Source organism: Macaca mulatta, chromosome 3, assembly GCF_049350105.2.
Source record: "Macaca mulatta isolate MMU2019108-1 chromosome 3, T2T-MMU8v2.0, whole genome shotgun sequence".
In the NCBI taxonomy this organism is placed as follows: Eukaryota; Metazoa; Chordata; class Mammalia; order Primates; family Cercopithecidae; genus Macaca; species Macaca mulatta.
The window spans coordinates 8,077,565-8,365,922 of NC_133408.1; the positions used below are offsets into that span (position 1 = coordinate 8,077,565).

The 288,358-nt window shown below is 42.0% G+C and overlaps 4 protein-coding genes, 1 non-coding gene and 3 pseudogenes across 10 annotated transcripts; 6 read left to right on the forward strand and 2 right to left on the reverse strand.

Moving 5' to 3' along the window:
- Positions 1 to 11,313: 11,313 nt before the first annotated feature.
- On the forward strand, positions 11,314 to 18,590 carry HMGN1 (high mobility group nucleosome binding domain 1). Of its 3 annotated transcripts, none has more exons than XM_077995756.1 (6): positions 11,314 to 11,766; positions 12,087 to 12,119; positions 12,214 to 12,243; positions 12,326 to 12,373; positions 15,653 to 15,828; positions 17,746 to 18,590. In XM_077995756.1, exons 1-5 carry the CDS (start codon positions 11,506 to 11,508, stop codon positions 15,809 to 15,811), a joined length of 531 nt encoding a protein of 176 aa, XP_077851882.1. In that variant the 5' UTR covers positions 11,314 to 11,505; the 3' UTR covers positions 15,812 to 15,828; positions 17,746 to 18,590. The 3 variants fall into 3 exon arrangements, with proteins under 3 accessions (XP_077851882.1, XP_001118717.3, XP_077851883.1); XM_001118717.5 differs by having other exon boundaries at positions 15,653 to 15,781; XM_077995757.1 differs by lacking the exon at positions 12,214 to 12,243 and having other exon boundaries at positions 15,653 to 15,781.
- Positions 15,471 to 15,575, forward strand: LOC114677290 (small nucleolar RNA U13). The gene has a single exon (XR_003728569.1). It is a non-coding gene; the product is annotated as a small nucleolar RNA U13 (small nucleolar RNA).
- Positions 18,591 to 71,219: 52,629 nt separating the features above from the next.
- Positions 71,220 to 72,541, reverse strand: LOC106997240 (uncharacterized). Its single transcript, XM_015132879.3, has one exon. It carries the CDS (start codon positions 72,251 to 72,253, stop codon positions 71,663 to 71,665), a length of 591 nt encoding a protein of 196 aa, XP_014988365.1. The 5' UTR covers positions 72,254 to 72,541; the 3' UTR covers positions 71,220 to 71,662.
- On the forward strand, positions 72,507 to 205,354 carry BRWD1 (bromodomain and WD repeat domain containing 1). 2 transcript variants are annotated; one of them, XM_015132876.3, is made up of 42 exons: positions 72,507 to 72,705; positions 72,849 to 72,907; positions 73,050 to 73,079; positions 73,244 to 73,303; positions 85,685 to 85,835; positions 87,889 to 87,987; positions 88,349 to 88,509; positions 89,918 to 90,139; positions 105,143 to 105,243; positions 106,581 to 106,651; positions 108,090 to 108,190; positions 109,235 to 109,275; positions 111,285 to 111,383; positions 115,244 to 115,394; positions 115,637 to 115,771; positions 121,026 to 121,154; positions 121,322 to 121,547; positions 127,692 to 127,877; positions 130,741 to 130,924; positions 135,324 to 135,417; positions 137,984 to 138,115; positions 148,919 to 149,013; positions 150,741 to 150,930; positions 155,006 to 155,131; positions 155,220 to 155,327; positions 158,360 to 158,484; positions 159,211 to 159,293; positions 162,569 to 162,680; positions 163,299 to 163,360; positions 169,630 to 169,785; positions 170,009 to 170,129; positions 172,791 to 172,916; positions 174,583 to 174,655; positions 175,470 to 175,511; positions 178,312 to 178,455; positions 179,093 to 179,245; positions 183,260 to 183,426; positions 186,743 to 186,963; positions 188,853 to 189,020; positions 189,567 to 190,466; positions 191,827 to 192,744; positions 202,118 to 205,354. In XM_015132876.3, exons 1-42 carry the CDS (start codon positions 72,657 to 72,659, stop codon positions 202,507 to 202,509), a joined length of 6,963 nt encoding a protein of 2,320 aa, XP_014988362.3. In that variant the 5' UTR covers positions 72,507 to 72,656; the 3' UTR covers positions 202,510 to 205,354. The 2 variants fall into 2 exon arrangements, with proteins under 2 accessions (XP_014988362.3, XP_077851864.1); XM_077995738.1 differs by lacking the exons at positions 72,507 to 72,705; positions 72,849 to 72,907; positions 73,050 to 73,079; ... (3 more) ...; positions 88,349 to 88,509; positions 89,918 to 90,139 and adding an exon at positions 95,395 to 95,449 and having other exon boundaries at positions 202,118 to 204,044.
- LOC106997237 (protein N-lysine methyltransferase METTL21A pseudogene) lies at positions 151,409 to 152,299 on the forward strand (annotated as a pseudogene).
- A 731-nt stretch (positions 205,355 to 206,085) lies between the features above and the next one.
- PSMG1 (proteasome assembly chaperone 1) lies at positions 206,086 to 214,951 on the forward strand. Of its 3 annotated transcripts, none has more exons than XM_028845322.2 (7): positions 206,086 to 206,438; positions 207,618 to 207,724; positions 209,061 to 209,212; positions 209,506 to 209,568; positions 210,851 to 211,049; positions 211,916 to 212,052; positions 213,817 to 214,951. In XM_028845322.2, the coding sequence occupies exons 3-7, from the start codon at positions 209,081 to 209,083 to the stop codon at positions 213,889 to 213,891; spliced, it is 606 nt and encodes a 201-aa protein (XP_028701155.1). In that variant the 5' UTR covers positions 206,086 to 206,438; positions 207,618 to 207,724; positions 209,061 to 209,080; the 3' UTR covers positions 213,892 to 214,951. The 3 variants fall into 3 exon arrangements, with proteins under 3 accessions (XP_028701155.1, XP_001109110.2, XP_028701156.1); XM_001109110.5 differs by having other exon boundaries at positions 206,086 to 206,250; XM_028845323.2 differs by having other exon boundaries at positions 206,086 to 206,224.
- Positions 214,952 to 217,553: 2,602 nt separating this feature from the next.
- LOC715805 (poly(rC)-binding protein 2 pseudogene) lies at positions 217,554 to 218,762 on the forward strand (annotated as a pseudogene).
- Positions 218,763 to 259,588: 40,826 nt separating this feature from the next.
- Positions 259,589 to 260,187, reverse strand: LOC144340046 (large ribosomal subunit protein uL23-like; annotated as a pseudogene).
- Positions 260,188 to 288,358: the final 28,171 nt, after the last annotated feature.

The window sequence follows — 288,358 nt, forward strand, 5'->3', positions numbered from 1 at the left end:
TGGCCAGGATTGGCTGCAAATGGACAGGTGGGATCTTTTCCAGGTGATTTAAATGTTCCAAAACTGGATTGTAGTGATGGTTGCACAGCCCTGTACATTTACTAAGAATCCCCAAGGCAGGTACATCGCTTGAGCTCAGCAGTTCAACACAGTCTAGGTAAGTAAATGGTGAAACCCCGTCTCTACAAAGAAATTTAAAACTATCCAGGCATGATGGCATACACCTGTAGTCCCAACTGGCTCAGGAGGCTAAAGCGAGAGAATTGCTTGAGGCTTCAGTCCAGGAGGTCGAGGCTGCAGTGAGCGATAGTCACACCACTGCACTCCAGCCTGGGCAACAGAGTGAGACCCTGCCTAGAGAAGTGAAGGGAAGGGAAGGGAAAGGGGAAGGGAAAGGGGAAAGGGAAGGTGAGGGGAAGGGAGGGGAAGGGAAGGGGGAAGGGAGGGGGAAGGGAGGGGAAGGGAAGGGGGAAGGGAGGGGGAAGGGATGGGAAGGGGGAGGGGAGGGGAAGGAAGGGAAAAGGGAAGGGAAGGAGGGAGGGGGAGGGAAAAGGGAAGGGAAGGGGAAAGAGAAGAGGGAAGGGGGAGGGGGAAGGGAAGAGGGAGGGGGAAGGGGGAAGGGGGAAGGGAAGATGGAAGGGGGAGGGGGAAGGGAAGAGGGAAGGGGGAGGGGGAAGGAAAGAGGGAAGGGGGAGGGGAAGGGGGAAGGAAAGGGAAGGGGGAAAATATATTCCATTCTCAGAAAAAAATTAAATAATTCTCACCAGCAGCATATCCAATTGGGTAGAAAAACATTATTTTTTAAAATGAGGCTGGGCGTGGTGGCTCACACCTATAATCCCAGCACTTTGGGAGGCTGAAGTGGGCAGATTACTTGAGGCCAGGAGTTCAAGACCAGCCTGGACAACATGGTGAAACCCTGTCCCTACTAAAAATAAAAATAAACAGCAGGATGTGGTGGCACACGCCTGTAATCCCAGCTACTTAGGAGGCTGAGGCATGAGAATCTCTTGAATACATGAGGTGGAGGTTGCAGTGAGCCAAGATTGTGCCACTGCACTCCAGCCTGAAAATTAAATTAAATTAAATCTTTTTAAAAATGAGACTGTGTTGGCTCACACCTGTAATCCCAGCACTTTGGGAAGCCAAGATGGGAAGATTCCTTGAGGTCAGGAGTTTGAGACTAGCCCGGCCAACATAGTGAGAACCTGCCTCTACAAAATAAATAAAATAAGCTGAGGCCAGGTGCGGTGGCTCATGCCTGTAATCCCAGCACTTTGGGAAGCCAAAGCAGGCAGATCATCTGAGGTCAGGAGTTCGAGACCAGCCTGGCCAACATGGTGAAACCCTGTCTCCACTAAAAATACAAAAAGTATCTGGGCGTGGTGGCAGGCACCTGTAAACCCAGCTACTTGGGAGGGTGAAGTGGGAGAATCACCTAAACCCGGGAGGTGGAGGTTATAGTGAGCAGAGATCATGCCACTGCACTCCAGCCTGGGGGACAGAGTGTGACTCTGTCTCAAAAAATAATAATAAATAAATAAGCTCAGTGGCCAAGGTTAGAGGCTCATATCTGTAATCCCAGCACTTTGGGAGGCCAAGATGAGAGGATTGCTTAAGCCTGGAGATGGAGCCTGCAGTGAGTGATGATCGCGCCACTGAACCCGGAAGGCAGAGGTTGCAGTGAGCCTGGGCGACAGAGTGAGACTCCATCTCAAAAAAAAAAAAAAAGATTCTGACATGCTACAACATGGATGAACCCTGGCGACATTATGCTAAGTGAAATAAACCAGTCACAAAAAACAAATATTGTACGATTCCTCTTGTATGAGGCATCTAAAGTAGTCAAACTGAGAAACAGAAAGTAGAATAGTGGTTACCAGAGACTGGGGGGATGTGGATATGGGAAGTTGTTTAATGGGCAGAGTTTTGGAGATCTGTTGTACCATAGTACTTAACACTACTGAACTGCACACTTGACAATCGTTACGATGGTAAATGTTATGATATGTGTTTTTACAAGAATTACATTTTTCTTTAAAAAAAGATATTTTAAAAAAGATATTAAAGCCTTTTAGGTATCAGATACTTCACTCACTGCAGGGTAAAATATGATGATGAACCAAATATGCCCAGACCTTGTTCTCTTATGGCTTAACTAAACAAACAACTGTAAGTACTATAAATAATTATAAGCATGCAAAGCATTTTGAAGGGACACATAAGTTTATCTTGGTAACTGTCCACATCCTAGCTCCAAGTTAGATGATAGGTTTACAGATGCACATTGTATTGTTTGTAAATAATATAAAATAAAGGAAGGATATGCATAAAATAAAAATGGGGTGTGTGCATTATTTAAGACTTTTTCAAAAAAATAGTTCAGGCATGGTGGCTCATGCCTGTAATCCCAGCACTTTGGGAGGCTGAGGTGGGCAGATCACCTGAGGTCAAGAGTTCAAGACCAGCTTGACCAACATAGTGAAACCCTGTCTCTACTAAAAATACAAAAATTAGCCGGGCATGGTGGCATGCATGTGCCTGTAATCCCAGCTGCTCGGGAGGCTGAGCCAGGAGAATCGCTTGAACCCAGGAGGCAGGGGTTGCAGTGAGCTGAGATCGCACCACTGCACTCCAGCCTAGGTGGCAGGGCAAGACTCCATCTCAAACACAAAACAAAAAAGTAGTATGGAATGCTATTAAATACAGAAGGCCCTGATCTAATGTGGGGATTGAGCACGCAAGGGTTAATAAGTGATTTCATATACTTCATTATTTTCATCTCCCTCCCATGGAAAAATAGGCTAGACTGATTAATAGGTCTGTGTTAGAAAATTTCCAGTGAAAAATGCAACCTGTGATCTCCGTGCCTCCCCTACAGCCCCACGAGTGACACACTGAAGAGACAATTCTCCCCTTTTCTATACAGGTCAGCTCGGAGATGAGAGAGCGCCCTGTAATGTTCCAAATTAAGTTTCACCAAACATTTCGAAAGTATTCAAAATAAACACACAAGTAAAATAGACTAACCTACGAGTCCAAGATTTCTCATTCCATTTAGAGCTATTAATGGAAAGAATAACTTCGCTGGCCCAGGCAACATAACAGGCACATTTTGATAATGAGAAAGTCCTTTTTGGATCAAACCTAAATTGATGGTACTTCACATATAGTTCAGGGTGTTGAGATGACCACATGGCAGAGTGCCACGGAAAAAGCATTTTGCAGCATGCAAATATGATCAATACAAGCAACAAGAGGAAGATGCAAAATCATGTGATATTAAAGGCCTTGGCTGAGCCCGGGAGCTCATGCCTGGAATCCCAGGGCTTTGGGAGGCCAAGGCACGAGGATCTCTTGAGCCCAGGAGTCTGAAATTACAGTGAGCTATGATCATACCACTGCATTTCAGCCTGAGTGACAGAGTTAAGTCTCAAAAAAGGCTGGGCGCGGTGGCTCAAGCCTGTAATCCCAGCACTTTGGGAGGCCGAGGCGGGCGGATCACAAGGTCAGGAGATCGAGACCACAGTGAAACCCCGTCTCTACTAAAAATACAAAAAATTAGCCGGGCGCGGTGGCGGGCGCCTGTAGTCCTAGCTACTCAGGAGGCTGAGGCAGGAGAATGGCGTGAACCCAGGAGGCGGAGCTTGCAGTGAGCGGGGATCGCGCCACTGCACTCCAGCCTGGGCAACAGCGTGAGACTCCGTCTCAAAAAAAAAAAAAAAAAAGTCTCAAAAACAAAAAAAGAAAAATGTAAAAGTAGCATTTAGACGACATTTTTTTCTGCGTTTAGTTATTATCCTGGCCAACACTCCAAACCACAGACGTAGGGCAACATCTAATCAAACTTAAGGCAGCTTCCTCCTGCAGGCTTCAGAATGGAGCGCCCCTCAGGCCATGTCAGATACACATGTCTGTACCATTGCCTCTGCTTTTATAGCTCACAAGAGACAGGGAAACCTTTAGCTTGTTCATGTGATTTCAAGAGTCAGGCAGAGGCCGGGCGCGGTGGCTCATGCCTGTAATCCCAGCACTTTGGGAGGCCAAGGCGGGCGGATCACGAGGTCGGGAGATTGAGACCATCCTGGCTAACAAGGTGAAACCCCATCTCTACTAAAAATACAAAAAGTTAGCCAGGTGTGGTGGCGGGTGCCTGTAGTCCCAGCTACTTGGGAGGCTGAGGCAAGAGAATGGCGTAGACTGGAGAGGCGGAGCTTGCAGTGAGCCAAGATCACGCCACTGCACTCTAGCCTGGGCGAAAGAGCGACACTCCGTCTCAAATAAAAAAAAAAGGCCGGGCGCGGTGGCTCAAGCCTGTAATCCCAGCGCTTTGGGAGGCCGAGACGGGCGGATCACGAGGTCAGAAGATCGAGACCATCCTGGCTAACACGGTGAAACCCCGTCTCTACTAAGAAATACAAAAAACTAGCCGGGCAAGGTGGCGGGCGCCTGTAGTCCCAGCTACTCGGGAGGCTGAGGCCGGAGAATGGCGTGAACCCGGGAGGCGGAGCTTGCAGTGAGCTGAGATCTGGCCACTGCACTCCAGCCTGGGCTACAGAGCGAGACTCCGTCTCAAAACAAAAAAAAAAAAAAAAAGAGGCAGAACAAGTGCCCCTTAATATCTGAGTAGGTTTTGCAGGGAGGGGTTTCACTCAGGTCTTGAATATTAAGTGGGCTGCCCCTTAGAGGGCGTGATTATCCTCTGAAGCCACAAAAGCTGAGCTATATCGGAGAGAAGCAAGGGACCCTTCCTTTCCATATTTGGAAAACCGGGCTTCATTTGTGAGCAGGAGAGAATAATGTGACCAATTTATGGCTGGCTTAGTGTTCTTTTTAAAATAACAATCAGTACTGTGGACTCCTAGAGGGATACATGCAATAACAGAAATCCAGTCATCGTATCTAATGACAATTAATTACACAGTCATGTATCCATAACGTTTGGAAACAGCCTAGAAACATATGCTGCATGGTGAGCTATATGTCTGTATTTGTGTTTGGGTGTCTCTGGCCAGCTCATCCATCATAGTGATGATAGACAAGCTGTGTCAAGCCCTGTGTTTTTGCTCTTATTTGCGTCTTTTGCTTCTCATCCTTCTTCAGCAGCCTGGATATCCAATAGAGTGATGAGTGCTGAGCACTCACATGTTCTGACCATCACCTCCCTTCCTACCTTCTCCTTGGTTCACAGGCTTGGGTCACATCTACCCTGTTTATCTTCTGTCTTCATCATGAGGACAAACCAGCTCAGATCCTGGGCTTCCAGGGAAACAGTGTGGCCCAGCACAGCAGTGTAGGATCCAGAGCTCTTCCCATTTCTTCCTTTCCCTTCCACTCTCTACCGTCAGCTTTTTTTCTGCCCTGCCACTCGCTGAAACTGCTTCATCAGGACAATGGGTGACATATCTAGTTGCCAGCTGTAGGCATTTTACGTTCCCCATTTGACCCCTCCACATGCCTGAGGTTTCAGCTCTCACCCGAACATCTCTTTTCTTTCAAATATTTCCTTCCTCCTAAGCTCCAGGCCTGTAGCTGCAACTGCCTGCTGGACCCGGACATTTCCCAAAACGTAAAGCATCAACACCAGACCTACCAGCTTCCTCTCAAACTCTCTGCGTCCCTGGCAGGGCAAATGGCTCCCCATCCACACAACCTGGTAGATACTGCTGAATACCAGGCCACATCAACTCTTCTCATTGTCCTTCCTGACAGAGCCCTCATTTGTTCAAGTGTCTACTGTCTCCACTCCGGCCCAACTCCAGGGGTGGGCCTGATTTGGTCAAAAGGGTATCCGAGTCCCCCTCACTGTGACTAAATTCTAAATTCTAAGAAAAGTCCATTGACAGACACTCTGAGAAAATAGACATTATTTGTCTGGATGCTGTAATCTGGATAAGATACCTAGAATTTCAATTTCAGACAGAGAAAGAAGCCAACTCAGAAAGAGGCACAACAAAAGAGGAAAAAAAGAAACAGGCTGGACGTGGTGGCTCACACCTGTAATCCCAGCAATTTGGGAGGCTGAGGCGGGTGGATCACCTGAGGTCAGGAGTTTGAGACCAGCCTGGCCAACATGGTGAAACCTCGTCTCTACTAAAAACACAAAAATTACCTGGGTGTGGTGGCAGCCGCCTGTAATCCCAGCTACTTGGGAGGCTGAGGCAGAAGAGTCGCTTGAATCCAGGAGGCAGAGGTTGCAGGGAGCCAAGATCGCGCCACTGCACCCCAGCCTGGGCGACAAAAGTGAAGCTCCATCTCAAAAAAGAAAAAAAGAAAAAAAAAAAAAGAACTTGGGACTGTGATAACCCATTAAGCTGCTAAGTCCACGACCCAGGGCAAGCCTATTATGAATCCCACATCCATCTTCTATTGTTGGAGATGATCTCCTTTCTCGTGGTTGATGCTAATTTGGGTTTCTATTGCTCATGGCCAAAAGTCTCTGTGCTCTGTCTCACATCAGATTCACTGAAGAGTCCTGCCATTCCCCACCAATATATATCCCCACTTCACCACCACTACCACGGATCCCCATCCCTACAGCCAAGATCCTAGTCATTCATTGCCTAAACGACTTTAATATGTACCCCTGGTCTCCCCCATCCCAAGATAACCCGATCCTACATCTCAACCTCTCAGGCTAAACTCTGTGTTTTCTTCCTTCAAGGCGCTTACAACTATGTCAAAGTATCCTGTTTACTGGTTTATTGTCTGTCTTCTCATGCTAGAGCACAAGTCCTATGAGGACAGGCAGCTTGGCTCTTTTTTTTTTTTTTTTTTTGAGACAGAGTCTCGCTCTGTCGCCCAGGCTGGAGTGCAGTGGCCAGATCTCAGCTCACTGCAAGCTCTGCCTCCCAGGTTCACACCATTCTCCTGCCTCAGCCTCCCGAGTAGCTGGGACTACAGGCGCCCGCCACCTCGCCCGGCTAGTTTTTTGTATTTTTTAGTAGAGACGGGGTTTCACCGTGTTAGCCAGGATGGTCTCGATCTCCTGACCTCGTGATCCACCCGCCTCCGCCTCCCAGAGTGCTGGGATTACAGGCGTGAGCCACCGCGCCCGGCCAAGCTTGGCTCTTTTTTGGGAGGGACAGGATCTCTCTCTGTCGCCCAGGCTGGAGTGCAGTGGCACAATCTCAGCTCACTGCAACCTCCGCCTTTCAGGTTCAAGTGATTCTCCAGCCTCAGTCACCTGAGTAGCTGTAATTACAAGCATGCACCACTATGCCCAGCTAATTTTTTTCTACTACTTTTTGTAGAGGCAGGGGTCTCCCTGTGTTGCTCAGATTGGTCGTGAACTCCTGGGCTCAAGCAATCCTCCTGCCTTGGCCTCCCAAAGTGCTAGGATTACAGGCAGGAGCCACTGCACCCTGCCAACTCTTTTTTTAAACCACTTTATTCAGGTATGATTAACATATCAAAACTGTACATATTGAACGTAAACATTTGGATGAGATTCGGGATAAGTATACACTTGTGAAACCATTACCACCATCAAGGCCATAAACATACTTATCCCCTCGCAGTTTCACTATACCTGCTTTATGATGATTGCTGCTATTTTTGTGACAAAACACTTCACATATTAAGATCCACTCTCTTAGTAAACTTTTAGTATACAATACTTTTTTAAAAAGAGATAGGGGTCTCATTATGTGGCCCAGGCTGGTTTTCTCGAAGTCTTGAACTCAAGTAATCCTCCCCGCTTCAGCCTTTCTCTATTGCATATTCATGGTGTCCTTGTCAAAAATTAGTTGTCAGCTGGGCCCAGTGGCTTGCGCCTGTAATCCGAGAATTTTGGGAGGCCAAGGTGGGTGGATCACCTGAGATCGGGAGTTTGAGACCAGTCTGACCAATATGGTGAATCCCTGTCTCTACTAAAAATACAAAAATTATCTGGGCCTGGTGGTGTGCGTCTGTAATCCCAGCTACTTGGGAGGCTGAGGCAGGAAAATTGCTTGAACCCAGGAGGCAGAGGTTGCAGTGAGCAGAGATAGCACCACTGCACTCCAGTCTGGCCGACTGAGTGAGAATCCCTGCATTAAAAAAAAAAAAAAATCATTTGTCCATGAGAGGCTGAGGCAGGACGATGGCTTAAGAACACCTCCTTACAAGATACAAGGTCAAGTGCAGTCTGTGGAACGTATGCAGAAAGGATGACAAGAGAAGTGGAAGAGCTAAATTTGTAAGTGAAAATTTCTGACTCTGACATGTTGAAAAAATACTTTATTATAGGCTGGACGCAATGGCTTCCCTGTAATCCCATCACTTTGGGAGGCCAAGGCAGGTGGATCACGAGGTCAGGAGATTGAGACCATCCTGGCTAACACGGTGAAACCCCGTCTCTACTAAAAATACAAAAAATTAGCCGGGCGTGGTGGCAGGCGCCTGTAGTCCCAGCTACTTCGGAGGCTGAGGCAGGAGAATGGTGTGAACCCAGGAGGCGGAGCTTGCAGTGAGCCGAGATCTCGCCACTGCACTCCAGCCTGGGTAAAGCAGCCAAACTCTGTCAAAAAAAAAAAAAACAACAAAACTTATATATACCCAGAAACGTAAACATAAGTGAACAGCTCAATTAGTATTCATGAAGTGAACATAGTACAACCAACATCCAGACCAAGAAACCGAGCATGAATAGCCAGCCCCCCAAATTTTTCCATTGCTCTCTCCTCCAGTCGCTAGTTCCCCACCTCAACCCCAACCAGGAAGCACTATCCTGTCTTCCAACAGACTGGATTCGTTTTGCCTGCTTTTGTACATTATATGAATAAAATCACACAGTGTACACACTTTTGGATTTGGTATCTTTCTCTCAACATTATGCTAGTGAAATTAATCCACATTGTTGTATGTAGTAGCATATGGGTCATTTTCATTGCTGACGGTCTTCCATTTATTCATCTATTCTTTTGTTGATTGGCATTTAGATTGCTCTGTTTGGGCTTATAACAAATTGTTCTGCTATAAATATTCTATTTCATGTCTTCTGGTGAAAATATATAAGCATTTTTGTTGTGTACCTTTCCAGCAGTGGAATGACTGAGTCCTGAAAGTAAGTGTCTAAGTTTTTTTTTTTTTTTTTTTTTTTTGAGACGGGGTCTCGCTCTGTCGCCCGGGCTGGAGTGCAGTGGCCGGATCTCAGCTCACTGCAAGCTCCGCCTCCCGGGTTCACGCCATTCTCCCGCCTCAGCCTCCCGAGTAGCTGGGACTACAGGTGCCCGCCACCTCGCCCAGCTAGTTTTTTGTATTTTTTGGTAGAGACAGGGTTTCACCGTGTTAGCCAGGATGGTCTCGATCTCCTGACCTCGTGATCCGCCCGTCTCGGCCTCCCAAAGTGCTGGGATGACAGGCGTGAGCCACCGCGCCCGGCCTCTGTTTAAGTTTAAAACATATCGCCAGCTGGAGATGGTGGCACACGCCTGTAGTCCCAACTACTTGGGAACCTGAGGCAAGAGGATTGCTTGAATCCAGTTCTGGGCTACAGTGGGTTGTGCTGATCAGGTGTTTACACTGTGATTAGCACCACGATGGTGACCTTACAGGGAGCAAAAGACCCGCAAGTTTACCTATGAAGGGGTGAACCGGCCCAGGTCAGAAACGGAGCAGGTCAAAACTCCCACGCTGATGAGTAGTGGAATCACACCTGTGAATAGCACTGCACTCCAGCCTGGGCAACAGAGTGAAACCTTGTTTCTTTAAAAAAAAAAAAAAAAAAAAGGATACTGCCAAATAGTTTTTCATTTGAGTTCTGGCTGCTCCATTTGTTTGTGTTGGCAACTTAAAAAAACTAGGCCAAAGAAAACATCTGTGGACCATCAGTTGTCACCTCTGACCTAGCGCATCTTCGGTTCTTACGGGAGAAAGATCTTTATAAGGTAAGTCCAAAAGCATAGTGTTCCCTTGCTTAAGACCTTGCAGTATCCCTCGATCTTTGGATAGTGATCGAACTTCACGACCGGCTGCTCTTCTTTTTTTTCTACCTCTTTCCCCTGATCTTTACGTCCATTTTTCATATCTCCATCCCTGACACTTTAAAGGTCTTGGTGGGCTGCCACACTCTAGTAAGTCAGCATGCCTTGAAATATGCTGACCAACCTATGCCGATGTTCCCCTTTCTTTACTAGGCCAATTGAGTACTTTCTCTCTCCACTAAATTACTAGACCCAGTGCTTGGGATACAAACCTGGATTCTCTCTACCCCAGGGACTTCACGGTGCCTGCCACAAGGCAAGTGCTCAGTGCATGCTTGTGCCACAAACTTGGGTACTCCCTGATGTTGAATTTTTTTAAGGTAATCCATGCAGGTAGGAAAGTGAAAAAAAAACACTACACACGAGAAAGGGAAATTTTACCCTCAATCTCCCCAGTTCTCCCCAGAGGCAACCGCTGGTACCACTTCCGTGCGTATTCTTGCTGAGATATACATGGAATGTATAAGGATATATATTCCATCAATGCTATGGAGAAAATAAAACATTCCTCTGGGGGTCCGCGAGTGCTGGAGACGGTCGCGAACGGTTCGCAGGAGCTGCAATCTGAGAGCTGCCCTACTCTGAGCCCAAAAACGACCGTCGTGCACCTGCAGTCCTCAGGGAAATCTGAAGAAAGTTCCACAGCTTGGATTCCCAGCACTTTGGCAGGCCAAGGCGGGAGGGTTGCTTGAGCCCAGGAGTTGGAGACCAGGCTGAGCAACATAGTGAAACCCCGCCTCTACAAAAAATACAAAAGTTAGCCGGGCATAGTGGTGCACTGTGGTCCCAGTTACTCGGCAGGCTGGGGTGGGAGGATCGCTGGAGCCGAAGAGGTCGAGGCTGCAGTGAACCGTGATTGCACCACTGCACTCCGGCCTGGATGACACAACGAGACCCTGTCTTAAATAAAAGAAAGGAAGGAAGGAAGTTACACAGAAAGGCCGCCTGCCGTAACTTCGCATCGGAGCCCCAGGTGTGGACCTGGGCGAGTGAAAGCGCAGCAAGCGTCCCGCGCCTGCGCACTGGCCCACGCCGAGCTCTCGTCGGCTCTCCTTCCCACGCCCTCCTCCAACGCCTGCGCACCAGGGCCTGTTTCACGCAGGCCTGCGAAGCTGGAGCCCCTGAATAGCCTTTCTTGCCGACTGAGGCGGGAGGAATTTGCTAGTTCCTGTATCCCTTGTCCTTCTCCCTTCCCAGTCTAAGATACCAACTATAAATGTTCGAACCCAATTCACCCCAGAGGGGAGGGGCCAGATGCCAGTGGCCTGAAGGCGCCCAGGTATCCAGAAGGATTGTGGGTGGGGACCTGCGGTCACGTGGCATGCTCCCGCCAATCAGCGCGCAGACCGCACTTCGCAGCTCGGCTTCAAACAAACTACCGTGAGGTCGGAGCGCCACTGGGGCCCCGCCCCCTTCGCCTGGGCCTGGGGCCCCGCGAGACGGCGGGAAGGGGTGGGGGGGCGCCCGGGAGGGGGCGGAGCGCAAGGTCGAGTGACGGCCTGTCTCACCTATTCCGGGCGCGGGCTGAGCCCCACAGCCAATGGGCGGGGGCGGGGGCGGGGGGCGGCCCGGCCGGAGGGGAGGGGGAGCCCGCGGCAGGGGACGCGGGGGGAGGAGGAGGCGGGCTCCCAATCCGGTTCCATCCGGTTCTCCCACCGCCCCCGCTGTGGGTCTCAGCAGCTCGGGCGGCGGGAGGAGTGGCAGCGGCCAGGCAGCCCAGTTTCGCGAAGGCTCTCGGCGCGCCGCGGCCCGCAGGCATTCGGCACGCGCCTTCCCCGCCGCCAGGATGCCCAAGAGGAAGGTGAGCGGTGGCCGCGGCCCGCACACGCCCCCTGGAGCCGCCGTCTGCTGGGCCCCGCGAGGCCCAGGCCCCGCTGCACTCACGGTGGCGACGGGCCCGGGAGGCGCTTGGAGACCGGCGGGCGGGCAGGCGGGCGCTCGGCGGCCGCGGGGGCGGCTGCTCTGGAACGTTCGGCGGCCGGGGGAGCCAAGGGGGCGATTCGAACGGGGCGGCGGGAAGCCGTGACGTCACGCGGCCGGGCATTGTTCTCGGGGCCGTGCGGGCGCGCGAGTCCTGGGACTGCGGCCCGCCTGCATTCGCCCGTCTCCTTGTCCCCGCAGGTCAGCTCCGCCGAAGGGGCCGCCAAGGAAGAGGTGAGTTCGGAGCCTTCTGCGGGGGGTGGTGGGTTTCCAGTGAGCCGCTGGCCTGCCTGCCTTTCTCGCTGACTCTCCTTTTTCTTTCTCCAAGCCCAAGAGGAGATCGGCGCGGTTGTCAGCTGTAAGTAAAGCCAGCCCCGTAACCGTTTGTTTTTCGCGGGTCGTCCCGGGTAAGGACGTTCAGTGCTACTTTTGCCTTTCAGAAACCTCCTGCCAAAGTGGAAGCGAAGCCGAAAAAGGCAGCAGCGAAGGTAGGCTTCGAAACGCGCATTGGGGTGCAGCGGGGCCTTAGGTACACTGCTCCTTAATGCGGGACTTTTCATTTTGATTAGCTATTTGAGCTTTCTTTATATTTTAATAACTACGGTAAATAACTTCTTCTGGTCGGGGTAAAATGTAATGGATATATTCGTCCTGGTTTATAGGACTATATCACACTAATGCTGCTGCAGATGTTAGGAGACTTGGGACGACAAAAAATATTAAATATTAGCAAGTCTGCAAAGGAAATTTATTCTTTGCGTTGCGTACGTTGTGGCTAGTGGTTGGCCTTTAATTGCATGCTTGTACTTCCTCTTTTGAGGATAAAAGAGCCAAGTTAGGACTGAGGCAGGGAACGTGTAAGTTTTTATACAGTTTCCAAGCCAACTTGGGGAAATCTTAACCTTTTTACGGGGTGGGAGTGGGGAGGTCAGAAGTTGTGATCTCTGAGAAAATAACCGCTACTACTCTAAAAGTGTTTTATTAACAGTTATACAAAACCGTGATTTTGGCTGCTCCCTAATAAATTCGTGATTGCATGATTCGAATTGCAGGTCTGTAGAATGAAGTTGGCTTTGGATATACGTGTGTTTGATAACTTTCAGAGTGGAAAAGCAGAACATGTGTAAAACGTGTATAAACTTTGTGTTTGGATCTAGCATTGAAACCACCATTTGTAAAGCTCTAATGTTCACGGGGTGATTAATTTCTATCCTAAACTTAGGTGAAAGTTTGCTGTTTGAAGTCTCAAAAAATTTTTTTGTTAATGCCTTCACCTCTTTCCTAAAAGTGTAGGTAGAAGTGTAGCACTGCACAATCATCAGAAGAGGCAAGATTAATTTCCTTGACATTGAGGAGTTCTTGGATAATTACTAAATTTGTCCTTGTTAAATAAAGGTATAAAACAAAGATGTTTTTTCTTTTTTAATTTAAATTTTGTACAGAGCTGAGTGTAAAAAATCTTAACTATGTTTTCTTTAACAGAAAGTTCTGTTTTTGTGATCCTTTTAAAAATAAAGCTTCAAGGAAGGTATGAGAATAGTATTTTTCAAGTTGCAATCTCATTACCAGAAGACAATGTGGTCATTCTCTGTATACAGTTAGAACAGCACGGAAACTTGATGAAGGCCTAAAAAATTAGCTGACCTTGTTTAAAATGTTGGTGTGAGCGGTATATTATTACTTTTTTGATTCTGGGTTGTTGGGGTTTTTTTAAAACTAATTGGCTGAAATATCTGCCTGTTTCCCTCTTTACATTTTTCTTATTTCTTATTTATCTTTGTCCACCTTGAGATCTACTGTAAAGTAAATTTTTTAATGAAAACAGTTCCAAGTTGGACTCTCAGTGGGTTGGGACATCAGATGTAATTGAGAGGCTAACAGGTAAGTCTTCATGTCAGTGCTCGTTGAGGAACGAGCCTATGAGGTCAGCCTTCTCCAAGGAAAAAAGGGCAGAAGGGATTTGTTCATTTTTACATCTAGTTTTTGTAATACACCTTTGACTTCATAGTTGATCAGACTTTAAACAGAAGGTAAGCACTTGGTGAATTGATTTTCATACTACATAGTAGACATGTTTTCAAGGCGTATCTGTTACAGTGTGTCATTTCCCTAGAACTAAATGTTTTGAAGGTCCAAACATTAGGGAAACTTGATTTTGTTTTATTTAGCTTATCAGCTGATAATGGTTACAGGTGGTATTATTTCAAATTCAGGGTATTACTGTGTATTCTATTTTAACTGTTTCCCAGTTTTGTATTTTTTGTATTGGAATGATTATGAAATTAATGAGAAATCTTTAGAAATCAGTACACAAGTGATTGTGAAACTTCGTGATAGCAATGTGTGTAGTAGCAGTTTTGTCTCAGATACACGTGTTATTCGAAGGATGTTGAAGTATTAAAAGTCATTATGCTGTCTGTGGAATCCTACTGTTAGTACAGAACATCCTGCAGTGATTTTTGTCTGTGGAATCCTGCTGTTAGTACAGAACACCGTGCAGTGATTTTTCCACCCACGTTAGCATTGAAGTTGTGTGCTTGTCTTTATGGCCCTTTAACTCAAGTAATTGGTCAGTATCCTTATGGGTCTTTTTTTTTTTTTTTTTGAGACGGAGTCTAGCTCTGTAGCCCAGGCTGGAGTGCAGTGGCCGGATCTCAGCTCACTGCAAGCTCCGCCTCCCGGGTTCACGCCATTCTCCGGCCTCAGCCTCCCAAGTAGCTGGGACTACAGGCGCTGCCACCTCGCCCGGCTATTTTTTGTATTTCTTAGTAGAGACGGGGTTTCACCGTGTTAGCCAGGATGGTCTCAATCTCCTGACCTCGTGATCCGCCCATCTCGGCCTCCCAAAGTGCTGGGATTACAGGCTTGAGCCACCGCGCCCGGCCTATGGGTCTTTTATACCACCCGCTGGGGGCTAAACTAATTTAGCTGCTGTTGCATACTTACTAACAAGAAATAAATGTTAAGCTTTCTTCTCAGTATTGATGGATGGTATCCAAAAGTATTTTTATGTTTCTTTAACATGGCTTAAATTTTGAACTTAATGTGTCAAGTTAGTATGGTCATTTTAAATACCGGTACTTTTCAGATTCTTCAAACACCTATATGAAAATGATAAATTCAAAATTGATTCTTTTAATTCCTCATTATATGATATCAAGGGAGTAACTGTAGCAGGATAGTCAACCTGACCGTACGGCATGGTGCTTTTTTTCAGGTGAATGGTCTTAATGTGAGGGTTGAGGTCTTGTGAGGACAGTATTGTTCAAGTTCACAACAAATTTGGGGATGGGTGGGAATACAGTTGACGAGACTCCTCTGGTATTCGACTTCATTTGTCTTGTCATGTGGAACTGCAGAGAATAGTAGATGATGGCGACAGTGCTGAAGTATAGCTTGGGCTTTAGGATTTGTCATACGTCTAATGAGGCTTGACATGCAAATACTGTTAAAATCTCCTTAGCATACGCTGTTTTCCTGATTACTGGGGTGAACCCTAAGTTGTCTCATGTAATAGGTATATCAGCTGTTGTGTGATAGACATTAATGTGACAGCTATTACAGATACAGTCTATACAAAATGAGATCCTTTCATAAGCTTGAAAATTGGGTTTTCACACTAATGTGTGAGATGTCCCTCTCAAACCTTGCTATGAAGTCAGCACCATTGTTTACATTACTTGTCTGACATGAAGGGAGAAAAGTAAAAACAAACTGTAAATAAGGGGTAAAGTTTGTACTTAAAATATATTCTTATTCTATCATAGGATAAATCTTCAGACAAAAAAGTGCAAACAAAAGGGAAAAGGGGAGCAAAGGGAAAACAGGCCGAAGTGGCTAACCAAGAAACTAAAGAAGATTTACCTGCAGAAAACGGGGAAACGAAAACTGAGGAGGTCAGAAGCGTGTGTGTGTTTTCACTCTGAACAGTAGATACTACATTGTACGTTTTTTGTAGCAGATAACAGTATTCATTATAATATTGAACAAAGTTTTGTACAGTATCCCAAAATGAATGGACAAATGGTTTATGATTTATCCTATTGGAAAGTAAATACGTAAATGGCTTAAGAGCAAGAAATTTTAATATGCTCAATTTGAGATATAATTTAATCTTTGTTTTGTTTTTATATTCTGGATGTTGCTTTTAAATATATTTTCGAAAGTTTATTACCCTTACTTGCATTTTTCTTGGCATATTTTTCCCACTTTCGTTTCTAATGAAAATGTTTTGTTTGTATTTTTCTTAAAGGTCTAAATAATATACATAAAGCAAGTAAAAAGACTAGTGTCATTAATCTTTATTTTTAGAGACAGTGTCTGTTACCCAGGCTGAATCTTTATTGTTTTAAGCTATGAGGAAAATATGTTTTTTCTTATTAACCAAGCAGTGGGAGTAGAGAAGGAACAAAGAAATCTGTAACAGATTTTGATTGGTTTGTTGTGAACACCACTGTACTCCTCTAGCCTGGAAGCTGTTTCTTAAAAAATAACTGCAAGGTTCAGTTAAGCCAGGCCTCTTTATTTTATGTTTGTTATATTAACTAAGCTAGAAAAGATAAGTAATTTAGTATATTGATTTTTAAATTTTGATATTTAAATTTTGATACCACTTAAGAATTTGATAAATATCAAATTCTTTGATACTAAATTTGATGTTTATCAAATTCTTAAGTTATAAACTTATTCCTAAATTAAGAAATTTACAATCACAGTTTTTTTTTTTAACTTGTATTTCTTAATTCCCTTCTTTGTTTTTTCTTTTTTCTTTTTTGAGATGGAGTTTCGCTCTTGTTGCCCAAGCTGGAGTGCAGTGCTGGGACGGCTCACTGCAACCTCCGCCTCCCGGGTTCAAGTGATTCTCCTGCCTCAGCCTCCCGAGTAGCTGGGATTACAGGCATGCTCCCCTACGCCCAACTAATTTTTTGTATTTTTAGTAGAAACGGGGTTTCACCATGTCAGCCAGGCTGATTTCAAACTCCTGACCTCAGGTGATCCGCCCACCTCGGCCTCCCAAAGTGCTGCCATTACAGGCGTGAGCCACTGCTCCTGACCTGTACTTCTTAATTCTAACCATACATCAAATATTGTGTGATAATAAGGTAACATTGCTAATCTAGTTCTGATTTTAAAGGAAGAACTTGACCTTCCAGTACATATTATCAAATTACAGTTGGTTCTCTCTTGTTTATAGCTGTGTTCTATTAATATAAGGCTGCCACAAGTATGAAACCGTTTCACATAGGAGAAATACAGGATTGGGTTCCTACAAACCTCTGATCACAACATTTTCATCAACTGATAAATACGTGACTTTGTTACATGTGTATTTCTGTTCAGACATGCCTTAATTAATGTATGTTAAATTTACATGGAACTCACTACCAGTAGCACTGTAATTCGTACCTGAACAAAGCTGTCCAACACATACGTTCTCTGTGTGGCACATCACAGCCTTGAATTTAGCAACATTAGATAGCACTTGGACAAGATGCTTATGGGGCCATTTTAAACAGCAAAATCATCAGTAAAAAGCACAAAGATGTAAAATGCGTGGCATTAAGTAGACCAGAAAAACAGTAGTTACGGCATCAGAGCTAAAACAAGAAGACAAAGTGACCTCAGCTTGGAATGTACATGTGGTGCAACTCACATTTTTTTGCTGCTCTGTATATGAACATGACCATGGAAGTGCCGCAAGTATTGATTTGAGGTGGGGAGGTGGTTACAAAAGTTTTTTAACAAGAGTAGGTGACTTTACAAATAAAGATTATTGACTTTTGTAAAGACCTGATAGTTGCATATAAATAAAATGACAACATTTTAAGTGCTAAAGATCTCAATTTCCTTTCTTTTGCAGAGTCCAGCCTCTGATGAAGCAGGAGAGAAAGAAGCCAAGTCTGATTAATACCATATACCATGTCTTCCCAGTGGTCCCTGTCTCCCTTCTTGTACAATCCAGAGGAATATTTTTATCAACTATTTTGTAAATGCAAGTTTTTTAGTAGCTCTAGAAACATTTTTAAGAAGGAGGGAATCCCACCTCATCCCATTTTTTAAGTGTAAATGCTTTTTTTTAAGAGGTGAAATCATTTGCTGGTTGTTTATTTTTTGGTACAACCAGAAAATAGTGTGGGATATTGAATTATGGGAGGCTTTGACTGTCTTGGGTGCCAGCTTAACATTCCATAGATGGGGGGTTAGTTTTTATATCCTATAATACAAAGCATATTAAATGGCAATATGGAGTCAGTCCTGCATTTAATGTCTTGAACATTTTATTTTACTTCTCTTCTCATGTTTTTTAGTAGAATTGTTTCCTAAAGCAAACCACTCCTCGATCATGGCGCTCCCTGGCGGAATTGTGTGCACTCTGTAACATGTTTGGTTGTGGTCGTCCTGTTTGCCTACTAACTTCGTTACTGTGCTGTGAAAGATTACAGATTTGGATATGTAGTGTACATGCTATTCAGTTGTGAACTGGTGGGCCATACGTAACAGCTGACCAACATGTGAAGATACTGGTACTTGATAGCCTCTTAAGGAAAATTTGCTTCCAAATTTTAAGCTGGAAAGTCACTGGAATAACTTTAAAAAAGAATTACAATACATGGCTTTTTAGAATTTCGTTACATATGTTAAGAATTGTGTACAAATTGAAATGTCTGTACTGATCCTCAACCAATAAAATCTCAATTATGAAAATATTTTGGAGCACATGGATTAAATTCTGGTTTACATTTTATTTACAGAATTTCCACATTTGAGTCTGGCCAACATGGTGAAACCCTGTCCCTACTAAAAATACAAAAAAAGTAGCTGGGTGTGGTGGCTGGTGCCTGTAATCCCAGCTACTCAGGAGGCTGAACCAGGAGAATCGCTTGAATCTGTGAGGTGGAGGTTGCAGCGCGTCCAGATTGCACCACTGCACTCCAGCCTGGGCAACAACAGAGTGAGACCTTATCTCCAAAAAAAAATTCCATATTTTATCTTACTTTTTGTTTTTTTAAGTGAATTTTTTAATTTTTGTTTAATACAGTCATGGGTCACTACTGACTGGATACAGTCTGAGAAACACATGGTTAGGCAGTTTTTGTGCGTGAACGTCATAAAGAGTGCTTACGCAAACCCTCAGTGGCATAGCCTATTACATATGTAGCGCTGAATGGTTTAACCTATTACTGCTAGGCAACAGACCTGTACAGCATGTTGTTATGTGAATACTATAAGGAGTTGTAATAGAATGCTAACTACTTGTTTATCTAAAGAGAAGGTACAGTATTACATAATACGGGACCATGATGTGGTTCATTTTTGGCTGATACATGAGACAACTGCTTTAATACTTGCTATGTCCTTTGAAGTTGCTTGACTTGGTTTAAGGGAAAAACAATCCAATATCCTTTGAATCAAAGCAAATACATAATTCTTAGCTCTTCGTATGAGGTTAAAAAAAGTATCGAGTAGGCCAGGCATGATGGCTCACACCTGTAATCCCAGCACTTTGGGAGGCTGAGGTGGGTAGATCACCTGGGGTCAGGAGTTTGAGACCAGCCTGGCCAAGGTGAGACCCCATCTCTAATAAAAATTTAAAAATTAGCTGGGCTTAGTGGTGGGCACCTGTAATCCCAGCTACTCAGGAGGCTGAGGCAGAATTGCTTGAACCCAGGAGGTAGAGGTTGCAGTAAGCCGAGTTCACACCATTGCATTCCAGCCTGGGTGACAAGTGAAACTTGGTCTCAAAAAAAAAACTACAACTAAATCTACTATGGTATGTATTTTCCAGATTTGCTTTCATATACATTGTATTCTCATTTTGCCCTCTAACTATAGTCTTGGCTTGGCAACAGTGAAAACGGCCAGAGAACAGCCCTTGCTGAGGTTATCACTAAAGAGGGGTCCTTGGAACAGAATTCAAACCTCTTTACACGTGGTGTGTTGTTTTGCCTATGGGCTGATTAGTAGGCAAGAATCCTTTAAAAACAAGCCCTGTGGGATCACAGATCTCTGCACGGACTGCCAGAGCAGAGTTTATAGGGAATAGTGAGGAAACAGTAAAAGCAAATGCAAAGCTTGGTGACGTGGGATGAACTGACCGCAAAGAAGCTTTGATAACCCCTGGGGGATGGGGAAGGACTAGGAGCCACCTGAGCACTGTTGGTCATTACATGATGGAGGCCTGAAAGGGTGATGAACAGATTTGCCTTTAATTCTGAAGTGTAGGTAGAATAGATGAGTTTTTAAGCCTTTTAACCATAGAACCCATCTGCCAGTGTTTACTTAGTTGCAATCCCCAAACTTCCCACCCCTGAGAGTGGTCATAGATGTTTTCGAATCACAGATTTTTTCAATCGTTCTATACTCGTTGTAATGACACATTTAAAGAAATCACTAGTTTTTCTTACAAAATAAAACAGGTACAGGGTTTTGGCTTATAGATTAATACCAAAAACATTGTAGAAAAGCATAACAGAAGTACTTTAAGATCCTACCTTGGCCGGGCGCGGTGGCTCAAGCCTGTAATCCCAGCACTTTGGGAGGCCGAGACGGGCGGATCACGAGGTCAGGAGATCGAGACCATCCTGGCCTACACGGTGAAACCCCGTCTCTACTAAAAAATACAAAAAACTAGCTGGGCGAGGTAGCGGGCGCCTGTAGTCCCAGCTACTCGGGAGGCTGAGGCAGGAGAATGGCATAAACCCGGGAGGCGGAGCTTGCAGTGAGCTGCGATCTGGTCACTCACTGCACTGCAGCCTGGGCGACAGAGCGAGACTCCGTCTCAAAAAAAAAAAAAAAAAAGATCCTACCTTGAACTACTCTGTTAGGCTTTTCTACGTTTTTTTGGAGCAAGCCTTGCCTTGTTAAATCTGACCAATTACTCGGGTGTTTGCTAGCCCTAAGGCTGCACATTTTCCTTTTCTTTTCATCTTACCCACAGGAAGGAACACCTTTTGTTGTTTTTTCTGAGATGGAGTCTCTGTCGCCCATGCTGGAGTGCGTGGCGTGATTTCAGCTCACTGCAACCTTTGCCTCCTAGGTTCAAGCAACTCTCTTGCCTCAGCCTCCTGAGTAGCTAAGATTACAGGCGTGCACCACCACACCCAGCTAATTTTTTTGCATTTTTATTAGAGACTGGGTTTCACCATGTTGGTCAGGCTGGTCTCAAACTCCTGACCTGATGATCTGCCCACCTCGGCCTCCCAAAGTGCTGGGATTACCGGCATGAGCCACCGCACCTGGCCAGGACACATACGTTTACAATAAACCAACTTCAACTGTCAAAGGAAAAAAAGTTTTTTAACTAAGCCGCCCTGGGGGCTGGGTGTGGCAGTCACACCAGTGCTTTGGGAGGCCAAGGTAGGAGGATTCCTTGAGCCTGAGTTCAGAATCAGCCTGAGCAACAGCGAGACCCAGTCTCTACAAAAAATTTTAAAAATCAGCCGAGCATGGTGGTGCATGTCTGTAGTCCCAGCTACTCAGGAGGCTGATGAAGGACGATCACAAGCCCAGGATTTCGAGGCTGCGGTGAGCTATCATTGTGCCACGGCACTCCAACCTGGGGTACAAAGATCTTGTCTCAAAAGCCACTTGAGGCATGTTTTCTGGGATCAGTACAGAAAGTTAGTTTCTTGCCCTTTAAACAGAGTCGACAATACTTTTGAGTGATGAGAATGGTTGACTGGCTGTACCGGTATCAGACATCTAAAAGTATAAGGAAGAGAACTTCTTATCAGACAGCAATTGGTTGATTAGAAAAACTAGTGAACGAGAACCCTGCATTCTCTTGGCTTCTCAGAGATTGAGCTTGACGTGCGTCAAATGTGGGTTAATCAGGATTTAAGGCACAGATCTTGGTACTTAGTACTTGGATTCTTGGTAATCATGGAGGCCCCCGGGGGAAGTTCTGTTCTGTTGTAGCAGTTTGGGAAATGTGTATAAAAGTCTTGTGGGGTTAGGGATGAGGTTAGGGAGATGGACAGAGGCAGGGATGACAAATAGATGTGTGTCATCATAGGGGAGCAACTAATACTCATTGGAAAAAAAACTCAGGAACTGCAGACAAGCTAAAATCACCCATAATTCGCTTACTTAAACAACTATTTAAGTAGCTATTTAAAGATGCATTTTTCTCAGATCCTATTCTATGCTTACATGATTATACAAAATGGTATCGTACATCCTATTTTGTAGTCTTTATCATACTGTGACCTTTCTTCCATGTTAATGAATACACTGACACAGCGTTTGTAAGCACTGTGTAGTATTTTATTTCAAGAATATATGATTTGTCAGACATTTAGACTTTTTCGCGTTAACAAGCATTGTAAACTAAAACCTAATCTCTGCTAACCCACACAGATCAACCTCAAGATGTGTCTGCTTATCACAATCCCCATTTGTTCCAGGAGTTTGCAACCGAAATACTTGGTTGAAACACCAGGTAATTTTGAGAATTAGAATTGAGAATTTCTAAACATTAGGCTTAAATAGATGATGGGAAGCAGTTCATCAATTGGTAACAACTGTTTTTATTTCAAGATTGTGAAAGCTAGGATTACATTTTTTTTTTTTGAGATGAAGTCTCGCTCTTGTCCCCCAGGCTGGAATGTGATGGTGCGATCTCTGCTCACTGCAGCCTCTGCCTCCTGGGTTCAAGTGATTCTCCTGCTTCTGCCCCCTGAGTAGCTTGGATTACAGGCACCTGCCACCACGCCTGGCTAGTTTTTTGTACTTTTAGTAGAGACGGGGTTTCACCATGTTGGCCAGGCTGGTCTCGAATTCCTGACCTCAGGTGATCCACCCGCCTCGGCCGCCCAGAGTGCTGGGATTCGAGGCGTGAGCCACCACACCCGACCAGGATTACATTTTTTAAAACCTCAAAAAGTATAAAGTAATAAACCATTTAGGGGCCCTGCATGGTGCCTCACGCCTGAAATCCCAGCATTTTGGGAGGCCAAGGTGAGCAGATCACTTGAGCTTGAGGTCAGGAGTTTGAGACCAGCCGAGCCAACAAGCGTAAACCCCGTCTCTACTAAAATACAAAAATTCGCCTGTGGTGGGTGCCTGTAGTCTCAGCTACTCGGGAGGCTGAGACTGGAGAATCACTTGAACCCAGGAGGCAGAGGTTGCAGTGAGCCGAGATCTGCCACTGCACTCCAGCCTGGGTGAAAGAGCAAGACTTTGCCTCAAAAAACAAACAAACCATTTAATCCCAGAAGCTAAAAGCAATTATTTTAGACAGAGTGAATTTTCTTCACATGTTTGAGTATTTCCTTAACTGCAAAAATTTTTTTAATACTTAATAGTTCATCGTGTGGCAAAACCATAATTTGGCCATTACACTTTTTTATAATTGCTCTGTTAGGGATACTACTGCTCATGCCAACAGCACAGTATACTGAAGCCCCTGTACCAGGCAACCAGTCTCCGTGGCCATCAATGTTTTTGGAAGCAAATAAGAATGGATATTTTTAAAATAATACCTACAAATACAAAACTGAAAGGGAACAAAATGCATAAGAACAAATATTTAGGAGTAAAAGCTCATTTACCTTTGGAGTATTGGACATTTTCTCAGGATTGGATACAAATTCAATTTTAAAAGAAGCTACTATTAAGAAAAAAAAAAATCGGCAGGGCGCAGTGGCTCATGCCTGTAATCCTAGCACTTTGGGAGGCCAAGGCAGGCGGATCACTTGGGGTCAGGAGTTTGAAACTAGCCTGGCCAACATGGTGAAACCCTGTCTCTACTAAAAATACAAAAAAATTAGCCAGGTGTGGTGGCGGGTGCCTGTAATCCCAGCTACTCTGGAGGCTGAGGCAGGAGAATCGCTTGAACTTGGGAGGCGGAGGTTGCATTGAACCGTGCCACTGCACTGCAGTATGGGCGACAGAGTTAGACTCCATCTGGAAAAAAAAAAAAAAAGAAAAAAAAATCCAGCATAGCTAGTTCCACTTTAGAATTACACATTAGCGTGGCTCACGCCTGTAATCCCAGCACTTTGGGAGGCCGAGGCGGGAGGATCACGAGGTCAGGAGATCAAGACCACCCTGGCTAACATGGTGAAACCCCGTCTCTACTAAAAATACAAAAAAATTAGCCGGGCGTGGTGGCGGGCGCCTGTAGTCCCAGCTACTCGGGAGGCTGAGGCAGGAGAGTGGCGTGAACCCGGGAGGTGGAGCTTGTAGTGAGCCGAGATCGTGCCACTGCACTCCAGCCTGGGCGACAGAGCAAGACTCTGTTTCAAAACAAAACAGAAAAAAAAAAAAAAAGAATTACATATTAACTTCCAGATGCTGATTCCACAAAAATCTTTTCCAGTGGAAAGAAGTAAGTAGATGTTTGAGATTTTTTTGAGGGCATGGAAATACAGTGCCATGGTTAGTGATGGAATTGAGGGGAAACAGCACACAGCTACCAGACACTCGCTGGGGTGAACGCGGATCGTCATCAGGGCAGGGGACATCATCCGTAGCTCCATTCCACCACCTCTCGGTTGCAAATGAACGTGACCTCACAACAGAAGGAGCTAAGGATATAGGTAACGGGCTTAACTGAAGAGATGATAATACCTTAAGAGCAGATCAGATGCAGGGCCTGGCAGTTAGTGCACCATAAACGTTTGCTTCCCTTCCTGAGTGATTTTCAGAACCTGTAATTATTAGATTCCTGCCCGCCCCCCACCCACCTGACAGCAATATATAGTGTTGAGGAAAGCCTTTGAAACTACACCTAATTTAACCTTAAACAGTGCATTCTAATGGGTAACTCGTACTCATAAAGTCTGGCTGTGCTATCTTGTTAGAGAGTGGCTTTTGTTAAGTCCTGCAGTGTTTCCTTACATCCTTAACTGTAAAGATTACTTTTGTGTTTTAGATTTAATCCATAACTGCAAATTATATTAAAAATTTACATATAATTTTATAGAGATTTTATCTCTGAAAAGCACTTAATGTGGTTACTCCTTAGAAAATTCTAATTTAGGCCGGGCGCGGTGGCTCAAGCCTGTAATCCCAGCACTTTGGGAGGCCGAGACGGGCGGATCACGAGGTCAGAAGATCGAGACCATCCTGGCTAACACGGTGAAACCCCGTCTCTACTAAAAAATACAAAAATCTAGCCAGGTGAGGTGGCGGGCGCCTGTAATCCCAGCTACTCAGGAGGCTGAGGCAGGAGAATGGTGTAAACCCGGGAGGCGGAGCTTGCAGTGAGCTGAGATCTGGCCACTGCACTCCAGCCTGGGCGACAGAGCGAGACTCCGTCTCAAAAAAAAAAAAAAAGAAAATTATAATTTAAAAATGTATGAATACTAATAATACATTGAAGTTATGTATGAGAATTTTAAAATACACTAATCTGTTATGCATGATTCATAGAGAAGAAAGATCGACAGTCTTGTATGCTTGGCTGTTTCTATGTAAGGATGTGGTTGCATATTAAAACATGCAAGATCACCATTTCCACCCGTGCCCGTTTAGATTTTCAAAAGAAGTATATTTAGGACAGCCTTAACGGTCATCACGTGATTTCTCACTTTCTGCTTCAGTTCTCCTTATTTCATCTATCTTTAAAGACAATATGAATGAAATATTAAATTCAACAAACTTAACTGAGCTAATATGAATAAAGCAGTCTCCTAGATACCAGGATGGGCAGAGCCTATGTGCTTTGGTAGAGGAGTGCGCTGCTCTCGCACATTTTCAGGTCTCATAAAGGTAGCGTTTCAAACTGTTGAGGAAGAGACCACTCAAAAAAGTTTCAGGTCGGGAGTGGTGGCTCATGCCTGTAATTCCAGCACTTTGGGAGGTTGAGGCAGGCAGATCACCTGAGGTCAGGAGTTCGAGACCAGCCTGATCAACATGGTGAAACCCTCTTTCTACTAAAAATACAAAAATTAGCCGGGCCTGGTGGTGTGCGCCTGTAATCCCAGCTACGGGGGAGGCTGAGGCAGGAGGATCGCTTGAATCTGGAAGGCAGAGGTTGCAGTGACCTGAGATCATGCCATTGCACTCCAGCCTGGGAAACAAGAGTGAAACTCTGTCTGGAAAATAAAATAAAATAAAATGTTTCAGTTCAATTGGATATATAAATTAGTTCTCTACTTCACACCACACACAGGAATAAATTCCAGACAGATGTAACAATCCAAATGTAAAAAACTCTAAAAGCACCAGAGGAAGGTATAGGATAATAGTTTGTTTTTTTTTTTTAGGATAATAGTTTTATGCTTATGAAGTGAAGAAGGCCTTCCTTCCTCTGCCAGATAATACATTCAGAAGCCATAAAGAAAAGGTAGGAGTATTTGACCTCATAACAATTTAAACTTTTATATGGTTGGTTTGTTTTTTAGAGAATGGGGTCTCACTGTCACCCAGACTTGAGTACAGTGGGGCAACCATATAGCTCAATACAGTCTCCAACCCCTGGGCTCAAGGGATCATTCTGCCTCAGCCTCTTTCTTTTTTTTTTTTTTTTTTTTTTTTTGAGACGGAGTCTAGCTCTGTCGCCCAGGCTGGAGTGCAGTGGCACAATCTCAGATCACTGCAAGCTCCACCTCCCGGGTTCATGCCATTCTCTTGCCTCAGCCTTCCGAGTAGCTGGGACTACAGGCGCCCACCACCACGCCCAGTTACTTTTTTGTATTTTCGGTAGAGACGGGGTTTCACGGTATTAGCCAGGATGGTCTCGATCTCCTGACCTCATGATCCGCCCGCCTTGGCCTCCCAAAGTGCTGGGATTACAGGCGTGAGCCACCACGCCCGGCCCTGCCTCAGCCTCTTTCGTCCCCAGTAGCTAAGACTAATGCTGCTCACCTGGCTTGATATGATTTTATGTAAACAAATACCTGGGAAATGTTAGACTGTGAGAAAATGTTTGTGACACATATAAGAAAGGGCTAGATGTCAAACTATAGAAAGAATTCCTATCATCAGCTGGGTGCTGTGGCTCACACCTGTAATCCCAACACTTTGGGAGGCCGAGGCGGGTGGATCACCTGAGGTCGGGAGTTGGAGACCAGTCTGACCAACATGGAGAAACCCTGTCTCTACTAAAAATACAAAAATTAGCTGGACATGGTGGCAGGTGCCTGTAATCCCAGCTACTCGGGAGGCTAACGCAGGAGAATCGCTTGAACCTGGGAGATGGAGATTGCAGTGAGCAGAGATCATGGCATTGCCCTCCAGCCTGGGCAACAAGAACAAAACTGTGTCTTAAACAAACAAAAAAAAGAATTCCTATCGTCAATATGAAAAAGAAAAATTCAATAGAAATATGACCATCAATGTGAAAAAAATCTAATAGAAATATTAGCAAATAATATGAAAAGATAATTCACAAAAGAAATATAAATATAAATTCTAATATTTTTGGAGGCCAAGGCGAGAGGATTACTTGAGTCCAAGAGTTTGAGAACAGCCTGGACAACATAGTGAGACCCCCCATCTCTATATTTTGAAAAATTTAAATAAAATATTCTTCTATTGTGGTAAAATATACGTAAAATAAATTGTACCATTTTGGCTGGGCATGGTGGCTCACGCCTATAATCCCAGCACTTTGGGAGGCTGAGGCGGGAGGATCACACAAGACCAGGAGTTTGAGAGCACCGTGGGTAACATGGCAAAACCCCGTCTCTACTAAAAATACAACAAATTAGCCTGGCGTGGTGGCGGGCGCCTGTAATCCCAGCTACTTGGGAGGCTGAGGCAGGAGAATCGCTTGAACCTGGGAGGTAGAGGTTGTAGTGAGCCAAAATTGTGCCACTGCACTCCAGCCCGGGCGATAGTGCGAGACTCCGTGTTAAAAAAAAAATTTTTTTTTGAAACCAAGGGGAGAATAGTTCAAATAGTTCAGATTGGGAGTTTTGCGTGTGTGTGTGTGTGTGTTTGTTTCAGTTCAGAACTGAGCTAGAGAGCTTCCAAAACAAACAAACAAAAATGTCAAGAGAATGAGGTTTCCCTCTGAAGGTCATCTGGGCACATTTCTCAGTGGGTGTGGTGGTCCTGAACAAAAGAAGTTTGGACCTTCTCTGGAATCATTTCAACCCCTTAGCTGGCCGTGAATCAGAGTATAAGACACTGTAAAGAGCGGGAGCCCAACTCAGAACGCTGCATTGAGTTGTGGGTGACGTGAAGCTGCTTACTTGAGCAGCATCACTGTAAACAAAATGCAGATTCAGTCACTCGCTGCTGGCAGAGTTCAATGAACCAGAGTGAGGTCTGGCATAAAGACCAGCAGAGGCTTTTTTGGGTTTTTTGTTGTTGTTGTTGTTGTTTGTTTTTGTTTGTTTTGTTTTGTTTTTGAGACAGAGTCTCGCTGTGCCACCCAGGCTGGAGTGCAGTGGTACGATCTTGGCTCACTGCAACCTCCACTTCCCAGGTTCAAGCAATTCTCCTGTCTCAGCCTCCTGAGTAGCTGGAACTACAGGTGTGTGCCACCATGCCTGGCTAATTTTTGTATTTTTAGTAGAGACAGGGTTTCGCCATATTGGCCAGGCTGATCTCGAACTCCTGACCTCAGGTGATCCGCCGCCTCAGCCTCCCAAAGTTTTAGGATTACAGGCGTGAGCCACCGCGCCCAGCTAGTAGAAGCTTTTAAAAAGGGACTTGGCACCGGGTGCAGTGGCTCATGGTGGTCTAGCTGGTGCCATTGTGGGCAGAGCTAGGTTGTAAAGTAGCCATTGTCTCGAGAGGCTCTCAAGGTGGGAGAGAGTTCTGTTGCAGGCACATTTTACATTGTAAATTGACTGTTGTCTCTCAAGGCTATCTCCCAGTGGCAGAAAGTTCCAGCTCTGGAGCCTCTAAGTAAGCACACAGTTGGATAAGCTTGCCCTGTAGGGAGTGTCTGGTGAAGGGAAGGTCAAGGTTATAACTGCATTCCTAAAGACATAAGTAGGAAGTGGAGAACACGGGAAAAGGAGGAAAGAGAAAAGAAAATAACATTTTAAAAATAACTCATTTTCTTTATCAGAAAAATGGGGGTACTCTGTTACATCGCTAATCTGTTGATAATTGGCAAGGTTTCTAAAAAGCATTTCTCAGCCAACTCTTGACGATCCATGCCTTTGCAGGCAAGAGGAACAGTATGTCACAAAAAAGTTTGTAATTAAACCGCAGTGTGGCCTCTGCGTTTGAATATGGACATCTCAGTGTCGGCTGAGTCGTAGCTCCTTTTGGATTAAAGGCTCTAGGAAAAGATCTTCAAGTTGCCAGAAAAATGTTCTAAAGGATGAATTGGGAAGCATTCAAGGAGATGGAGGCCACTAGAGAAGAATCTGTTGCAATCCCTTGATGTCCTGTGCTCACTCTCTCTCCTTTACTCTTTCCTAAATCCCTCCAAGAAATTCCCTTTGTTTCACCAACAGAAAGCTCTGGGCCAGGCGCGGTGACTCACACCTGTAATCCCAGCACTTTGGGAGGCAGAGGCGGGCAGATCACGAGGTCAGGAGTTCAAGACCAGCCTGGCCAACACAGTGAAACTCCGTCTGTACTAAAAATACAAAAATTAGCTGGGTGTGGTGGCGGACGCCTGTAATCCCAGCTACTCGGGAGGCTGAGGCAGGAGAATTCCCTGAACCCGGGAGGCAAAGGTTGCAGTGGGCCAAGATTGTGCCACTGCACTCCAGCCTGGGTGACAGAGCTAGACTCTGTCTCCACTCCAAAAAAAAAAAAAAAAAAAAAAGCTCCAAACTGGCTTCACATGGCTGAGGATGACGTGACGTGAGGCTTTTGATCTCCAAAGATTCTCTCTTTTTTCTTTTTCTTTTTTTTTTTTTGAGATAGAGTCTTGCTCTTGTCACCCAGATTGGAGTACAGTGGTGCAATCTCGGCTCACTGCAACCTCGGTCTCCCAAGTTCCAGTGATTCTCCTGCCTCAGCCTCTGGAGTAGCTGGGATTACAGGCATCTGCCACCACACCTGGCTAATTTTTTGTGTGTTTCTAATAGAGATGGGTTTCACCATGTTGGCCAGGCTGGTCTCAAACTCCTGAACTTAAGTGATTCATCCACTTCGGCCTCCCAAAGTGCAGGGATTATAGGTGCAAGCCACTGTGCCTGTCTCAAAAATCCTTTTTTAAATAGAGATGCCAGTTAGATTCTACAATTTATATTTTTACTATAGTGGCTTTGTTCTGTATATTTCTATCCAGCTACCCATTCTTCATCAATTCACCTTATCATTATCATTATTATTATTTTTTTATTATTATTTTGAGAAGGAGTCTCTCTCTGTTGCCCAGGCTGGAGTGCAATGGCGCGATCTCGGCTCACTGCAACCTCCGCCTCTCGGGTTCAAGTGATTCTCTGCCTCAGCCTCCCGAGTAGCTGGGATTACAGGCACCAACCACCACATCTAGCTAATTTTCGTATTTTTAGCAGAGACGGGGTTTCACCATCTTGGCCAGGCTGGTCTTGAACTCTTGACCTCGTGATCCACCTGCCTTGGCCTCCCAAAGTGCTGGGATTACAGGAGTGAGCCACCGCACCCGACCCACCTTATTTTCCATTTATTTATTTATTTATTTTTGAGACGGAGTCTCGCTCTGTCGACCAGGCTGGAGTGCAATGGCGAGATCTTGGCTCACTGCAACCTCCACCTCCCAGGTTCTAGTAATCCTCCTGCCTCAACCTCCCAAGTAGCTGGAATTACAGGCACCCGCCACCATGCCTGACTAATGTTTGTATTTTTAGTAGAGATGAGGTTTCACCATATTGGTCAGGCTGGTCTTGAACTCCTGACCTCAGGTGATCGACCTGCCTCAGCATCCCAAAGTGCTGGGATTACAAGTGTGAGCCACTGTGCCTGGCCTGTTTTTCATTTATTTTAAAGTAAATCGCAGGCACCAGTACACTTCCCCCTAATAATTCAGCATACACATTATTATTTAAAGTTCGATATTTGTTTATGGTTCTATTTTTTTTCCTTCAGAGGTAAAATTTGCATCTGATAAAATGTACAAATCTCAAGCTTCCTGTTTGATAAGAGGCACCTGTGGCCGGGTGTGGTCGCTCATGCCTGTAATCCTAGCACTTTGGGAGGCCAAGTTGAGCAGATTACTTGAGGTCAGCAGTTCCAGACTAGCCTGGTCAACATGGTGAAACCCCATCTCTATTAAAAATACAAAAATTAGCCAGATGTGGTGGGGCACACCTGTAATACCAGCTACTCGGGAGGCTGAGGCAGGAGAATCGCTTGAACCTCTGCAGGAGGCGGAGGTTGCAGTGAGCTGTGATTGTGTCACTACACTCTAGCCTGAGCAGGAGTGAGACTCCGTTTCAAAAAAAAAAAACAAAACAAAACAGCGGCCGGGCGCGGTGGCTCAAGCCTGTAATCCCAGCACTTTGGGAGGCCGAGACGGGCGGATCACGAGGTTAGGAGATCAAGACCATCCTGGCTAACACGGTGAAACCCCGTCTCTACTAAAAATACAAAAAACTAGCCGGGCGAGGTGGCGGGCGCCTGTAGTCCCAGCTACACGGGAGGCTGAGGCAGGAGAATGGCGTAAACCCGGGAGGCGGAGCTTGCAGTGAGCGGAGATCCGGCCACTGCACTCCAGCCCGGGCGACAGAGCGAGACTCCGTCTCAACAACAAAAAAAAAAAAACAAAAAAAAAAAACAACAACAAAAAAAAACAGATGCACCTGTGTACCCAACACTTCATCAAGATAAATTGCCATCACCCTCAGAAAGTCTCTCATGCCCCTGCCCACTCGATTCTTGCCCCCAACCCTTGTGTCTTCACTTTTTCCAGCATAGATTAGTCATGCCTGTTCTAGTTGTGTCTGCCTATAGATGGAATCATGCAGTGTGTACTCTTCTTTCACTCAGAAGAACGTTTCTGAGACTCACTTATGCCATTTGCTTGCATCAGTGGTTCATTCCTTTTCATTGGTGAATAGGCTACAACTTGTTTATCCGTTCTCCTATTGATGGATATCTCGGCTGGGCTGTTTTTTGTTTGTTTGTTTGTTTCTTGTTGTTTTGTTTTGTTTTTTGGCTATTAGAAATAAAGCTGCAATGAACATTACATTCTGGTACAAAGAGGGGTTTTTTTTGGGAATATGTTTTTATCTATCTTGGATAAATATGGTACAGTTTTGAGCTCCTGAGTTTCCATAATTATGGACAAAATTGGACATGGCATATTTCGATAGAAAGTTAAAAATTTGGCTACTATTAATAAAAACTCTTTGCTATAGCCAAAAAAACCCAAGAAAGATGATCTTTTTCCAAGCAAGACCAGCATGAATGCATGAACACTGTGTTCCTATTATGGATCAGACACACTTGAGAACAGCCTGAGTTTAAACAGTGTGAGAATATACCTTCCTGACTGGATTGGAGGGACTTGTCTCCTCTTCCCACTTCTTCATCCTCAGAGCTTGGAACAGCACTAGCACATAATAGACGTTCAATAACCACTTGTTGAGTGAATTAAAGATCTGTGTACCAGTTACTCAAGCAGGCCTGGGAGAGACATAACCTAAATGACGTGTTTGAGGAACACCTGCCCAAACATGTTTTTAGGTCTTCTGGGCCCTAGACAATGACTGATACATTGGGTTCTTGATCTAAGCATTCCAGTTTTCAGAATCAACAGGGAAATTTGGCAGTACCTATTAAATTAAATGTGGTATTTCCTATGTCCTGGCAATGCCATTCTTCAGTGTTTACCCCAAAGAAGTACAAGAGTACAAGGAGACAGGGACAAAGATGTTAATGGCAGAATTGTTTGTAATGATGGAAATTGAAAACAGTCAAATGTCTCTCAATTGGCATCAACAACTTCTGCTTCCTAGGCCCTTTCCATTCACTGTATCTTTAATGCTTTGGGGACCCCTTGGAAAAAAAAACATGAAAATAAAAACTTGTACTCTCATTCTTAAGTAAATTCTGCAAGAACTGTGAATGCTTTTCTTATAAATAAATCAAAAGGTTGTGACAAATGGAGCATATTATATATGTAAGATTCCAGGGAGCGATCTTGGTTTAAAAATCATGCCAGCGGCTGGGCATGGTGGCTCACGCCTATAATTCCAGCATTCTGGGAGACCGAGGTGGGCAGATCATTTGAGGTCAGGAGTTCGAGATCAGCCTGGCCAACATGGCGAAACTCCATCTCTACTAAAAGTACAAAAATTAACCAGGTGTGGTGGTGCGCGCCTGTAATCCCAGCTACTTGGGAGGCTGAGGCAGGAGAATCACTTGAACCTGGGAGGCAGAGGTTGCAGTGAGCTGAGATTCAGCCACTGCATTCCAGCCTGGGAAACAAAGCAAGACTCTGTCTCAAAAAAAAAAAAAAAAAAAAAAAACCCATGCCAACTTGCTACTGGTTCAATTTCACTACTAGAAAAACAGCTGTCCTGGGAACATACTTAATGCAACTGAATCATACACTAGAAATTGTTAAAATGGTAAATGTCTATGTTATGTATACTTAACCATAATAAAAAACAGGATCCGTTGCCTTGTCAATTAATCCCACCTAGAGCAAGGTGAGGTGGCTAGGTCATCTCTGCCTGAGGAAAAGCACGAGATATCTCCCACTTTATTTTATTTTATGTATGTATGTATATATTTATTTTTTAAGAGACAGGCGCTTGCTCTGTAGCACAGGCTGGAGTGCAGTGGCGCAATCATAGCTCACTGCAGCCTTGAACTCCTGGCCTCAAGTCACCCTTCCGCCTCAGCCTCCTAAGGAGACTGGGATTAGAGGCACATGTTACCATGCCCGGCTAATTTTTAAAATGTTTTTGTAGAAACAGAGTTTTGGTAGGCTACCTAGACTGACCTCAAACTCTTGACCTCAAATGATGCTGCTGCCTCAGCCTCCCAAAATGCTGGGGTTGCAGGCATGTACCATATGCCCATCCCTCCCTCCCACCTTTCATGGCACTCTTGGTTGTGGGCAGAGCCCTCTTTCCGTTATCTCAGAAGCCTTCATACAGTATTCGTTGTTCATAATTGTAAAAACTGTAAAAAACAAAACAAAACAAAACACGCCAAAAACCAAACAGCTAGAAACAACTCAGACATCCAACCACAAGAGAATGGATTAATACATTGTGGTCTATGTAACCAATGGCATGTTCAACTACTTCAAAATGAATGAATCACAGCCACGCCCAACAGGAATGAACCTTTGAAACAATTCTGTATTGAGTGAGAAAATTTTGAGAAAAGATGCTTCCAACCCTTCCCCTGATCACGCTCTGTCCTTTGCTCCGTGCTGTGTCCCACAGGCTGAATCCAACGGGCTGCTGCACTGGGGGCTTCCTGCAGCTGAGCTCCAGCCAGATTCTCCCAACAGGAGACACCAGCAGGGCCAAAGAGACCCTGGAGTATCTCTCCCCTGCTAGAGCTGTACTGGCAGTGGCTGCACAGCTGCGGCTCCCAGTGGACCTCCTCAGCCAGTGACATAGTGACCCAGCTCTCAGGGCACAGGTGCGCTCCCTGGCTCCATCAGGCCTAGGGTGGTCACGGCTTTCCACAGCTGCTCATCCCTGGGAGCTTCAATTACGCCTGGTTGGTTTCCTTAACTTTGGCCACAACCTGTAGTTTCTTCAACACAATCTCTTCCTTTGAAGCATAAGAATGAACTTTTGTTTTCTGGCTGACACAATCTACATATGAATGATCCCCAGTGCAGTGGCACCATCATAGCTCTCTGCAGCCTCCACCTCCCAGGCTCAAGTGATCCTCCTGTCTCAGCCTCCTGAGTAGCTGGTGCAGGTCACCAGCCTGGATACTTTTTTTTGTTTTGTTTTGTTTTGTTTTTAGTTTTTTTGTGTAGATGGGCTCTTGCTATGTTGTCCAGGTTGGTCTGCAAATCCTGGCCTCAAGCAGTCCTCCTGCCTTGCTCTCCCAAAGCACTGCAAATACAGGCTTGAGCCACTGCACCTGGCTGATTCCATTTTCACCAAACTCAAAACCAAGGAAGCTAAACAATATGTTATAAGGGAATGCTGCATATCTAGTAAAACTACTCATAAAAAGCAAAGCGAGATTCTGATACACATAAAGTTCAGGCCAGTGGAGACCTCTGGGGACCAGCAGGGGAGTGCTATAGAAAGGGCAGCTTCAGCCGGGCGCATTGGCTCACGCCTGTAATCCCAGCACTTTGGGAGGCCGAGGTGGGCAGATCACCTGAGGTTGGGAGTTCAAGACCAAACTAGCCAACATGGTGAAACCCTGTCTCTACTAAAAATATGACAATTAGCTGGGTGTGGTGGCACACGCCTGTCATCCCAGCTACTTGGGAGGCTGAGGCATGATCATTGCTTGAACCCGGGAGGTGGAGGTTGCATTGAGCCGAGATCATGCCACTGCACTCCAGCCTGGACGACAGAGCAAGACTCCATCTCAGAAAAAAAAAGAGGAAAGGGCAGAAGGGCAGCTTCAATGATGTTGATGGTGTTCTAATTCTTACATCAGATGCTGGCTTCAAAGGAGTTTATTTTAATATTGAGTGTTTACCTTACATCAACATTACATATATTATTTTGGCCAGGATTCTCACACCTAGAATCCCAGCACTTTGGGAGGCGGAGGCTGGAGAATCACTTGAGGCCAGGAGTTTGAAACCAGGCTGGTCAATATAGCAAGACCCCTTCTCCTCAAAAGAAAAATTAATAAATTAACCAGCTGTGGTGGCACACACTTGTAGCCCCAGCTGCATGGGAGGCTGAGGTGGGAAGATGGCATGAGCCCAGGAGTTTGAAGTTTCAAATAGCTGTGATCGCACCACTGCACTCTAGCCTGTTAAAAAAATACATTACAAAATAAAGAATAAACAAAAACAAAATTAAAACATTAAAAATACATTACACACTTGCTTTTATATGAATGAATTTTAAAAGTTAAAAAAGTATGAGGGGGGCCAGTCACTGTGGCTCATGCCTCTAATCCCAGCACTTTGGGAGGCCAAGGTGGATGGATCACCCGAGGTCAGGAGTTTGAGACCAGTTTGGCCAACATGGTGAAACCCCATCTCTATTAAAATTACAAAAATTAGTGGGGTATGGTGGCGGGCGCCTGTCATCCCAGCTCGGGAGGCTGAGGCAGGAGAATCACTTGAATCCGGGAGGCGTAGGTTATAGTGAGCCAAGATGGGCGAAACTCTGTCTCAAAAAAAAAAAAAAAAAAAAAAAAGTCTCACAAGCAGAAGACTGAAAGGAACCTCATAGCATAACACTAGGCAATAAGGCATTTGGTAAAGCCCCGAGGCAGGAGAAAAGCCCTTTGGCAAATTTCTAGGTTATTTGATTCCCCAAAATGTCCAACTCCTTGCTACTTTAAAGTCAGTTTACCGAAGCGTAATTTACATACAATAAAATTCTCTCTCTCTCTTTTTTTAAAATTCTCTCTTTTTAGTAAACAGTTTGATGAGTTTTGACAAACACAGCGATGCCATCACAATCAAGATATAGAGGATTTCAATTACCCCCAAAACATTATCTGACACCACTTTGTAGTCAGCCCCTCCCTCCACCCCAGCCCCTGGCCAGCACTGGCCTGTTCTCTGTCGCTAGAGTTTTGCCTTTGTAAAAATGTCATGTATATGGAATGATTGTGTGTAGCCTGCTGAGCCTGGCTTCTGGGACAGAGCATGGTGCTTTTGAGAGTCATCCAAGTTGCTGTGTGCACCATGGGTTCATTCTATTCCAGAGCAGCATTGCTTTACGTGGATGTACCACAATTTATTTATCCGTTCACAAGTTAAAGAACATTTTGATTGCTTCCAGTTGTTGATGATTTCATGACTAAGACCCTTACAAATAAATATTCATACACAGGTTTTTGTTAAAAGATGAATTTTCATATTTTCCCACTTAGGAGTGAACCATGGGTCCTGTTTCATGTAGGAAGTATGGGCCCACCAGTATGAGTGAAGTATAGGTGGATCCTAGGGTGTGTTGGTGGTTGCCGAGGCAACCCTCAGGCATGGTGACTTGCTAGAAGGACTCACAGAATTCAGAAAAGCTGTTAAACATAATTATGGTTTGTTACAGTGGATGATACAGACTAAAATCAGCACAGCGAAGAGGTTCATAGGGTGTTGGCCAGGAGAAACCAGGTGCAAGCTTCCTGTTGTCCTCTCCCAGCTGGCTCCCGTAGACAGCCCTTAATTCTCCCAGTATTGCCAGCCAGGGAAGCTCACCCTGAGCCTTGATGGCCGATATTTTTACTGGGAGTGTGTTATTCTGTTCTTGCATTACTATAAAGAAATAAAGAGGCCCGGTACAGTGGCTCATGCCTGTAATCCCAGCACTTTGGGAGGCTGAGGCAGGTGGATTACCTGAGGTTAGGAGTTCGAGACCAGCCTGGCCAACATGGTGAAACCCCGTCTCTACTAAAAATACAAAAAAATTAGCCAGGCGTGGTGGCGGGTGCCTGTAATCCCAGCTACTCAGGAGGATGAGGCAAGAGAATCGCTTGAACTGGGGAGGCAGAGGTTGCAGGGAGCCTAGATCACACCACTGTACTCTAGCTGGGCAACAGAGTGCAACTCTGTCTTAAAAAAAAAAAGAAAAGAAAGAGACTGGGTAATTTACAAAGAAAAGAGGTTTAATTGGCTCATGGTTCTGCAGGCTGTACAGAAAGCATTATGCTGGCATCTGCTCGGCTTCTGGGAGGCCTCAAGAAACTTTCGATCATGGCGGAAGGTGAAGGGGAAGCATGCACATCTTACATGGCCGGAGCAGGAGCCAGAGGGACAGAGGGGAAGTGTTACCCACTTTCAAACAGCCATATCTCATAGAACCAGATCTGTCACAAGAACAGCACCAAAAAGATGGTGCTAAAACAACACTCCCCGATATTTTTGACACCAGGGACCTGTTTTATGAAAGACAATTTTTCCACAGATGGGGTTGGGGAGTGGTTGCGTGATGAAACTGTTCCGCCTCAGATCATCAGGCATTAGTTAGATTCTTATGAGTGAACAACCTAGATCCCTTGCACGCACAATTCACAACAGGGCTCGCGCTCCTATGAGAATCGAATGCTGCTGATCTGACAGGAGGCGGAGCTCAGGCAGCAATGCTGGCTCACCTGCTGCTCACCTCCTCCTGTGCGGCCTGGTTCCTAACAGGCCATGGACTGATACCGGTAGGTCTGTGGCCCAGGGGTTGGGAACCCCAGTGCTAAACCATTCATGAACGATCCGCCTCCTGTGATCCAATCACCTCCCACCACGCTCCACTGGCAACATTGGGGATTACAACTGAACATGAAATTTGGATGGGAGGCTGGGTGCGGTGGCTCACGCCTGTAATCCCAGCACTGTGGGAGGTTGAGGCAGGTGGATCACCTGAGGTCAGGAGTTGACCAACCCCGTCTCTACTAAAAATACAAAATTAGCCAGGTGTGGTGGTGCACACATATAATCCCAGCTACTTGGGAGGCTGAGGCAGGAGAATTGCTTGAACCCGGGAGGTGGAGGTTGCAGTGAGCCAAGATCGCACCATTGCACTCCAGTCTGGGCAACAAGAGTGAAACTCCGTCTTAAAAAAAAAAAAAAAAAAAAAAAGAAGAGATTTGGGTGGGGCACAGATCCAAACCATATTGGGGATTGGTCACTCAGGCCTGCAGCACCCATGGGACTGACCTTAGCTTCTCAGATCCCAGCCCCAGGAAGTTCCCAAGGACTCTTATCACGCAGGAGATGCCAAGGTCTCGGAGGTCACCTCCCAGAAGCTGGGCCAAGGGCCAGCCCTAAAGCCTGGCAATATGCAAGATTTGAGCAACCCAGGCCTACAGAGTTAACCTTTTTGCCACATAACATGAGGGTGTGTTTAACTTTATGAGAAAATGCCAAACTGTTCTTCAAAGTGGCTCTACCATTTTGCATTCCCACTATCAATGTAGGAAAGTTCCAGTTGCTCTATACCCTTGCTGGCTCTTGCTATAATTAGTTTTTATTGTTGTTGTTTTACATTTCAGCCATACTAACATGAGTGTAGTGGTATCTATTGTGGTTTTAGTTTGTATTTTTCTAATGATGAATGCTGTTGAGCATTTTTTTTTTTTTTTTTTTGAGACAGAGTCTCAGCTCCCTGCAACCTTCACCTCCTGGGTTCAAGCAATTCTCCTGCCTCAGCCTCTCAAGTAGCTGGGATTACAGGAGCCCACCACCACGCCTGGCTAATTTTGTATTTTAGTAGAGATGGGGTTTCACCATGTTGATTAGGCTGGTCTCGAACTCCTAACCTCAGGTGACCCACCCACCTCAGCCTCCCAAAGTGCTGCAATTACAGGCGTGAGCCACCACACCCAGCCTATAGCTGCTGAGCATTTCTATGCATTGCTTTGTCATTCTTGGTGAAGTATCTATTCACTCTTGGCCATTTAAAAATTGGTTGTTTGTTTACTTACCATTCTTCATGTATTTGAGACACAAGTCCTGCTAAGACATGTGTTTCTTGGGTTTTTTTTTTTTTTTTTTTTGAGATGGAGTCTCACTCTGTCACCCAGGCTGGAGCGCAGTGGTGCAACCTTCGCTCACTGCAACCTCTGTACCCCGGGTTCAAGAGATTCCCCTGCCTTAGCTTCCCCAGTAGTTGGGATTACAGGTATGTGCCACTATGCCCGACTAATTTTTGTATTTTTAGTAGCGATGAGGTTTCACCATGTTGGCCAGGCTGGTCTCGAACTTCTGACCTCAGGTGATCCACCCACCTCAGCTTCCCAAAGTGCTGGGATTACACGCGTGAACCACTGCGCCGGCCGAGACATGTGTTTCATAAATATTTCTCAGTCTAAGGTTTGTCTTTTCATTTGCATAACTGTCTTTCAAAGAGCTTCACCTTTTCACTTTGAAGTTGGAGGCAGACAGACTTTAAGACAGCCTCCAGTGATCCCAGGATCCCGGCATTCTCGCGCTTGTGTAATTCCCTCTCCTTGAGAGTGGGCAGGGGTGTGACTTGCTTCTAACCATCAGAATACAGCAAAGGTGATGGGGATGTCACTTTGTGAGTATGTTACATATGATTGTAACTTTGTCTTGCTAGGAGACTTTATCCTCTTCTTGGCTTGTGTGGTTTGATAAAACATGTGGCAGTGTGAGAGGAAAAATGTTTAGAAACTGAGAACAGCCGGCCGAGTGTGGTTGCTCATGCCTGTAATCCCAGCACTTTGGGAGGCTGAGGTGGGTGGATCACCTGAGGTCAGGAGTTCAAGGCCAGCCTGGCCAACATGGCAAAACCCAGTCTCCACTAAAAATATAAAAATTAGCCGGGTGTGATGGCGGGTGCCTATAATCCCAGCTAATTGGGAGGCTGAGGCGGGAAGAATCACTTGAAGGAGGTTGCAGTGAGCCGAGATGGCGCTGTTGCATTCCAGGCTGGGTGACAGAGCAAGACTTTGTCTCAAAAAAAATAAATAAATAAAATAAAAAAGACACAGAGAACAGCTTCTAGCTAACAGCCAGCCAGGAACAGAGGCCCTCAGGTCAAAAGCCTTCAGGAACTGAATTCTGCTGAAGACCACGTGAGCCTGGCCTGGATTCTTCCTCAGTTGTGCATTCAGATAAAACTCTAGTCCTGGCCCACACTTTGAGCAGGCTGGAGAGAGATTCTGAGGCAGAGGACTCAGTTGAGCCATATCTGGACATCTGATCCACAGACACTGTGAGATAATAACTGTATTTGTGTTTATTTTATTTTTTTTTATTTTAATGTTAAAACAAGGTCTTTCTCTGTTGCCCAGGAAGGAGTTCAGTGTTGCAATCTTGGCTAACTGCAACCTTCACTTCCCAGGTTCAAGCAATCCTCCCACCTCAGTCTCCTGAGTAGCTGGGACTACAGGCATGTGCCACCATGCCCTGCTAATTTTGTGGGGGTGGGAATGGAGTCTTGCTCTGTCGCCCAGGTGGGAGTGCACTGGTGCAATCTTGGCTCACTGCAACCTCTGCCTCCAGGGTTCAAGTGATTCTCCTGCCTCAGCCTCCCGAGTAGTTGGGCTTACAGGTGTGCACCACCACATCCTGCTATTTTTTTTGTATTTTTAGTAGAGGTGAGGTTTCCCCATGTTGGCCAGGCTGGTCTCAAACTTCTGACCTCAAGTGATAAACCCACCTTGGCCTCCCAAAGTGCTGGGATTACAAGCCTGGCCCCTGCTAATTAAAAAAAAAAATGTTTTTTTGTAGCGATGAGTTCTCACTATATTGCCCAGGCTAATCCTGAACTTCTGGGCTCAAGTGATCCACTTCCCTCAGCTTCCCAAAGCACCGGGATTATAGGCATGAGTCATCCTGCCAGGCCTCATTGTTCATTTTCTTGGGTGTGGTTATGTAATGTACTCATATATCACAATGTCTATATTCTTAGCAGATACATATAAAAGTATTTGAAGTGAAATGTCATGATATGTACAACTTAATTTCAAGTGGTTCAATAAAATAAAAATATTATATATGTACAGTTAGCCCTTGAATTACACGAAGATTGTGGGTGCTGACCCCCTAAATAGTTGAAAACAATCCATGTACAACTGTTGACTTCCTCAAAACTTAACTAATACAAATAGCCCACTATGGACCCAAAGCCTTATTGATAATGTAAACAGTCAATTAATATATTTTGCATATTATATATATTATACACTGTATTCTTACAATAAAGAAACATAGATAAAACGTTTTATTAAGAAAATTATAAGGGGCTAGGTGCAGTGGCTCACGCCTATAATCCTAGCATTTTGGGAGGCCGAGGCAGGCAGATTGCCTGAACTCAGGAGTTTGAGACCAGCCTGGACAACACAGTGAAACCCCGTCTCTACTAAAATACAAAAAAAAACCTAGCGGGTGTGGTGGCGTACACCTGTAGTCTCAGCTACTTGGGAGGCTGAGGCAGGAGAATTGCTTGAACCCGGGAGGTAGAGGTTGCAGAGAGCCGAGATGACGCCACTGCACACTCCAGCCTGGGTGATAGGGCAAGACTCCGTCTCCCAAAAAAAAAAAAAAAGACAATCATAAGGAAGAGAGAGAGACAGAGAAAAAAAAAATATGTATATGTATTTTTAGTCTTACTCTGCTGCCTAGGCTGGAGTACAGTGGCATGATCACAGCTCATTGCAGCCTCAACCTTCTCAGACCCAAGCAATCCGCCCACGTCCGCCTCCTGAGTAGCTGGTACCATAGGTGTCTGCCATGATGCCTGGCTAATTTTTTGGGTTTCGCCATGTTGTCCAGGCTAAGAGAAAATATACTTATTATTTATGAAGTGGAAGTGGATCATCATAAAGGTCTTCATCCTTGTCATCTTCGTGTCTTCACTGAGGAGGAGGAGGGACAGGAGGGGTTGGTCTTGCTGTCTTAGGGATGACAGAGGCAGAAGAAAAGCCACGTCTAATGGACCCACACAGTTCAAACTTGTGTTGATTAGGGGTCAACTCTCTGTGCGTGTGTGCGTGTGTGCGTGTGTGCATGTGTGTATGTATACACATACACATAAGCAAATGTGGCAAAAAGCTAACAGTCTGTGGACTACATGAAGGTTATATAATATTTCTTTGTACATTCTTTTAACTTTTCTATAGGTTTGAAAACGTTCAAAATGAAAAGTTAAGTGGGGGAAAAAGGCAAAACAACAACAACAAAAATAAAAAAGATCACTTGGTTAATCAAAACACTGTTGCCCGGGTGCAGTGGCTAACGCCTGTAATCCCAGCACTTTGGGAGGCCGAGGTGGGCAGATCACTTGAGGTCAGGAGTTCGAGACCAGCCTGGCCAACATGGTGAAACCCCATCTCCACTAAAAATACAAAAAAATAGCTGAGCATGGTGGCACACGCCTGTAATCCCAGCTACTCTGGAGGCTAAGGCAGGATAATCACTTGAACCCTGGAGGCAGAGGTTGCGCCACTGCACTCCAGCCTAGGTGACAGAGTGAGACTCTGTCTCAAAAATAAAATAAAATAAAAATAAAATAAAATAAAAATAAAAACACCATGATGATAAAACCTGCTATGCTTGTGCTTTGATATTGCTAAACTCAGCATTGCATTTATTTGAAATCTTGAAATAAATATCTTTAAAAAGTTGATGCTTTTGCTGAGGTATCTAAATTTAGATTACAAGGTTGCCATGGAGACACATTTGCTTCTTGAATCAGACCTCGAAAAGGTAGAGCTTGTTTTGGCAGGGCATACCTTATCTACTGGCTAGCAGAAAATGTTCTCCCTATGCTAATCAAATTTGGCTTTTATAGAACGACTATTCAGAAGATGCATTTGCTATTTGCCTACCGGTTATGAGTTAGGACAGACATTACTGTTCTGGAAGGAAGGAGCAAGAAGAAGCCAAAAATATTGGATAATGAAGAAAACTATATAGAGAGGATGAGATGCTTGTTTACTTTTGGCAACACAGAAAGGATGTAATTCTTAAATATTTATTTACATGTGGAGGAGCAGTAGGTTGGAGAGGGACCATATGAATGGAGTCAAAAGAAATGGCTTGTGAAAAAGACAAAGGGTTTTATTGGAATGGGAAATTGTTTCAAAAATAATGTGTAAGCTGGTCTGGCATAGTGGCTCATGCCTATAATCTCAGCACTTTGGAAAGCCCAAGTGGGTGGATCACTTGAGGCCAGGAGTTCGAGACCAGCCAGACCAGCGAGACCAGCCTGACCAACATAGAAACCCTGTCTCTACTAAAAATACAAAAATTAACTGGGCTTGTGGTGTGCACCTGTAGTCCCAGCTATTATAGGAGAATCGCTGGAATCTAGAAGAAGGAGGTTGCAGTGAGTTGAGATCGTGCCACTACACTCCAGCCTGGGTGACAAAGTGAGACTCTGTCTCAAAAAAATGTGTAAGTTTATTGTAGATGTTTTCAAGGACATAGAAAAGAACAAAGAAGAGGCCAAGCATGGTGGCTCATGCTTGTAATCCCAGCACTTTGGGAGGCTGAAGTGGGAGAATCACTTAAGCCTGGGAGTTGAAGACCAGGCTGGGCAACATAGAGAGACCTCATCATTACAAAAAACACAAAAATAAGAATCAGCTGGGCATAGTGGTACATACTTTTTTTTTTTTTTTTAGCTACTCAGGAGGCTGAAGTGAGAGGATTGCTTGAGCCCAGGCTGCAGTGAGTCATCATAATTGCTGGGACTACAGGTGCACACCACCAAGCCCAGCTAATTTTTGTATTTTTAGTAGAGACAGGGTTTCTATGTTGGTCAGGCCGGTCTCGCTGGTCTGGCTGGTCTCGAACTCCTGGCCTCAAGTGATCCACCCACTTGGGCTTTCCAAAGTGCTGAGATTACAGGCATGAGCCACTATGCCAGATCAGCTTACACATTATTTTTGACGTCAAAACTGCCCCTGCACTCCTGCCGGGGCGACAGAGCGAGACCCTGTCTCAAATGAAAGAAAGGAAGGAAGGGAAGGGAAGGGAGGACAGAAAAAGGCACAAAGGAAAAACAAAACCACTCAACCTCCTATTGTCTATCCATGCTTCCAGGATTTTTTGTTTGTTTTGAGATGGAGTCTTGCTCTTGTCACCCAGGCTGGAGTGCAATGGTGTAATCTCAGCTCACTGTAACCTCTGCCTCCCAGGTTCAAACGATTCTCTTGCCTCAACCTCCCGAGTAGCTGGGACTACAGGCACCCACTACCACGCCCAGCTAATTTTTGTATTTTGAGTAGAGATGAGGTTTCACTCATCTCTGTTGGCCAGGCTGGTCTCGAACTCCTGACCTCAGGTGATCCTTCCATCTTGGCCTCTCAAAGTGCTGGGATTACAGGTGTGAGCCATTGCACCTGGCCTCTTCCAGGATGTTTTCTACAAGAGTATTAATATAGCTGGGCGCGGTGGCTCAAGCCTGTAATCCCAGCACTTTGGGAGGCCGAGACGGGCGGATCACAAGGTCAGGATATCGAGACCAGCCTGGCTAATACGGTGAAACCCCGTCTCTACTAAAAAATACAAAAAACTAGCCAGGTGAGGTGGCGGGCGCCTGTAGTCCCAGCTACTCGGGAGGCTGAGGCAGGAGAATGGCGTGAACCCGGGAGGTGGAGCTTGCAGTGAGCTGAGATGCGGCCACTGCACTCCAGCCTGGGCAACAGAGCGAGACTCCGTCTCAAAAAAAAAAAAAAAAAAAAAAAGTATTAATATAATGATGATCATGATAATGAGCAAATGTTCATCATATACTCACTACGTGGCAGGTACTGTTTTAAGCAGTCCCCCAAATTTTCTCAGTTGATACAACAGTTCTGTGAGGTAAGAACCACTGCTCTCCTCTTTTTTTTTTTTTTTTTTGAGACGGAGTCTCGCTGTGTCGCCCAGGCTGGAGTGCAGTGGCCGGATCTCAGCTCACTGCAAGCTCCACCTCCCGGGTTTTTACGCCATTCTCCTGCCTCAGCCTCCCGAGTAGCTGGGACTACAGGCGCCCGCCACCTCGCCCGGCTAGTTTTTTGTATTTTTTAGTAGAGACGGGGTTTCACCGTGTTAGCCAGGATGGTCTCGAACTCCTGACCTCGTGATCCGCCCATCTCGGCCTCCCAAAGTGCTGGGATTACAGGCTTGAGCCACCGCGCCCGGCCCTTGCTCTCCTCTTTTACTAACAACACAGTCATGGTGTCATGGTGTGAATGTAACTTGCCCATACGACAGGTATGAGGTGGAGCTCAGAGTCAAACCCATGCATCTGACCACACAGCAATTTTGTATAAAATATTCCTTTTTACAAAAATGGAGCCATACATGGAATTCTGTTCTGTAAGCTGCTTTAAAAAAAAAAAAGTCAGTATATGAGATAAAATTTGAGTATTTGTCTTTAAGGTGTCAAGCTTTTTTCCTACAGAAATAGATAAAAGATTTATGATTTTATCACTACTATGGTTTTAAGGTTTGTCTCCTCCCAAACTCATGCTGAATTTTTTTTCTTTTTTTCTTTTTTTGTAATGAAGTCTCGCTCTGTCGTCCATGTTGGACTGCAGTGGCGCAATCCTGACTCATCGCAACCTCCACCTCCCGGGTTCAAGTGATTTTCCTTTCTCAGCCTCCTGAGTAGCTGGGATTACAGGCACCCACCACAATACCTGGCTAATTTTTGTATTTCTTAGTAGAGACAAGGTTTCACCATGTTGGTCAGGCTGGTCTTGAACTCCTGACCTCAAGTGATCCGCCCACCTTGGCCTCCCAAAATGCTGGGATTATAGGCGTGAGCCACCGCGTGCAGCCTCATGCTGAAATTTAATTGCCATTGTAACAGTAGGTTATAATGGGAGGTGGGACCTCTAAGAGATGATTAGGTCATGAGGGCCCCGCCTTTATGGATGGATTAATGCTATTATCTCAGGAGTGGGTACTTTACAAAAAGATGAGTTCTTCCCCCTCTTGCTCTTTCTCTTGTTCTCAGTCTTCTACCATGAGATGATGCAGCAAGAAGGCCCTCACCAGATACTGGTCCCTCAGTCTCAGACTTCCCAGCCTTCAGAACTGTGAGAAATAAATTTCTGTTCATTATAAATTACTCAGTCTCAAGTATTCTGTCATAGCAGTATAAAACTGACTAAGACAATCACTAATCTTACTTAAATTTGCATGAAATAATTCTCTCTCTCTCCCTTTTTGTGTGTGTGTGTGTGTGTGTGTGTGTGTGTGTGTGAGAGAGAGACAGGGCCTTGCTCTGTAGCCCAGGCTGGAGTGCAGTGGCATGATCATGGCTCATTGTAGTCTTGCCCTCCCAGGCTCAAGTGATCCTCCTGCATCAGCTTCCCAAGTAGCTGGGACTACAGTTGCACATCACCATGCCTGGCTAATTTTTTTTTTTTTTTTTGGTAGAAACAGGGTCTCCCCATGTTGCACAGAGTCTTGCTCTGTCACCCAGGTTGGAGTGCAGTGGTGTGATCTTGGCTCACTGCAACCTCTGCCTCCTGGGTTCAAGCAATTCTCCCACCTCAGCCTCCCAAGTAGCTGGGAATATAGGCACATGCCACCACATGTGGCTAATTTTTTTTTTTTTTTTTTGAGATGAAGTCTCACTCTTGTCCCCCAGGCTGGAGTGTAGTGGCGTGATCTCAGCTCACTGCAACCTCCACCTCCTGGGTTCAATAGATGCTCCTGCCTCAGCTTCCTGAGTAGCTGGGATTACAGGCACCTGCCACCACGCCCAGCTAATTTTTGTATTTTTAGTAGAGACAGGGTTTCACCATGTTGGCCAGGCTGGTCTGGAACTCCTAACATCAGGTGATCTGCCCACCTTGAACTCCTAAAGTGCTGAGATTACAGGCATGAGCCACCACATCTCGTCCACATATGGTTAATTTATTCATTTATTTTTTTTTTAAGATGGAGTTTCACTCTTGTTGACCAGGCTGGAGTGCAGTGGCACAATGTCGGCTCACTTCATCCTCTGCCTCCCAGGTTCAAGTGATTCTCTTGCCTCAGCCTCCCAAATAGCTGGGATTACCGACATGTGTCACCATACCTCGCTAATTTTATATTTTTAGTAGAGATGGGGTTTCACCATGTTGGCCAGGCTGGTCTCAAACTTTTGATCACAGGTGATCCACCCACCTTGGCCTCCCAAAGTACTGGGATTACAGGCGTAAGCCACTGTGCCCAGCCAGTTTTAAAATTTTTTTATGGAGACAAGTTCTCACTATGTTGCCCAGGCTGGTCTCAAATTCCTGGGCTCAAGTGATCCACTCACCTTGGACTCCCAAAGTGCTGGGATTACAGCATGAGCCACTGCACCCAGCAGTGTACATTGATTTTATAAGCTAAGACATTACTGAATTCATTTATCAAATCTAAAAGTCTTTTGGAGGAATTTTTAGGGTTTTCTAGATATATGATTATATCATTGGCAAACAGAGACAGTTTGACTTCTCTATTTTCCAATTTGGATGCCTTTTATTTCTTTCTCTTGCCTGATTGCTCTGGCTAGGACTTCCAGTACTACTGTGTTGAACAGAAGTGGTGAAAGTGAGCATCCTTGTCTTGTTTCAGTTCTTAAGGGGAATGCTTTTTGACTTTTCCCCATTCAGTATGATGTTGACTATGGGTTTGTTACATACAGCTTTTATTATTCTGAAGTATGTTCCTTCTATGCCTAGTTTAGCGAGGGTTTTTATCATAAAGGGATGCTGGATTTTACAGAATGCTTTTTCTGTATCTATTGAGATAATCATATGGTTTTTGTTTTTAATTCTGTTTATGTCATGAATCACATTTGTTGACTTGTGTATGTTGAACCATCTCTGGAATGAAACTGACTTGATCATGGTGAATTATCTTTTTGATGTGCTGTTGAATTCAGTTTGCTAGTATTTTGTTGAGGATTTTTCATCTATGGTCATCAAGGATATTGGTCTGCAGTTTTATTTTTTTAAAATGTCCTGTCCTGGCTTTAGTATCAGGATGATACTGGCTTCAAAAAATGAGTTAGGGAAGATTCACTCTTTCTTAGTCTTTTCGAACAGTTTCAGTAGGATGGGTACCAATTCTTCTGTGAAGGTCTGGTAGAATTTGGCTGTGAATCCATTGGCCCTGGGCTTGTTTTTTGGAAGTTTTAAAATTACTGATTCAATCTCACTGTTTGTTATTCATCTGTTCAGGATTTCTATTTCTTCCTGATTCAAGCTAGGAGGGTAGTATGTTTCCAGAAATTTGTCCATTTCCTCTAGGTTTTCTAGTTTGTCTGCATAGAAGTGTTCATAGTAGTCTTGAATGATCTTTTATATTTCTGTGCTGTTGGTAGTAATGTCTCCATTTTCACTTCCAATTGAGTTTATTTGAATCTTCTCCCTTCTTTTATTGATTAATCTAGCTAATAGTCTATCAATTTTGTTTATCTTTTCAAATAAATTACTTTTTCAGGCTGGGTATGATGGCTCACACCTGTAATCCCAGCACTTTGGGAGGCTGCGGCGGGTGGATCAGGAGGTCAAGAGATCGAGACCATCCTGGCCAACATGGTGAAACTTTGTCTCTACTTAACATACAAAAATTAGCTGGGTGTGGTGGTGGATGCCTGTAGTCCCAGCTACTCGGGAGGCTGAGGCAGGAGAATCACTTGAACCCGGGAGGCGGAGGTTGCAGTGAGCCAAGATTGTGCCAGTGCACTCCAGCCTGGTGACAGAGCAAGATTCTATCTCAAAAAAAAAAAAAAAAAAAAAAAATCACTTTTTCTTTCATTGATCTTCTGTATTTTTTTGTTTCAATTTCATTTAGTTTTGCTTTTATCTTTGTTACTTATTTTCTTCTGCTAACTTTGGGTTTGGTTTGTTGTTGTTTCTCTAGTTCCTTGAAGTGTGACATTAGGTTATCAATTTGTGATTTTTCAGACTTTTTGATGTAGGCATTTTGTGACATGTGCTTTTTCTGTATCCCAGAGGTTTGATAACTTGTGTCACTATTATAATTCATTTTGAAGACTTTTCCATCTTGATTTCATTGTTAGACAAAAATCAGGAGCATATCGTTTCATTTCCATGTTTTTTGTATAGTTTTGAGGGTTTCTTCTGGAGTTGATTCCCAGTTTTATTACACTGTGGTCTGAGAAGATACTTGATATGATTTTGATTTTTTTTTTTTTTTGAGACAGTGTCTCGCTCTGTTGCCAGGCTGGAGTGCAGTGGCATGATCTTGGTTCACTGCAAGCTCCGCCTTCCGGGTTCAGGTTCAAGCGATTCTCCTGCCTCAGCCTACTGAGTAGCTGGGACTACAGGCGTGCACCACCACACCCAGCTAATTTTTGTATTTTTTTTAGTAGAGATGGGGTTTCACCATGTTGGCCAGGATGGTCTTGATCTCTTGACCTCATGATCCTGCTCGCCTCAGCCTCCCAAAGTGCTGGGATTACAGGTGTGAGCCACCATGCCTGGCCATAATTTTGATTATTTATTTATTTATTTATTTATTATTTATTTATTTATTTATTTATTTATTTTGAGATGGAGTTTAGCTCTTGCCGCCCAGGCTGGAGTGCAATGGTGTGATCTCGGCTTACTGCAACCTCCACCTCCCAGGTTCAAGCGATTCTCCTGCCTCAGCCTCCTGAGTAGCTGGGATTACAGGCATCCGTCACCACGCCCAGCTAATTTTTGTATTTTTAGTAGAGATGGGGTTTCATCACATTGACCAGGCTTGTCTCGAATTCCCTGACCTCAGGTGATCCACCTGCCTCGGCCTCCCAAAGTGCTGGGATTACAGGCATAAGCCACTGCGCCTGGCTGATTTTGATTTTTAAAAATTTATTGAGACTTGTTTTGTGGCCTCTCATATGGTCTGTTTTGGAGAATGCTGCATGTGCTAATGAGAAGAATGTATATACTGCGGTTCTTGGGTAGAATGTTCTGTAAATATCTGTGTATCCACTTGTTCTACAATATGCAGTTTAACTCCAGTGTTTCTTTGTTGACTTTCTGCCTTGATAATCTCTCTAGTGCTGTCAGTGGACAGTTGAAGTTCCCTGCTATTATTGTGTTGTGGTCTATCTCTTTTCTTAGGTTTATTCGTAAATGTTTTATGAACCTGGGAGTTCCAGAGTTAGGTGCATATATATTCAGGATTGTAATACATTCTTGTTGGTTTGATTCTTTTATCATCATATAATGACCTTCTTTGTCTCTCTCTCTCTCTCTTTAAATAAAGTTTGTTTTACATGATTTTGCTTTAATGTTTGTTTTATGTGATATAAGAATATCTGTCACTGCTCACTTTTGGTTTTCATTTGTGTGGAATACCGTTTTCCACCCCTTTACCTTGAGTCTATAAGAATCCTTATGTGTTAAGTGAATCTCTTAAAGACAGCAGATATTTGGTTTGTGATTTTCTTTTCTCTTCTGTCACCCAGGCTGGAGTATAGTGGCACAATCTTGGCTCACTGCAGCCTTGACCTCGAGCAATCCTCTCACATCAGCCTCTTGAGTAGCTGGGACTACAGGTGCACACCACCATGCCTGGCTAATTTTTGTATTTTTTGTAGAGAGGAGGTTTCACTATGTTACCCAGGCTGGTTTTGAACTTCTGAGCTCAAGCAATCTGCCCATCTTAGTCTCCCAAAGTGTTGGAATTACAGGCATGAGCCACTGCACCTGGCTGGTTCATGATTTTTTAATCCACTCTGCCAACATGTATCTTTTGAGTAGAGCATTTAGATGATGATGATGATGATGATTATTATTATTGTTATTTTGTGAGATGGAGTCTAGTTCTGTTGCCCAGGCTGGAGTGCAGTGGCACCATCTCAACTCACTGCAAGCTCCGCCTCCCGGGTTCACCCCATTCTCCCACCTCAGCCTCCGGAGTAGCTGGGACTACAGGCACCCGCCACCATGCCCAGCTAATTTTTTATATTTTCAGTAGAGATGGGGTTTCACTGTGCTAGCCAGGATGGTCTCGATCTCCTGACCTCATGATCTGCCTGCCTCGGCCTCCCAAAATGCTGGGATTACAGGCATGAGCCACCGTGCCCAGCCTGAGCATTTAGATCATTTACATTCAATGTTAATATTGAGATATGAGGTACTGTTCCAGTCATCATGTCAGTTGTTAACTACTTTGTTTTCTTCATTGTGTTATTGTTTTATAGTCCCTGCAAGTTTTTTTTTTTTTTTTAAGATGGAGTCTCACTCTGTCACCCAGGCTGGAGTGCAGTGGTACGATCTTGGCTTACTGCAACCTCTGTCTCCCGGGTTCAAGTGATTCTCCTGCCTCAGCCTCCCGAGTAGCTGGGACTACAGGCGCCCGCCACCAGGCCCGGCTAATTTTTTGTATTTTTAGTAGAGATGGGGTTTCACTGTGTTAGCCAGGATGGTCTTGATCTCCTGACCTCGTGATCCGCCCGCCTTGGCCTCCCAAAGTGCTGGGATTACAGGCGTGAACCACCGTGCCCAGCCTCCCTGCAAGTTGTATGCTTTCAAGAGGTTCTATTCTGGTGCATATTGACCTTTTGTTTTTGAGATTTAGAACTCCTTCTAGCATTCCTTGTGGGACTGGTCTGGCAGTGACAAATTACCTCAGCATTTGTTTGTCTGAAAAAGATTTTATTTCTCCTTCATTTATGAAACTTAGTTTTGCTGCATACAAGATTCTTGGCTGATAGTTATTCTGTTTAAGGGGCTACAGAGAAGACCTTCAATTCCTTCTGGGTTGTAAGGTTTCTAATGGGAAGTCTGCTGTTAGTCTGATAGATTTTCCTTTATAGGTTACCTGATGCTTTTGTCTCACTGCTCTTAGAATTATTTCCTTCACATTGACTTTATTTTTGTTTTATTTTTATTTATGTATTTATTTTTGAGACAGAGTTTCGCTCTTGTCGCCTAGGCTGGAGTGCAATGGCACGATCTCAGCTCACTGCAACCTCTGCCTCGGGGGTTCGAGCAATTCTCCTGTGTCGGCCTCCTGAGTAGCTGGGATTATAGGCGCCCGACACCACGCCTGGCTAATTTTTTTGTGTGTTTTCAGTAGAGACAGGTTTTGCCATGTTAGCCAGGCTGGTCTTGAAGAACTCCTGACCTCAGGTGATTCACCCACCTTAGCCTCCCAAAGTGCTGAGATTATAGGCATGGGCCACTGCGCCTGGCCTATTTTATATTATTATTATTATTATTATTATTTTTTTTTTTTTTTTTTTTGAGACGGAGTCTCGCTCTGTCGCCCAGACTGGAGTGCAGTGGCGCGATCTCGGCTCACTGCAAGCTCCGCCTCCCGGGTTCACGCCATTCTCCTGCCTCAGCCTCCGGAGTAGCTGGGACTACAGGCGCCCGCCACCACGCCCGGCTAATTTCTTTTTGTATTTTTAGTAGAGACGGGGTTTCACCGTGTTAGCCAGGATGGTCTCGATCTCCTGACCTCGTGATCTGCCCGCCTCGGCCTCCCAAAGTGCTGGGATTACAGGCTTGAGCCACCGCGCCCGGCCTATTATTATTTTTTTAAAAGGAGTTTTACTCTAATTGCCCAGGCTGGAGTGTAGTGGCCTAATCTCGGCTCATTGCAGCCTCTGCCTCCTGGGTTCAAGTGATTATCCTGCCTCAGCCTCCCGAGTAGCTGGGACTACAACAAGTGTCTGCCACCACGCCCGGCTAATTTTGTGTTTGTGTGTGTGTGTGTGTGTGTGTGTTTTGTTTTGAGATAGAGTCTCGCTCTGTCACCCAGGCTGGAGTGCAGTGGCGCGATCTCGGCTTACTGCAACCTCTGCCTCCCAGGTTCAAGCAATTCCCTTTCTCAGCCTCCCGAGTAGCTGGGATTACAGGCATCTGCCATCATGTCCAGCTAATTTATTTTGTATTTTTAGTAGAGACGGGGTTTCACTAGGTTGGCCAGGCTGGTCTTGAACTCCTGACCTCATGATCCACCTGCCTTGGCCTCCCAAAGTGCTGGGATTAAAGGCATGAGCCACCGCACCTGACTGATTTTTTGTTTTTAATAGAGACGGGGTTTCGCCATGTTGACCAGACTGGTCTCGAACTCCCGACCTCAGGTAGTCCACATGGCTTGGCTTACCAAGGTGCTGGAATTACAAACATGAGCCACTGTGCTTGACCCACATTCACTTTAGATAGCCTAATATCTATATGCCTTGGAGATATCTTTTTTCCAATGAATCTCCCATTCTCTCAGCTTTTTGTATTTGTATGTCTAAAACTCCAGCAAGTCAAGTGAAGTTTTCCTAAATTATTCCCTCAAATAAGTTTTCCAAACTTTTTCCTTCTTCTTCTCTCTCAGGAACAGCAATAATTGTTAGGTTTGGCCATTTTACATAGTCCCATATTTCTTGGAGACTGTGTTCATTCCTTTATTCTTTCTCTTTCTTCGAGACAGGGTCTCACTCTGTTGCCCTAGCTGGATTGCAGTGGCACAATCATAGCTCACTGCAGCTTTGACCTCCTGGCCTCAGGTGATCCTCCCACCTCAGCCTCCTGGGTTGCTGGGATTACAAGTGTTGACAGATGTTGCCATCATGCCCAGCTTATTTTTTGCATCTTTTGTAGAGATGTTGCCCAGGCTGGTCTTGAATTCCTGGGCTCAAGCAATCTGCTCACACTGGCCTTCCAAAGTGCTGGGATTACAGGCATGAGCCATCACTCCTGGCATGTGTTCATTTTTTTTTTTTAAATATTCATTTTTTTCTTTTTTTTTTTTGTCTAATTGGGTTGATTGGGTTAAACTTTTCTTCAAGCTCTGAAATTCTTTCTTCTTCATGGTCTATTCTATTATTAGAACTTTCCACTGCGTTTTGTAATTCCCTAAATGTGTCTTTTGTTTCCAGAAGTTCTGATTGGTTTTTCTTTAAAATATCTATCTCTTTAGAAAATTTTTCATTCATGTCCTGAATTGATTTCTTTATGTTGGTTTTTACCTTTCTCTCGTATTGCTTTGAGTAATTTAATAATCAGTCTTTTGCATTATCTGGTATTTCAAAGATTTCATCTTGGTTTGGATACATTGCTGGAGAGCTAACATCATCTTTTGGGAGTGTTATGAAATCCTGTTTTGTCGTATTGCCAGAGTCTGGAATTTTTTTTTTTTTTTTTTTAATGGAGTCTCACTCTGTCTCCAGGCTGGAGTGCAGTGGCAGTGGCTGTGGCATGAGCTTTGCTCACTACAACCTCCACCTCCTGGGTTCCAGCGATTCTCCTACCTCAGCCTCCCGAGTAGCTAGGATTACAGGCATGCACCAGCACGCTAGGCTAATTTTTTGTAGAGAGACAGAGTTTCACCATGTTGGCCAGGCTGGTCTTGAACTCCTGACCTCAAGTGATCCACTCGCTGGGGCCTCCTAAAGTGCTGGGATTACAGGTGTGAGCCACCGTGCCCAGCCAGAGTCTGGAATTCTTGAGCTGTGAATTAAATGGTTTCATATAACTTGGAAAATTATTAATTAAACTCCTGGAGTAGATTATTATGCCCTTCACAGTTGCTTCAGACAATGCATTAGTTTCCTATTGTTCCTGTTACAAGTTGCCGCAAACTCAAAGGCATTAAGACAATATGAATTTATTTTATTGTTGTGGATGTCAGAAGTCCAAACTGAGTTTCAGGGAGCCAAAATCAAGGCATTGGCAGGGCTGTGCTTCCTCTGGACTTCAGAGAAGACTCTGTTTCCTTGTCTTTTCCAGCTTCCAAGGGATGCCTGCATTTGTTGGCTCATGGCTGCTTCTGCCAACTTCAAAGGACATCACTCTGACCTCTGCTCCCATTGTCATATCTCCTCTCTGACTCTGACTTTTCTCTTCTCTTCTCTTTTCTAGAGATGGAGTCTCACTCTGTCTCCCAGGCTGGAGTGCAGTGGCACAATCTCAGCTCACTGCAACCTCCACCTCCTGGGTTCAAGCAATTCTCCAACCTCAGCCTCCCCCAGTAGCTGGGATTAAAGGCACGCACCACCACATCCGGGCTCCCTAAGTGCTGGGATTACAGGTGTGAGCCACTGTGCCCAGCCTTGACTCTGACTTTCTAGCCTCCCTCTTAGAAGGATCCTAGCGATTGCATTGGAGTGGAGCCACCCAGATAATCCAGATCAGTCTCTCCACATTGAGATCCTCAACTAAATCATACAGGTTCCGTGGCAGTCCCAGTGACCAGGAAAAAATTGAAAGTAAATAAACCACAGCTGAGACGTCTTGTTTGCTACATAACATAATATATTTGCAAATTCCAGGAAATAGGGTGTGAATATCTTGGGAGAATCATTATTCTGACTATCGCAGACATGATGGAATTTTTCCTTTTGCCTTTTTTAACATAAACCTTTTATTGAAGTATAACACATTTCAATAACACACACACCCGTACACACATAAATCATATGCATGTGGCTCACTGACTTATTCACCAAGTGAATACGTCTCAGATTAAGAAACCGAATATGGCTGGGCACGGTGGCTCAGGCCTGTAATCCCAGCACTTTGGGAGGCTGAAGCGGGTGGATCACTTGAGGTCAGGAGTTCGAGACCAGCCTGGCCAACATGGTAAAACCCTGTCTCTACTAACAATACAAAAACTAGCCAGGCATGGTGGTGGGCGCCTGTAATCCCAGTTATGCAAGAGACTGAGGCAGGAGAAACGCTTGAAGCCAGGAGGCAGAGGTTGCAGTGAGCTGAGATCGCACCATTGCACTCCAGCCTGGGTGACAGAGAGAGACTCAGTCTCAAAAAATAAAATTAAAAAAAGAAACTGAATATAACCAGAAGCTTCTGGTCATCATCCACATTCCAGAGATAACCACTATCCTGACTTTTTTCTTTTCAAACAGGGTCTCACTCTGTCACCCAGAGTGATGCAATCACGGCTCAATGCAGCCTCAAACTCCTGGGCTCAGGTGATCCTCCCACTGCAGCCTCTGGAGTAGCTGGGACTACAGGTGCACACCACCACACCTGGTTAATATTTTGTATAGGCCGGGCACAGTGACTCACGCCTGTAATCCCAGCACTTTGGGAGGCTGAGGTGGGCAGATCACCAGAAGTCAGGAGTTCAATACCAGCCTGGCCAACATGGCAAAACCCCAACTCTACTAAAAATACAAAAAAAAAAAAAAAAAAAAAAAGTAGCTGGGCATGGTGATGCATGCCTCTAGTCCCAGCTGCTAGGGAGGCTGAGGCAGGAGAATCGCTTGAACCTGGGAGGTGGAGGTTGCAGTGAGCCAACATGGCACCATTGCACTGGGTGACAGAGGGAGATGCCATCGTAAAAAAAAAAAAAAAAAAAAAAAAAGGCCGGGCGCGGTGGCTCAAGCCTGTAATCCCAGCACTTTGGGAGGCCAAGACGGGTGGATCACGAGGTCAGGAGATCGAGACCATCCTGGCTAACACGGTGAAACCCCGTCTCTACTAAAAAAATACAAAAAAATAGCCGGGCGAGGTGGCGGGCGCCTGTAGTCCCAGCTACTCGGGAGGCTGAGGCAGGAGAATGGCGTGAACCCGGGAGGCGGAGCTTGCAGTGAGCTGAGATCCGGCCACTGCACTCCAGCCTGGGCGACAGAGCGAGACTCCGTCTCAAAAAAAAAAAAAAGAAAAAAAAATTTTTTTGTATAGACAGAGTTTTGTCATGTTGCCCAGGCTGGTCTGAAACTCCTGGACTCAAGCAATCTGCCCACTTTGGCCTCCCAAAGTGCTTATAGGCATGAGCTACTGCACCCAGCCCCACTATCCTGACTTCTAATACCATAGACTAATTTTGCCTGGTTTTTGAACTAGAGACAAGTGAAATCACATGGTATGCCATCTTTGGTGTCTGGCTTCTTTGGCTCATTTCTTCTATTTGTAAGAGGCGCTTATGTGGCACATTCACTCCCACTTCCTTATAGTTTATCATTATTATGAATAAACTCCAACTTATTTCTCCATTCTATGGTTGGCGGGCATTTGGTTGTTTCCAGTTTGGAGCTATTATAAGTAGCTCTGCAGTTAGGTAAGAAAGAGAAATAAAAGTCACCCAAATCAGAAAGGAAGAAGTCAAATTGTCTGCATATGCAGATGACATCATCTCATTTATAGAAAACCCTCATATATATATATAGAAAAGATCACAAAACTCATATATAGAAATTCCAAAGGCTTTTTTTCCCCACAGAAATAGAAAAAACAATCCTAAAATTAACATGGAACCACAGAAGACCTCAGAATAAGCAGCTCTCGTAGAAATACACTTGCACGTATCTTTCAGTGAGCACATGTAGGGGCTCTGTTGTGTTCATACCCGAGAAGCAGGTTGCTGGGCCACAGAGTGTGCGTATGCTCAACTTTAGTGCAGACTGCCTGACAGCTTTACACAGTGTGTGTCATGGATTATGATCCCACGAAAAAACAGGAACCCATGGATCTGCACCCACATAAGCAAGCAAACGAAGAAACAAATCAAGGTGGGGAGAAGTAAAGCTCTTCCTCATGGAAGAAATGACATGAGTGTGTACACATGCACACACACCAACACACAAATGTGGTAGAATGTCTGACAGGTGGGGACCTGGGTTAAAGGGAACAAGAGGGTTTGTTCCGCTATTCTTGATTTTTTTTTTTTTTTTTTTTTTGAGATGGAGTTTCACTCTTGTTGCCCAGGCAACAAGATGGTGCGATCTCGGTTCACCGCAACCTCCGTCTCCCAGGTTCAAACAATTCTCCTGCCTCAGTCTCCCACGTAGCTGGGATGACGGGCATGCACCACCATGCCCACCTAATTTTGTATTTTCAGTAGAGATGGGGTTTCACCATGTTGGTCAGGCTAGTCTTGTACTTCTGACCTTGTGATCTGCCCACCTAGGCCTCCCAAAGGGCTGGGATTACAGGTGTGAGCCACTGTGCCCAGACTATTTAACAATTAAAAGTTTAAAAAAGCAGTACAATGGTTATAAGTTTAAGAGACAAAGCAGATACTTTGTGACACAGACCATTCAAACGGCAAAGGGTTTTTGAGAAAAAGAGCAGTCACTTTGCTTAGAATGACGTATATCATTTCTGTACAAATCGACAAATGTGTGTCGTGTTATGCGAGTCTTGTTTGCCATGTGAATACATCTCATATTAAGACACGGAACATAACCAGAGCTTCAGAAGCCCCATTCCAGTCTCCTCCCCATCCCAAGGGTAACCACCATCCTGCTCCATTCTCATTCCTCCCATTCCTGAGCCTGCCCTGTCCCTGTCCCCAGCCTCCTTGTTACGCCATCGCCTCCCACTCCCTGCCTGCCCCATGCCCTAGGAATTGGCAATGGGCGAAGTTCAGTAGTAGAATGAGGCTTACGGATGGATGAACATATCTACTTCAGATCTACTTTGTTTTAGGCCGTGACATGACACCCCTTGGGTAAAAACAGCATGTTAAAGTGGCTACACCAAAGTGGCTTCATTGCTAGAAGTACTCAGAGAAACAGAGTGTCTTGTACTTGATAACAGGATGATAGAGCCTCTAGCAGTGTCAGGTGGGAAAGAGGGTCAGGAAGGCTAAAAATCTCCAGGAGTTGGGCAAAGTGGTGCACACCTGAAGTCCCAGCTACTTGGGAGGCTGAGGCAGGAGAATGCTTGACACCAGGAATTCAAAGCTGCAAGGGCCGGGCGTGGTGGCTCACGCCTGTAATCCCTGCACTTTGGGAGGCCAAGGCAGGTGGATTACCTGAGGTCAGAAGTTCAAGACTAGCCTGGCCAACATGGTGAAACCCCGTCTCTACTAAAAATACAAAAATTAGCCAGGCGTGGTGGTACATGCCTGTAATCCCAGCTACTTGGGAGGCTGAGGCAGGAGAATCGCTTGAACCCGGGAAGTGGAGGTTGCAGTGAGCTGCACTCCAGCCTGGGTGACAGAGCGAGACTCCATCTCAAAATGAAAAAAAAAGAGCTTCTCCCACCTAATGGAATCCATGCTGGGTGTGAGTGGGATATTCCACAGCCTCAGCTTCTCGTGGGGAATTTAGGAGGCTCTGGAAAACTGTTTGGGGGTCAGTGGGTAGCTTATGGATTGTAGATACGGATTTTGTATCTCCTGCTTTATGTAACTGTCAAATTTTACATCTATGTTCTTTGCAATTGAAGGACTGCTTACATGTCAATCCAACTCCATCTTTTTGAGAAAACAATGCAGATTTTTTTTTTTTTTTTTTGAGACGGAGTCTCGCTCTGTCGCCCAGGCTGGAGTGCAGTGGCCGGATCTCAGCTCACTGCAAGCTCCGCCTCCCGGGTTTTTACGCCATTCTCCTGCCTCAGCCTCCCGAGTAGCCGGGACTACAGGTGCCCGCCACCTCGCCCGGCTATTTTTTTGTATTTTTTAGTAGAGACGGGGTTTCACCGTGTTAGCCAGGATGGTCTCGAACTCCTGACCTCGTGATCCGCCCATCTCGGCCTCCCAAAGTGCTGGGATTACAGGCTTGAGCCACCGCGCCCGGCCAACAATGCAGATTTTTAAGAGTATAGATAATTCAAAGTAGTAGGCTGGTCATTACTCTTTGTTCTTTTTTTTTTTTTTTTTTTTTTTTTTTTTTGAGATGGAAATAGCTCTGTCACCCAGGCTGGAGTACAGTGGCGTAATCTTGGCTCACTACAACTTCTGCCTCCTGGGTTCAAGTGATTCTCCTGTCTCAGCCTCCTGAGTAGCTGGGATTACAGGTGCCTGCCACCACACCCGGCTAATTTTTGTATTTTTAGTAGAGACGGGGTTTCACTGTGTTGGCCAGGCTGGTCTTGAACTCCTGACCTTGTGATCAGCCCACCTTGGCTTCCCAAAGTGCTGGGATGACAAGCATGAGCCACCGTGCCTGGCCTATTACTCTTTGTTCTGATGCCAAAAGAGAAAGCTAGTGAACTTACACCTTAGTTATTCCAAAGTTACTAATTAGAAAGCATTAGCCACATGGGACCACTATCTGGTTCAAGGTAACTCTGTATATGTTATATATCTTTTCAGGGTAAAATTGAGTTTCTGAAGTATTTATTTTTAATTTTTTTTCTTTGTAACACTTTCACTTATTTACTGTGAATGACAAGATGTTCTCTTATATTTTGCTGTCTGAAAAGGCTTTATAATTAAATTCTGTGGAATGTGTAACCTTTGCAAGGTTAGAATTTGGCAAGGCTGGTTTTTTGTAGGTTTGTTATAGGAAATTGTATCTTTTAGTTGTTGTTACGGAAAATTAATCTACTAAAAAATTATAACGAACACACCCATTTTGTGATAATCCTTGCTTTCTGTGATTACATGAATTTTGTTTTGTCTCCTCTGTTTAAGTAACATGAATGCACTGATTGGTCAAAATGCTGGTCTAGGTCAGGTGCAGTGGCTCACGCCTGTAATCCCAAGGTGGGCAGATCACTTGAGCTCAGGAGTTCGAGATCAGCCTGGCCAACATGGCAAACCCTGTCTCTACTAAAAATACAAAAATTAGCTGAGCGTGGTGGCATGTGCCTGTCATCCCTGCTACTACGCAGGCTGAGGCACGAGAATTGCTTGAACCCAGGAGGTGGAGGTTGCAGTGAGCCGAGATCGGGCCACTGCATTCCAGCCTGGGCGACAGAAAGACTCTGTCTCAAAAAAAAAAAAAAAAAAATGATGCTGGTCTCTGCTGTCTTAAAGGCCTGTTGGAAGCAAACCAACCCATGTCTAACCCCCTGCAAAGCCTCGTTCTTTCAGAAGCTAGGCTGGGTCCTACAGGGAGAGGTGCCCATCAAGTCATTTGCTCTCATGTAGGCTGGAAAAATCTGCCAGGCACAAGCGCCCTGGCTCCCGAAGACCCAGCCTTGGCAGGGATGGGCCTCTCCCAGCCTCGGGTGCCCACTCTAGCTGCTGGGACCCTGCACCCCTGCACTGCTTTGCCACTTCTGGATTTTTTATTGTTAGCCTCTGGAGACTGCCTGGCCTGAACAAATAATTCTCCATGCCATTAAGCCTAGATCGCCAGTGGATAGGCTGAGGGCTAATAAAGTACCTCTTGCAGCCAGAGTCTTCCACGAAGGTACTTTCCTTGAAGGAAGTGGCTGGTTAAGATTTGATCCTAAGGGAATTAATGCAGGAACAGAAAACAGAAAACCAAATACCACATGTTCTCATTTGTAAGTGGAAGCCACACATCAGGTACTCATGGACATAAGGATGGTAATAGTGCACACTGGGGACTCCTAGAGCTGGGGTCGGGGGTGGGTAAGGGTTGAAAAACTAATTGTTGGCTGGGCATGGTGGCTCATGCCTGTAATCCCAGCACTTTGGGAGGCTGAGGCAGGCGGATCACCTAGGGTCGGGAGTTCGAGACCAGCCTGACCAACATGGAGAAACCCCGTCTCTACTAAAAATACAAAAATTAGCCAGGCATGGTGGTGCATGCCTGTAATCCCAGCTACTCAGGAGGCTGAGGCAGGAGAATCGCTTGAACCTGGGAGGCAGAGGTTGCAGTGAGCTGAGATTGCACCATTGTACTCCAGCCTGGGCAACAAAAGCGAAACTCCATCTCAAAAAAAAAAAAAAAAAAAAAAAAGAAAGAAAGAAGGCCGGGCGCGGTGGCTCAAGCCTGTAATCCCAGCACTTTGGGAGGCCGAGACGGGTGGATCACGAGGTCAGGAGATCGAGACCATCCTGGCTAACACAGTGAAACCCCGTCTCTACTAAAAAATACAAAAAAACTAGCCGGGCGAGGTGGCGGGCGCTTGTAGTCCCAGCTACTCGGGAGGCTGAGGCAGGAGAATGGCGTGAACCCGGGAGGCGGAGCTTGCAGTGAGCTGAGATCCGGCCACTGCACTCCAGCAAGGGGGACAGAGTGAGACTCCGTCTCAAAAAAAAAAAAAAAAAAAAAAAAGAAAGAAAGAAAAAACGAAAAGAAAAACTGACTGTTGGGTACTATGCTCAGTACCTGGGCAATATACACAGGTAACAAACCTGCACATGTACCCCTGAACCTAAAATAAAAATTAAAAAAAGATTTGTGAATCTGGATTCTCAAATCAAAAATCATCTTAATCTCGTCTAATTACTAATATTCATATCTTAACCTTTGGTGGCTTCAATTTTTTAACTTTTTAAAAGCTTTTTAATTTTTATTTTTTGAGATAGGGTCTCTCTCTGCCACCCAGGCTGGAGTGCAACGGCACAATCTCGGTTCACTTCAACTTCCACCTCCTAGGCTCAAGCTGTCCTCCCCAACTCAGCCTCCTGAGTGAGTGGGACTATAGGCATGCACCACCATGCTGGCTAATTTTTGTATTTTTTTGTAGAGGTGGGGTTTTGGTATGTTTTCCAGGCTGGTCTCGAACTTCTGGACTCAAGTGATCCTCCCACCCTGGCTTCCCAGAGTGTTGGGATTACAAGTGTGAGCCACTGTTCCCGGCCCTAATTTTTTTTTTTTTTTTTTGAGATGGAATCTTGCTGTGTTGCCCAGGCTAGAGCGCAGTGGCGCGATCTCAGCTCACTGCAAGCTCCGCCTCCCGGGTTCACCCCATTCTCCTGCCTCAGCCTCCCGAGTAGCTGGGACTACACCTGCCACCGCGCCTGGCTAATTTTTTGTATTTTTAGTAGAGACGGGGTTTTACAGTGTTAGCCAGGATGGTCTCGATCTCCTGACCTCGTGATCTGCCCGCCTCGGCCTCCCAAAGTACTGGGATTACAAGCGTGAGCCACTGCGCCCGGCCTCCTGGCCCTAATTTTTTAATGATAAGGTGGTTTCGTGCTGTAATCACAGCACTTTGGGAGGCCGAAGTGGGAGGACTGCTTGAGGCCAGGCGTTTGAGACCAGTGTAGGCAACATAGTGAGACCCTGTCTCTACAGTCAAAAAAATAAAAACAAAAAAGATGGTTTTGTGTTCGACTATGGGTTTCTTTACCCTGTTCTTGGTCAGACTTGCCCGCAAGTGAAAAAGAGGGGCCAGGAAGCTTTCTCCAGGTGGCAAAGAGGGGTTATTACCGCAATTAGGTGTTAAATGTCATTGCCAGAATAAGGGCAGTCCTTGCCTTAGGTACTGAGATTGCATTTGCCCATTGCATAAGTCTCAAGGCCACAAGGGGACTATCTCCAGGTGGGATGACCCAGTGACCTGAAGCTCTCCCTTCTTCCCCAGCCTCCCACTTAGAATTTCTCTCCATGCTTCTATCCTTTCCTCTGTAGTCTTCCTCTTGGGTCTGCTGGGATCTTTCCCTCCCTCACCACAGCTCCAAAGTCTCACCCTGGGGGCAAGCAAGGCCGGTTTTGTCTCATCTTTGGGATCTGTGAGACTCCGAGGAAATCAGAGGATACTGAGCCAGTTTGAGAGAGAGGCTGGGGGAAGCTAGGGGTGAGTGTGGTGTTCTGCGGGGGCTCAGGGAGATGGAGGCCTGTGAAACAGGCTGCTGGCAGTGGGTTGAAGCAGGCTGGCAATGGAGGGCATGGGGCACCTGGGAAAAAAAACAGACAGGATGCCCTGTTCCTGTAGCATGGGGACCCTCTCCTAAAGCAGCCTCCATTGCACCACCTGAAAGTGTTTCCTTCCACTCACTCTTCCGCTCCAGAGACTTTGACTATCCTGCTGCCTTTGAGGGGAGCCTTGAGCCAAGGAGGCCATATCTCCAGGTATGTGATGGGCCAACAAGTTTCTGCAGATTGTCTTCAGATATTTTTTTGAGCCAGAGTCTTACTCTGTCACCCAGGCTGGAGTGCAGTGGTGCGATTTTGGCTCACTGCAACCTCTACCTCCCAAGTTCAAGCGATTCTCCTGCCTCAGTCTCCTGAGTAGCTAGGATTACAGGTGCCTGCCACCATGCCCGGCTAATTTTTTTGTATTTTTAGTGGAGGCAGGAGTTTCACCATGTGGTCAGGCTGGTCTCGAACTCCTGACCTCAAGTGATCTGCCTGCCTCGGTCTCTCAAAGTGCTGGGATTACAGGTGTGAGTCACCGCACCCAGCCTTGTCTTCAGATCTAACCACCACAGTGGCTGAAAGATTTGAGTAAATGTTGAAAGCATAACTATCTCTAATTTGAGGGACTGTCTAGTTGAGCAATTTTTCATTAAACCACCAACAAATATTTATTGCATGCCTACCATATGTATGTCAGGACTCATTATAGCCCTGCAGATGTATCAGAGAGCAAAACAAACACAGATCTCTGCCTGCCTTCATAGAACGGCAGGAGATAGACAATAAACAAAATAGACGGGGACACGTTACAGTAGGTTAGAAAATCAACAGTGCTATGGAGGAAAAGAACACAGGAAGAGTAAAAGAGAAATGGGCTCAGAGTGAGGATACGTTTAAATTATACTGAGGGTGGTTAGGGAAGGTCTCATTGAAAACATGACATTTGAGCCAAGACTTGAAGGAGGGGAGGGAGTCAACCATGCAGTTTTTCTAGGGAAGAGCATTCTTGCACAACAAACAGCAAGTACAAATGCCCTGAGGCAGCCGTGGGCCAGGCCTGCATTGGGGACGTCAGGCCAGAGCGAGGCTGGAGCAGTATGAGAAGGGGAGCAGTCAGGTGAGAGGTCAGACAAGCCAGAGAGAGGCTAGATCGTGCGGACTTGGGCTTTTCCTCTGGGTCTGATGGTAGGCTCTGGAGGATTTTGACAGAACAAGGACAAGTCTGTTTTAAGTTGTTTTTTTTTTTTGAGATGGAGTTTCACTCTTGTTGCTCAGGCTGGAGTACAATGGCTCGATCTCGGCTCACTGCAACCTCCGCCTCTCGGGTTCAGGCGATTCTCCTGCCTCAGCCTCAGCCTGCCTGGGACCTGTAGTCCCAGCTACTGGAGAGGCTGAGGCAGATAATTGCTTGAACCCGGGAGGCGGAGGTTGCAGTGAGCCGAGATCATGCCATTGCACTCCAGCCTGGGCAACAGAACAAGATCCTGTCCTCCATCCCCTTCTCCCTCCAAAAAAGATACGACTCTAAGATTTTTGAAAAGAGGTTAACGGCTTGGGTGTGGTAGTCACACCTATAATCCTAGCACTTTGGGAAGCTGAGAAGGAGGATTGCTTGAGCCCAGGAGTTCGAGACCAACCTGGGCAACATGGTAAAACCCTGTCTGTAGAAAAAAATGCAAAAACTAGCCAGTTGTGGTGGTGGGAGGCAGAGGTGGGAGGATCAATTGTGCCTGAAAGATCGAGGCTGCAGTGAGATGTGATTGCGCTACTGCATTCCAGCCTGGATGACACAGTGAGACCCTGTTTCAACAAGAAAAAAGAGAGAAGCCCAACTCCTTAAGGGGCAGGGGAGGCAGTGGTATTAAAGCCCAGAGCGGGTCTCTATGTGCAAAGAGAGTTGTCCCACACAAACAGCAGCTACTATCAACCTGTGGCTTGGCAGGAAGAGAGCTGGGAAAATGGAAACTCCAACCTCGCTCTCCTCCTACCCTTCCATCTTCGGCTGAGGCCTCTTACTGGATGAATCCCACTGGAAACTCAATGGCAAGGGAGCCGTGGCTTTACCGCACAGTCATCTTTCATGGGTGTGGAGCAGGGAGGGAGGAGAGTAGAATGTCCTCCACAGTGTTAAAAGCAAGCCAAGGAGTTTGGATTTGAGGTGACAGTGAATGAGAAAGATGTGAACAGAGAAGCACTATGTTAAGTTGTACTTAGGGATTTTACAAGTAGTGACAGGATTATCTCCAAAGAAGATACAGAAGTGGCAAAGAAAATAAAAATAAATAAATGAAAAAAACCCCATAAAAGTAATGACAGGATTCATTAAGTGGGGAGTCAGGGAGAACTTTGAGGAGGATACTCTTTGATGATTAAGGGCCCGAACTAGGCCGGGTGCAGTGGCTCAAGCCTGTAATCCCAGCACTTTGGGAGGCCGAGACGGGTGGATCACGAGGTCAGGAGATCGAGACCATCCTGGCTAACACGGTGAAACCCCGTCTCTACTAAAAAATACAAAAAACTAGCTGGGCGAGGTGGCAGGCGCCTGTAGTCCCAGCTACTCGGGAGGCTGAGGCAGGAGAATGGCGTGAACCCGGGAGGCGGAGCTTGCAGTGAGCTGAGATCCGGCCACGGCACTCCAGCCTGGGCGACAGAGCGAGACTCCGTCTCAAAAAAAAAAAAAAAAAAAAAAGGGCCCGAACTAAGTGACAATGGAGAGAAAAAGAATCATTCTTATATAACAGGGTCATGCTGAGAGCTGGGCATTGTTCAGAGAGCTTCACAGGCATGTTCTCTGGAAATGTTCACGAACACATCTAGCTGTCTCATGATCCTTAAATAATGCATGGAAATGGTTTAGGACAAAGTCCAGCATACAAACATAATGTTATTAGCTGTCATGCTCATTTTAAAGATGATTAAAGAAAAAACAGAAAAATATCTGAGCCAAGAGGTTGCCCAACTCCGACATCCAAACACAAACACATTCTGATCCCAGCTCCCATGTTCCCAAGGTCTTGTCCAACCACACTGTGTTTTCTTTAGTGCTGTGAGAAATGTTTCAAAGTAAGAACGAGTAAGACTTGGAGACAGACATGGGCCAGCGCCTGCAAGCTGGGAACAAATAGGACAGAAGCCAATGGCAAGGGAGAGGCCGAAGTTGGAGAGGGAAGAGATAAATGTGGAAACAATTTGCTGAGGAAGGCAGGGACAAGTAGCATTAAGGGGACAGCTGGTTGGGTTAGATTTAAAGGGAAGAAAAGGTCCTGTGGGAAAGATGACACCACTAGTAGGTGGAGGAAGGGCCTCAGGGATTAAATGCAATATAATATCTACTAGTGACTAAGGGCTTATCAAAAGATCAGATACCTTCTTCATTTTTACTTTGAAAGTCCTCAAAAAATTGATCAAAGTCTGGGTGTGGTGGCTCACGCCTGTAATGCCAGCACTTTGGGAGGCCAAGACAGGAGGGTCATTTGAGGCCAAGCAATGCAGTGAGACCCTGTCTTTAAAAAAAAAAAAAAATAAAAAATAAATAAATAAATACAATCTATCAAAGTGTTAACTCTCCTCTTCCTAGGGAATTTATCTAACAGAAGTCCAGGAAGATGAAGGTGGGAGGATCACTTGAGGCCAGGAGTTTGAGACCAGCCTGGGCAACAGAGCAAGACCCTCATCTCTACAAAAAATTAAAAAAAAATTAGCCAGGCATGGTGGTGCACATCTGTAGTCTCAAGCACTTAGCAGGAGGATTGCTTGAGCTCAGGACTTTGAGGCTGCAGTGAGCTATGACTGCAGCACTGCACTCCCGCCTGTGTGACAGAATGACATACTGTCTCTAAAGAGGAAAAAACTGAAAAAAAGCCCAGGAGCCAGGGAAGACTTTCAACACATATTTTGTTGAATGAATGAAGTGATCCAGGCTTTTGTGCGCATTTAATTTCACCTCTAGGTGCTGATCCAGTTTGTGGTATAGTGTTCTGGAGGTCCAACATCATCTACTTCCTGCCCCTTAGAGGTATGCTCATGTTGTGTGTGCATCAACATCAGGATAGCCTCCTGAATGAACCTAAATTCAGTTAACGTAAATTTGCATTAAAACTAATATAAGGCTTTGGATTATGTATCTGAGTTGTTTTGCATGATCTCCATTGCCCACAGATTTCCTTATATCATTTTTTAGAGTCTTTTGAAATGCACTCTAATCTACGAATTCATTCCATTTTGACCACTCTCTTATGTGAATTGTTGGAATCAGACTAGTTTGGTCACCATTTTCTAGATATGCATTCACATTTAATGCTGTTGGGCTTCCTAAGTGGTGACTTGGAAGGCCTTACTAAATTTTATTTTCCTGTCATTCGCAGACAGATTAAAAAAAAAAAAAAAGCTTTCCATGCTTAAGCAAATTCTTAAACTTTATTAGCCTTAGTTCCTCATTCTTTTTTGAGACAGGGTCTTGCTCTGTTGCCAGGCTGGAGTGCAGTGCTACCACCATAGCTCGTGACAGCCTTGAACTCCTGGGCCCAAGTGATCTCCTGCCTCAGTCTCCCCAATAGCTCGAACTACAGGCACCCAACACCATGCATGGGGTAATTTTTTCATTTTTTGTGGAGAGAGGGTCTCACTACCTTCAAGACCAGCCTTGAACTCCCGGGCTCAAGCGATCCTCCTGCCTTGGTCTTCCAACGTGCCGATAGTACAGATGAGAGCCACTACAACCGGCCTAGTTTCCTCATTCTTAAAATGGGAACAACACAATCTAAGACTTGCCTGTGGTAAATGAGATTACACATATACTTATGTGGGTTTTCAAATGTCAGCTCTCTGATGCACTAGCTGTGCAATCTTGTGTAAGTCTCCTACTTTTCAGGTCCCATTTTCCTCTTTCGTGAAACATGGCCAAGGGATAAAGGACTCTGCAGCGTTTGTGTTTCAGTCTAATACTGTCGACTTGGGATTGCAGTCCAGCCACCACTTACCAGCTATATGCTCTTGGGCCATACTTAAATCTCTCCGCGTCTCAGCTTTCTCCTTGTGCAGTGAGCCTATCATTGACATCTGAGAGCTGTTTATCCAGTCAGGAGTTGCTTGCCACCGGCTAAGACATTGGTTCCCTTGAAAATGCAACCCTATAGCTTAATGTCACCTGCTGTTAAGATTTTCCAACATTTACTTACCATATAGCTTTCTTGTGGTGAAACTCAAGTTATTTTCATTTACCCAAAAGCAAACCTCAGTGTGTACGTAAGGAATGGCTTGGATTGAATTGTGTGAGGAATACACCGATTCTTGCCTTGTTTGGAGACCACTTCTGGCAGGTACCCACTAAGGAGTTGCTCCTGGACAGCGTATTTCCTTTTCCTCCTCCTGGTAGGCACATGTGAGTTGTATCTGAGTCTTTTGCCATCTGGGAGTTGAATGGGGAAGATATTCTCCCTCTCATTAGAAATCTTTTTTCCTATTCAAAATCTAGAAAGAATATTTGTCATGAACGTGACAGTAAGTCGTAAAAGGACTCCCAGGGCGCTTGCAAAGGAAAACTCATGTCATCATGTTTTTTTTTTTTTTTTTTTTTTGAGACAGGGTCTTGCTCTGCTGCCTAGGCTGGAGAACAGTGCTGTGGTCATGGGTCACTGCAGCCTCCATCTCCCAGGCTCTAGCCATTCTCTTGCTTCAGCCTCCTAAGTAGCTGGGGCTACAGGTACACACCTACCATACCTGGCTATTTTTTATTTTTTGTAGAGATGGGGTCTCACCATGTTGCTCAGGCTGGTCTCGAACTCCTGGGCTCAAGCAATCCTCTGGCCTTGGCCTCCCAAACCACTGGGATTACAGGTGTGAGCCACTGTGTCTGAGCTCGTGTCATCATTTCCGATCTCCTGTAATGGTTACTATGCTGCCAACCACCAGAACTATAATTTCAGACAATGACCTGAACTTGGAATATAAATTCTTGTTAATATCTTTTGGGGGTTTTTATCTTATGCCCTTGTTACAAAATGAAATGTACAACTCCTTGGTCAATCATTGAAAGTTTAAATTCACCCCTGATGTCTTTGTCATTTGGTAACATTGGTAATCTTGCAGCATCAGATCACACTGTACCATAGTTATCAATGCACTGTAACTTCGAATAATCAAGTTGTTGCAAGCAGTTACTCATGTTAACAATCTAGCTACCAGCTTGTATGCCCTACCTTATTTGTTGGCACAACCTCAGCAAGCCCCAAACGAGATTTTTGTGATTCTTTTTTATTTCATCCCAACTTCATCTTGCAGACTTAATGTCCTACATATTTCTGAACTTGTCTCTTCACTATCCTTATAACCAATGCCCTCATATATCTTTTCTATTTCAGGGGTCTGTTAAGCGCCTCTTGGTCTTAACTTTCTCAAATCCATCCTAAAATAGAAAATGATTCCTTCCTGGCTTAGAATCCTTCAACTGCTACCAATTTCAGCTTCTGACATCATGATCCCATCCTCTCCGAAGTCACCCCAAGTAGTCACACTAAACTTCGGATTCCTTAAACTAAAAATTATATTTATGTCTTGGCCCTCTGTTGTTTCTATGTCTGAAATCCCTTTACACACATTGTAGGCCTGGATAACCTGAACTTCCCTAACATTTCCCCCACGCAGAGGCAAGTTGATCCTCCTATCTCTGCCCTAAATCGTGTCATTATTTGCTTACATCTGTTCCCCCTAAGAGACGCTGAAGTCTTTGATGGCAAAGCTGTGGCTCATTTCCCACTCCTTTTTTTTTTTTTTTTAAATCACCATCACTTGTTACTGCTTGCTGAGTTAACAGATGTAAGGAGTTAACTTACTGATGCACTAGCTCAAACATGTTTAGATTGTTACCTCACAGATATATATTTTTTTGAGACAGTCTCGCTCTGTTGCCCGGGCTGGAGTGCAGTGGCACGATCTCAGCTCACTGCAGCCTCTGCCTCCGGGGTTCAAGCAATTCTGCGTCAGCCTCTCAAGCAGCTTGGACTACAGGCGCGCACCCCCGCAGGTGGCTAACATTTTGTATTTTTAGTAGAGACGGGGTTTCACCATGTTGGCCAGGATGGTCTTGATTTCCTGACCTCATGATCCGCCCGCCTTGGCCTCCCAAAGTGCTGGGATTACAGGTGTGAGCCAGCACGCCTGGACAGCCTTACAGGTATCTGTATCTATTTATAAATACATATAAAAGCTTTTGGCCAGGCGCGTTGGCTCACGCCTGTAATCTTCAGCACTTCGGCAGGCCGAGGCGGGTGGATAACCTGAGGCCAGGAGTTCGAGACCAGCCTGGCCAACACAGTGAAACCCCCGTCTCTACTAAAAATATAAAAATTAGCCGGACGTGGTGGCACGTGTCTGCAATTCCAGCTACTCGGGAGGCTGAGGCTGCAGTGAGGTGAGATCACACCACTGCACTCCAGCCTGGGCGACAGAGCAAGACCCTGTCTCAAGGAAAAAAAAAAAAAAAAAGCTTTTGCTATTTGGTGTAAATAAAAGCCAACTGTATACGGTGCTTACTATATGCCAGGAACACATTAATTCATTAAATCCTCACCACTTTATGAGGCAGGCACAAATATTGTGTTTACTAGTGAGGAATTATCTACGGTTTACTGGTAAGGAAAACTGAGACCCACAGGTTGTGACTTGCTCAAGGTCAAGCTGGTGGAGCCAAGACAAGGTGCAGGCAGTGAGTCCTGCCCCAGAGTCTGACCTGAACCACATTTAACCTCTCTGTGGTGTGTGGGTTATTGCCATGAGTAAGAATCAGAACGTTAACGCGCACTCCAGGAAGGCAGGGACACCATTTAGGGTCACCGCTGTACTTCAGGGGTCAGAGCAGGGCAGGCTGGATGCGCTGAGGAAACTCATACAGTTAGGTCAGAAGCCTGGCAAGACAAGGGAATTCTCTGGTCCTCGTCCACCTCTCCAACCTCACGTCTACTAGTCTTCCAAGAGGATTCTAACTACACATGGCTCCCGAGTTTCCGGCTTCTCTTCTCAGGGAGGGTCTGCGGCCCGTTGCACCGCCTTCTCCCCGCAATCCCGTTTTCCTGTCCATGCCTGGACGGATCCGGCCGAGCCGTCAGCCGCAGCTGCGCGCTGCTCCCCCGACTCGCACCCCCTCGGCGAAGCGCTGCATTTTATGTAATTTTCTACCAGGCTGCCGGCTTCTGGGGGCTGCGGCTGGGTCTCGGCGGCCTTCAGCGCCGCAGACGCTCCGGCAACGCCGGTATCCGAGGCCCCCGCCCTAGGCTCGCGGGTCCGGGCGGCGTTCCCCCGTGCGGGAGGCGCGGCGAGCCAATCCTCACTTTCAAAGCTTTCGCGTCCTGGAAGTCTATCGTGGGGGGCAAAACGCGCTGGCCCCAGACGACCGGTTCGTGAAGTCACCCTTCCGAGCGACCCGGAGCGGGCGACCCTGCAGAACCGCGGCTCGGGGCCCTTGCGGTCCCGCGTAGAGGACCCAGGTCCCGCGGGGGGCGGCGGTGACTCGCCCCCTCCGGCGGCCGCGCTTCCGCCCCCGGTACCCGCACGCTGCTGGACCGCCCGGCGTCGCGTCGCCGCCTCACAAAGCCTGGGCGGCCGCCTCATCGCGCGCAGGGATCCGGGCCACGCGCCCTCCCCTCCCCCACTCGCCGCCGCTACCCTGGGCGCCCAGGTCTTTACCCCCGCGTCACTTTCTCCTCATCGAGTCCCCGGAGACAGACAGCGGAGCGAGGCTCGCCTTCCCGGGCGAGACGCAAGCTCCAGTCCTCCCTTGGCGCCGAGGCCCCCGCGCCCCACGGAGGGACTACTTTCCGTCTCCTGTGAGGCACTACTTCCTCCCCCGCGGAGGCGTCGGACCAGGAGGCGCGCACGGCATGGCGGCGGCAGCGGCGGCGGCGGCGGCGGCGGCGCGCGCCTGAGGAGAGGGGACGCCAGCCCGGTCAGGCCTCGGCGCGGCCTACACGCTCCGCTCGCTCGCTCGCTCCCGCCTCCCGCCCCGTGTCCGGCCATGGCGGAGCCCTCGTCCGCCCGACGCCCGGTGCCTCTCATCGAGTCGGGTAAGACGCGAGGCCGTGCCACCCCCGTCCTGGCGCTCCCAGCTGCTTCGGCTTCCCCGGCTGCCCCGGCCCCGACCCCGTCCCGGTCCCGGGCCCCGTCCCCTCCCTGCCCGGGCTTGACCCAACTCCCTGTCTTCCCGCAGAGCTGTACTTCCTCATCGCCCGGTACCTATCGGCGGGCCCGTGTCGGAGAGCGGCCCAGGTGAGTGCGGGCCCGCGGGCGGCTGCGGACTTGGCGTCCCCGGTGTCCCCTCCGCCGCCGGGGGTCGCGGGTGGAGGGCGGGGGTGAAGCGGGCGCGCCCCGGGCCCGGCCCCACCCCTGACCGCGCGTCTCTCGGCCGCAGGTGCTGGTGCAGGAGCTGGAGCAGTACCAGGTCTGTGCCCGCCCGTCCCCGCGCGCCCGTCCCCGCGCTCCCTCGCGTCCCTCCTCCCGACCTTGCCCTGAGGGATGCTCGCCCGCGCCCCCCGCCCGCCCCGCGCCCCCCGCCCGCCCCGCGCCGGAGCGGTGGTCACTCGTGTGCGTTTCGTGTCTTTCCAGTTGTTGCCGAAGAGGTTGGACTGGGAGGGCAACGAGCACAACAGGAGCTACGAGGAGTTGGTGAGCATTGGGCACGTTTGCTCCCCGGGTTCTCCGTGCACCGCCCCCCGCCCCTGCCCCTGCCCCTGCCCCTCGTGGGGACCCCGGCCCGTGGGGTGCAAAGTGTGAGCCGCACTGGAGGGCGGCCCCAGGACAGCTGCCTTCCCCGCTGAATATTCTGTTTTGTTTTTGAGGCGGCCAGGTTTGTTTTGGCAGGAAACAGTCATGGGGGGCGGCGCGGGGCGGAGCGGTGGGGGCGACTCGCGGAGGTCCTGCGGCAGGGGTGGGGCTCCAGGTGCGGCCGCCTCTGCGGGGTGTGGCGTGCGCAGCCAGCCATTCAACGGGGCGGTTTCATCCGCTCCCCCCCTCTCCACCGCGCTTGTAACTCGCGCTCTGATTGGCCTCTCGTGTCTTGTCCCGCCCGGGTCTGTCCCCCACTTGTTCTTTAGGAATAGAATCATTGGTCTCTGAAGGTGGAGAAATGTTCTTGTGTTGAGCTTATTTTTTGTTTTGTCCGCAGCAGCGTCATAAAAATCTTGCAGCTGTGTGAATATGCTACTGTAATACTTGTGCTCTTTTCTCCTGTACAATATTTGTTGAACGCCGTAGAAAGTTGATTGATGAGTTTCACACTGATCTTGCTGTAGATAATAAAGTGCTTTAAATAGACACTTTCTTTTTGAGCTCGGTTAATCGTGCATTACAGTCTCATTTCTTTTGTGAACCTGGTTAATATCTCTATATAACTTGCTTTTATCTGTAGTTAACAGCAGTTGCAGGGATTCGTTTGTTTTTACTGGAGACATTTTTCAGGAATGTATTTTTGCCATTTCGTTATTAGGACAAAGGAAATTCGTTGATTGCCAGGCCATGTTCAGCATCTTGTATAAGGAAAACAATTGAGAGGGAAAAGAGCTTCTGAGTGATCTTTTACCACAGTTTGAAGACCTGTAACCCTTAAGCGGTAGAGTATGGTAGCAAGTGAAAAGAAGAAAAATCAGTTTTAGAAGATTACCGGTTTTGAATTAGAGACAACAAAAGAAACCAGAGAATATGTTATTTTCGTGAGCAGTTAAAACTTGAAGCCTGGTGCAAGTAGCAAGTAATTTTAATATTTGCCTTCTTAGATTTTGAAGTAAACACTTAAAAGTGGATGTTTTCAAGAGAATGAGTTATAGAAATTCTGATGATGGCAATTTGTTTTCTTGAGTTTGACATTTTGAGATAGTTTTTTTGTAAACGTTGAGGAAACATTTAAAGGACGCCCTCTTTTAGTTTTCTCCACGGATAATATAGCTTTATCGGTGAAGCGGAAAAGCATTGTTGGTTATGATGCTCTAGTCGTGCTACCTGAGAGAAAATAACTTGAAAGAAATGTAGTGCTGTAACTACTGGAAAAGTTACTTTTAAAATACATTTATAGGGGCTGGGTGCAGTGGCTCATAGCTGCAATCCCAGCACATTAGGAGGCCGAGGTGGGAGGAGCACTTGAGGCCAGGAGTTCCAGACCAACTCTGCCTCCACAAAAAATAAGTAACAGAAAAATTAGGCGGATGTGGTGGTGCGTGCCTGTGAGTCCCAGCTATTTCGGAGGCTGAGGCGGAAGGATCACTTGACTCTGCGAGTTTGAGGCTGTATTGAACTATCCTCCTGCCACTGCACTCCAGCCTGGGAGATGGAGCAAGGCCTAGTTTCTTAAAAAAACCAAAACAAAAAACCAAAAAAATTTATATAAGATTTTTGGCTTTTGTTGCTAGAATTGCTTAAAACCCTACTTACTGTTGTTTAAAGTCATTTAAATTCTGTGATAATACGGCTGTGATTTGGCTGTGACATATGGCATCTCTTATTGCCTCCCTGATTTGGTCTGTCTGGTGGGTATCTTTCTTTTTACCTTCCTCTCTGTCCTCCAGTCCCCCAGGACTAAATGATGATGAGCCTCCTGTGTAGAGAATTATTCTTTTGTTAATGGTATATATATACCTTCTAAACTTTCAAAGTCTTTTAGAAATATCTTGTTAAGAAGTATTCCAGGCCAGCTGTGGTGCTTGCACCTGTAATTCCAGCACTTTGGTGGGACGCTTGAGGCCAGGAGTTCCAGACCTTCCTGAAGTGAGGTCAAGGATGCAGTGAGCTCTGTTCAAGCCACTGTGCTCCAGCCTAGGTGAGCGAGACCCTGTCTGAAAACAAAAGCAACAACAAAGTTATTTCAAATGTACACAGATGAGAATAATATAATGCACCCCTCTATACCAGCAACAAATTTGAATTATTATTTTTTTTGAGACAGTCTGGTTTGAGGAGCAACCTTGGCTCACTGCAACCTCTGCCTTCTGGGTTCAAGTGATCCTTTTGCCTCAGCCTCCTGAGTAGCTGGGATTGCAGGCACCTGGCTAATTTTTGTATTTTTAGTAGAGAAGGGGTTTCACCATGTTGCCAGGCTGGTCTTGAACTCCTGACTTCAGGTGGTCTGCCCGCCTCTGCGTCCCAAAGTGCTGGGATTACAGGCGTGAGCCACTGCACCTGGCCAACAAATTTGGATTTTGAACATAACTAACTTGCTATATTTACTTTGGTTTCTGTTTGAGGTATACATATGTTTTAATAAACTATCAATGGAAATCTTCAAACAAAAGCAATAGAATAATGACCCACCCATTAGGTGCCTGTTTTCCAACTTCAGTGATTATGAGAGAATGTTGCATATTGCCTGCTCCCTTGTTTTTAAGCAAATTCCAGAAAGTCGTTCATTTCATTGGTTAATGTGTTGAAATGTTTTAAGGCAAATTCCAGACACTACATTTCATCTCTAAATTTGTCGGAGTTCTTCTCTAAAAAATAAGGACTCCTTATTATACCATCAAGTGCCAATATCAGAGAGTCCATTTTCTTTTTGTTCCCTAGGTGTCTTTTTACAATTAGTTTTATTTAGTCTTCAGACAAGGTCCATACATGCACTGATTGATTTCTCTCCCCGCCCCACACTGGGTCTCACTCTGTTACCCGGGCTGGGGTGCAGTGGTATGATCACAGCTCACTGAAACCTCCATTTCCCAGGCTCAAGCAATCTTCCCACCTCAGCCCTCCACCTCCTGAGTAGCTGGGACCACAGGCATGTGCCACCACACCTGGCTAAGGTTTTTTTTTTTTTTTTTTTCCTAGAGAAGAAGACTCACTATGTTGTCCAGGCTGGTCTCAAATGCTCCTGCCAAAGTTGGAATTACAGGTGTGAGCCACCACACCTGCCCTGATTTTTGTTCTGTTTTTTTGAGATGGAGTCTCACTCTATCGGCAGGCTGGAGTGCAGTGGCACGATCTCGGCTCACTGCAACCTCCGCCTCCCGGGTTCAAACGATTCTCCTGCCTCAGCCTCCCAAGTAGCTGGGACTATAGGTACGCACCACCACGCCCAGCTAAGTTTTGTATTTTTAGTAGAGACGGGGTTTCACCATGTGGGCCAGGATGGTCTCCATCTCTTGACCTTGTGACTTGCCCGCCTCAGCCTCCCAAAGTGCTGGGATTATAGGCGTGATTCACCACACCCGGCCCCTGCCCTGATTATCTTCAATCTCTTCTTATCTTGAATAGTCTTGTTTCTGTGTCATTGATTTACTGGAGACCGAATCATTTATCCTGTAGAATGTTTTACATTCTGTATTTTCTGTATTTGTCTCATTGTTCCTCATGATGTTAACTTGTTCCTTTTTCTCAGTGGTTTTCATCTTCGGATTAGAATCATCTGGGAGGTTTATAAAATCTGGTTGTCCATAGTATGCCCCAAACCAGTTAAATCAGAATTTTTGCGGTGGGACTGGACATCAGTATTTTTAAAAGCGTTTTAGATGATTCTAGTATTAGTGTTTATAAAGCCACAATTTATCTTAAACTTGTGACCATGCTGTTATTCCAACCTGTGTTTAGGGGCAAGAGTATTTTTGGTACTTTTGCTTCTTTTTTTTTTTTTTTTTTTTTTTTGAGACAGGATGTCACTCTGTCACCCAAGCTGGAGTGCAGTGGTATGATCTTGGCTCACTGCAACCTCTACCTCCCAGGTTCATGCAGTTCTCCTGCCTCAGCCTCTTGAGTAGCTGGGATTACAGACATGTACCTCTATGCCTGGCTACTTTTTGTATTTTTAGTAGAGACGGGGTTTCACCATGTTGGCCCAGCTAGTCTTGAACTCCTGACCTTCAGTGATCACCTGCCTTGGCCTCCCAAAGTGCTGGGATTACAGGCATGAGTCACCTTGCCAGGCCTACTTTTGCTTTATATAAGAATTGAAGCCATGTGGGGTGACTAAGGCCATACAGAGACTGGAGAGTCTGAGGTGGGAGGATCACTTAGTGCCAGGGGTTTGAGAGCAGCCTGGGCAACATAAGCAATACCACATCTGTGGAAAAAAATTTTACAAAACCTTGGTTTACAGGTGTGAGCCTCCTTGTCCAGCTCCCGAGTTTCTAGTCTCTACCTGCACTGCTGTATTGCTAGACTGTATCTCATCAGTCACACTGCCATCATCAAGTGTCCCCAGGTTACAAATGAAATACCTATAGAATGATAGATCTCTATAGTCAATCACAATACAGAATCCGTAGAGGAAAGAAATTAGCTACCCTCAGGATGAAGGGTCTTTAGAGTTCCACTGTGAAAACTAAATAATAATGGGATTAGGCAGGAGAATCACTTGAACCCAGGAGGTGGAGGTTGCAGTGAGCCAAGATTGTGCCACTGCACTCCAGCCTAGTGACAGAATGAGACTCCGTCTCAAAAAAAAAAAAAAAAAAAAAAAAAAATGTAAAGGTAACTAGTCTCAATTCTTTTTTTTTTTTTTTTGTGAGTTCTGGTCTCTTGTTGCCCAGGCTGGACTGCAGTGGCACGGTAATGAATGGCTCACTGCAACCTCAAACTCGTGGGGCACAGGTGATCCTCCTGCCTCAGTGTCCCAAGTAGCTGGGACTACAGGAGTGCATAGCCACACCCAGATAAGGTTTTTTTTTTTTTTCTTTTCTAGACAGAGTCTTGTGCTGTCGCCCAGGCTGGAGTGAAGTGGTGCCACCGGGCTCACTGCAACCCCTGCCTCCTGGGGCAGTTCTCCTGTCTCAGCCTCCCGAGTAGCTGGGCGTACAGGTGCATGGGATTATGCCCAGCTAATTTTTGTATTTAAAAAATTTTTTTATTTTTTTAGATGGAGTCTCGCTCTGTTGCCAGGCTGGAGTGCAATGGCACAATCTTGGCCCACTGCAGCCTCCGCCTCCTGGGTTCAAGCAATTCTCCTACCTCAGCCTCCTGAGTAGCTGGGACTACAGGCGCATGCCACCACGCCCGGCTAATTTTTGTATTTTTAGTAGATACGGGGTTTCACCATGTTGGCCAGTGTGGTCTCGATCTCTTGACCTTGTGATCCACCGACCTCAGCCTCCCAAAGTCCTGGGATGACAGACGTGAGCCACCGCACCAGGCCTAATTTTTGTATTTTTAGTAGAGATGGGGTTTGACCATATTGGTCGGGCTGGTGTCTCAAAATCCTGACCTCAGGTGATCCACCCACCTTGGCCTCCCAAAGTGCTGGGATTACAGGTGTGAACTACTGTGCCTGGCTGACTGTGCTACCTTAAAAGACAGTAGTTACTAGTTTCCATAGGCTCACCCAACAACAAGTTATTTGTATCTAAGGGATAAAAGTTGAGTGATTTGTGTATTTTTGGATCATGTGTCTCCTTAGGAATTTTTGCTAGCTTACTGTATTGATTCCTGAGAAAGATTTGTTAAAATCTCCAACTACAGCAGGATGTGGTGGCTCACGCCTTTAATCCCAGCACTTTGGGAGGCCAGGCGGCAGATCACTTGAGGTCAGGAGTTCAAGACCAGCCTGACCAACCTGGTGAGACCCTGTCTCTACTAAAAATACAAAAATTAACCAGGCATGGTGGTCCATGTTTGTAGTCCCAGCTACTTGGGAGGCTGAGGCAGAAGAATTGCTTGAATCCGGGAGGCGGAGGTTTCAGCGGGCGGAGATTGCGCCACTGCACTCCAGCCTGGGTGACAGAGCAAGATAGCTCAAAACAAAAACAAGAGCTCCAAATGTGATTCTGGATTTATCGCTCTTTTTGTGCTTTTTGAAACTGTTATTAGGTACATTCAAATTTAGGATTTTTGTTTTCCTATTGAATTGACCTTAAATATTAAAAAATACTTTATTCATCATAATCTTCTTGCCTTCCTATCTACTTTGCCTTACATTAAGATGGCCACGCCTACTTTCTTTTGGTTAGTGATGGCACAGTGTATCTTTTTCTGTCCTTTTCCTTTCAACCTTTCTGTGTTCACATATTTAAAGTTTGTCTCCTCTAAACAGCTTGTAGTTTTATGTGCCTTCTTTCAGTGATGTTTTGGTCATTTGTATTTTTGTTTGTTTTGTTTTCCAGACAAGTTCTCACTTTGTTGCCCAGGGTGGAGTGCAGTGGCATGATCATGGCACACTGTCAGAGCTCTGACCTCCTGGGTTCAGCCTCCTGAGTAGCTGAGACTATAGATGTGTGCCATCATGGCCGGCTAATTAAAAAAAATTTTTTTTTGTAGAGCCAGTGTCTCACTATGTGGCCTAGGCTTATCTTGAACTCTTGGACTCAGGCAATCCTCCGGCCTTGGCCTCCCAAAGTGCAGGGATTATAGGTGTGAGCCACTGTGCCTTGCTTATTTGTATTTAATGTAATTACTTAAACGTAATTGGGTTTAAGTCTACCTGTTCTTTATCTCATTTCTTCTTTATTCCTTCTCTCACTTTTTTTTTGATTAATCAAGTATTATTTTAAGATGACAGCAAGATTTCGAAAACGTAAAAAGTATTCTACTTACTCTTTTTTTTTTTTTTTGAGACAGGGTCTCACTCTGTCACCCAGACTGAAGTACAGTGACATGATCACGGCTCACTGCAGCCTCAGCCTCTTGGGCTCAAGCCGTCTTCCAACCTTAGTCTCCTGAGTAGCTGGAACCACAGGCACGCACCTCCATACCTGGCTATTTTTTGGTAGAGGTAGGGTTTTGTCACGTTGCCCAGGCTGGTCTGGAACTCCTGAGCAAGTGATCGGCCCTCCTCAGCCTCCCAAAGTGGACTAAGTATTCCTTCTTTCTTTCTTTTTTTAAATAACTCTTTGGTTTTTTTTTTTTTTGTTTGTTTTTTTGAGATGGAGTCTTGCTCTGTTGCCCAGGTTGGGGTGCAGTGGCGTGATTTTGGCTTACTGCAACCTCTGCCTCCCGTGCTCAAGTGATTCTCCTGCCACAGCCTCCAATGTAGCTGAGATTACAGGCGCCTGCTACCATGCCCGGCTAATCTTTGTATTTTTAGTAGAAACGGGGTTTCACCACATTCACCAGGCTGGTCTTGAACTCCTGACCTTTCGTGATCCACCTGTTTTGGCTTCCCATAGTGCTAGGATTACAGGTGTGAGTCACCGCACCTGGCCTCTTTATTTCTTTTTTTCTTTCTTTTTTTGAGACGGAGTCTCACTCTGTTGCCCAGGCTGGAGTGCAGTGGCGAGATCTCGGCTCACGGCAAGCTCCGCCTCCCGCGTTCACACCATTCTCCTGCCTCAGTCTCCCGAGTAGCTGGGACTACAGGCGCCGCCACCACGCCCGGCTAATTTTTTATATTTTTAGTAGAGACAGGGTTTCACCGTATTAGCCAGGATGGTCTCAATCTCCTGACCTCGTGATCCGCCCGCCTTGGCCTCCCAAAGTGCTGGGATTACAGGCATGAGCCACTGTGCCCAGCCCTCTTTCTTTTTCGTTATATATCCTTTTATTATTCTTTTGGTGGTTTCCCCAGAGGTTTCAATATACATTACCAGTATACATTAAATTAGTTCCTTTGCCACTTCCCAAATAAATGAAGTTATAACTGTTAGTTGTCACCATCTTGTAATAATTATTGAGCTAGTAATCATTTTTTTTGAGACGGAGTCTCACTCTGTTGTGCAGGGTGGAGTGTGGTGGTGTGATCTCGGCTCACTGCAACCTTTGTCTTTTGGGTTCAAGTGATTCTCCTGCCTCAGCCTCCCAAGTAGCTGGAATTGCAGGAGCATGCCACCACACCCAGCTATTTTCTGTATTTTTAGTAGAGATGAGGTTTTGCCATGTTGCCCAGGCTGGTGTTGGACTCCTGGCCTCAAGTGATCCGCCTGCCTGGCCTTACTAATTTTATTTTATTTTATTTTTTTTGAGATGGAGTCTCGCTCTGTCACCCAGGCTGGAGTGCAGTGGCGGGATCTCAGCTCACTGCAAGCTCCGCCTCCCGGGTTTACACCATTCTCCTGCCTCAGCCTCCCGAGTAGCTGGGACTACAGGCGCCCGCCACCTCGCCCCGCTAATTTTTTGTATTTTTTAGTAGAGACGGGGTTTCACCGTGTTAGCCAGGATGGTCTCGATCTCCTGACCTCGTGATCCGCCCGTCTTGGCCTCCCAAAGTGCTGGGATTACAGGCGTGAGCCACCGCGCCCGGCCTAATTTTATTTTATTTTTTAAGACGGGATCTCACTCTGTCGCCTAGGCATGAGTGCAGTGGTGCGACCTCCGATCACTGCAACTTTCACCTCCCAGATTCAAGTGATTCTTGTGCCTCAGCCTCCCAAGTAGCTGGGATTACAGGCATGTGGCACCATGTCTGGCTAATTTTTGTATTTTTAGTAGAGGTGGGGTTTCACCATGGTAGCAAGCTGGTCTTGAACTCCTGACCTCAGGTGATCTGCCCACCTCGGCTTTCCAAAGTGCTGGAATTACAAGTCTGAGCCGCTGCTCTCAGCCTGGCTTTACTTCATGTATTATAAAAATTTCAAGATGTTATTAATGTTGTTTTAAAGTCAATATTCATTTGCTTACCTACCTATACATCTTTTCTGGTATTTTAAATTTCTTCCTCCAGTTCCGTGGGACCTATTTGTGGTAATTTTTATTCTGTCTGCAGAACTTACTTTGTTATTTCTTTTAATGAAGGTTTGGCTGGGCTTGGTGGCTCACGCCTGTAATCCCAGCACTTTGGGAGGCCGAGGCAGGTGGATCATCTGAGTCAGGAGTTCAAGACCAGCCTGACCAACATGGTGAAACCACTTCTCTACAAAAATACAAAAATTAGCTGGGTGTGGTGGCGTGTGCTTGTAATCCCAGCTACTTGGGAGGCTGAGGCAGGAGAATTGCTTCAACCTGGGAGGTGGAAGTTGCAGTGATCCAGGATTGGGGCCACTGCACTCCAGCCTGGGCGACGGAGCAAGACTGTCTCCAAAAAAAAAAAAACACACACACACACAAAGGTTTATTGACAGTGACTTCAGTAGCTATGGAATTCTGGTTCGTAGTCTTTTTTTTTTTTTTTTTTTTTTAGCACATTAAAGATGTCCTACTACCTTATGCCTTCCTTAATGTTGAAAATTTAGCAGTCTTGTTATTGCTCCTTTGAAAATAATGTTTTTTTGGTCTGGTTGCTTTTAAGATTTTTATTTGTCTTTGATTTTCAGCAGTTTTACTATGTTGTCCTGTAGTCATGATCTATTGCCGTATAACAAATTACCCCAACATTTAGCTGCTTAAAACTACACTGATTTGTTATTATCTGCCAGTTCCTGTAAGTCAGTGGTCCAGACACAGCTCAGATGGGTTCTCTGTCTCCTTTTCTCTGAAGGTGCAGTCAGTGTTGGCAGAGCTGGGGTTTTAGCTGAAGGCTTGACGGGGGAGGAATAGGCTTCCAAGCTCATGTAGTTTTGGCAGGATTCAGTTCCTGGAGGGTTGTTTGACTGAGGGCCTCAGTTTCTACCTGACTATTGGCCACCCTCAGTTTCTCACCCTTTTGGTCTTTTCAGTGTGGTAGCTTGAGTTATCAAAAGATGAAAGCTGACAAGGCAGTAGAGTCTTAGCAAGAGGGAAGTCACAATTGTAACATAATCATAGAAGTAGTATCCTCTCGATGTTACTGTATTCGGAAGTAACTGAGGGGAGGTATTTCACAAGTCTGTGACTATCAAGAGTTTTGGGCACTATTAGAGGGCATGTCAGAAGCTGCCTTTCACATGTGCACCTAGGTGGTTTTCTTTGCATTTATTTTGCTTAGGTTCTCTGAGCTTTTTGAATAAGTGGTATGATATCAAATAGTTTAATGTATAATTAAAGTCCCAAGTGGAAAGGACAGAGGGGAGAAGTAGTTTGAAGAAATAACTAAGCATTTTTGAACATCTGGGCCATCTTTAGGTCTGCTTCTATTGACCATTTCCCCTCTTGACCATGGATCACACACATATCTAGCTTTGTTGTGTATCTCATCATTTTTTGAGGTATGCTGTAACTTTTTGTGTAAAAAGAGTAGAGGCTGCAGTAATGTATTTACTCCTGGTAAAGAGGTGCGCTTTTCTCAAGCAGTTAGTGTGTGAGACAGGGTCAGTCTAATTTGTAATTGATCATCTTTGAGCTTTGTTAAATTCAGTTAATCAACGGCTTTGCGTGCTTTGAGGGTGGCATCAAGACTTTCCCTTCCAGCAGAGTTTGACATTTGGCCCTCGTGAAATTCCTGAGGTGTCTTATTTTTTATATCGGAGTTGCCACCTTTCCAAACTTTGTGAGGTCTTGTTCTACTTTGTACCTGACTGCCAACTTTTTAGGTTGCTACAGAGTTTGCTCCGCTTTGTGTTCCTGCTCTAGGCTTTCCGTGTCAGAAGACATCATTCTCCACCCTGTTGTTCTATCTCTAGCCTTAGGAGGGCCTCCGCAGTGCATTTGGAATGTAAGGTTTCTTCCAGGGCTGCCCTGGCTTTAGTGTTTGGGCCCTATGCAGTTGGTGAAGGCCTATGGGAAAAAATTGTGGTAGGTGTGCAGACTCACTGTAGCTGAAGCTCCTTAGGATTCTGATCAGTCATGCTGACTACAAGTGGTCATTAAGTTTGTTAGAGGTTTGAGTGGTTTTTTCTTATTCTTGTCTGAGGTCAGTTCTTCCTGCCTCTCTGCTACGGATGAAAGCAGCTATGAGTCCCTTTTCTTTAACTTTATTTATTTTTGAGATGGAGTTTCACTCTTGTTGCCCAGGCTGTGAGTGCTATGGCATGGTCTTGGCTCACTGCAACCTCCGCCTCCCAGGTTCAAGTGATTTCATACCTCAGCCTGCTAAGTAGCTGGGATTACAGGCGCCCACCACCACACCCAGCTACTTTTTGTGTTTTTTCTTTTTAGTAGAGATGGAGTTTCACCATTTCTGCCAGGGTGGTCTTGAACTCTTGACCTCCAGTGATCCATCTGCCTCGGCCTCCCAAAGTGTTGGGATTACAAGCGTGAGCCACCACGCCCGGCCTGAGTCCCTTTTCTGTTCCCAGAAAAGCTTGTACTTTCTGGGATTAGTTAATATAGACTTTCCTTTGTTTTTTCAGCTGTGATGGGTTTATACATTTTTTAAAGTTTATCCAGCTTGTTCTCATTGTAGAGATGAGAGCGATATCTTTTATCTTTTACATTGGAGTAAATAAATCATTATTTTTCATTTAAAATTATGAGAGACATGTAATTGTCTATAGTCATCCATAGGTATATCTACTTTTGGTTCCTGGCACGTAGTTGGCTGTCAATACTTACTGAAAGAATTACTGTTTTTTACTGCCTAGTGTATTGTTGAGAACCACTTATCCATGATTTAGATACTAATTGATGTCTTGTATGATCTTTGATATCTTAACATCTCTTTCAAAGATGTGTGCTTCGCTTACAGGCCAGTTAGCATAATTTTTTTTTTTTTTTTTTGAGATGGAGTTTCGTTGTTGTTGCCCAGGCTAGAGTGCAATGGCATGATCCTGGCTCACTGCACCGTCCACCTCCTGGGTTCAAGTGATTCTCCTGCCTCAGCCTCCCAAGTAGCTGGGAATACAGGCATGCACCACCATGCCTGGCTAATTTTGTATTTTTAGTAGAGATAGGGTTTCACCATGTTGGTCAGGCGGGTCTCGAACTCCTGACCTCAAGTGATCCACCTGCCTTGGCCTTCCAAAGTGCTTAGATTATAGGTATGAGTCACCGTGCCCGGCCCCGTTAGCTCAATTTTGAATAAAGTCTTGATTTCAAGTCTTGAAATTAGGTTTTGTTAGCTCTGCAACCTTTGTTCTTTTTCAAAGGTGCTTTGCCAGGTCATTTGCATGTAAATTTTAGAACAAAATTGTCAATTTCTACAAAAAAAATCTGAAGTTTTGAGTGTTACAGTTTTGAATCTGTAGATCAAATCTGTAGATCAGCTTACTGCTTATTTAAGTCGTCTTTAATTTCTCTCAGCATGTTTTACAGTTTTCAGTTTATACTTTTCACATTTTGCCAGACTTATCCCTAAGTATTTAATAGTTTTTGATATTATTAAACTGTTGTCATTAAAACTTGCTCTCCAACTAGGTCTTGTCCAATAAGCATGTGGCTCCTGATCATCTGTTGCAAATCTGCCAGCGCATCGGTCCTATGTTGGATAAAGAAATTCCACCCAGTATTTCAAGAGTCACTTCTTTACTTGGTGCAGGAAGGCAGTCTTTGCTACGTACAGCAAAAGGTACCTTAATTTGAAGAAGTGTTCTGCTTTGTATTCATAGCCTAATAATGATTATAATTGTGAAGTCATGTAAGCATTGTGGAAGAAAGGTGATAATGTAACTATAAATCATGCTGTGGACTATAAAATTCTCTGCGTTTAGCATAGAACATTGAATTTTATTACATAAGTGTTTAATGGGTCCTTCTGCATTAAAAAGTTGATAAAGATATAGATGTTAAGCTAAAAAGCTTGAATTTATTCTGAGATGTTGTTTGAGGTTTTATCAATGTGAGTTCTTAATTTTCCATTTTGTAGCTCACTCATAACTTCATTGAATGTAACTGTATGTGTCTAATAAACTCTTTAAATGCTAGAAGTATTTCATTTGATATTTAGTTTCTGAAAGCCCTTTGTTATAAAGGGAAGTGATTTTCTAAATTTGGTAGCAGCTTGAAAACAAGCACCAAAAATGTAAAATTGCATGGTTCTTTTTTTACTAATTTAATTTTTTTGCAAAGTTATGTGCTAGCAAAATGTTTGAAATTGCTATTCTTTTTCTGTTAGCTTGGTATATATGACTCAGACTAAGTATATGTATGTGATATAATCTATGTGTACATGTGGCTAAACTGCTAATGGGCAAAGATTGTTGGTTCTTCTGATCCTGAGTATACATCAAGTTCATCCCATGATTATTTTTTATTACGAGCTATTGCTGATGTGATGCTATCTCTTAGATGCACCACCAGTATAAAGCTTAACTGAGAAAGAACACCCCTCCCTCTTAGTTCCGTGCCAGACTGGTTTGTTAGGTTTAGTTGTTTCTTAGTGGTCTAGCCATGTCACCCTGTGGCACTAATCAGGAAACTGTTTATATTCTTCCTCTTCTGTGTCCCTATTCACTTTGTAATTAGCTGGTTATATGGTAGTTAATTGGTAGCCTGTTTTCCTTTGTTTTCTTTACTTGTGTCAAGCTCCATGTCGTTGTTTTGTGATGAGCAGTGATTTAGAACTGGCCAGACCTTAGAAGAGTCTTCAGCAAGCTGCCCTAGGGTAGGGGCATATTCTCTATTTGTTTTGTACTGGTACCCCAAGAGGATGCCTTGTAACTGCTCTTTGGTCATGATAGTGGAAATGAATCCGTTCATGTAAAATGCAATATGCCTGTTAGTTTGGGGCACCCGAGGCTCAGTAGAGGTTTAGTATGATGCCTTCCCTTTCTTCTCTGAGTTACGAAGAAACTAATTTCTGGCACAGTGTGACTGCTTAAAACCCTATGTTCTGCTATCTCCTATAGAGGAGAGCAGACATTTTTTTCTTAGTGCATTTGCTGGTAGGTCAAGGAGGGATGGACTTTGAATTAGTGTTCAGAGTCACAGATCCTGCATATGTGCTCTTCAGTAGAGGATTTTCTGTGATCCTAAAATGAAGGGAAAGCTATGTAATTTATCAGTACTTCTTAAAGAGAGAGACTAAAGTCATGGCAGTATTGGCCAAATTAATTTTAAAACTGAACAAGTCATGAATTTTCATATAAATCAAAGAACTTTTTCCTTATAAAAGCTTCCATTTTTGAAAAGTTGGATCAGTTGTAAGACCTTTTATCTTTAGTATTGTATGATATAATTCTACATTGAAAAATAAACACTTGGCATGAAATGGGACTTGGAGTCAAGATCTGGTTTTCTGGTCCATCTTTACCAACCATTGCTGTGGATCTCTTTAAAGGCCCTAGAACCTTTGAGCCTCAGTTACCTCACTTGTAAATTGGCAAAAATACCTACCTCACAGGGTTGTTGTGAGGATTCAATGAGCTAATGTATGTTGAAAGCACTTTGTGAATTGTAAAGTGCTACACAAATGTTAGTTGTTGTTGCTGCTGTATCTGAGATGTCTTAATTTTCTTTTTCTTCAGAAATAGTCTAATAAACTTCCAGGGCTTTTCTGTTAAAGTATATTAGTTGGTAAAATGTTGAATAAACAGTTTATTACAATATACGTAAGTATTCTATAAAATCTTTCTTGGGGTTAACTTTCAAGATTTTATGTGTATCTAAAATTCATTTTAAAGACTGCAGGCACACAGTTTGGAAGGGCTCTGCCTTTGCTGCTCTTCATAGAGGAAGACCTCCTGAAATGCCAGTGAATTATGGTTCCCCACCAAATCTTGGTAAGTAAGGTTGGCCTTTGAGATGCCTGAAATAATTCTTTTTACATTTCTCAACAACCTTTATAAATGCTGTATTAAAATTTAAAAAGAAATACTGGTTGAAATGTTTTGATAGTAATAAGTATCAAATATCAAATTATTATTAAAATAATTACTAAAAATAAAGTTAATAAAAAAGAATCTTACTGTAGTAAGAAGTCTGTATTAGTGAATATAGAAGAATAGAATTGGGAAGAAATTGTGTCCTTAGGGTTTCTTGAACATAGATTTTTGTGACCCTCTAGAAATTGTTATTTGAGTTTTTCTTAGATTTTTCCATATTGGCTCTCCCTTAACCATTTTCATTGTTTTTATTTCCTAGTGGAGATACATCGAGGAAAACAACTCACAGGGTGTTCCACTTTTAGTACAGCATTTCCAGGAACTATGTATCAGCATATAAAAATGCACAGAAGGATTCTCGGACATCTGTCTGCTGTTTACTGTGTAGCATTTGATAGGACAGGACATAGAATCTTTACAGTGAGTTAACGTTTTAAACTTGATTTGGTGTCATCTAGAGTACTTCAGTGTGCTTCAGAATCATCTGGGAAATCTTACAAAATATGTAGTTTCTGTTTCCCATCCTCAGAGATTTTGACTCAGTAGGTATGGTGTGGGTCTCATGAATTCGTATTTTTAATAAGTGCGTCAGCTGAAGATAGTCAGGACTCTGTGCTGTTTTGAGATACAATGATTTAGAGTAGTTGTTCTTAAATGTGGTATTTAAGGATGCTTAGAAATAGACATACCTAATACTTTCCCTCTAGCACATTCTAGACTTACTGAATTAGATTACATTGTAATTAAATATATGTATTAACTGTAAACCCCCCAAAATAAAAAGCTCCTCAGACCTCTACAAGTGATTCATGTTCACATTAACCGCTGGTTCAGGAAAGTGGGTTGATTATAAAATAACCCATTAGTGTTCAAGTAAGTATTAAAAACCTATCTGAAAAAATTTGGAATTTATCATTTTAATGTTTTAAGGGTAAATTAGGATAGGTGAGAAGTTTAACTTTGATTTTGCAGGTGTACAATTCAAGAGTAGATAATCAAGTGTTTCTTGAATGAATGGGTGCTGGCTAGTACTGGAAACTTGAGACTGTGTTGTTTGTGAGGAGGCTGTTCCCACCTATTTTGTTTGTTTTTGGGATTGCCACTTAGTCCTGTTTCTCACTATGAAGTATAGATCTGTTCCAACATTCATCACATTATTTAGCTTGGTGTGAATAGACTTTTCTTTTTTTGAGACGGAGTTTCGCTCTGTCGCCCAGGCTGGAGTGCAGTGGCGCAGTCTCGATTCACTGCAAGCTCTGCCTCCTGGGTTCTTGCCATTCTCCTGCCTCAGCCTCCCAAGTAGCTGGGACTACAGGCGCCAGCCACCACGCCCGGCTAATTTTTTGTATTTTTTAGTAGAGGTGAAGTTTCACTGCATTACCCAGGATGGTCTTGTTCTCCTGACCTTGTGATCCGCCTGCATCGGCCTCCCAAAGTGTTGAGATTACAGGCGTGAGCCACTGCACCCGGCCTAGACTAACATTTAACCATTGTTAGTTGATATAAGAGAGCCATGAACTTTGAGTTGGACTTCTTACTTTGCAGAGAACTTGGGGGAAAACAGTATTGATAATGGAGTCTGACCCATAGAAATGATAACTTGGCAGTATTTTTGTGTACACTTTCTTTGCCTTAAAGAAAAATACTGTTATTCCATAAGTGTTCTGACCGTAAGTCATAATTTATTACATAAATAACAAAGTATGTTATAGTTGGAAAGAGAGAAGTTAAAGATAGTTAATTTGGATGGCATATAAAAGGTATTCTTTTAATATCATTTAAAAGATTTGCTGTACTAACATTAATTTTTGGATATCTTTTTTCTTAGGGTTCAGATGATTGTTTGGTAAAGATTTGGTCAACACATAATGGCCGCTTGTTATCTACATTAAGAGGTCATTCTGCAGAAATTTCAGATATGGCAGTGAACTATGAGAATACAATGATTGCCGCGGGGAGCTGTGATAAAATTATTAGAGTGTGGTGCTTGCGAACTTGTGCCCCGGTTGCTGTGCTCCAAGGACATACAGGATCAATTACATCTTTACAGGTAAACTTTTAGCTTAGTGGGCACATTCCTATATATATTTTCACCTTTTTCTTTAAAACAGTTTCTTTGGAATTGAGAAGTAGTAAGATGTGTATTAGTAACTATATATTTTAAGTAAGAGAAATGATAATTCATACTTCCACAAATCATGGAAGGCTGATGAAATGAAGATCTAATGCATATTTACATGAAGGCTTATTGATATTTTGGGGTTTATGGTTGAACTGGATGACTGTCAGTTGCAAACTGGTGATAGATTGTTTTTCAACTTTAAAACTTGTGGATTTTGCTAAGGTGGTTTTGTTTTTTGTTTTTTGTTTTTTGTTGTTGAGACTGACTCTTGCTCTGTTGCCCAGGCTGGAGTGCAGTGGCGCGATCTCAGCTCGCTGCAACCTCTGCCTCCCGGGTTCAAGCGATTCTTGTGCCTCAGCCTCCCAAATAGCTGGGATTACAGGTGTCTACCACCATACCTGGCTAATTTTTGTATTTTTAGTAGAGATGGGGTTTCACCATGTTGGGCAGGCTGGTCTCAAACTCCTGACCTCAAGTGACCTGCCTGGCTTGGCCTCTCTAAACGCTGTGATGACAAGCGGGAGCCACCGCGCCCGGCCGCTTTGTTGATTTAATGTGCCTAAATATTTAAAGTTTTTTTCCACGATAAGCAGAGGATAATTTTGAACCTATACAGAGTAGACAGAATAGTATAAACTCCTATGTATCTGTCAACCCATGGCCAGTTCTTTCCTAACTGCTTCATCTTGTACGTAAAGCAAATCCTAGATTTTATATCATTTCTTCTGCAAATGTTTCATTCTGTATTTCTAAAAGATAAGGATTCCTCTTCCCCCCTTTTTTCATAGCAACTGTTATGGGAGGAAAAGATTCTTTTTTAAAACAACTACAACACTATTATCACACTATTTATTGATGTTCAAGTTTCCAGTTGTCTCGTAAGTGGTATTTTGTTTAGGTTGTTTGAATCAGGAGCAAAACAAAGCCTGCATGTTACAATTGGTTGCTATAGACTAAAGAAACTTAAAATATGAATTTTACCTACCTATGCAGTTAAAAAAAATTATCTTGCAGTTTCTCTGTTGAAGGACCTGGGTTATCTATAGTTTCCCCACAGTTTGGATGTTGCCAATTGTATCCTATTGGAGTAGTTTAATATGTTCCTCTGTATTTCTATTAAGTTGGTTATTGGATCTAGAGCAGTGGTTCTCTTTAATGTGCATGAGAATCACCTGGAGGGCTTGATTAAAACATTGTTAGGCACTACCCCCAAAGTTTCTGATTCAAAATGTCTGGGATGGGGGTATGGGAATTTCATCACTGATAGAAAATTTATCACATTGAGGTGTAAGTTCTTCCATCAGAAGGCACAAAATGTCTAGTGTTTTTCTGTATTCCTCACTGATGATCGTTGCCTTACATCCATTAGTTGTTAGGGACAGAAAATGTTGCTCTTACTAGTGCAGGGTTCTTGGCTCTCAGTGTAACAGAAATTAATAGGAGGCTGGGCAGACTTCCCAGACAAGATTTATTAAGACTTATGCCGAGACTTATTAAGACTTGTGCCTAGCAGTGGCACATGCCTGTAATCCCAGCACTTTAGGGAGGCTGAGGTGGGAGGATCACTTGAGCTCACAGGTTTGAGACCTGGCCTGGGCAACATAGCGAGACACTACCCCCAACCCCAGAAATAGTTTGGCAAGGTGGCACACGCCTGTAGTCTCAGTACCCTGAGGTTGAGGGAGGATTGCTTGAGCCAGGAGGTTGACGCTGCAGTGAGCCATGATCGCACCAGTACATTTCAATCTGGGTGACAAAGTGAGACTGTCTCAAAAAAAAAAGAAACTTATGCCTGAAACATTGGGAATAAGTGAGACAGTGAAGGAAGAAGGGTCCTCTGGCTGGCTCCCCAGGGGAATGCCTTGCCGTGTCTTAAGGAGGGTGATGTGCAAAACTCATGAAGTAGGTGAACGTTATTACATGTGTGGGGTGGAGCGCAGGGTGTGCAGATGTACTAAAGAATCATGCTAACACATATGTCGCATGATGAGAGGGGGAGATAAGCCCCTCTAGGTGAAGGTTTTAGTATTACAATGAGGCTCAGGGTTAGCATTGGTCCTTCTCCTGGCCTTGTGCACATATGGGCAATAGAGTTAACTCTTCCCGAGTAGGATTCGTGGCGGAATGCTGCTTGTTTTAGTTTTTTTAGACAGCTTACAAGGTCTGGTCAGTGAGTATGGGCCAGTGGGGATGGTGCTAAAATGTCTGGTGGTCAGTGGTCACGTATGGAGAAACATGTTAGTGGGGGTGGGCCAAGTCCTGTCCCTACTACACTGTTTCAGTGCTTTTCTGTCATTTTTTGAAACTTATGTTTGGTTAGGCTGAAGTAAATTGTTAGATGATTTGTAAGGCTTTTATTTTGTTTTGATTTATAAGACTTTTAAAGGCACATTGGTGTCTCTCATTAGAATTTGGTTAAAACTGGCCGGGCGTGGTGGCTCAAGCCTGTAATCCCAGCACTTTGGGAGGCCGAGACAGGCGGATCACGAGGTCAGGAGATCGAGACCATCCTGGCTAACACGGTGAAACCCCGTCTCTACTAAAAAATACAAAAAAAAACTAGCCGGGCGAGGTGGCGGCGCCTATAGTCCCAGCTACTCGGGAGGCTGAGGCAGGAGAATGGCGGGAACCCGGGAGGCGGAGCTTGCAGTGAGCCGAGATCCGGCCACTGCACTCCAGCCTGGGCGACAGAGCGAGACTCCGTCTCAAAAAAAAAGATTTTGGTTAAAACTGGTGGTGGTTCAATTTTTTTATGCACATTCACCTAGGCTATATATTAGTGGTCACTTAAATGGATTTGGTGTGAACTTTTGTGATAAAAAGCGACTTTTGTTCTCTTCTAGTTAATATTCTCAAAGAAAAGAGAGTGAGTAGCTATTATGGGATGAAGATAGTTATAATTGAGATAGTGGTTTTTGTTTTTCGTGTTTTTTTTGGCCCAGGCGGAGTGCCGTGGTGTGATCATGGCTCATTGTAACCTCAGCCTGGGGTCAAGGTCTGCCCATCTCAACCTCTCAAGTAGCTAGGACCACAGGTGTGTGCTACCAACCCCAGCTGTTTACAGTTTTTATAGGGATGGAATCTAGCCATGGTGTCCAGGCTGTTCTTGAATTCCTAGGATCAAGCAGTCCTTTTTCCTCCACCTCCCAAAATGCTGGAATTACAAGCCTGAGCCACTGCGCCTTGCTGAGATAGTGTTTTATTTTGGAAGTTGAAGCAAGACTTTTGGTTTGTCTACATGTAGTTAAGAAGTAGATTGTTTTCTGGAACATTTTATAGTTTGAAAATCAAATTCTTGCTAGGTTTCACAGTTAACATTTTATAGTTTGATATGAATGTATTGACAATATAGCAGCAAATAAGAACATTTATACTTTGAGAGGGTGCCTGTCTTAAAATCATCTTGGAATTCTTTGAAAGTGGAGTTCTAATCTTCCCTGAAATGATTCTTCTTGTAGTGGGGGCTCACGTGCGTTTATTGCTTACTGAGTATATCTGAACAATCTACTTGGTTAGTAGTACTTTTTTTTTTGAGACGGAGTCTCACTCTGTTGCCCAGGCTGGAGTGCAGTGGCACTATCTCAGCTCACTGCAACCTCTGCCTCATGGGTTCAAGCGTTTCTTTTGCCTCAGCCTCCTGAGTAGCTGGGACTACAGGCACGTGCCACCATGCCTGGCTAATTTTTTGTGTTTTTAGTAGAGACGAGGTTTTACCGTGTTAGCCAGGATGGTCTCAATCTCCTGACCTTGTGATCCACCCGCCTTGACCTCCCAAAGTGCTGGGATTACAGGCGTGAGCTACAACGCCCAACCTCAGTGGGTGATTTTAATAGCATCTGAACACAACTGATGAAACTGAAGAGAGAATTAGTGAAGTGGAGTTGAGGTCAGAAGAAAATAAATAGAACCAAATACAATGAGTAATCATTGCAGCCTTAGGGAAAATTAGAGGAGTAGTAAGAAGACTGATTGCTAGCTTCTTAATATAATGGAAGTTGATAGACAAGTAATATTTTTAAATTGCTAATAGAAAATGCCAGTCAATAATTCTGAGCCTATTAAAATATATCATTGAGGAATGAAAGTGTATTAAGTGCATGTTTAGACACTGAGAATTTCTTAGCAATCGAACAACATTAAAGGGAATTCTAAATAATATTCTTTTTTTCTTTTTTGAGACGGAGTCTCGCTCTGTCACCCAGGCTGGAGTGCAGTGGCGTGATCTCGGCTCACTGCAAGCTCTGCCTCCCAGGTTCACGCCATTCTCCTGCCTTAGCCTCCCAAGTAGCTGGGACTACAGGCGCCCACCACCACGCCCGGCTAAGTTTTTGTATTTTTTAGTAGAGACAGGGTTTCATTGTGTCAGCCAGGATGGTCTATATCTCCTGATCTTGTGATCCACCTGCCTTGGCCTCCCAGAGTGCTGGGATTACAGGCATGAGCCACCGCGCCAGCCCTAAATAATATTCTTTAGGCAGGGATGTGATCCCAAGTGGAAACTTGGAGATACAAGAAGGAATGAAGACTTAAGAAAAAAAAAAAAGTGAATGTGTGGGTAAATGGAAATAAACATTGGCTGTATAAGATAAGTAAATTCTGGGCTTCAAAATATGTATGGAATTAAAGAATGAATAGTGTGTATATCAGGAGGAGGTAACTTCAATATTCTAAGATCTTTGCATTGTTCAAGAAGTGGAAAATAAAAAAATACAAATTTATATTAGACTTTAAGATGAAGATGCATTTTGAAATCTCTAGAATAACAGCCAAAAGTATAGCAAGAGATTGTATAACTACTAGACTTAATAGAGGTGGGGAGATATGTACTAATAAAGTAAAACAAGAAAGGAGAAAAAAAACAGTCCTAAGATGATACTGGGTGGGATAGTAAATGTCAATATAAACATAATTATATTACTTGAAATACATTAAATGGGCTAAAGCAAGTCTCAACTGAAATCTAAGTATATTCTCTGACAACAATGTAATTAAACAAGAAATTACTAACAGCCAGAATTAATAACAGATAATCCTCACTTTTTGTAAACTTTATGTATAGTTGACCCTCGAACAATATGGGTTTGAATTACATGGGTCGACATACATAGATTTTCTTCCACCTCTGTCACCCCTGAGATAGCAAGACCAACTCCTCTTATTCCTCCTCCTCCTCCTCAGCCTATTCCACATGAAGACAATGAGGATGAAGACCTTTAAGATGATCACTTCTACTTAATAGTAAATATATTTTCTCTTCCTTATGATTTTCTTGATAACTTTTTTTTTCTAGCTTACTTTATTATTAGAATACCTTACATAAAACATATACAAAAATATGTGTTAATTGACTGTTCATGCAATTGGTAAGGCTTTATTAGTAGTTAAGTTTTTTGGGAGTCAAAAGTTACATGTGGATTTTCAACTGCCTGGGAGGGGGTTGATACCCTAACCCCTGCGTTGTTCAAGGGTCAACTATACTTTTAAATAATCCATACGTCAAAAAAAAAATCACAGTAGACATTTAAGAATATTTCGAACTGATTAATAATGAAAACCTTACAAATGAAAACTTGAGGGAGGTACTCTTTGGGAGTCAGCTTTGAAGGCAGTGCCCAGTGATTCTTGCCTCCTGGCACTCAGGCCACTGTAGTCTCCTTGCTGAATAGGGTTGACCGGTGAACTTAAAAGATAATGAGAAAATGGCATAGTGTGACTTTCAGTGTTTCTGAAGTTACACTACACCATAATAAGATAGCTTTTGTCTTGTTCTCTTTAATCACTGCTCTTGGGGGAAGCCAGTTGTTAGGTAGATTGCACACTCAAACTGCCCTATGGAAAAGTCTTCATGGTAGTAACTGATGTCTTCTGCTGTAGTCATGTGAGTAAGTCATTTTGGAAGCATATCCCCATATTCCCAGTTAAGACTTTATGTGACTGTGGCTCAGGTCGACATCTTGACTGCATCTTGCAGCCTCGAGACACTGAGCCACACCTACCTAGCTAAGTTGCTGTTGAATTCTCGGCCCATAGAGACTATGGGATAATGAATATTTATTGTTGTCCAGTGTAGCTAAAAATTTTGGGGTAAGTTGTTTCATAACAGTATATCATTCTCCGCTGAAGTTGTGCTGAAGGGGAAATTTACACCCAATTGATGTATTAAAAAGAAGCTGAAATTCAGTGATCAACTGTATTTCTCAAGAAGTTAGAACAATAAACAAGAAGAAAGAAATTTTGAAGATAAGTGCAGAAATTAAGGACAGAAAAAATGTGCATAACAGTAGCAAGGATCAGCAAAGCCAGAAGTTCTTTGAAAGGCTAAAAATACTGGTAAAAGACAGGTTGTTCAGGGAACAAAAAAGAAACTTGACAAATAACCATTATCAGATTTGAAAAAGGGGTATCACTACATATCCTTCAGATAATAAAAAGAGGATATTTTAAACAGCCTTATAAAGGAAAATTGAAGGTAAATACAGAGAAAACACCAAGACATAAAAAGAAAATCTGAATTGACTTGTAGCTATGAAATGCATTGTATCTGTAGTTAAACATTTTCTCTACCTACTTATTATTTAGGTAAAAAATGTTTGACCCTAGGCCGGGCGTGGTGGCTCAAGCCTGTAATCCCAGCACTTTGGGAGGCCGAGACGGGCGGATCACGAGGTCAGGAGATCGAGACCATCCTGGCTCGATCGGTGAAACCCCGTCTCTACTAAAAAATACAAAAAACTAGCCGGGCGCGGTGGCGGGCGCCTGTAGTCCCAGCTACTCGGGAGGCTGAGGCAGGAGAATGGCGTGGACCCGGGAGGCGGAGCTTGCAGTGAGCTGAGATCCGGCCACTGCACTCCAGCCTGGGCGGCAGAGCGAGACTCCGTCTCAAAAACAAAAAAAACAAAAAAAACAAAAATGTTTGACCCTAATCTCTCGAGGAAGCAATCAGACAAATCCAAATTGAGAAACTGTGAAACAAATCTCTTATTCCTCAAATGTTTGGTTTCAAGAAAGACAGAAAGATGGAGAGCTTTTTTACAAGGAACCTCAGGAAAAGGGACAAATGTTAATATATGAGCCTTGATTTGGGTTCTGGATTTAGGAGAGAAAAAAGCTGTAAAGAATGTTTGAGAAATTTGGGAAATTTGAATATGGATTATATAATGTTCTGTCAGTATTAAGTTTTTAAAGTATTGATAACTATGTTATAGTTATGTAGGAGAATGTCATTGTTAGGCGATACACACTAAGGATTTTAGGGCTGAAGTAATGTCTGTAAGGTAGATTTGGATGGTTCATGTCAGTATGATACCTACTTCAAGAAGCAAGTGTTGCAAACTGTTAGCCGTTGGTGAATCTTGATGACCAGTGTATGGGTGCTCATTGTACTATTACGACTTTTATTGAGATTAAAAATATTACAAAATTAAATATTTGCAGAAAATGAACACCATGCTATTACTACAACTGTTCATTTTTTTTAGTATTGCTAGGCAAGAAAGAACAAAAATGGGCCGGGCGCAGTGGCTCACGCCTGTAATCCCAGCACTTTGGGAGGCTGAGGTGGGCGGATCACGAGGTCAGGAGTTTGAGACTAGCCTGACCAACACAGTGAAACCCCATCTGTACTAAACATACAAAAAATTAGCTGGGCGTGGTGGCGGACACTTGTAATCCCAGCTACTTGGGAGACTGAGGCAGGAGAAGTGCTTGAAGCTGGGAGGCGGAGGTTGCAGTGAGCCGAGATCGTGCCACTGCACTCCCCACCAGGCGACAGTGCGAGACTTCATCTCAAAAAAACAAAAACAAAAACAAAAATACACAAATACTGGAAATAAAAAATTTTTATTTTCCAGTAGTTTGATTGCCTACTTAAAATCCAAGAGAATTGAAAAATGCCTTGACAGGTTGCAGTATATCTTGTGAAATAATAGCTATTGAACTTAGGTAGTGATGATGGCTGCACAGCATTGTGCATGCACTAAATGCCACTGAATTGTTGACTTTAAAATGGTTCATATGGTGTGTTTTATGTTATGTGAATTTTACCCCCCCAGGATGCATGAGTGAGCATACAGGAAAAGATTTTCATTTTAACAGTTAACAGGACAGCTAACTACCTTTGATTAATACATTTTATTTATTTATTTATTTATTTATTTATTTATTTATTTATTTGATAGGAGTCTCGCTCTGTCACCCGGGCTGGAGTGCAGTGGCTGGATCTCAGCTTGCTGCAAGCTACGCCTCCCGGGTTCACGCCATTCTCCTGCCTCAGCCTCCGGAGTAGCTGGGACTACAGGCGCCCGCCACCTCGCCCGGCTAGCTTTTTGTATTTTTTAGTAGAGACGGGGTTTCACCATGTTAGCCAGGATGGTCTCGATCTCCTGACCTCATGATCCGCCCGTCTCGGCCTCCCAAAGTGCTGGGATTACAGACTTGAGCCACCGCGCCCGGCCTTATTTTTTTTTTTATTAAAGACAGAGTCTTACTCTGTCACTCAGGCTGGAGTGCAGTGGTGCGATCTTGGCTTACTGCAACCTCTTGTCGACTGGGCCCAAGTGATGCTCCCCCCTCACCCTCCTGAGTAGCTGGGAGTAGCTGGGACTACAGGTGCGTGCCACCACTCCTGGCTAAGTTTTTTTGTGTGTGTTTTTTGGGTGGAGATGGGGTTTTGCCATGTTGCCCAAACTGGTCGAACTCCTGGGCTCAAGCAGTCCTCCCGCCTTGGCCTCCCAAAGTACTAGGATTATAGGTGTGAGCCACCACACCCAGCCTACATTCTTTTTAAATTTTTTGTTTTTAGTTGACCTATAATAATTATAGAAAGACAATACAGTGTGATGTTTCAGTGCATAGATGCATTGTATAAGGATCAAATGAGGGTAATTATATCCATCATTTTAAGTATTTATCATTTATTTGTTGTGGTAATATTCAAAGTCTTCTAGCTATCTTGAAATGTCTATCACATTGTTATTTGCTGTACTCACCTTGCTGTGTAATAGAACACCAGAACTTATCCTTCCTGTCTGATTGTAACTTAATACCCATTGAAACAACTTCTTATGGTACCCCCTTCCTCCATACTCCCCAGCCATAGGTAACACTGTTCTGTTCTCTGCTTCTGTGAAATCAACTTCTAAAATTCAATAGTGAGATTACACAGTGTTTGCCTTTCTGTGCCTTGGTATTTCACTTAACATAATGGCCTTTAGGTTCATCCGTATTACCACAAATGACAGAGGAGTATTCTGTTTATAATGTTCCATTGTTTGTGTGTGTATACACAGACACACTGCATTTTCTTTGTCTATTCATCTGTAGATGGGTGTTTAGGTTGATTCATATCTTGACTATTGTGAATGGCACTGCAGTAAACATGGGAGTGCAGGTATCTCTTCAATATACTGATTTCATTTCCCTTCGGATATATACCCAAAAGCATAGGCAACAAAAGCAAAAACAGACAAATGGAATTATATCAAACTACAAAGCTTCTGTACAGCAAAGGAAACAATCAATATAGATCAAAGAGTCAACCTGAAGAATGGGAGAAAGTACTTGTAAAATCTGTGCATCTGACAAAGGGTTAATATCCAGAACATAGAAGGAACTCAACTCAATAGAAAAAAAATTCAATTAAAAAATGGGCAAAAGACCTGAATAGACATCTCTAAAAAGAAAACATACAAATGGCCAACAGATATATGAAAATATGTTTAACATCACTAATTATCAGGAAAATGCAAATCAAAACCCCAGTGAGATCCTACCTCACCCCGGAATGACTGTTCTCAAAAAGACAAAGGATAACAAATGTTGGGAAGGATGTGGAGAAAGGGGAACTCTTATGCACTTTTGGTGAGAATGTAAATTAGTACAGCTATTATGGGAAGCAGTATGGAGGTTCTCCCACCTTCCCCAGAGGCAGGTTCTCTCTCTTGCCCAGGCTGGAGTGCAGTAGTGTAATCATAGCTCGCTTGGCCTCAAACTTGTGGGCTCAAGTCATCCTCCTGCCTCAGCCTTCTGAGTAGCTGAGACTATAGGTGTGTGCCACCTCACCTAGTTAGTTCTTAATTTTTTGTAGAGACAGTGTCTTGCTGTGTTTCACAAGCTGGTCTTGAACTTCTGGCCTCAAGCAGTCCTCCTGTATTGGCCTCCCACAGCACTGGGGTTTATAGGCGTGAGCCACCATGCCCGGCTGGAGGTTCTTCACAAAAAAATGATTGGCTGTATATCCAAAGAAAATAAATAATACGTTGTTTCACAGCAAAAGAGAGGATCAGCCAGGCGCGGTGGCTCATGCCTGTAATCCCAGCACTTTGGGAGGCTGAGGCGAGCGGATCATGAGGTCAGGAGATCGAGACCATCCTGGCTAACACGGTGACACCCCGTATCTACTAAAAAATACAAAAAATTAGCTGGGCGTGGTGGTGGGCACCTGTAGTCCTAGCTACTGGGGAGGCTGAGGCAGGAGAATGGCGTGAACCCAGGAGGTGGAGCTTGCAGTGAGTGGATATCACGCCACTGCACTGCAGCCTGGGTGAGAGAGCGAGACTCCGTCTCAAAAAAAAAAAAAAAAAGGATCAGCATATATTGAAGAGTCCTTATTGTATCGCCTAACAAGTTGTAAAAGTAGACGTTCTTAAGCTCATGAACATGAGGTACATTCTAGGTAGTCACTCCAAATGTGTAGATTTCAAGCATACTTTGGACTTTGGAAGTAGACACATGAGGTCTACTAAAAATCCTAAAATCCTAATGCCAAAGAGGACTTGGAGAAATCATAGTTCATACTGTTTCCTTTATGCAGGATTTAGCTAATCCATCTTAGAAAAAAAGAGACTATTTTTAATATCCAGAAATACATATTATAGTCATTGGCAACTGGCCTTGAGGGGGGGCATAATAAAACATGGTTGTATGTCAGTAATACTGCAATTGATGAAATGCTGCTATTTAGAAACAGTAAAAGGAAGGCTCCTGAGGTTAAAAATACCTGTTGGACACTAAAGAAAAACAAAACAAAACAAAACAAATCACAACTCTTAAAACTTCAAGCTTAGAGGCTTCATTAGTGAATTCTGTTAAAACTTGTTAGAACTGCTGAGAGCTTAGTATGATGGTTAGATATATATATAGGACCCATGTCTTAAAACCGGAACTTTATTGTACACTATTAATAAACAAGTAATAAATACAATGGAAGAAGAATTAATTCATAATAGCAACAAAACCCCTCAAACACATAGGAATAAATTTAACAGGAAATGTGAAATATGTTTATGAAGAAAGATCTTAAAAATACTGGAGTCATGGGTTGGGGAAGGAAATAGTCTAAATAAGTGAAAATGCCTCTACCATGTTCGTGAATCAGAAGATTCAGTATTGTAAAGATGTCAGCTCTTTCCTGATTATGCTACAAAATCAGCATATTTACATTTGAAATTCCAGTGATTTTGTTTTTAGGGAACTAAGCCAGCCAATCAAGCTCATTTAGAAGAGAAAAATAAGCACGGACAGCAAAAGAAGAGCAAAGAATTGTTTAGCCATGCTGGAGATATAAAAATGTTTTAGAGGTGTTATAAAGAAAATAGTACAGTATCAGTCCATGAATAGACAAAGATATAAGTGGCACAGAAATAGCCACAAATTGCTTGTATGTCTGGGAATTTGATTTAGAACAGGTGACTTAAAAATATTTTTCCATGGACAGTTAGGTTTAGAATTCTTTTTTTTTTTTGAGATGGAGTTTCGCTCTTGTTGCCCAGGCTGGAGTACAGTGGTGCAATCTCAGCTCACTGCAATCTCCGCCTTCTGGGTTCAAGCAATTCTCCTGCTTCAGCCTCCCGAGTAACTGGGATTACAGGTGCCCACCACCACACCTGGCTAATTTTTTTGTATTTTTAGTAGAGGCAGGGTTTCATCATTTTGGCCAGGCTGGTCTTGAACTCCTGACCTCAGGTGATCCACCTGCCTTGGCCTTCCAAAGTGCTGGGATTACAGGCGTGAGCAACGAGCCACCATGCCTGGCCTCTAGAATTCTTAAAGTACTCTGTGCAAGGTTGTGAGTTTTACTGTGATGGTTTACTTAAAAAAATATTTTTTTGTTCAATTAGCAATTCAGTGTGGAAGGTGTTTTAATTTTTTTAAAGTGAAAGCAAGTTTATTAAGAAAGCAAAGGAGTAAAAGAACCTTCTATTTTAATTAACAAAAATATCCAACTACTAATATAACTTCAATTATACTACTTTTTCTGCTTACTTTTAATGAGCCTGCAAAGGTCAATGTTAGGCCACATTCTGGAACGTATCTTAGATATGAACAATCACTTTGAACATTTAAAAAAAAAATCATTTCTTCTTACTTTGCTTTCTGTTAATGGCACTATTAGTCTTTGTTTTCTAAGCTCTTTGTCTTGAGTGTTTTGTGAGTCAGCAAGTTTGTTTGCCTTTTGAGACAGAGTCTCACTCTGTTGTCCAGGTTGAAGTGCAGTGGTGTGATCTCGACTCTTTGCAACCTCAGCCTCCTGGGTAGCTGGGACTACAAGCATGTGTCACCATGCCTGGCTAATTTTTTATTTTATTTTATATATATGTATACATACGTATGTGTATACATGTATATATACACGTACATACATATACGTAGACATATATATGTTTATACACATGTGTATATCTGTCTACATATGTGTATACATGTACGTACACATACGTGTATATACAGGTGACTTAAAAATACTCTTCCTGGCCGGGTCCAGTGGCTCACGCCTGTAATCCCAGTGCTTTGGGAGGCAGAGGCGGGCAGATCACGAGGTCAGGTGATCGAGACCATCCTGGCTAACATGGTGAAACCCTGTCTCTACTAAAAATACAAAAAATTTAGCTGAGCGTGGTGGTGGGCACCTGTAGTCCCAGCTACTCGGGAGGCTGAGGCAGGAGAGTGGCGTGAACCTGGGAGGTGGAGCTTGCAGGCTTTCAGTGAGCCGAGACTGTGCCACTGCGCTGCAGCCTGGGCGACAGAGCGAGACTCTGTCTCAGGGAAAAAAAAAAAAAAAACTCTTCCATGGACAGTTAGGTTTAGAATTCTTTTTTTTTTGATACGTATATGTACATAATACATATACATACGTGTATATACATGTATAGTATACATGCATATGTAGACTATATATGTATATGTATGTATATACGTGTATGCCCATATGTCTGCATATATACACATGTATACATATGTATATGTGTGTGTGTATATATATGCATACACGTATACATATATACACACACATTTTTTGGTAGGTGGAGGGGTCTTGCTATGTTGTCCAGGCTGGAGTGCAGTGGCGCCATCTCAACTCGCTGCAACATTCACCGCCTGGGTTCAAGTGATTCTCCTGCCTCAACTTCCCGAATAGCTGGGATTACAGGCGCTGCCACCACGCCCACCTACTTTTTGTGTTACGGGCATCGACCACCACACCTAGCTAATTTTTGTATTTTTAGTAGAGATGGTGTTTCACCATGCTGGCCAGGCTGGCCTCAAACTCCTGACCTCAAACTCCTGACCTGAAGTGATCTGCCTGCCTTGGCTTCCCATAGTACTGGGATCACAGCCGTAAGTCACCATGCCTGGACAATTTTGTATTTTTTTGTAGAGACAGGGATTCGCCACGTCACCCAGGCTGGTCTTAAACTCTTGGACTCAAGCAATTCTCACTCCTCCGCCCCCTCAAAGTGTTGGGATTACGGGCGTGAGCCACGGCACCCGGGCGACTCAGCAAGTTTTGATGCTCCCCTCTTTTTGCCTTTCCTGTCCATTCTAGGGGGAGAAGGGTGGAGCTGTATTCCAGTTAAGCGTCTTGCTTCTTAGATTAACTGGGTTCCCTCTTGGCTTTTTATTACATCTTACCTCTTCTTTTTCAGTCAATATTATATATTGCTGTAAGACAAATCTTTTGGCTGCTTTTGGTGTTTTTACTTGAAAAGTACGGTTACCCTTTAAACTGCTTTGATTACATCCAGACTCTCTACCCATTTATCCCATTGCCCCATGACTTTGAGAAATGAATACTTTCTTCATATAGATCTTTGTTTCTATCATATACCATATTCCTCCTCACTTTTGAACTTGTGCTGATACTATTCCTTTGCTTAGTGTGTGTTTGTTTTCCTAGCATTTTCCTACTATTTAATCCTTCGTAGACGTCTCTGGCTAGTTGATCTTCCTTTCTCTAGCTTGCTTGTTTAGCACTTTTGGTATTTTATTAAGTACAGATGTTAGCCTTATTCTGAAGTGGCACTGCAGTATAGTTCTTGTGTTTTCATATATTATGGTTTTGTTTTTAATATATTTAAATCATTGATCCATTTGGAATGTATCCTCATGTACAGTCTGAAGAATGGATTTAGTTTTTTTCCAGATTGCTGCACAATTGTAACACCATTTATGCAGTGATCCATTGTTTGCTCAACAGATTTGAGATAATACCTTAATTCTACTTAAGTTTTACATTAGGGTCCATTTTTCCCCCCATTTTTCCTTCCAATTTTTCAGTCAGCTTTCCTGGTTGAATAGGGTCTAGTTTTGGACTTTATTTTTTCCATTGGTCATTCTGTCAGTGTACACCGTTATGTCTAATTGTTTTAATTATTGAGGCTCTGTGATATGCTTTAATATCTGATAGGACTAGATCTTCACCTTATTAAAGTTTTTCTGGCTAATCTTGTTTATTCTGAAAATAGGCTTATTGAGATCATATTACATATAAATGAATGTGGAGAGGTTATGATTTTTTTCACTACAGTAGTATTACCTATATTTTGGATTTGTGTTTTATTTCCTTAAAGTGTCAATTGAAGTTAACTTTGCAAGAGTATTAAACTGTAACTTAAGTAGAAGTTCTGGAAACTGAATTGTATATGTTTTACTTTTTAGTTTAGCCCAATGGCCAAAGGCTCTCAAAGATACATGGTTTCCACTGGTGCTGATGGGACAGTTTGCTTTTGGCAATGGGATTTAGAATCCTTGAAATTTAGGTAAGTGGCTTTAATTATGTAACAAGTTTTCTTCTTTAATGTAGTTACAGTTTAGTCTAATGAAATGAAGTTTGATTATTAAGAGATTATGTATTATGGTTGCTTTTTTTACCTTTGAACTTCATTTTTATTATATATAGCATATGTGCCATATTGACTCTTTCCTGTTTATAATTATTTAGATAGCTGGATTTGTAAAAGAAGCATAGCTTTTCTATCTTAGCACATTTTTGTAAAGACAAAGTAAGGCATTTAAAAAAATAGGTGTATAATTGGAAATTCAGGCAGGAACATTTGAAGAGTCATAAGACCTGTGTTGTGTACCTCTGCTGTCTAATACAGTAGTCACTAGCCACATATGATCATTGAACACTTTAAATGTGGTTAGTGCAATTGAGGAACTGAATTGATAATTTAAATTTAAAACTTATAATTGATTAATGTGCTAGAAAACTTTTTTTTTCCTTTTTTTTTCTTCTTTTTTTTTTTGTTTTTTGACACAGAGTCTCGCTCTGTCACCCAGGCTGGAGTGCGATGGCGCGATCTCGGCTCACTGCAACCTCTGCCTCCTGGGTTCGAGTGATTCTCCTGTCTCAGCCTCCCAAGTAGCTGGGATTACAGGCGCCCGCCAGCACGCCCAGCTAATTTTTTGTATTTTTAGTAGAGTCAGAGTTTCACCAGGCTGGCCAGGCTAGTCTCAAACTCCTGACCTCAGGTGATCCACCCGCCTTGGGCTCCCAAAGTACTGGGATCACGGGCGTGAACCATCACGCCTGGTCTATTAGAAAATTATTAAGTGTGTCTTCAATAACTTGAATATGTGAAATTTTCAACAAATTTTGGGAAATCCAAATAAAGATAAAATATTTTTGTTAAAAAATGAGTTGTCAAATTGAGATGTATTTTGAGTCTCAAATACACACTGGAAAATTTCAAAGAGTTAATACGAAAGAATATGAAAGTATCTTGTAATTTTATTAATTTGCATTATATGTTGATATTTTGGGTGTATTAGGTTAAAGGAAATATGATTAATTTGATTTTTTTATATTTTGTAAAAATACACGGAAATATGTGGAAATATTTGGTATACAATAAGGTATTATAGAAATAAGACTGTAGCTGGGTGTTGTGCGTCTGTGGTTCCCAGCCACTAGGGAGGCTGAGGCTGGAGGGTCCCTTGAGCCCAAGAGTTTGTGTCTAGTCTGGGCAACATGGCGAGACCCTGTCTCTTAAAAAATTATAATATTTAAATATGCTAGATTAAAACCAATATTTTAAACTGTGTTAATGTGGTAAAATAATCTATCTTAAAGCAGCATCTTCTTCTTTTAAAGCCCACGTCCCCTGAAGTTCACTGAAAAGCCTAGGCCAGGCGTTCAAATGCTTTGTTCTTCTTTTAGTGTTGGTAAGAACTTCTTCACATTTTTTCTTAGTTTTTTTTTTTTTTTAAACATTTATTAAATGACCACTTTATTGCTAAGAACTTTTATTAGATACGTGGTAAATGACTTCTGATGTTTATTTTGTTAGGTTTAATTTATGATGTTCATTTTGTTAGCCTTGTTCTTCCAGTCCTCTATTCTGCCTTTGTCTGATTTCTGGTAGTAATCAGTGATATAAGAGATGTCTGGTAAAAGAGAGGCTTGAGGTGTCTACACAAGTGATTCCTATGCCTGTCCTATGTGTATGATAATCTAAACTTGTGATTTTCTTCGAATAGGCTAAACTGTGTATGTTTGATAGTTTAAATTTATTTCCCACACATATCTTGGTGAAATTATTCTTTTTCATTTTTTGTACAGTGAACTTGTGTGGTAGTTTTTTTCTTTTTTAGGATAGGTCAAAGACTTTTCCCTCATAAAATCTGAAAACTTGAACAAGCTAGGGTTAGGTATGTAAAATTGTTTAGAAAGCAGAACTTCTTTTCTTAAAAATATTTTTAGAGCACTGGTGCTTAATTGGCATTATATTGCCACCCTTAATAATACAGATGGGGAGGCCGGGCACAGTGACTCAATGCCTGTAATCCCAGTCCTTTGGGAGGCTGAGATGGGAGGATTGCTTCAGCCCAGGAATTTGAACCCAGCCCTGGCAACACAGTGAGAACACATCTCTTAAAAAAAACAAAAACAAAAACAAAATGACCTGGGCATGGTGCACACACCTGTGGTCCCAGCTACTCAGGAGACTAGGTGGGAGTATTGCTTGGTTCCAGGAGGTTGAGGCTGCAGTGAGCCATCATCGCACTAATGCACTCTAGCCTGGGCGACAGACTGAGACCGTGTTCCCTGCCCCACCAGCTGGCTCACACCTGTAATCCCAACACTTTGGGAGGCTGAGGCGGGTGGATCATCTGAGGTCAGGAGTTTGAGACCATCCTGACCGACATGGTGAGACCCCATCTCTACTAAAAATACAAAAAATTAACTGGGCGTGTTGGCGTGCACCTGTAGTCCCAGCTACTTAGCAGGCTGAGGTAGTAGAATTACTTGAACCCGGGAGGTGGAGGTTGCAGTGAGCTGAGATCACACCGTTGAGCTCCAGCCTGGGCGACAGAGCAAGACTCTGTCTCAAAACAAAAACAAAAACAAAAACAAAACAAAAAAAAAACACAAAACAGGAGGAGATTGTGAATGTTTCCAGATTGATTGAATTAATTTTGTTTTTTAAAGCTACAAATACAGTTTTATAAGCTCTATATTGTGAGTTAGAAAATGCAACTGTTGAGATACACTTAGTTTTAGAGTAAATGATCTTTTCTTTTTATATTTTAATATAGAAATTTGATTTGTTCAGGTATTTGTTATAAACTGGATGTTTAAACTTTACCATTTTTATTTCAGGTGGTATGTTTTTAGCCACAGGTAGTACTGATCATGTAATCAGAATGTATTTTTTGGGTTTTGAAGCACCCGAAAAAATCGCAGAACTTGAAAGCCACACTGTAAGCATCCACGTTTTAAAATCCTTTAGATTAATTGTTAATACTATTCCTCTTACTGCTAAGGGGCATTGCTATTGGCTCTACTTTTATTTTTAATTTTTTCTTCTGTTGAACAAATGAACTGTCATTTATAACTTTTTGATGGTGTTAAGTTTTAAAATATTAAATCATAGTTGCATTTCTGAGATAAGTCATTGCTTGTGAATGTTGTCTTTTAAATTTTTGAATTATATTTGACAGTTAAAATATTGTTAAAGAGATGTTTGTATATTTATAAAAATGAAAATGTCTAGGTACAATTTTGTTAATTCTATTCTAATTTTAATTTAAGCATACAAGGAATTATATTTAAAGCGAGGTGTGTCATTGGCAACTCAGATTAGCTCTTGAGAGGCCTGATATTTTACAGTGGTTATTTTAGCTTTATGTTCAAAATCTTGATTATGACAGTTGATCTGGGTGGGTTAGGTTTAAGTGGGCCTATTTATCTAACCAAGCCCATGAAATAAGAATGTGGTTTTATTAATGTATAGTAAGATGGAAAACTGTCAGTGTTCTGAAGTACTACTGGTCAGGGTAAGGTCATCTTTTGTTTGAAGCTTTTGGGAAAGCCAGTCCACATCCAGAGATTATTTGATAAATACAGATTTAAATAACTTAAAACAACAATTTTTGTACAATTGAAAATGCCTTGTTTTTAGCTACTTTAAAGCCAATATTTTGAGCACTTTACACACATTTCACTTTCATATAAGTAATTTTAAACAGTTGTAATTATAAATAATGCTGTAAGTTTAGAAGCAAGGCTTTTTTTCCTGTTAGATGTGCCTTTCTTTCAAATGAAAGCTGTATTTTAGTAGTCTTGTTAGATTTGTAGTTAGTCTTCACTTAAATTTATAAAACATGTTGAATGATGGGGCTAAGCAACACAAGTACATATTTTGCTTGTTAAAGCAAATAGGCTTCTAGCATAAAACTTCATTTTTTCAAATTCGCAAACCATGTAGATGATCATTTTTGTATTTCTCCTTTTCCCTCCTTTAGGATAAAGTAGATAGTATCCAATTTTGTAACAATGGTGATCGGTAAGTGTGTGTTTGTATATGTGTGTGTGTGTGTTATTAGGCAAATTACAATGTGCTACGTATTAGTGTAGCTAACCTGTCATTTTGGATATATTTTTTCCCTTTATATTATGATTTTTTATTTTGTTTTTTCGAGACGGAGTTTCACTCTCCTTGCCCGGGCTGGAGTGCAATGGCATGATCTCAGCTCACCGCAACTTCTGCTGCCCGGGTTCAGGTTATTCTTCTGCTTCAGCCTCCTGAGTAGCTGGGATTACAGGTGCCCGCCACCATGCCTGGCTAACTTTGTATTTTTAGTAGAGATGGGGTTTCTCCATGTTTGTCAGGCTGGTCTCGAACTCCCGACTTCAGGTGATCCGCCCGCCTTGGCCTTCCAAAGTGCTGGGATTACAGGCATGAGCCACCACGCCCGGCCATTATTTTTTATTTTTAGTTGACTAATTGTCTATGTTTATGGAGCAACTATACTGTGGTGTTTTAATGTATGTTTACATTGTGTGATGATTAAATCAAGCCAATAAACATCTCTGCCACTTCACATACTTAGCATTTTTCTGTAGTCAGAACATCTGAAATCTCAGAAATTTTGAAATGATATATAATTAGCTGGAGTCACTGTCACTTTGTATATTGCAGATATTTATTAGTAAATATATTAATTGAATGAAAAGTGTCTAGGGTAGGGGTTGGGGGAGAAACACATGAAATGTAAGTTTTTAGAATTGTAGTTTCTGCCAGCTTCTAGTGACCAAAAGTAGTTTTTCTTTGGCTGGATGTCTGGTTTACTGAAAAAATAACGTGTAAGGATCATGAAATTTCTTGTTTGGGTAGTTTCTAAGAAACCACTGTGATTATATCCTGCAAAGAAATTATTATTTAAATCGTATCCTCCTTCTTTGCCTCCATTATGTGTCAGGTACCTTTGCTAAACTGTAATTGTTGAGAACTTAATTTGTTAATAGATTGATTTATTTTTACACAGTGTCCAACATGAATTAATTTGAATTAACAAATAAGGTGTTTAAAATGGAGCTATTGCCCTTATTTTCCTATTCTTCAAAACTTTTTTCTGTTTTTTTTTCTTCTTGGCATTTTTTTTTTTTTTTTTTTTTTTTTTTTGAGACGGAGTCTAACTCTGTTGCCTAGGCTGGAGTACAGTGGCGTGACCTCGGCTCACTGTGCTGCAACATCTGCCTCCTGGGTTCAAGCGATTCTCCTGCCTCAGCCTCCTGAGTAGCTGGGATTACAGGCACACGCCACCACGCCTGGCTAATTTTTGTATTTTTAGTAGAGATGGGGTTTCACCATGTTGGTCGGACTGGTCTCGAACTCCTGACCTTGTGATCAACCCACCTTGGCCTCCCATAGTGCTGGGACTACAGACGTGAGCCACTGCGCCCGGCCTCTTCTCAGCATTCTTATACATTGTATTCTCAAAACTTAAATCTGTTTGAAAAGCTATTGATTGAGTTTGAGGTGTGTTTTAATTTCATAGGGCCAGGCAAATCATAGAAAACCAAATTTTTTTTCCCATCCAGATATGCTCTAAATACCTGTCTTTTGAATTAACACCTGTGGATTGTCCTGTTGTCAGGACAGCTACATTACATTCTTTTTTTTTTTTTTTTTTTTTTTTTTGAGACGGAGTCTTGCTCTGTCACCCAGGCTGGAGTGCAGTGGCCGGATCTCAGCTCACTGCAAGCTCCTCCTCTCGGGTTCATGCCATTCTCCTGCCTCAGCCTCCCAAGTAGCTGGGACTACAGGCACCCGCCACTTCGCCCGGCTAGTTTTTTGTATTTTTTAGTAGAGACGGGGTTTCACCGTATTAGCCAGGATGGTCTCGATCTCCTGACCTCATGATCCGCCCGTCTCGGCCTCCCAAAGTGCTGGGATTACAGGCTTGAGCCACCGCGCCCGGCCAGACATTCTTTTTTTTGCATGTGATTTTAATTGTAGACCTTGTTGGAAAGTGTGTGAATATAGTAAGATCCTGTTCTGCATGTTTTAAGGTTCCTAAGTGGTAGCAGAGATGGAACAGCACGGATTTGGAGATTTGAGCAGTTAGAATGGAGGAGCATTTTATTGGATATGGCTACTAGAATCTCAGGGTAAGTTGAGATTGTTAGAAGTAGGTGCATCATAGGTGTTTGATCTATGTCTCTCTCTCTCTCTCTCTGTGTGTGTGTCTCTCAGTGGTTATTTTGTTGAGATTATAGCTACCTTCTGTTATGAAGAGCTGTGGTATAAGCGAATAGCTGCCTACTGCATATTAGGTGAACCAGATACATCCAGATAAATTTATCCTTACATTGTGTAGCAAAGAATAACATGTACTTTTTCTATTGCTCAGAGCATTGACCTTCTTCTTAGGTGTTGCATTTAAAAGCTTCCACAAGTAAAAAAGATAAAATTGACTCAAGTACATTAAGAGTGGAAATTATACTTTTCTATGGATAGGATTTTTGAAAAATTTTAAAAGCAGCTTAGAGCCAAGGCTGGGAAATAGGGTAAGCAAACATACTTTATTGTTAAGGTTAAAAAAAAAATTGAGCTCCAGCCTGGGCGACAGAGTGAGACTCTGTCTAAAAATAAAAGTCATGGATTTTACTTTAGAATTTGTTTCCTAATTTTAACTTTGCACTTTTTCATACCAGTTTTTCTGAGAAATATTTCCACATTTTGTCTTTTGGAAATCATGTCTGCTTTATTTCTATTAAAAAATTCTTTTTTTTCTGAGACAGGATCTCACTGTGTCGCCCAGGCTGGAGCGCAGCGGTATGCTCGTGCCTCACTTCAGCCTTGACATCCTGGCCTCAAGCAGTACCCCCTTCTCAGCCTTCCGAGTAGTTGGGACTATGAGCATGAGCCGTCACGCCTGGCTAATTTTTATGTTTATTTTTTTGTAGTGACTATTGTTCAGGCTGGTCTCAAACTCCTGGGCTCAAGTGATCCTCTCACCTCTGCCTCCCAAATGCTTTGTTTTTAATAACAGAAATTGACTTATATTCTCTGCTGTAGCTCAAAGAATTGTATTGCATTTTCAAGATAAATTTGATCTTCTTATTTTTGTGGAATTATCTGTGATGGAGAATGAAAAGTATATATACTGGAAATTTGATAACCCTTGTTCATAAACAAATTAAAAAATCTTATATATAACAATGTTACATCTCAGTATGAAAGTGAGTACTGGCAATCCTTGATTAGTTGAAATAATGAAAGGGAATGGGGGTGAAGATAATTTAAAATCAATTTCACCTATTATTGTTTTATTAAGCAAAATAGAAACATCAGTGTCAAAACTGGAATGAAAATTTTTAAATGAGACTGAAAACTGTTTAGTTTTCTTGCTGACACACTCCATCCATGAAGGGGACTTTTCCTGTAATTTTCTTCATGAGAAAATATCTTCTCATTTTAAGTTTTCTTGTTTTCAAATCTTGAAAAACAAGAGTCTTTTGTATGTAGGAATTGATTGATCTGTTTTAGTGTTCTAATATTGGCATATCAACTTGATGAAATGCAACATATCTGTTGGTAAATTCAAAGTTATTAATTTGTGGCTGGGCGTGGTGGCTCACGCCTGTATTCCTACCACTTTGGGAGGCTGAGGCAGGCAGATCGCCTGAGGTCAGGATATCGAGACCAGCCTGGCCAACATGGTGAAACCCTGCCTCTACTAAAAAAAATACAAAAATTAGCTGGAGATGGTGGCATGTGCCTGTAATCCCAGCTACTCGGGAGGCTAAAGCAGGAGGATCACTTGAACCTAGGACACAGAGGTTGCAGTGAGCCCAGATGGAGCCACTACACCCCAGCCTGGGTGACAGAGCTGGACTCCGCCTCAAAAAAAAAAAAAAAACAAAAAACCTAAGTTATTAATTCGAAAGCCTTTTAGCTTAAAGTGAAGAATGGAGTCTTTGCCTTTATTCCATTTTACTTTTTTTTTTTTTTTTTTTGGAGACAGAGTCTCGCTCTGTCGGGAGTGGCGTGATCTGGGCTCACTGCAAGCTCTGCCTCTTGGATTCACTCCATTCTCCTGCCTCAGCTTCCCGAGTAGCTGGGACTCCAGGCGCCTGCCACACGCCCGGCTAATTTTTTTTGTATTTTTAGTAGAGACGGGATTTCACTATGTTAGCCAGGATGGTCTCAATCTCCTGACCTCGTGATCCACTCACCTTGACCTCCCAATGTGCTGGGATTACAGGCGTAAGCCGCTGTGCCCGGCCTCCATTTTACTTCTTAATATTATTCTACCCTCAACACCAATCAATCTAGTTAGAATTATTCTCTCTTCTGTGTGTGTTTTCTTTTGTAGTTACGTAGATAGCTGTTTTATAGCACTCATATTTTTATAGCTGTATTCTTTTCTTTTTTTTTTTTTTTTTTTTTTTGAGACAGAGTGGCACGATCTCAGCTCATTGTAAGCTCAGCCTCCCGGGATCAAGCGATTCTCCTGCCTCAGCCTCCCGAGTTGCTGGGATTACAGGCACCCGTCACTACGCCCAGCTAATTTTTGTACTTTTTGTAGAGGCATGATTTCACCCTGTTGACCAGGTTGGTCTGGAACTCCTGGCCTCAAGTGATCTGCCCACCTTGGCCTCTCAGAAGTGCTGGGATTACAGGCATGAGCCACCGTGCCCGGCCTTTGTTAATTAAAACATGTTAGATGCTTGTAATTTTTTTTTTTTTTTTTTTTTGAGACAGAGTCTTGCTCTGTCACCCAGGCAGGAGTGCAGTGGTGCAATCTTGGCTCACTGTAAGCTCCACCTCCTGGGTTCACGCCATCCTCCTGCCTCAGCCTCCCTAGTAGTTGGGACTACAGGCGCCCGCCACCACGCCTGGCTAATTTTGTTTTTGTTTTTTGTTTTCGTATTTTTAGTAGAGATGGGGTTTCACCGTGTCAGCCAGGATGGTCTCGATCTCCTGACCTCATTACCCGCCCGCTTCGGCCTCTCAAAATGCTGGGATTACAGGCATGAGCCACCGTGCCTGGCTGATGCTTGTAATTTCTTAAAACATATTCTATTATTTCAGTACCTTTAGGCCTTCCCTACCTCACTGTTGACTGCTATAATACAGAGACCCTTTGCATATAGCTTTTTTTTTTTTTTGAGACCTAGTCTTGCTCTGTCACCCAGGCTGGGTGCAATGGTGCGGTCTTGGCTCACTGCAGACTCTACCTCCCAGGTTCAAACGATTCTCCTGCCTCAGCCTTCTGAGTAGCTGGGAATACAAGTGTGTGCTACCACACCAGGCTGATTTTTGTATTTTTAGTAGAGATGAGATTTCACCATGTTGGCCAGGCTGGTCTCAAACTGCTGACCTCGTGATCTGCCTGCCTCGGTCTCCCAAGATGCTGGGATTATAGTCGTGAGCCACTGCTCCTGGCCCTCCATAACACTTTTATAAAGGATGAAAAACATTCCAGGCATGTGTATCCAAGACCGTTCTTGCCAAGGGGCCTATAGGAGTAGACTGTAGGAAAGTTGTATAAAGAGATGAGAATAGTCCCATTTGCAGTTCAGATTGAACGTCTGTGTGTCAGTTATTTTTCTAAACATTGGGGATATGAATATGAGTTAACTTATTTTTGTGTTCCTAAAATTTTTTTGTCTTCTATGGAGAGAAACAGTTGAAAGTGTTAGCAATAGATTTGTATTCAGAGGAAGGAAATAATAGGAAAGAAATAGGGAGAAAAAGCATTGCTTTCATAAGCAGTAATGGTGTCCTAAAATCTGCGCTTATTCAGTCTCTGTACTATTTCTAAATTATCCCTTCCTTCTTCAGGTTTTGCCCTAAACTGTTTCTAGAAAATCTGTTCTGGGTCAGTTGTGATGAACTCACTGTAGGGTTGACGAGATAGGCACATGGGTTGGATTTCTTTATTTTTGTATTGATGAAGGATTGTATACATTGTATAGCCGACCATCTAAATAAGCTTACATGTTGTGTATTTTTTTGTTAGGGATTTATCTTCGGAAGAGGAAAGGTTTATGAAACCTAAAGTAACAATGATAGCTTGGAATCAGAATGATAGCATTGTTGTCACAGCTGTGAATGATCATGTCCTCAAAGTGTGGAATTCTTACACTGGACAACTGCTTCATAACTTACTGGTAGGTAGTTTCTGGTACAGTGTAACAAATGAGATTTTTTGAACTATGATTTTAATTTTGAAGCTATAAAAATAATATACTGAACAAGTTTCTTTCATGTAAACTATGAAATGATTAGAAATTTTTATAATTATAAATTATTGTCTAATACATTTTTAAAAGTATATGCTGTAACAGTATGTATTTTTAAATTTTCAATTTGTAACTTGTAAACCCTCCTTAATGTTACGATTTTGTTAAAGGGACATGCTGATGAAGTATTTGTTCTGGAGACGCATCCCTTTGATTCCAGAATTATGTTATCTGCAGGACACGATGGCAGCATATTTATATGGGATATTACAAAAGGTACCAAGATGAAACATTATTTTAATATGGTAAGTGAAGTGAGATGTACCTTGATACATGCTTGAATTTGTTTAGAGTGTTTGGGTTACAAGGCTTAGCCAGAAATTGATCTGCTTGTTTTGGCAGTGTGTTTTTACAAATCAGCATATTCAAAGCCTGCTAAATATTTGACAGTTACATGTATATACATACATACGTGAAATTCTCTGTATGACTGATTTATATGAGGGAGACATTTTTAAGTTACTTGTTCAGCATTTTGTGTGCCTGTATGTGTTTAAATTGGTAAAATTATGGCAATTATAAAAACTTTTTCACTACTTGAATTTATTGAAATATTTCATAACAAATAGAAATATAAAAATGGTAACATAAAATAATAAAATGACATTATTAGTATTCAATATTAACCAAATATTACAGTATTTGATTACTGGATTTTTAGTAACCCTGGGCTGGGTGTGGTGACTCTGAACTTCCAGCACTTTGGGAGGCTGAGGCAGGAGGCTTGCTTGAGCCTAGGAGTTCAACACCAGCCTGGGCAATGTAGTGAGACACTCTCTTAAAAAAGAAAACTCCCAAGATGGTTGATCTAGAAATAAAACATTATTAGATTTTCCTAACCTTTTTCTTTCTGCACAGGTATATTCTTTTTTTTTTTTTGAGACAGAGTCTTTGCTTTGTCGCCCAGGCTGGGGTGCAGTGGCCGGATCTCAGCTCACTGCAAGCTCCGCCTCCCGGGTTCACGCCATTCTCCTGCCTCAGCCTCCCGAGTAGCTGGGACTACAGGCGCCTGCCACCTCGCCCGGCTAGTTTTTTGTAGTTTTTAGTAGAGACGGGGTTTCACAGTGTCAGCCAGGATGGTCTCGATCTCCTGACCTCGTGATCCACCCGTCTCAGCCTCCCAAAGTGCTGGGATTACAGGCTTGAGCCACCGCGCCCGGCCAGTAACATCTTTTTAGATACATTTTGCTCCGTGGACCAGAATCCAGTTCAAGCTCATGCATTGTGTTTAAGTGGTTGTATCTTTCTAGTTTTCTTTTTTTTCTTTTCTTTTCTATTTTTTTTCTTTTTGAGACGGAGTCTCGCTCTATCGCCCAGGCTGGAGTGCAGTGGCGCGATCTCAGCTCACTGCAAGCTCTCCCTCCTGGGTTCACGCCATTCTCCTGCCTTAGCCTCCCAAGTAGCTGGAACTACAGGCACCCACCACCACGCCTGGCTAATTTTTTTGTATTTTTTAGTAGAGACGGGGTTTCACTGTGTTAGCCAGGATGGTCTTGATCTCCTGACTTCTTGATCTGCCCGCCTCAGCCTCCCAAAGTGCTGGGATTACAGGCGTGAGCCACCGTGCCCGGCCTCTAGTTTTCTTTAATTATCATCAGGCCCCTGTCAGCCTTTTTTGTTTTTCCTCTTTATTGGCCTTTAACTTTTGTTGAATATTAGCAAGTATTATTACAGAGTGTCCTCAGTTTTGTCTGATATTTTTTCATGATTAGATTGTTACAGTTTTTTAAATGAAGTAAAACATAAATGATATTGTGTCCTTCATGAATCATGTTAGGAGGCACGTGGTATTTATTTGTCCCCTTATTATGGTGATAATTTTCTGTTTTTTTTTTTTTTTGGAGATGGAGTTCTGCTTGTTCCCCAGGCTGGAGTGCAATGGTGTGATCTGGGCTCACTGCAACCTCCACCTCCTGGGTTCAAGCGATTCTCCTGCCTCAGCCTCCCGAGTAGCTGGGATTACAGGCACCTGCCACCACACCCAGCTAATTTTTTGTATTTTTAGTAGAGACAGGGTTTCACCATGTTGGCCAGGCTGGTCTTGAACTCCTGACTTCAGGTGATCACCTGCCTTGGCCTCCCAGTATAATTATTGAACTAATTTTTTTACTAGCTCTTTTGAGACTAATCTAAATAACCTGTTTCTTATTAAATTTTTACCCACAAATATTGGATCCATTGAAGATTTTCCAGTGGCATCATTCCTTCCATATTTATTAGTTGGCATCTTTGCATACAGTGGTATTTTTTTTTTCCTCCTCCAACTTTTAAGTTCAGGGGCTACCTGCTATGTGCAGGATGTGCAGGTTGGTTACATGGGTAAATGTGCTTGCACGTAGTTTTGTAATCTTATTTCATGTAAAAATCTTTTTTTGAAATTTTTATTTTTAAAGAATTTATGGATGTATTTTTGAGTATAAATTCATCCTGTCTCAGAAGAAAGTTAACTTTTACACAGTTTCTATTGTTGAGTACTTAAGTGGTTTCTAAAATATGTATGGCACTTTGAATAGCCTTGTACATGATTATTTCCCTGAGATAAATTCTGAAGGAATTCTTGTGTAAAAGGGTTTTAGCATTTTTAAGGCTTTATATGTGTGAGACATTTTGTGAGTTTACTCTTCAGCTTATACTGAGTTACAATTCAAAGTGTACTTTTTTTTTTTTTTGAGACAGAGTCTCGCTCTGTCACCCAGGCTGGAGTGCAGTGGCGCGATCTCAGCTTACTGCAGGCTCCGCCTCCCGGGTTCATGCTATTCTCCCACCTCAGCTTCCTGAGTAGCTGGGATTACGGGTGCCTGCCACCACGCCCGGCTCCTTTTGTTTTTGTATTTTCAGTAGAGATGGGATTTCACCGTGTTAGCCAGGATGGTCTCAATCTCCTGATCTTGTGATTGCCTGCCTTGGCCTTCCAAAGTGCTGGGATGACAGGCGTGAGCCACTGTGCCTGGCCTGTGTAATGTATTTTAGATGCAGTGTAGTAGCATCCTATTGATGAATTCTTAGACCTTTGAGTCTCAGGTTCTTAGACCTTTGATTAAATGCATTATAAAACATTTCAAATAGTATGACCAAAGTACAAATACACGATTAGGCATCTCTGAAAGCTGTGTTTCTGTGTGTTCAAATTATTGGAAAAAGAACTAAGCATTCTCGGACAATTTTTCTATCGTTTTAAAATCCATAGGATAACATCCATTACCTTAACTATCCTTTGAAACTCAGAACTAATATTACATCCTGAATTTAACTCCTCAAAACAAAAACTACATTAATTTAGGCTTTAAGCAGAATATTAGCGGAAAAATTCTGTGCCAAAGAATAATCTGAGAAAACTTCACGTGGGCAACAATGATCTTTCCAGTTGCATAGCGAACATTGGCCTTGTTTACTGACATTTCCTTACTGCTCAGCTGAGAGGCTCATAATTCCTAATTCTAGATAAACTAAATAGAGTTGTCAGTTACTAATAGCAACAATATTTCATGAATACATAATAAACTTTAATGTGACATTTTTCTCCATACACAGTTGCAGGTTGCATTTTGTCAGGAATCATTGTAGAGGATGCTTCAAATTACAAGTGAATCCCCGTTTTCCTTGCTCTGCTTAGATAGGTTTGCCCACTTGAGAAAACTTTCATCTCAGCAAGTATTCTTTTGGTGCAGTTAAGTCCACGTGTACGACGGGAAGAGTTGCTGCCACCATCTTCAGCTTGCCAGTTTTGAGATTTTGCCACTCCCTCTCCACCAGTGTCTGCTTTAACTGACTGACGGTCCCAGGCCAGGGATGCAAAGTGGTACACAGGCGCAGGTTGTGCTGTGGCACAGGTGGCTCCTGGAAGGACCATGTGGATGAATCCGTGTTCCTATGTTTTAATGATCAGTTGGAGGAAAAAAATATATATATACACAAACACAATTTTTTCCTTTTTTTTTTTTTTTTGAGACGGAGTCTTGCTGTGTGGCCCAGGCTGGAGTGCAGTGGCGCGATCTCGGCTCACTGCAAGCTCCACCTCCCGGGTTCACGCCATTCTCCCGCCTCAGCCTCCGAGTAGCTGGGACTACAGGCGCCCGCCACCACGCCCGGCTAGTTTTTTGTATTTTTAGTAGAGATGAGGTTTCACCATGTTAGCCAGGATGATCTCGATCTCCTGACCTTGTGATCCACCCGCCTCGGCCTCCCAAAGTGTTGGGATTACAGGCTTGAGCCACTGTGCCCGGCCTCCTTTTTATGTTAAGAGAATATGAATTAATATGCACATCTTATTCAGCAATCCTCTGAATATCCAAGTAACTTTATTTTTTCCACGTTCGATAATTGGCATCCATTCATGTGCAGCAATAATGAGGTATCACTATTCAAGCAGTGACTTATTTGGGTGTGGACGTGAGTTTGTTCTCGCACTTACTGAGTAGATGTCTCATTTTTCCAACACTGAACACGCAACGTTTAGTTACTGGAAAGTTAAAGGTGCAGACAACAAACATGTATAGCTCTACCCTGCAGAGTTAAATAACTAACAACTATAAATTGATAGTATTAAACTAATAGACTTTACAGTTTAAAAGGAAGAATAAAACAGTATAAAAATAGTCTATTTAAGGTTACACTCATGATAGATTTAGAGCATCCTTTCTGAAATCTCTGGTACTTTGAAGTTCAGGTAATTGTGACTGTGGGCTTTTCCATATATAGGCTTGAGATCTGGCAGCATTGCCAAATTTTGCATGGTGCTTAGTCATCTTGGTGAGCTGAAGTAGAGCCCTCCTTAAAATCTAGGAAAGTGTTCATTTTAGTTCACGAATACCAAATTTTCTTAATCTTCATTCATTTATCTTGTAGCTTATTATCCTTTTATTATATATAAGACAAAAATTTATGAAATTATTTATAAGAAGTAAAAGAAACCTTCACTTTGGATTGGGTTGTTAGCTTTCATTTGAGCACTTGGAGAACTAATGCTTAGAAGAACTTTGAAGACCTTTTTCTAGGCTAGTTATGTCTAAAATGAATTTTATTTTTTGGGACTATCGATTGATGTATATGCTTAATGAAACATTTGTTTTTATTTTTATTTTACAGAGTCTCACTCTGTCACCCAGGCTGGAGTGCAGTGGAGTACAGTGGTGCAGTCTTGGCTCACTGCAACCCCTGCCTCCTGGGTTCAAACGATTCTTGTGTTTCAGCCTCCCGAGTAGCTGGGACTACAGACGCACACCACCATGCCTGGCTAATTTTTTGTATTTTTAGTGGAAACAGGGTTTCACCATGTTGCCCACGGTGGTCTCGAACTCCTGTGCTCAGGCAGTCTACCTGCTTCCACCTCATAAAGTGCTGGGATTACAGGTGTGAGGCACCATGCCAGGCTGAAACATTTGTTTTTAAATTTTTTTTCAGAAGGGTTATATTGTCACAGGTTATCCACATTAAACAAGTTTACATAGCAAATCACTTGCATAGAATTGGTCCTAACTTTTTCCTCTTTGTGTTTCCTAGATTGAAGGACAAGGACATGGAGCTGTGTTTGACTGTAAGTTTTCACAGGATGGACAGCATTTTGCCTGTACAGATTCTCATGGGCATCTTCTGATATTTGGTTTTGGATGCAGCAAGCCATATGAAAAGGTCATTTTTAATACTTTGTTGTTGCATGCAAGTAGTAGTTATGAGCTGACAGTTTAGCTGACTGATTTGATTTCCTTGTTTTTCTAGTTTTAATTAACTGTTTAACATTTGTTTCCTTTAATATGTATGAACCTTAAAATGTCATCCTGTGAACTTCATTTTTCTAGATTCCTGATCAGATGTTCTTCCATACTGACTATCGACCACTTATTAGAGATTCTAATAATTATGTCTTAGATGAGCAAACTCAGCAGGCTCCTCATCTTATGCCTCCACCATTCTTGGTAGATGTAGATGGAAATCCTCATCCAACCAAGTATCAGAGATTAGTACCAGGCCGAGAAAATTCCGCAGATGAACATTTGATTCCACAGCTGGGCTATGTGGCAACAAGTAAGTGCAGTCCTTTTTTTTTTTTTTTTTAAAGTTGTATGTGAATATCTTAAAGTATAATATAAAGAATTGGCCGGGCGCGGTGGCTCACGCCTGTAATCCCAGCACTTTGGGAGGCCGAGGCGGGCGGATCACAAGGTCAGGAGATCGAGACCACGGTGAAACCCCGTCTCTACTAAAAATACAAAAAATTAGCCGGGCGCGGTTGTGGGCGCCTGTAGTCCCAGCTACTCGGGAGGCTGAGGCAGGAGAATGGCATGAACCCGGGAGGCGGAGCTTGCAGTGAGCCGAGATCGCGCCACTGCACTCCAGCCTGGGCGACAGAGCGAGACTCCGTCTCAAAAAAAAAAAAAAAAAAAAAAAAAAAATATATATATATATATATATATAAAGAATTTCCTTCCCTTTAGATCCCCCAGTTATTAACATTTTGCAATATTTGTTTTATCTTTTTTTTATCTGTGTATTGTTTTGAACCATTTAACTTCTGGACCTCATGCAACATTTACCTCTAAATAAGAACAACATTCTCTTACATAACCATAGACACTTATGACAATTAGGACATTTTACATTCAAATAATATTATCAAATCTGTAGTGTATAACCAAAAATTTCCAGTTATTCTAATAATGTCTGTTTATAGCTTTTAAAATTCTCCCAATTTGGGACCGCATATGAAATATGAAATTTAGTTGTCATAGTTCCTTCGTTTCCTTTAATCTGTAGCAGGTTGTCAGTTTTTGACTTCCATGATATTGATGTATTTGAAGATTATAGGTCAGGAATTTTGTAGAAGGCCTCAATCTGGGTTTATCTGCTTCCTCTTGGTTAGGTTCCAGTAATGCATTTTTGACAGAATACAACATAAATGATGTTCTAGTCTTAATAGAGCATCCTGTCAGGATGCTTATGATTGTGGTTTGTCTAATTACTGGTAATGTTGTTTTTGAACCCTTGGTTAATGTGGTGTTTGCCAAGTTTCTTCACTATAAACTTAATATTTTTCTCTTCGTAATTAATGGTAATTTGTGGGGAGGTATGTCAATAACCTGTTCATTGTCAAACTTTACACTCAAGTTTTAGGACCCATTGATGAGTTTTGCCTGAATCAGTTGTTACTGTGAATACTGCAAAGTGGTTATTTTCTAACTTTATCATTGTTCCATCATTGTGTCATATGTATCATTGCATGTGACTGTCTATTGCTCACCCCTTTATTTATTGATGAGGCTCATTACATTTTAGTATGGGCTTCTGTCTGTGGTTAGTGGGTTATATTATTCACATAATCCTTAGGTTTGACTCTCAGAGCCTTTTGAAACTGCCCTTTCCCAAGTCCCTTATACTTTTTCAGTCACTTCTTTCCTTTTCTGGATGTAGGGTGTTCCAGGTTTGTCTTGTACTTTTCTCTGTCGTAGCCAAGTGCCAAGTTCTTTTTTGTGTTAATAGCAGGGCAGCGTTTCTCTACAGATACTAAAGAAAAAATGCTATTTGTGTTTCTGGATGAGGATTTATTGAAACTAAATCACCAGCTACATATAAAGTTAAAACCTAATGTAGATTACTATATGCTGGCTATTTCAAATGTTATTTTTTATTACTTTTATTGAAGTGTACTTTATATACAAAATTCACCAATTTTAAGTGTACAATTCAAGAGTGTGTGTGTGTGTGTGTGTGTGTGTGTGTATTTTTTGAGGCAGGGTCTTACTCGTTTGCCCAGGCTGGAGTGCAGTGGTGCAATCTTGGTTGACTGCAGCCTCTGGCCTCCCAGGGTCAAGTGATCCTCCTACCTCAGCCTCCTGAGTAGCTGGGACTGTAGGCGTGTGCCAACACATCTGGCTAACTTTTGTATTTTTAGTAGAGACAGGGTTTTGCCATGTTTCCCAGGCTGTCAAATATGTTTTGACAGATGTTAAATAATCAAGTAACCACCACCACAATCAAGATATAAAACATTTATACCACCCCCAAAAGTCCCCAGGACCTGTTTGGAATCAGTCCTCTCCTTTCTCTCAGTCCCTTGTAAACAGCGTTATATTTTCTGTCACTTTAATTTTGTCCTTTAAGAGGGTTTTATATAGAAAGTGTAATCTTTTTTTTTTTTTTTTAAGGAGACAGAGTCTTGCTCTGTTGGCAGGCTGGAGTGCAGTTGCACAATCTTGGCTCACTGCAACCTCCGCCTCCTGGGTTCAAGTGGTTCTCCTACTTCAGCCTCCTGAGTAGCTGGGACTATAGGCATGTGCTACCACACCCAACTAATTTTTGTATTTTTAGTAGAGATGGGGTTTCGCCATGTTGACCAGGATGGTCTTGATCTCTTGACCTCATGATCTGCCTGCCTCGGCCTCCCAAAGTGCTAGGATTACAGGCGTGAGCCACCTCGCTTGGCCACAAAGTGTAATCTTTTGTGTCTGGCTTCTTTGACTTAGTATGGTGCTTTTGAGATTCCTTAGTGTTGTTGCATGTATCAGTAGTTTGTTCCTGTTTATTCATTGGGGCAGATAGTGCCCCATGAAATAGATGGGTATATCATCATTTGTTTTTGCATTCACTGATGGTTAAAGGTTTGTTTCCAGTTTGGGGCTATCATCCAGATTGAAACATCCAACTGTCACGTGGAATTTGTCATTTCTCTCTTCAGTTTACTCAGTTCTTTATGTATTTTAAAGCTCATTCATTAGGTGCATACACATTTTGGATTGCTTGTCTTCTGGATGAAATAATTCTTTTCTCATGAAATGTTTCTCTGTATTTCTGAAAATATTTTTTGTTTTGAAGAGTCTTGTTTCATATTAATATAGCCAATTCAACTTCTTTTGGATCAGTATTGTCATGGTATATCTTTTGTCAATTCTTCCAGCTGATCTGTGTCTTTATATATCAAATTTGATAACTTATCTTTTAATTGGGATTTAAGTATTAAGTACTCTATTAAGTGTAGAGTGTTTACACTTAAATGTTCATATAGTATGGGTTCAAACATAGAGTATTCCTATTTGTTCCCTCTATATTCTTTTCGTTCTTTGTGCCTTTTTCCTTTTTCTTTTTTTCTTCTTCTTTGGGATTGGTGATTTTTTTGTGTTCCATATGACCTCCACTAATTTCTTGTTAGCAATACCTGTTTATTTGTATGTAATGATTGCTTTAGGGCAGAAATTGTCAATGTGTGGTTTGCAGGCCCATAGGTGTATCTGCAACCTTTTATGGAGTCTGCAAGGTCACAGCCATCTTCATAACAATACTGAGATATTTATTTTTTTATAGTGTTGACATTTGTACTGATGGATCACAGGTGGGTAGAAATAAACTTCTGGCAGTGTAGCACAAATCTTGGTTGTGGCACCAAAATAATAGGAGTTATTATATCCTTTACTGCTCTGCATTTGAATACATGTCTTTTTAATATTCTAGATATTAAAACTGGAAGTGTGCGTAAAGCACTTCTGCTGTGTATTCTGGCTCCTGGGAACTTGAACTATTTTCTGCCCTGTGGGAGCTCTGCAAATTTTTTGCGCAACTGCTTTTTTATGTTTTCCCCTCTCTACCCCATGCGTACACATATCAGTATTTAATTAAAAAAATTTTTTTTTGAGACAGAGTCTTGCTCTGTTGTCCAGGCTGGAGTTCGTTGGTGTGATCTTGGCTTATCTCGGGTTCAAGCAGTTTCCCTGCCTCAGCTTCCCAAGTAGCTGGGACTGCAGGTGTGCGCCACCACTCCAGGCTAATTTTTGTATTTTTAGTAGAGATGAGGTTTTACCATGCTGACCAGTCTGGTCTTGAACTCCTGATCTCAGGTAATCTGCCCGCCTCAGCCTCCCAAAGTGCAGGGATTACAGGCGTGAGCCACCATGCCCGGCCATGTATCAGTATTTAGTCAGATAATTGATGGGACCTCACTACAGATCTCTGGAGCTTTGTGTGCAGTTCAGTCTCCTCTGATATTCAGTCCTGCGTATTTTAACTTTCCTCTTCCAGCAAACTCTCATCTCTGTCTCCTCAACTCAGTTAGATCTGTGGATGCTGTTTGGGTTCTCTCTTTTGTTCTGTAACTTGGAGACTACCTCCAAAGAGTAATCTGGAGCAATCAAAGGGTTTGTCTCCATTGTTCCCCTTCTCTCAGGGATCACAGTCTTGTGCTGCCTATTGTGCAATGTCTGAAAGCTTTTGTTTTATGTATATTTTTTCCAGTATTGTAGTTGTTTATGGCAGAAGGCCACTTCCTCTATCAGTTAAGCTTTCATGGGTAGAACCCTCTTTCAGTATTTCAGTATCGATTGTATTATTCCATAGAGACAGTTAACATTGTGATATTTGAGAAGTTAACAGTTAAGTGTTCTGTGCTATGAAAGAAAAGTTAAGCTAAGTGCAGTGGCTCACGCCTATAATCTTAGCACTTTGGGAGGCTGAGGCAGGCGGATTGCTTGAGCTCAGGAGTTCGAGACCAGCCTGGGCAATATAGCAAGACCTTGTCTCTACCAAAAAGAAAAAAAAAAAAGGAAAGCTATATAGACTTAGGTTATTTTGGTTTATGACGATTAGAAATCTTCTTTGCCGTTTTCCCTTTAGTATCATGTTGTAATCTTAGAAATTTTGTGTTATAAGCAATACTAATTAAAGTCTTATTATCTTTTTAGATTAAGGCTCTACTGCCTTTTCAACTCATTTTTTGAGAGTGATAAAAAGTTACTGATTTTTAAAGACAAAGTTAATATGAGATATGACATTTAGCTCTTTTAAGTTCTTCATGGGTTTCCATAATAAAGACATTATCAGTAATATGCAAGGGAGTCTTAGTTAGCAGAATGGAAATGTGACCCCCCTTGCCCATCCCATAATACTATATGAGGTTTCGCAGTTTCTCTGTATGTTTTTATGGTGGCAAGTTATATTTTTGCATTCCTTTTGATTATTACCTTATTAATCTCCTTTATTTTTTATTTAATTATTTATTTATCTATCTATTTATTTATTTATTTGAGATGCAGTTTGACTCTGTCACCCAGGCTGGAGTGCAGTGGCATGATCTTGGCTCACTGCAACCTTTGCCTCCTGGGTTCAGGCAGTTCTCTAGACTCAGCCTCCCGAGTAGCTGTGATTAACAGGTGTGCGCCACCAGGCCTGGCTAATTTTTTTTGTATTTTCAGTAGAGACTGATCTTGAACTCTTGACCTCAAGTGATCCACCTGCCTTGGCCTCCAAAAGTGGTGGGATTACAGGTGCGAGCCACCACGCCCCAGCTGTAATCCCAGCACTTAGGGAGATTGAGGTGGGCCGATCACGAGGTCAGGAGATTGAGCCCATCCTGGCTAACATGGTGAAACCCCATCTCTACTTAAAAAAAAAAGAATACAAAAAATTAGCCAGACATGGTGGCGCCCGCCTGTAGTCCCAGCTAGTCGGGAGGTTGAGGCAGGAGGATGGCCTGAACCTGGGAGGCGGAGCTTGCAGTAAGCCGAAATGGCGGCACTACACTCTAGCCTGGGCAAAAAGAGTGAAACTCCATCTCAAAAAATTTCTGTACTTGAAGTAAGAATTGATGGGTACTAACTATGCTAAAAACATACCTAAGAAAGTAATTTGAGATTAGTGGGAGAGGCTTATGTAATGACCACCATCAATTTCACTGTTCTCCGAGGACTCTTGGGGCAGGGGGAGAGCTAAAGTTGTCTGTTGAAGGCTTAAAAAAGGTCTTACCTCCCTTATTTCCCCTTTCTTAAGACATAGAGAAGAAATTAAATCTCAGGGATTTTCTTGACATTGGAAATGACCCATAGTTGCTCTGTTCCTGTTAGAGACTCTGGGGAATAAGATTTTAGTGAAATATATCGAGTATAGTGAGGGGCATTAGTGTGGAAACAGCATAATAAAGTTTTACAGAAACATGTTTCCATGTTTCCACTTGCAGGAATTTCAGAGGCTGCTTTGAGGTTTTCGTAGTATTTAGTCCTCTACAGGAAGACTTCTGTTGGCTTTGAATCTTTTCTCTGACTTCTTGGTGATCATGTAGAGTATCTTTTTAAACTGGTTATTTTTCAAAAATGGGAATTCTGACCATTGTTAATGTATTTTGATTTGTACCCTAACGAAATTTTGTTTTCTGCTTTTATATGATTATATACTAAATAATTGAATTTGTAGGTGATGGAGAGGTAATTGAACAAATTATAAGCCTGCAAACCAATGATAATGATGAACGCAGCCCAGAATCGAGTATTCTTGATGGAATGATAAGACAGTTGCAGCAGCAGCAAGATCAGAGAATGGGAGCCGATCAGGATACTACTCCAAGAGGACTTTCAAATGGTGAAGAAACACCCCGGAGAGGTAATAGATAATGATAAATATTTTACCTGAATATGGCTGCATTGAAATTAAAGAGTAAATGAAGTCTTTGTCAGGTACCTGCAATGTGAGAAACTTGGGTAAACATTGTATTTTTACAACTTAATTAGTAGTCTGAAGGTGGCTTTATGAGGTGTAAGGTGATGTAGTAACAAATGGGTATTTGAGTTTCAAGTACTGCTGAAGCCTTTTGTGCTGTAAATATACAGTATTTGCAAAATTGTATTAAATAGGAGCGAATAACAAATTGCTTTTTAAAATAAAAACATAGTTCTAGCTTTTCTTTGCTTTAACATTGGTAACTTTTGAAAAACTGTATTGGGTAGAGTATGATTTTTCTTATTGAATCAGAAAGTTTGAAAACTTAATGCGTTTTCAGTGTTGAGTCCTTAATAGTGCAGTGTAGAAGTAAATACAGAACAATCGCCAGTCTCCTCTAATTTCCGCTATTTACTTTGTTTCTAGTCCAATGTGATTTAAAAGTTTCGTTATTCATTTAAAATAGTACTTTTTTCTCTTAGACTTACAGCATAAGTCTTTATTTTTTTATTTTGGAAAGAAAGGTTGGAAGAAGGATACTATGAACACCCATATATTTTTTACCTAGAATCCTTATATTACTATACTTGCCTTAGCTTTTTTTGTGTGTATGTGTGCACACACACATTCCTCTATGTTTTTCTGAAGCGTTTGAGAGTAAGACTTGTGACACTTTATACCTTAATGCTTCATCTTGTATCATCCAAGAACTAGAGGTACTCTCTTACATAACCATAATACAGCGATCACATTCAATAAGCTGAATATAATTGTTGATATAGCACTGCTATCTAATTTTGAGTCCTTACTTCCACTTCCCAGTTGTCTCAATAACTTGTCCTTCCTCATGCCTGTTTTTAGAAAAATTTAGAATTTAATGAAGCCCTGCTCATTACATTTTAGGATTATGTATTTTATTTTATTTTATTTTATTTTTTTGAGACAGAGTCTCTCTGTGTTGCCCAGCCTGGAGTGCAGTGGCCGGATCTCAGCTCACTTGCAAGTTCCACCTCCCGGGTTTACGCCATTCTCCTGCCTCGGCCTCCCGAGTAGCTGGGACTACAGGCGCCCGCCACCTCGCCTGGCTAGTTTTTTGTATTTTTTAGTAGAGACGGGGTTTCACCGTGTTAGCCAGGATGGTCTCGATCTCCTGACCTCGTGATCCGCCCGTCTCGGCCTCCAAAGTGCTGGGATTACAGGCTTGAGCCACCGCGCCCAACCTATGTCTTTTAATCCTGAAAAGTTTCCTCAGAGCACTGGTACTTTGGAAAGATTCGGGCCCGTTGTTTTCACAAGATTGCTCTCAATTTGGATTTGTCTGATTATTTCCTCATAATTGGATTCAGGTTAAACATTTAGACAGGAATACTGAATAGTTGATACTATGTCCTCAGTCTGTCATGGCAAGAGGCACAAGATACATAAACGCATTCTTCTGCACCTACTGTATTGCCTGAACAATATATTCTAGAAATCCATATCAGTTCACAGAATTCAGAATTCTTCATCCTTTTTTTTTTATTACAGGTTCGTACTCCTCCTCTGTGTGGAGTAACTAATCTTTGTAATCTCTTTATGGGCATTTAGGTTGTTTCTTATACTTTGCTGTTATAAGTGATGTGATAAATAGCTTTATGCATGTTTTCAAATTGTTGGAGAATAATGCTATGACTTGGGCAGTTAAATTTGGAATTTATATTTCTCAATTCAAAAATGTTTCTTCAATGTATAGTATTTTAATATAAATGCTTGGTTTACTAGTGGGGCATTTAATGCCATTTGAAGTTGGTGAAGCATAGTGTGTTCTCTGATGCACATTGGTACATGTGTGATTGGTAAATACAGTGTGGTACATAGAAGAGTGCAGAAGTTGCATTCACTTGTGGATTTTTCCCTAGGCAAGAAGAGCTGGCATGGCTGGAGTACAGCTCTATAGCTTCCCACAAGAATTAATATAACCCTCGGGTTTTCTGTTGTGTTAGTAGCAGGAGCCCCTTCACCTTGTATTGTAAGAAAATAAGCACTTTGTCTGGGACTTCCTCCTCAGAGGCTGGTCTCTGTGGCTTCCAGCTCATGGGAGGTTGCTCAGCCTCCTATACCCACCTTAACAGCAGCCCCTCAGGCTCAGAGCTTCACTGTTGTCTTCATTGCCTCATCACCCACTTGCCCAGCTCTAGTTTAAGCACGGCTGGCATTAACCCATAACATTTTATTTGTTTGACTTTTTAATAACCATCTTGACAGCTACTTGCCTTGGTGGCTCAGATTATCTCTTGAGAATCATGAGTATCATGATTACTGTTGTAAGACCACCTTGATTTCAGATACCTGTCTTCAGTTCAAAAAGACATTTTTTTAGTGTGCAATTTTGAAGACGGCACAGTTTTTAGGAATGCATATATAATGTAAAATGTACATTTTATAATTTCTGAAAGTCTAGTAAAAATTGAAATTTAGGTTTAATAGTTAATGTTTGTTCAGTATTCTACATTTTGATCTTAGTCATGTTAAGATTTTGTCAGGCTGAGTGCGGTGACTCATGCCTATAATCCCAGCACTTTGGGAAGCCATGGTGGGAGGATTGCTTGAGGCCAGGAGTTTGAGACTAGCCCGGGCAACATAGCGAGACCTTGTCTGTACAGAAAATTAATTTAAAAAAGATTTTTCTCACAAAGTGTTTTCAGTAGATACTTCTCTTAGTTCTTTATTTTTGGTGGGCATCTTAGGTGAACGTGTGCTTGTTACATGCTAAATGTATATTAGTTTAAAAGTGTATTGGAATCACTTCCTGATCATTTTTTCCTAGGTTTCAGAAGACTGAGCTTAGACATTCAGTCCCCTCCAAATATTGGTCTGCGTCGTAGTGGACAAGTTGAAGGTGTTCGTCAGATGCATCAAAATGCTCCACGCAGTCAGATTGCTACAGAACGTGACCTGCAGGCTTGGAAACGAAGAGTGGTTGTACCAGAGGTACCACTAGGCATATTTAGGTTTGTTTTAGGATATCTATTTATAATGTTTCTGTCTGTGAAAATATATTCATATGGTTATTTACACATTCTGTATTCCATTAATTGTGTAAATAATTGTATAAATATTTTAGTAATGAGTGGGAATCTTACTATTAAATTGTGGTAGGAAAATGTCAAAATTATTCTCTAATGTTTTTACTATGTTAAAGGTTTTCAGAGCCAGTCTCGTTTCGTTTCTTTTTTTTTTTTTTTTTTGAGACGGAGTTTCGCTCTTGTTGCCCAGGCTGGAGTGCAGTGGCGTGATCTTGGCTCACTGCAACTTCCGCTTCCCGGGATCATGTGATTCCCTGCCTCAGCCTCCCGAGTAGCTGGGATTACAGGCTCCCACCACCACGCCCAGTTAATGTTTTATATTTTTAGTAGAGACAGTGTTTCACTATGTTGACCAGGCTGGTCTTGAACTCCTGACCTCAGGCGATCCGCCTGCCTCAGTCTCCCAAAGTGCTGGGATTATAGGTGTGAGCCGCCGCGCCCGGCTTTGTCCTTTTTTATCCATACACACACACAAACCCACTTTTGTCCTTTCAGTATTATTTTGAAAGAAATCCTAGATGTAATATTATTTTTGTCCGTAAGCATATTAGTGTGTATTTCTAAAAGGTAAGAAATTTAAAAATGTATAAAATAATGCCGTTACCATACTTTATAAAAACCATACCTGGGTTTCTCGGTATAACCAAATATCCAGGCTGTGTTCCAGTTGTTTCAGGTGTCATAAATGTTTTCAGTTTTTTGCAAGACTGCTTCATAAATGATAATTCTATTAGAAGGCACACATAAATAGCCTCTTTTTGTGATGTTAGCAGCTATCAATGCTTAATGTGTAGATCATTAATTTATTAGCTGTTATAAAATCATGATTTTTAACTCTATGAAAACTTCTTCATTTATTATCTAGGACACTTCTAAAAAAGAAATCTACCCAAGTATACTTAATTATCCAGTAGCAAAGTTTGTATAGGAAAGGCAGAGTAGATGCTTATTTCGCTTTAAAATAAAGATTTATTCCTTTTCATTATTCAGCAACGACCAGTTTGTATGTGTGTGTGTGTTTTAATGTATAAATCAAATAGCTGGGGTTTAACTTACTTCTGGTATTCTTTATTGATGTTTAAATCATCTGTTTTCTAGCTATGAGGAGCCTCTTTTCAAGGCTCCCTATCCTTTGAAAATGACTAGTAGTTTTCCATAGCATCCTTACTATGAGACAGGGGAAGGTATTATAGTTCATCTTGTAAATTTTTTGACCTATATCTGAAATTAGTCTTTTAAGCAGCCCTATTTTCTTTGAGACAGAGTTGCTTTCGTTGTCCAGGCAGGAGTGCAATGGCACGATCTCGGTTCACCACAACCTCTGCCTCTGGGTTCAAGTGATTCTCCTGCCTCAGCCTCCCAAGTAGCTGGGACTACAGGCATGCGCCACCATGCCTGGCTAATTTTGTATTTTTAGTAGAGATGGGGTTTCTCCATGTTGGTCAGGCTGGTCTCGCACTCCCAACCTCAGGTGATCTGCCTGCCTTGGCCTCCCAAAGTGCTGGGATTACAGGTGTGAGCCACCATGCCCAGCCTAAGAAATGATATTTTATATTGCTTCTAGGCCTTTTGGCTAAGATCAAGTGTAGAAATGATATTTTGTAATTATAATATGGACAGTAGTTTGGTGCTGAGTTGTAATGTACTGATTTGAGTTATTGAAATGGAAGCAGCAAATACTTTTTTCAGTGATATCTAAAATGTTTCAGTATTTTCTCATATTTGTGTCTCATAATAACTTAATAGCTTGAAGATAATTTTATAAATTTATCTTTGTGTTTTTATATGTTTAACCAGAAGAGTTTCAGTGAATGCTGGAGTGGTATTAGATAGTACTTATATATTGTTCTGTGAATTTGGGAAGGACTAGAAAACAGTGAAAAGCAAAATGTGGAACTGTGATGAGAAATACAGAAAATCAATGTGTATATAGTATGCTATAATAAAGTTTTAAATTGGCATCTAAGTCTTATGGTCGTCAGGACCAAAACTGTCATTTTGGGATGCTTTTTATCAAAACCAAGGGAAGCAAACAGGTGTCGAGAGAAAGACTTGAAAAATTAGTTTCTTAAACACACAAGCATTTATTTTCTTATCTGAAGGAAGACTAGAAATAATCTAAGGCTGGAATAGTGGTTCCACAGTTAATCAGAAACTGAGACTCCTGTATTTCTTATCTCCATCATGGAGCTTGGCTTCTTGTCTTTTTTTTTTTGAGACAGAGTTTCACTTTTGTCACCCAGGCCGGAGTGCAATGGCATGATCTCGGCTCACTGCAACCTCTGCCTCCTGGGCGCAAGCGATTCTCTTGCCTCAGCCTCCAGAGTAGCTGGGACTACAGTCATGGGTCACCACACCCGGCTAATTTTGTATTTTCAGTAGAGAGGGGGTTTCACCGCGTTGGCCAGGCTGGTCTCAAACTCCTGACTTAAGGTGATACACCTGCCTTGGCCTCCCAAAGTTCTGGGATTACAGGCATGAACCACTGCATGCAGCGTTGGCTTCTAGTCTTAAGGTCACCGCATAGTCCAAGATAGCTGCTGAAGCTGTAGCCGTTACCTATCTGTATTTGTGATGTAGGTTGAGATTTAGAACAAAAGAAGAAAGATGTTTATATGTCAGAAAGGACGTTTCTAGTCAAGGAAACTTGCTTTAAGTACCCACGTGGCATTTCTGCTTATAACTCATTGACCAGAATGTTGTCACTCGACCATACTAAGCTAAGGAGGACAGTAGGTAACACAGTGTCTATTTAAAGCAGCAAAGAGCCTGGATAAAAATTGGGATTGTGTTTCTAAGGAAGAAAAGGAGAATGGCAGCTAGCTCTCTGCCATAATATAATTTTCATAAAAAAGAACATAGCTTTTTCTAGCATTTTCTTCTAAAATAAAGCTCACGTGAGATTTTATAAAGGCGATACTTGATTGAGATGTGGTGATCATTGCCCATGGCAACAGTTCCAATAGTGGAAACAAGGGTGAATTTTGCATAACTGTATGTTAGGATATCATTTGATAAGGATCAAGAGTATTTAAAAATTTGATTTCTGACTATAAAAGTTTGTGTCTGTTGTGAAAAATTTAGGTAATAGATATAAAAGCATAAAGGTAAAGGACAGCTGTGCAGAGCTATGAGCATATAATGTTGCTTACCAGTAAAAGTAATTCTTTTTGTGCCTGGGATTCAGGCACGTAGGTTTTTGTTTTTGTTTTTGTTTTTTTTTTTGAGATGGAGTTCTGCTTTTGTTGCCTGGGCTGGAGTGTAATGGCGCAATCCTGGCTCACTGCAACCTCCATCTCCCGGGTTCAAGCGATTCTCCTGCCTCAGCCTCCAGAGTAGCTGGCATGCCCAGCTAATTTTTTGTATTTTTGGTAGAGACGGGGTTTCACCATGTTGGCCAGGCTGGTCGTGAACTCCTGACCTCAGGTGATCCACGCGCCTCGGCCTCCCAAAGTGCCAGGATTACAGGCGTGGGCCACTGTGTTTGGCCATATAAAGATTCTTTTAGGCCAGTCTGTGGGCTTTAGTGCGTGCTGTGGGCTGTGTGAGTGTGGGCTGTCAGGCGTACTTAGAGAAAAATGCAATTTTCTTAAAAATCAATTTTTGTCCTACAGCATTCACTCTTACACTCTGTCGAGTGTCTAGTTATATCTTGGAGCATGGCCAAGATTTCAGTATTAAACCTTTTTCCTTTGAGTTGTTAAAGTAAACAAAAACATAAAAGCCACGTGCTTTTAATAATGTTCCAGTTGGAGAAAAGGGACAATCAGTCTTTTCCAGAGAAGAAAAATGATTTTTAGTACCTTCTTCTTGGTGGCAGGTCCTTTGCTTTGAAATTGGTCACAATAACATAATGTTTTTGTTGTATCATGTGAGTGAAATACAGGTGATTAGAAAAACCGGTAACATTGTAATTCTTGTTTTCTATAAATTATCAAGCATAGCTTGAATAAATGTGGAGAAGGCAGACTCTGTGCTTATTTTTTCTTTAGAGAAAGGAATTGCAATCTTGGAAAATCATGAAGATGTTTTGAAAAGCTATTATGGGAGATACTGTTTGAATTGGTCCTAATAGGACCAGTCAGAAAACAAATTAATGAGTATTTTTGACTCAAATATGAAAAATAGGTCCTTCTAACGGCCTCTGAGATTTTATTTATATTAATATAAATTTTTAACAAGTTTTGTTTTAACTTTAGAGATTTTGTGTATTTTTAAAGTATATAAACTTATGATTTATAGAATCAAACTGGTTTTTGTTCTTTATATCCTTTAGTTATCCATCAGTTCAGTAGTTAATATAACTGGGTATTTAAATTTGTAGGAAGCTGGAAGACTTCCGATTAGAGAAAGGTGAAGAGGAAAGAAATCTTTATATAATAGGAAGAAAAAGAAAGACACTTCAGCTCTCACATAAGGTAACCTAAATTCTATTTCCTTAGCAAATTAGAAATTAAATTGAAATTTAGAGTTTTCTTTTTGATTTATAAAACTCAGTAACTTTCATCTGAAGTGGAGTGTTTCTTGCTTAAGGTTTTCTGTTTGGGATTTAAAATAGTAGACTTAAGGTTATACAGCTGTTGGAAAGGAGCAGTTTGAAAACTTGAGAAAAAATGCCTAGTGCCTAACAATGGTATTGAGTTCTTAGTTACTAAATTGATTCTGAATTTTCGTTTGGTTCTTTTTTTTTAGGGCTCTCAGTTTTCTACTAAAATTCTCATTGTTTTAATTACTTGGAAATCAGCCATAGCTATTTTAAAAACAGAGGTCTGGTAATTTCATTTTTTCCAATGTCTTGCTTCTCTGTGGACCATTTTCCATTGCCTGTTGATTTTCTTTTTTATCATCATGTTTTTGTTTCTTTTTTGATTGTTAAATGTTAGAAAAGATTTGAAGCACAGGATGGCTTTGTCCCCAGAGAAGATTTACATTGGCTTCTGGCAGCCTTCTAGGGCCACTCTCAAGCCTATATTGCCTTAACCAAACAAGAATGGGCTTCAGTTCCTTGGGATTATTGTTCTGTCTGTAGTTTACCTACAGATCTAGCCTGTAGCCCTTTGGGCTAACAGCCAAAGCCTGGGGGATTTCCCTACATATAGGAGGCTATGAATTGCAAATTTATTAACCTAACTCATGAGTTAGTCTGTGTTTTTTGCTAAACCTTCCAGCTTCCTCTTCTAGAATGAAATTCTAGGGTTAAAAAATAGGTATATATACACACACACATATGTCTTCTTTTTTTGATCTTGGTTCTGTGATTCTTCATAACCTTTTAAGGCATAGGTGCCTTTAAACAGATTTTTTTTTTTTTTTTTTTTTGGAGACGGAGTCTCGCTCTGTAGCCCAGGCTGGAGTGCAGTGGCCGGATCTCAGCTCACTGCAAGCTCCGCCTCCCGGGTTCACGCCATTCTCCGGCCTCAGCCTCCCGAGTAGCTGGGACTACAGGCGCCCGCCACCTCGCCCGGCTAAAACAGATTTGTTAAAAAATATGTTTTACCAGATTTTCTAGTTTTTCTTAGTGAAAGTTTGGCCCACCTACGTGTTAACCTATTATCACTCATGAAATTCATTAATAGGAATGTTTGCCAAAATCAGTACTGACAAATTCCGTTCATTTTAAGATCAACCAGTAATAATGTTGAAATTCTAAAACTGACCAATGCTCATTAGACAGATGCCCACTCATGTGAAAACTTATTTGTGCATAAATTTAAGGGATATGTGCTCTCATTGGGTAGTCTCATCTGCCTTTGGTGGTTGGGGAATGGCATGCCTTTTAAAAAAACTAAAACCAGTATAGTTATTTTATTTGGCTGATTTTGAATGATTATTCTGTTTTGATAAAAATATATTTAAAACATTTAGGTCATTTAGGCTGATTCCATGTCCTATGCTATTGTGAATAGTGCTTTAGTGAACATAGATGTGTATATGTCATTATGGTAGAATGAGTTATATTCCTTTGGGTATATACCCGGTAATGGGATTATTTGGTTGAATGGTAATTCTGAGTTCTTTGAGAGAGATCATCAAACTGCTTTCCACAGTGGTTGAATTAAGTTACAGTCTCACTAGCAGTGTATAATCATTCTCTTTTCTCTGCAACTTCATCAGCATCTGCTATTTTTTGATGCTCTCCACCCCCCAGGTTTTTTCTTTTTTTTTTTTTCTTTTTTTGCGGGGAGGTAGGGTCTCACTCTTGCCCAGGCTGGAGTGTAGTGGTGCAATCATGGCTCACTCACTGCAGCCTCAACCTTCTGGGCTTGAGTGATCCTCCCACCTCAGCCTCCCTAGTAGCTGGGACTGTAGGTGTGTACCACCATGCCCAGCTAATTTTTTGTTTTTTGTTTTTGTTGTTGTTTTTTAGGGGCAGGGGTTTCTCCACGTTGCCTGGGTAGGTCTCGAACTTCTGGGCTCAAGCGATTTGCCTGCCTTGTCCTCTCAAAGTGCTGGGATTACAGGTGTGAGCCCCCACGTCTGGCCTTGACTTTTAAATAATAGCCATTCTGACTAGTGTGAGATGGTATCTCATTGTGGTTTTGATTTACATTTCTCTAATGATTAGAATGTTGAGCATTTTTTCTTTACACCTATGTATATAGATAGTGAGACGTTCCTTGAGAAGTTGCTTACTGCATCATAATGTATGAATATATATTTTTCATTTCTGAGATGTATACTTTTAAGGTGACACCCTTTCAGATTATTGTTATTTTCCCTTATTCTTGGTAAACCAGTTAACTTATAGCATAGTTTGGAAAATGCCCATCTAATGTGCATTTTCTCATGTTTTCTAAGGACCTTAAAAGTAAAATTACTAAGCTTGAGTTAAAACTGTACGGCAGAAATACTACCTTCTTTTTAAGGTTTTCGTTTTTTTCTTTTTGCTTTAAATCCTTTTGGAAACTTGATAGAATTCCCATTTTGTTGATATTGTCCTTATTTAGGTGTTGATTTTCATTCGCATGTTTTTCTGTGTTTCAGTCAGATTCAGTGGTTTTGGCATCACAGTCTAGACAAAGGACATGTAGGCGTAAATATCCAAATTATGGTAGAAGAAATCGTAGCTGGCACGAGTTATCTTCTGGAAATGAGTCTTCAAGCTCCGTAAGACATGTAAGTGGAAAACTTTAAAATGTTATAATCTTAAATGAATTTGTCTTAGTTCTTTACTTTGAATGAATATACCCCAAATTTATATGAAAATATAGCATTCTGCAGAGATTAATATGAAATTTCACATTTTGAATGTTAACAAAAACTTTTAATGGCTAAGATAGTCACACACACCGTACACTTGTGCAATCCAGTGGTTTTACATGTTGAGCATCCCAACTCAGAAATTCGAAATGCACCAAAATCTGAAACTTTATATAAACTTGATGTTCTAGTGTGCATTTCAGATTTTGGATTTTTGCATTTGGCATGTTCAACCTGTAAGTGCAAATGCAAATTTTCCAAAATCTGAAAAAATACAAAATCTGAAACAATTCTATTCCCAAGCGTTCTGGATAAGGGGTATATAACCTGTAGTATATTGACAGAGTTGGGCCATCGTCACACCTGTTAAATTTTTAAAACATTTCATCATCCCTAAAAGAAATTCTATTCCCATTTGCAGTCACTTGCCAGTCCCTCCCTCTCCCCCAGCCCCTCACAATCACTGATACATTTTCTTTTTCTGCATTTGCCTGTTGTGGACATTTTATATGAATGGGACTTTTTTTTTTTTTTTTTTTGGAGACGAAGTCTCGCTCTCTCGCCAGGCTGGAGTGCAGTGGCATAATCTCGGCTCACTGCAACCTCCACCTCCCGGGTTCAAGCGATTCTTCTGCCTCAGCCTCCTGAGTAGCTGGGACTACAGGTGAGTGGTGGCCCAGCTAATTTTTGTATTTTTAGTAGAGAAGGGGTTTTCACCATGTTGGCTAGGATGGTCTGGATCTCTTGACCTCATGATCTGCTCGCCTTGGCCTCCCAGAGTGCTGAGATTACAGACGTGAGCCACCACGCCTGGCCGGATGGGCTCTTAAAATACGATTTTGTGACTGGCTTCTTTGACATTGCATAATGTTTTCTCTAATGATTAGTAGGTTGAGCATTTGTGTAGCATGTATCAATACTTCATTCTTTTTTTTATTTTTTATTGCCTAGCAATTCTCTCATTGGATGTACCACATTTTGTTTATCCATTTATCAGTTGATGGACATTTGTATTGTTTCCACTTTTTGGCTGTTATGAATAGTGCTGCTTATCAACATTCATGACAGGTTTTTGTTTAGACATGCATTTTCATTTCTTTTGGGTCATGCTGGGAGATGGTATGCTGAGTCATATGGCAAGTCTTAAATTTTAACTTTTTGAGGACCTGCCAGACTCATTCAGATTGGCTCTACCATTTTATATTCCCATCAGAAATATGACAGTTCCAGTTTATCTACATCCTCACCAATGATTGTTATTATTCCATTTTATTTATGTTATCTTAATGGCGTGAAGTGTAGTATCTCTTGGTTTCAGTTTGCATTTCCCTAATGACCAGTAATGTTGAACATGTTTGATGCTTATTCAGATCTTTTGCTTATTTTTCACTTTTTTTTGGGGGGGGTCTTTTTATTGCTGTAAGAATTCTTTATGTATTCTGGATACAGTCCTTTATGACTTGTAGATATATGACGTGTAGAAATTTTATTCCATTCTGTGGGTTGTCTTTTCACTTCTTTGGTGGTGTCTTTTGAAGGATGAAAGTTTTAAATATCGATGACATTCATTTTATTTTTTCCTTACTGGCTTGTTCTTTTGCTGTTGTGTCTAAGTCTTTCTTTAATGCCTTTGATTGATTTTTAATAATCATGTAAGCTGTTGGTCTTCATTTTGATTTGTTTGAGGAAGAAACCAATTTTTTTTGGTAAAGAATATTTAATAGGCTGGGCGTGGTGGCTCCTGCCTGTAATCCCAGCACTTTGGGAGGCTAAGGTGGGCAGATCACTCCTGAGGTCAGGAGTTCAAGACCAGCCTGGCTAACCTGGTGAAACCCTGTCTCTATTAAAAATACAAAATTTAGTCGGATGTGGTGGTAGGTGCATGTGATCCCAGCTACTTGGGAGGCTGAGGCAAGAGAATCGCTTGAACCCGGGAGGCGGATGTTGCAGTGAGCCAAGATCGCGCCACTGCACTCCAGCCTGAATGACAGAGTGAGACTCTTGTCTCAAAAAAAAAAAAAAAAAAGAGTATTTAATATTACAGTGTTAAAATTTCCTGATTGAGTAATGTTGTAAGGAATAAAGTGTTATGTATGACTGAAAAGTTCATTTAATTGTCTTATGATGCAGTAGGTTAATAGTTAAGCATGGGGTTTGAGTTTAAATCTAAATTTTTTTTTTTTTTTTTTTGAGACAGAGTCTTGCTCTGTCGCCAAGGCTGGAGTGCAGTGGTGTGATCTCGGCTCACTGCAAGCTCTGCCTCCCAGGTTCAAGCGATTCTCCTGCCTCAGCCTCCCAAATAGCTGGGACTGCAGGTGCCTGCCACCACGCCCGGCTAATTTTTTTTTTTTTTTGGTATTTTTTTTTAGTAGAGATGGGGTTTCACCATGTTAGCCAGGATGGTCTCAATCTCCTGACCTCATGATCCACCCGCCGCGGCCTCCCAAAGTGCTGGAATTACAGGCATGAGCCACCGCGCCCGGCCTAAATCCAAATTCTTTTACTTTGGCACTTTGCTTTGCTTTTCTGTGCCCCTGCCTATGTGATATGTACCTCAGAGGTGCAGCAATATGTACCTCAGGTGTGGTGAGAATTAATCAATAATGTCAAGTGTTTAAAATAGTACCCGTTACACAATAATGTTAGCTATGATTATGATTAAAACCATCTGTTTAAACTATTTTTATTTTTTTGAGACAGGATCTTGCTCTGTTGCCTAGGCTGTAGTACATGGTGCAATCATGGCTCACTGTAGCCTCAAACTCCTGGGCTCAAGCTATCCTCCTCCTTCAGCCTCTGGAGTAGCTGGGATTAACAGGCACCAGCCACCCTGCCTGGCTAAACTATTATATTATGTAATGAGAATGTTTTTACATTTTTTTTTTTTGAGATGGAGTCTTGCTCTGTACCTCAGGATATAAATATGAGTAGGAAACAGTTATTTTATTATCTGTCATTTTTATATTGGTTGACCTTTTTCTTTTTCTGCATATGTATTTCTTCCAAAGGTTCTATATGTAACTTCCATTGTATGACGTAAGCAATTGGATAGTCAGGTTATATCATGGTTTGGAATAAAGGATTATATATAGACTTTGCCTTTGGGAGGAAGGTATAGTATCCTAGTCTGGAAATAACTGTTTTACCATGCAGCTCTGTTCCAACCTCTCCCCCTCAAGTACCTTGAATTTGCCTAACATAATAGACATGGGATGGTTTCCTTTGGGAAAACTGTTACATGTAAGGTCATTCTAGATAGTCTAGGGTGGTATGTAGTGGCGTTATCATTATTGACATGGAAATACGTGAATTATTATCAAGGATATACAAAATCCTAGAATCAATATGTAAAAAGTGCTATAAAAGGGCTAAACATTAATGCATTTTATTATGCCTCGGAGGCAGTATTGTAAATGTTTTATGCGTTATCTAATTTCATCATTCCAACAAGTAGGAATTAAGGCACTCTTATAATCTCTTTTAAAAATGAGGAAACTGAGGTACAGGTATGGAGGTTCAGTAACTTTCCCACATTTATATAAAAAGTTAGCAGCATGGTTTTAATCATAATCATAGCTAACATGCTTAGCATAGAAAAGCTAAGCAAAGTGCCAAAGTAAAAGAATTTGGATTTAGGCTGGGTGTGGTGGCTCATACCTATAATCCCAGCACTTTGGGAGGCCGAGGCGGGTGGATTACGAGGTCAGGAGATTGAGACCATCCTGGCTAACATGGTGAAACCCCGTCTCTACTAAAAATACAAAAAATTAGCCGGGTATGGTGGTGGGCGCCTGTAGTCCCAGCTATTGGGGAGGCTGAGGCAGGAGAATGGCGTGAACCCAGGAGGCGGAGCTTGCAGTGAGCTGAGATCACACCACTGCACTCCAGCCTGGGCGACAGAGCAAGACTCTGTCTCAAAAAAAAAAAAAAAAAAATTAGCAGCATGATCTCAGAGCAGAAACCCTGCCGTCCCGAAGCATCAGTTCACTTGAGGATTTGGGAAAATTAAACTTAAAAAAAAACATTTATTGAGTGCCTCCTATCTGCCTGGTGTAAATTTTTATTTATTTATTTATTTATTTATTTATTTTTTTGAGGTGGAGTCTGGCACTCTTGCCCATACTGGAGTGCAGTGGCCCGATCTCGGCTCACTGCAAGCTCCGCCTCCTGGGTTCACGCCATTCTCCTGCCTCAGCCTCCCGAGTAGCTGGGACTACAGGCGCCCGCCACCTCGCCCGGCTAGTGTTTTTGTATTTTTTAGTAGAGACGGGGTTTCACCGTGTTAGCCAGGATGGTCTCAATCTCCTGACCTCGGACAGACATAAAAGTTCTGAGAATAATAAAAAATTCCTTTGTGTTTACTAACCTGAATGTTAGCACTCTCCTGTTCGTATGAATATATTTTAATCCTTTTGAGAGTGAGTTGTACGTATGCCTCTTGATATCTACATATTTCCTTGTGTATTTTCAAAAACAAGTGATATAATTATCAAAATCAGGCTGGGTGCAGTGCCTCATGCCTGTAATTCTCAGCACTTGGGGAGACCAAGGTGGGAGGATTGCTTGAGCCCAGGAGTTTGAGACCAGTGTGGGCAATATAGGGCAACCCCTCCTCCACAAAAAAATGAGAAAAAAATAATTAACTGGGGTTGGTGACCCACCTGTAGTCCCAGCTTCTCTGGAGTCTGAGGCAGGATAATCACTTGAGCCTAGGAGGTCGAGGCTGCAATGAGCCTTGGTTGCACCACTGTACTCAAGCCTGGGTGATAGAGTGAGACACTGTGTCAAAAAAACGAAACAAAAAATGAGGCAACAAACAATATAATGTTATTATCAGATCTGCAGATCTTACTCAGATTTTACCAGTCAGTGGTCCTGATAATTTTCGTAGCAAAAGAAAATCCTAGATTATGTGTTACATTTTGTTGTGTCTGTTTAGTAACCTGAATCTAGTCAAGTTCCTCAATTTTTGTTTTAATGTTGATATTTTTTGATGATTTATGACTAGTAATTTTGATGATTAGGGTCATGCAGTTTTGTCAGTATTACTACAGAAAACACACTATTCTCAGTGCATCACATCAGAAAGCACATGATTTGTGTGATACATGCTTTGATCACTTCCTAAGGTGGTGGTGTTTGCTGGTTTCTCTATGGTAAAATTACAGTCTTGATTGTTGGATTTACTCCTTGATCCCTGGGCTTTAGAATGGATGTGTTAGCAGGCATGAAAACAACATTAGTCTCCTTTGGCATCCCCATCAGAGCTCTTGGGTGGCTAGGTATACTATCCACGAGCAGTAATATTTAGAAAGGAGTCTTTTTTTTTTTTTTTTCCTGCTCAGTAGGTCTCAACAGTGGGCTTACAGTATCCAGTAAACCGTGCTGTAAATGATGCTGTAAATAGATTTGCCGCCACCTAGGCTTTGTTGTTCCATTTCTTACACACGGGCAGAGCGGATTTAACATAATTCTTAAGGGGCCTAGGATTTTTGAAAAGGTAAAAATGAACACTGACTTCAGTTAAAAGTTACCAGCTGCATTAGTCCTAACGAGAGTGAGCCTGTCCTAGAAGCTTTGAAGCCAGGCATTAACTTCCCTCTAGCTGTGAAAGTCTTAGATGTCATCCTCTTCCAACAGAAGGCTATTTATTTCATTTGCATTTAAAATCTGTTATTGTAGCTATCTTCATTTTATTATCTTAGCTAGATCTTCTGGATCACTTGCTGCAGGTTCTCCGTTAAAGCACTTGCTGCTTCACCTTACACCTTACACTTTTATGTTATGGACATGCCTTCTTCTTTCCTTAAACCTCATGAACCAGCCTCTGCAAGTTTCCATCTTTTCTTCTGCAGCTTTGTCTCTCAGCTTTCATAGAATTAAAGAGAGTTAGGACCTTGCTCTGGGTTAAGCCTTGGCTTAAGGGAATGTTATTGCTGGTTTGACCCTCTATCCAGACCACCAAAACTTTCTCCATATTAGCCATATGGCTATTTTGCTTTCTTATCATTTGTGTGTTCACTGGAATAGCATTTTATATTTCTAGATTATTCATATAAATGAAATTATACAATATTTGTCCTTTTGTCTTTGGCTTATTTCAGTGTAGTTTTATTTTGCATTTCTCTGATTATGCATGAAGTTGAACAACTTTTCATATGTTTATAGAGTTAAGAAAATCTTTACAAATAGTCTATATATGTCTTTTAGCCATTTCTCTTGTGCCTTTGTTCTCTCCCTTTCCCCCTCAGTTTTTGAGTTCTTTATGTGTTAGATGTGTTAGTTCTTTCATATATATTGAAGATGTTTTCTTCCATCTTGTCAGTTAGTGAGGTTTTTCTCTGTCATTGTATCCTCTAAATAATTATAATCTGTGTGTGTGAAAGCCATTGATTTCAATACGTTTAATTTTTTATGTATCCTGCCTTACTGAATATTTGAGTTAATTCTATCATTGATTTCTCTGAGGTTTTCAAAGTATATTCTCATTTACAAAAATATATAGTTTTACTAGTACTCTTCTAATTTTTATACCTCTCACTGATTTCTCTTGTCTAATTGTATTGTGTGTTTAGTACTTATGATGGTGAATAATGGTGGATATAGTGGACCATCTTACTGTTGTTGATGATATTATTGTTTCTACCATTTTCACATTAAGATGCTTTATTTTAGGTCTTTATCATATATATATGTATATGAGATACATATATATGAGATAGGGAGATTTCAGCTAATGCCTTTTTTTTTTTCAGTTTTCCATTGTTTCCATTATTACCTATTTTGAGTGCTATTTTTTAAAAAATGAGGAATGACTGTGGTATTTTCTTTTAAAATTATTAGTAATATTATGATTTTTCTATTTATATCTATTTGGTATAATTTCAATTAATGCAGATCTTTAAAAATACAGTAGTCCCCCCTATTCCTGGTTTCACTTTCCAAGGTTTCAGTTACCTGTGGTCAGCTGTGTTCTGAAAATATTAAATGCTGCATTCCAGAATTAAACATTTTGTAAGTTTTAAATTATACACCATTTTGTGTAGCATGATGAAATCTTAAACTGTCCTGCTCTGGCCCGCCCAGGACAGGAATCATCCCTTTGTCCAGCATATCTATGTGTTACCTACTTGTCAGTCAGTTATCAGGTTGACATCACAAGAAAAACGGTGAGTACTGTACAATAAGATACTTTGAGAATAAGGTATTTGGACAGGGAGAGAAAGCAACTACATTCACATAATTTTTTTGCAGTGTATTGTTATTTGTTCTGCTTTATCATTGTTCCCATACTGTGTCTGATTTATAAATTAAACTTTATCATAGGTATGCATGTGCAGGTAAAAACAGTATATACAGAGTTAGGGTACTGTCCACCATTTCATCTATCTGCGGGGTTTGCAGAGTTGGGGGGCAGTTGGAATGTATCTCCTGTGGATAAAGGAGTACTACTGCACTAAAACAAAGATAAATAATGTAGAATATTAAATCTACTTGACCTTTTAAAATAAATCCTGGTTTTGTGTTGTGGTAAACTGTTCTCCACCTGTGGTATGAATTCATTCCACGTTGTTTGCAGAGGTGTGGAGATGGCAATGTGTATGTATGTGTTGGTTCCATTCAATTTTGGTTTAGAAAAACTATGGGCTGTAGAGTTAGCCCTAGTTTCTAATTCCAATTCTTATACTTACTTTCCTGTGACTTTAGACACATTACTTCACATTTCTTAGCCTTAGGTTTTGGTGTATATAAAGAGCTAGTAGTGGGCAGGTAAGAACTTGGGAGATAACACAAAACTCACAGGCAAAGATGGATCTAGGTTTTGTGAGGTTAGAAGCTGATATAATTTTAGGGACCTTCTTTAATAAAATTACAAATAGGCACCAGGGCTTAGTTAAAATTAGAAGTTAAATTGTGAGCTTCCAAAACTTTAGTATTATTAGCTTTATGTTAACTTCTGTGCTTACGGAAGTGTTTTGAGAGTTAGTTGAGATAATACAGATAAAACATTTCACAGGGTGCCTAATTTCAGGTAGTAGCTTTTAAGAAAGGGTCTTTATATTACTGTTATTAAAAAAAAAGTCTACTTTGAGCACAAAAAGCAGAGTTTTGTTCAGTAGTTCTAGAGCAGTAGGCCTTAGGATCTGTATTCCTAGAGTAGCATTTACTCACATTTTGAGAAACAGTTTTTAAGAATATGTTGGCTTTGATTTTGCCTATTCAGATGAAGTAAGCAAAGTTAGATGTTTCCTTGAAATTTGGTTGGTCAGTTTTTGATTCTTAATGGCATTTTCATTATCCGTTATAGATACACCTAATATAAATGGTAATGCTACAAGAAAAGTTGATGTCTCAATTTAGAAATACCTGCCTAGAATCCATGACCAGAACTTAAAGAAGACTTCAGCTGTTAGGATTGTAGGAATCAGGCAGTCTTGTTTCCCTGTTTTCTCTTCACTGACTTAAAAAAAACCCACAGCAACTTTATTTTTAAGAGCACAATAAGTTCCTATGTACTCTATCTGTCCTGTAAAGTTTCTCCTATTAACCTTTTGAGTTAGTTCAAGCTCTAGCTGTTGAAATGAATATTATTACATTATAACTAAATTCTGTAGTTTACATGGGGTGGAGGAATCACCCTTTGTGTTGTACAGTTATGTGGGTTTTGACAAATGCACAGTGTTATGTATCTATCAAAATAGTATTATACCGAATAGTTTCACTGCCCTGAAAATGCTCTGTGCTACACTTACTCATTCCCCCACCCATACCCCTGAACTCCTGTCAACCAAACCGTTTATCTTTTTACTGTTGGTCACATGCTCAGTCTCCCCTACTTTGAACATCCTGCAGCAGAGTGGAACATTTGCAGTCAGTGAGTCTAGACTGACATATTATCACACCAAGGCTCCACAGTTTGTTAGGGTTCCCTTCTGGAGTTGTACGTTCTGTAGGTTTGGACAAATTTATAATGACATGTATCCACCATTATAATATCATACAGAATGATTTTACTGCTCTAAAAATCCTCTGTGCTCTACCTGTTCATCTTTCTCTTCCCAGCAGCCCCTGGCAATCACTGATTTTTTGTCTCCAAGTTTTATCTTTGTAAAATGCCATGTAATTGGAATCATATAGCTAGTAGCCTTTGCAGATTGGCTTCTTTCATTTATTAATATGCATTTACATTTACTACATGCCTTCTCATGGTTTGATAGTAGTTGTTGTTGTTTTTAGCACAGAATAATATTTCATTGTCTGGACATATCATAGCTTATCAGTTTACCTACTGAAGGATGTGTTGGTTGCTTCCAAGTTTTGGCATTATAAAGTTGGTATAAATACCTGGATGTAGGTTTTTGTGCGAACATAATTTTTCACCTCATTTGGGTAAACATCAAGTGTGATTGTTGGATCTTATTATGTTTACTTTTATAAGAAACTGCCAAACTGTCTTCCAAAGTGGTTGTACCATTTTGCATTCCTTAATGAATGAGAGTTCCTGCTGATCCACACCCTTGTTAAAAAATTCTTGCCAGCATCATTTGTAGATTCAACACAATCCCAAACAAAATCCCAGCAAATTAATTTTACTGACAAACTAATTTTTCAAGTTTATATAGAGAGGAAGAAGATGCAGTATAGCCAGCACAACACTGAAGAAGAATAAAACTGAAAGACTGACACTCTACTTGGCATTAAGACTTACTGTAAATCTGCAATTTTCAAGACAGTGATGCTGGTGAAACAATAGATCAATGGAACAACATAAAGAGCCCAGAAACAGACTGACACAAATATATTCAAATGATCTTTGGTGAAGGAGCAAAGAGAACTTGGTGGATAAATTTATTATTTTCAGCCAGTGGTAGAATAACTGGACATTCACATACAAAATAAACGAATCTTAGACACCAGTTCTTTCACAAAAATTAACTCAAAATGGATCATAAGCTTAATGTAAATGTAAAACAAAAAAACCATAAAACTTCTAGAAGATAACAAAGGGCAAAATCTCTGTGTGTCCATGAGTGTGGCATTAACATTTTTAGATACAGTATCAAAAGCACAATCGTGAAAGAAAAAAGATAAAATATTTGGATTACACTGAAATGAAAACCTACTGTTCTGGGAAAGATACTATTAAAAGAATAAAAAGATAAGCCACAAACCAGGAGAAAATATTTGTAAAACTTATATCTGATAAAAGACTTATATTCACAATATACAAAGAACTCTTAAAACCAAGCAATAAGAAGGCAGCCTAATTTAAAAATGGGCAGAAGATCTAACAGACACCTCACCAAAGAAGATAAACAGATGACAAATAACCATATGAAAAGCTACCAAAATATGTCATAGTCAATTGAAAACTAAAACAATTAGATACACCCATCAGAATAGCTAAAGTCCAAAATGGAAAACATTTACATTGACTTTTTATTAAATTTATTCAGAATGGCCTATTGTATCACTTTTTTTGCTAATGGTGGTAGTGTTAAATCTTATGGATGTTCTCTTTTTGCCTTATGCTTTGATAAGGAAGGGATGTAGTGAAGAAGTTTGCTTTTTAAGTTTATCTAATTATATTTTTACTGATTACCGTTCATTTTTCTTAGATGATTTAATCTTATTGGGGAGGATTGTGTACAGCTTTTTTCTGGACATGTGTTATTTAACTTCAGGGATCAAGATTTTTTTTCCCCCTTCACAAATTAGGAGACTTCCTGTGATCAAAGTGAAGGTTCTGGTTCTTCGGAAGAGGATGAATGGAGAAGTGATAGAAAAAGTGAAAGTTACAGCGAAAGCTCAAGGTATCTGTTTTTAATTGTTGTGATCTTTTAAGCATTTTAATCATAGCCTTGGATGGAATCATACTTGAATTTTATTTAAGAGGCAAGAATTTGCAACTGTGGAACAGTTTTTAATACAGTTAAAAGGAGACAAAAACTAGATTAACAGCTGTTCCTGTAGAAGTATTTCAGGAGTTTTTTGTTGACTTTAGGCAGTTGACCCAGTGCTGTTGAACATGCATACTGAAAATATAAATTTAATCTTGGCTGTACCTAAAAAGACTAGTATCTAAAGTATGTGTGGTAAAACCACAAGTATATTCATTATTATTGCATGTGTTGAATTTTTGTTAGTTTCGAGATCCAAATTTCATGGGGCCAAAATGTCAGCTTCTGGTTCTTATCTTGGTGCGTGTCACTTTCATTCATCTCAACAAGTGCTCAACCCAGAAAACTGGACGTTAATCTCTCTTGTCCACCTATCCATAACATGGCTAGAAAATTCTCCTTCCTGAGTATCACTCAGATCATCTTTCTTTTTTTTTTATTGGTGCTGTATTGGTCCAAACCATTATCACATACTCTCTGCTTCCTTTCTTGTCTTGTTTTACTTCATTATGACAAGGAGCTAGAATGATTTTTTTTTTTTTTTAAAAGAACATAATATATTATCTTTTTTTAAACAAATTTAATTGTGGTAAAATACACATAACAGAAATATCATAACCATTTAAAGCATGCAGTTCAGTACTGTTACGTACATTGACATAGTTGTGCACCCAGTCTCCAGAACCTTGTTTATCTTGCAAAACAGAAATTCTATACCATTTAAAGAACGATTCTTCACTTTACCCTTCCTCATGTCCCGGGCAACCACTGTTGTACCTTCCGTGTCTTCATTCATTGTCTTCTAATTCAACTTTTCTTGAATTTTATCCAAAACAGATCCTCTTATAATTTTTATAAACACACTCTTTTTCTAATAAATACTTTTTTGTAATGTGTTCATGTGTGTATTTGATAGAGATGTTTAAAAGGTGTGTGGTTGGTTGAAGTTGGGCCAAGGATGGCCCAAGTAGAGACCTTTATTTTTATTATTATTTCTGTTTGGTGAAGCTAGTAGTGGATCAGGGACTAGTTTTCTATAACTAGTTTCCTCTTTGACTCTGATTTCGTTAAGGTATAGCTAGGACTAGTCTCTTTCTTAGATTTCTGTCATAACAGGGAGACTCCTCTTGGGAAGAAACTGACTACTTAGGACTTTCAGTTTGGTGTAACTGTGCTTCCCTTTAGCTTCTCAGTGTATTCACTGATGGCTTGTGATTCCAGTTGGAATTCCTGGTCTATATGTCAGCTTCCTCCAACATGGGGGTAGTGGTGGGGCCTATTTTTGGGGTTTTGTATGATTCTTACTGTTTCCATAAGTCTGTGTTTTATTTCCTTGAAGGAGTAATTGTTAGTTGTCTTGCATCATACTTTATCTACAGTATACTTAAAATTTTTTTTCAGGTTTATATCCTTCCTTCATTTATAGTGTTAGTGAAGATTTCTCTTTTTCTCTCTCTTTGTTACGATTTTCAGTCACTTCAGTACTTGTTGGTAGTGAGGGGAGAATGCTCAAGTTAAATCTTTCTGGTATCTTCCTTTTCCTTTTTCTCCTCTCTCTGTTCCCTCAATTTTATATGATTGACTTGGTATCATTGCTTATATTCTGGTTCCATTCAACTGAAAGCACTCTCCTTTTCTAGTGACTCTTCATCTAGATATTCCGATTGGACAGCTGATGCAGGCATCAATTTGCAGCCTCCGTTAAGAACATCATGTCGTCGACGAGTTACTCGATTTTGCAGTAGTTCCGAAGATGAAATATCTACTGAGAATTTATCTCCTCCGAAAAGAAGACGAAAGAGAAAGAAAGAAAATAAGCCTAAGAAAGAGGTAAGAAAAATGTATTTTTAAAAATAGCATGTATTGTGATACCCCAGCTTTACCCTATTTCAGATGTTATTTTAACATTTATCGTGATACTGGCATGGTGGTGCCTTGGGTGTCTTGGGCTGTGCTCTGGGGCTGGGCTGGGCGAGCTGTCAGCCCTCCTTCGGGAATCTGCACTCTCAGGGTGCAGCAGACACCTTATGTGTCTTGGGGATTCTGAAGGGCACTGTGGACTCCCCTATCTCCTACTCTCAACCCCTGTGGATAGCAGGAGCTCTGGGGCATGTGGGAAGGAAGGGAGCATCTGTCAGTTCTTTGGAGGGTTGGGTGGGGGCAGATTTAGTGGGACTTATAGGGGAGGCCTTTGATTCACAGATGCGGAGTCCTTTGCAGGACTGGGGCCCTGGTCTCTCCGCGAGAGACTTGGCATCCACCAGTGTCGTTCACTTCTAGTCTTGAGATGGAACTGCCGTGACTGCATGTTTCTGGATGTGTCAAAAAGCAGGATTATCTCAAACCTTTAACACCCTGTCTAAGCACAGGTCTGATCAGAGGGCTGGGTACAGGCAGATTGGCCCTGGTGCCCTATGAGGAGACCGTGGGATTGGGGTTGCAGAAATTCCACAAGCCTCTTGCCACCTTTGTGAACCATATGACACAGATCCGGCAGGACAGTCCCAGAGACAACTGGGAATTGCCACGGTGGTTTGGGATGTGGCCATGGTTTTCTCCACATATCTGGAGATGGGAGCTGTGGTGCTCTTGGGCTGCCTCGCAGTGAAACTGGGTGCTGGCATAGGGCTGATAGGCAGAGTGGCTGCCTTGCTGGGTGCTCATGTGACTATCACAGATCGAAAAGTAGCATTAGAATTTTGTAAATCGAATGGTCAAGGCAGTTTACCTCCTTGTATCCAACCCAGAGCTTTTGTTAAGGAGTTGACTTGGGGAAAGAATTTGGGGAGTTTTACTCGTAGAGATTTTGACCTGATACTTGGAGCCGACATCATATATTTAGAAGAAACATTCACAAATCTTCTTCAAACACTGGACCATCTCTGTTGCAATCATTCCATGATTCTTTTAGCTTGCTGAATTCACTATGAACAGAATAATTTGAGCAATGCTGGAGAGGCAGTTTACTGTAAGGTTCACTATGATACTGAGAAAGATGTACACACTTACACAGAAGAGAAACCACAGCAAGGACCTACAGTTGGCTATCATTTATAAGAATGCTGTTATTGAGGGTGTCGATTAAGGTCCTTAGAGACAAAAACACATGTGCAGTTTTAAAACAAAGCAGTCCTTTGTGCCAACGGTGTGATTGATTGATTGATTGATTTTTTGAGAGGAGTCTCTGTCGCCCAGCCTGGAGTGCATTGGTGCCATCTTGGCTCACTGCAGCCTCTGCCTCCTGGGTTCAGGTGATTCTCCTGCCTCAGCTTCCCAAGTAGCTGGGACTACAGGCCCACGCAACCACGCCTGGCTAAGTTTCGTATTTTTAGTAGAGACATGGTTTTGTCATGTTGGCCAGGCTGGTCTCGAAGTCCTGACCTCAGGTGATCTGCCTGCCTTAGCCTCCCAAAGTGCTGGGATTACAGGTGTAGACCCACTGTGCCTGGCCATTGCTGTAATTTCTAGTCATATTTACTCACTCTGAAATTCCATTAATGTTAAAAGATTTAGTGTGAGATTTTGGTTCATGCTTCTGTACCCCATATTGCTCCCTCTTGATAAACAGTTTTCACTATTTATGATGATGTGAAGCATTGGTATAAAGGCGTCTTTAAACTAGCAAGCTTGTTTCGGCAAGATTAAATCATACAAATAATTTTAAACACCTTCTGAAATACATCGTATTTAGCCCAGTTTTCTGATTAACATGTTCCCTGAGCTGTTAGTACTATTGAAATCTTTTTCCCCATTTAAATTGTAAATACTCTGGGTTGGTTGAGTGGGATGTGAGTTTTCTGGGGTCTCATATTACGCTTTTTGGCTTAATTTCAGGTTTAAGTATCTAAACAAAGGGATAAGTAAAAATAAAGTTTTAGTTACTTTCTGAGAGTACCTAAAGTCTTGGACTAGAATATAGGTTATCTTTATCAAATCAAAAGCTGTGGTTTTCCCCCTCAGCTTTACCATGTCTCAAATGTTGCTTTAATGTAATTGTTTCCTAAGCTTTCCATGCCTTCTTAATAATATATAGGATAACAGTAAAAAAGATTCTAAGTCTCATCCCTCCATTAAGAGGTTAACTTCCCAAACATAAGCTCCTTCTGTATTGTACTTGTAATTGCTTGTTCAGTGTCTGTATTACCCAGTAGACTGTAAGCTTCTTGAGGGCCAGGAATGCTTCTTTATCTCTCATTGTTGCTTCCCCAGGATCTAGTATTAATATATCAAAACCAAATAATGAAAAAGATACATTCCAGTCAGAGGCTTTTGATTGTTGGTTTAAATGATTGTTATATTGTTTTATGATTGACTTTGATACACTTCATGAAGTCACACATAAACTTTAAAAAAATTATTTGTATGTATGTATGTATGTATGTATGTATTTATTTATTTATTTCGAGATGGAGTCTCACTCTGTCACCCAGGCTGGAGTGCAGTGGTGCCATCTCGGCTCACTGCAACCTCCACCTCCTGGGTTCAAGCAGTTCTCCTGCCTCAGCCTCCCGAGTAGCTGGGACTACAGGCACACACCACCATGCTCGGCTAACTTTTGTATTTTTCATACAGACAGGGTTTCACCACGTTGACCAGGGTGGTCTTGAACTCCTGACCTCAAGTGATCCACCCGCCTCAGCCTCCCAGAGTGCTGGGATTACAGGTGTGAGCCATGGCGCCCGGCCACGCTACTTTATTATTAACACTTCTCCACCTCCACTGTTCTGAGTAGTGGGCTTGACAGTTAAACATTTCCAAATCCGAAACTTAAAGAGAAAGCTCTATTTTGCTCAGAATCTCACAGCAACTCTTATTTTCTCCCGTCAATTTCAACACTAGTAGTAGACTTCAAGGAATTTTAAGGTGCTTTCTTTTTTTGTGTGTGTTATTGCTACGTTTACCATTTTCATTTTACATGTCTGTCTTCATACTTGTCTCTTCGTTGTAATATCATCCCTATTTATTTGTGTACACTGTGCTGATTTCAAGCAGGTAGTCATTGTTTAAAGATGTTAAGTCGTTGTGTTTATCTATTGCTGTGTATAACAAACCACCCTAAAATTTAGGTGTTTACATGGCAAACATTGCGTATTTCATGTATTGGTGGATCAGGAATTGGGAGCTGATTAATTGGGTGATTTTGGCTCATGAGGTTACAACATGTTGACTGGGGCTGCAGTCATCTGAGGACTTGAGGAGTGTTGGACGTTATTCTTTCTGAGCTTATTCCTGTGGCTGTCGGCCTCAGTTCCTTGCCAGACAGGTCTCTCCTTAGCTGGAGACACTCTGCTTGAGTGTCGTTATGATTTTCCTCAGAGTGAATGATTTAACAGTAGCCAGGGATAAGCCCCAGTGCCATTTATGACCTAGTCTTAGAAGTTGCACATAATCTCATCTGCTTTAGTATATTTGGTAGAAGTGAGTCATTAAGTGTAGTCCACACTTAAGAGGAGGAGACTTCCACTTCTTGAAGAGGAGAGAACTATCAGGGGATTTGTGGGCATATTTTAAAATCACCAGTCTTACAACCTACAGTCAAGAAGGAGACTCCCTGTGATGATTAGCCTGTGGTCATACTCAGAGTGGAGTCTTGGCAGAACAGGCTATGTGTAAAAGAGGATTTAGGTTGGGTATTAGCCCCCTAAAATGGGATGTAAAATAGCACGGAGAATCTATGAGAAATTTAGGAGATGATACTAGGAAAATGTTAGGTAGATTTACAATGCTTTTTATAAGTGATATATTCCTATGTAAAGGAACTAAATATATATACTGTGTAAAAACTAATCATTAGATGGACGTGGCAAAAATAGTCATTCTGAATGGTGAAGTTTCTTTTATTTTTCATTCAAAGAGTACATGCCCCTTTCTAATCTAAGAAACTTTGTTCTCTTCCCGGTGGTAGAATTTGCGGAGGATGACTTCAGGAGAGCTTGAAAATATGGAGCATTTATATGAATTTCATCCTCCAGTTTGGATTACTGACACCACACTTAGAAAATCTCCTTTTGTTCCTCAAATGGGTGATGAGGTGAGAGTAACACAAATTTAAAAACACAAATATGGAACATAAAATTTATATTGCACTTAATTTTTAAATGCATATTTCCCTTTTGTAGGTAATATATTTTCGACAGGGTCATGAAGCTTATATTGAGGCTGTGAGAAGAAATAATATTTATGAATTGAACCCTAATAAGGAGCCATGGAGAAAAATGGATCTTAGGGTAGGACGATGGCATTATTAAATCATTAAACATTTTAGCACATATATAGTTAAATTATTTACAAATCTATTTAAAAACCTGTTGGAAACATATTTTATTACTTTCTTTCCTACTTGATAACATTTCTGCTATAACCAAACCTTAAGATCCTGTGGGAATGGCTTGTCAATGGGCAAAATTTGTATGTTGCTGATTGGTATGTAAAACGTTAAATACAACAACCTAGAGTTTCAGAAAGGCAGCTTGGCAATATATATATTATCAATCTTAAAAATGTTTATGTACCCAAGACAGATTTTCAAAGGGAGAAATGCAAGTTTTCAAAAGAAGAAATAAAAATTGGAAGAAAGGTTTAACCTCATGGATATTAAAATAAGGAAATAATAATTTTACCTTTTCAGTACTTAGCCAATTTTGTGATTTTGTTTGTTTTTAGCTCAAGAAAGAATTCCACATTTTAGCAAGTGGCAAAGATGTTGGTTTGTTAACAGTTATTCAGATTGCTGGTGGGGTGTGTGAAGTGGTCCAGGCTTTCTAGAGGATATTTTGGCAATAGGAGTTGAAACTGAAAAATATTTGGAACTTTTAATTCTGTGATTTTACTCGTCTGGTAATTTGGAAAACAAACAGAAATGCTTGTAAATACATGAGTATTGTAGTTCACTCACTGTTTACAGAAACAAAGCTGGAAAAAGAAATCAAATATTCCACAATAGTGAATTAACCAAATCACGGTGCATTCACACAGTCACTTACTGTGTGCAGCCCATCTTGTACTTGCAGGTTGAAAAATATTTGTGGAATGAATGATGGATACATTTACACAGTGTATTACTAATAGGAAAAATGGGACGTGAAACTGTATTTCTGGTTATGATAGCAAAATTTTAAAAACATTTGCAGCCAATCAAAAGAAAAACATCAAAATGTCAATGGTGATGATCTGTGGGGTAGTATTACACATGTTTTTTATTTTTTATATTTTTATTCTACACATTTTGATACTTTTAAAAACTTAGAACATGAAGAAAATACTAATTATTTTAACAAAGATAGTTGTTTTTAACACTTATATTCAACTTAATGACTCTGCTTCTATGAGTTAGGCTTTATATACATTTGAGGTTTTATTTATGTCTAACTTAGGACTATGTACCTAAGTACAGTCCATCCTCATTATTCTTGGATTCTGTATTTGTGAACTGCGTGCTTGCTTTATTTGTTTTTTTTTTTTTTTTTTTGAGACGGAGTCTGGCTCTGTCGCCCGGGCTGGAGTGCAGTGGCCGGATCTCAGCTCACTACAAGCTCCGCCCCCCGGGTTCACGCCATCCTCCTGCCTCAGCCTCCCGAGTAGCTGGGACTACAGGCGCCCGCCACCTCGCCCGGCTAGTTTTTTTGTATTTTTTTAGTAGAGACGGGATTTCACCGTGTTCGCCAGGATGGTCTCGATCTCCTGACCTCGTGATCCGCCCGTCTCGGCCTCCCAAAGTGCTGGGATTACAGGCTTGAGCCACCGCGCCCGGCCAGTGCTTGCTTTATTTGTAATCCCCAAAACAGTATTCTTGGAGCCTTTTGGTCATTTCTGTACATGCTCAGGGTGGTGAAAAATTTGACTTGCCCGACGAGCATGTTTCTAGTTGAGGTTGAACAAGGTGTTGCTCTGCCTTCTTTTTTTAGCTCTCGCACTGCAAACAAGTGTCCTTTTCATGGTCTGTTCAGTGCCACATATTTTCCATTTTTGTGCTTTTTGTGGTCACTTTGCTGTTTAAAATGGCCCCTAAGTATAGTGCTGACATGCTGTCTAGTGTTCTTAAGTGCTAGAAGGCTGAGATGTGCCTTATGGAGAAAGTGTGTTAGACAAGCTTCATTCAGGTATCAGTTAAGTGTTTGCAGATCAACAACATATTAAATAAGGTACCTTTAAACAGAAACACATAAAGCCAGGTTATGTACACGCTGGTTTACTACAGTGTTGGGACCAGAATTTTGCAGGAGCCTATCCCTGTATATCCTCTACAGCACCGATTTAGTATTTTCGTGTTCTAGATGACTTTATAGAACATAACTACTGTGAATGATGAGAACTATGCTTAGCACTTTGGTAGATTATAATAATAACATTTGTTCAGTGAATAAGTGGATGAATGATCTGTTGTATTCCTAGTATCAGAGAAGCAGACGTTGGGGGGAGGGTTGACTATGGCAAATCCATTTGATGGATACTCCATCCAGGTAGGGACTTGGAACACCTGTTTCCTGTCCTGTCCCTACTGCCTAGAAGAGGTCATAGTATATGGTAGATTCTCAACAAATATTACTTAATGTATTAGGCAGAAATTTAATATCAGGATTTTGAAGAACACTTAGGAATAAGTAGAATGCTTACACATTTTCACTGCATAATATAAAACTATATAAATAGAAATGTGCATTGGCTGGGTGTGGCAGGTCACACCTATAATCCCAGCGCTTTGGGAAGCTGTTGTGGGAGGATCACTTTGAGCCCAGGAGTTCGAGACTAGTCTGGACAAAATAGGGAGACCCTGTCTCTACAAATAATAAAAAAGTAGCTTGGTGTGGTGGCATGTTGTACCTGTAGTCAGTCCCAGCTACTGGGGAAGCTGAGGTGGGAGGATTGATTGAGCTCGGGAGTTTGAGATTGCAGTGAGCCATGATTGTGCTACTGCCCTCCAGCCTGGGCAAAACAGCGAGACCCTGTTTCCAAAACAAAGCCAGAAGGAAATATGTTAGATTTTTAACAGTGGTTGTTGTTAGATATTACGCTAATCAGAGATTTGTGTTTTCAGTCTTATACTTTTATAGTGTATTTTCTAAAGGATGTTCTTTGTATTAGAAACTATATTAAATATGTGGAGATTAGCAAAATTGAATGTAATTAATGGTATTGATTAAACTTGTCTGCTGGTTTGAAAGCCTAAATTATGAGTTTACTTAATATAACAGTATATGGAGAATTATAGTATTAAGGAATTGCTTTTATTTTAACCATTAAAAATATATGTCTGTTAAAGGATCAAGAATTGGTTAAAATAGTTGGAATACGATATGAAGTTGGGCCCCCTACACTCTGTTGCCTCAAACTAGCATTTATAGATCCAGCAACTGGAAAACTTATGGACAAATCTTTCTCTATTAGGTATGTATTATTTTTTAAAATGGAATTATTTAAATTTAAATTTGCCATTTTGCTGATGTAATGATTAGCATGCCCTTCCCATTCGACTCCAGGGTAACTAGTAGAGCACTGTGGATAGCCTAAGATGTGGCTCGAGTTTCTGATGGCTAGGAAACCCATCTCCCACACTGAAGTCATAGTAGGCATGTCACAGTTCTGGTTAAGTGTGGGCAGTCTGTTTTATATGGTTTTCATGCCACTTACGTAGGTGGAGATTTCTGACATACAGGCCAAATTTTTTCTGCCCTTTGTGTTTGAAAAAATTCGGAATAAATAATTTCCTACACCTAATAGGGTTACCACTAGTCACATGTGGCTGTTGCTCACTTGAAATGTGGATGATTTGAATTAAATGTGTTAAATGAGACTTGGCAGAGTATGAGGCATAAACATTTTTTTTAAAAGAAATGAATGTGTTGTGAATGTACACATTGCATTTTGAAGACTAGTTATGAAGAAAAAATATGTAAGATATCTCGTTTTGATTACATATTGAAATATTTTGGATGTATTTAAAATACGGTATGAAATTTACTGGTTTTTAAAAATTTCACTTTTAAAATATAGCTGGTTGAAAATTGAGAATTACAATTGTAGATCTCATTATGTTTCTTTTGGACAGTGTTGCTTTTAGACTATATAACCTGCTATGTAGAGAGTTTAATGATTTTTTAAATTTTTGTCTAGATATCATGATATGCCAGATGTTATTGACTTTCTTGTATTGCGTCAATTTTATGATGAAGCAAGACAGAGGAATTGGCAGTCTTGTAAGTCTATCCTTACTAAGTTTTATATACCCTTAAAAATTAATCTCATGTTTTATTGGTCTAACTTTTTGGCTGTGGGACTCTTACTTATAGTGTCTACAAACATGTAAATTCTGGAAGAGATATAAGTGACCTATAAATATATTTTACTTAACGCTTGGTACTTACTGATTATGCAGACTTTTTTGGCGGGCGGCGGGGCAGGTCGGGCAGTGTCTCCCTGTGTTTCCCAGGCTGGAGTGCAATGGCGTGATCTGAGCTCACTGCAACCTCCGCCTCCCAGTTCAAGTGCTTCTCTTGCCTCAGCCTCCTGAGTAGCTGGGATTACAGGTGCGTGCCACTATGCCCAGCAAATTTTTGTATTTTTAGTAGAGACAGGGTTTCACCATGTTGGTCAGGCTGGACTCGAACTCCTGACCTCGTGATCCACTCACCTCTGCCTCCCAAAGTTCTGAGATTACAGGCGTGAGCCACTGTGTGCGGCCCGATTATGTAGACTTTTTAGACAAGCAACTTTTCTTCTGTTCTTTTGGTTCATAACATTTGGAAAAGATTATTTTCACTCCTTGACTATAGGCCAGAGTAGACATACTTCCTTTCAGACTTCCTTGAACTATATTGTATATAATTATCTTTGATGTAACATTGGTATAATTTACACAATTATACCAGCATCTAGAATGATCAGAAGGCTGAAAAGTAATTTCAGATTTCACACTGAAAATGTTCTGGTATACCCAAGTATTTCACCCTTGATATCGTAACAGTGTAGACTTAAATGAGAAGACTTGACACTGTTTCGTTAAGAAATAAAAAATGCATATACACTTACGCTTTATAACCATGTAATGTATAGGTGGACAGAAAAATTAAAAAACTAAAATTACCTCAATGTAATTTTACACATTTGAGTAAAATTACACATTGGAGTAATTTTGGTACCTCAATGTAGGCACTAAATTACTCAAATGTGATTTTTGTGGTGATCATTTAAGGAGGACTCGCTAATTCAGAGTTGTGTAGATCATTAATCTCAGGATATAACTGATAATTGAATGAAGTCATTAGGCTGGGTAGTAATAGCAGCTGTAGTACCTGTTTCACAGGTGTACAAATATATGTTCGGTATGGAATGCTATCCTGGGAGCCTGTTTACTGAGTTAGAAATAGGATGGTTCATTCTTTTATCAGTTCTTGGATTTTTGTTGGAAATACTAAGTTTTACCCAGGCTGTGTCATCTGGTGTACACATTCATAAATGATATTAAGACATTGATCTTTCTAGTTACTGCAGCTTCTTTCTTTCTTTTCTTCTGTTTTTGAACACAAGGTCTTGCTCTGTTGCCCAGGCTGAAGGGCAGTAGTGCAATCAGAGCTCACCGCAGCCTCTGCTTCCTGGGCTTAAGTGATCCTGTCACCTCAGCCTCCTGAGTAGATGGACCACAGGTGTGCACAACCATGTGCAGCTAATTTTTAATTTTTTTGTGGAGACAGGGTCTTGCCGTATTGCCCAGGCTGGTTTTGAATTCCTGGGCTCAAGCAATCCTCTTGCCTCAGCCTCCCTAAAGTGTAGGAATTACAGACGTGAGCCACCATATCTGGCCATTGCTACCTTTTTCTGTGGGTACTACAAGAAGGCAAATTTTAGATAAAGTCCCTCATCATCCTCATCTGACATGAAAGATTGTCAGGGCATGTGGCTCCTCTTTATAGATTATTGTCCTGGTAATATCTACACAAGTAATCAGGATTATTTTGGGAGTAGATGAAGAGAAAATTTTTCTTGAAGAAAAACATACAGCCACAAAAATAACATGAAGCAACATTAGCAGGTTGTATAGTTGTGTTCCAAATAACTTTAAAGTTTCCCAGCTATTATGATTTTTCAGTCCCCATGAGAGCAAAAAAGAGGCTCTCATTTTTGCCAACATGTCCATTAAATTTTTTAAAAACTGAATTATCTACAGTTAAACTCTAGAGATGGAGTCCCAAATGCCTCCTGTAATTTAGCGGTTTTTGTTTTATTTTTGTGGTTGAGAAATTACTGGACCAGACGTGTTAATACTACACTTTAATTCATTTTGCTCCCCCATTTTTGCTCTTACCTTTTTGCATGGAATTTGAGTAGTATGGCAAGAAGAAGTTGCTTGTTTTCATTTTTGCAGTGGATTTTAATCCTTCTCTTGAAAGGCCAAAGTAGGTTTATTTGAAAAGTCTTAACATAAGATTACCAGGGTGATCAGCTAGCAAAAACATAGAAAAGACACTTTTATTATGAGAAAACTTAATTTTTAAAGGCTCCTTTTTATTTAAAGGGTTGTTTTTGTATGAAGAAATACTTTTATCTAAACTGAAATTATCTTCTAGTATTAGGTAAATAGCAAGAAAAATATACACTTAATTTTTTATATCAAAGACTCACTCTCTTCTAACATGTTTTTGTATTAGGCCTCAAAATTGAGGCAGCTGATTTTTATTACAATAATTTATTATTACATTCAGTTGTAATTAATGTTTGTTAAATTAGGGTATTAGAGATTTGGACAAAATCATAGTGTGGTTTATCTCAAATTATAAGTTTAAAGCTGTAACAGTCTCCTTAGATTTCTTTCAGGGGCTATGGTTTCAAGTGATTTTGAAGTAAAAAATATGCAAAACTCATGTTTACATACGTTTGAAAATATACTAAAGACTGTAAAACATGTAGGTCTAGTAGTTGTGGCATTATTTTTTTTAAACCTTTGAAGAATTCACTGTAAGCATACTTTAATTATTCAAGACCGTTTGCCAGGTATATTAGATTCTTTCTTGGGGATAAATTGTAGCTTTAACTTTGATTTGTTTCTATAAAACTTCCCTTAAGAATTGTTGATCTATATACCGAAGAATCATCAGTGCTGGATAGGTGACTTTTGTTCTTTCTTTTAATTGGTTTTGTTTTGTAAATGGTGGGAAGGGTAAGAGGGAAGAGATATAGTTACTACAGCAGTTCATGTTTGTATAGCAATGAATGCTAAACACAGATCTAGTGCAGTTTATTTCACTGGTCGAAGTCTTAGTCTTAGAGTTGTTGAATACATCTAGAAATCCATTTAATCTAAATGTTAATTTTTTTATTCCATATTTTTCTTGGTTTGTTTAGGAGCTCTGCTTGCCTGTTTTTGTATTGCGATTTTGGCTTCTTTTTTATCTGTATCATATGGTATTTTGTAGATTAAAAAATGTTAATGAATGTTAGCAGAGAAATGCCTCAGACTTGATCATTTCTCTCCTAGGTGACAGATTCCGCTCTATTATTGATGATGCTTGGTGGTTTGGAACAGTGTTAAGTCAAGAGCCATATCAACCACAGTATCCTGATAGTCATTTCCAGTGTTATGTTGTTAGGTTTGTATACAGATGAAAACTAATCATTTACAAATAATTCAGTGTGGCAGGTTGTTGTATGAATAATACATTTCTGGTTTTTAAAAAAAACATGGTTTTTATCTGTCATTAAGTCATGTCAGGCTGACCTGAAATGTCTCTCAGACATGCACCTTCCCTTTGTTTCCTATTCACTAGTACTCCCCTTGGTTCAGGTTCTGCTTGCTTCCCTGGAACTATTTCTGTAGCCACATTTCCTTTGCCTCGTATTGTCAGTGTCCTAGTTCAGAAGTAGATATTATATCATTAATCTTCTTCAAATAAACCTTTGATGCCTTTTCATTGGCAATGGAATAAAAACCACTGATTGTGGCTGTGGTGGAATTCAAGGCTTCATGCCTTGTCTTTGAGTTATTGTTCACTTTGGGTGCAAGCCGCATAGGATTTCTGGTTTTGTTCTTAAACCTGTTATTTTAATAATATATCCTTCTTAAAAAAATTTAGTGTTAATATTTAAAATTGTATTGCTGCAGTGAGGTTAATTTTCATATTTTGTATCTTTTACTTTTATAATGGATACCTATTATCCACATTTTGTTTTCATGAAAGGCTAACCAGAGATTTGTTGTTTTTTAACAGGTGGGATAATACTGAAATTGAAAAACTTAGCCCATGGGACATGGAACCAATTCCTGATAATGGTATATATATTTGTTAAATAATGAAAACATTTTATTTTTAAATAAATAAATAAATACCTTAGTAGTTTGCTGTCATTTCTCATGTAACCCTACATTAAACTTAACTCCTGGCTGGGCGCCATGGCTCATGCCTGTAATTCCAGCACTTTGGGAGGCTGATGCAGATGGATCACTTGAGATCAGGAGTTTGAGACCAGCCTGGACAACATGGTGAAACCCCATGTCTTACTAAAAATACAAAAAATTAGCCGGACATGGTGGCGTGTGCCTGTAATCCCAGCTACTTGGGAGGTTGAGGCAGGAGAATCGCTTGACCCCGGGAGGCAGAGGTTTCAGTAAGCTGAGATCACGGCCACTGCACTCCAGCCTAGGTGACAGCAAGACTCCATCTCAGAAAAACAACAACAAAAAAATCCAAAAAACATAAATCCTTCATGTAGCGTCTACTTTTCCTACCTCATTCTTAATCTTTTACCCTTGGTCTTCCTTCAAGGAAAAGATGAAACTTGACTTCCGTCTTCTGCCTTACCTCAAGTTGTCTTATTATGGATTTTCTATTCTTTTCCTGTGAGAAATAGACAACTATTTAAAGCCAGCCTGTTCTCCAGTGCTACCATCCCACTGCTGTTGCCTTCCAAGGGCCTGGTACCTACACTTAGCTCATCCCCTTCAACAATTTTAATTTCCTCCTGCCTTTCTCCAGTCAGGTTTGAATATGTCTCTTATACCTTACATTTGACTTCATCAATCATTTTTGTTACTAAATTATTTCCCTTTTGCTAAACTTTTTGAAAGGGTACTCTATATCTCCTGCTTCCATTTTGTTCACCACCAGGCTTTCTTTATGTAAGTGTTTTTACTGACTTGTAACATCCTTTGATGTTTTTCTCTTTTTATTTATAATTTTCAAGAAAATCTCGGAATATCTGCATTTTGATACTTCTTTTCAATATGTACTCTCTGTTTTTTTTTTTTTTTTTTTTTTTTGAGATGGAGTCTCGCTCTGTCGCCCAGGTTGGAGTGCAGTTGCACAGTCTCGGCTCACTGCAAGCTCTGCCTCCTGGGTTCACGCCATTCTCCTGCCTCAGCCTCCCGAGTAGCTGGGACTACAGGTGCCCACCACCACGCCCGGCTAATTTTTTGTATTTTTTTTTAGTAGAGACGGGGTTTCACCATTCACAGGATGGTCTCAATTTCCTGACCTTGTGATCCGCCCGCCTCGGCCTCCCAAAGTGCTGGGATTACAGGCATGAGCCACTGCGCCTGGCCTGTGTACTCTCCATTTTTTATAGCACTTTAAAAAACTTCATTTTGAGATAATTTCAGACTTAAAAAATGTTACAAAAATAGTACAAGGATTTTCTAAATACCTAGATTTCCCTTCTTATACAGCTAGCACATTGCAGTGATCAAAATCAGGAAATTATTATTAACATGATACTATTGTCTATAGACTTTATTCAGATTTTGTCTGTTTCACTAATATCCTTTCACATTTTGGATTTAATTGTCATGTCGTCTTAGTCTTCTTTAATCCGGTATCCCTCAATTTTTCACTGTCTTTCACGACTTTAAGGCTTTTGAAGATTACTGGGCAGTTATTTTATACAATTTCCATTAGTTTGGGTTTGTCTGATGTTTTTTCTCGATTAAATTTAGGTTTTGCATTTTTGGCAAGAATGTCAGAGAAGTAATGTGTCTTTCTCAGTGCATTATTTTAGGAGGCACATGATGTCAATCTGTCCATTAATTGAGTGTTAACTTTAATAGTTTGATTTAGGGGGTATGTGTCAGGTGTCTCCAGTGTGAAGTAAATACTTTTTCCATTGTAATTAGTGTCCCATGGGGATATATTTATGTGTTGCAAATAATCCTGTTTCTTATCCTGCTTCCACTCACTAATTGTAGCATCCGTTGATGATTCTTGCCTCAAATAATGATTTTTTTCCATTGTCTTACATTTATTAGTTAGAATTCTACTATAAGATACACCTCCTTTCCCATTTATATTAGTATGTACTCAGATTTTTGTAAAATAAAATCAGTGCTCAATTGTTATCATTATTTTGTTGCTACCTTATTGCAGATTTGGCCACTGGGAACCTCTTCAAGTTGACTCCTATGTCCATTTGATAGTTTCTTTTAAATCGCCTTTGAGTGTTTTCATAGCTTCTGGCACTATTCAGTGTTCAAGGCTCACCTTGTAGTTTCCCTACCTCAGCTGTGGAATCAGGCAGTTTTTCGGTGGCCGTGGCCTGTTTCATTGGAGAATGGCATTTAGAAACCAAGATATTTCTTGTTATTGATGAATAATATTCCATTGTATGGATATAACACATTGTAGTTATCCATTTATCAGTTGATGGGCATTTGGATTGCTTCCATTAATTGGCTATGAATAGTGTTTCTGTGAACCTCATGTGCAAGTCTTTTTTCTTTTGGGTGCATATGTATGAGTGGCTTTGCTGGGTTACATGGTAACTCTGTTTAACCTTTTGAGGGCTGACAGACGGTTTTTTGGAGTAGGAATACCATTTTACATTTCCAGCAGCAGTGTATGTGTGTTCCAGTTTTTTCACATCCTGGACACTTGTTTTTTTAACTTACAGGAAGTATTATTGTGGTTGTGATTTGCCTTTCTCTGATGCCTAATGATACTGAGCATTTTTTCCTTTGCTTACTGGCCATTTTTATGTCTTTGTAGAAATGTTCAATTTCTTTTTCTTTCTTTTCTTTCTTTTCTTTTTGAGATAGTCTCCCTCTTTGCTCAGGTTGAAGTGTAGTGGTGCAATCACGACTCACTGCAACCTCCACCTCCCAGTTGGTTCTTGTGCTTCAGCCTGCTGAGTAGCTGGAACTATAGACATGTGCCACCCAGCTATTTCACCATGGTGGCCATACTAGACTTGAACTCCTGGCCTCAAGTGATCTGCCTGCGTTGGCCTCCCAAAGTGGTGGAACTACAGGCGTGAGCCACTGAGCCTGGCTGAGAAACATTCAGATTCTTTACTCATTTTTAACTGTGTTATCCATTAGTTTTGGATATCATAATTTCTTCTGTTCCCTTAAATAGTCTCTGTATCTCGGGGCTTTTCTGGTTTTGTTTTGTTTTTTTTTGTTTTATTTTCTTTTACTGTTTCATTAGGATAATTTTTATTGCTGTGTCTACACTATGTTAGTGTAAAATTTTTTTCCATATACATCTTTTTAGTTTTATGTTTGAAAACATTAGTTATTATTGCTTTGTTTCATGAAATATTAGCTACACTTACAGAGTAAATCATATAAGTACATCACATATTTGTTTCATACACATTTCCTGAATGCCTACCGTTTGGGGGGCATCAAGTTAGGCACGAAATAGCCATTATGAGAAAAAAAAGATTTAGTTTTTTCCCCTCAATGATTATATACATTCAGAAATGAATAACACATACTGTGCTCTTTTGAAATTTTTTTTTTTCTTAAGACGTAGTTTTGCTTTGTCACCCAGGCTGGAGTGCAGTGGTGCAATCTCGGCTCACTATAACCTCCACCTCCCAGATTCAAGTGAGTCTCCTGCCTCAGCCTCTTTAGTAGCTGGGACTACAGGTGTGTGCCACCATGCCTGGCTAATTTTTGTATTTTTAGTAGAGAGAGGGTTTTGCCATGTTGGCCAGGCTGGTCTTGAATTCCTGACTTTAAGTGATCCCCCTGCCTTGACCTCCCAAAGTGCTGGGATTACAGGCATGAGCCACCATGCCTGGTGTTGAATCTTTTTATATTTTTATATTATATGTTTATATTTTCTTTTGGAATGTCTTATTTGCTTTTATCACCAGCCAATGTATTATAGTATTCACCTTATTGCTTGTGGTTTTCATCTCTAAAAGTTGGATTTGGTTGTGTTTCATGTCTTCCATTTATATATGTTTTTAATGAACATGTGTAATATAATAACTACATGTCTTTGCTAATTCTAACATATGTGACAATTCTGGTTGGTTCATTAATCTCTTCATTATGGGTATTTCCTAATACATTACCTGCCTTATAATTTTAAATATTATGTCAGACATTGTGAATTTTACCTTGTTGGGTGCTGTATATTTTTGTATTCCTGTAAGGGTTAAACTTTGTTCTGTCACACAATTAAGCTATTCGGAAACAATTTTATCTTTTTAAGATATGGTAGATGGGTTTGGAGCAGTGCTTAGCCTAGAACTGATTTACTTCTGACTTCTTAGGCAAGACCCTTTTATGCAGTCTATCCATTGCTCTGTGAATCATGCAGCTTTTCAGTCTGGCTGGGGGGAACAGGCATGGTTGCTGGCCCTTTTGTGCATCAGGCCTTTGTTATCACAGATCTTTCATTTGGTTCTTTTCCTGGCTTCCTGTCGTTTCTTCACGCATGTGGGTGGATCAGTATTCACCAGAATACTTGAGGAGACCAGCCCAGGCAACATAGTGAGACCCCTTTTCTCGCCATTAAAACAGACACGCACACACACCACTTTCTCCCTACCAAAACACACCCACCCACACCCCTTGCCCAAAGTCATAGTTTGTTTTAGGTGGTATAGATGTGATTTGAACTCATATCCCGGCTTTGATAAACCAGTGTTTTTTAAAGCACTTTATGTTGCCTGCCCATACAGCCTCTTTCCTCTTCCTTTTGATGAGATAAAATATTGAAAGCATAACTGTGAATTACAGTATAAAAATACACATTTTAGCTTATTAGGGCAGTGGGATGTCTCCGCCCTCTTCCCCCACATCTCTTTTATGTTCATGCAGAAAATAAAATGGAAATCCTTTTTCTTTTTGCAAGAACATGAATTATAAGCTTATAGGAATCATTTATCATCCATGTTTAAAAAATTTCCATCTCTCAGCTGAAAGACTACATCATATGAGTTAATTCTAATAGGTCAACTTTATCGAAGTTAAGAGCATTCCCAAAGAATGCTCTGTATAAAACTTGTGTGTATGTTTGCAGGAATCTTAACGGATATGGTTCTAGAGGAAATGCTCCCATGAGCATTCTCTCCACCATTTAGCAGCTGTTAAAATGAGGCACTTCCCAATGCCCTTGTTCCCTCATTGTGAACGTGCTCTGGTAGTCAGTACACAGTAGATGACATTTCTTATTTTTATGTTAGAACTGATATTCAATAAGCTAAAATATTCTCAGCTTCCTCAGATTCTTTCTCTCTCTCTCTCTCTCTCTTTTTCTTTCTTTTTTTTTTGGAGACAGTCTCGCCCTGTTGCCCATGCTGGAGTGCAATGGCACAATCTTGACTCACTGCAACCTCTGCCTCCGGGTTCAAGTGATTCTCCTGTCTCAGCCTCCCTAGTAGCTGGGATTACAGGCGGGCCCCACCACAGCTGGCTAATTTTTGTATTTTTAGTAGAGACGTGGTTTTGCCATCTTGGCCAGTCTGGTCTTGAACTCCTGACCTTGGGCAGTCCACCCACCTTGGCCTCCCAAAGTTCTGGGAATACAGGCGTCATTCACCCCACCCGCTTCTCCTTATTTTTCAAAAAATACCAGTCTGTTTCACTTGAGCTTTAAAATTTAAGAAAATTAGCCATTTGTCATGTGGGATTATTTTATCCATTTTGACTTGACTTTTTTTTTTTTTTTTTTTTTTTTTTTGAGACGGAGTCTCGCTCTGTCGCCCAGGCTGGAGTGCAGTGGCTGGATCTCAGCTCACTGCAAGCTCCGCCTCCCGGGTCCACGCCATTCTCCTGCCTCAGCCTCCCGAGTAGCTGGGACTACAGGCGCCCGCCACCTCGCCCGGCTAGTATTTTTTGTATATTTTAGTAGAGACGGGGTTTCACCGGGTTAGCCAGGATGGTCTCGATCTCCTGACCTCGTGACCCGCCCGTCTCGGCCTCCCAAAGTGCTGGGATTACAGGCTTGAGCCACCGCGCCCGGCTTGGAACTGTATGTAAGCTTAAAATTTTGAATATTGTCAGGTTCAGTTTGTGTTTTCAGAGGCCTTGGGGTTAAGTTTGCCTCCTTGAAGAAATAGACTGAAAACTGCAATACTGGCACTCTTATTTTTAATTTTTAATTTGTTAGGGTAGGTAGATTGTGTTTTTACCTGAATGTAAGCAATCTGTTGATCTCAGTGAGTAACTTTAAAAGAGTTGCACATTTGAACTCTATTTTTGACTGTGGAGATAACCTAGTTTTATAAGCTTTGAAAACTGAATTTTAATACAGTATATATTTATTTTTTGTTTTTTTTTCTTCCCCTCTTTGTTTTTTATGGTATATATAGTTGATCCACCTGAAGAATTAGGAGCTAGTATTTCTGTCACATCAGATGAGCTAGAGAAATTGCTGTATAAACCACAAGCTGGTGAATGGGGTCAGAAATCAAGAGATGAAGAATGTGATAGAATTATCAGTGGTATAGATCAACTTTTGAATCTTGGTAAGTTTTTTTTGTTTAGGATGAAAATTTTTTTTCAATTTTTTTCATAAAGGTATTTAAAAATACTAGCATAATTGAGGTTTCTGTTCTTTTCTACATTTTGTATTGGTTATCTTTTAGTCTGTAATGTTAAATGTAGCCATATCTTATGAATGATTTCTAGAGAAGTGCCACTAAAGGCAATGGATTTATTGATTAAAAACTCTCCTGTTTTCCCTAACAGATATAGCAGCAGCTTTTGCAGGCCCTGTTGATCTGTGTACATACCCGAAGTACTGTACTGTAGTAGCTTATCCAACTGATCTTTACACAATTCGAATGAGACTTGTTAATCGATTTTACAGGTTAGTAGAAACCTGCTTTCAAAATAGTTTAAAAAGCTATATTTGGCATTATTGACTAGGGTAAACAAAGGAAGAGATAGTGGTAGAATTGGGGGCTGATGAACATTTTTGTTTCATTATTCTCTTTCATTGTCAGATGGTGTTAGATGTCCATGGGTAGGTGTGGGTAGGGCCGGGCAGAAGATTGACTACCATATTTCACCCTCGATTTTTTTTTCAGTGATTATTTCCATATCACTGAAATTTTACTTTTATTCCATTTATTTCAGTAACATTTCACTGGTACTTTTCTATCCTCATACATGATTGAAGACATAATTTGTTTTAAAATTAACAGCCACAATTGACGAAACAGTTGTTTTTCTAATCACGTAACTGAGCTGCAGAATCTTAAGGCCTCAATAAATGTTGTGTCTTATTATTTGAACAATAAGACCTTCTATTTTAATTATTCTTGGTAAATAGTGGTTTTGTTTCTCCAGTGGTTTTCATTTGCCAAACTCATGACAGATGGTTTAACAGGGTGGCTACTGCTCCCAGGAAATTCTGTCAGTTGAATCCTCATTTCCAGTGCAGCAGCTGTTGGCAGTCTTTCATCAAAAGTTCGTCCATCAGGAGTTACCTATTGTGATTGGCCAAGTAGTTTTGCTTTGGCTGCCAGGGCTTCATTCTGTTGAATATGATATTCCTGAAATCTCTTGGATAATCTTTGTGTCATTTAAAAATATTTTTGTAGGAGGCGAGGTGCATTGGCTTATGCCTGTAATCCCAGCACTTCGTGAGGCCCAGACAGGTGGATCACCTGAGGCTAGGAGTTTGAGACCAGCCTGGCCACCATGGTAAAACCCTGTCTCTACTGAAAATACAAAAATTATCCAGGCATGGTGGCACGTGTCTGTAAGCCCAGGTACTTGGGAGGCTGAGGCAGGAGAATCGCTTGAACCCGGGAGGTGGAGGTTGCAGTAAGCTGAGATCGTGCCACTGAACTCCAGCCTGGGTGGCGGAGTGAGACCCTGTCTAAGCAATTAAAAAATAAATAAATAAAATAAATATTTTTGTGGGAGCTAAATGATAAGACCACATGGACACAAGGGAACAAAACACACTAAGGCCTTTTGGAGGGTGAGAGGAAGGAGAGGATCAAAAAAAACAACTCATGGGTACTAGGCTTAATACTTGGGTGATGAAATAATCTGTACAACCAACCCCTGTGACACAAGTTTCCCTGTGTAACAAACCTGTACTTGTACCCCTGAACTTAAAAGTTAAATATATTTCTGTAAGCAGTGTTCTGAACAGGTGGTCTCTTCAGACTTTACCTTTGTTGTGGTCTTTAACACAGTCCAAAAAGCAGGTTTCTGTAAGTTTATTGTAGGTCCCAAGAAATTCCTTAAACTGTTCTGAGTAGATTCTGTTATTTACACAGCCATATACTTCCAGCCTTTCTGGTGCATGAGTTTCCTTTCTACTCTGGAAAAATAGTTGTTCAATCTTTCCTTGAGTGTCTCCAGTAAGGCCTGATATCTTATTTAAGCACAGGCTCTCACATCCGACATCAGTAGGAGGCTGAGAGTTGTGGGGCTGGTCAGGCCTGGCTAGAGAAGGGAAGGTCTGAGTCAGGGCCTCAACCCTCAATCTTTAGTAATCTGTTTTTCTTAGAAATTTTGTTAAGTTGTTAGATACTGTATTTTTTTTCTTTGTATGTTTAAATTTCTATTTAACTACATTTAAAAATAATATTTATATAGTTAATACTTGGTCTCTTTGGCCTTTGGAAGATTAATTTCCCAGAGGCACTGACTTTTTATCTTTGGCTTCTAGAACACTGGTAAGTATAAAATTTCCTATTCTTAATGATTTTTACAACAGTTGATTGTATTTTAACTTATAATTCAACTAGTTTAACAAATTATAAAAAGTCATCTTGAGTCCGCATTATTGATGTAATTTATCTCTGTAATTTAACACTGGAATGTGCATTCCACTCAGAAACCACTGGATCGTTTACAGTGAGACTGAAGCTCTTAGTTTTTGTTTGTTTTTGAGATAGTCTTGCTCTGTCACCCAGGCTGAAGTGCAGTGGCATGATGATAGCTCACTGTAGCCTCGACTGCCAGACTCAAGTGATCCTCCCATCTCAGCCTCTTGAATAGCTGGGACTACAGGTGCGCACCGGTACACCTGGCTGATTTTTTCATTTTTATTTTTGGTAAAGATGGGTTTTTGCCATGTTGTCCAGGCTGATCTTGAACCCCTGGGCTCATGCTGTCCTCCTGCCCTGGCCTCCCAAAGTGTTGGTGAGTCACCTTGCTGGGCCAGCTTTTAGGGTTGATGATATTTGACGTATTTTCTTTATTGAGATTCAACAATTTTAAAAGGTACCTATACGCAATGTGAAAAGGGAATGTAGTTTTGTTGGTTTTCTGTATGTGATTAAGTAATTTGTTAAAATGTTTGTCCTCTTCAGTTCAGCATAATTGCTTCGGTGTCCAGTGTAATTGCCTATGACTATGATCAAGTTGAGAGCATAGAGGGTTATTCATTATAACTTTGCACTTATGGTTTAATTATTATTTCACAGTTGTTGAATTCACATGCTGCATTTTTTCACTTGGTTTCTATCTTCTCATTAAGCCGTAAATTGTCTACTTTATTTTGAAGGAGGCTGTCTGCGTTAGTTTGGGAAGTCAGATATATAGAACATAATGCCAGAACATTTAACGAACCTGAGAGTGTAATTGCAAGATCAGCTAAAAAGATAACGGACCAACTTTTAAAATTTATCAAGTAAGTAATCTCATAGATATTGTGTAAAAGTGACTGCATATTGTGGTATTAACAATCATCTAGTTTTACTGGGCGTGGTGGCTCATGCCTGTTAATCCCAGCACTTTGGGAGGCCGAGGTGGTCAGATCACTTGAGGTCAGGTGTTTGAGACTAGTCTAGCCAACATGGTGAAACCTCTGTCTCTACTAAGAAAATACAAAAATTAGCCGGGCGTGGTGGCAGGTGGCTGAGGCAGAATTGCTTGAATCCAGGAGGTGGTGGTTACAGTGAGCCCAGATCGTGCCATTGCACTGCAGCGTGAGTTACCAGTGAAACTCTGTCTCCAGAGGAAAAAAAAAAAAGAAAAAAGAAAAAAAAAAAATCTAGTTGTATTTTTTACTCAGAACTATAATCTTTTAATGCTTTAGTTTAGATGACATTTCTTTACATACATAATTTCAGTAAAAGTCTCAGAAACTGAATAATTCAGTTTTTCAACTTTTTAAAATTCTGAAATAATTTTATACTCCAGAAAGTTGCCATTTGCCTTTCATCTAGTCTCCTCTTAGGTTAACATTTTACATAACTGCGGTATACTTATGAAATGTTAAAAAAAAAAAAAAAACACAAAAAACTTGGTACCATGCTATTGACAAAAAGTGTAGAATTTATTTGGATTTCACTAGTTTTTACACCCTTTCATGTTTCAGATCTAATCCAGAATCCCCATCAAATGTAGCGTTTTGTTTTCTTAGTCTCCTTCAATTTTTTCCTCTGTCTTTATCACTTCATCATTTTTATAAATGTTACTTATTTCATAGAGTATACTTAATTGGAGTTTGTTTGGTTATTTTCTCATGATTATGTTGAATTTTAATCTGTTTCAAATTATGTCCTGTGAAAATGTTTGTATACGTGTGAATATTCTATAGATTTTCTTGTATTCAGGAGTCAATTAGGAATCAAAGAATATAAACTGACTTGGAAATTGAGACCCAGGTTCTAGTCTGCTGTATTCTAGTGAGCATTCTTAATTTAGAAACAGTGCCATCGTTTTCAGCATCTAGCTGAAAACTGGGGAGTAACTGATTCCTGTCAGCTTTCTTGGGTTGATTCTGTCCTAAGTCTTGGGGGACTCATACTTAAGTTACCTCCTCCCTAGAATCATCATCTTTTTCTTCAGGAAAATTATATACCCATATTTGTTTCCTTTATGCTTAGATATCCGTATTTTAGCATTCTTTTTCTCCTGTGTGTACAGTAAGATAACTATTTGCTTTAATTTCAATTCCTTTTTCTCATATATATGTATATATGTATTTTTTTTTTTTTTTTTTTTTTTACCTTAAATCAACTGTTTTCCTGGTACTTATTGTGTGAATACTGCTAGTGATGATACTTAGAAAAACTCATCCATATATTCATCCAGTTGAGGCCATACATATATTATTTCTGGATTACCTGCTTAATCTGGATACATAACGGAAAACAAGAAAAACCTTCAAGATTCTAAATTAGGATTTAAGATGACTAGTTATGTTCACAAAGGGTTGGGGAAAAACCTGATATTCCTCTGTTTGAAATTAGGCATGTATAGGTTGGCGAACTGTTTATAATGTATAGTTTGAATCCTTGCCAACAAGTCACTACATCTGCATACTATTAAAGTGAAAATTTGTTTTTTAGGAATCAACACTGTACAAATATCTCAGAACTTTCTAACACATCTGAAAATGATGAGCAAAATGCTGAGGATTTGGTATGAAGTTTGTTGATTTTATAATGGTTTTTGTTAATTTCAAATGGCATTTTTAAAAAGTGAAGAAGAAAATGTTGGCTTTCTAGTATCAACTCTTGCAGTAGTCCAACGAATAAATAGGGCATTTGATAAAAATATATTTTTGAGTTTTCTAGATGATTTATGAGGTAATTTGTTTTAGCTAATATCAAAATATAAGTGAATAATTTTAGGTATGGAATATATTCTCTTACTATATTTTAGCTAGTGAAAGGTGTATTATATAAAGTACCTTGGAGACTGGGCACAGTGGCTCACACCTGTAATTCCCGTGCTTTAGCAGGCTGAGATGGGAAGATCTCTTGAGCCAGAAGTTTGAGACCGTGTCTCTACAATAAATAAAAAAGTTAGCTGGGGTAGCGCATGCCTGTACTATAGAACACAAAATCCAGAAACTATAGGAATCTGTATGTTTCTGGGGATTTGTGGATCGAGGTAAAACACAAGTTTTCTGTTTAGGAAATGCATGAAGCGTCTTTTTATAACTGTAATTTTGAATTTTAGAATTAGTTCATGTTATTAGGGAATGAAAAAGGATTATTAGGAATGACTGTTTTTTTTTTTTTTCCAAGCCTGGGTGCCACAAAGATCATCTGGTAGTCTTTCTTTGGAGATTTTGTTAATAACATGTTTTAACTCTAGTAATACCAAATGTCTTTGATATGTTATTTATTAAGATTATATTTTCTTAATCTTAATAATTAACCTTAATAATTAAGGTTATTATTTTCTAATGAGACTCTAAATACTTAAGGTGCTCTGATTTTATTCCTAGGATGATAGTGATCTTCCTAAAACATCTTCTGGAAGAAGGAGAGTAAGTTACTCTGTATGGCTGACTTTTGTAGTTTGCTTTTTCTTTGTTTTAAAATCAATTCAGGATTTTAGTTTTTGTCTTTGAAAAGTTATATCAATGTAGACACTGAATATTTTATTAGCAAAATGGGAGGGTTTAGTGGGAGAGTTGGAATTTGTACTGTATTATCAGAGTGAGGTGGAGTAAGAAGAGGCCATTCAAAAAATAGAGGATACCACAGGAAAGACAAAAAAAGTAGAGAAATATGGCATGGCATGTCCCTAGACTGTTAAGGGCACTACACCCGACTGGTGTAGAGGTTGGATGTTGAAGTGACCAAAGTGGCTATGTCTGGCTATTATGATTGGGGTAGATTATGGTGATATTGAAATCCAAGGATTTCATTTAAAGTAGAGAATCAATTGAACAGCCAAAATAGATAATACAGTTTGAAGGATAAGAAGATGTGTATTAAAGGAGATGAATTAGGAGTTCATTGCAAGAATATAGGGTGAAGGATGGGTAGCTAGTCAAGGATATTTGCATGGGAATGGAGAGGAAAGGAAAATTATGAGACCTTTTTAGGGAAAACTAACTAGGATTTGGTGACTGAACTTTTTTTAAAAATGGAGATATGTTGGGACAATGAGGTTGAGGGGTAAGGAGAAGGGTCTATGGAACAAAGTTTATAAAATTGGGTAATCATAATGTGGTATCATCAGCAGGCTTTGAAGTTCAAATATAATAGAGTAATTAAAATGAAAGATTATTAATATGAAAATGCTTAACATTTTAAGATCATTTTAAGTTTCCTCCAAATGCTCCTTAAATTTAAGCTTTTTATGAAATATTAATTTATACCATGTGCTTGCCTTCCAGAACACTGAAAAGTTAGACCTGAAATAGTCTAATATGATTAGTTACTTTCATATAATTTTTATTTCTAGACTCCCAAGTATCGGGGGAAACCCCACCCCCGATATTCAATGTGGGTTCTTTCCTATTTCCCTAAGTGTCGACTGGTCTGAGAAATAAAGGAAAAGAGTACAAGAGAGAGAAATTTTAAAGCTGGGTGTCCGGGGGAGACATCATATGTTGGCAGGTTCCGTGATGCTCCCTGAGCCGTAAAACCAGCAAGTTTTTATTAGCGATTTTCAAAAGGGGAGGGAGTGTACGAATAGGGTGTGGATCACAGAGATCATATGCTTCACAGGGTAATAAAATATCACAAAGCAAATGGAGGCAGGGCGAGATCACAGGACCACAGGGTGGGGCGAAATTAAAATTGCTAATGAAGTTTTGGGCACGCATTGTCATTGATAACATCTTATCGGGAGACAGGGTTTGAGAGCAGACAACCTGTCTGACCAAAATTTATTAGGCGGGAATTTCCTCGTCCTAATAAGCCTGGGAGCACTACAGGAGACCGGGGCTTATTTCATCCCTTTGGTTTCGACTGTAAAAGACAGCCATCCCTAAAGTGGCCATTTCAGAGGCCTACCCTCAGGGGCCATTCTCTTTCTCAGGGATGTTCCTTGCTGAGAAAAAGAATTCAGCAATATTTCTCCTATTTGCTTTTGAAAGAAGAGAAATATGGCTCTGTTCTGCCAGGCTCACTGGCAGTCAGAGTTTAAGGTTATCTCTCTTGTTCTCTGAACATTGCTGATATCCTGTTCTTTTCTCAAGGTGCCCAGATTTCATATTGTTCAAGCACACATGCTCTACAAACAATTTGTGCAGTTAACGCAATCATCATGGGGTCCTGAGGCGACATACATCCTCCTCAGCTTACGAAGATGATGGGATTAAGAGATTAAAGACAGGCATAAGAAATCACAAGGGTATTGATTGGGGAAGTGATAAATCTTCACAATTTACGTTCAGAGATAGCAGTGAAGACAGGCATAAGAAATTATAAAAGTATTAATTTGGGGAACTAATAAATGTCTGTGAAATCTTCACAATTTATGTTCTTCTGCCATGGCTTCAGCCGGTCCCTCCGTTTGGGGTCCCTGACTTCCTGCAACACCCAAGTGTTTAGTTTTTGTATTTATTTGCTATGTCTGCTGCAGCAAATGACAAATTTAGTTGCTTAAATAATAAAAACGTATTACCTGATAGTTCTGTACATTAGAAGTTTTCTTGGGTCTCTAGGTCAGAATCATGGTCTTGGTGTGGCTAGAAGCTCTTGGGGAGAGTTATTTGCGTTTTCCAGCTTCTAGTGGGTGTCCTCACCTTGGCTTCAAGTCCCCTTTTTCCATCTTCAAGCCCACAACATAGCATTTTTCAGTCTGTCTCTGACTCTGACCTTTCTGCCTCCCTCTTATAATAACTTTTGTGACTACACTGGGTCCAAGCAATCAATTCAAGATAATCTTTCATCTCAAGGTCTATACCCTTAATGCAAAATACCTTTTCTCATGTAAGGTAACATAGTCATAGGTTTTGAGGATTATGATGTGAACATCTTTGGTGGGGCCATTTATTCTGCCTGTCACATTATCAGGTATGCTTCATATTCTGGGAAAACAAATATTATAAACCTGGGAGGTGAGAGGTCATGGAATAGCCTTTCACTAGATAATGTACTCTCGTTAGAGTATGCTTTTCATAGCTAACTTTGTAATATTTCTGAAATTGGTTAAGTTGTATCAAAATGTGTTATATGCATAGTTGAAAATTTTCATTTCTGGAAGAGTGTGTTGAGAGCAACATATATGACATTATTGTGTTTTTATAGAAGACAGTAGATCAGTTACATTTTTGCCACAGTCTTACACCAATAGTGTGATTTTTCTTAAGACTGTGAATGTATTTTTAGGTCCATGATGGGAAAAAAAGCATCAGAGCTACCAACTATGTTGAAAGCAACTGGAAGAAACAGTGTAAGGAACTAGTGAACTTAATTTTTCAGTGTGAAGATTCTGAACCATTTAGACAACCTGTTGATTTGGTTGAATATCCAGTAAGTTTCCATTGTTTAAATGTTTGGGGCTTTTCTTGCTTTGCAGTGAGGAAACTGGGGTAGAGTTATTAAACTTTAAAGAGAAAGATACCTAGGCTTTATGTTAACTTTTTTGCTCTTATCACTAAGTTAGTGGTAGAAGTAGTGTTTTACATAGTTTTCTTCAATTTATAGACACCCTTGTAACTCATTTAAGAATTTAGACTTAGGAAACCAGTATTACATAACAATGGGATGGATCTACTTAGATTTCTAAGTAGGGCTAGCACTAGGAAAACTATGAATTGGATAAAAGTGTCGTTTGCACTCTTTAAAAAGGGAAATTGAAAAATGACTTTATAAAAACAAGTTGGATTATAACAGCACAGAGTGACTGTAGGACGCTTGGAGTATATACAGTAGGAAATAAAACCATCCCATGTGTCAATAACAATAAATAGACATTAACATTTTGGTATATTTCTTTCTATCTTGTCTTTGTTTTTATACCTCTTTTTAAACATTAGTAATGAATTTTAAGAGTCCTCTAACCTTTTCCTCTCTTCCATCATTTCAAATTTTTTAGAGATCTGATGGCATTTACATTTATAAAAGCAAAAAATGAATCTATGAATTAATCATTGCTTTTAAAACCTAGGACTACAGAGATATTATAGATACCCCAATGGATTTTGGAACAGTAAGGGAAACTCTCGATGCGGGAAATTATGACAGCCCTTTGGAGTTTTGCAAAGACATCCGGTTGATATTTAGCAATGCAAAAGCATATACACCAAACAAAAGATCAAAGGTAATTTTTTAAGTGGTTTATTGAAACAAACTGCCTGATCTGTGTAGATAATTTTCCAATGTAATAGTAATTTTTTCCACTGTAATTTTCACTGTGTAGTAGAGGTTAGAACATTAAAGATAAATGAATAAAGTGAGAGTATTATAAAGAAAAGAGCTTCTGCTACTGCCCAAATATCTTTAGTTTTTGCCTTTCATCAGTTGATGTTTATCATAATCTCCTTAAGTTTTATAAGCAAGTGGGGATTAATGGGAGTAGGTATCAATAGAAAGTGAACAAATTTGATACACAGAGTAAGAGCCTCTGTGTTTTGTATGTTTAGGGATATTAAGTGGATTGGAAACATAGATCAAGACTGTAAGAATATTAAAAGTAAAAAGGAAAATCTGATCGTGAGACTACTGACAGCATAAGAACATTTGGATTTGAAGAAACAACACATGAGCTCTCTGATTAAGACCACAAATAATGTTATAGAGCCAATGGAGGCTCTTTACTTGATGTATTAGAAGCTAATAGTATGACACAGGGTTTTTCTTTTTCTTCTTTTTTTTCTTCTAGCCTACTCAAGTGAAGTGGTGACACTGGGTTTTTGAGAATAAGCTTTATATTGAAAGTCGACTCCCAAGGAGACAGGAGTGAATTTCAAATCTGACTCCTGTGCTGGCTTTAAAGCAGTATTTTTTTTTTAAAGAAAAGGTTCAGGGTATGGATTCTGAGATTAGTAGGTGATTAGTGGAAGGAAAGGAGAGGTCTGGAAAGTCTTTGGGCATGTGTGGTTATTTCTTTATGTTATTTGATGGGTTGCATGTGCAAATTTGGGGGAAGTTAGTGTGAAACATGCTGGAAATTCAGGCTCTGATGTAGGCAGGCTCATTCTGTGCAGACTCCACTTGGCCATGCTGGTTTTAACCAGTTTCAGCCAGTTCTTCTTATCGCGTAAGCAGAGGGAATTTCAGTGTTTTAGTAGGTTGGGGTTTTTTTTTTTTGTCATTTTGTAAACTTAAGAATTTTTGTTAGTTATTGGTTTCTTTAACTCTTTGGGGCACACAGTTTCAGTAGAATGTTTTACTAAAGTTTTGTTAACATGTTACACATTGGGTAACTTTTCAAAACTTGATGAGGCCTATAATCCCAGGACTTTGGGAGGCCAAGGTAGGCAGATCACTTGAGGTCAGGAGTTTGAGACCAGCCTGGTCAACATGGTGAGCCCTCTTCTCTACTGTAGATAAAAAAAATTAGCTGGGTGTGCTGGCACTTGCCTGTAATCCCAACTACAGGCATTAGGCATGAGAACTGCTTGAACTGAGGCATGAGAGCCGCTTGAACCTGGGAGGCATAGGTTGTGGTGAGCCGAGATCATGCCACTGCACTCTAGCCTGGGCAGCAGAGCAAGACTCCATGTAGTTTGTGTGTTGAGTAATTGTAAAAAGTCATATTTAAAGTAAAACACTTGTTTGATCTTACAACATTTTTTGGTGTCTGCAATCAGTGACATTAACTATTTTGCTTTAACTGCATTTCCCTGTCATTACTTAATATTAGACTCCTACTGCATTACTGTCTCTAGTCTCAATTTGAGAACTCTTCGTTGGATTCAGGATTCATACTGCTTGCTGGATCAGTTTAACATTCAAGGCTAACATTTTTCCAAGCTTGGATTTTTGTCAGTCACCATTTGTAAGACTGTATTTTTTCAGAGACAAAATAAATTTCATTCAAGTCTTCCCTGCACCCCTCAAATACATGTTTGAGGATGCACACCATACGATTCACCACTGAAAGCTTTTAGTTCAGTGGTTTTTGATATAGTACATTGTCAGTTGTTCAAAACTATGGTTAACTATATATAACATTTGCCATTTTAGCCATTTTTATGAGTACAATTCAGTGACATCATTTATATTTATAATATTTCTAAAACTTTTTCATCATTCCAGACAGAAGCTCTGTAACCATCAAGCAATAATTTCCCCTTACCCCCAGTCCTTGGAAACTTCTAACTTCTGTGTCTGAATTTGCCTGTCCTAGATAAGTTCATATAAAAATTGAGATCTTCCCATATTTGTCCTTTTGTGTACAACTTATTTATTTCACTAGTGTAATGCCTTAAAGGCTTATGCATGTTGTAGCATGTATCAGAACTTTATTCCATTTTATGGCTGAATAGTATTAAAGTGTGTGGTTATACCATATCTTATTCATTCGTCTATCGATGGCCAGCTGGGCTGTTTCTACTTCTTGACCATTACGAGTAATGCTGCAGCAAATTCTGGAATACACGTATCTTTCGGAAACCTTGCTCAATTCCCTTGGGTATAGACCTAAGAGTAGAATTGCTGGGTCATTGGATAATTCATGTTTACCTTTTCCAGGAACCACTACACTGTTTTCCATGTTGGCTGCACCATTTTATATTCCCACTGGCAATGTATAAAGGCCAGTTTGTTCACATCCTTGCCAACACTTGTTACTTTTGAAGTTTTGTTTTTGTGTGTGTGTGTTTTTTTCTTTCTTTCTTTCTTTTTTTTTTTTTTTTTTTTGAGACCGTCTCACTCTGTTGCCCAGGCTGGAGAGCAGTGGCGAGATCTTGGCTCACTGCAACCGCCACCTCCTGGTTTCAAGCAATTCACCTGCTTTAGCCTCCCGGGTAGCTGGGACTACAGGTGTGTACCACCATGCCCAGCTAATTATTGTATTTTTAGCAGAGATAGGGTTTCACGGTTGTTGGCCAGACTAGTCTTGAACTCTTGACCTCAAGTGATCTGCCTGCCTCGGCCTCCCAAAGTACTGGGATTACAGGTGTGAGCCACTGTGCCTGGCAGAATAAAATTCATATATATGAAATATTGAAAATAACTGTCAAAGATTATTTCAGATTAAGTATAACAAATTTCACATTCATTTGTGAGTGTATATATATATGTATATGAGAAGCATGTAAGAAATTTGTATATCTCACATACTTTTAAAAAAAGTTTTCTAGTGGCCGGGCGCGGTGGCTCAAGCCTGTAATCCCAGCACTTTGGGAGGCCGAGACGGGCGGATCACGAGGTCAGGAGATCGAGACCATCCTGGCTAACACAATGAAACCCCGTCTCCACTAAAAATACAAAAAAATTAGCCGGGCGTGGTGGCGGCGCCTGTAGTCCCAGCTACTCGGGAGGCTGAGGCAGGAGAATGGCGGGAACCCGGGAGGCGGAGCTTGCAGTGAGCCGAGATCGCGCCACTGCACTCCAGCCTGGGCGACAGAGCGAGACTCCACCTCAAAAAAAAAAAAAAAAAAAAAAGTTTTCTAGCATTGGAGTGTCTTCGCCACCACTGCCATGCACAAGACTTATATTTAACTTTTGAGCATCAGACTTTTGCAATTATTTTCAGGAAAGGTTGTGGAGGAGTATAGAGTACTTCTGTACATGCATAGCTGTATCCAAAAGTATTTAAGATTTGATGTTTAATTATAAACATTGTTAAATCTTTCATATGCATTAACGTTCTGTGTTATACTTTCTACTACTGGATGCAAGGTAGTTTTGTTTCATTTTAGAGTTAGGTGGCATTAAAAACAGATTGCAGATAGAGACTGGCATATAAAAGTGCTTTTGTTCCCTTGCCCCAAAGAGACACAGTGCTTCTGTAGCCTAAATAGCAGCCCTAAAACCAATCAACTTCCCATCTAACTTTGGGAGAAGGGTATATTTTTGGGTTTGTACATACAGATGTTAGAATAGTCAAAAACAGTTGAGATTCACTGACATATAGACACAAGTCCTGAATGTAGATGCTTGACTTCAAACTACTTTCTTATCATCTGAGAGGTATGTATTTGATACTTCTTGTTATTTCTAGATGTCACTAAGGGAAGGGAGTTGGAAATAGAAAAAAAAAATGGGTGACAGCCATTACCTGTAAGCAGTGATATAATATATTGCAAGTGATCTCAATGATTACAATGATTTCTCAAATACTTTTAAGGCTATTTTGTAATTCTACTTTGTTTTTATATCCTTGCAGATTTATAGTATGACCTTGAGATTATCTGCCTTATTTGAAGAAAAAATGAAGAAAATCTCTTCAGATTTTAAAATTGGTCAAAAATTCCATGAAAAACTTCGAAGAAGCCAGAGGTTCAAACAACGGCAAAATTGTAAAGGTGACAGTCAGCCTAACAAAAGCATCAGGTAAATTGGTTATGGCAAGCTTGCTTTATTTATTTAATTTTGGAGACAGAGTCTCACTCTGTCACCCAGGCTGGAGTGCAGTGGCATGATCTCGGCTTACTACAACCTCTGCCTCCCAGGTTCAAGTGATTTTCCTGCCTTAGCCTCCCAAGTAGCTGGGACTACAGGCACGCACCACCACACCTGACTAATTTTTTTTATTTTTAGAAGATACGGGGTTTCACCATGTTGGCCAGGCTGGTCTCCAACTCCTGACTGCAGGTGATCCACCCACCTTGGCCACCCAAAGTGTTGGGATTACAGATGTGAGCCACCACACCCGGCCTATTTATTTCTTTTAGTTTTTATTTATTTTTGGAGACAGAGTCTCTCTCTGTTGCCTAGGCTGGAGTGCAGTGGCGCAATCTTGGCTCACTGCAACCTCCGCCTCCCGAGTTCAAGCAGTTCTCCTGCCTCAGCCTCCTGCGTAGCTGGGACTACAGGCGCACGCTGCCGTGCCTGACTAATTTTTTGTATTTTAGTAGAGATGGGGTTTCACCGTGTTGCCCAGGCTGGTCTTGAACTCCTGAGCTCAAGCAATCCGCCTGCCTCGGCCTCCCAAAGTGTTAGGATTGCAGGCATGAACCACTGTGCTTGGCCCTATTTATTTTTTGAGATAGGTTTTAACTATGTTGCCCAGGCTGGAGTCTAGTGATAGGATTATGACCACTGCAGCTGCAACTTTCTGGTCTCAAGCAGTTCTTCTCACTTCAGCCTCCTGAGTAGTTGGGACCACAGGGGTGTGTCACCAAACCTGGCTAATTTTTGAAAATTATTTTTTGTAGAGATGGGGTCTCGCTATGGTGCCCATGCTGGTCTTGAACTCTTGGGATCAAGATCCTTCCACTTCAGCCTCCCAATGTGTTGGGATTACAGGCGTGAGCCACTGCACCCAGCCTGTATGCATTTTTAAAAAAATTTAAGATTGTGTATTTAATCTTTACTGTGCATTCTGAAAAGACTAGTCATGGGTTTTAAAACTTGAAAGCATTTCTGTGAATATAGAGCTGTTGTATTGGTTTATAATTCTATAAATATGTAAAATTATAGATTTTTTCAAATCTTATTAAGGTTTATTTAAAGTATCACTTGTATTTTGCATAAGAATTGGCTTTTTAATGTAGAGCCAGGGTCCCCAACACCCACTCCCTGTGTACACTGGCCCACACAGTAGGATGTGATTGGCTGACAAACAAGCATTACCACCTGAGCTCTGTCTGCTGTCAGATCTGCAGGGGCATTCGATTTTCACAGGAGCAGGAACCGTGTTGTAACTGTGCATGTGAGGGATTCAGGTTGTGTGCTCCTTATGAGGATCTAATGCTTGATGATCTGAGGTGAAACAGTTTCATCTTGAACTCTGCCCACTCACTGGCCCCAGTCCCGGTCTGTGGAGAAACTGTCTTCCACAAAACCAGTCCCTGATGCCAGAAAGGTTGGGGAGTGCTGATGTAGAGAATAATGTGATCTTTATGTATGTCTTTTGAGCATTTGATTGTGTAAGGGAAAATGTACCTTTGATACAGTGTACCTCAGTATTACTGAGGATTATTCGTAAAGAAATATAAAATGAAGGATTTATTAACTTTCTCAGTAATTGTATATTTATTTACATTCTATATTCTTTGACTATGTAGTTAAGATTAATATCACATTTACAGGTACTTTACATTGTTGCAGTATAAAAATTGAGTTGTGCAATGTTTAGTTTGTTTCCATTTATATTTTCAATGTGCAGCATATCCCCTTGATGGGATTTCTTTGTGGTTGCTCTAGGGACGACACTATGCATCTCAATCTATTGCAAACAATCGATTTTATATTAATACTACTTCTATTACATACATATAGGAACTTGGCTGTAGTATAGCTTACTTCCATCTCCCTCCTAGGTAGTGGTAGTATCAGATCACACTTTTTTTTTTTCTTTTTTTCTTTTGAGAGGGAGTTCTGCTCTTGTTGCCCAGGCTGAAGTGAGTGTAGTGGTGCAATCTTGGTTCACTGCAACCTCCACCTCCCGGGTTCAAGCAATTCTCCTGCCTCAGCCTCCAGAGTAGCTGGGATTACAGGCACCTGTCAGCACGCCCAGCTGAGTTTTTGTATTTTCAGTAGAGACAGGGTTTCACCATGTTGGCCAGGCTTGTCTCGAACTCCTAACCTCAGATGACCCACCCGCCTCGGGCTTCCAAAGTGCTGGGATTACATGCGTAAGCCACTGTGCCCGGCCTTATATTTACTTTTGTTCTCTCCCTTGATGATTAATGGCATTTAAAATTTTTGATATTACAGGCTTGAGTTTTATTATACAGACAATTACTTCTTTAAAGAATTGTGATTACCTTTAAGCTTCAATGTCTAGATACCACTTAAAATGCTGTTTTGCTTTTAAGAAGCAGGGTCTTTCTCTGTTGCCCAGGCTGGAGTGCATGGTGTGATCATAGTTCGTCGTAATGTCAAGCTCCTGGGCTAATACAAGTCTCCTGAGTAGCTATGATTGTAGGTGTACACAGCTACGCCCAGCTAATTTTTAAATTTTTTGTAGGCATGGGGTCATGCTATGTTGCCCAGGCTAGTGTTTGAACTCTGGCTTCAATTGATCCACCTGCCTTGGCCTCCTAAAGTGCTGGGATTACAGGCGTTTTCAGCCATTTCTTACTGTTTTAAAGGAAAATAGGATTATCTCAATATTCATTCATCCAGATTTCTCACATGCCTTAAACTTCCACTCTCCTTTCCCGTAATTCCTGGCCTAGGGGCCAACCATGGTGGATGGGTGCAGTTAGATGTAAATAGTCTGGTCTTGGGACAAAAATCATTTTGTTCTGATTCCTTTTTTTAACTTTTCCTGTTTAGGTTGTGTTGATTTCTCCTCTTAACCTTATTCTGTCTTTAGGGACATATAAATAAGAGAGGAGAAAGTTGGGTTCTATCGAGGCTTAAATTGGTAGTATGAATGAATGCCTATATTACATAAATGTTGGTTCCTCTTAGCATTTAATCCAAAGAACGTAAGGTATTCAAATAATTTTCTGTAACTCTTACTTGGAACATTTGTTCATTACTCCAAATTTGAATAACAGTATGTTAAATTTAGAGTTAGGAAATACTACTAATAATCAGTGCCAGAATAAAATGTTAATAGTGAATATTTTAATGTTTTGATCATAAAATTACTCAGTTTAAGAAATATGATATACTTCTATTTAGTCATTCTCTGTGAACCAGTTATCTCTATATTTTGTTAAATACTGTTTCCTTTGTTCATATGTTTGACCAGAAACCTCAAGCAGAAGAGGTTAAAATCTCAGACAAAAATAATTCCTGAGTTGGTAGGTTCTCCTACCCAGTCTACCTCAAGTAGGACAGCTTATCTTGGAACCCACAAGACAAGTGCTGGTATTTCTTCAGCTGTTACTTCTGGTGACTCTTCAGATTCAGCAGAATCATCAGAAAGGAGGAGAAGAAATAGACCTATAACAAATGTTTCTACGTTATCTGGTGAGAAGTGGAATATTTTGTTATTTCATTGGCGAGGACCCAAGTGGCCCTGACACTGAAAGAACTTAATAGTTTAATGGAAGAGATAAACATAATAAACATGGAACAATTCGATTATGTTCCATAAGTACCAGTGCTTTGTAAATGGTACATTTATACTGAATTTTCAATTATGTGATACATCGATTCTTCACACTTGGTGTGCAGCATTTGAAGTTTTTGTATCTTAATTTAAAAATTAAGAAGTACTGATAATCATGTAAGTTCAAAGCTGATGACCTAGTAAATTCTAAACTCTTCATGTTGTTGCCATCCGGTAGTGTAACTGTAGCTGATGCTAACCCTTTGTTAACATTGTACAAATGAGGCTGTGGTGTGTATCTACTTCTGTATTGCTCTGAGTGGTTTTGCCGACTTATGACAGTAGCATACTATTTACTATTATAATTGAATCATTTATGCACGTCTTCTATTACCTAGTATTTCAATAAATAGTAATGACAGCATTGAAAAATATACAGATAAAAGTTTGGAATGGAAGTGGACTGTGATAAAATGTGGAGAAAGACAAGCAAGTTCATGTGTGTCACATTAGAACTGTACATTGTTTGAAGGGATACATTCATAGCATGGAATGTCCAATCAGAGTATGCTGGAGTAATTGAAAATGGCACTAGGGATAAGCGGACACATTACAGCCTAGTAGCAACTATGAGAAAACGCACTGAAGGAAAGAAGGATGCATTTTGTGCATACGAAAAGACTGCGTTTTGGGGAATGTTACAAACAATAGGATCAAACAGGTAGAGTACAGTCACAGTTTAGTGACTTTCAAGCCTTGCAGAAGAGTTTGGATTACTGAATGGGTTCCTTATTGAGTGAGAGAGTCACATTGTTTCAGGAAGATTAAGTTTGGCAGTGATATGCAGGGGGAGGGGAAGAGCCTGGAAACAGGGAGTCAAGGTGATAGATGGTAGAGTTGACAGGAGTAGCTGAGGTGGGCAAACAGCAGAACAAGTTCAAAAGATGAACCACAGTTTGGTGTCTGGTATTTTTGTATCACAGCCAGTTTTCTTTTCTTCTCTCTCACACACTCTCTCTCTCGTGTAGCTTACGGAAATGACCTTACTATGCTATTAGGAAGGGGTAAAAGGATGGTGAGACATGCAAACTATGTCTTCTGAAATGCTGGACTTGAAATGATGGTGTCTTTTTTGTATGAAATGCCTGTCTGATATCACAGAAGGAAGTACATGCGGAGCCAATTAATTTAATTAATTTATTTTTGAGACAGAGTCACTTTCTGTCACCCAGGCTGGAGTGCGGTGGCATGATCTTGACTCACTGCAACCTTCGCCTCCCGGGTTCAAGTGATTCTTCTGCCTCAGCCTCCCAAGTAGCTGGGATTTCAGGCTCCTGCCACCATGCCTGGCTAATTTTGTATTTTTAGTAGAGATGGGGTTTCACTATTTGGCTAGGCTAGTCTCGAACTCCTGGCCTCAAGTGATCCACCCACCTCGGCCTCCCAAAATGCTAGGATTACTGGAGTGAGTCACCGTGCCTGGCCTGCAGCTAATTAAATTTTTAATTGGAAGTCTGTTTATAAAATACATAAAACTATGTTTTGTAAATCTATGCTAGGATTAATCTGTTATTTTTAGAAATAGAAGCAAAAACTTTATTTGGAATGCTGATTATGTACCTTTTAATACTCCAAATTTCATCAGGTTTTTTTTGGGAATGGTTTTTAAAAAAATACATTCTAAGCATTTTAGGAATCTGCTTTTGTAGTAACGTTATGTAATGTTCAGAGTAATGTTATGAACTGCTTGCTTATGTGTGTAAAGACAGCAGAATATATGTAACTATTTACACTTTATTTTTCCTAGAAAGTGAAATGGAAGATTCTTTAGCTACCTCTTTGTCATCGTCAGCTTCCAGTAGTTCTGAGGAAAGCAAAGAGAGTTCAAGAGCTCGTGAATCCTCCTCACGTAGTGGGCTATCTAGAAGCAGCAATCTCAGGGTAACCAGAACTAGAGCTGCTCAAAGAAAAACTGGTAAGAGACTCAGTAATACTTTTGTGGGATGTATATCAAAAGAATCCAAAAGTTATAAATTGAATAGATTCTTGATTTAATGCATCTACATAAGATTAAGTTAATGTCCTTTATGTTCTTTAGATTTAGGAAGGAAATGAATTTTGGCATTAAAAAGTGAAGAAAAGGCTGGGTGTGGTGGCTCAACGCCTGTAATCCCAGCACTTTGGGAGGCCGAGGTGGGCGGATCACCTGAGGTCAGGAGTTTGAGACCAGCCTAGCCTGGCCACCATGGTGAAACCGTGTCTCTAGTAAAAATACAAAAAATTAGCCAGGCATGGTGACTGGTGCCTGTAATCCCAGCTACTCGGGAGGCTGAGGCAGGATTTGCACCCGGGAGGCAGTGAGCCAAAATCACACCATTGCACTCCAGCCTGGGCAACAAGAGCGAAACTTCGTCTCCTCCCTGCCTCCCCCAAAAGTGAAGAAAATCATTAAAATAATAGTCATTTAAAAATGTTGAAATAAGGAAAATCTTTTAAGTCTTATTGTTAACCTTATTTCTAGGTCCTGTTTCATTAGAAAATGGATGTGGCAGAAAAGCCACTCGAAAGAGAGTCTATTTAAGTGATTCTGATAACAATTCATTGGAGACTGGTGAAATTCTAAAAGCCAGAGCTGGAAATAACCGAAAGGTCTTACGGAAGTGTGCTGCTGTAGCTGCCAATAAGATAAAGCTAATGAGTGATGTAGAAGAGAATTCTAGCTCTGAAAGTGTCTGTTCTGGTCGGAAGCTGCCTCACCGCAATGCTTCTGCTGTAGCTAGAAAAAAGCTATTACATAATTCTGAAGATGAACAGAGCTTAAAGTCTGAAATTGAAGAAGAGGAGCTAAAAGATGACAATCAACCATTACCAGTGTTCAATTCTCACACTGTCCAGAGTAATGTTGATGAATCTGAAAACAGAGATTCAGAGTCAGAAAGTGATTTGCGGGTAGCCCGGAAAAATTGGCATGCTAATGGTTACAAGTCCCATACTCCAGCACCTTCAAAAACGAAATTTCTTAAAATAGAGTCTTCTGAGGAAGACTCTAAAAGTCATGATTCAGATCATGCATGTAACAGAACTGCTGGCCCATCAACGTCTGTGCAGAAACTTAAGGCAGAGAGCATCTCAGAGGAAGCAGATTCTGAACCAGGAAGATCTGGTGGTAGGAAATACAATACATTTCACAAAACTGCGAGTTTCTTTAAAAAAGCAAAGATTTTGAGTGATTCGGAAGATTCTGAATCTGAGGAGCAAGATAGAGAAGATGGGAAATGTCATAAAATGGAAATGAACCCAATTTCAGGAAATCTGAACTGTGATCCTATTGCTGTGTCCCAGCGTTCCTCAGATCATGGAACTGAAACTGATTTAGATTCAGATGATGACAAAAAAGAAAAACCAAACAGTTTTATGAAAGGTAATTCAAAACACGTATCTTTGTTCACTGATTTACTCTCACCATCCTTTTACTCTTACACACACCGATTTTTTTCCCCCCCTGAAAAATTTTCCCTTGAAACTTTTTTCCCTTTGCTGTTTCTTTCCCTCCCATGCATTCTGTGTTAGCCTTTTCTGTTCATCCTTTATATTCTTACATGCATGCGTAACTTTTTATTGAGTATAGTTTTATTCACCTAACAGGCAATCTTGGCCTTAAGAACTATGCCTATTAAAGATTTCACTTCTTGTATTGATGATGGGGATACATTATATTAGAGATGAGCTTGACTAAAGCAGAGAGGGGCACATTTATAAGCTGTGGTGTTGACAGCTTAAGCAGTAGACAAAAAGGGTAGGACTATTTAAAAGGGATGTTAGTAATGGCAAATAAGACAGTTACTGAGCTGTTTCTATTAGGAAGTTTTTCTAAATGCTTTCCATTAATAAGCAGTTTAGTCTACATTTCTTTTATGAAGTAGGTATGTACTAGCATTCATTTTACAGGTAGTAACTGGAGCACAAAGTGGTGAAATAACTTGCTAAATTCAGATTGTACTCCTGGTACATGGGGATTGATTAAAAAAAATACTATAGAGCAGAGGACAGCTAAAACTAAGATGAAAAGTATTTGTGTGATTGGAGCTTGCAGAGTTATGGGGAGTTTCAGAGAGGCTAAGTGTTAAGTGATTAGTTTGCATATGCTAGTGCTATGGTAAATAGAGTTTAGTTGTATTCATGTTAATATTATAGTGTCAAGATCATGGGATGTTATTGATGAGAATGTGTTGAATTTGTAAATGGTGCTGAGGATGAAAAAGTTACTGCTTTAAAGTACAGTCATGTGCTGCATAACAGTGGTGGTCTCATAAGATTATAATGAAGGTGAAAAATTTCTGTTGCTTAGTGAAGTCATCATAGCTGTCCTCTAGTCCTAGTGTAGTGCATTACCTTTTCTGTTTGGATACATACACACATACTTTCCATTGTGTAACAACTGCCTGCAGCATTCAGAACAGTAGCATGTCGTAGAAGTTTGTAGCCTAGGAGTAACAGGCTATACCATATAACCTAGGTGTGTAGTAGGCTGTACCATAAGTTTGTGTAAGCACACTCTGATGTTTGCTTAAGACGAAATAGCCTAACGATGCATTTCTCAGAACGTATCCTTGCTGTTGAGCAACATATGACTATACTAAGAAGTGTGTACCATTCCATTCACTGCGATACCCCCTTCAAATTAATATGAATTCTGAATTTGTTTTTAATACTGAACATATAATTCCTTTAGACTTAATTACTTACAAAAGATTAATAGAAATCTACTCTTTAACTTTTAGATTCTACATCACAAGACAGTGGACAAAGCAGAAAACTTTCCAGGAAAAGGGTCTGTTCCAGTGACTCAGACAGTAGTTTACAGGTAGCTAAGAAGTCATCAAAAGCCAGAACAGGTCTCCTAAGGATTACTCGAAGATGTGCAGCTACGGCTGCCAGTAAGATCAAGCTCATGAGTGATGTAGAAGATGTCAGTTTAGAAAATGTGCACACTAGAAGCAAAAATGGAAGGAAAAAACCTGTCCATCTTGCTTGTACTACAGCTAAGAAGAAACTGAGTGATTGTGAAGGAAGTGTACATTGTGAAGTGCCAAGTGAACAGTATGCCTGTGAAGGCAAGCCACCTGATCCTGACTCCGAACTTAGTACAAAAGTGCTTAGTCAGGCTCTAAATGGAGACTCAGACTCTGAAGATACGTTGAATTCAGAACAGAAGCACAGGCATACCAATATTCACAAAATAGATGCACCTTCTAAAAGAAAAAGTTCCTCTGTAGCATCTTCAGGAGAAGATTCAAAAAGTCATATTCCAGGGAGTGAGACTGATAGGACATTTTCTTCAGAGTCAGCTTTGGCACAAAAAGCTACTGCAGAGAATAATTTTGAAGTGGAACTGAATTATGGGCTGCGCAGGTGGAATGGCAGAAGACTCAGGACCTATGGAAAGGCTCCTTTCAGTAAGACAAAAGTGATTCATGATTCACAGGAAGCAGCAGAGAAGGAAGTAAAAAGGAAAAGATCGCATCCTGAATTGGAAAATGTGAAACTCTCTGAAACAACTGGGAATTCAAAGTGTAGACCTGATACTAGTTCCAAATCATCAGATTTGGGATCTGTAACTGAATCAGATATTGACTGTACCGATAATACAAAAACCAAAAGGAGGAAAATGAAAGGAAAAGCAAAAGTAGTTAGAAAAGGTAAAACTTTTACAGCTAACATATCTAAAACTGTGAGACGTCAGAGACAAAGCAAACGCCCTAGGTTAAGTGTGGATGATAATGACTGGGAGGATTTGGACTATGCAAAATCTAAAAGAGTTCTTCGACGTTCAAAAATAAAAACGAGAAATCAGGGTAGAAGGACTGTGAGATACCATGATGGGGATGATGATAGAAGCTTAGAAAATGTGTTAGATTTCAATGGTTGCACCTTATGACCTTGAGGGAAAGCCAGTTCATTTAAGAGGAAATGGACTGGAATTTATGGTGAAAGCTGGCTGTTAAAATTATTTTTTTGTCTTACAATTCAGGGAATATATTTATATTTTTCTATGAAAAGTTATGAATGTGACTAAATCATGACTGTTATTTTTATTTGCACTTGCTGGTCTTTGTAGCAGCATTCAGCACAGGTGCCAAAATATGCTTCATTTTGGGGGCAGATCTATTTTGACAGTATTTGACTACATATAGCAAGAGTTTGAAATATGTTAAACACTAGACATCCTGGTTATCAAAACCAATGAGCATTACTTTCATGGCAGCAAGTGTCATGCAGTTATTTTCTGAATTTGTCAAAGAGGCAGTAGTTTCTAACCCCTGTTCTTAGTAGTTATAACAATTTCACAATATGTTTACAGATTCTTCATAAATACATGCATACTGACACTATAATCATGGGAGGTATAACCATGATTAGTAGGCAAGGTACCTACCACTTTTTTTTCTTTGCCTGGCTACTTGAGTAGAATGCATTATACCAGATCTGGTCATTTTCATTGAAATGGTTTCTAATTTTCTTTCCAAGTGCTGTTGGGTTTTTTTCTTTTTAAGGAAAACGTGATCACTTTTATGTTATAAACTTGAATTTATAAAGTGCTAGTAAATTATTTTAAATGATTTGAGTGCATGTTTTAAACCTCTAAGACCAGAGCATAGTCATAGCATTTTCTTTTAAATTGTGCACTAACAAAATGCTATATAATTTGTCTTCTGTCCAAGATCTCCTGGTTTCCATTGTAAGGGATTTAACCAAAATCTTGCTCTTCCATAATCTTACTCTGTGAAATAGAGGAATTTGTGTGCCTTAGATTTAGAAGTGTGTTCTTTAATAGAGTGTACAGGGCTAAAAGAGTATTTAAGTTAATATGTAGGTTTCCCCCATCTGTACTGCAATTGTAGAGTTGAGTTTTGTTAGAGTACAATTGCAAATCTTATCTATATAGGAAAATAGTTAAATGTCATTCTGCATCTCTTTGTTTTAGTTTACTGCTTCCATGTGCAATCCTAAGCATTCTTTGCTGGGGCAACTAAATATGTCTTTATTAGTGACTTCTAGTCCAAATGTAAGAAATGTTTCGTGGGAAAATAATTTTATAATCCATTTAAAGTGAAACTTTATCACACAAATAGTACACTTATTTTCTAACCAAATACTTGATAGGTTATGCTACTCCAGTGTAGGTGGCCACTCCTAACTTGTTTGTGCCTGAAGATGGACTTGATTCAAATGGTTTACATATTTAGTGGGTAAGGGATATGTTACAGTACCCCACCTGTAAGTTATTTATTAGCCCTAGTTGTGTTTAGTTTCAGACAAAATTAACCCTTTTCTCCTGTGTATCTTTGAAATGGCAGGTAAGGTGAAGCATCAGACTGGTATCAATGTTAGACAGTGTTATTTATTAGCCCTAATTGTGTTTGGTTTCAGACAAAGTTAACCTTTTCTCCTGTGTATCTTTGAAGTGGCAGATAAGATGAAGCATCAGACTGGTATTAATGTTAGAGAATGTTCTGAAGTGTTCCTATTTGTAGTTATCTATTCCACTTAACATAGTAGGAGGTACATTTTCTTTCTACTCTGATGCATGGGGAAGGATGTATTTGGACATTATCAACTGAGATAGGTGGGAAACCTACCTCTCATTTGTGGCTTAGAGAGCTATCACCATTTCAGAACTATGATGCTTTTCTTCTCAGAGCTTGTGTTAAGTATACAGTAAACAGACGGATTCATGGTAGTTGTCCTTGACTAAGACTGAAAGGACTAATGGGATGCCTTTTACTCCCCTAATTTTAAGAGCTGGCGATAGATGTCAAATCCATTAATTTATTTAAACTCTCCTTAACCTTCTCTGTTTTATAACCTTCTCTGTTTTATAATCTGTTCTCAGGTTTATAACTCCATGTTTACCATCATTTGCAAAAAGATACCAAAAAAATCCATAAATATGGAATACATTAATAAGTACATTCATTCTTTTGGTAAAATGATATTTTGACAGTTTAGGCTTCGTTAATAGAACTGTTCTCATTCTTTGGATTGCATTAATTATTGGTCATTGACTGGTCATCCAATTACTATTTTTTCTTTCAGTCCAAAATAGACCCTTGCATACAGAAATGGTATTTTGGTTTTTAATCAGATTTGGTTTCATCAGAAGCAAGAATGAACCTGATGTCTTTAAAAGCATAGCTGACAATGGTAGCTTCTCAAGTTATGAAATAAAACTAAGAGATAATGGAGAAAATAATTTTTATGGGTTTTTTTGGTTATGGTGCTATTCCTAAGGTTAACTTTGAATATGTGACACACACACTCCTAAGTACCTTTAAGGAAAATTAATAAATCATTAATAGTTAAAAATGTTTACATTGAGCACTAGAACATGTTTGGCTTTTTTTCTACGTTATGCAAAATGCCCAGGGATTTAATGCACAGGTGTACTTTATTATTTAGAGTCAGTTTGTAGTATTCTTGAGAAAAAGATAAAAGGGTTATAATTTGACTGTGAACTGATCCAGAAATAAGTGCTGTACTTTTCCACTGCACTTGAAGTTCAGCTAATGGTGTATGTGAAAAAAACAAAAACTACTTTGGTTGTGTATGTCCAAAGTCCTATGGTTTTATTCATTTATGGTTTTAAAGGCTTTGAGGTACTCAGATTTGATTTTTGCTTTCTTGGAAAGACTCACTTTACCAAGCATATAAAGGAAAAATGATTTCAAACATTCACGAGATAGATAAGTGTTAACAAAGCTTTCTTTTTTCGTGTCCTCCTTATTTAAAATGGTATACTTACAATGTGAAGTAACTTAGGAATAAAAGGAAAAGTTTATCCCATATTCAAATAATTCCTAAGATCGGCCTCCCTTTTTGTAAGTGGCAAATATCTGATTAAATCATTTCTCAGTTTATTAATCCTTGGAAAGAATGATATAGCAGTTACTCACAGCTTGTAAATTACAACAGAAAGGTTCCTTTCAAATAGTAGAGTTGCACCTAAAGAGGAAATTGGGTTTATAAGAAAATGAAGGCAAAGAACTTAAGATTTAAGAAAAAGCACTTCAAAACAGAAGGGCAAATGGAAAAGGAGGATATAAAATAAACCAATAAAAATACCATCTGAGGGTGTTACTGTCCAAAAGTAAAGAATAAGATGCATTACTAAGCCCTTTGCACTTGTTATGACCTCATAAGTAAAAATTATTAGAATAATAAGAGGTGCATACTACATTCCCTCTGTCTTCTAGACTTTTTGTTTTTGTAGAAGAATCAGAAAACAATTTACTAACCTCCCTGTTTGATATTAAAAACTAAATAGGAAGAATTTAAATATTTTCTGTCAGTACAAGTTGAACTTGATTGTGCCAACTGAAACCCCAGAGGTTTGTATATCAGTAGAATGCAAGAACATCATTAAAGGTGCTTACAGTCTTTTTTGTTTTCCTTTCCGCTCCATTGTATCAATTTTTTGAGTAACTTTTAAATGGCTAGAAAATGGTCTTTTTGCTTTGCCCTTTTATAGCTGAAATAACCAGCTCCATTCTTTTTCATGAATAGTAAGTTGATATATTTATCAGGTATCTTGCAGTTGTCACCAAATACCGTAGTTTTCCGATGTTGTATGGAAATAATAGTTCAATTATTCTAATGTGATGGAGTGCAACAAGTCATTGTAGAACTTTTCACCTGTTAATGTTGAAGTTATACCTCTGAATTTCTGCCATGGATATCAAGGAAATAATAAAGCAGAAACCCTAAGAAATTTGCAACTTAACAGTTTGAGACTGTCTATTATCCTAGTATTTGGGAAGAGAAGGAATGAATTTGTCAAAACTAGGTGACAAAATAGAGCATTGTGGGAAAAATTGATTCCAACTAGATTAGCAAATGTTAATCCCTAGCTCAAATTGTGAATACTAAGGATTGATAAGTAAACTATGTAATGCTAAGGGCTGTGTTGTCTTTTCTTAGATTTTAAGTTTTAAAGGCTGTTAAATTACAGAGATGTTGCCTAAGGATACATGAGGATTCTCAAAAGTAAGAGATTTTTACCCTTTTCATAATCTGCCTAGCTGGATCCTAATATATTGTTAAATTGGTAGAAAAGTATCAAGATTTTAAATTGATGTCTGCTCAAGAATTGCTTTTCTAGATTTGATGGAGGGAGGGGGAGGGTCACATCATTTGGATTCTACAAATCTGCAGGCTCTATCTTTGGCAACAGGTAAATAACTAGACTATACATCTGTTTCTCAAGTATGGCAAGACCAATAGTTTGAATTTAATTATCAATGCTATGGTATACTTTCTGGTCATATTTTAGTTATGTCAATTTTAAGGTAAGTTTTTTCATTTATTAAAGCCTTTAAATGAGATTTTAGACTGCCAAAGAGAAGAGGCAGTCCAGTTGACCTAATTGAAATGAGATGACCAGTATATAGAGCCTAGATGGACTACAGCAGCTCTACCTCTTTGTTTTATAAGGTAAATCATTTTAAAAATTACCTTTTTTGGGCCGGGCGTGGTGGCTCACACCTGTAATCCCAGCACTTTGGGAGGCCGAGGTGGGCGGATCACGAGGTCAGGAGATTGAGACCATCCTGGCAAATACAGTGAAACCCCGTGTCTATTAAAATACAAAAAAAATTAGCCGGGCATGGTGGCAGGCGCCTGTAGTCCCAGCTACTCGGGAGGCTGAGGCAGAAGAATGGCGTGAACCTGGGAGGCGGAGCTTGCAGCGAGCCAAGGTGGTGCCACTGTACTCCAGCCTGGGCAACAGAGCGAGACTCCATCCTTTTTTGATCAGTGGTTAAAAGTTAAAGGGATCTTTAATTTTTAATATATTCAAGTTAATTTTCTAAGTGTGAAATCAGTCCTTGGACTGCAACTATATATTCACCTACAAAATTCCAATCATAAAATTACAGAAGCCTGTCAAGCAGATCTTTAGTTTTCCACTCCACATAAGATCGTTAATGTTCTAAATTAATCAATTCATTTAGATGAATAGATTTTTTGTCAGTTCCTAAACAGAGTATAATAAAGTTAGCATTTTCATCTTAAGCAAAAGGGTTAAAAAACAAAAAGCACTACTCCAAGCCAAATACATTCTAGCTGGTGAATTGCAGACTTGTCCCAAGTGGTTCCCCAACCTCTTTTCCACTGGTAATTTCTTTTCATGCAGGCAGAACATAGGGTGCGAGGGCTGCGAGTTTTACCTATGAGCTTGGATAGCGGAACTCCAGCGAGTCAGGAGCCCTGCTGGAAAAGGGGTTTGCCACTGGATTGTCTGTGGCCTGGTTTCTTTCTAGTACTACAGTAATAGGGTAGATTGAAAACAAGTATTTACTTCTGATTCTGCCTACATTTACTGTGAAATGCTCTTCAAGTATCACTTCTAAAAAGCAAATTAAGCAGTTAAGTATAAGGTCCCTGAATTCATATTTCAAAATAAGGCTTTTATGAGATTTTTATTAAAAATTGCAATAGCTATCACAATTCTTTTGTAGAGTTTTTCTAGGGGTGAGAGAAAACTATTGTGATGAGCTAGATTAGTTGTAGTTCCAGAATAAAAACAAAAATTCAGGGTTGTGTGGTGCCCATCATTGAGTAAACTGAACCCTAAAAATAAGCTAGTGAACTAGTTTATGGAATTACTTCTGTCGGTCTCTTGACCTGATACTGCCATACTGCAGTGTTACCAGCTCCCCCCAGAAAATGGAACTGTTTAAAAACACAGCAAGTTACAGAAACCATTTTATTCTACAGCCATTGGGATACTTCAGCTTATGGGATGTTTTTGGAAACTTCTGCTTTGGGAGGCATGAAGATCATTGATAAATGTTACTTGCTTTCTGAGTTTTGGGGTCATTTCATTGCTTATCAATGAAGGGCAGACACAGGAGAGAATATCTCAAGTCTTTTCTGATAAAAGGCTTGCCTAAGGGAGCTTATAACTTGCACCTAGGGGGTTTACCCACTATGTAGATTTGCTTTATCCACAACCACAGCAACCGATCATGTCAAGATTCTAGGAGCTTAAGAAAGAGGCTAGTATGTTTTCATTTTGAGTCAGATATTCTTTTCTCATTCTCAAATCTGTTTTAAATGCTCCAATTTAAAAAATGCCAATGAAAATTCTGTAATGCTTTTGTAGTAGTCGTGCAGTTTACTTTCAATTCAGGAAAACAGTTTTGCATGATGAAATATTGTGCAGAATCTGTAAGGTAGCTTAATTTAAAGTCTAATTAGAATATGATTAATCCTTAAAATTTAGGAACTAGAGATTGTGTTGAGTCAGAACTGTTATGTTTGTATCCAGGTTTCTATTTACCACAGACACCATCTTAGAATACACACATATCTGTGAGTTATAATTGAAAGTGGTCATCCAGGTAGATGATCATGGAGTGCTACTACAGATGTAAATTTTTACACTACTGATGTGTTCTTGTCATACCCAAATAGGGAATCACTTCCAGGAAAACAACAGTCCTTAAGCACTCAATGACTTTCTGAACACGTGACTGAAACAAGACCATCTGAGACAGTAGGACTGGTGGGATTCTACTGACTTTTTAGTATCACATGGCACTATCACAAATGTATTGTTAGAGCAGCAGCATCCAGAGTTCTTAAGCTCGTACCCTAACACACAAATCTGACTTCTAACCCTGAAATATCCTATATATATTTCTAAAACTGTAGTTTTCTTGAGAATAAAGCACTTTATAATTTACTCAGTTTTCAGTAATAAAATTAACACTGACTTAAAAGTATGTATTTAAAAAAATTCTCCACACTTTTCTGTCTCCCTCAGATTGTTTTTATCCTTATTCTATGAAATTCCTGTTTTGTTGTCTGAGATTCAGCTTTATCAATTTAGAGTTGCTGTGTACAATGTAATTCATAAATTCTCCCTCCTTTGGGCATAGTTATTAAAGTTCAAATTTCCTTAAAAAGTACTTTAAAAAAACCTGACTTTAGGTTTTTTTTCTGCAGAATCTTAACTTTTCCATTATTCCGGATGACAAATAAACATTTATTAAAATGTCTTACAATTAGTATTTACTAGGTTCCTAAATTGTCAGTATAGGTACTTTGATCACACATCAAAATGGAATTTCTGCAACTTAAAGCATTTTGTTACAAATAAATTTTTAGTTGAAATATAATTTTAGCTACTATTTGGATGAGTAGGTTGTTGAGAATGAACCAGTTATTTTTATTTTTTCAAAATGCAAATGGTGCAGCTAGTTGATAATAGTATATTCTCATCCTACTATAAAGTGCAAATTTCACCTTAATTTTGCATGTTTTGAAATGTTTGTTTACCCTTTGTAGCACATTTATATGATTTTAGCATTTGCTAACATTGATTTAATGTGTTAAAGATTCATTTTGGATATAGGGTTGATTTGTTGGAGATACTAGTTCATAATTTTAAAATTCCCAAGAAAAGTGTCTTTGAAGTGGTAAACACACTACACTTTAAGCCACTTCTCTTCCCACAGAGCCCAACTGAAGGAGGTAAGGGCATGCTGCATGGGAGTAATGCCATGAAGAGCGTCTTACTCTGGTAAAATGCCATTCACAACGCCTGGAGACCAAACACTGAACAAAACATAATGCCCTTAGAAATAGAATTTCACTGGAAAAGCATGTGAATCACATAAGTTGGCAAAAGGAACTGATGTGTATGTGGTGGGGTTGGCTTTGAATAAAGTATATCCTAACCTATTCTGGGGAGAACACTTATCTTAGAGAAGTGTGAAATCAGTTTCATAGACTTATGGAAAAATCTGAAGTGCTTGCATTGTGAGGGCAGAGGCCTGCCTCATTAATCTGGCTGTATGAACATGTCCGTCCACAGAAGCAGTTTTTACCTGTACTCATCTGCCCTTTAGTCAGCTTAGTGACAGAAGGGCAAACATCTTCATAGAAGTTCAGAAGGTTGGCATTGGTAGTTTCGTTGCTACAGAATAATAGTGTTATTACTTGATAGTACCTGACTAAAAGAGCTCTCAATTTCTAGTACTTAGTAGTAAAAAGAATGTGGTGGAGTCCTCCAGAAGTCTAGTGTGGGTGTAGGATATCAACTGTAGTCATTTCAGTCATCTACAGCCTTACCGTTTGAATGCTAAGTGTCTGGAAACTTCAGGCAGGGTCCTACAAAACAAACTGCCATCAAGACTGGTGTGTACCATGAAGGCAGTTTTAGATAGTTTGTTCATGGCTGCAAGAAAAATGTAAAATTCAAAGGCCAGTGAACTTCAGATACATAAAAGGAGTATCACTTCTGTTCTAGAAGAGTAGTAATTAGACTTGTCTGTGAAATCTGAAAATTTGGCTTTGAGACACTGGTAACAATAAACATATCTGAGCTCTCCTAAGTTTGGTCAGCATGGAGTAGGAGGTCTGGCATCATGTGGCTGTGCACAGCTCCAGTGGGATTTCAAGCCCCCTCTAAAAACTGCCTTTGTCTGCATGAAGGACTTAACTCTCCAAAGTGTTTTTGTCTGGCAAATCCCTTCACAATTTTCAGCTCTCGTCTGAATGCTTCCTTAAAGGAAGCCTTCCTTGATCCCTTAGGCTAGGTTAGGTTTCTAGTCTGTGTTCTCATAGCACTCTGCACTTTTTAGTTCCTTTAAGCAACTCTACATATGTGTTATTTTTTAGAATTTTAATCCGAATCTCGTGTGTGTCACATACCTAGGTCAGAGAATACTGGAACAATGAAATTAAGATTTAGTAATTCAAATTATGTAAAATGCTCATATATATGTTTTTGGATTAGCAGCTTTATGATGCCAATGCTGAAGGAACTTTTCACCCCATTCTTACAAGTCTGCTACTGTTTTAAGTGACATCCTTAGAGTTGTAGATAAGCAAATGTAAGGTTATATCAATGCCGAGCCCTTAGTATCACATTTTAAAATTTATCATTTAGCAGTATGACTTTTAAATTTATTGTTTCCGAATGAGTGTTGTTGAGGAATGTTAGCAGTAGTAAAATCTTGTGTTACAAGATTTTTGCATTTACATGAACTTTCACTCATTTTTCAGAATTTGTTCCTAGAGACAGAAAACCCAATACAAAAGTGAGAACATGTATGCATAATCAGAAGGATGCAGTGCAGATGCCTAGTGAAACTCTGAAAGCAAAAATGGTACCTGAGAAAGTTCCCCGCAGATGTGCTACTGTTGCTGCAAATAAAATAAAGATAATGAGTAATCTAAAAGAAACGATCTCAGGACCAGAAAATGTCTGGATTAGGAAGAGTAGCAGAAAACTGCCCCATCGAAATGCTTCTGCTGCGGCTAAGAAAAAGTTACTGAATGTTTATAAAGAGGATGATACAACCATAAATTCTGAAAGTGAAAAAGAGCTAGAAGATATTAATAGAAAAGTGCTTTTTTTAAGGGGGTTCAGATCCTGGAAAGAAAATACACAATAGTGACTATGAGAATGTAGAAGTGCTATCTGAAAACAATTGGGCTACAAGTAAACTGGCAGTTATATTCTGCTCCCAGCTCTAAAATTACTCCCTTATTGGCATCTTCGGAGGAATTTTCTAAAAGCCATAATCCAGTGGGTTCCTTCCAGTCAGCTCTTGTACAGACACGTGCTCCAGGGAATTCTGAGGAGGAAATAGATTGCAGAGTCTGTAGGTGGAGAGGTGGAAAGAAAAGACAAATGGCCTGCTATAATTATGACTACTATTCCTTCCCAGAAAGCAAGGCCTTGAAGACATGATTCCTTAGAGGAAGAATATAGTGGGAAGTGTACAGGCTAGGAAGAACTTGGAGTGAACAAATTTCAAAATTTCAACCTGATGCTAATTTTAAGGGTTCTCCATTAGAGTGTAAAAATTAAGACCACGACAACTATGGTGTCATGAGGAAAAAAAATCAGGCACTTTTCCAAAGGAAGTGCTAATGGGCCTATTTGACTTCTGAGTGAAGCAAAAACTACCTAGATCCAGTCCCTATAATTCACATCCCCAAAGGTCAAAAACAAACTAGGAGGACCTGGGAATGTCAGCTGGAGATGTTGATTATTGAGTTCTGAGGTAGAGTGTTGGAAATAGGCAATTAGAGAAAGTCCATTGATGTCATTTTGTTTATAATATTGCAGTTCATACTGAATGACCACTTGATATGACTAATTCAGGGAATATATATTTTTATATGAAAGCTATGAATGTTACTATCACGGCTTTTCCTTATTTTTACTTTTATGTAGCAGCATTTACAGAAATGCCAAAAATGTGCCTCATTAAGAGGCAGGTCTTAGTTTAATCAGATAAAAATAAAATATATAGCTTAAGATCAAAACAGTCATATTTTTAGATACAGTGAAATCTTTTATGTTTCTCTACAGCACCTTAAAAATTAGAACTTGAATACTTTGAGTACTTATTACAGTCTCATCCCAACAAACTTTAATGGTAGCATGTTTGGCCTATTTCATCGTGGCCTCTGCTAGGATTAGAAAATCTGGTCGTGGTATAACAAGTGTATTTACAATAGGATTTAATTTGTTGTTAATATGTATTTGTTGAAATTAAAATTGCCAGATTAAATGAATGTACTGTCACATCTTTTTAACATAGTAACGTGTTATTGGAAAAATTAAGTTGTTGAAAGTAAGTTGTTTTCCCACTTAAAAATATCTAAGTATATGATCTGCATGTGTAAATCTGAAAAACTAAATTACAGAAATCTAGGGTTTTCTATTTTTTAAGTCAAATGCATTTTTTTTTGTTGTTATACAGATGAACCAAGTGTCCAAAATACTTGAGAAATTTGTGGTTGCATGTCTGTTTTAAAAAAAGGCTTTTGTTTTTTAGCATAAGCCAGAATATTCTAACCTACTAAGTCTGTGTCCTTTGCTCCTTTTGTAGTATACTTTCATCTAAACTACTGATCCCCAGTATGTTGATGCACAGGTGAGAAGGGAAGAATTCCTAATAAACTGCTATTACTTTTAGGTGCATGGGTTTTGATTTTTGAGTTCTAATGAAATGCTTAAACTTCTTTCCAGTTCAAAATTTACTTAATTTACATTTCTTGAGTCTATTATGTCCTCAACAAATAACTATAAAATGAAGTACTTAACTCTCAGTGAAGACTATTTTATGCAAAGGTTTTTTTTTTTTTTTTTTTGGCAATTTCAGTGTAACGAAAGAATTTAAGCTTTTAATTTATAATTTGCTGTGGTGGGGTTAATTTCTGTCAGTATTTGAGACTGTATTATCAGTCTTGCATAATGGAATCCTTTTTTGGCTAAGTATTTAATTCGAAGATATTTGCCTTTTTAAAAAGTGGCCTAACTTATTGTAACTGCATGAAATAAGCATTTGCTTAAAACTTAACATTGTAAAATTGTTCTCTCTGAAATGTGTGCAGAATTTAAATCATGGCCAAATATATTACTATTACTCTATTTACAGTAATTTGCTTTGCAGAAAATATTTCTTCATAATGGAACTGTGAAATCAAATTGAAGATCTTTACTGGTAAAAATGACAAATTAACAAAAGGACTAAGACAAGTGGTGCCCAAACAACCTTTTTATTCTGCAGTTCCATCATTATAATAGACCAATTAACCCAGGAGTCCTAATGTTTTAAAACATCATTTTGGTAATCTTGTTTATTCCATCTCACTAAGGATATCCAAAGTTTCCTAAGCTCTTACTGGCTAGCAATTTAGTCTTAATTTTATTGCTAAATGTTCAAATTTTGCTTCCAAACTCACACTTTTTTTTTTTTTTTGCAGATGTGTAGATCTGCTAAACACTAATTTTATGTAAATGATTTTGTTGATCATTGTTTTTCCACATCTTAAAATGTTTCTAGCAGCTTTGAGATTTTATCTCAACAGGCTCTCTCTGACCCCAAAGTAGTACTTACCTTTGTGACTACTGACAAAGTCACAACATGCAGGCGATGTCATGTATTTCCGTACAACTAAATCTAGGAAACAGTTTTTATTTTTCATTGCATTACTGCATATTTTCATTTTCATTTAAATTATGTCCCCTTTTTCTCTTGCTTGAAACAGTGCTCCTCGAACTTTGTCTTCCAGCACATTTGAAAGAGAACCAATTAATCACACATTTTGCTTAATTAAAGGCTATTTAAAAAGAAACATTTTGTATTAGAAAATGGCCAAGTTTAAAAAATACACTATTTTTTACATTCTCATAAAAATGTTTTTAAAATCGGCTTGACAATCATCAGCTTTTGAAATGTGAATACCTATTGCCAGAGTAAAAGTCTCATTTTTATACCACCACGAAGCGCTGTATTTCTTGCTGCCCTTGCGTCCGCCCGTGCCCGCTATCAGAGGGCGCGCCTGGCTCCGGGGGCCCTCAGTGCCACCGCGCGGCCACCTACCTGGGCAGTCGAAATTTGGAGCGGGTACCCTAAGGTTCCCCCAGTCTCTCCTATCGCAGAAGGAAAAGGGAAACGGACGTAAAGGGAAAGGCCTCACAGCTCCCAGACGCCACCGCCAGCGGCGCCGGCGCCGCCCCTGCATCCCTGGTTTCGCTACCGCCGCGACTGGAGGCCCCGCCCTCCTCTCGCCCCCCTGCCCCTCTAGCCCGCAGTCCTCCCACCTCTCGACGCCCGCAGGGCTCAAGCTGCGAATGAAAGCATTTGGGGGCCGGACGCGGTGGCTCACGCCTGTATCCACGCACTTTGGGAGGTCAAAGCAGGAGTATCGCTTGAGCCCAGTAGTTCGAGACCAGTCTGGGCAACACAGCGAGACCCCCAACCCCACAATCTGTAATTTAAAAACAAACTGCGGGTAATCCTGGCCCAAGGCGTGGCAGCGCGGGCGAGCACTGTAGAGGGCGTGGCCGCAAGCTCTTGATGCGTCTGGGGGCGTGGCGCCCGCGCCGTGGGGTTGTGGCCGCGAGCTCGGGCTGTGCGCGGAGGGCGTGGCCTGTGCGGGGCGGGACTTATTGCCTGCGCGGTGAGGGAGCTTGGTCTCGCGCATGCTGGCGTGCGCCGTCCCGCGGCGCCGCAGTTGTGTCCAGCCGGTCCCGGGTCGGCTATGGCGGCCACGTTCTTCGGAGAGGTGGTGAAGGCGCCATGCCGAGCTGGGACGGAGGACGAGGAGGAGGAGGAGGAGGGGCGGAGGGAGACGCCCGAGGACAGGGAGGTGCGTCAACAGCTGGCGCGGAAGAGGTGAGGCACCCGGATAAGGGAGGCGCGCTCTCCGCTGCTGGAAAGTGCGCGGGCCTCGCAGCGGCGACGGCACCGAAGGCCGGGGCTCCGCGGTCTTCCGAGTAATCCCCGCGGTTGCCGCCGCTCCGTGGCTCTGCTTGGGCCCTGGGTCTCCGTGAAGCCGCGGAGTCCGTCGGCGCCAGCCCCAGGTGGGTGCGGTGCTCGGGTGGATCCGCTGGCGTTTCGTGGAGTCCAGGGTGAAGCCGCTGTGGGAGGGCTGGGTTCAAAACCGTTCTTTAAAGGCTTCCTGGAGGCTTGGTGTCTTGAGGACTCGTGATCTTCCCGCTTCTTGTCACATTATCTTGGGCCGCAGCGCTCCCGCGGGTCCCACGACGTTTGTCGTGGATTGCTCCTTTGAGGGACGCACCGATTCCCTCAAAACTTTTTAAACCTCCACCCCACACTTCAATTAGCATAATATTTCAGTAGCAGATGAACACTCTTTAAAAAAATTGTTTCCAAACACATAAAAATGTGGGAGAAAATAGTCAAGTGAGCCCTGACCCCTAACACAACCAGGTAAATTCAACGGGAAGATTTTGCCACGTTTATTTCCTCTCCCGCCACTCTAAGCGAATTCCAGTCATCATGACCTTTCACAAATTCTGCATTTTTCAGAATACATCTCAAACGTTTTAGGGATTTTCTTACATACGCTATTATCACCTCTAACAACACTAATACTAACTTTTCAGTATGATTTCATAGTCCATGCTCACTCACGTTTACCTAGTTTTTTCAAACATGATATTTTACAGTGGTTTGTGTGAATGAGGATCCTAACAAGGTCTACAGGTTACATTTAGACGTGTCACTTCATTTAGAGCAGCCTTCTCTTAGCCCTCCTAAGAGACAGGACTGGCTGACCTGTCCAGTGCCCCACACTCTGAATTTGTCTGATAGCTTCCTTGTGGTATCACTTAACGTGTGTTTCACCTGCATGTCCTGTAAATGAATGTTCATTTGTAGGTTTGGTCAGATTCACATTCAATGTTTTGTCGGCAAGAATGCTTCTACTAAGTGGTGCTTTCTGTTTCTTGTTGCAGGCTATCCCCAAGTTGTCTCACTTTTAGGGATCTAAGATTGATCCTTGGGTCAGGTGGACAGCCTGACCACTATTTTAGAGTTCTCCCTAAACACGTATGCAATAGTTTTATCTGTTGGTTATCGTTGCCTGAGTCCATCGTTTTTTGACGATATTAGTTATATTCTTTATAAAACTAACGTGTATTTTATTTATTGTAATACATACATATAGTGCCCTTTTGCCATAATATGATACTGTTTGTATTGAAGTTGCTTTAGTTTCATCTTGTTTCTTGTGTTAGGGAGGTGCGGCTCCTTCGAAGACAAACAAAAACATCTTTGGAAGTTTCTTTGCTAGAAAAATATCCGTGCTCCAAGTTTATAATTGCTATAGGAAATAATGCAGTAGGTAAGTGAAAATGCAGAAGACTTAGTCATTTTGTTGGAAGAATGAAATATAACGTTACTTATATTCTTCTATCATAAAAGATTTAAAATGTTTGGTACTTTAAAAAGCCACAGCAGAGTGTATTTCTGAGTAAAATCTCTCTCCTGTTCATGTTGCATCTTTTTTTTTTTTTTTTGGTAGAGATGGTTTCTCGCTGTGTTGTCCAGGCTGGTCTTGCACTCCTGTCCTCAAGTGATCCTCCTGCTCTCAACTTCCCAAAGAGCTGGGATTACAGGTGTGAGCCACAGCACCTGGCCTGCATTATCTTTTTAATAAACTGAAAAGGTCAGATTTAGGCTGGGTGCAGTGGCTCACATCTGTAGCCCCAGCTCTTTGGGAGGCCAAGGCAGGAGGATCACTTGAGGCCAGGATTTGAGACCAGCCTGGGCAACATAGCGAGACCCTGTCTCTACAAAAAAATGAAAAAATATAGCCAGACATGGTGGTGCTTGCCTGTAGTCCTGGCTACTGAGGAGCCTGAAATGGGGGGATTGCTTGAGCCCACGATTTTGAGGCTGCAGTGAGCCATGATCCTCCCACTGATCATGCTCCAGCTTGGGTGACAAAGCAAGACCCCAACTCAGAGAAAAGCTTTAAAGAAAATGTTTTTAGCCTCAGGAACTCAAAACTCAAGGAGCTGTTTCTAGTGTGTTGACGTATCTGGATTTATATAAATGTTTGTGAGTTAATGGACTCCTTTGAGAACACAATGAAAACTCTAAAGACAGTAATAATTATCAACATGTTTAAGTACTTAAGTTCTAAGGTCCTTGCATGTATTAATTCGCTTGGTGGATTAAAGTAAAAACAGTGTAGAGTGCAGCTAGGACAATATACATGTACAAATACACACATATACCTTAATATTTTTAGGGTGTTCACAGGTTCTGATGAGAACATTCAGGAAACCCAGTTAAGATTCCTTCCTCTGTAAGGTACCCCTAGTGCTTGTAGAACATAGTAAGTGCATGATGGCAAGTAACTATGGACTCATTTATATAAAGTTCTGCTGGCCTAAAGGTTTTCAGAAGAGTATTACCCCATGAGCACGTGGTAGAAAGTCTGTCAGCAAACCTGCCTTCTTGATCCCTAGCTCTAGGATTGTCTTAATCAGGGTGTGGCCTTTTACTTCTTGGGAGCCTCAGTTTCTTTTTCTGTGTAATGGTGGTATTAGGTAGATGGTCTTGAATGGCTCTTACAGCTCTCAAATTCTGCAGTAACTTGAGCTTGCTTTTTATTGAATAGAAGATACAGCTTGCAGAGCCAAACACTAACTTATGTGAATTGTTTTTTACAGCATTTCTGTCATCATTTGTTATGAATTCAGGAGTCTGGGAAGAAGTTGGTTGTGCTAAACTCTGGAATGAATGGTGTAGAACAGCAGACACTACACATCTGTCCTCCACAGAGGCTTTTTGTGGGTTTTATCATCTCAAATCCAATCCCTCGGTAGGTGGGACTTGTGTGTTCGAAAAGTAGTTATTTAAGTATCACTTATATGGTATTTACTGGTAGTATACTTTAGTATGGCAAGTCTTTCAGTTGCTCTGTCAGTGTGCACTTTTTCTGATACTAATCACCAGTAGTGGTTTGACTCTTAAATTTTAAAGAGAGTAGGTCAATAGTGGAGCCAGGAAAATAAGTATTACCTAAGTGTTGTCATTCACATGTTACATATATGGTGATAGTTTGGGATGTGTGTAAAACTTACTTGACAAAAAACGTGGAACTTGACTTTTCAGGTTTTCCTCTGTCAATGCAGTTGCTACGTTGCAGAAGATCAGCAGTATCAGTGGCTGGAAAAGGTAAGAGAGAAACGAAAACCTGTCAATGGTTAGTCTACAGGAGTTTTCATTTTTTATGGGTTCGGTGTCTTTTAACTTAAACTTATGCAGTCAGATATTTATTTCTTTAAAATATTGTGGGAATTTCTTTTGGAATATAAAGAATAAAAGAACTTGCTTATTTAACGTGACCAACCAATTGTGTTTTATACTTCTGTGACCTACCATCCTCAATGCTGAGGTACAGAAGTATAAAACACAGTTAGTCCTCAGCATTGAGGACGGTAGGTCACAGAAGTATAAAACACAATTGGATTCCTCCCGCCCATCTTTCTTTGTTTACATCACTTTAGATCTTATTAAAAGGTAAAGGGGTTCTTAGAAATCTATCAAATCCAGACTCTTCCTGTTATAGAAGAGGACAGTTAGAACCACCGTCATTGAAACTTACCTGTAAGTGTAGTAATTCCAAAAATGAATTTCATAAGAGTTATTTTTCAGGTGTCAGTGATAGGTGGGAGAGGGAATGAATGTCAGGTGTGTACTTGTGACTTTTTTCCTCTGGACAGCAGGCCTGTAGTCACTATTCTGGCACCCTGACTTCATTTACTCCACATCACAGGCCCCTTAAGTAGGCAGTGCCGGCATGACGTGTTCATCTGTTCTTGTGTTGCTATAAAGAATACCTGAGGCTGGGTCATTTATTAAAAAAAGAGGTTTAACTGGTTCACAGTTCTGCAGGCTGTACAGGAAGCATGGTGCTGGCATCTGCTTGGCTTCAGCTGAGGCCTCAGGAGCCTCCATCATGGTGGAAGGTGAAGGGGGAGCAGGCAGATCACATGGTGAGAGCATGAGAGAGAGGAGGAGCCAGCCTATTTTGAACTACCAGCTCTAGTATGAAGTGAGTGAGAAGGGAGAAGTCAGTCACGTATCACCAACAGGATGGTGCTAGGCCATTCATGAGGGATCTACCCCCATATCCAGTCACTTCCCACCAGGCCCTGCCTCCAAAACTGGGAATCACATTTTAACATGAGATTTGGAGTGGACAGTTGTCTAAACTATATCACCTTAGTTCACTAATGAGGAAAGTGTCTTGGAAAAAAATTGCCCACCTAGAAAGCAGAACCAAGATCAAACCCAGGTTGAGACCGCAGGTGTGTTCTGTTTCTCCAAGGCACACTCCCACCCCTGCTAGGCATGTTATTATTGTCTGTGGTGTTAGGTGAATACCTAGAGGAATGTTTCCATGCTGTAACAAAATTATGTGTTTTTTAAAAATTTTAAATCAATTTTATGTTAGGTTTTTGGCTCTTGTCCAAGGAAGAACATGCAGATAACTATTCTCACATGTCGACACGTTACCGATTATAAAACCTTAGAATCCACTGGCAGCCTTCCTTCTCCTTTCCTGAAAGCCCTGAAAACACAGAATTTCAAAGACCCTGCGTGTTGCCCATTGCTAGAACAACCGAATATAGTACACGACCTTCCTGCAGCAGGTGGTATTAAAATTTGTAACATTTACATTGTATCTTATTGCTTTATTGATACTACTTTCACCATTAGAGGTCTTTTTGAGGTAGTTTACTAATGATGATTGATACCAGTATATTGCTGTTAGTCCTCAATGTCTGTAGTTACAAGTGCAGTATATTTAGTGTGAGTTTTCAGATTTTCCAGACAGTTATTTGAGGAGCTCAGGTTTCTTAACTGTTAGGCTTCAACATGCTGTGTTTCTTTTTGGTCTTTGATTATTCAGAATGCAAGCCAGTGTTAAATATAAATTATTGGTGCATGGAAAGTTGATAAAGTATGTTTTAATTATCAAAATAGGAGTTTTGAATATTGAATCTTGATAGTTGCTTTAATTTTTTTTTATTACTGTCACATCTGCCATCATATGACAAAGAGACTACCATTTACTTTTCAGTGGGTAATGTGTTACATAATTGTTATTATATGAACTGTATTAAAATGGGTTTGGTTGGGTTTTTTTTTTTTGCTTTCAGTGTTTACTAGAATGAGAAGTGGCTAAATATTTTACTTTGTGTGTTTTTAATTTATTTGTTATGTATACTTCATTATGGTCAGTAGAATTTTAATCTTTCAGCTACTTAAAATCATCTTAGCTGTATTTTCAGGAAATGTAAAGTTAATATTTGCAAAAGAAGAGATTATTAGGAAAATAAATTGACTTTGAAAGAAAATCTACATTATAGTTGGTTCAAAATTGCAGTAAATACCTTGATTGAAAGAGGCAGCTGAGATAACTACTTTTAAAAACAGCCTTTTTTATTAAAGGTGTTTAAAAGTAACATAATAGAAGACTTACGTGTTTATTATTTTTTTTCTTGTGTATTCACAGTTCTGAGTTACTGTCAAGTATGGAAAATCCCAGCAATTCTGTACTTGTGTTATACTGATGTGATGAAATTAGACCTAATGACAGTGGAAGCTTTTAAGCCTATACTTTCTACCAGAAGCTTGAAGGGTTTGGTTAAGGTAAGGTTTTAACTCATTTAAATTAATAGCTGAGTTGTTATAATGAGCTTAGTAACATAAATGTATGGTGTCATTTTAAACCTAAGCAGTGCTTGGAGACCCATTCATCTCAAAGTGAGGCTTCCTAGTCTGTCAGTTTGAATTTGTCATCGTCTCTTCTGTTTATGTCTGTAACTTGACAAATGCTTTGTTCTTGTGTGACAGATTAATGCAGTGCAATTAAATCCCAAATGTCTATGTGGACAGATGGTTTTACTGTTCAAGAAGTTTCTAGAACTACTTTGGAAGGTTTTAAAAAACATTTTAATTTAATTTTTGAGAACGTTATTTTTGAGTATAGTATGGATCAAATTACTCTAATATTTACCCAGTTTTACAGAGAACTGGATATGTGAAGATGAGAGAATTACGTGATGAACCTCTTCCTTACCCTTGGTTTATACCTTTGGGCTCATTTTCTAAAACAAATTGGAACATGTACATGAAAATATTTGCCTGTAATCTCAGGTAGTTGAGGGATTCCATTGCTTTCTCTTAAGAGACTTTTTGGAAGTCCACAGTCTCCGGTTTAAGCACAGTTTCTTTACAGGAAAGAGGTTGTCACAACATTGTCCCTCAGCCTGGTTTTATTCTGGCATGGCCATTAGTGTTAAGGCTTTTGTGATAAGTTGTTGGAAGTAGCTCATTTCCCAGGTCTCATAAATTAGTTTGTTAGTAGATTGTCAGCTCCTTGTGGTAATGGACCACGGTTTTTAATTTTGGTATCCCAAGTTTACCACACACCTGGCATGTTGAATAAATCCATCAATAACCATTTGTTGAAGAGTACAGCTGTAAAACTCTGTAATTTAGTATACTGCAAGCTGATCTTTCAAATTTGCTAGAATCAGGGATAGTCTTTCTGACACATGGAGTTAGTTTATTTTTAGCATCTCTTTCAAAGTATATGCTGATTGTCTTGTTTGTTTAAATAGCCGATTGCCTCATCTCACTTCACTTAGAGATGAGTTCCCATGGGCAGGGGCTGGGCCGTTTTGTTTACTGCTGTAGGACTGTGTCTAGTACACAGGTGTGTCGTCAACATTTGGACTTGTTCTGAAACTTGGAAATCATCTGTCATTTGGGGCTTAAAGAAACTCAGCTTTTATGACTATACTTTCAAGTGGAAATTTAACTCAGCATATTCATTTTTGCTTTGAAGATAATGATTAGCGGGAGGGTAAGATGGTGGTTCTGCAGGGGGCTGTTTTCTTAATGACCAAATACATCAGCCTGAGTCAGTTCATTGTTTCTGACCATTTAAAAGTGGTATTTTCAATAAGGTGGAATTATTTTGAATTCTTGCTGTGTGGCAGTTTAGTTGATTTGAAAGACGGATGAATCTTAGGGGGTAGAGGTGTGCAGAGGGAAGCAGTGTGAGCAGAGTGGGGAAGTGTGAGGAGAGCCATGAGGAGCACGGTGTTAGTGGAGAGGGAAGGAAGACATCTTGCGGGGAAGGTCGGGCGGGTTGGAGCGTGGACTTCCTCTGGAGGCTGGGAGAGCATCAGAGGCCAGGAAATCATCGGCGAGTGTGGCTGGGAAAGGGCCTGTTGAACTGACTTTCCCACTTGCTTTTTTGTTGAGAAGGGGAGAGTAAAGGGCGCGCCTGTCCCATGGCTGTTGTCTTTAAGTCTCGAGTGTGGAGATTGTGGGGTTTGGGGAGGGGTGTTACCTCTGCCTGAATCCCTGGGGTCTCACTGTATTCATTGTTTTCTCTCCTTTCAGAATATTCCCCAAAGCACTGAGATACTAAAGAAATTGATGACAACAAATGAGATTCAGAGTAACATTTATACATGATCTTAACCATTGTTTTGTAATGTGTATTACTTGTCCATTCCTTTAAGGGGAGCAGTGTGCACTCTTTTGTGGATTACTTTTGGGGGATATATTTTGAGAACGATGAAATGGAATAAAATTGTAAAAAATTAATTGTAGTTTTAATTCCTTATTTATGATATTATTCACAACCAAAATAAGCCAGGCATTTTCCTTTTATCCACTAGGTGGGAGTATTGTTGTATTTGAATATTTTGAGGTACTATAGTTAAATTTTTACCTTATTTATTTATTTATTTATTTATTGAGGCTGGGTCTTGTTCTGTTGCCGAGGCTGAAGTGCAGTGTGCTATCATGGTTCACTGAATCCTTGACCTCCTGGGCTCAAGCATTTCCCCTGCCTTGGCCTCCCAAAGTGCTGGGATTACAGGTATGAGCCACTGTGCTCAACTTTAGTTAAATTTTTCAAAGCTATAGAGATCAGCAAATTGTATTCATGTGGCAAAGTGTAGTTAATTAGGTGTAACTGTTCACTGACCTGTTGGTAATTCTTAATATGTGGAAAGTTTCTGGATATTTTAGGAGTCCTGCAGTTTTTTTGTCTTGTGGATAAAAATTGATGACAAGGTAACAAAATTATGTGTTTACTAAAAATGAAACAGAAATGTGTATTCCTCACTTTTTAGTAATATCTGACAGATAACCTCTTCACCCAGACTTTCCTAGGACTCTCTTTCAAGGCTGGCTCTGTGGGTATCAGCAGTTCTCTTACAGTCATGTGTTACCATTAGGAGTGTGAATGGAATCATGAACCCGGAGTAGCCACACGACTTCACAGGACCACAAACTGAACTGCATTCATGAAATTAAATTTTAAAATGGTGGAGTTAAATGCTTATCTCTTCTGCTTTCTTTTTCACCTTTTTAGTTATTGAATCATTTACATCCTGCAGATTTAGAGTACTTACCCATTTATATTTTCTAGTTCCAGTTCATTTACTGTTTTTGGTAATGATTAGAAGTAGGGTAAGGAGATAACTGTGTTCTGGCTCCTTCTTGAGTAAACTTGGTTTCCTTAACATAATCAAGTTTTGGAAGTCTTGTGCATGGTGTGTTTATGAATATATCCTGAAGGCAGAAATCTAGGCATTTCCCTTGTTGCAAAAAAGTTTGCATTCATTCAGAACTGTGTCTGCAGAGCCGTGAGGTAACATCATATGACATGGAATCTGGTCCTAGCTGGAGCTAGATCCTCTTCTTGTGCTGAGGGTCAGTGTGGTAAGTAAGGAAGAGTAACCTTGGAAAAGCAGACTATGTTCAATCCCAGGCCACCCCTTACAGGCCAGAGGACTTTGGGCAGATGCCTTGAAGCTTCCTGAGCAACAACTTTCTCAGCTGTAAACTACAGATAATACTGGTGACAGTACTCCCTGGTGGTTACCTACTTCCCTTGGGGTCCAGGTTTTCATCTACTTAATGAAGGAAATTATCTGCTTGCTTTGCTGAATTGTGAGAATAATGATATAAGAATGCTTTTGAAGAACCGTAAGGTGGTATTTCCATGTTGACACACCTTCGTGTGCCCCACCTCAAAGCCACTGACTGTGATGTGGTAAGAAAGGAGCGGGGAGCTGCTTTGGGGGCAGCCGGAGCTCTCATTCTTCATTCATTCCTTGTACTTCCTCCTGCTAACTTGAGAACTGTGGAGCTCGGCAGTGTCAAATGGCTGAGTGGAAGTTGGGGGACAAGTTTTGCATCAGCAGTAATCCTGGGAGAAGCCTGGAAGCAGATAACTCTGGGCGTTGTAGTTATAATTTTGGTCAGGAAAGAATCATAATTGCTTCAGACTTCTCAGCAGTAAACCTCTTCTTGTGATAAGAAGCAGGCAGCAGGTGCAGGAGTTGGCCGTCAGCGCAGCAGAGCCACGTTAGGGCCAGATACCAAGCCAGGTACGTGGTGCTTGCCCGTAGTCCCAGCTACCTGGGATGCTGGGGCAGGAGGATCGTTGGAGCCCAGGAGTTCGAGTGTAGCCTGAGCAGACATCAGGCCTGGGTAGGTTTCCCAGTCAAAGGAGAGTACCTGAAGAAAACAAGCAATAGGAAGGATAGAAACAGCATTAAAAATGCGGAAGAAGAGCATTCTGTTGAAAAACATGACTGTAGGAAACAGCTGTTTTTTAAAAGTCAGGAACCCCTGCTTTTTCCAAAAGTAAATAACGAGATGTATGAGAAGCAGCAGCTAGCTGAAAGGAAATTTTAAAGATATAGTGGAAAAGATTTTAACAGGCAAAACTTCAACTTTAAAATTAAAATCAGTATTATATAATATTAAATAACAGAACAAACAGTATGTGATCTAAGTTGTATATATATTACATATATATAAAATAGTGTGTAATACAAAGCCATTATGTGGAGGACTAACTTGAGATGGTGTCCTAAGATGCAGGACAGAAATGGAGAAGTAACAGATGACACAGACAAGACATTATATGTCCAGTGTGTTAGAACAGTCCACAGAAAACCAGTAGGATGTGTACAGTCACGCACCACATAAGGACGTATCAGTGGCAGACCGCATGTAGACAGGGGTCCCATAAGATCATAATGGAACTGAAAAATTCCTATCGCCTAGTCTGTGGTAGCCATCCTAAGGTCACAGCTCATGTGTTATTTGTGTTTGTGCTGTTGCTGGTGAAAACATGCCTACTGTGCTGCCAGTTATGTAAAGATCCAGCACATACAATTATGAACAGTACGTGATACTTAAAATAAATGACTATGCCACTGGTTTATGTACATCCTATTTTTTGCTATTTTAGAGTGTATTCCTTCTACTGATAACAAAAAGCGAACTATAAAACAGGCTCAGGCAGGCCCTTCCGCGGAGGTATCCAGAAGAAGGCATTATCATCACAGGAGATGGCAGCTACATGTGTGTTATTGTCCCTGAAGATCTTCCAGTGGGACAAGATATGGAGGCAGAAGACAGTGATATTGATGATTCTGACCCTGTGTGGGCCTAGGCTAATGTGTGTGCTGTGTCTTAGTTTTTAACAAAAATAAAAAGCAAAAAACAAAACTTTTTTTTTTTTTTTTTTTGAGACGGAGTCTCGCTCTGTTGCCCAGGCTGGGGTGCAGTGGCCAGATCTCAGCTCACTGCAAGCTCCGCCTCCTGGGTTTACACCATTCTCCTGCCTCAGCTTCCCAAGTAGCTGGGACTACAGGCGCCCGCCACCTCGCCCGGCTAGTTTTTTTTTTTTTGTATTTTTTAGTAGAGATGGGGTTTCACCGTGTTCGCCAGGATGGTCTCGATTTCCTGACCTCGTGATCCGCCCGTCTTGGCCTCCCAAAGTGCTGGGATTACAGGCTTGAGCCACTGCGCCCGGCCAAAAACCAAAACTTTTGATTGGAGAAAAGCTTATGGAATAAGGATATAAAGAAGAGTATTTCTGTACAACTGTACAGTGTATTTGTGTTTTAAGCTAAGTTACTAGAAAAGAGTCAGAAAGTTAAAAAAAATTTAGAAAGCAGAAAAGTTACGGGAAGCTGAGGTTGACACCAGCAGAGGCAGCAGCTGGAGCAGCTACAGCCTGCGCCCTCTCCCACCTGCCCTGGAATCTCTCCCTTCTTTCTCCTCCTCCATCACCTTTTCTCCTCCTCCTCCTTGCCTTTCTGCCCACCCCTATTGTTCCACCCCTTCCCCGCCCCTGCCTGCTCTTTTTTTCCCTCAGTCGCCTCCTGCCTAGAGTTCTTGGTTTTCATCCCCACTGGCCAAGGACTTGACCACTCCCAAGTCCAGCTCCCCATAGCCCTGCTTTATATGGACACTGGTATGATTGAAGTTGGATTAAATGTCATTCTCACCACCTGGCTACTTATGCATGGAAAGGAAGTTGGCAGTATCATCAGAAAGAAAGGAGAATCAGTTAAGATGCATGAGGAGAGTGGCGCATGTATCAGCATCTCAGAAGGGAGTTCTGAGAGAATTATCACCTTGGCTGGACCCACTAGTGCCGTCTTCAAAGCCAGATTGGAAGAGGATATCAGTAGCTGTGTGACCAATAGCACAGCTGCCAGTAGACCCCCTGGTCACCCTGATGCTGTCGATCCCTGCTAGTCAGTGTGGCTCATTGGAAAAGGTGGTTGCAAGATCAAGGCAATACGAGAGAGTACAGGGCTCAGGTCCAGGTGACAGGGTATATGCTCCCCAACACTGCTGACTGAGCCATCATTATCGCTGGCATTCCACAGTCCATCATTGAGTGTATTGGACAGGTCTGTGTGGTCATGTTGGAGTCTCCCCCAAGCGCATGGCCATCCCATACTGGCCCAAGCTGTCCAGTTCTCTGGTCATCTTTGTGGGTGATCAGGACAGGTACAGCACAGGCAGCGACAGTGTGAGCTTTCTCCACACCACTTCGTCCATGTGCCTCAACTGTGACCTAGAGGGACCACTTCTAGAGTTGACCAAGCTGTACCAGTTGACAATGCAACAAACTAGTTTTCCCACAGTGGATGGCAACGCTGGGATTCAGTGCAGGTTTGGATGCATCTGCTCAGACCACTTCTCATAAACTCACCATTCCAAATGATATTGGCTGCATAATCAGGCGTCAAGGCACCAGAATCAATGAGATCTATCAGATGTCTAGAGTGTAGATCAAAATTGTGAACCCAGTGGAAGGGATCTACTGATAGGCAGGTTACCATCACTGGATCTGCTGCCAGCATTAGCCTGGCTCAATGGCTAATCAGTGTCAGGCTCTCCTTAGGATGAGTGGCATGGGGAACAGCTAGAATAGTGCAGATTCACATACTATAACGCTGTTCACCACCACCCACCATCAATCTATAGTTTCTGAACAGGCAGCCATGCCAGGTTTTAAATAGTTTGTGAAATTTTGGTTTTTACACACTATTATCCATTCCTTTATTTTTTATTTTTTAAAAAATGAGATGGAATCTCACTCCATTGCCCAGGGTGGTCTTGAACTGAGCTCAAATGATCCACTTTGGCCTCCCAAAGTGTTGGGATTACAGGTGTAAGCCACTGTGCCAGCCTGTCATCCACCTATTTTTTTAAGTTAAGGTGTTTTAATTCCTTTCTCTGTTCCAGTGTTGATGCTGAGATTTTATTTAGCAATATAGATTTCTCCCTGTTTTTGTAGTTGTTGTTTGTTTGTTTTTTGAGATAGGGTCTTGCTCTGTCGCCCAGACTGGAGTACAGTGGGGCAAACATGGCTCACGGCAGCCTTGACCACTCAGGCTCAAGCAGTTGTCTCACCTCAGACCCCCAAGTAGCTGGGACCACAGGTGCATACCACCGCAGCCGGCTAATTTTTGAATTTTTCGGAGAGACAGGATTTCATTATGTTGTCCCGGCTGGTCTTAAACTCCTGAGCTGAAGCAATCCACCTACCTCAGCCTTCCGAAGTGCTGGTATTATAGGCGTGAACCACTGTGCCTGGCCCTCCCTGTTTTTGTTTTTTGGCTTATCAGTTTTTCTGTTTATTATGAAAATGTAAGAGTGGGATGTTAATACATTTCAATTTAGTTCTGTAATAGGAATTTTTCAAAAAATTTAAAGGTGCATTGGAGCTTTTTCTTTGTGAATGGAAACTGGATGCCACAGTGAATAACAAAAAAAGGCTGCGAAGATTACTTTATTATTGGAGAACAAATTTTTAAAAAATTTAGTGTAACCTGTGTACAGTATTGATAAAGTCTACAGTAGTGGACAGTAATGACCTAGGCCTTCGCATTCACTCACTGACTCACCCAGAGCGACTTCTAGTCCTGCAAGCTGCATTTGTGGTAAGTGTCCTATATAGGTGTGCCGGTGTTTGTCTTTTATACCTTATGTTCACTGTATCTTTTTTATGTTAAGATATGTTTAAATATGCAAATATTCACCATTGTGTTACGTTGCCTACAATATTCAGTACAGTAACATGCTGTACATGTTTATAGACTAGGTATGTAGTAGGCTGTAGAATCTAGATTTGTGTAAGTACACTATAATGTTTACACAATGACATAATCATCTAGCGACACATTTTTCAGGATGTTAAGCAAAACATGATTGTATATCTGTCTATATAGATGTCAGGGAAATTGGCTTACCTGATTATGGAGGCTGAAAGTCCCACAACAGGCTGTCTGCAAGCTGGAGACCTTGGGATGCGGTAGTATGGCCCAGTGCAAGTCCAGAAGCCTCAGAGCCAGGGAAGCTGATGGTGTAACTCTCAGTCCTAGGCCAAAGGCCTGAGGGCCTGGGGAAATTGGGGAGAGACACCAGTGTCGGTCTTGGAGTCCAAAGGCTGGAGAGCCTGGAGTTGTGATGTCCTGTTCAAGGGCAGAAGAAGGGTGACCCAGCTCCAGGAGAGAGAGAATTCACCATTTCTTCATCTTTTTCTACCTGGGCCCCCAGTGGATGGATGGTTCCTGCCCACATTGAGGGACAATCTTCCCACTCACTCCACAGACTCATGCTAAACTCTTCTGGAAACACCCTCACACAGACACCCAGAAATCATGCTTTACCAACTCTCTATGCATCCCTTTGTCAACCTGGTACTAAAATCAAGCAGGAATGGCTATACTTAGATAAAACAGACTTTATGCCAGAAGCAGCAAACAAACAGTTATTATATAATAGTAAAGAGATCAATCTAACGAGGAATTAACAACTAAATATATGCACCCAACACTAGAGCACCCGGATTTATAAAGCATATATTTCTAGATTTAAAAAGAGGTAGACTCTAACACAATAATTGTTGGGGACTTCACCTCAGTCTCAGAATTAGATCATCTAGACAAAAGTAACAAAAACCCATTGGATTTAAACTAGACTTTAGACCAAACGGATCTAACAGACATTTGTAGAACATTTTACCCAACAACTGCTGAATACACGTTTTTATCATCAGCACATGGAACATTCTCCAGGATAGACCGTGTATTAGGATGCAAAACAAGTCTTGACAAATTTTTAACAATTGAAATAATATCAAGTTTCTTCCCAGACCACAGTGGAATAAAAATAGAAATAAGAGGAACTTTGGAAACTATACAAATACATGGGAATTAAATAACATGCTCCTCCTGAATGATAAAAATTAATATGGAAATTAAATTATTGAAACAAATGAAAATAGAAACAACATACCAAGACCTATGGGACACAACAAAAGGAGCCCTAGGAGGGGGGAACTTGTAGCAATAAACAGCTACATCAAATGAGTAGATAGATTTCAAAGAAGCAATTCAATCATGCACCTCAAGGAACTAGAAAAGAACAAACCAAACCCAAAATTGTAGAAGGAAAGAAATAGTAAAGGTTCAGAGCAAATCTAAATGAAATAGAGACTAAAAACATACAAAGGGTCAATGAAACAAAAAGTTGATTTTTCAAAAAGAAAAAATTGATAAACCCCTTAGACTAACCAAGAAAAGACCCAAATAAAATGGGAAATGAAAAAGACATTATAACTGATATCACAGAAATACAAAAGATGATCAGAGACTATTATGAATAGCTATATACTACCAAACTAGAAAACCTAGAGGAAATGAATAAATTGGTGGAAACATACAACTACCAAGATTCCAGAAGAAATAGAAAACCTGAACAGATCAGCAATGAGCAGTGTGATTAACTCAGTCATGAAAAGCCTCCCCCCCAAAAAAAAGCCTGTGACTGGATGAATTCACTGCCAATTTGACCAACCACATAAGAATTAATACCAATTCTCCTCAAACTCTTGCAAAAAATCAAAGAAAAAATAACTCATTCTACAAGACCACCATTTCCCTCACACCAAACTAGACAAGGACACACAAAAATAGAGAACTACAGGCCAGTGTTTCTGATGAACCTAGACACAAAAATTTTCAAAAAGAACAAAAAACTAGCAAACAATTCAACAGGATGCCAAAAAGAGAATACACCATGACCAGGTATAATTTATACCAAGGACACAAGGATGGTTTAACATACACAAATCAATAAACATGATACATCACAACAGTAAATGAATGACAAAAACCATATGATCATCTCAATAGATGCAGAAAAAGCATTTGATAAAATTCCACATCCTTTTATGATAAAAAGCTCTCAACAAACTAGGTACAGAAGAAACATACCTTAACATAATGAAGACTGTATATGACAAACCCACAGCTAACATCATACTGAGTGGGGAAAATCTGAAAGTATTTCCTCTAAGAACTAGAGCAAGACAAGGAAGGATGCTCACTTTTACCACTTACTCAGTATAGTACTGGAGGTAGAGGCAGAGCAATCAGGCAAGAGAAAGGAATAAAAGGCATACAGATTTTTAAAAGAGGAAGTCAAATTGTCCCCCTTTGCAGATGACATCGTTTTAACATTTAGAGAAACCAGGAGACTCTACAAACAAAGCAAAATACACAGTTAAAGCTGATAAGCAAATTTGGTAAAGTTGCAGGATACAAAATGAACATACCAAAATAGGGTTTCTATGCACCAAAAATGAACTAGCTGAGAAAGAAATCAAGAAGGCAATCCCATTGACAACAGCTACAAAAAAATACCTAGGAATTAATTTAACCAAGGAGGTGAAAGACCTGTAGAAGGGAGATTATGAAACACCAATGAAAGAAATCGAAGAGGACACAAATAAGTGGTAAGATATCTCGTACTCATAGATAAGAAGAATTAATATTGTTAAAATGACCATGTTGTCCAGGACAATATGCAGATCCAGTGCAATTCCTATCAAAATACTAATGCCATTTTTCACAGAAATAAAAAATTCTAAAATTTGTATGTAACCAAAAAAGAGCCAGAGTATGCACAGCAATCCTGAGCAAAAAGAACAAAGCTGGAGGCATCACACTACCTGACTTCAAAATATATTACAAGGCTATGGTAATCAAAACAGCATGCTATTGGTATAAAAATAGACACATAGACCAATGGAACCAGATAGAGAACCCAGAAATAAATTCACATATAGCCAACTGAATTTTGACAAAGGCACCAAGAACATAAAATAGGGAAGGACACCTTCAATAAATGGTGCTTAGAAAATTAAATATCTATATGCAGAGGAATGAAACAAGGCCCCTCTCTCACTGTATACAAAAATCAACTCAATGGATTATAGACTTAAATATAAGACTTGAAACAAAACTAGAAGAAAATATAGGGGAAACACTTTAGGACTGGTCTAGGCAAAGATTTTGTGGCTAAGACCTCAAAAGCATAGACTGCTGAAAAATAGACAAATGGGACTGTATTAAACTAAAGTACTTCTGCACAGCAAAGGAAACAGTCAACAGAGTGAAGAGACAATGTGTTGAATGGGAGAAAATATTGGCAAACTCTTCATCAGGTAAGAGACTAATATGCACGAAACTCAATAAAAAAAATAAATCTTTTAAAAAGTGAGCCAAAAATGAGTAGATAATTCTCAAAAACAAAAAACGAAAAAAACCCACAAATGGCCAACAGGTTGTAAGAAGAAATGCTCAGCGTCATTAAATATCAGGGAAATGCAAATCAAAACCACAAAGAGATATCCTCTCACCCCAGTTAGAATGACTGTTATTAAAAAGACAAAAAAATAGCAGATGCTGGTGAGGATGTGGAGGAAAGGGAAGTCTTATACATTGTTGATGAGAATGTAAATTAATACAAACACTGGACAAGTATGAAAATTTCTCATAAAACTAAAAGTAGAACTACTGTATGATCCAACAATCTCACTACTGGGTAGTTAGCCAAAGGAAAATAAATCAGTGTATCAAAGGGATAACTGCACTTGCATGTTTATTGCAGCACCATTCACAATAGCAAAGATATGGAATCAACCTAAGTGTTCATCAATGGATGAATGGGTAAAGAAAGTGCAGTATATATACACAATGAAATACTATTTGGCCACAAAAAGAATGAAATCCTGTCATTTACAGTAAAATGGATTAAACTGGATATTATTATAAGTGAAATAAACCAGACACAGGAAGACAAAACATGACATGTTTTTGGTAATGTATGGGAGCTAAAGAAGTTGATCTTATGCAGGTGTAGAATAGGATGATACATATTAGAGGTTGGGAAGAGTGAGTGGGTAGGAGGGGGCAGGGATAAAGAGAACGAGCTTAACAGGTACAAACATACAGTTAGATAAAAGGTATTCTGTCATTCAACAAAAAAGACTACAGTTAACAACAATGTATTATATGTTTTAAAAGAACTAAAAGAGAGGACTTGAATCGTTCCAAACACACAAAAGTGAGAAATTTTCAAAGTGATGGACACCTCAAATATGCTGACTGGATCATTACATATTCTATGTATGTAACAAAATGTCATATGTACCCCATCAATATGTAAAATATTATGTATCAATAAAAAATAGAAATCATTGTGTAAGTATCCAGACAGATAAAATGATTATCTGTCTTATTCATTAACTGTTACTACCTAATGCCCACACTGAAACTTGGAAGCTTAAGATAACTAGTATTTATTTCTCATGAGTCTGTAGGTTGGATGGATGCTGCTGCTAGTCTGGGCCATACACAGCTAATCTTGGTTCATGCAACTATGTTCATGTATCTTAGTTGAGTGGCTGGGGCCTGGCTGGCATAAGATCGTCTTGGTTGGGATAATGTGACCCTCTTCCATGGGCCATTCTTCTATAGCAGGTGAGCATGGGCCTGCTCAGACCTGCCTAGACATTTCTTGTGTTGATCGTAGAGGAACAAGAGAGGGGACAGAAACATGCAAGTGCTTTTTCCAGACTCTGCATCAAGTTTCCCATGGTCACAATGGCCAAAGCCATTTGTGTGGCCACCTCCAGAGGCAGTTTGGGAAGGCACCATGAAAAGGAATAGGTATGAGGGACAGTCTACCCTCTGACCACAATTACTCATGCCCTCCCACTGGCAAAATGTGTTCACCCCAATTCTAAGACAGTCAAAGTCTCATCCAGTCATGGTACCAGACTTGAAGTCCAGGATCGTGTAATCTAGGTTAGGCCCACACACATCTTCTCTTGATACAGAAACCTACAAACTAAAAAGTCAAGTTGTCTACACTCTACAAACCTAATATACAATGGTGGGACAGAGGCAGGTCACTGCAATAAATGCTTCCATTTGAAAAGGGAACAAATAGAACACATAGAGCAGTCAGTAGTCTATAACAATTCTGAAATTTCAGTGAGAAAATATTGCCAGCCGCCTACTCTGGGAGCAAGAGATGTTCCTTGATTAAGCCCAGTTTCTGTTCTCTGGCAGTTTCTCTGCAGTCTTGCTCTTGGCTCTTTTCTAAGATATCTTTTTTTCATCACATGCCGTGCCTGCTTCCAAAGAAATGGCCTTTTATTGGCACGTGAGGAGCTTTCTTATCCATAGAAAGAAGAATGTCTGAAATACAGTACCCTTAAAAACATTGTGGGCTTTCTTTATGTCTACTTACAGTCCACTTTGTGCTCCAAAAGTCAAAGAACTGAAGGGTCTGGAGTTTTGCCCTACTTGCAAACCGACTGACAGATTTCACTCATTTCTAGGTTAGAGACAGAGCATTTTCTTACAGGATAGCAAGAAGTGTGTGCTTCATGTTTTTGTCAGCATCCATCGTCCCCTAAGCCCCACAGGGATGATGAAGAAGAGTCCAGGTGGGAGCTGTGTGTCACAACTGAGGAACCTTGAACTTAGGGAGTCCAAATCTTTTATGATGGGCAAGCAAACCTGCCCTTTTCTCTATTTTACCACATAGCAAATCTGCCCTTTGATCTAGGAGATAGCATCTCTATCTTCTAAGACTGTTTGCTCTACAAACAGCCTTGAAGAGGGAGTACTTCTGCTCTCAAGAAGTGCAGAAATGTGAGCGACCCATGAAGAATTGTATTCTGATAGTATTCACCCCTTGTATCTGTACCATTACCATTCCATTAACCACTCTGATTAATCTGACCAATAGGATTTGCTAACAGCTCAGATGTAGGTATGAATGGGAGGAACCCAGGTTGATACCAAATGTGTAGTCTGAGCAACTGGAATGGAGTAGACAGAAACCCAGACATTCTGATTTGTATACATCAAGTTTAAGAAGTCAACTAGACATTCAAGTGGGAGTTGTTGAATAGGCAGCTGGGGCGGCTAAAAATGGGATTTGTCTGAAAAGATTGCATATAGTGCTGTGGGCTTGGTTGAGATAACCAGGCAATGAGTACAGAGAGAGGAGGACCAAGGGATGAACCCTGGGACTCTGCAGTGTCACGTGGTCAGGGAGATGACAGGAGATGGAGAAGAACCCATGGGAGGTAGGATGAAACCATGGTTTCCTGGAAGCCTGGTGAAGAATGTGTTGAAGCAGGAAGGATGGCTCACCTGGGTATAGTGCAACTGATACACCAAGGAAAATGAGGATTGATGCTCAGTCACTGGACTTAGCATGTACTGGTTGGTCAAATGAGTTATATATTGCATACTTTATATTGAAATTGTGAGATCAATAATTATTTAGATGCAAAGAATTTGTAATTATATTCATGCCAGTAAATTACTAATTTAAAGGCTAATAGTTTCTGGAGAAAAGTAAAAAGCAGAATGAACACAAATGGCACTGTGGTTTGAATGTCTGTCCCCTCCAAAACTCATGTTGAAACTTAATTGCCATTGTGATTATATTAAGAGCTGGAAGCTTTACAAGGTGGTTAGGCCACAAGGGTTACCCTGTCATGGGTGGGGTTGGTGTTGTTATGAAAGGGCAGTTTTGGCCCCTTCTTGCTCTTTCTTGGCTCTTCTGCCATGTGAGGAAGAGAGTTAATCCCTTACCACCTTGGAAGTGGATACCAAGCCCTCACCAGACACCAAACCTGCTGGCACCTTGATCTTGGACTTCCCAGCCTCCAGAACTGTGAGCCAGGACATTTATGCAGAATTCCATTCATGATAAATTACCCAATCTCAGGTATTCTGTTACAGAAGCGCAAAATGGGCTGAGACAAATGTTCCAGTTTATCTCTTGTTTTTACCAATGGAGACTTGTTACTGAGTTGTGTTCAAGTCTTGCAGTATTTTAATTTTTATTTTATTAATTAAAGACAGAGTCTCTGTTGCCAAGGCTGGAATGCCATGGCACCATCATAGCTCACTGCAGCCTTGAACTCTTGGACTCCAGTGATCCTCCCACCTCAGCCTCCTGAGTAGCTAGGACTGCAGGTATGCCACCATGCTGATAGAGTCTCACTATGTTGCCCAGGCTGGTCTCAAACTCTGGCCTCAAGTGATCCTCTCACTTTGGCCTCCCAAAGTGTGATTACAGGTGTGAGCCATCAGGCTTGGTCAAGTCTTGCAGTCTTAATTTGGGTTGGGAGAGGGTCAGAGAGAAGGAGGATGCAGAGAAAGATGAAAGGAGAGAGAGAAGGAGAGCACTGATGACTGCCTGGAATTCTGGGTTTTGGGTAGAGAAATAGGTCCAGCATTGGAACTCTTGATAAATCAAGCTTCAAGAAAAGCTTAGATAGAGGAGACTGGGCTGGGAGCCTTTGGGGGCAGAAGGAACTCAATTTGCATGCTGTGCCATCTAATTCTGGGAGGTTCTTGATTTAATAATCTGACTTTAGAATACCTCAGTACTGGTTATCCAATTTGTGGTCCACTCCTATCACATTATATACAATTACCACAAACATTTTGAACATGAAAAATATCACCAGCCCCTATTTGGTGACCTCTTTAACTCAAGAACAATCTGGCGCTGTTTAAATAAACTCCATTAACCACAAAGAAGCCTTATCTCAGCATAATCTGTAAATTATATTTTATCTTTAGTGAAATTCCAGGGTGATATCACTCCTCATTAACACCTTAGAAAAGGAAACAAGGGGAGATGAAAGCGCGATCGTTTTGATTACTGTTAACACCATAAAAATAATCCAGGGTTATCGGCAGATTTATTTGTGTTGCCTTTGGTTTCATTATAACAAATCCGTGAGAGAGAGTGCCCATAAAAGGTTTTCAATGAAGCCAATTCAGGGTAGTTACTTGTAGGAAATGATAACTTTAGAAGCCAGAAATGTCAGTTTTACGTATTTGGAAAAAGGACAAACTATGAGCAAAACCTCCCTCTCCTTCCTGCATCTTCATTGCCATTTGTGGATGCCACCATCCTAAAAAGGAGCTACTGTGATTAACCAGAAGAGAAGGAAACTGATGCTTTTTAATTCCCTGCAGTGCACTAGACATGGTGTGTAGACAGTTTTAGATTTGTCATTTCATATTGTAGGGGAAGCAAAACTTTACTTCTATCCTCTTAGGGTCCCCGGCTAGGCCTTGAAATCAGATTGGCACAAGAAGGATTAACACAAGGAAAGCACACAGATTTTTACATGTTACACGAGAGTCCCCATAGGAAAACGAAGACCCAAAGAAGTGGCAAAACCCAAGTGCTTAGCTACTGGGTTGAACAAAGAGAGGCAGTTGTGAAAAGTAACTAAGAGATGTGGGGAAACGAAAGGAAAATAAAAGTTATTTCACAAAGTCTGTTTGTACAGAATTCTCTGGATCTTTGACTCCCCGTCTCTAGTGATAAGAATGATCCTTTCCTCCCGCTAAAGGGGGGGTGCCTTTCACATGGGAGTTTTATTTCCTGCCTCTAGGGGGAAAAAAAAAAGTGGTAAGTGGGTGAGGCTGGGGTCAGAGTGCCCTTCTTGGACCTGCGGTTTTTCTAAGTTCCTTTGAGTCAGAATGCTCCTTATGCCAAAGTGGCATATTGAGATGGTACATTCTGCCATCCTTCGATATCATCCTTGAAACAGGCCTAGAGATGAGGCCTGTTGTTCAAACAAGGGCACTAAGGCTTACGGACGTTAAGAAAGAAGTGGATTCAGACTCGGCTCTGGTGTTCAAAGCTTGCAGGGCCAGCTGGTTGATTTGACTTTGCCCAAGGCCAGTCGGACCCTCTAGGAATCATGGCAGCAGACATTGGCATAGAAGATCACCTGTGGGCACATGGAGTCCCCCTTGGCCCTGAGGGCACAGAGAATGCCATGGTTCTGGGGCCTTGCAGCTGGAATAACCCAGAAAGAACAGAAACCCTAGGGCTCCTGGAGGAAGCAACTTTGCAGGGACTGCAACCCCAAAGAACCAGATTCCCTGCCTCAGCAGATAGCGGCATCACAAATCTCTGCATCTCACTGTGGGTGGGCGCAGCACAGAAGGCCAGACGTTGGCCAGCCCATTTTGCACCAGGCCAACCAGACTGGTATTAGACAAGGTTGAGTTGTGATCTCTCCAAGTCCTGCGGGTGTGTTCTGATCACAGTTTCTGCGAACTTCGTACCTGGCTCTCTGGACACTCATTGCCCTTGTCTGAATTCAGAAGTCTTTGTCCAGACCCTGTCTCCTGCTGCGTCAATTTCAAAACTGGGTGGGAGGTTTCATAGAGCATGGCTCTAAGTTCTACACTCAAGTCGTACTGGAAAGAAAATTCAAGGTCATTTGGGCATGTCAGACTAAGGATTTTGGGAGTTGTTTTGCTAAGAGTAAGATACACCGAAAGTTGGAGAACTGGTCACAGAACTGTGCTTTAGACAGCAAAATGGTACTTGGAAGCCTGTCTTCTGGGAGTGTCAGTTCCTTTGACTGAGGCTGCTGAGGGCCAAGGCGCCATCCCAGGGCACACAGTGTCCACCTGCTGCATCAGGTTAGACTCCAGATGGCTGCACCTGCTAGGCCTGGCTGATAATCCCGATGGCAAACACTTTGTGCCAGCCCACGCACCCAAGAAAAACCCCTGTCTTCAGGCAGGCCTGGCAGTTTTGGCAGTCCAGGTTGGTTTTTTGACTCACCCCAGAAGAGGTTGGGCTTCTCTCTTTGGCCCCAGAATGCCTCCAACTTCAGGAGAAACTGGGCCACTGGGCCTGACAGGGGCCCTAGAATGCGCAGACGGCATGGCCTGTCCTGTCTGTTAGGCTCAAGCTCTGGGGACTGAGCCCGAGCTGGCCTGCAGTGGGGTCCGTGGGCCAGGCGGAGCATGGGCACCTCCAGGGCCTTGTGAGGGGCCATGGGCCACTGCTGGACTCTGAGCTCGCACACGTTGGTCTTGCCTTGCAAGTGTTCTGAACAGGGGTGTCTCCATTGGGTTCGATGTGGGGCTTTGATGTTTATAACAAGCAACCTACTTCTTGGGCCACCATGTGGCAGCCAGCCTGCTGAGCATTGCTGTGACGCCTCAGGAATCCAACGCGTGTTCTCAGACATCTGAGTGCTGGGTTTAAGCCACGTATTAATAACTTGGCCATCTGTTCAATCTCTTAATAGGAACTGGGAGATTGTTCATATATTTATGTCTATACATTGTGAAACCCATATGAAACATTACTGATACCAAAATAGCTCAAAGTGTACTTGTTCCAAAGGAAATACAGCCATTTACATCTGATTGCTCATAGCCATGGCGAGCTTTAAAGGATTAAAATGTGCAATTGTTATTGCAAGTTTGCAGAAAGAGTTGAACTTTTGAGATATGAAATCCTTATTCAGCAATCGTAGATGTTATTTATAACCCCGAAAGAATTTCTACTTTTTAATTCATGATCTGTTTAGATTTTTGACTGAACCTTCATTCTGTTTCTCTCCATGGAACTCTGTCCTTCATCAGCCAACATACTCTTTCTTCTTTCCTGTTCTAGAAACCCCCAGCCTTCTTTCCACCTTGCTAGTCCTTGAAGTTGCTGTCCTGTCTTTTGACCTTCTGCTGCAGCACTTCTGGAAGAATGTTCTGTAAGGGTGGGTGAGGCAGGCCTAACTCACCAGAGGCCAGTACCTCCTAAATATCCAGTCACCTCTTCTCAGCTTAGCCCCATCATAGAGAATTTTATTTTACTTTGTTTTTTGAGATGGAGTCTCACTCTGTCACCCATGCTGGAGTGCAGTGGTGCAATCTCGGCTCACTGCAACCTCTGCCTCCTGGGTTCAAGCGATTCTTCTGCCTCAGCCTTCCTGAGTAGCTGGGATTACAGGCATGTGCCACCACACCCAGCTAATTTTTGTATTTTATTTTTGAGACCAAGTTTCACTCTTGTTGCACAGGCTGGAGTGCAGTGGCACGATCTCGGCTCACTGCAACCTCCACCTCCCGGGTTCAAGCGATTCTCCTGCCTCAGCCTTCCTGAGTAGCTGGGATTATAGGTATGCACAACCACACCTGGCTAATTTTGTATTTTTAGTAGATGGGGGTTTCTCCATGTTGGTCAGGCTGGTCTTGAACTCCCGACCTCAGATGATCCACCCGCCTCGGCCTCCCAAAGTGCTGGGATTACAGGCATGAGCCACCGTGCCTGGCCAAATTTTTGTATTTTAAGTAGAGATGGGGTTTCACCATGTTGGCTAGGCTGGTCTCAAACTCCTGACCTCAAGTGATCCACCCACCTTGGCCTCACAAAGTGCTGGGATTACAGATGTGAGCCACCTAAAATTTTCTTTTAAAATAAAAAAATTAGCTGGGTGTAGTGGTGTGTGCCTGTAGTCCTAGCTACTTAGGAGGCTGAGGCAGGAGGATGGCTTGAGCCCAGGAGTTTGAAGCAGTGAGCTGTGACCATGCTACTATACTCCAGCCTGGGAGACAGAGCGAGACCCTGACTCTAAAAACAAAAAACACCCCCAGCCTTGGAAGACTTTGCCTTCCATGTGCCTCCAAGCAAAGGTGAGGGCTCTCTGCAGTTGGGAGTCAGGGGCCCAAAACAAGACGCTGACACATGCGGAGAACATGAGAAAAGAAAGCAAGCCCGGGGGATTCCCACAGTTTAGAAGCAGAATTTTAGCCCCAGCACTTCATGATTCTCAGGAATTTATCAGCAAGTAGGAATTAGAACTGTCAGAACACACTGTGTCTAAGGAGGGCACCATCTTTGAAAAGAAGAAAGGTCATGTATTTGGATATGTGAGTAGTGAGTGCAGATCTCAGCCCCCAGGCCCTAGGGCCTATACATGTGCTTTACTTTCCTATAACTGGATGTTAGCTTCTCTTTTGGGCCCACGTTGCACCATGACAGGAATAGATTTCTGCCAATTCAGAAATGGCCCCTTTCCCTGGGTGTGTTCCCATGTCAGGGACAGACCCAGGGCTATAGCCTTGAGGAAGCCACAGTGGGAGGGCTCGTTTTCAACCTTTCATGCTGGCATCTATGGACACAGCCTTGTGGCCGTTCATGCCACTGTGGTGACTGATCCATATTCTCCAGGTGCTGACCTCAGGGACCTCTTAGGGCTATTTCTGCCACAGAGGGATGCATTCAGATGTGCTTGGCTTGCTGAGGTGTCCAGGGACAGTGAGGACCATTTCAGGCCTAGCTTCTTGACACCACAGGAAGGTATTACTTCTGCTTCCACTGCAGGGAGCCCATTCTGTTTCTTGTAATTCAGTTATAAGCATGTCTGGTGCAAATTCTGGGGTCAGACACTTCGCTGGGCACTGCCCTCTGATCATGGGATTCTATGATCTCACCCTCTGCCTAGTCCTGGCTTCCAAAGTGGGGTACACTCAGGGACCCCAACAACACACCTGTGCTCTTTGTCTCCCTGTTCTTTGTCCAGATGCCCTTTAATCCCATCTCTGGGGACAGGAAGAACTGGTTCAGACTGATCTTGTATTTCTCATCTTCCTGTGTAGACCAAGACCTCACATTTTGGGACTTTAAATGCCCAGAGTTTAACTCCTATTCTCTAGACTTTGGGGTGTCATCTGTTTACATGGCATGGGGTGGGGAATGCAAGGGGGAGGCATGGGGATCAGAGATTTATGAGGAAAACAGGCCTCAGTCACCACTGCAAACGCTGTGGGCAAAAAAACATTGAAAGAATATTTGCTTAAATTTTAATCCTTGTTTTTAGGTGATAGAGAACTCATTAAACAGGAGCAAAAGATATAAAAAGTCAGAAGTTAAAAAAAAAATGGTAGTTTTTTGCTGTTACTCTTTTTAAAAAACATTTTCAATATTGAGAGTGGATTACTTACATACTTAGGGGGAAAAGACTCTGATACAGTTTGGCTCTGTGTCCCCACGCAAATCTCATGTCAAATTGTAAACCCTAGGTTTAAAGGAGAGACCTGGTGGGGGGTGACTGAATCATGGGGGTAGACTTCCCCCTTGCTGTTCTCATGATAGTGAGTGAGTTCTCGTGAGATCTGGTTGTTTGAAAGTGTGTAGTACTTCCCCCTTCTCCCTCTCTCTCTTCTCTGCTCCAGCATGGTAAGACATGCTTTCTTCCCCTGTACCTTCTGCCATGATTGTAAGTTTCCTGAGGCCTCCCAGCCATGCTTCCTGTACAGCCTGTGGAACTATGAGTCAATTAAACTTCTTTTCTTCATAAATTAACCTGTCATAGGTAGTTCTTTATAGCAGTGTGAGAATGAACTAATATAGACTCCAAATGAATGAATTATGAAAAGGAGACCCACTGTGTTTCATTCTTAGATGTGTCTGCCTTGGATCTCAATTTAGAATGAGCAGTCAGGTATGCTCATCAAATCTTTTGTTAATCTTTATAACAAAGGTTAAAGATCTGAGTTAAAAATTTGGATCCTTCATTTTCCTCTGTCCACTCTTTGGCATGTGCTTACTTCCAATTGCTCAGGAGGCAGTGATGGACAACGAATGCAGTTTCTGTCCTTGTATTTTGTGGTCAGTGAGTGTCTTAGTTTATCTTCTGTTGCTATAACTGAATATCTGAGATTGGATAATTTATAAAAGCAATTTATTTCTTACAGTTCTGGAGGCTGGGAAGTTCAAGGTCGAGGGGCTGCATCTGGTGAGAGCCTTCTTGCTGGTGGGGACTCTGCAGAGTGCCAAGGCAGCTCAGAATATCACATGAAAAGGGGGCTGAGAGTGCTTGCTCAGGTCTGTTCCTCGTTTTATACAGCCAGCTGTCCACTCCCATGATAAGCCACAAATCCATCAATCCATAAATGGATGAATCCATTGATGAGGGCAGAGCCCTCATGACCCAGTCACCTCTTAAAGGCCTAATACTGTTACACTGGGGATTAAGTTTCAACACGGGTTTTAGAGGGGACAAACATTCAAGCTATAGCAGTGAGGAGCCAGCCTGGTAGATGCCTGGGTCTGACACCCAGGTCCTAGCTTTGAATGAGCAAACTCGGGGCAGCCACCCTTATAGACTGTCCATCCTGACAAGGCTGATTTTTGTCCAGGCTATGACATGGTGGCAGAAAAGTACAGTTGCACGTTCCATATTTGAAAATTTGCCTATTTGCTAAAATTTATTTGTAACCTCCAAATCAATACTTTGGGACGATTTGTGGTCATTTGAGTAGACACACACAGAACAGTGAAAATTCTGAGGTCCCCAATATGCATGTTCCCACCTGAGGTTGAAGCAGGCCATACTCTGCCCAGTTGTTTCAGTCTCATACGTAGATGGCCTGTTGCGGGAGATGGGAGGGAAGCTCCAGCTCTGGGCCAGTTGGACAGGGTTGAATCCTAACTCCGGCACCTGTTAGTGGGGCAGCTTCTGCTGAGTCACTTAACTCTTCTGAACCTCATTTTTTTTCTCTTGTAACATAAAATAGAATCTATTTGGGTGAGTTGTCTTAGGATTGAATCTTGACTCTATGTGAGATAGGTATATTCTGAATATATGCAAATATTTCCCCATGGAGCAGAGGTTCAGTGTTCCTAATTCAGTGTTTGTGGTGACTTCTACATGGTCACTACTATGAATAGTGAGAATCTACACTACCTGGCTTGGAAGTCTCTAGCCACAGAGACTCCTGTTGCGTGGACATCTCTCAGGGTGACGGTTCTGTTCTCTGAGGCCTCTGGGAGGCTGGGAGTTGTGTGGACAGCAGGATGGTGACGTGTCGAGGAGGAAGAACCATTGTACTGCAGGGCAAGCCTGGATATGAAGGTGTGGAGAGATTTCTGCAGTCAGGGAAGGATACATTCCGCAGTCAGGGAAGGATACATTCCGCAGTCAGGGAAGGATACATTCCGCATTCAGCACTTGCGGAGAGTGGGGAGGAAGATGCCGAGAGAGGGGGTGGGGGCTATACAGGATCCATGCTTCTGTGGTGTGGAGAGCAGTCCTTGGGGCTAACACGTCAACACATTGCAGGAGGGAAAGTCCAATCATATTTATAAGTTCCTCTTTCCTGGATTTAATATTGGGTTATTCTTTTTTTTTTTTTTTTTTTTTTTTTTTTTTTTTGAGACGGAGTCTCGCTGTGTCTCCCAGGCTGGAGTGCAGTGGCCGGATCTCAGCTCACTGCAAGCTCCGCCTCCCGGGTTCACGCCATTCTCCCGCTTCAGCCTCCCAAGTAGCTGAGACTACAGGCGCCCGCCACCTCGCCCGGCTAGTTTTTTGTATTTTTAGTAGAGACGGGGTTTCACCGTGTTAGCCAGGATCGTCTCGATCTCCTGACCTCGTGATCCACCCGCCTCGGCCTCCCAAAGTGCTGGGATTACAGGCTTGAGCCACTGCGCCCGGCCTATTCTTTATTCTTTACTTTTTGTTTTTTATAGACAGGGTCTCACTGCCACCCAAGCTGGAGTGCAGAGGTGCAATCATGTCTCACTGCAGCCTCGACCTCCTGAGCTAGAGCAATCCTGCCTCAGCCTCCCAAGTAGCTGAGACTACAGGCACATATCACTACACTTGGTTAATTTTTAAAATTTTTTGTAGAGAAGGGGGTCTTCCTGTGTTACTCTGGATGGTCTGGAAACCCTGGCCTCATGTGAGCCTCCTGCCTCTGTACTGGGATTACAAGAGTAAGGCACTGCACCGGGTCTGGGTTATTTTTCAGACATGGTTTTATTTTTCATTTTCAATGACCATTTTCCCCTGCCTTTGGTTGCTTTGGAGCTTAAAAGCACAGTTCTTGGGATGCTGCCACTGCATTTACGTCATAGCACACAACCACTATCCTAATCCTTTCATTACCAGTGAGACATTTATTTTTCGAAGTCTTCCATCTCAGCGGAGTGGGATATATCATAGAACTTCTGGGGTGTGTGACTCTCCCTTCTTCCCTTTCCTGTCAGGGCCAGTGCAGAACCTTTGGGCTGGAGTTCAGTCTCATCACTGATCTTTCTGCAGCTCTGCTGGCTAGAGCTGAGGAGGGCAGGCAGTGGTGCAAAACCTTGTCCCCTTTCTGGTGTTATGGACTGAATTATGTCCCCCACCACACCCACTGTGACTGTATTTGAAGGAAAGGCCTGTAAGGAGGTAACGAAGGTTACATGAGGTCATAAGGGTGGGACCCTCATCCAACAGGACTGATATCCTTAGAAGAAGATGGAGAGACACCAGAGCTCTTTCTCTGCAGGCACACAGAGAAAACGCTATGTGAGGTCACAGGGAGAAGGTGCTGTTCACCCATGATGAGAGAGGCCTCACCATAAACCAGCCCTGTGGGCACCTCAGTCCTGGAATTCTAGCCTCCAGAATTATGAGAAAATAATTTTCTGTTGTTTCAGCCACCCAGTGCTTGGAATTTCATTAGGTTAGCCCAAGCTGCCTGCTGCATTTAATAATGAAGAGTGAGATCAGGGCTCCTCCACTCTTGTGCCCTGGAGCAGGCTTCCCAGACCACCTCCTTAGCCTCCATGCAGCCGCTCCCACTTCCTAACAGGAATCAGATGTTCCTAGTTATGGGGCTTGAGTGGGCTCGATCCTGAGCAGTGAAAGCCAGTCTGCACATTGAATTCCTTGGGCCATGGTGATGAGTTCAGGAGTGAGCATATTGGTTCAACCAGAGGGAAGCCCAAGGCTTTTGTTCAATGGCCGAGGAAAGAGAAGTTCCCTCTCCTTGGATGTAAGTGAGGAAGCCTCTAGAGTCTAGAAGCTACTGACAGACCTCTCACTACCACAAGGGCTTGAGGACCAAGACAGCACAGTGAGACAGATCCAGTGGCACCCCAGAGCTACTGCTCTGAAGAATGTCATGAATATCTGGCCCAAGCTGCACAGGACTTTTCAGTTACTTGACAACATAACTCTTTCATTGCTTCCTGGGACCTGCCACTGAAAGCCTCCTAACTGGAACTCTTTCCTACCAACCGATGCTCCCACAGCAGGCACAGTGAGCGTACAGGAATAGAAAGCTGATTCCTGGTACTTTGCAGCTTGACTCCTTTTAGTGGCTTCCTGGTTTAGATGGAATAAAACCTGGGGGATCTACTTCTGGTACTGGTAGTATGAGAAAGTCAAGGGATTTCCTTTGGCAGAAAGTAAGTAAAAAATGGACAAAATGATTAAAGACAGTCATTTCAGGCCATTGGAAAATGATCAAAGACAAGGCAAAATTTGAGAAGAGTTTATTCATGAAACTGCTACAGCATTTGCTAAGAATGCTGATCTGTAAGCTTCCTGCCTGGAGGTATTCTGTGATTTTGGATATAATAAGAAATATATATTTAGTCTTCATCCCTGGGCTCCTGACACAGACCTCCTAAAACCTTTATGATTTCTTGAATAGTAAGCATGCTAGGAGCATCTTCTGTCCTAGCATTTCGTCTTTGACCCTAGTTCCTGACACAGAGCTCCTAAGTCCCTTCGATTTGCCTGGGTGATAGGAGCCTCTTTTGTTCTAATGAGGTGACTCTTGGTGGGCTCCTGGATAGCTTTAGGATTGGGAGTGGTCACCAGAAAGACCGAGCCATGATGAGAAGCTTTGAACTTTTAGCTTCAATCCCCATCCTTTGGGGAGGAGAGAGGGGTTGCAGATTGAGTTAATTGTTCATGCCTGTGTGATGAAGCTTCTATAAAAATACTAAAAAGACGGTATTTGGAGAGCTTCTTAGTTGGTGAACACATGGAGGTGCTGGGAGGGTGGTGCACCCATAGAGGGCACGGGTGCTCTGCACTGTTCCCCCACACTTTGCCTTCGGCATCTCTTCCATCTGGCTGTTGCTGACTTGTACCTTTCATAATAAACTGGTAAACATAGGCAAATGTTTCCGTTTTGTGAGCTTTGTGAACTGTTTTAGCAAATTAAGCCAAGGAAAGTGTTGTGGGAACCCCCGATCGATAGCTGGTTGGTCAGAAGTTTGGGCAGTTCAGACTTGTGACTGACATCTGAAATGGGGACAGTCTTGTGGGACGGAGCCCTAAAAGGGTCTATACTAACTCCAGGCTTCCCAAAATTCATGTCTTTCTCACAGGAAAAATGCATTCATTCCATCCCAGTAACCCCAAAAGTCTTAAATAATTCCAGCCTTAATTCAAAAGTCCGAAGTCCAAAGTCTCATCTAAATATCCTCTAAAGCAGATGTGGGTGAGACTCAAACTGTGATTCATCCTGAAGCACATGTGAGCCTATGAAATTCAACAAGTTATGTGTTCCCAAATACAATGGCAGGGCAGGCATAGGACAGACATTCCCACTCCAAAAGGGAGAAACAGGAAGAAAGGGATAACAAAGTCCTAAGTAAGTCCAAAACCTAACAAGGCAAACAACAAGTAGAAAATAGAATTTGTGGCCAGGCGCGGTGGCTCACACCTGTAATCTCAGCACTTTGGGAGGCCGAGGCGGGTGGATCACAAGGTCAACAGTTCAAGACCAGCCTGGCCTACATGGTGAAATCCTGTCTCTACTGAAAATACAAAAATTAGCCAGGCATGGTGGTGGGCGCCTGTAATCCCAGATACACGGGAGGCTGAGGCAGAAAATTGTTTGAACCTGGGAAGTGGAGGTTGCAGTGAGCCAAGATCGTGCCACTGCGCTCCAGCCTGGGCAACAGAGCAAAACACTGTCTCAAAAAAAAAAAAAAATTCATGAAATAGAAATATGAATAGCTCTATACATTAAAAAAAATTGAATTCATATTTAAAAACTTTCCTGCAAAGAAAAGTTCAGGTTCAGATGGCTTTATTGGTGACTCCTGTCAAGCATAGCAAACAAGTAAGGAACAACCAGTACTAATTTCACCCAGAGTCTCTCAGAAAACAGGGGAAAGGAAAAATTCCCAACTCATTTTTTGTTAGTATTATCTTGAAAACAAAGTCAGACAAAGGCATCACAATAAAAGAAAACTACAACTCATTGTCCCTCTTGAACATTGCTATAGTCTGAATGTTCTTGTTTCTCCAAAGTTTGTGTTGAAATCTAATCCCCAATGTGTTGGTATGAAGAGATGGGGCCTTTGGGAGGTGACTAAGTCTTGAGATTAATGTCTCATCAAACAGGGTTGAGGGAGTGTTTTGCCCTTCTGCCATATGAGAATACATAGAAGATGCCATCTGTGAGGAATGGCTCCTCTCCAAACATGGAATCAGCTGGTGCCTTAGTCTTGAACTTTCCAGTCTCCAGAACTGTGAGCAATAAATTTCTGTTGTTTATAAATTCCCTAGTCTAAGGTATTTTGTTATAGCAGCTGAACAGACTAAGACAAATATGATAAAAAATTCTTAACAAAATATTAGCAACTTCAATCTAACAACATATGAAAAGTATAATATACAGTCACCAAGTGGTGTATATCCCAGAAATAAAATTAATGCAATACACCATATTAATAAAATAAAGGAGAAAAAACATGCAATCATCTTAATAGAGGCAGAGAATATATTTGATAAAATTCAACGTCTATTTATGACAAAAACCCTCAGCAAACAACCAATAGAAGATAAGTCCCTCAGAGGATTTGTAGATGATAAAAAGCATCTACAAAAAAGCTATGGCTAATAAAAACTTAAAGCTGAAAGGCTGAATGCTTTCCCCCTAAGATGAGTAACAAGACAAAGATGTCCACTGTTGCCACATCTGTGCAATATTGTACTAGATATCCTAGCCAGTGCAATAAGGAAAGAGAAATAAAGGACTTACACATTGGAAAGAAAGAAGTAAAATTATCTTATTAGTGGATAACATGATTATCTATGTAGAAATTCCTAATGTATCTACCAAACAGCTACCAGGACTAATGAGTGAATTTAGCCAGGTTATAGGATACAAGCTCAATATACACAAATTAATTGTATTTCTATGTATTGATAGTAAACACTCTTAAAATACAATAAAATCCATTTGCAGTAGCATTCAAACAAAAAATATTGAGGAATACATTTAACAAAAAGAAGTTCAAGATCTATGTTCTGAAATCTAAAACATGTTGATAAAAGAAATTTTAAAAGATCTAAATAAAATGGGGGATATATCATATTTATGAACTGAAATACTCAGTGTTATTAAGATGGCAGTCATCCTCAAATTTGTATGTAGATTCAGTATAATCCCAATACAAATCTCAGCAAGAATTCTTTAGAAATTATAAGTTGGTTCTAAAATTTATATGGAGAAGCAAAGAATAGCCAAAACAATTGCAAAAGAGAAAAACAAAGTCAGAGGATTTAAATTATCTGATTTTAAGGTTTACTCTAAACCTATTGTAAATAAGAAAGCATGGGATTGCCATAAGGGTAAACGTATAGATGAAAGGAACAGAATAGAACATCCAAAACTAGATCCATATATGGTCAATTGACTTTTGAAAAGGTGCCAAGGTAAATCAACAGGAAAAAGAATAATCTTTTCAATAAATGGTGCTGGAATAATAAAATATTCACATGGCAAAAATAAGCCTTTACCCATATCTCACACTATGCACAAGGATAAATTCAAAGTGGATTATGAAACTAAACAAATTGCCGGACACAGTGGCTCATGCCTGTGATCCCAGCACTTTGAGAGGCCGAGGCGGGTGGGTCACCTGAGGCCAGGAGTTCGAAACCAGCCTGGCCAACATGGTGAAACCCCCTCTCAATCAAAAATACAAAAATTATTTTTTTTTGTGGTGGTGCTCACCTGTAGTCCCTGCTACTTGGGGGCTGAGGCAGGAGAATCACTTGAACCCTGGAGGTGGAGGTTGCAGTGAGCTGTGATCACGCCACTGCATTCCAGCCTGGGTGACAGAGCAAGACTCCATCTCTAAATAAATAAATGAACTAAACAAATTATGCACAAGAGATACATCATAAACCTTTATGAAGAAAACAGGATGAAAGCTATGATTTGGGGGATAAGATGAGTTTTTTTTTTTTGATGTAAAAAGCATGTAGCCATAAAAAAGAACAAAATAATGTCCATTGCAGCAACATGGATGCAGGTAGAGGCCACTATCCTAAGTGAGTTCATGCGAAAAACAGAAAAACGGATACTGTATGTTCTCACTTATTAGTGGGAGCCAAATATTGGGTGCACACAGATGCAAAGATGGGAAAAATAAACACTGGGAATTCCAAAAGAGGAGGGGAGGGGGGGATATTTTGAAAAACTGCCTGTTGGATACTGTGTTCACTGCTTGGGCACTGGTATCATTAGAAGACCAAACCTCAGCAGCATGCAATGTATCTATGTAACAAACCTGCAAATGTAGCTCCTGGATCTAAAGTAAAAATAAAAAATAATGTAAAATAATGCAACAAAAAAACCACTGTAATCACCTTACAATAAAAAGTTAAGCTTTTTATAATTCAGTAAGAAAAATAACCCAGTAGAGTTGGAGAAATGATTTGAAGAGGCCCTTCACAAAACAAGATATGGGAATGTCCAGTAAACACATGAAAAAAAAATGTTCAACATCATTGGTCTTTAGAAAATGCAAATTACGACCACAAATGAGAAACTACTACAGACCTAGTAGAATAGCAACAATTAAAATGAATTAAAATATCAAGTTGTGACAAGAATTTGGGACGACTGGAACCCTCAAACATTGCTGCTAGGAATGCAAAATTGTCAGAAAAAAACAGTTTTGTAGTTTCTTACATAGTTAAACTTATCATATGACCCAGCAGTTCCACTTCTAGGTATCTATCCAAGAGAAATAAAAACATATATTCATAAAAAGACTTGTACATAAATGCATGTAGTAGCATTCCAAAAAGCAGAAACAATCCAAATGTCCATTAACTGGTGCATGAACAAACAAAATGTCGCATGTCCATATGATGGAATACTACTCAGCAATAGAAGGGGAAAAAATGCTGATACACACAACAACATGGATGAATCTAAACAGTTATTTTGCTGAGTAAAAGAGCCAGGCATAAAAACTACATGCTGTGTGAATTTATTTTATTAAATTCTAGAAAAGGCTGAATTAGAGAGGCAGAAAGCAGACCTTTGTTTGCCTGGGGTCAGGTAGGGATCTGGACTGAATGCAAAAGAGCATGAAGGAAACTTTGAGGGTAGTTCAAACGTTCTAAAACTGATTGTGTTGGTGGTTGCATGACAGCATACAGTTATCAAAACTCATTGAACTGTACACTTAAAGTGGGTAAACTTTTTTTAGCAAGTAGACTATACCTCAACAAAGCTGTTAAAACATAAATCTAACCTGGCCTACAGGGATCTATGTAACAGATCCTGTGTACTGCTTTCACCATCTTACCCCACTTCTTTCACACACCATGATCTGGCCATGCTGGTCTTCTGGTCGCTCTAACTCAGCAGCAGGCTCTTTACATTTCAGGGCCTTTGCCTAAGCTATTTCCCTTGCCTCAAAGCTTCTCTCACTCTACTGTTCACTAGCTCCCTACTGCCCTCCTTTCCTTCTCCCTCCTTCAGCTCTCAAGTGTTACTTCCTCAGAGATAACTTTTCTGATCCCCCTTTTATAGTGTTTCCTGGCTTCTTAAACTTTCCTTCACAGTTCGTATTGCCGTTTGTAATTAAATATTGACTTGTGCTTATGAATTCAGCAACAACTTATTAAACCCTTATTTTATGCCTTACACTGAGCAGAGGGCTGCAGATACAATTGTATGCAAAATAGATATGGCCTCCTGCTCCTCCTGGAGCCTGCAGTGGAATTATTTGTTCAGTGACTGTCCTCCCCTCCTTAGCCCGCTACTATACTGCAAGTGCCTTAAGAACAGGGACTACTCTTGTCTTGGCTGCTGGCACCAGGTGATTGGCATTTCTTGGTAACTAGTATTTATTGAATAAATGTATGAAAAAGTGAATGAGAGTTACGCAGAGGCTGCACAGAATCAGAGTCTTGAGGATGAGGATTCTTCTTTGTTAGCTACCAGTGGCCATAGTCTGGGAATATGGGCCATTCCACAAGTGTGTTGGCAGATTTCAGTTTCTAGGAAGTGGGTAGTACATTAACCAAGTAGACCGACTGCTATAACAAAGTATCCTCAAATTTCAGGGCCTTGACACAATCCCCGTTATTCCTTGCTCATGTTCTGTTTCTGTGTGAGTTGGGGTGGGAGAGAAAAAGGGACACTCTGCTCCACACGGTCACTCAGGGACTAGGCTTTTTCATGTTTTAGCTCTTCCCTCCCCCAGATCTTCTGAGTTTTTTCTCTGCAGATGGGGAAGGAGCAAACAGAAGATTGTGCAGGAGGTTTTTATGGCTATTTTGCTGTTCATTAATCCACCCCGACTTGGTGGCTTAAAACAATAAATACTTAATGTTTCTCATAATTTTGTGGACTTCCTGGGTGATTGCCCTGGTTGGGCTGGCTGAGCTGAGGCTGGCTGGTCTAGAATGAATCTGCTCACTTATCCAGGGCTTCAGCAGAGATGGCTGGGCCTCTGTCCCTGTGCTTCTTCCTCCAGAATGCCAGCCTCCACTTGTTCACATGGAGGAGACTAATTCCAGCCACAGGAGAGGGCAAGCCCAAAGAAAAAAATTGGAAAATTTTTTCAATTTCTGCTTCTAAAATGGCCAAAACAAATCACATGGTTAAGCCAGGAACTGTGATTGGCCAAAACAAACAGGAACTGTGTGAGAGGAAACAGGAGGAGGAATTATGGAAGCCATTTTGCAAACAATCTGCCAAACACCCAAGCTGGGCAACACCGTACCTCACTTCCTCCCTCATTCCATTGGCCAGACATAGACACGTGCTCCCCCAGTGCAAAGGAGGATGGGAAACGCAGGCTTGTTCTATGCCCAGGAGGCAAAGGCAGTGGAGCTGATGGACTTGACAGTTTCTACCCCACTGGTACTTCTAAACAGTTTTTTTGTTGTTGTTTCTCGCCACATCCTGCAGTGGAGATATTAGACTCTACTTAGGATTTTAGAGTCCCTAGCTCTATCTGATTGCTTATTGTCCTCTCCATCCAGCAAATTGAATAATAACATCTCCTCCCCAAATGATGAAACAGTGTGTCTGACTCTCTCCTTTTTCCTGATTGGGGGAATCTTCACCAGAGCATTTCCTCTGGGCGGCTGTTCTTGGTGCTTGAGGAGACCCTTTGGGCACTGTGTGTGGTGTCTGCTGACAGCATCTGGTTCTCAGCATCTTCATGATCCTGCATTCACAATGAACAGCTCTCTCAGTGCTATCTCATGTGCTTATCTGAGTCTTATAGGCACATTCCTGGTCTTTCTCTGGTGCATTTGGAAGTTCCGTTTCTTAAACTTTTGGTGCTGGACACTAAAATGCAAGCATTTTATAAAGAAATCTAACCAAAGAGAACCACTGCTCAGGGCTACTCTTGTTTCTTTAGGCCCTTGGTGTGTTTTCCCTGATGGTGAGGAAGAACCGTGTTGCTCCTGCATAACTTACCATTCTGTCCCTGGGCACTGGGATGGGGAAGCAAATTGCCTTCAGGGGCTGGGCTGACAAACCACAAGCAAGGCTTACTGCTTTTACAGATCTGTTAAGTTACCCTCAGGAGGTTAGGATCAGAAGCCAGCCTGACCTCTTCTATTCTTAGGTCCACAGCAAATTGATCTTCTCCTCTTCCCTACTATCTAAAAATACGTACTATCTAAAAAACTGTTAACACGCTGAATTGTGCCCTCTACAAAAAATTTGTATGTTGAAGTCTTGACCCCCCTAGTAGCTCAAACTGTAACAATATTTGGAGATATGTCTATAAAAGGGTGATTAAATTCAAATGAGGGCATTGGGGTAGGCCCTCACCCAGTATGACTGGGGTCCTTGTAAGAAGAAGAAGAGACACAGAGGGATGATCATGGAAACAACCAGCAAGGCTGTGGCCATCTGCCAGCCAAGGCATGAGTCCATTCTCACACTGCTGTAAAGAATTAGCTGAGACTGGGTAATTTATGAAGAAAAGAGGTTTGATTGACTCACAGTTCCACAGGCTGTATAGGAAGCATGACTGGGAGGCCTCAGGAAACGTACAATCCTGGCAGAAGGTGAAGGGGAAGCAAGCGTGTCTTACCATGGTGGAGCAGGAGAGAGAGAGAATGGGGAGGTGCCACACACTTTTAAATAATCAGATCTCATGAGAACACACTCACTATCATGAGACCAGCAAGGGGGAAATCTGGCCCCGTGATCCAGTTATCTCCCACCAGGACCCCCCACCTCAACATGTGGGGACTACAATTGGAGATGAGATTTGGGTGGGGACACAGAGCCAAACCATATCAATATCACTATCAGCATTGTGGACAAAACCACTCAACAAGTCTCCAGGAAGTTCCAGACTTTCCCACATCTTTCTGCCTTCTTCTGAGCCCTCGACACTGTTCCACCCTCTGCCCGTTACCCAGTTCCAAAGTTGCTTCCACATTTTCAGGTATCTTTATAGCAGTACCCCACTCTCCTGGTACCAATTTTTTTTTTGGTATTAGTCCATTCTCACACTGCTATAAAGAACTAGCTGAGACTGGGTAATTTATGAAGAAAAGAGGTTTAATTGACTCACAGCCCCACAGGCTGTACAGGAAGCATGACTGGGAGGCCTCCGGAAACTTACAATCATGGTGGAGGGTGAAGGGGAAGCAAGCACGCTTACCACGGCAGAGCAGGAGAGAGAGACAGAATGGGGAGGTGCCACACACTTTTAAATGATCAACTATTGGGAGAACTCACTCACTATTATGAGACCAGCAAGGGGGAAGTCTGTCCCCATGATCCAATCACCTCCCACCGGGCCCCTTCTCCAATTCAACATGAGATTTAGGCAGGGACACAAATCCAAACCATATCATAAGGACAGAGGCCTCAGAGGACACCAGTCCTTCTAGCACCTTGATCTTCCCACCTGACCCAGTCATTCTCTGTCACACTGGCCCACTTTATCTTTCATTATAATCACCTCCTTGAATTCATTCTTTGTTTGCTTGTTTGTTGTCAGTCCCGCCCCTTACCCCAGGACAAAGGTTCACGAAAGTGGACACCCAGTCTGTGCCACTCGTCCTCAAGGCATTACTACCTGGAACAGTGACTGTGCCACTGCCTGGAATGATGCCTATACATGCTCAGTGCACAAGACATGCTGACTGCATCAATGACTCTTTGCTAAATGCAAAGAGAAGAGCCTTCTGCTTCATAGCTGGTAACCAGTTGTTTTTAAAGAAAGTCAAATCTTGCCATTGCTGTAGTCCCTGAGAAGCAGATCCTGCCCTGGGCCAGCCCAGGAAGGCCGCACAGGCCATGGCTCTGATGAAGGATGCCATGCAGTCAGACTGTCCCCAAACTCTTCATCAATGAGCAAGTTTCTGTTTTTCTGCAGCTCCAAGCTGCAGTCCTCATGATAGCCAGCTGCAGAGCAGATGGCGGAGGCTGGAGCATCAAAGCACTGAGCGGGTAGGGTTCGACTCATGGAAGTGTGTTTGTGTGTGTGTGTGTGTGTGTGTGTGGGGTGGGCATGTGACATATGGAACAATGAAGAGAGAAACAAAAACATAGTTTAGGCACAATTACCTAATAAATCAGCTGTAACTTGGGTTGATGTCCAATCAGGGCTGTTTGCTTTATAAAAGTGTAAAAACAAATATTTGTCTTAACTCCATAATCCCGGCTAGGCATTGGCATCTCGTATGGAGGTCATTCTGGATACTACCCGTGTGATCTGGCAGCTCTTGATCTGCTTAATTTAATTAACATTGGGCTGTGCTTGCTTGGGATGAGTCAGATGCTTGCAGTGAACCATGTGGTCTCTGAGACTGAGCTGTGCAGTACAGTAGCCATTGGTCATATGTGGCAATTATACTCAAATTACTTAGAATGAAAAGAAAATGTTAGTTCCTCCAGGCTCTTGCCATATTAATAGTACAAGTGCTTAGTAGCCCCACATGGCTTATTGGACAGTGAAGATACAGAACATTTCCAGGATTTCAGAAAGTTCTATTCGTTTTGGGACAGACAGCAGGCAAGGCTGGCAGAAATCCCTTCAGGCGTGTGGAACAGGTTGAGAGGGGAGTGGCCTGGGCTTGGAAAGATTCTGTAAGAGATGTCCTCACTCTCAGAAATGCTGTTGGTTGTGTGCTCACTTTGTCATCAGCAAGTTGGGAAAAGCTCTGCTTTAATTGAGTTTCTACTATGGGCCAAGCTCTAGGCATTTTAGATACATTTAATACTCATAACAATTCTCCAAGCTAAGTATTACCTCCTTTTCATGATTGAGACAACTGCAGATCAGGGAACTAATGTATCCATCACCAGCTAGTGAGTAATTGAGTCAGGATGTCAACTTGGATTTAGACAGTCCCGAGTCTTCCTGCCTTCCCGTGTCCCCAGGCTCTGGCAGAAAACCGAGAATGATGAGGATCCCTCTCTAGGCATTCCTGCCCTCCATCCCAAGAGATGTGTGAATCTCCTCCTACCTGGTTGGAAACCCGGAGGCTCTGAGGGGTCCATGCTGCTTTCCTGAGGGTTCTGGGTGTGAAACGTGGGCATTTTCCTGTATCTCCAGGCAGGTAGAAACAGACAAAGTCACCTATAGCATAATAGTACACAGCCACGTTTCAAGTAGAAAACCTTGAGCCAGCTCATCCAGCCCTGTGGTATTGCAGTTCCTCTAGATGAAGGGCTGTGCCCCGCCACCTGGGGCCACCTGCTGTGTCATTTTGGCTCACAAATATTATGGGGTTCTGCAGCTGGTGGCCACAGGCTGTGGTGACACCTGACCGTGGGTATGCATGGGAGACTTTGATGCCAGTGACTTGCAAGTAGTACTCAAATCCTGTTTTTTTTTTTTTTTTTTTTGACCTCAGTTTTCCTACTCATAAAATGGGAATAGAAGTAGGTCACGCAGTGGCCTGATTTGCAGATTATATGTGAAGTCATTCTACATTTCAGTCAGTTTGTAAATTCTTTGCTAGAACTTTTATGGTATGTATGTCTCTTTAAGAAGACTTAATAAATAGGGATTTAAATTCTAATGTTACTAGAAACGTCTATGATTGATTTCTGGTGCTTTTCTGAGATTTGGGTACTTAATTACCATATGTTCCTGTCATGCGGATCCAGATCATCTTAATTAGGCACAGCCAGAAGAGCAGTAAGCACCAGACCCTTCAGGGGACCCCAGCAGAGAGATTTTAGGATTTAGAGACCGGAGGCCTTAGGTACAAAACAGATTCTGCTCTTTCACAAAGCACAAAACCTTTTAGCCATCTTGCAGAGGAGAATGTGGCTTGAGGCAGGAATCTCCAGAGTGTCCCACCCTCCCCAAGTCCCACTTACAGAAAAGAGCACAGATCATAAATAATATGGCTTGGATGGGTGTGGTGGCTCATGCCTGTAATCTCAGCACTTTGAGAGGCTGAGATGGGTGGATCACTTGAGGTCAGGAGTTCGAGACCAGCATGGGCAACATGGCAAAACCCCGTCTCTACTAAAAACACAAAAATTAGTCGAGTGTGGTGCCTGTAATCCCAGCTACTCGGGAGGTTGAGGCAGGAGAATAGCTTGAACCTGGGAAGCGGAGGTTGCAGTGAGCCGAGATCATGCCATTGCACTCCAGCCTGGGTGACAAGAGTGAAAAAATAAATAAATAAAAATAAATAATCTGTCTCAAAAATAAATAAACCCATATTGAATTGGATAAATGTTTGCTGAATATTAGGATTAAGACCCTGTGGGGACAGTGCCAATGATTACACATCCTAAACAGCACAAAAATGACCAACGCGAACTTCTTTTTTTTTTTTTTTTGAGATGGAGTCTTGCTCTGTTGCCCAGGCTGGAGTGCAGTGGTGCGATCTCGGCTCACTGTAAGCTCTGCCTCCTGGGTTCACACCATTCTTCTGCCTCAGCCTCCCAAGTAGCTGGAACTACAGGCGCCCACCACCATGCCTGGCTAATTTTTTGTATTTTTAGTAGAGATGGGGTTTCTCCGTGTTAGCCAGGATGGTCTCGATCTCCTGACCTTGTAATCTGCCTGCTTCGGCCTCCCAAGTGCTGGGATTACAGGCATGAACCACCGCACCTGGCCCAAACTTCTCTTTACAGATAGTCCTAAAACGTCACTGGAAATATTTTGAACAGCAGTCTTTTGTTACTGCAAAAATCCAGCAAGTCAATTATATGGACAGGGAGGGATTTACACTTTAACTCCCTTGCACATTTGCCGTTCACTTATTCGTGGGGAACAGTGAAAAAGCTGGGATGGAAGTCAGGCTTTCTTCACCACATCAGTGGCCCACATTTTCCCAAGTCCTGCTGTGAACTCCATCATGAATAGTTGAGGCCAATTTTCTTAAGTCACATTTCCCTTTACTTAGAATTGGTATTGTATACGCATGTTTCCTTCAGGAACGCAAGTGTGAAAGGGCTGCAAAATGTAGAAGTCGTTTATTACTGCAGAATGTCCCATCAAGCAGCTGTACTTAACTCAGGAAAGCGTTAAGTGAAGATCGGACACAAGGGGGCAGTATTGCTCAACAAAGGTTCTTCGCTGCTGCTCGTGAAGTTGGAGTTTTTAACCTGCCCTCTTCTAAATATATAAATTTATAAATAATGCTCTTTGCTCCTTTTTCTACAAAGACCCTTAAGCAATTAAAAACATATCAAAGAAATCAGTGTGCATGAGCTTTTTAGTGTGTCTGTTGATTGTTTTTTAAGTAAATATTTTTAAGGATTTTTTTTTTCCCTCCCAGTTTTTATGAGACTGGCTGGTTATTAGCAAAGATAAAAAACTGCTCCTTTTCCTGGAAGAGGCTGTTCTTTATCAGCAATGCTGGGACATTCAGCCCTGGAGATATTAATATTCCTAAGATTCAGGAGGTTCTGTTCTCCGAGGAGAAACTGATCTGTGGGGAACCTATTGAATCAGGATCTCAAAATTGCCACCCGTTTCTTCTGGGTGGAAATTGTCACCACTTAACGGGGCCACTGAGTGGTCTCAGATCACGCTGCCAGTTTTTTTGTGTCCACACTGGTGTGCTCCACATTTAGGCCTCAGTGTTCTTGGCCCTGCCTCATCCTCCCCATGTTGCTCTGAGCCAGCCCCCTGTTGTGTTGTTGCGTTTATTAAAACCACAAGCGCGTGGATTTCTCCATTTTTTAAATGTTTCTTATTAGAAGTTGTTGGAATGCTGAGTATTTTCCTGCTTCCACTGAGCTGTGTCTGCTGTGGGCCTCCCTTCAACAAGGCTTTCCTTCTTGTGTTCATGGCCGGACCCCCTGGTGTGGCCTCATTTCCAGATTCCCGCTCTCTCTCCCTCCCCAGAAATGGTTTCCATATGTGACCCCACGCACTCTGGCCAGGCCCCTTTGGAGGGGCTGACCTCCCACCTCTCTTCTCTGCAATCATCAATTCACACCTCCTGGGCCTCCTTCCAGGCTGCAGAGCTGAGAGCTAAGAGCCCTCTCCAGGCAGCTTTTATCTGCAGCCTCTGCTGACTCAGGAGTGTGGGAGGTGATGGCCTCAGGGTTCTGTCTGGTGCTGTCCGTCTGATCTGCTGCGAGCTGTCTTCTTCCAGCCGAGGCCATGAGAGTTTCTGTGGATAGCTGGGAGCTAGATTCTAGGAGACTGGATGCTATCACAAAGAAAAGACCATTTGAGGCTGGGCGCTGTGGCTGAAGCCTGTAATCCCAGCACTTTGGAAGGCCAAGGAGTGTGGATCACTTGAGGTCAGGAGTTTGAGACCAGCCTGGGCAACACAGTGAGACCCCTTCTCTAAAAAGAAAAAGAAAAATGAAGAAAAAGAAACACTAAGGGGATTCCTATGTGGTGCCAGGTCCAGTGTGAAGCCCTAAGGCCCCACAGAGGGATGTGAGCAGCCTCTGCCTGCCCTCCAGGGCTGACCGTCACATAACTGACCTCGTTATGACTCAGTGAGCCAGGCCTGGCAGATGCCAGTGGCAGATGACTGATCCATCCTGCAGAGTTCAGGTTTCAGCTGAGAATTGAGCCCAGGGTCTCTTGGACTCATTGCACACACAGGACCTGAGTGGGGGCCATCCAGCCTGGGGCCAGCTGACTTCCAGGTCCATCAAACCCAAGTCCGTCCCAGGGCCACGAAGGCAATGTGGGGTGCACCAGAGGCAGTGGCATGCTCGTGGACTCAGGTGGTTTGTTTTCCAGATTTTCAACTTGGGAAGGAATTGGGATGTGTTCTGTGAGTTCACAATGGGCTGGAAGAGAAGTGGCAGGAAGGCACATGGTATCTGTTGGAAGTGCACGTGGTTGCAAGTACTGAAGAGGCAGAAACAAATAACATGAATAGTCATATATATAGGCATATATATTTTAAATTAATAGACTTTACTTTTTAGAGAAGATTTAGGTTCACAGCAAAATGGAGTGGAAGGTAGAGGTGTCCCAGCCCCTACACATGCACAGCCTCCGCCATTATCAACATCCTCCACCAGAGGGTACATTTGTTACAACGGATGAACCTGCATTGACGCATCACCATCACCCAGAGCCCAGAGTTTACACAGGGCTCACTCTTGGGGTTGTATGTTCTGTGGGCTTGGACAAATGTGTAATGACATGGATCCACCATTGTAGCATCATACGAAACAGTTTCACTGCCCTAAAAATCCTCTGTGCTCCCCGTTTATCCGTTCCTCCCCTTCACCCCTGACAACCACTGACTTTTCACTGTCTCCATAGTTTTGCCTTTTCCTGAATGTCACATGGTTGGACTTACACAGTGTGTAGCTTTTTCAGACTGGCCTCTTTCACTTAGCAGTGTGCATTTAAGGTTCCTCTACACCTCTTCGTGGCTCGACAGCTCATTTCTTTTCTAGCACTGAATAATTGAATAGTCATATTTGTCCAGAAGTCTGGAGTGGACAGTCCTGGGATGCTGCAGGGGCTCAACGAGGTTATCAAGGACCTGGTCCCACTGCTCTTTCCGTTCCACGCTCTCCATCGGGTCGCCTGATCCCCTCATAGCTGCAGAGGCAGCTGCACCTCCAGGAACCGAGACCTCCAAGACTGAGGCTGGAGGAAGGGGAAAGGTAGGGGAAAGGTGATGCCAGCCCAGGCTGACCCCTGTTGATGCAAAAGCAAGAGGTTTCCTAGAAGGCCCCTGCAGAGAGCGTCCACTTACATCTCACTAGCCAGACCTGGGTCATGTGGCCACCTCTGGACAGCACAGGGAAAACAAATGGCCACATCTGGTCTAGACCAATCATGGCTCACCACAATGCGGGGTAGGGGCGTCCTCTCCACTGCCTCGGAACACACTGGGGCTCTGTTAGTACAGAAGTGTGCGCGTGTACACGTGTGTATATGCGTATGTGAGTGTGTATGTGTGCGCGTGCGTGTATATGTGTGTGTGTGCGTGTGCGCGCATGTGTGTGTGCGCGCACGCGTGTGTGTGTGCGTGTGTGTGTGTTAGTGTGTATGTGTGTTAAGGGAGGAGACCACCCCTCATATTGTCTTATGCCCAATTTCGGCCTCCAAAGAAAGAAGAAGTAAAAACTAAAAGGCAGAAATGAAATCCACAAGCAGACAGCCCGGTGCCACACCCTGGGCCTGGTAGTTAAAGATCAACCCCTGACCTAATGGGTTCTGTTATCTATAGATTACAGACGTTGTATAGAAAAGCACTGTGAAAATCCCTGTCCTGTGCTGCTTCATTCTAATTACCGGTGCATGCAGCCCCCAGTCACGTACCCCTGCTTGCTCAATCGATCACGACCCTCTCACGATCATGACCCGCTCACATGGACCCCCTTAGAGTTGTGAGCCTTTAAAAGGGACAGGAATTGCTCACCTGGGGAGCTCGGTTGTTGGAGACGTGAGTCTTGCCGAAGCTCCCGGCCGAATAAAGCCCTTCCTTAACTCTGAGGGTTTTTGTCTGCGGCTTGTCCTGCTACAGTGTGAGTGTGTTAGTGAATGTGCATGCATGTGTTAGTGTGTATGTGAATGTGTTAGGTGCATGTGGGTTACTGAGTGTGCATGTGTGTACACGTGTGTGTTAGTGAATGTGTACATGTGTGTTAGTGTATACATGTGTTAGGTGTGCGTGTGTGAATGTGTACATGTGAGCGTGTACGTGTGTTAGTGTACATGTTTGTATGTGAATGTATACGTGAGTCTGTGTGTGTTAGTGTGTACATATGTTAGTGCATGTTTGTATGTGTTAGTGAATGTATACATGTTTGTGTTAGTGAGTTTGTGTGTGTGACTGTGTGTGGGTGTGTGTGTATATGTGTACATGTGGGAGTGTCTGCGAGTGTGTACGTGTGTGTGCACGCTAGTGTGTGTTAATATGTGTGTATTGAACCAGTGCTGAGAAGTAATGGAAGGTGTCTGTCAGCCACAAAGTGCAATGCAAAGACCATTTTCACGGCGAGAAACTGAAGGAGCTGGTCAGGAAAGCGGAGCCCCCTTAGCGGAGGTGGGCGCTGTTACGCTGATGTAGAGGAGATTCAGGGGTCAGCCTGTGGGAGATAGGCCCTGCGAGAGTAATTATCACATGAATGGTACAGGTAAAGTTTGGAGAGGGAAGGAATCGCTGTTAGTTCAGAGAACTAACGGTGTTGGAGATATTGGACCTGGGCATTGGAGAATGGATAAAACTGTTTAAAAAGTAGCTGTTTTATTGTATGAGTGAGAGATACTGCTCCTTGTCCTTTAATCTTTATTTGTTCCTTCTCTGTAGTTAACAGCAGCCACAGTTTTCGGCAACATAAGGGCTGCCTTTTCCATCTTCCCGTGCGGCTAGGAATGGCCCTGGGGAGGGAAGGAAAGCATTCAGGCACCTTTTGGATTGTGGCCCCCAGGTGAACAGGCCCCTTCCCTTTTCCCCTCCTATCTGCAGGCCTGCAGCCCAGGTGGCAGGACAGAGAGATAGGAGGAAACTGGACCTGTGCAGCTCTGCAAGAGAAAATAAAAGGTTTTCTTGTTTAAATCAGTATTATTTTGGATGTGTCTTTGTTAATATGAGCCTGTATTATAATTAAAGTCATAAGCTTGTAGTGTCTCCTGAGAGCTGCTTTAATCATACTTATCTAAATCAAAGCTTACCTCGCCTTGCAGTGTTAAGGAGCAATTTACAGTTTCCTTTTTAAGAAGGCCTTTCCTGCACTGTGATCGGTTGATGGTCACTTTTGTCTTGGGTCTGAATCTTCCAGTTGCCCTCCAGCCTTGTGGACAGGCGCGGTGGGTATTACTTGGAAATGCCAACTGGTGCTTCCCTTTTTGTCCTGTAACCCTTCACTTGGGTAGGGTTTGGTTGTCTCAGGGAAGATGGGACAGCTGAAAGAGAATCAACTGGGGTCAGGTCTAGGCTTTCCATTTTCAGGGTGGTCAGAAGGAACAGCTGTGTACAGACACTGGGTGGGGAGGCAGATGTGAGGGACATGCAGAGACAGTTCAGCCCTGTGGGGGCCTTGAATGGGGAGTGGGGGTGCCACGCCAGGATTGATAGCCATGAGGTCCCCTCAGAGGGGCAGGCATGGATATCAACCCCCTCGGTCCACCTCAGCCCCTCCCCAAGGTAAGGGCGAGACAAGTCCCGTAAACTTCAGCTGCAGCTCGGCCAGTGGACTGAGCTTTGGCCTCTGCCATTGATGGGGTGAGGGGTCATGGTGGAAATTAAGCCATGCTATGGAGGAATGCACAGAGCTGAATTTCTCACACACCTGCATTCACTGACAGAGACTGGTGTCTGCTACACAGATACTTACGGAGATCTGTTATGAAGGGCCTGGCAAAACACTGGGTATTGCAGATTCAAAAAATGTGGCCAATACAGGGATGCATGAGTCGGCCCCTCCCTTCTATCTGTTTTCTCTCTAGTCCAGTCACAAGGGCTCTAGGTGACCACACTGAAAGGTCTTGATGCTACTTGGTCATCTGAAGACCATTGGAATATTATCAGAAATGTAGAATCTGTAGAACTAAAATATGAGTTGCCTTTCCTGGTGGCAGTTTTGAAAGGGCATTTGTTTGTTTGTTTGTTTTGCCAGCAGCTACCCACTTTGCACAGAGTTCTTGGCCCAGAGGGCACACTGAATATTTGCTGATGGAAAAGAAGAAACTCTGTGTTTCTTTGGGATTTCCCAATAATTTAGCCTTTGTTTGAGAGGCAGGTGATTGTAAGTAAATGGATCCTATTGGCACAATCATCGTTTTCTATTTGGAAGGAAACAGACAGCACCAGAGTGACCTCTGAGGGCAAACACCTGAGACCACAAAAATGTGTCCCCTGTAGAAGAAAGGTCAAAGAGAGCTGGAAAGAACTGTATCATTGACTATACATGAATAATGCTGATTTTGCATAAAAAAGCTTTCCATGAAATTTTATTGCTTATCTTAGAGCCATACTAAGAATTGTAAACTAAAGGGTGAAAATAATTTGCTGAAATCCCACTTCTTTTCCTTAAAAAGTCACTGATGAGCAAAACTGTGAACAAATAGCTTTCAAGCAAGTCAGCAGCAAAATAGTTTCTACAAACAAATTATCCTGGTAGTGAAGAAAATGTTCTGAAAAATGGGATGCTTGGCCATAATAATATGACTTATTTTAGGAGCCAACATGGATGGAATTTCACATAATCTTAGGGGAGGTCTTTCATGAAATGCCATAAATCATAACAAAATCCAGAAGCAGTAAAGGAAAATATTGATAAATTTGACTTCACACAAACTAAAAGCTTTTATAAGTCAAGAATTCCATAAGCAAATTTAAAATACCAACCACAAAATAACCATCAAATTAAAGTATAAACCCAATTTTCAACCTAGCACTTTTCTGAGCATTTTCCTTTGCTAAGAAAAATATTTGCAACACATTATGGTGGAAGCTGACAGCTAGATATCCACTGAAATCTATTTTCCTTCTTTAATTGTCATGGGATTCTAAGGAGGCCTACACAGCACTCTTGGGTGGCCCCCACAATCCCTAGTAGCTGGTGTTCATGTGCTTGTGTAGCCTCCTCCCCTTGAGTATGGGTAGGACATGTGACTTCTAATCAATAGTGCATGGAAAAGGTATCAGGATTGACATGATTATGTGTATGTAATTATATATATAGCATTGTCATATCCATTTTGCTGGATTTTCTCTCTCCCCATTGGCCTTGAAGAAACCCTACATGGCAAGGAACTGAGGGCTTCTAAGAGCTGAGGATACCAGGGCAAGGCTGATGGATAACAAGGCAAGACATTGAAGCCTCCAGTCCAACTGAGTTCTGCCAACCTGCCTGGACTTGAAAGTGTGTCCTTCCACAGTCAAACCTCAGATGAGACTACAGCCCAGCCAGTGCCTTGACTACCACCTTGCAAAGGACCCAGCTGAGCCAAACCAAACTCCTGACTCACAGATTCTGTGAGATAAGAAATGTTTAGTTTTAAGCCCTAAGTTATTAGTGGTAATATTGTTAGGCAGAATAGAGTAGATAGTTAATACACAGCCTAACTATACTGCATCTTTCAGCTGTCCTGGCAGTTAGATGTGGCCATATGACTAAATTCTAACCCATAGGATATGAACAGAGCAATGTGGGTCACTTCTGGGCTGGGAGTTTGAAAGAGTTGGCATGACTCTTGCCCATGTTCTTCCCCCTTCTCCATGGCTAGAACACAGGTGTGCCTGTACCCCAGTGTTGACATTGCAGAAGAGAACAACATCTTGAGTCACGGTGGAAAAATAAGATGGAAGGAACCTGAGTACCTGAATGTGATTTTAGTGTATCGTATGAGTGGCCATGTGTAGTAGAATGAGACATTCACCTCAGACTGTCATAGGTGAGATATACAACCATTTATTAAATTTAAGACACTGAATTTTGTTGGCTCTTTTTGTTATAACAGCTAGCCTAATAATTTCCATAAGAAATAAAACATACAATTCAAGAAGAAAAAGCAACAAAATAATAAAAACTGGGCAAAAGACAAAGATACTTCACAAGAAAATAAATATAAAAAGATGGAAAGTTGTTCCATCTTATTCTCCTCCCATCTCCTGGCTCCTAGAACATAAACCATATTATTCTTAAGAAAAGTAATATCTCTTTTCTCTGAGACATACTTTTTACCTATCTAAATGGCAATGTTAAAATGTTGATGGTTCCCCATGATGACATTGGTGTAAGGAAACTTTCCTTCTAACATACAATTCTGTTGGTAGAAATCTAATTATGTGTCACTTTTCCAGAAGACACACACACACACATACAAAACAAGCAGAGTACTAGAATATATTTGGGATATATAGTAATGTCTATAGTCTGCCTACTCATGGAAATAAAAATATATAAGTATATATTTCTGAGTATATGCATAACCATTTTTTTCTGGAAGGAAATTGCAAGGAATTGTTAACCAGTGGGTAGAATGACTGGGGCTCAGGTGAAAATGTCTTCATTTTTCATTTAACGTCTCTCTTGACTGCTTAAATTTTATTACAATTAATTTTTATTTAAAACACACAAGTGCATTATCTGGTGGTGGTTTGGATGATTCTACCTTTTCAGCCAGAGATTTTACTGCAAATAATTTATGCCAAGAATTTTACTGCTAAGAATTTATGTGTGTGTGTGTATACATGCAAACACACATCTGTACATAAAAAAAAATGTATGCTCTACCATTTCCACAAAATCAACACAGTAGAAAGGAATTTAGGGCTTTAGCAGGGGACAGGTTGGAAAGGGATGGTACCTCTATATGATGGAATATGACTGAGCCATGAAAGAAATGAGGCAATTCTGTATGCACCCACATGGACAAATCAACAAGACAATAGGGAAAGAATGGTTTTTCAACAAATGGTGCTGGGAAAACTGGATCTCCACAAACGCAAGAATGGAGTTGGACCTTTTCTAACACCATATACAAAAACTAACTCAAATTGGATCAAAGACCTAAATGTAAAAGCTAAAAACTATAAAAGTCTTAGAAGAAAACAGGACAAAAGCTTCATGACATTGGATTTGGTGAGGATTTCTTGGATATGGCACAAAAGGCAAGAAAAACAAAAGAAGAAAATAGGCAAATTGGACTCAATGAGGGTGAGAAACTTTTGTGCTTCAAAAAGACACTTTCAGTAGAGCAGAAAGGTGACCCATAGAATGAGAGAAAATTTTTGCAAATCATGTATCTGAGACAGGATTAATATCCAGTATATATAGAGGACTAAAAATCAACAAAAAGACAGACAACCCAGTTGAAAAAGGGGCAAAGGACTTGAATAGACATTTCTCTAAAGAAGATGTACAAATGGCCAGTAAGCACATGAAAAGATGTTCAACATCATTAATCACTAAGGAAATGCAAATCAAAACTATAATGAGATACCACCTCACACCCGTTAGGATGCCTCCTATAACAAAAACAGAAAATAACCAGTGTTGGTGAGGATGTGGAAAAATTGAAACTCTTGTGCATGGTTGATGGGAATGTAACTTGTTGGAGCTGCTGTGCCAAACAGTATGGCACTTTCTCAAAAAATTAGACATACAATTACCATATAATCAAGCAATTCCACTTCTAGATATAGATCCAAAAGAATTGGAAGCAGGGTCTTGAGATATTTGTACACCACATTTACAGCATTATTCACAACATCCAAAAAGTGGAAGCAACCCAAGTGTCCATCAGGGATGAATGGATAAGCGAAGTGTGCTACATATAACAATGGAATATTATCCAACCTCAAAAAGGAACATTCTGACACACGCTCCAATATGAACAAACCTTGAGGACATTAGGCTGAATGAAATAAGCCAGTCCCCAAAAGACAAACACTATGATTCCGCTTATATGAGGTATCTAGAGTAGTCAAATTCGTAGAGACTAAAAGAATGATGGTTGCCAGGGGCTGGAGGGAGAGATATATGGGAAGTTGTTGTTTAATGGGTACAGAGTTTCAATTTTGCAAGATGAAAAAAGTTCCAGAGATGGATAATGGTGATGGCTGTAAAAAGACGTGAATGTACTGAATACTGCTGAACTATACACTTAAAAATAGTTAAGAGGGTACATTTTATTTTATGTGCATTTTACCACAAGAAAAAAGGAAGAAAAAGCAACCAGCAAAACAATGTGTATGTAACACAACTATAATTTATCAAAATATATATTTTTGGTTGTATGTGTAAAGAATTTCTGAAAGAACACACAAAAAACTGTTGACAGTAGGGTGATAGGGAAATCAGATGACAGGGAGACCTTTTTTATTGTATACCTTCTGATAGTGTTTGGAATTTTAGTTTATGATGTATGCATCTTTTTGAATTTAAAGCAAATTATTGATTACTTTTACTTTGATGTTGATTCCCTAAATTACTCTGGGGGCAACCAATGAGGATTGTACTGATTCCTTATGTTGGTTTCTGCTGAGATATTTTGAGTTGTTGGATTTTAGTTTCTTTTATCAAACTCTGTTTTCCAAAGGATAACACTTAATTCTTTAAGAAGAGAACAGTGAGACAAATTAAAAATTTAGTTGGATTGCATTTGAACAACTTGAATATATAAAACAGTAAAAGAGCCTTCAGCATTTCTTTTTTTTTTTTTTTTAATAGTGAAAAGACATACATAGAATTAGCCAGCTGGACTCAGTTTAGATGATCCCAATTTTTTTGGCAACACCCAAAGCATTGTAATCAGGAGCTAGTTGAACATATGCCTTCTTCTCTCCATCAGACCGAATCAGGGTGTTGACCTTGATCACGTCAATGTCATAGAGCTTCTTCACATTCTATCAGGGTGTTGACCTTGATCACGTCAGTGTCATAGAGCTTCTTCACAGCCTATCAGAGTGTTGACCTTGATCACGTCAGTGTCATAGAGCTTCTTCACAGCCTATCAGGGTGTTGACCTTGATCATGTCAGTGTCATAGAGCTTCTTCACAACCTGTTTGATCTGGGGGTTGTTGGCTTGAACATCCACCATGAACACAAGTGTGTTGTTGTCTCCTATCTTTTTCATGGCTGACCCAGTGGTCAGTGGAAACTTGATGACAGCATGGTGGTCAAGCTTGTTTCTCCTGGGGGTGCTCTTCCAAGGACACTGCCTCCGGAGTTGCAGTGTCTTGGGCCGCCAGAAAGTGCGGGACATGCGGATCATCTTTTTTTTGTGGCTGTGGACAACTTTCAAACTGCCTTCTTGGCCTTTAAAGCCTTCGCTTTGGGAACTTCCTTCTTCGCTTTCAGCACCATCTTGTGAAAAGGGTCAGCATTTCTTAAACAACAAATACGGCAACAATCTAGAAAGCATTTGGTAAAAAAATATATATATGTGTGTGTGTGTATATATATATATATATATGATCAGTAATTTGTAGGGACTGTGCTTCTGTGATGTCTAGTAGAATCTAGGCTCTATGAAGGAAATGTGCAATACATCTATGCTGGGTAGTGAGTAGTTCCATAAACAATTTTCACAGCTAATGTCGATTATTGTAGATCATCTGGCTAGTTCATTTTGACTATGCCTTTAGTCATCAATGTAATAGTTAAAATAATTAAATTATCTATTTAGAGACAAGGAAGGATAAACAAGACATTACCTTTAGGGAAGAAAAGAATGAGTAGAAATGTATTTTTATCCCTTTGCGTGATCCAGCATAAAAACTCTGGATTTGAGTGCACTCACAGGTCCCTGGGGGAACAGTCGTTAGGTAGTAAGTGGTGGTCGCTGGAGAACGGAACAGCTTTCCGGGCTGAGAAGAAGATGCATCTAAAACCGGCGAAGTGCATGGTCTCGCTCTTTGCCATTTTCATTAGGCAGCTTTGTTCTTTTAAAATACAAGATGAATGCATCTGCCTTAGAACAGAGTTCTCCTGTAATAGAATTTTTAAATTCTAAATCTTTAGCTGAAATGTCCAATTGTTTAAAAGTAGTAATAATTTACACCCACTGTTCCACCATTGAGATCTTAAGGCACAATATCTTGGCTTCATCGCTATTGTCGTTTGGAGGCGAATGCTCCTTCACTTGGGGCTGCCCTTTGCACTGTAGGATGCTGCACAGAACCTCTGGCCTCTACCTGCCAGCTGCCAGTACATCCCCTTCCCCAGGTATGCCAAGCAAAAATGTCTCCAGATATTGCCAAATGTCCCCCATAGGGCAAAATCGTCCCTGGCTGAGAACTGCTGCTTCAGAGGGTGGGGACAGAGAGAGGGCAGGATGGAGGGGGCCATCCATACCTGCGATGCTACTGGGCCTGGGAGCAACATGGGTTCCCAGCTTCCTCCAGCCCCTTCCCTGCAAGGGGGAATGGCCCAGCTGAGGGGCTGGGATTTTCAGGGGTGTTATTTCAATGAGCTGGGGTGGGCAGGAGTTTTATGTGCACATATATGTTGGGTATAGATCAGGAGTAGGACTGCTATGCCGAGGGGCTGCATATGCTCAACTTAAATAGATGTGGCCAGATAGTTTCCAGAAGTGATTGACCAGTTTGCACTCCGAGTAGAGGAGCAAAATTGCAAAGGGATACTGAGCACCTCAGGTCCTGGGGACCTGGCCAACAGCTCGGACAGGCAGCCCCAATCTCTCAAGTCCTCATGAGAAATATGAGTGCCTGCCTTGGACATTACGGGCTCATGGGACCCCCTCCTGTTTCATGAGGCCAATGGCTGGGCCTGCCTTTTCACTCAGAATTGAGAAATCATGCAACAGAGGAGCCTGTAGGTGGCACTGAATTCTGAGGCTTAGAGGACTCGGGCTATTCCCATCCATGCTGCAGGTTCATTGTGACTTGATGCTGGCCTGGTTGGCCAGCTGAGCCCTGCCTGCACTTGCGCTCAGAAATGGTGTGGGAGGGGTCTCAGGGGGTGGTGAAAGGCTCTTTCCTGACAAATGCGTGTGTGTGTGTGTGTGTATGTGTCAGTGTGGTGTGTGTATGTGGTGTGTATGGCCTATGTGTGTGCATATATGTGTGCTGTGTGGGTGTGTGGCATGCATGTGTGTGAGTACCTGTGTTTTGGGGATGGGTGGGGAGGGGAGGGCATGGTGAGCTCCTAAAAAAGTTTTGGTCCCAGCTGGAGATTAGGAAGTCAAGCAGAAATTTTTTAGAAGATAACAGTTTACCTGCAGGACACATACACACAAATTAATTTTTTCAAGTACAAAATTCAAAGCCACAAAAAGGTACACAGTGTGAAAGCAAGTGACCCTTCCATCCTGCCACAGCCTCTATTTGTCCCTTTTCTGCAATGAAAATAGTGTAAGCACAGTGAAACAGAATATATATATCATCTCTCTATGATCACGATATGAAATTAATATATACATATGATATACAAATTATAATTATGATTAATGTATTATGTATATTATATATATATATATCTCATTTTATTTGGTATGTGGTGAGTGACAGAGTCTTACTTGGGCCCTCAGGGGTGACGTTTGCTACCTGGGCTCCTGTTGGTCTGCAGGCCCTTATGCTACAGAGTAGGTAGGCAGTAGCAGTGGCAGGACAAATGGCAGGAGGGAAGTTCTGGCAGGAGAAGGTCCCTCACCCCCATACACACTTAGATGCACTGATGTGCATGCGTGCACACGTGCAGACTCACACACACTCACACACATTCTCTCTCTCTCTCGATCCTTTGGTGTTTATTCTATGATTGGTTATTAACAAATTTGGGTGGATTCCTTAAAAGGAATTCCCTTGTAGACTTGGGAGTCTCTATTTAGAGCTCTGTATACACGCAGGATGTGAGTTGAACAAGCTCTCCCAGGAGCACAGATCTGGAGTGTGTGTGTTTTAAAAGCTCGGCTACTATTTTTGGGAACGATGCTGAGGAAAGCGATCTTTGCAGGGAAGGGCAAGAGAGAAACTCCTCCTCCACCCCACTCCTTTGTTGACCACAACACTGAAGTGGTGCTAGCAGCATCCCTTGTGTAGTTCATGGAGGTGCATCACATCTTTTTGGCTGTAACTTTAGAGGAGTCTTAGGTTTCTCCAGCATCTTCAGTTTCAACAGATGGCTGACTGGAGTTCATTAAGAAATGTCCATGTGTGTTCAATTTGCTGGAAACACGTTGGTTCTATTTTCTTAAAATGGGACACGCAAGAGTGTTTGAAGATGATTCAGGTCTCTTCCCATCCGCAGTGAGACTTCCTGCTGGGGGACTGCACTCCCAGCCTTTCTCCAGCTTCTGTCACTGTCTCCAATGAGACTGATACCCCTAAGGACCTCGCAGATGTGTGACTTTCAGATGTAATGTTGTTTGAAGAGATGTCTGGGGGTCTCAGGAACCTCTTGAACTCGGTGGTACATCAAAGCCAAAGTGGTCCTGTTTCTGGTGGGATGGTGGTTGTATTTGAGGCCTGCAGAGCTGGGAGAGGGGCTTGACTCTGAGCTCCTCCACTTAAAAGCTTGAACCTCTGGGAAACTCAGTGACCCACCTTAAGCCATTCAGTCCTCTCCCTGACTATCATTTTATTAAAGTCTATCTCTCCCTTTAGATCTCGTAATATTTGCCTTATATATCTGGTGGTCCAATGTTGGATGCATATATGTTTAGAATTGTTGTAATTTCTTGCTGAATTGATCCCTTTATCATTATACAATGGCTTTGTCTCTTTTTACTGTTTATGACTCAAAGTCTGTTTTATCAGATGTGAGTATAACTAATCCTGCTTGGTTTTGAGTTTCTGTTTGTGTGGGATATCTTTTTCATCACTTTACTTTCAGTCGATATGTGTCTAAATTTAGAGGTGAAATGAGTTTCATGTAAGCAGCATATAGTTGGATCATTTGAAAAATTCATTCAGTCAGTCTATATCTTTTAAGTGGAGTGGTTAATACATTTTCCTGTCATTTTATTGATTGATATCTGGTTGTTTGTATATCCATTGTTCCTTTCTCTCTTATTTATGATTGTGGTTTGGTAATTTTCTATAGTAGTAACATTTGAGTCTTCGCTCTTCCTTATTTGTATGTTTGCTTTTCCAATGGGTTTTTATATTTTTGTGTATTTTAATTATGATAGATACTGTCCTTTTGCTTCCAAATGTAGGACTGCCTTAAGCATTTCTTGTAGGAATGGTCTAGTGGTGATGAATTCCTTCAGCTTTTGCTTGTCTGGGAAATGCATTATTTCTCATTCATTTATAAAGAAAAACTTTACTGGGTATAGTATCATATCCTTGGTCAGCAGTTTCCTTTTCTTTCAGCTCTGTGAATATATTATTCCATTCTCTCCTGGTCTATAAAGTTTCTGCTGAGAAATCCACTGTTAGTCTGATGGAGGTTCCCTCATAAATGACTAGATGCTTTCCTCTTGTTTTTAGAATTCTTTTTGCCTTTGACTTTTGACAGTTTAATTATAATGTGACATAGAGAAGAGCTTTTTGCACTGTATTTATTTGGGGGTCACTGAGAGTCCTGTATCCAGATGTGTACATCTCTTGCTAAACTTGGGAAGTTTTTCAGCTCTTATTTTGTTAAATAAGTTTTCTATTCTTTTAGTTTTCTCTTTACCTTCTGGGACACCAAACATTAGAATATTTTGTCACTTTATAGTGTCCCATATGTCATATAAGCTTTGTTCATTTTCTTTCTTTTTTTTTTTTTTTGAGATGGAGTTTTGCTCTGTCACACAGGCTGGAGTGCAGTGGCGTGATCTCAGCTCACTGCAGCCTCCACCTCCCAGGTTCAAGCAATTCTCTGTCTCAGCCTCCCAAGTAGCTGGGATTACAGGCACCTACCACCATGCCTGGCTAATTTTTTTTTGTATTTTTAGTAGAGACAGTGTTTCACCATCTTGGCCAGGCTGATCTTGAACTCCTGACCTCATGATCCACCCACCTCAGCCTCCCAAAGTGCTGGGATTACAGGTATGAGCCACTGCTCCTGGCCTAGCTTTGTTCATTTTTATTCTTTTTTTTCTTATTTTTATCTGACTGGTTTATTTCAAAGGCCTCTCTTCAAGTTCTGACATCCTTTTTCTGCTTTATCTAGTTTGTTGTTGAAGCTTTCAAATGTATTTTATATTTTATTTAATGCATTCCTTGGTACTAGAATTTTTATTTGGTCCTTTATTACGATACTCATTTCTTTGGTAATTTCTCTTTCGTATCTTGAATTTTGTTTCTGATTTCTTTGTACTATTTTTCTATATTCTCTTGTATCTCACTCTACTTCTTTAATATCATTATTTTGAATTTCTTTCCCTGAGATTTCATAAGTTCTTTTTGATTTGGATCTGTTGCTGGAGAATTATTGTGTTCCTTTGGTGGTGTTATATTTCCTTGCCTTTTCAGGTTTCTTTCTCTCACATTGGTATCTGCACATCTAGTGTAACAGTCTCTTCTTCCAGTTTCTTGAATTTGCTTTCATGAGTGGGGCCTTTTTCCTGAAGATGTACCTGTAGTGTTGAGTAGGGCACTTTTGTTTTGATTGTGGGTACAGTAGCATAGTCTCTGTGTAATTTCTTTGGCCTTAAACAATGTCAGTGGTGTTTGATTTCCTCAGCGGCTTAGGGTGTGGTTATTAGTGGAGACTGTGGTCAAGTTTCGCTGGGGGCAGAGATGCCAGATTGGCCTGTCCTCAGGTCCCAGTGGTAGCAGCAGTGTGCCAAGTGTGCCTGTCCTTCAGCTTCAGGGATGTGTACGCTGGCACTAGTGTTAGCAGGTAAAAGAGGGCTGATTTTTGGGACTCCAGGCAGCTTACTCAGATACCAGTAGTGGTGGGCCAGGCATGTGGGCAGGTTCTTTGGCCCCTAGGCAACAAGCATGATGTGGGTGATGGCAGTAGCAGTGGCAGGACAAATCTCTGGCTCCCAAGCAGTTTGTGCTGGTGTTGGTGGTGGCTACAACATGCTAGGTGGGCCAGTTGCCAGGCCTGCAGGTGGCATGTGCAGGTGGGTGCCCACTGTGGTGGGAATGGCAGGTTGGATGGGCCTAACTTGAAGCCCCTGGGGGGAGGGCTTAGGTGTCAGTGGTGGGGACTAGGCTAGGCAGTCCTCAGTCCTCTGGATGGCATGCTTGGACACTGGGGGTGCAGAGCCAGGCTAGGTGGACCTGTCCTCAGGCCCCCAGTGGTGCTTGCAGGTGCTGGTTGTGGTGGGCAGGGGTGGGGTGATCCCCAGGCCCAAGATGTGCTGTAGCCCTGCTTCTGGGGAGGGCTCAGTAGCTTTCAGTGGCAGCAGCTGTATGCAGGTGGCTGAGGAGTGCACACTTTGCTTGTGCATTGGCACCTGTGACTGCTGTGGGCAGGGGAGTTTGCTTTTAAGGTGCATGAAAATGTGTGGCAGCATCATTGCAAGGGGCAGTGGGGTCTTTGCTACTGACTCACTTTAGCCCTGGGGCAGCTGTCAGTCGTGGTAGCATCTGTGGGCAGGGGATGTCAGTGGGGCTCCAGGGATGTGGAGAGGCAGGGGCTGTTGGGTCCACTGCAGTCTGGTGAGGGCTAGGCTCTTTTTGTGTGATACCCTGCGGTAGCTGCCTAGGATGGGGTGAGGTGGGACCTGGCATGAGTGCCCCTCTGGAGCAAAGCCATCACATGGTCTCTAGGCAGCATCCTAGGTAAGTCTTTGGGGCTGTGGGTGTCTAGGGCTTTCCCGTGGCTAGGATGCAGGAGTCTGCAGTGGAAGTGTGGACCTCCAGGGGTCACTCGCTCCCCCTTTCCCTACGCTGGGAGCCTCTCCAGGATCCCAGCTGACCCCTGTCAAGGAGGCTGCCTTGCTTTTCACTCCTTCCTGGCTTTAGGTGTTTCTTGTCTCTCTCTGTTGATTTCTAGTGTTCTCTTAGATGATCTGTTCAAAATGTGAGCATCTACGCACTACTTTGGGTCTTCGTTGTGGAGGGGGTGAGTCACAGAAGCCTGCAGTCAGCCTTGCTGAAGCCCCGCTGAGAACCTCATATTTTTGACTCCTTGCTAATTTTGACAATAAAACTTTCTTTTACTAACTTTATACTGATCCTTACTTATATCTTTTTGTTGGATTCGTTTTTTTTTTTTTTTCTTCTGCCAGAGGAAACTCTTTAAGAATTTTCTCAAATAGTGCTTTGTGGAAGAAGTTCTTTGAAATCATCTATATATGAGGCTGGAGCTATTACTTTTTTTGTGTTAAATAATAATCTAACTAGATGCACTGTTCTAAGTTAAAATGCTTTTCTTTAAAATATTTAAGGTATGACTCCATAGTTTTCTGGTATCCTGTTGTTATCGCAAGGCCTGATACAAATCTTATTTTTGTTCTTTCGTAGGTGTTGTGGGCTGAACCGGGTCCTCTAAAAGGATGTTGAAATCCTAATGCCTTTGGAACTAGGGTAATTGCAGTTGTAATTAGTTAAGAGATGAGGTCCTACTGGAGTAGGCTGGGTCCCTAATCCAACATATTGGTGTCCCTCTAAGAAGAGGGGAAGAGACACAGAGACACAAACACTCAGGGGGAAGGCTGCATGAGCAGGGAGGCAGCAACTGGGAGTGTTGTATCTACAAGTTGAGGACAGTGGCAAATCCAGAAGCTACGAGGGTCATAGAATGGAATCTCTCCTAGAGCTTTCCGAGGGAGCGTGGCCCTGCCGGCATCTTGATTTTGGACTCGTTGCCTCCAGAACCATGACAGAATACATTTCTGCTATTTTAAGTCACCCATGTGTAGTGCCACACTTGGTTCTGGCAGACCTAGGAGACGAATCCATCAGGTCACCGACTTTTTCTCCTGGAAGATATAACATCTCATGTTTTTCTTTGCTCTTCCTTCCTGCTGCCCGGCTGGTGTGGGTTCAGCCTGTCCCGTTCAGTTCCCCATGAGTCCTGTCAGTCTGAGGATTTATAAAGCATGTGACTTTTTCATTTTAGTTTTGGGAGACTTTCAGTCCTTGTTTCTTGAGCAACATCTCACCTGTGCCCGTTTCCCGCTTTTCTTTCCCTTTAGGGAGCTGTTGCCGCCCCTCCTGTTCTCCACCTCACCTGACTGTTCTGCCCTTTCCACTTCTCCTTCCTTCCTGACCACGGGCCCCCAGTGCACTCTCTTTTTTTTGAGATGGAGTCTTGGTTGTCACCCAGGCTGGAGTGCAGTGGCTGCAGTGGCGCAATCTCAGCTCACTGTAACCTCCACCTCCCAGGTTCAAGCGAGTCTCCTGCCTTAGCCTCCCTAGTCGCTGGGATTATGGGAGCCACCACCATGCCCATTTTGTACTTTTAGTAGAGATGGGGTTTCACCATGTTGACCAGGCTGGTCTCAAACTCCTGACCTCAGATGATCCTTCCGCCTCGACCTCCCAAAGTGCTGGGATTACAGGGATGAGCCGCCAAGCCCGAACCCCCAGTGCACTCTTCAGTGGGTCTGTCGTGCTTCTTAGCCCATCCCTCCTGTGCTTCATTTCATCAATTCTGTTTCATATCTAGTATCAGCAAGTGTTTCTTCTTTCTGTTCGTTTTGGCTTTGTGTTTGCAAAGTCCTCTGTTACCGCACTGGGGCCGTCACTCGTGTTCACTGTGGATTTTCGCTGCCCCTAGCTTGGTTCTGTTTCCTCAGTAAAAGGTGATTCTGTGGCTCTTTCCTCTCACTAAGGACTGTGCTCCTCATCACCTCCCTACAGGCTTGACCATGATTCTGCTGGGATGATCGAGGGATGTAGCTGGAATTGTCTCACTGGGTATAGGGTAAAAGACTAGGCCTCATGTGGGGTCCCTCGGGTGAGTTTCAGGAAGACAGCAGGTTCTAGGGTGTACAGGGCCCACCAGCCCCTGTCCCCGAGTCCCCTTTCATTCCAGGCACTTCTCTCTGTGAGGAAGCCACCGTCCACCCATTTCCCTGGGTAGGGCCAGGGAGGGCTGCCTCTGCTCAGGGTCTACCAGGGCCTGGCTCCAGAGCTGCTGGGAGTCACCCTGGCCGGCACGGAAGCCCCTCCCCGTGGTGGGGCTGGCCCGGATGCTGGCCGAGGCCCCATCTGTGGGTGTGTGCAGAGGCTGTTTCCTCCTCCGCCGCCTCTTTTATGGGGTCCTGAGGACCCTGGGGTCCCTGCCCAGCCTGTGGTCTTTGAGCAATGCGAGTGTAATGGGAACCAGGAGGTGTCTTCCAGGTCCCATCCAGGCCTGGTCTGTCCTGGCTACTCCTGGGGGAGAGAACGGGCCTTCCCAACCCCATCTGAGAGTCTGCTGGGGCCTCTGCATCCACACTGCCTTCCCTCCCTGCTATGCACACCACCGCCAGCAGTGTGGTTTGGATGTCATCTCCTGTAAATCTCGTATGGAACCGTAATCCCACTGCTGGAGGTGGGGCCTGGTGGGAGGTGGTTGGGTCATGTGGGCGGATTTCTCATGAGTGGTTTAGCGCCATCCCCTTGGCCCTGTCCTCGTGTCAGTGAGTGCTTGGGAGATCTGGTTGTTTAAAAGCGTGTGGCACCTCCCCTCCGTTCTCTGTCTCGCTCCTGTTCTGGCCATGTGACGTGCCTGCTCTCGCTTCGCCTTCTGCCCTGAGTGAAAGCACCCTGAGGCCTCCCAGAAGCTGAGCAGATGCCTGCGCCGTGCTTGTACAGCCCGCAGAACCCGGAACCAGTTAAACCTCTTTTCTTTGTAAATTACGCAGCCTTAGGTATTTCTTTACAGCAATGCAAGAATGGCCCAGTACACCCAGTGACACTCCTGGGCTCCTCAGAGCTATTTTGTCAGCCGATGAGGAGGCTCGCAGGTCCGGCTGCTTCTGTTGTTGCTTGTTTTATCTCCATGGTGGGGGGCGGGTCCTGTCAGGGAGCTGGCAGCCTGTACTTGTTTTCCATTTTGTGTGGACATCACACAGCTCTTTGAACAAAGCAAGAGTCTCACTCATGGCTTCTTGTGTTCTGAGATGTACTGAGATCCTTAAGCAGCGTCCGTGTGGACGTGGCACAGCGAGAAGGCATTTGGACTCCTCTTCCGGGCCTTGTTTATTTTGTGGTGCTGAGGGGAGGGCAGGGCGAGAAGGGGGATGTTGTCTTTGACACGCAGCACAGGCCATGAGGCTGGCTCGTCCCACACTGTAGCGCTGGGACCAGGGCAGGGGAGGCCCTTTTATCTGTTGCTCCTGACTCCGTGGTTCTGTCCTAACAGCAGCAGGGTGGGGACTGCTGAGGATTCAAGAAAAATCTACGTTCAAAGCTCCAGGAAGGATCTGGGCTGTGTGAGGCCCAGCCAGGGGCTGTGTATTGAGAAACAAGGACCTTCAGGGACTGTCTGGTGGGGCGAGCTTTGCATGGTGAGGTCTTGGGGTGTGCTGGGGTTTTGATTGCCATCCAAAGTCTTCATGCATTTGAAGTTTTATAGCCCAGTAATCCGAGGGGGCTGTTTCCTCCCACACAGTCTGCCCATTTAGGGCTGCTGGGGGGAGCAGGCCTGCGGCAGAACGATGCCAGCCGCCTCCTCAGGGCCATGCATTACAAGGGAAAGGCTGAGCCGCCATCTGGGCACGATGCTTGGAAGGACTCCTTCTGCTCAGGGCTGCACTTCACTGTCCAAAATGAGCACCAGCCTTTCAGCATAACAGTGCACAGCCCAGGGTTCTGGAAGGTTCTGATTCTCACAAACCCCAGACCTTGTTCATGCCAAGTGAGCACTTCAAGATTTTTCCGTGGTGCCAACCAGGCCCTTGACCTTGCAGAGTGTGAGTCCCAGAAGCCGACGGGGTCACTGCATGTAGACCAGTGACTTCTCCTTGCAGACCACACGTGCAGGGCCCAGCACCTAGGCTGCAAACTCAAGGAGGCCCTCACATTCAGGGTGTGCACGTCTGCACTTCCCTGCTTCCTACACCTCACCCCTTCCCAGCCTAGACCATGTGCTGTCCACTCAGCATGCATTTATTGAGGGTCCATTCTGTGGCTGGCTATCTGCTGGGGTCACAGAGGTTGAGGAAACTCAGTTTCTGCCTCTGCATGACTTACAATTCACTTGGGGAGGCCATATGTCTACCAGTATGTTAGGGTGCTCCAGAGAAACAGAACAGATAGGATATCTCTCTCCTTTCTCTCTCTCTCTCTTTTAAGGAATTGGATCATGCAATTATGAGAGCTGGCAAGTCTGAATTCTTCAGGGCAGGCCCATTGGCTGGAGAGCCAGGGAAGAGTTGATGTCTAAAGACGATTGCCTGGCAGAATTCTGTCTTCCTCCAGGGACCTCCATCTTTTCTCTTATGACCTTCAATGGATTGAATGAGGCCCACTCTCATTATGGAGGGTAATGTAATTTGCTTTACTCAAAGCCTGTTGACTTAAACGTTAATCCCATCTAAAACATATCTTCATAGTAACATCTAGACTGGTGTTTGACCTAACAACTAGTCACCATGGCCTAGCCAAGTTGACGTATAAAATCAACCATTGCAACCAGTAACTACTAAAAAAACTCAAATAAATGCATGATTGCACTGGAAGTGTGCAGTGGCCCAAGGACCAGCGTCTGTGGGGACTGGGAAAAACTGCATGGAAGAGAAGATAACTTGGAGAAGGAGGAGGAGATGCCATTAGGCCTAAGGTGGTGTGTGGTGGGGAGGCGCTCCTGGCCTCTGTCCTTCATCCCCAGCCCTTGTCTTTGGCATGGGCCACCAAGAGAATTGGGGATAGGAAAGACCCTGGGTGGGCTGTTGTGTGTGAGGGGCCCAGAGGTCCTCGTGAGGCTGTGCTATGCATGAAAAATCCACAGGGCCCAGAGGTCCTCGTGAGGCTGTGCTATGCATGAAAAATCCACAGGGCCCAGAGGTCCTCGTGAGGCTGTGCTATGCATGAAAAATCCACAGTCGGCTCCAGTGCTGGGCTTTTGAGCCTGGACCTGGAGGGTTGAGATCGCAGCATCTTGAGCCCGGGTCAAGCTCCTTGCAGGAGAAGCCCGGAGCTCTTCTGAGACATCCTCAGGAAACATGCAGTGCAGCCCTGCTGGAGGCCAGAGTTGGGGTAAGGCTCGTGGAAAGCTGCTGCAGCTCCCCACAAAGCCTGGCCATGTTCTAACAGCTCTGCTGCCTCCCCAGGGGCTGGAATGCACCACTCCCGGTGGGGGTGGAGACTTAGGAATAATATTCACGTTGATTGATGGCATAGTGGCCTGCGTGGGTGGCTCATTCCTGCTGCACTGTCCTCAGCGAGCAAGGCACCAGGGGGATCATCTCCAGATGCCCAAAACCAGGGAGATGGAAAACATATCCCTGGGCGAAGCGTGATGTGGGTTTCTCACTTCTCCTGGGAGCTGGCTGTGGGTCACACGATGTGTGCACAGAAAACACTCTGGCTGTCTGGGCAGGTCCGGCCGTGTTATTTGGAGGCCGTTCAATACCTTCACAGCGAGGTTTCATTTTCCACTCACGAAGGGCCCAGAGCTCCCCAGGCTGCAGGGTAACATATCTGCTGTCGTTGAAGGGACCAGACACTCACTGAACACTCAACCCTTGGGTGGAAACTACCTCACAGGCTGCGGGTGGAGCGCAGGGGCAGGCCCCAGCAGGAGGTCCCGTCCCAAGCATGGGGTTTAGAATGACAGCTCCCTGGCAGGGGGCTGCGCTGAGGTCGGCAAGCTTGACTGTGGCACTCACTGACTTGGAATGTCAACCCCCCAAGGGGGGCTGTGCCTCCCAACACACACAGGGGGGTCAGCAGTGTGGGCAGGGGAGGAGAGACCTGTGGAAATGACCACATGGCTGAGCTGGCCTGGTGTGTCTTGGGTTCAGGGTTCACTCGTGGGGGCTTCTGACATCTGCACTGTTTTTCCACCTGGGGGTGCCTTTGGCAGCTAAAAAAACACTACCTGAATGGTCTTCTCGTGTTCAGGTCTTATGGTTTGCAGAGGGCAGTTTAATCCGTGAAGCAATAGTGACTCATGAGAATGCATTCAATATCACTGAACGCATTCAATGTCCAAGCCCAACGTCTGGTCTCACCATGTCCTGGGTTAAGTGCAAACCTTGGGATGCAGGTGGTTAAGTGGTCTGTGATGGACCCCGTCTGTGCTGGAGGAATGTTTGCCTTATTCTGGGAACTTCTTGAATCTGCAATGACCCTTAATGATCCCCTACAGAAGAAATCATTGTTCCCCTGAGAACTGTGTTCTACGGTCTTTGTGAATGACTTTCATTTTTGATGAATTGTAGCTGAGTATACAGAGTATTTGCCATGACATTTTCCTTGGAGTGGGGTAAACTTGTCCTTAGCCATCTCTGGTAGACTCATCTGTTCCTTCCTGTGCCTGTCATAGTGCGTCCAAGGTGGTTTATGTAAGTCTCTTACTGACTCTTAATGTCCCTCTCAGAAATTAGCCAGGTCAATATGACTGTTCTCAGGAGAACACTCTTTTATTTACCCCGGGCCCTTATCTAGAAATCTAAAGTAGCACAGAGTGGTTTCCTGTGTCCAGTTCAGCCCCCCAGTGCAGTGCCTGGCCTGGGTGCTACTGGCAGAATGCACTTCAGTTTCTGTAACCAGGCGTTCCTCTTTCAAGGAACACACTGAAATTCAGGGCACATTCTGGATCATTTTGAGAGAGGGGGAAAAAACTACCTGAATGAGGAGACCTGGTTTGAGTCCTGCTGCTGCTATAGAAGACCTCAGAGAAGTTAGTTTTTTGCCTTCCCTGTGCCTCAGTTTCCTCACTATAAAGGAGTAACCAGTGCCTGTACCATGAGGTCATTGTGAGAATTGGACAAAAGGATATATAAGAAATAATATCAACTGGTAGAAATGTTGTAAGGTTATTATTATTCTCATGGTCTTATCTCCTCTGATGGCACAACTTTTTTTTCTGGAAAACTTTTTCTTGGCTGGGTGTGGTGGCTCATGCCTGTAATCCCAGCACTTTGGGAGGCTAAGGTGGGTAGATCATTTGAGGTCAGGGGTTCGAGACCAGCCTGGCCAACATGGTGAAACCCCACTTCTACTAAAAATACAAAAATTAGCCGAGCATGGTGGTGGGTGGCTGTAATTTCAGCTACTTGGGAGGCTGAAGCAGGAGAATCACTTGAACCCGGGAGGCGGAGGTTGCAGTGAGCTGAGATGGCGCCATTGCATTCCAGCCTGGGCAACAGAGCGAGACTCTGTCTCAAAACAAAAAAAACAAAAACATTTTTCTTATGTTGAGCAGAAATCAGCTTCCTTATGTCTTATATCCATTAGACCTAGTTGTTAGCTTTGGAGCAGAAAAAGTAACTCCTAACTCTTATTCCAAGTGACATTCTTCCAGATCCATGAGAGCTTTCCCGTCCATCCACATCACCTCTGTCCATACTAACGCCTGACCCCCTCTGCTATCCCAGTGCCATTTCAATGCCTGGCATTATCTGGGCTGCTTAAAAGGTTGTGCCCAGAAGAGAGGAGAATTCTCCAAGCAGATGTAGTATGTGCAGCTGTGTTCTTAGAGGCCTTTACTGCGTATTTTCCCTGCCTGTTAAATTGTAGGATTCTGAATGGCAGAGTTCCTTTCTGTCATCTATCTTTTCTCTTGCATTCCAATGCCAGGTAAAATTATTTTTAATATTGGATAAATAAAACGTGTCATGGGCAATAATAATGATTCGCTTCAAGAGAGTGGTAAGTTGAAGCTAGTTTCTAAGAAAGGATTGTTGAATATTTGGAAATTTTGAGATCTGGTTGTTAAATGACTGAGAACTTCAAATTAGCCATGGTGGGAATATTTACACTTTGGAAATTGGCAAATGCTACAAATGAGGATTTTGTTTTTCCTCCCAGAGAGCTGGTTTGCCAGCACAGCACTGCTTTAAGATGAGAAAACCTCCTATCAATCATTCCTAGAGAAAAATGACATTGACTCTCCCCTACCCCTTGTTCAGAGGATAAAATTTAACTATGTTTTTTTTTTTTTTTTTTTTGCTTCCTGGAATATTGTTTTCTCAAGAAAGAATAAAAAGTAACCCTGGGCTAAAGATGGGCAACTGGAAAGAATGATAATGTTTCCAGGCACATGGAACCCATCCTCCTTCTCCTCCTTTTCTCAGGAAAGCTTTGGTTCAGCCAGAAAATCTGGCTGAGAAAAATGTAAGACTTTGCAGACACTCCTCAGAATTTTAAACCATAAGTTTTACTGTCATCATTTTAGACACTTATTTGCTTTAAAGAAACTGTGGAGCAAGAATGTGAAATTCAGTTAACATTTAGGTCTTTTTTTTAAATTTTATTTTTAAAATAACTTGCCATTTGGGAAGGCGATAAAGAGTGTTAATCTCAATTGCTTGGCTGAATGTCTTAGCAAAGTTTTAACTCTGCCAGTTCCAAGATTAGGTGCAGTGTTTCTCAAGGCATAATTTATTTTTGAAATGCTCCTTGGGTTCTGAAATTTCAGCATGCCAATGCTAAACTATTCCTTGAGGGAGAACCACTCTCCCTGAAGAGTCTCCAAGGCCTAATGTTGCTGAGCTTGACTGATAGGCAAAACATCGACAGCCTTAATTTTTTCTTTTCAAAACATGTTTAACTTCAGTAAACCTTAAGCCAAGCCTCTTGCAGATGGCAGACAGCTTAATTGCTGTGGTAACCTTGTCTGACGTTTTTTGGAAAACTTTGGGTGTTATAATAATCCATCGAACCCAGAGAAAATAGATTTCAACCCACACAAAGACATGCATATGGCTCAGAATCTCAACTTGGCTGCTGAGGTTTTGTCCAAGCGTGTTTCTTTTTTTCCCTTCCCTTTCGAGCCTTTCTGGTACAGCTTGCAAGTCCAGCATGTATTGTTTGGACAGCAAATCAAGAGAGGCCCAAGATGAAATGAATCAGCATTACTGTTTCTTCCCCTAACCCATCTGCCTTCCCGGAAAGTCTGAGATGTGGATGGTAAGAACAGCTGACTGTATTAATGTATTATCTTTATTTTTTGGCCTGTTTTTGGCCCATTTTGAAAAGCTTTATTGATATATAATTGATACACACAAATCGTATATAATGTGTACATTTGGAAGAGTTTGGACAAATGCATGTAACCAAGGTATCATCACCACAATCAAGGTACTAAGCATATCTATCATCTCCAGAAATCTCTTTGTGGTGTTGTGTGTGTGTGTGTGTGTGTGTGTGTGTGTGTGTGAACACTTAACCTGAGGTCTGTCCTTTTAATATATGGTAAAGTATGCAATACAGTATTGTTAACTCTAGGTTCTATGTTGTAGAGCAGGTCTCCAGAATATATTCATCTTGTATAACTGAGACTTTTACCTGTTGATGTTGCCTGTTTTTGCAGTTGGGTTTTACACCCTTTTCTTATTTGTTTGCAAGATAGCTTTACATTTTCTGAATATGTCCTGTCTTAGATACATGAATTTCAAAATCTTCCAGTTTGTGGCTTCCCTTTTGTTTCTCTTAACAGCTTTTTTTACGTCTGTATCATCTCTCTCTATTTATGTCTTCTTTGATTTTTCTCAGCAATGTTTAGGAGTTTATTTAGGAGGTTTTACACATCTTTTATTAGATTTATTCCTAGACATTTGATAGTTTACTTATTTTTAAATTTAACAGATGGTTTGTGCCTCTAGGTTAATGTACACTGTCAATCCTTGGGGCGGCACCAGTTGTGTACTGCATGCAATAATGCATTAGCTGTGCATTACAATAGGGCACTGGCTGTGTATCACAATTGCAATCTACATCTTCCTTGATCATGATCCATGTGCCAGGCACCCACAGACACGTTTTCTTGGGCAATGCATTTTTTCTTCCATATCCCTGTATAATATATAGGATATTTTCTGAATGAATGATTTCTGGTTCAACACAGAATTTGTAATTTTGGGGATATGAGAAAAAATTCATCACGAAAGCTGCAATTAGTTCTTGCAGCTAAGATCACTGCCATCTTAAGGGCAAAGTTAAAAGTAAAACTCAGTGGAGAGTATCCTTGTTTATGTCAATGACCATGGGCTATGAAGTTTGATGACTTTTTCTCAGCTGTGTTTATAAACACTGGCAAACACACTGTAGCATGGAGAGTAGCCAACTGAAACATGTTTGTACTTCAAATGGATTTATTTTCACCGTTCCCCACACATGTGACATGTGACACAGGACCTCCTGAAGGGTTCTGTTTAGACCAGAGCTTCTCAACTTTGAACAGACAGCAGCCACTGGAGAGCCCACGAGAATCCATAGTCCTGGGCCCCTTATCCAGAGGTGGACTGATCAGTATTCATGGGACCAGTTAATCTACTTTTTGAACATGTATCCCGAATGATTGTGAGGGAGGTAGTATGGGCACCGCACACTGTGAACTCCTGGCATTATTATGGAAGCTCAGTTTTGTCACATACTAGCTGTGTGACCTTGAGCAAGTCACTCTATTTCACTAAGCCCTAGTTTCTAAATTTTCAAGAGGTGACAATAGTGTATGAATTGGGTTGCTTTCAGCTGCAACTAACAGAAAACCTGATTTCATCTGGCTTCAACAATAACGGGATTTTACTGGTCTTGGCAATTTAGGAGCCCGATTTTAGAAGAACAGTAGATGTATTAATCAGCATCGTGAACACTAGAAGCATGGAGGCATAACGCCACGATGTACACCTCTTGCTCACCGACAATTCAATGCAGCTAGCTGGGGTCCTCCTCCATTCCTGATGCAGAGATGCAGGTTCCTGCCCTCTTGTTTTCCCCATCTCAGCACCTGGCTACTAAGAGCATCATGGGAGGGGGAGAGAGGAAAGCACACGGGCTCTTACCTGCCTTAGCCAAGAAGTGACACATACCACTGTCATTTACAATTTAGTGGCCAGACCTAGTCATATGGCTCCAATCTAACTGCAAGGACATCTGGTCTCCAGAACTGAGACAATAACCCACCCAATCTGGGGCACTTTGGTATGGCAGCCCTAGTGGCTTAAGGCACGTGGCAAGCACATGGGATATTTGATGAGTACTAACTGCTTCTGCCAAGCTGAGCTTGAGGTATAATGGCACCAGGCTCTGGTTCTGTCTCTCTGTGGTTCTTTTGCCTCTGCCCTGCCCTGCATCGTGAATTGGCTTTGTTGGATGAATTGGCTCAGGTTGGCTTCCATCCTGGTTGCAAGAGGATGTCCAAGGGCATCCAGGCTTCACATCCTCCTATTAATATTTGGGGAGAGAGGTGGTGTTTCCTCCTCCATCCAAAACAGCTCTTGAGCTCTTGAGACTGACTTAGGACACACACTGTCCACCCTGGACGCAGTTGGGGTCCATCTTTGGTGCTAAGGATAGGGCCAGCCTCATCCTAATCAGAATGCAATGCTTGGGAAGGAAAGGAATGGATGTGGGGAGGCTGCAACGATCCCCACACCACATACCGACATCCCGGGGGTGGTCGTGAGCTCTAAAAAAGCAGATCTTGCCAAAGCACTTGGCTAGTGGCTGGAAACTTGTAAGGTCTCAGTAAACATCAGCTGTGATGATGATTATTTAACGAAAAGTGTTGTTAGACATTGGGGCACAAACAAGATTGTCCTAAAACCTGAGCTGGTGAAGGTGATGCCAGCTGCTAGAACACGTAGTTCCCACATTTGGGATCTTTCATGCTGAGAGGTGGAACTGAGAGAGTGGCTGAGGGACCCAGGGACCCATGTCATTCATCCTGTGGTCCACTGTGGTGCCCCGGGCTCCCTTGCTTCCTGCTGGGTGGTGGAGGAAGGGAGGACGAAGGGTTCTATAGCAGCTTCTTATGGGCCAGTGTGGAGATGGCTTCCTTGCTTTCACCCCATTCCGTCAAGAGACACCTGCCCTCAACTTCCAGGAAGGCTGGGAGATGAAGTCCGGCCTGTGCCCAGGAAGTAGAGGGCAGAGTTTGAGGACACAAGGTAGCGGAGAGATTCTCTCTTGACTGCAGACCTGGAGCTTCCAAAGCCCCTCCTTCACTCATTCAGCAAGGGCTTAGCGAGAGGATGAGCACGGCCCGCCTTTGGGGAGCTCCCGTTCTCAGCCCACCCCTGGTTAGGGCCCCCAGGGGAGCCGGGGCCTTGTTGGGCAGACACGGGTCTCCCCGCTACCTTGCACACCCCATGGGAACAGAAGAATCTATGGAAGGTGGCGCCTGCTGGGCGTAGGGGTAGGAGGAGCCAAGGAAGGAACCAGCTCATGCCAAGAGGTAGAGATTGGACCTTTGACCAGACTTGGGCCCGATATGAGCCAAGACAGCCCTGGAGCTGAAGCCTCAGGTTGGGGAAGGCCGTGAGTGGGGTCGTACCTCAGTGGGCAGGGTGGGCTATGAGGGAGTGCACGGCTGGAGCGGGCGCCCGAGGAGGCATTTATTAATGACTTCCATCCTCCATCCTGTTTCTCATCCAAGTGGTTTTGTGCTTCCACACCCCATGGCCGTTGGGTCACTAGATTGGGATTGATGGTGTGGACTCTAAATTAGTAGTTCCATATCCGTAGGCTCTAAGAAAAGCTTTTCTTTTTGTCATGTATTTACTCACATGCTGTAGACAGCACTAGTTGAACACAGATGGAACCCCGAGGCTCCGAGCTTGCTGGACTTGCTTCGGCCTCTGCAGTACCTTGGTGCCAGGATTCTGAAGGAAAACCACGCCACCAACAGCACTTGCCCCTGCGGCTGGGTCTCCACGGGCAGCCCCACGTTCATCCTCTTTGTTTCTTAACCACCCATCTCTCGCTGCCTCCATCAAAGCCATGTGTAACCAGATGTCCTTTAATTCCTTCAATACTCTCAAGTATTTGTTCTCGTTCGGGAGAACCGTCCCTGCAGAAATCACTTCTCCCAGGGCGCAGTGGTGGGTGTTGGCGACCTGCTTGCCTTCCCACTGCCTTCTCCAGGAAAGGCAAGGACGTGGAGTCCCTTCGCAGAAAACAGTCTCTCCACGTAGGGCCAGGAAAAGGTTCATTTTCATTCGGAAGCTTTGGACTGAGAGCCAGGGAGAGTCCCAGGAACAAAGACTTAAGTAGCAAGAAACCAGATTTTAAAGCATAGAGGCAGCCTTTCTGGGGTTCAGGAGCCCAGAGGCATCTTCCAGCGCCAGGCTGCCTTCCCTCTCTCTGCTTGGCCACCTCTGTGGAGTGGGTGCTTTCTAGGCATATCTTCTGCTGGTTGAAAGAAGGCTGCTGCTGCTCCATTCATCACCTCCACACTCAGCCTGTTTAGAGTCAGGCCTATTTCTCCTCACCTGCCTCTCTTTATCAGGGAAGAAAACTTTTCTAGATATCACTGCCACTCCCCAGGTTTCTTCCAGCACACCCACCATGCTCACCCAATCCACACCCCCTCGACTCGACTCCCTGCGCGCTATACACAGGCCACGGTGGGCTCTTCCTCAGGCTCGCCCAGGTTCCCATCTGCTAGGTGCCTTCCTCTTCCTCTTCCGCCTTTTCTGAGCTGAAGGCTGGGACTCTCCTTGGGGCTTGCAATTTCCTCTACTCTATGCCGGGAAAGCAGGCTACAGGCCCGGATGCTCCAGGGCTCCAGGTATCTCTCTGGATGTTGTTAAAGGTTCTGCGCTCTAACCATCGAGGTGTGGGGAGGGGTCAGGTTTTCACTTGCTCCTGCTCTCCATTCTCCTGGGATTAGCCAAAACAGAGGCTGAGTTTCTAACATCCTTTGACCTTCTGGCGTCCTACCTGCGGCTGGGCCTTTCCCGTGGGAGGAAGTCCTCCTACCCCAGGGAAGAACCTCGCTGAGCTGGTGCTTCTCTGCTTGCTCTCAGTGTGCTAAGGAACTTAGAAAATTCTCCTCCTTGGTGAGAACTGGCTTTCACGTGACAGTCATGCCGAGATGCAAACAGATTCCCGCTTGACAGCCCCAGTTGAGGCAAGACTTCGTTATTAAGTAAAATAAGTGCGAGGCACGTAGAAGAGTGGCTGGCATGCAGGATCACTCGACACACAGTTGCTGCTGTCACTGTGATGATTATTAGTGAGCTAACTGAGCTTCAGGTCAGAATCAGTCCTGTCCTGAGGTCTGGACAAGAAGGGCCTCACCTTGGCCTCCCATGGGGCCAGGAGCCTGTGGGGCTCAGAGGACATACCCCACCCTCACTTCCCTTCTAGACCGTGCTCCTGGTACTTGGGACTCTGGAATTCCCATTCAAATGGTCCAAAGACAGCTTCTTCCCAGTATCCATCCTCCCAAGAGCGAACTTCCAGCTGGTTGTGCACTGTTAGGCCCAAGGGGTAGCCAAGGAGTGGCCAAAGGGTAGCAATGAAGCGGAGATGGCTGTGTGTGTGGAGAGCGTTTGGAGTCTGGCCATGTGAGCTGCACAACCACAGGTGCCTATTTCTTAGGAGGTGAGACAGAACTGGGCAGGGGGAAAAGAAAGGGAGAAAGGAGGGGTTGGGATGCCAGCTAGTGGACAGAGCCGCCTCGTCCCAAACCACCATATTCCAGCATTGTCTTGGGAGCCCAAGACCTCTAAATTCAAACCAGGTTTTCCAGGTTGTTATAAGGCATATTGATCCAGGCAGGCGGCTAGAACACAACTGGACAGCTTGTTAACTTGATGTATTACTTTTCAGTGTTTAGCCATGTGGTTTGTGGGCCTCCATTTTTATACGTGCCTTGGGCCTCACCAGTGCTAGGATGGGTCTGACCAGAAGGGTGTGTGTAACTTGCTGATATAGCACCTTAACCACTGACAAAGCAGTTTTTATTTATAATTTCTCGTTCCATTCCCCCACTTAACTTTCAAAACAACCACAGACTGGGGTATTACTATTATTCCCAGCTGACAGCGTTGAGTGCTCTGAAGCTAATATACCATGTAATTCAATCGTGTAGTTTAAATTTCTTTCCTGAAAGAAAAATGATCAAGACACTGTATACTTAAAAGCCAGTGTTCACTCAATGCTGTTTTTTTTTTTTTTTTCTTCCATGCAGCAGACCCGTCCTTGCTTGTTCTAAGTAACACAGAGTGGCTTTGTTTCCCCAGGAGATATTTTCTCAAAGCTACCATTCTCCACGTGCCTCCCAGTGACCTTCTTTGAAAAGTGTCGCCTCCCAGTGAATACCTAATGCTTGGCACGAAAGCCACTACAGAGGTGTTTGAGCACTGTCCTTGTGCTCAGCACCATGCCAAATTCTGCCAAAAACGGAAAATTATAGGGCATGGTTCCTGCTTGCAGAGTAGTGAATAGAGCTGAGGAAATGTGTTAACAGTGAAGAAATACAGAATGACAATGCATATTTTAATGCTATGTTGTGTGGGAAGTCTAGAGCAGGGGTCGGCAAACTTTTCTGTAAAGAGCCAGATTGTAAATATTTTAGGCTTTGAGGGACAAACGGTCTCTGCTGCAAGCTACTCAGCTCTGCTCTTGTAGCTCAAAAGTGACCACGGATGATACGTAAGTAAATGAGCATGGCTGTCGCTGTGGACTCAGTGTGTCCCCCTCAAATCCAGGTATTGAAGCCCTTTGAGAGGTAATTAGGTATAGATGAGATCATGCGGGTGGAGCTCCCCATGGTGGGATTAGTGACTTTGTAAGAAGATGAAGAGACCAGAGCTCTCTTTTTCATCATAGCAAGAAGGCAGCCACCTGCAAACCAGGAAGCAAGCTCTCACCAGAACCCCAACCATGCTGGCACCCTAGACTCAAATTTCCAACCTCTAGAACTGTAAGAAATAAATATTTGTTGTTTAAGTCACCTAGCTGATGGTATTTTGTTATATTAGCCTGAGCTGACGAAGACAGTATTCCAATAAAAATAAAGGGTCACTGAAATCTGAACTTTATATAATTTTCATCTGCCATGAAGTTTTGTTTTTCTTTTTAAATTTTTCCAACAATTTAAAAATGTTGCAAGTATTCTTAGCTTTCTGGCAATACAAAAACAAGTGGCAGGCTGACGTTAGCCTTTGGGCTATAGTTGTTGACCTGGGGTCTACAGCAATGTCTCCTGGATTGTTCAGCAGGGCAGAATTACTCATGAGCTATTAATAAGCATTCGGAGACAATAAGTCAGGGAATGGCTACGTCCTCTGCATCCTGGTGTGAGAGTCATATTGTGCAATAGCATATTAAAGGCCCTGAGGAGTCCCGCAGTAAGGAAACATGTTCAACATGTGCATGTTGTTTATTGCAGCATTTCCCAGACTTGGTCATGAGAATCCTCCTGCTCCTCCATCTTCCTTTCTTCTGCTGTCCCTTCCTCCCCCTCCTCTTAGACTTCTTTACTTTCATGGTCTTCTTCCCCTTCTTCTTTTTCCTCCTCCCTTTCTCTCTTCTTCTTTCTCTTCTCCTTTTCCTCCTTCTTTCTGTTTCTCCTTTCCTCCTTTTCTCTCTTCCTCCTTCTCTTCCTTTTCTCTCACTTCTTTTCCTTCCTTCCTTCTTCCCTCCCTCCCTCCCTCCCTTTCTCTCCTTCCTTTTCTCCTTCCTCCCTTCCTCCCTCCCTCCCTCCCTTTCCCCCCCTTCCTCCCTCCTGTTTTCCCTTTCTCTCTTTCCTTCTCTCTTTCCTTCTCTCCTTCCTTCCTTCTCTCCTTCCTTCCTTCCTTCCTTCCTTCCTTCCTTCCTTCCTTCCTTCCTTCCTTCCTTCCTTCCTTCCTTCCTCCCATCCATCTTTCTTTCCTTTCTCTTTTTCTTTCTTCATCCTCGCTTTCTGGCTTCTCCTTCTCCTTCTCTCTTCTCCTCCTCCTCTGCCACAGGATAGGTATTAACTTGTAGATTGGATATTCTGAAGAGCCCAGATTGGGAAACGTCCAGATGCACTAAAGCTGTTTTATACAACTTTCTTATGAGTTCAACTTCAGTTGGAGAGAAGTGATTTTTTTTCCTTGATAAACAATCCTGCCCTCTTGAGGGACACATGTCCTCTGCTGTGTCCCTGGGAAGTTCCATCCCTGGAATGGAAGGGATCTTTGTGGGGAAAAGCTGCTACTGACTTGGATTTCAGGGTCTGTAACATGCCAGTGTGGACCACAGACTCTTGATCCCCAGTGCAGCCTGATCCTTTCCATCTCAGTCAATGGCCAGAAACGTATGATTCACCCTTGACTCCTCTCTTGCTTTTATACCCGCATCCAATTCATCAGCAAACCTTTTGAACTCCACCTTCAAAATAAATTCTGAATTAAACACTTCTTATCACCTCTAGCCCAGTCCACCTGCCCCACAATAATTAGCCCTCCAGCCCCCCAAGTGTTCCTAGACCAGAGGTCTTCAGAGTGTGGAGGTACAGAAACCATTAAACATTTTATTTATATTTACTCATTCCCCATCCTTCTATCTTTTAATAATGTGCACATTGTACATATTCTGGGGTACATATTATATTATTAAAACAGAACATGTTTACAATTTATAATGTAGTGTTGAAGAGGGAAGCTTTTCCTCTGCCCTTTGACGATTCACTGATATGAACTAATAACAGATAGATTAACAGGAGGAAAGGCAGGCATATTTATTAACATGCATAAGCATGGGAGCCATACAAAATATGAGGACCAATGGAAGGCCAGATGGTTGAAGCTTTGATATCCTCATCATAGCAAGGAGGGAAGTGGGGAGCTGCAGGCAATTTTAGAGGGTAGTCAGTGATTTTTAGGGTGCACGAATGGGTCTGAAGACCAGACAATGGTTTGTAAATTATTTTCTTTGGATGCTGAATGGGACCAAAGGACAAACTAGCTTGGGGACAAGTTATAGGAAATTGAGGGGTGGAACTGAAGTGTGAGCAAAGGCCACCTTTGTTATGTATGTACATATCCTCAAGTAATCTCTCAGAGCTGCCCTTAGAAGAATAGATGGAAAGTCTGTCCAGATGTAGAGACTTTGAGTCTCTTCTCTAGGGGTTAATCTTTCTTGGTTGTTCGATAAGATTCCTAGGGAGGGGGTTTAAGACAACTGAATTCCTTTTTTTTTTCTTTTTGAGACGGAGTCTCACTCTGTCGTTCAAGCTGCGGGGGCATGATCTTGGCTCACTGCAACCTCTACCTCCCAGGTTCGAACAATTCTCCTGCCTCAACCTCACAAGTAGCTGGGATTACAGAAATGCACCACCATGCCCAGCTAATTTTTGTAATTTTGGTAGAGACAGGGTTTTGCCATGTTGGCCAGGCTGGTCTCGAACTCCTGACCTCAAGTGTTCCACCTGCCTCGGCCTCCCAAAATGCTGGGGTTACAGGTGTGATCTACCGTGCCCTGCTGACAATTGAATTTCTTTTAGCAAGAAGTTTCCTCAATCGAATAAGAAAATTCCAGAGAGAGCCCCTCCCTGCATTTGGTTGTTGTGGGGAGGGGACAAATGTGGAGAGAAACAAGAGAAGGTTAGAAAGTCCATGGTTCTGCGGTAGTTTTTGAGGCTTTCCAATTTCCTTTAATTAAGATGTGCTCAGCATATAAAGCACCATACTTTGGGGTATTGTCCTCTGAGCCCCAGCAATAAATAATGTGTGTGTGCATGTGTGTGCATATGTGTGCGTGTGTGTGTGTGTGTGTGTGTAGAAGGAGGGGTGGAGAATTTGGGTTATTTTTGCAAGCTATTTGTTCTGCACACATAAAATAAAAGCCAGTCCTTCTCCTGAGAATAGCTAGAAAAGAAGAAAATATTAAAAATGTCTGAAGGCACTAGACAGTTCACAAAGCAGTGAAGAATTTTAGGGACAAGATCTGGGAGAGAAATAAAATACGGAAAGGTGAGCCAGCATTTGTGACCACTTTCCCCTAGGTATCCTTTTTCCAGAAGAGGTGGCTGAGAGAGAGAGAGAAGCTAACAGAGCTGTTGATAGACAACAGGGATAGGAGAACAGACATGGGCATTCAGAGTCTGCAAGGAACTTGAGTCCCCTCCCCCACAATTATCTCAGTATTTGGGTTGGGAAAACCACATGACGGTACAGCCTAGGAGTAAATATTGACCTGAAATAGTCTGACCTTTGCAATACATTAAGCCTAGGTTTGAATTCGTTCAACCTCAGATTGGATTAAGGAGGTTAGGGATTGTTAGGGGCTGTAGATTTCAGACCTAAGTAAATGTAATTTCTCTCTGGAAAAGGTAACGTTCTTCCATATCTCCATGTATTTCATATACAACGTCTGGCACTCAACGAAAATAACCTGGTGCGTGAAGAGACAAGACAATGTTGAGAGAGAGACATATATCTAAATTTGTGGATTTAAAATAACCATGCTTAATATGGTCAAGGGAATAAATACAAATTGGGGATTTTGACAGAGAACTAGAAAGTATAAAACGGTATCAAAAGAAAATTGTAGAAAAGAAAAAATTACCGAATTCAGGCTCCGAAGTTTAATACAGATTAGACACGGCTGAGGAGAAAATTAGTGAACTGGAATAAGAAAAATATCTAGAAGAAGCACAGAGTGAAGAAATCAGAAAAGAGCCAGAGACATAAGAAAGCAAAGTAAAAGTCTAACAAGGAGAAGAAAGGAGAAAATGAGACAGAGGTCATATCTGAAGAGATAATAATGAAAAATTTTCCAAGACAGATGACAGGCTTTAAACCACTTATTCCAAAAGGACTCTGAACCCCAAGCAAGACAGATATGAGGAAAACCACACTTAAGTGCATTATAGTAAAGCTGCTATCCACCAGAGACAGATGGAAAACCTCATTAAAAAAAGATCAAATCCAATTTCCTGAGAATGGCTGGCAAAAACTACATGACCTGGCCTTATCTTCTCAGCTTCATTTCTCACCACCTGCTACCTTGTTTCTTTACTCTAACCTTCTTTATTGGATGCTCCTTGAACACAGCAAGCTTATTTCCTGGTCAGGACTGCTGTTTCCTTGGTCTAGAAAAATCTTCCCAGATATTTATTTGGCTTCCTCCCTTGCTTCACTCAGATCTCTGCTCAAATTCAGGGTCCTCAGAAAGATTTCTTTGCTGACCCTCAACCTGCCTAGAGCTCTTATCTGTCTCCTTCCATGGCATTATTTTTCTTCCCTACCTGATGTGATATTCCATGTGTATTTATGCAGTGGTTCCCCAACCTTCTTGGCACCAGAGAGCAGTTTCATGGAAGACAATTTTTCCATGGCGTGGGGGATGGTTTTGGAATGATTCAAGGGAATTCCATTTCTTGTGCTCTTTATTTCTATTATTATTACATTTTAATATATAATAAAACAATTATGCAACTCACCATAATGTAGAATCAGTGGGATCCCTGAGCTTGTTTTCCTGCAACGAGCTGGTCCCATCTGGGGGTAATGGAGACAGTAACACCTGAAGTGTGCTGCTTATGTCCAGTCTACTTTGTGATCTCGTTTTGGTTGCTGTCACTGCAGAAAACTCTGCTTCACAAAGATAGAATGTTGGAAATGGAAGCAGGCTTTCCAGTGCTTTTCTGGCAACCACAGGATATTCTGCCTTGACTTTAATCCAGAATGTATGGAGATGGGAAGTTGTCTCAGACGTACTTTTATTGCCACTGGATGCAGCTGTACAGTTGAAGTTCACTTGCCACCACGAAGCCTGCAGCTTAATTGTCTCTTGCCACTCACTGAGAGGGTTTTGATACGAGTCTGAAAGCAGTTAACTTATTATGGTCACTGTGCAGTTAAATCTCTCGGCTCACAAGAATCTGTATTGGCAGCTGCTCCCCAGCACTAGCATCACTGCCTCAGCTCCATCTCAGATCATCAGGCATTAGATTCTCATAAGGAACGTGCAGCCTAGATCCTGCACATGCGCAGTTCACAGTGGGGTTTGCGCTCCTGTGAGAATCGAATGCTGCTGATCTGCCAGGAGGCTGAGCTTACGCAGTAATGCTCGCTTACCTGCTGCTCACCTCCTCCTGTGTGGCCCTGTTCCTAACAGGCCACAGACCAGTACCAGGCTGTGGCCCAGTGGGTGGGGACCCCTGTACTTATGTATTATTTGGTTTGTGTCACTAGCACGTGAGCTCCACGAGGGCAGGGACTTGGTGGAGGCCACTACTGTATTCAGAGCATCTAGCATAGTGCTAGGCAAAGATAAGCCCTCAATAAATCTTGCTGGATGCACCAATGAACAAAAGAATGAAAGAGGGAAAGCCTGGACTTGCTAGGTGCTCTAGGCAGGCAAAAGAATTCTATGTCATCCTGCACACTGAGACAGGGCACTTCCTTCCGATGGATCCACCGAGGGGCAGATGCATCCGCAGGTTACCAAGGAAAGCAGTTCTTTGCAGGTGGTAGAAGACTTGTTGCTTCCCCTCCCTATAAAAGCAACAAAGTGTAATGGCAGATTCTGAGAGCCTTTGAGAAAGTCAGGCACCTTTCCAGAAGGCCACCATTTGCTCTGGCTAGGATTACATGTTCTGTGAGTTTTGAGTCTAACTGAAAAATTTATCATAGCCAATTAATCTGTTTAAAAACACCTAGTCAATGCATTAGATACCTTTTTTTTCCCCTAAGATAATTGAGATGAAACCTAAAAGAAATTAATAAAAAAAATGTAAAGCCCTTTTATTTACTGAGCACTTAAAGATGAAGCCGTCTGTTACCATAATGATAGTCTTTAGGGAAAAGCCGTGAAGACGCCAACAA

Coding starts and splice junctions, on each gene's coding strand:
- HMGN1 (XM_001118717.5), top strand. CDS start 11,506: ATGGGCGGGGGCGGGGGCGGGGGGCGGCCCGGCCGGAGGGGAGGGGGA. Junction 12,374..15,652: donor CGAAAAAGGCAGCAGCGAAG/GTAGGCTTCGAA, acceptor ATTCTATCATAG/GATAAATCTTCAGACAAAAA. Junction 15,782..17,745: donor GGGAAACGAAAACTGAGGAG/GTCAGAAGCGTG, acceptor TTTCTTTTGCAG/AGTCCAGCCTCTGATGAAGC.
- LOC106997240 (XM_015132879.3), bottom strand. CDS start 72,253: ATGAGGCGGCCGCCCAGGCTTTGTGAGGCGGCGACGCGACGCCGGGCG.
- BRWD1 (XM_015132876.3), top strand. CDS start 72,657: ATGGCGGAGCCCTCGTCCGCCCGACGCCCGGTGCCTCTCATCGAGTCG. Junction 115,772..121,025: donor TGAAACATTATTTTAATATG/GTAAGTGAAGTG, acceptor TGTGTTTCCTAG/ATTGAAGGACAAGGACATGG. Junction 172,917..174,582: donor CAACTTTTAAAATTTATCAA/GTAAGTAATCTC, acceptor TTTGTTTTTTAG/GAATCAACACTGTACAAATA.
- PSMG1 (XM_001109110.5), top strand. CDS start 206,117: ATGGCGGCCACGTTCTTCGGAGAGGTGGTGAAGGCGCCATGCCGAGCT. Junction 207,725..209,060: donor TATAGGAAATAATGCAGTAG/GTAAGTGAAAAT, acceptor TGTTTTTTACAG/CATTTCTGTCATCATTTGTT. Junction 209,569..210,850: donor AGTATCAGTGGCTGGAAAAG/GTAAGAGAGAAA, acceptor ATTTTATGTTAG/GTTTTTGGCTCTTGTCCAAG.